Source organism: Equus asinus, chromosome 27, assembly GCF_041296235.1.
Source record: "Equus asinus isolate D_3611 breed Donkey chromosome 27, EquAss-T2T_v2, whole genome shotgun sequence".
Lineage (NCBI taxonomy): Eukaryota > Metazoa > Chordata > Mammalia > Perissodactyla > Equidae > Equus > Equus asinus.
In genome coordinates, this window is record NC_091816.1 from 4,035,541 (window position 1) to 4,279,333 (window position 243,793).

The window sequence follows — 243,793 nt, forward strand, 5'->3', positions numbered from 1 at the left end:
AAATTTTCCTGTGCTAATTATGTACTATTTCCTGTCATTTCCAAGCCAATCCTCTGTCTTCTGGTATGTGATGCTGGGGCTGGAGTCTCCCTTGTCAACTTGCTTCTGATCTAGCATCCGACAACGGGAGGCACTGGGACTCAATGGGAGGCAATGGAGGATAGTAGTGAGAAGGCGCCCCTCCGTGACTTCCAGTGCCCGACAGCTTTTCTCAAGCAGCAATAGATGGTGGGTTCCAGCCCCTCGATGCTCTTAGCACTCCCAGCACCTGCATCAGCTGAGTTCTTCCTCAATAACCGATCCACAGAATAGTGAACACAATTAAATGGCTGTTGTTTTGTATCACTAAGTTTTGGGATAACTTCTTGTGCTTGAAGGGTAACCAGAGCACCAAACTTTTTGTGTTTGTCCTCATTGTAGTGATGCTGGCTCGGTGAGCCAAGGAGTCAAAAGAAAGATTTCTTGGACTCCCAAGGTCTGGTAGTAGTGCTCCTTTATTCAGAAAATAGCATGGGGACAGGACCATAGGCAGTGAAGAGCTGCAAGCATGGGGACAGGACCCATGGGCAGTGAAGAGCTGCAAGCATGAGGAGAGGATTCATGGGCACTGAAGGGCTGCAATGGTTTGAGGATAGGGCTAAATTTACAAGGCATGGGTATGTGAGTTATTTCTTTACAAGACAAAGGAAAGATCATGTTAAAAAGTCTTTAAAATGGTATCAGTGCAGATGGGGTCTGGTTATCGGGTGGTCGTATAACTTTGGATATGAACCAGGTTGAATCAGTTCAGGATGTCCTATACTTCCCCGAGGATGATGTAGATCAGCACACAGGCCAGGTCTTCCTGGGCTTCTCTCCCTGGGGCAGCTTTGATCTTGATCAGTAGGTGCTCAAATAATATTTATTGAATAAAAGAATGAATGTCGAGAAACTAGATGGGAGAAGGTGGTGGCGGGATACGGATGGTATACTCCACTTACTCCCAGATTTGTATCAAATTGGCCCTAGAATGAAGAAACAATCCAGAAATGGTCTAGAAAACAAACCCCATTTTTAAAAGTAGCGTTCTTCCCTCCTTCTTTTTAATAAAGAAGTTTGTTTTCTTTTCTACCCTATAATTGAGGGAGCCTGCTTGTTGAATATTGAGACAAACAGTAATTCCCACATTTCCTATACCACCACTTCAAATTCCCTTTTTTCCTCATTCATTCCTGAGACTAGACCAGATTTTCATGCTATTTCAGGAATTCTAGGAATCGGTGTTAATAAAGTGCTTATACTGTTTCATAACCCCAGAACTGGGAGACTTCTGAAGAGTGATTGTTAAACAGGTTTTCGTTTTTAATAGGTTAGCACAGACATTCCAGAGGAAACTCAGATTTTAAATGTTTACATGAACAGCACAGTAGCAACGGGCACGTCTAGCACCCAGATCTCAGTTTCTAGTATAATTCTCCAATATAAGGAACCAGAGCTCCTTGGAGAAATGGCCGATTCTTGGACTGGGACAGGAAACATACAAGATGAGCCTGGATCACCTTGTAGTTCCAGAAAGTAAGGAACTGCTCAAAAAATTTAAAAAGCCACATTGATGGTGGTATGTTGAAGGGACATGGAGACACATAAAAAAGCTCCCAATAGTTAAAGCCAGAACAATTTGAGCAAAAACATAAATAATTATTGGATTATAATCCAAAGTATAAAATAAGCATTCATAAATCCATACTTATATGAATAAATGATTGAGTAATTAATAAATGGAGAGAATAGAGAAATTTCCAGGTAGAAGAATTCTGATAATTTATGTAGATATTTCGTTCTTAAGGAAATATACTGTAAAGGAACAGAATTTGCCACCCTAAAATGTGTCTCTGTTGCCAGATTATTTTTGGGAACAAAAGACTCAGGAAGAAACTTTGACCTTCTCCCTGACTCTCTAGATGAATTTAAGATAGAAGGCCTGTTTCAGGAAGGAGCTATCACCATAGGTAACTGTAGTATAATATAAACTAGGTGTGGCAGACAGGAAGGAACCTAACAAGGCCCATTTGATCAAAGTCCTCTCACATTTGATCAATGTCCCATTGTCTCAGCAAGCATGGCAAACTTTTGTTTACCAAACACTTGCTTTTCCATCTCCATGTGAATTGCTACCTTCCCCTTTGAAGTTCCAAACCCCCAGCCCCACCCCCAATATCTTTAGTCTTTAGCTGAAGATGGTATTTAAGGTGGTGGCTTCAGCCATTTTGGTGAGTTATTCAGTTTTCCTGGGTCTCTTGCACATAGACATGTTATTAAACTTTGTTTGATTTTTTTCTTGTTATTCTGTTTCATGTCAATTTAATTCCTAGAATAGCTAAAAGAACCTAGACGGGTAGAGAAAAATTTCTTCCTGCCCTACAGTACTGTAACTCTATATTCCTTAAGAGTGGGTTGCACAGAGCAATTTCTTTCCAAGGAGTACAGTATAGAGAGGAGAAGGAAACAAGAATAACTTTACAGTGGAGAAACTGACAAACATTACCTTAAGCCAGGTGATCAAGAGTAACATCAACAATCATGTCATGTGATGGTATGTGCTCTTGATATGATGTGATGAGAAGGATGCTTTACCTCTGTGGTCTTTCTTTCAAAAGCATGTTACCCCACTTTAATCATAAGAAAACATCAGGGGGCTGGCCCCATGACCTAGTGGTCAAGTTTGTGAGCTCTGCTTTGGCAACCCCCAGTTTCTCTGGTTTGGATCCTGGGTGCGGACCTAGCACCACTCATGAAGCCCTGCTGAGGCAGTGTCCCACATGCCACAACTAGAAGCGCCTACAACTAGAATATACAACCATGTACTGGGGGTCTTTGAGGAGAAGAAGTAAAAGAAAACAAAAAAAATCAGACAAATTCCAGTGGAGGGACATTCTACAAAATACCTGACCAGTACTCCTTAAAACTGTCAAGGTCATCAAAAACAAGGAAAGCTGTGGAGACTGTCATAACCAAACGAACATGACTACTTAATATAATGTGGTATCCTGGATGGGATCCTGGAATGGTAAAAAGACATTAGGAAGAAACTGAGGAAATCTGAATTAAGCATTTATTCTAGCTAATAATAATGTGTCAATATTGGTTCGCTAATTATGATAAATGTATCATACCAGTAAAAAATCTTAATAATAATAATAGTAATAATAATATGGGAAACTCGGTTAGGGTATATGGGATCTCTCTGTACTACCTTCACAATAATTCTGTAAATCTAAAACTGCTCTCAAACAAAAAGTTTATTTAAAAAAATGTTCACGTGTTGAGTTTTGTCCACATTTCTTAATGTAACATTTAAAGGAATGTTGACAGAACTCAATAAAGCAACTTCACTGTGTGCACACCTGCCCTGCTGATGTTGACTGCTGTCTCAATGACTAGGTTTACAAGCGTAAGTTAAGCCTATGCATGTGGCTACTCATAAAGGGCAGTATTAAAATCCTGCCAAGTTTGGTGATTAATAGTCTGTATGCCTCATAGGAAAGACTGTTCCAAGTTTTTAGAAAAAGGAGCTTAGTCATCTGCCCACTCCCTCCTTCATTAACTTTAATTTATGGACTATGGATTTCAGTGTAGTGAAATCTTGAAAACAACATGAAATTGTTCCACAGAAATGGGAAGGGATGGGGGCTGAGATGCATGGTTCTCAGAAACAAAGGGGAGATACAATTATTGAAAGAGAATACAGCGTCACATTGTTGAGAAGGTCCTAGAACCGCGTAACTACACCTAACTTTGTCCCCATTCCCCGCCACTTAGCCCAGTCCCAGAGAGTCATTATGAAGAATTCACTTTCAGTATTTCACGGATACTAGATTTTAACTATTGCCTTAAACTTTGTGAAACAATTCAAAATGCAATTTCAAGAAAAAGCTAAAGCAGAAACATATCCCAATATTATTCATGTATTTGCAAGAATTTAAATTATTTTTCAATCATGATATTTAAGATGATCTCCTAAACAATGTGGAACTAACAGGAAAAGTCTATGCAACTCTTCCAGAAGTGACTTTGAAGACAATCTCTGTATCACTTCGGCAACACGTCTGTTGCAGAGGACAGAAAAAATAAATGAAGACCTGATAACCAACCACAGAGAGGTTAAAACCACCACTCAAGATGGAGAAGCTATTTTTATCATGGCGCTTTACATCTTTCCACTGGCTCCAGGTCAATTTGCCTTAAAAGCAGGGTCCTGAAAATGAATCCAACTGAACGACCAACTTATTCAATTATGGGATTTAATAAATTATTAAACTGTTGAAGTAGTTTTCAAAGTTTTTCTTTGACTTTGGACTCTTGCCCCTGCCTCCCTCGACCCCTCGCATCAGCCCTGCCTCTGCATTTGCCTCTACTCCAGCCTGTTGTGTTTAATGAAAATAGTTGGGCTTTCCTTTAAACACTAGCTCAGGGAGAGCTGTGGCATTTAGTGCCAGACCCTGTATAGGTGTAAAGTTTCTGATAACCTCCTGGGCTAAAGTAGGTACAGAATCGTGGGCAGTGGCAAGACTCAAATCCCTCAAAATAAAGATGAGACTAAAAAGCATAAAAGGAAAAGCTATCCATCTGCATATAAAATGACAAGAACAGGAACAAAAGAAGATGTACATGCAAGTGGTGGGTAGGGGCGGAAACAAAATCAAAACTTGGAAAAATCTTCAATAATTTGGCAAATATGATTCTTTTTAAAATCGATCCATTGTCAAATGGCTTTTTGCAAATTGACCTACTTCTCTTTTGACAGTATCATACTGTCTTATCATGAAACCAAAGTGGAGTGTTCTGGGCTTTACCAAGAAGACGTAAGAAATTAACTGGGAAATAAACTTTTAAATAGCCATGCACATGATCCTATTTCTGATTTCCTTACCAGCTAACTGTGTGCCTTGAGTAAGAGCCCAGAACTGTCTGAGTTTCAACATTCTGTCTATTTAAGAGAAGGGGGAGGAAGGAGAGAGGAACTTCTTTCTTTTGCTAACTTCTGAATAAGGTCACCTTTCATACAACTAGTGCCTGCTGCCTTGCTTAAAATGAACCCACTCTGACTCCAGAAACCGCTTTAAAAGAATAATGTGAATCTCCTGTTATAAAATCATTTAGGAACTGATAAAGACAGCGAAGGGTATGCTAGTGATTTGGGGCAGCACCACCCCTAAATTCTGTAGGTTAAATTCCCACAGCCTCAGAATAATAATATAAAGTCCTGAATAATATTGCTGTGTTCCACTCAGCAATCTGTTGGAAGGAAGAAGGGACTGGAAGGAGGCAAGGAGAGAGGAAAAGAAGATAGGGAAAGATATTGTGTTAAACTCTTTTGATATGATCATCATGGAGCCCAGTGTTGTGAAGATTATGAGATAAACATTTTCCCAACTTTTTTCACACCAGTTTCTCCCAGGAACAACTTCATCACTGTTCTCTGAACACGCTGTACTTAACCTGACCTCCTCACCATGATTATCTTTTGTTTCTGACTCTTAATCTCACCTATTTGTCAAGGACCAGTTTAAGGGACTCTCCTCTATGCCTTTCCCAGCCACTCTCATCTTTGTCATCTATCCCTTCAGTAAATTTACAGTGGGTTTAAGAAAGAAATTCATCTGAATTTCGACCACTTCAGAATGCATAAACTTACTTAGAAATTAATGAGCAACAAATGAACACGACATTATTATTTCCTGTGTATTGTGTAATAAGAATATGAGCAAGCTCACTAAAATACAATGTCTTGCAATTCTTTTCCCTTCGATGTTTGTAACAGTGCTGGACCTGTTACAGGCGCTCTGTAACGCCCACTTGGTGAACATATGGATTAATGAATAAATGAACAAGTGAAAGGATGCACTGACCTAACAATTGCAGACATAATTGGATAAAGCATGAGGAAGAGCCAAGCAATAGAGCAAAGAATCAGGTCAGAATGATTTCATTGGCTCAGTGCTCACTCTTTCCCACAGAGCTCTCAGCTTTCTTAAAGATTGAAAGTCAGTTGTTTTGAAATAGTCATGGCAAATAAAGCGAGAGGACTTCACAAGAAAAATGAATGATTTCATAAACGTGGATCCCCACATTAACAGCCATTTATGAACAATAAAAAGTCATAGGAGGCAAGCCCAAAGTAAGTTTCTTTTCCCAGAGGCCAAGGGAAAAATAATCATTGAAACATCTTTCTTCAATCAAGTATACATTTCTGGTAATGAGGAAGCTCCAACAACTCCATTTCCTGTCTATGTGTAACTCTTTGTCATTGGATTCAGGGAAAAATACTTGTCTCGTTGGCTTTCCCATAAGGGTATCACCCACTCACCAATACCCTATTATTTTAGAGTACAATTCATTAATGTTACTACCAGCAACCCAAAGACCATATTGAGTTTTTTTTGTGTCCTGCAGTTCCATATGGGAAGAGATTCCACTCGACTAATATTTCATTTTGTTCCATGCCAAGGGTTTTGGAAAGCATACTTTAAAGTCCTGTATGGGTCTGTCTGAGTGATGCCTAGATTTGGTTTGGTTTTCTAAAGCAATCTGGCCTACATTGGTGCCGTTTGGAGATCTCTTTTGTTGTGAACTGAACCAAGATTAACAACTATCTATATGGTATTAGTTTATTGCCTGTCTTCAGTTGGCAAATGCCAGAACTATGCACTTGTTCAAATATTCTTGTACTGCCAACACATTGTAGAAATAGTATCATTTAAAGCTGGCCAGTGTTACTGCTGACTCCATCAGAGCAAGGGGATAGCTTGTAATTCTGCCTCTGGTAGTCTGCTTGCGACGGGACTTTTACAGGTTGCATACTTTTGCTTACTGTACCCAGATGTTGCACGATACTTTACCAATAATGTATATTTTAATGAATTTGCCTTAACCACTTGTTTTGAAATAATTTTATGCTTATACCATGCTTGTTTTATCTTCTCTCTCTCTCTCAATGTGGATGTGTAGATATATACAATTTTTTTCTGAATCATTTGAGAGTAAGTTTCAAAGATAATTCCCTTTTACCTCAGTGCGTATTTCCTAAAAGGAGGGCATGCTCTTACAAATCCAGAGTGTAATTTTCCAAATCAGGAAATTTGCATTAGTATGGCTCTATTACCTAATCTACAGAATTTAGTCAAGTTTCCTCATTTGTCCTGCTAAATTCTTTATAGTAGGAGAATTTTTTTTCTGGTCCAGGATCCAATCCAGGATTAATGTCACATTTGGTTTTCTTGGGTCTTTATTCTCCTTTAATTTAAAATAGTTCTTCAGCCTTTCTTCATCTTTCATGACCATAACATTTTTTGAAGAGTAGTGGCCATTTATTTTGTAGAAAAACCCTCAGTTTGGGATTTTCTGAAGACTCTTAATGGTTAGATTCATGAAATACATTTTTGGCAGGAACACTCTAGAAGCAATGTTGTATATTCCATCAGGGGACACGTGGCACCTATTTGTCTCATTAATAGTGATGCTAGCTTTGTTCGCTTTTTCAAGATTTCTCATCAAATTTTCACCCAATGGTTTTAGTATCCACCGATGATTCTTGACTAAAACAATTATTACTATGGCAGTTGTCAAATGGTGATTTTCTGAATACATCATGCCATCTTATATTTATTATTTGCCATTCTACTGTGAAGAAGAACTTTCCTCTATTATTTATTTATTTACATGCTTATGAATATTTCATATTTATATTCAACATTCTAATTTTATGGGTTAAACACCAATTATTATTGTTTATTTTGTTGCCCAAGTTACCTCAAACTTGGCCAGTGGGGGCCTGTTGAAGCTGGCTCCTGTGTCCTTTGGATGCATCCCATCATTCTTTGAGCAATTTCTTACTTTTTGGCATAAAAATATATTCCAGTGCTATTTTGTACTTTTCTAGCCCCAGCTTAGATTTGGTGATTTCTATAAGGGACCTTGATTCCTTTTATTAGAAAACAGTACTTAAAATCCAAGATCTGCGGCTAGATGTGTTAATTGCCATTGGCAGTGTCTCTGTTCCAAGAAAGTCTCAGTGGACAGTGTTAAGAAACGCGTGTGAGTGTGTGTGTGTGTGTATACAAACATATACATACACAAGTTTGCATTTATATTTATTTGAAAATCTGTGTGTATACATCAAACATGGAGTTTTAACTGATACCCTCAATTCCAATCCAAGATACGAGTTCTCAAAATAAAAGGCCTACAGAACCGCAAGCAAGAAAACATTTTTCACTCCATTCAATCCACATTTAGAGATGTTTCAACATATCAAGTAGAAAGAGAAAATCCAAAATGGATTTTGACAGAATATCCCCCCTAAATGAGAATCTAATTGGACTAAAAACAAAATGAAGCTATTGAGAAAAGACTTTAGGTTTGTAAATCTATACCCAGAATAATATGTATTTTTTAAGGTTAATAAAATGGATAAACCTTTGGCAACAATGAGCAAGAAAGAGAGACGTAAATCATGAAAAAGGAGGAATTTTTCGTGAAACTTGATAAACTATTTCTAAAATTCAAGTGAAAGAGAAATGTATAAGAATAACCAAGACAATTTTGAAAGTGAAAAAAAAAAGAGGGAATTCTTGTCCTAACAAATACCAAGACATATTATAAACTTTTAAATATCAAAGCTGTGTGTTAATAGAAAAATAAACACAAATAGGTCAATAGAATAGATCAGAGTCTAGAAGCAGAACTTGTATATTTCAAGGGAATTTTCTTACATAGTAAGATTTGTCTTCATAATGAAGAGAAATTCTAACACATTGTATGATGTTGGAAAAACTAGCTACACAATTGGGAAATACTAAATTAATCTATAGTTTCAACATTCAAGGAAATAAATTTTATATGGATTTTAGAACTAAATGTAAAAACGTACACAAATAGAAGAAATATGAGATAATATATATATATCAACATAGTGTATGGCTGTCTTTCTTAAACTAGACACATAAAGCAATTGACATAATGGAAAATATTGAGTTCAATAAATTTTCAAAATTTTTAAGCCAAAACACAAGACAAAAAAATAAAACTGTAAGTCATAGACTGTATGAAATATTGGTTAAAATAACTGTAACAGAAAGTCTTTTCTTATAAATCAATACAGAAAAGCAAATAAACAATATGCAACCCATAGAAAAATTGGCAATAAATATTAAGAAAAAATTCAAGAGGAAAAAACATATATGGCCATTAAACATAAAAAATAAAAGATGTTCAGCCTCTCTAATGATAAGAAAAATGCAAATGAAAATAAAAGTGAATCCTTTTTACCCAACAGACTGGCAACACTTTGGAAGTGTGATAATACAAAATACAGCCAGATACGTGGGAACTGGTTATCATAGGTGGAAATGCAAATTGATATGGCCATTTTTGTTTAAAATTTAACAGTATCTATTAAAAGAAAAAAATATATGTACCATCTCTCTAAGCAATTCCACTCTCAAATCTATTCTGGAGAATTACTTGCAATATTCAAGACAATGCATACAATGATACTAATTGTACATTTGTTGGTTGTAAGGAGGTATTGGAAAAATCCTAAGCGACAATCAGTATGGGAAGTACTAGCAAATCTATGAAACAGTTAACATTTATCTCTAAGGTGTATTGTTTAGTTAAACAAACAAATTTCTGAGTGAAATATATGACACTCTTTATGTCAAGAGAAAATCAACAATTAGAAATTCTATGGTACAAAAAGATGTATGTGAATATACAGAAACTATTTAGAATATGGTTCACACATTATTAAAACTTGTGAAAGTATTAAGGTATCCCAGAGTAAAGGTTCACCTGTGGGTGTAGCGCCGGGTAAACCCTTTCAGTGGGTAGAAAAGGCTCAGGTAAAAAGGAGACTAATGTATGCAGCTCTTCCATCAAATACCAAGGTAGCTGCAAGTGAGAGACAGAGAGAGAGGAAGGGAGGAGGGGAGTGAGGGAGGGAGTGACAGAGAGAGACAGGGGAAGCGAGAAAGGAAGGAAGAACAAAAAAGAGAAGGAGAGGTGGAATGAGAGAGCAAAGGAATAGCTCAAAAGAAATATTTAGAAACTAATTGTGGCTATTATTGTTGTGGAGAAAAGTTAATAGACCTTAGAATTTTTGAAATCTGACCTTTGCCATTTATTAAACACCTGCATTCAAGAAGAAATGAAGGATGAAGCTACCAGGAAGAAGCTGAGCGACCATGAATTATACAGGCTCTCTTTTTTTTTTTCTAATTTTATTTTTTATTGAGGTTATGATAGTTTACAACCTTGTGAAATTTCAGTTGTACATTATTATTTGTCAGTCATATTATAGGTGCACCACTTCACCCTTTGTGTCCAACCCCCACCCCCCTTTCACCTGGTAAGCACTGATCTGTTCTAGCTGTAGATTGCTTTAGTTAGTATGGACATTTTAACTATGGTTAGTCTTCCAATCCGTATGCGTGGAATGTCTTTCCATCTCTTCATGTCGTCATCAATTTCTTTCAGGAAAGTCTTGTAGTTTTCATTATATAGGTCTTTCACTTCCTTGGTTAAATTTATTCCAAGATATTTTATTCTTTTTGTTGTAATTGTGAATGGGATTTTGTTCTTGAGTTCTGTTTCTGTTAGTTCTTTATTAGAGTATAGAAAAGCTGCTGATTTTGTACCCTACAACATTGCTGTAATTGCTGATTACTTCTAAAAGCTTTCTGCTGGATTTTTAAGGGTTTTCTACATATAAGATCATGTCATCTGAAAATAGCAAGAGTTTCACTTCTTCATTGCCTATTTGGATTCCCTTTATTTCCTTTTCATGCCTAATTGCTCTGGCCAAAACCTCCAGTACTATATACAGACTTTCTTTTATTTATGAGTGCAACCTAAGATGCCCCTCCACCACTGCCAACTTTCCAGGAATTGTTTTGGAATCCACAGGGTTCTTAAAAAGTAAAAACAACAGCAAATAATATACATTTCCATATGATATATTTTTCTCACCTGGTTGTTTGTTGCTTGCCTTCTCTGAGCAGATCATGAGCTCCATAATGAAGACAGGGGTTTTTTTTCTCACTAATCTACTCCCAAAGCCTAGAACAGAGACAAGTACTCTCATAAACTAAAGTTTGATTCCCAGGTATGAATTTCAAGAGAAATAAAGATTCTGCCCCAAATTATTAGTGATAGTCCATTTCTGAGGGATGGTAAAATTTCTTCTGTAGCCATTTTTCAGATGATCTGTCTTTCCAATGTCACTTGGAAATGCCACTTCTCTCAAGAAATCAATATGTCATGGAAAAGAAGGCCCTTTCACATTTGTTTCAGCCACTGTCACTGCCCCTTGGTGGTGGCAGGGTGTTTACAGGAGTATAGGTGGGGTCCATCAGGGGTTACTGGTTCAAGCAACAAGGACAGATAATATATGTCTGAAACCAACCCAAGTATATATTTTGAAAACAGAAAGTGATAATAAATGAAACCAAATATACAATGAAAGCAAGGAGACTCACAGTGAATAAGATAAAATATATACATGAAGAGAGATTTAGAAAAACATTAGAAAATGAAGATAGTTTCAATTTAACATTAATTCAGAAAGAAACACAAGAATCTGATATTTAATGTGAATAAAAGAGTCATGACTTTTGTTCAAGGGATAAAATATTGCATATTTTTTATGAGGATCTTATCTATTGATTCCAATCAGCTTCATGTACCAATAGCCACACTTAGATGAAACCAGACACTCCAGATTTAGTAGAATTTTCCGTCAAATAGTTTGAAAGTTAAAAACTCAATTAACAAAACTCTAAAATGATTTTTTCTTGAATTTTATTGTCAAAAGAATCACCTGCCTGAATTAAAGGAGACTGTGTCTGCTGAAGTTTTAGACTAACGCTTGTACCTCCAAACTCTTCCTGGGCGAGAAGTGGAACTGACAAAAGCCTCAGTCCATAAGGAGGACCGATTCCCCAATGCCCTTTTCACATGTAGTCAAGGAGGATAATGAAGAATGAAGAACTTTTAGAGAGCTATAGAAAACAAGGGACAAAGGAGCCCCCATTACTCCCCGGGAGCAGACTAAGGGCCTGATCAAGGGACATTCCACGCTCCTAAGACAGGGAGCCCTCTACATATCTCCCCTGGAATTTGGGAATTGCTACAGACCTCTGTCAGCTGTGTGTCTCCCATTCTTCTCTTCTCAGAAAGGAAGGGTTGGTAGGCACTTCCTCTCCCTCTTCTTCTGCTGTGTACTGGCTGTATATGTTGGGAGGGGTCAGTTAAGTTTGCTTTCTAGTTCTTAGCTCTTTGTATCAAGAGGTCCAATGTTTGGACCAGAGGTAGGAACTGCTGCACGTTTTCCCTGGTGATAAGATACTCACCATTATCCAGAGATCCTGGACATTGAGCTTGATGCCATGACTGGACTTTTGGCCTGTTTTCTGATTGGAAGGGATGTGGGTGTTTTGAATGTGGAAAAGAGAATGGACAGAATGTTTGGTGATCAGAAGAGAAAATGGTGATTGGTCATTAAGGCTGCTCATAAATATCCAATTTCTCCTCCTTCCAGGTGTACAGCAGGAAATAATTCTCCACTTTATTCTCACTCTTGTAGTTAAATGTGGTCAAGTGCCCTGTGTTGCCCAATGAAATGTAAAGCAGAAGTCTGTCCTTCCATGTGCAAGCTTTCAGGGCCAGTGTACTTATCACTGTATACATTTCCTCTCTGTCATGGCACTGCCCATGCTCCAGATTGTGGCTGCTCCACCAGCCTGTGTTCTGGAGTGAGGAATGAGGCAAAACAGACCCACAATGGCCCTCAGGGCCCATGTTAAGAGGAAGAAATAAATGTCATTGTGCTAAGCCACTGAGATTTTAGTATTGTTAATGCAACATATCTTAACCTAGTTCAGTGATGATATTTTTTTAAAATAAAAGTGCAATTAAATATTACCTATATAGTTACATTTTTTATAAAAGTAAGTGCAATTAAATATTACCTATATAGTTACATTTTTTATAAAAGTAAGGGCAGATCAGAGAGATGTCCAGGAGAAGTAACTGGAAACTGCAGATGAGCGCTCTCCTTGGGAGACTTGTCTACGAAGGGAACTGGCGATATGGGATTTGGCTCAACTTGCTTTGTGAAATTTTCACTGTCATCCAAAAATAACTAATCTAGCCCTCAGTGCAGCAGGTCACCTGCAAAGGGGACTTCCTATAACCTACTGAGCTGGGAATATGGGAAAGTAAAACACTAGTTAAGTCTCAAAATAACAAGAGTTAGCTTCTTGGACATTTTCTGACTTAGCTCTTTGTGGTTAAAAACTAGAACAAAGAAAAACGGGTATTCTGTCTTTTCTCACTGTCAGTCAGCAAAAACTTCTGGGAGACAGGAGTGAGTAAGTCTTGTTTATCTTTACATTCCTCTGCTGTGCATGCCAATAAATAATTAAATGGAAAAATACAGACGAAAATGGATAATTGAATGAATTCTGTATCAATGATTTGGGCTAAACACATACCATTTTGGGTATGTACAACTCATTTTTTGGTAGCCAAGTGGAGGATGTAATGTAATACCTCCTTTTACACACACATATGCATGCACATTGAGCTCTTTCTGAAGCCTATTGATTCTTTCATTTCAATGTCCCGTATCTTCTGTTCTCCAACTGGAGTGGTTTAATTTGGAGACTCATTATCTCTTCTTAGACTGTGGCCATAGCTTGCTAATTGAACTGCACGTCTTCTTCATCTTCACTCTGAAATCCATCTCCACACAGCCCTCTGAACGTACAACAGACTATCCTACTTTCCTACTAAAAAATATTTTAGGCTTCAGTTAGAACAGAATCAAATTCAACTCCCTAGCAAGTTAAAGGAACCCTTGTCTGAGTCTACTTATATTCACCAGAGAAACTTTAACTCATTCTTGGCCAAGCACTAAATATCCTGCATCGCTGAGCTTATTGCCTTTTCCTCAACATGTTGTACAACTGCATGAGTTGTTTCACTGGACATTACTATTTCTTTAGCAAAGACCTATCTATCTGCCTGAAGATCCTCTACATATAATAAAACATAACATCGGCCAGCTACTCCTATTTATTAAGTGCCTACTATGTCCCAGCGCTATGCTATATATTACAGTCACGCACCATAAAGATATTTCAGTCAACAATGGACCACATGTATGACAATGGTCCCATAGATTAGTATCATATAGCTTTGGTGTGTGGCAGGATGCACTATCTAGGTTTATGTAAGTATACTCTCTGATGTTCCTATCATGACAAAATCACTTAATAACACATTTCTCAGGACGTATCCCTGATGTTGAGATGCATGACTGTGTATATGTATTCTATTATTTAATTCTCACAACCTTCTGAGACAAGTATCATTAGGACAATTAGACAGTGAGGACATAAGCTTATAGATAACAATAAACTCACCTTAGTTCACACAGCTAATAGATTTGAGAGCTGAGTAAACCCTGGGCTCATTCCAAGCCCATTAACCGCTATTGGATACTGCCTCAGACTGACTCAAATGGTAACACCTACCCTATACTGGCACCTTGGGGCAAAGTTAGCCATAAATTTTGTCCAAAATTCTCTGACCAAACTTAATACATTATAGTTATTTGTTACACATCTCTCTTTTAAGTAGACTCTGAGTTCTTCAAAGTTAGGTAATGTATATTATTCAACATTGAATTTTCTTTTTGGCCATCACTGCTGAGCATGGTGGTTAAGCAAGAGAACTTCATAAATGTTTGTGAAGAGAAACATGAGGACAGTGTGAGAGCAATTCTGTTCACAGTGTGGGGGCAGAGAAAGAGAGAGGAGTACATAGCATTTCAAAACAAAATGGTACAAACATTGGAACACTGTATGGATGTGAAGATATTGTTTTATAGAGAGACTGTATATTCCTAAAAGAAGGAAGAAGTAATAAAAATTAGAAATGATTCAAAGACAGGAAGTTATAGAGTTGATGAAAACTGAAATAACTGGGCATTTTTGAATTTGGTTTATTTTTATAAATACATCTTTGCAAATATTACAGCCTTCATGATTGCCACTGCGAAGGGACAGTGGTGGTAAAGGTGGCAAATAGATTCAAAATAGGTATAAGTGGAAGAGATTGCCAATGTAGTGAACCAAAAAGAAGAAAATAACATTAAAATTAAGAATTAGGAGTGCCAAGGATGTGCAGAGGGAAATGATAGTAATATATTGACTTAGAGCAAAGATTATTTGGGTAAAAGTTTTAATCAAGAGAGCAATTCAAGAGCTGAGGGATGACATTAGAAGCCTCTCAGACACTTAAGGAACATTGACTAAGGAATATTTTCATAACTGGAAAAGAATTTCAAACATCTAGGATCTAGGCTAATAGAGTATTGATTGATATTAATGGACATGTAACAGTGCAAATAAGTACCAAAGCAGACCCGACTTTGAAAGCTAGGGCAGAAGTACTCTCTATGCAATTTGCTGAAAAATAACCACAACATCAACAGTGAATCCTGAGTCATCTGGCGACCTGGTTCTAGGAAATCAGCCAAATGTGATAGAAACTGTTAAAATTGGAAAGCATCTAAAACCCAAGTGTTTTCAAACCAGATCCACTTTAAACGATCATAATTGTGAAAGAAGAGAAGCAGGAAGAGCGCTGTGTTTGTGTCCTCTGGCTTCAGGGACTGTCAAATGCCCTGGGGAAAGCAAATGGAAACACCGTCGCTGAGAACATGCTGCAAGTGACAGGAGCAATGTGAGAAGCAGTGGGTTGAACTGGAAATGGAAGTTTTGCTTCGTGGAATTCTAAGCAGGGGGAAAGGGCATGCAAGGTTAGCCAAGGCCGGCTGAGGAGAGAGACTAGCTGAGTGCGTGAGTAGACGGTGAAATGCTTAGAGTCAGCAAACGTCCCAGACTGTCCAAGGAAGCTTTTGTAAAGCATCATTTGCACAAAGTTTCTAATCTGTTTTTCTACCGCAAGGAGTGAAATCAAGGCCGCCAGCCTTCTTTTCCTAACATTACAACCAGGAAATCAATTTTGTACCGAAGGAACACCTGTTAGGCATTTTCTGAATTAATGTGGTTTAACCTGGTTATTATGGTTTTGCACCAGATTGTAAATGGCTCAATCAGTGTTTACTGAGGAGTACAGAACACAAGGTAGTAGATGCCCCAGGTGATAACCAGAGCTTGATATGCGTGTCTGAGAGAGGACTGTCACAGGTGATCTTATCACGTTAGTGACACATTAGTGTTTATTCAGAAGAAAAAAGATGAAGCAAAAGTTAAGGACTTCATCTAGTTCTCAACCTCCTGCAGCCTCATTAAAAAAATACACAAACTTATTTCTTAAGAGTATTCTGTGCTCACTGACCTCACTTCCTCATCTCAACTTCTTCTTTAAGAAAATATACTTCGCATTTATTTTTTTTAAATGCAAATACGGGGGAAATGCTAAACATATAGAAAAATAGACAGGAATACACATATCCACCAATCAAATTTAACAAATATTTTTCTATATCCTTCATAGATTGTTGTTTAAAAAGACAAAATACCACAGAAACACTTGAAAACTGCCTTCTCTAGCCCATCCTTGTTCTTCCCATCCAATATACAACCATTATTTTCAGGTTGTTATGTGACATTGTGTGTTTATGTTTATAAATTTAGTATATGACCATGTAGAATTTTTTTTCTTAATCTAATATCACATGTCCTAAAATTTCTTCTTGGAGTTTTAAGGGTAGTTTTTCACCTTTAGAACCTCAACCCATGTGGCATTTCATTTTCATCACAATGTAATAGCATGTGGTATTGAAGAACTGGGCTCCGGAGACAGACTGCCAGTGTACATATGGGTCACAGTTCTGCTTCAGCCACTTACTCCCCATTGCCTCTGAGCGAAGCTGCCTCTGTCTGAGACTCCACTTACTCATCTGTCACATAGCTCATTGGCATGTGGAAAGGATTAAATGAGTTAACACATATACAGCATTTACTAGACTAGGGCCTGACGTGTAATGACTATTCAATAAATGTTAATTATTACTGTTTTTGTTGCTGTTGCTGCTGTTATTATCACTTGAAGTAGAGATTTACTTTAGTATATTATGAATGAATAATTATTCCAACAATATTTATCATATAGTCATTTTTTTCACCACTGATTTAAAAAGCCGCCTCATTCAACAAGCTCCCAAATGTGCGTGTCTGTTCTTGTTTCCCTGCTGTTCAGTTGTTCCTCTTGCCTCTCCTTGTCTCTAGACCACACCCTCCTGGTTGGCAGCCTTATAACAATTCTTGGATCTGGGGTAGCTAGTCCATCCTCCTCTTCTTCCTCTTTTGTATAGTTTTGGCAATTCTTGGCTTTTTATTCTTCCATTTTAATTTTAGTATCCATCAATTAAATTTCTTTAAAAACAACAAGCAAGCAAACAGCAAACCTACTGTGTGGTAGTGGCTAGAATCACAGATATTTCATGTTCCCATTCATGTACATGACATATCACCAGTTATTTTGATATTTTTAGAATATCCTTCAATAAAGTTTTATTATTTTTCCATAAAGTTTATTCTCTACCTTTCTAAAATATATTCTTATGTACTCTTGCTGCTATCATGGATGAGATGTTAAATTATATTTTCTAAATTTTTTCTGTTGGAATTAAACGTTATTGTTCTATCCAGTAATGTCAATGAGCGTTAATCAATTCCGATAGTTTTCGCATTTTCTTTCTTTTCTGCGTAGGTAACCATGTCACCTTTGAATAATGTTCATTTTGTTTCTTCCAAATTGCATATCTTTTACATTTTCCTACCTTATTGGTCTGGTGACGACTGAGGGTACAGTTCTGAAGGAAATTTTTCTTTACTTTAGAGGGTATGCTGTAATGTTTTAGCATCAAATACGATATTCAATTTCAGTGTTGACTGACAGCCTTTATATAGTTAATGGCATTTCTTATGACTAGTTTAAGAGATTTCTAAAAATCATGAATATTGTGGGGCTGGCCCCGTGGCCGAGTGGTTAAGTTCGCGCGCTCCGCTGCAGGCAGCCCAGTGTTTCGTCAGTTCGAATCCTGGGCGCGGACATGACACTGCTCGTCAGACCACGCTGAGGCAGCGTCCCACATGCCACAACTAGAAGAACCCACAACGAAGAATACACAACTATGTACCGGGGGACTTTGGGGAGAAAAAGGAAAAAATAAAATCTTAAAAAAAAAATCATGAATATTGAATTTTAACACATGGTTTTTGGCATTTATTAAGATAATCACATAGTTTATCTTCTTTAATCATTAATTTGTTAAAGTGATGATTATAGATGTAGATCTTTTTTTTAAAGATTGGCACCTGACCTAACATCTGTTGCCAATCTTTCTTTTTTCTTCTTCTTCTTTGCCCCCAAGTCCCCCCAGTACATAGTTGTATATTCTGGTTGTAGGTCCTTCTAGTTGTGCTATGTGGGATGCTGCCTCAGCATGGCTTGATGAGCGGTGCCATGTCCCCACCTAGGATAGGAACCGGCAAAACCCCAGGCCGCCGAAGCAGAGCACAGGAACTTAACCACTCAACCACGGGGCCACTGGGCCCTAGACATAGATTTTCTAATGCCAAACTATCTATGAATTACTGGGATGCACTCTATTTGTTCACTGAAAAAATGGCTGGATTCAACAGAGCTTATTAATATTTTATTTAGGATTGTTGCACCTGTCTTCCTATAAAAGATTGACCTACAGTTCTTCCTTTTGATATTTTCTTGGTCCAATTTTAGAAGAGAGCATTGAACTTACTGAATTTACAATTTTTCTTAGACATTTAAGAGGAGGTGAGATGTTGAGTAGGCAGTTGGATAAATGAGTCTGTAGCTGAGATGAAGAGTTAATTTATGTAGATTTGGGAACCAGCAGTATACTGGTTGAGATTACCTAAGGAGAGAGTATAGACTTAAAAGAAAAGATGTCACAGGAAAGAGCCTTGGGACACTACAATATTTAACAGTTGGGAAGAGAAGATTTAGTAAAAGAGAATAAGAAAGAGCAGTCAGTGTGGTAGAGGAAGAACCAGAACACTATGGCAATATGGAAGTCATGTTTACAAAAGGTCTTAAGAATGAATAAAAAAAGAAGAAGAATGAATAGGTGGTCCTTTGTGGAATAAGCTTTTGAAAGTTCAAAAACGATGACTGAGAATTGACCATTAGATTTGATCTTGTGGAGATCATGTTGATCTTGATGACGATGGTTTCAAAAGAGTGAGGAAGAGGTAAATGTATCCAGTAGAGTCAAGACAGAAAGGGAAGGGGGAAAGTCGAGACTTGATAATGACAGACTTTTGAGAGGTGTCTGCCAAGATTTTCCACCATAAATTTACTCTTTTCCTATATGAACTAAGTAAGTTAGTTGTGAGTAGTTACTTTCAGATTATATAAATATTCCATTTCAAATTAAATGCACAATTTATTCACTTATTTATTTGTATCAGAGTAAGACTTATGGTTTCCCATTTTATCCAGTGGGTTATAATCTGTTACTATAATTATTTATTTTGATGCACGAATTGTTCCTTATTTGGCCAGCAGGACCCCTTCAAGCTGGCTCTTATTGTTATGTGTGCCCTCTTTATCTTGTTTGTCTTGACGTCTCTTTCCAGGCTGCCCTCTTGCATGGATATCCTCCTTACCCTTCCTGGGATATGACACTCTTTGTTTTCCTACCCCCAATGTCCCTGCCTGTGCTCGGACACACTGCTCTGAACCAGTATGGGTCTTATCACGTGGCTCACAAACACCTACCTTGCTTGACTCCTCTTGATGACTTGTGCACAAAATTGTTCCAGAAGGGATGAAAGTGGAAAGGAAATGAAAACAAAAGGAAGGAAGGGATATAAAGGAAAAGAAAGGGAATTAAAGAGAAAGAAACTGAAGAGAAAGGAAGGAAAGAGAAAGGAAGCAGCAAAAGGGGAAGAGCCAAAATAACTTCTTAGTTGGGCTTTCCATGTTCACTCATGTCCCTTCTCCATCTAGCCACAGAGCAGCTGAGTGTTCTTTGCAAAATCTATGCCAAATCACACCAGTGTTTTGTTAATTCAAACTCTGTAAGATGATCTAAAAGGCCCTGCAATATTGTCTTCTATTGACTTCTCTATCTTCATCTCTTCTACTTACCCCCAATCCACCGTGATGCTGCTATGTTCAAGTCACTCTGACCTTCTTTCAGGTTCTTATGCTGTTAAGCTTTTTCCTTCCTTGAGGTCTTCAGCATGTGGCTTCCTATGTCTGGAATGCTTTTCTCCCTGTACTTTGCCTATAACTCTCACTCATCCCTCTTATATAGTATAGAACTTCCTCAGATGCCATCTCCAACCTGCCAAACTATAAAACATGTCCCCTGTTGTTCTCTCGCACATTACTCTGTATCTTCCTTTGTTTCACTTAACACAATGGGTAATTGTGTGTATATTTTATTTTTAAAATGTCAGTATTATTCATTAGGGATAAGGTCTACTTTGTTCATTATTATATATGCAGTGCCTAACATCCATTAGATACTTAACAAATACATGTGGCCAGATGAATGTTAAAATAAATTCATTAATGTAGCTGACTTCAAAGCCAGATTGAGCTGTTAAACTACTGATTGGCTACCACTTCTTTCCTATGAATCAGGCTTTCTCTCTTTCCATGGTTACTTTTGAACCTGCCACCTTGACCTTTAAAGGTGATCTGAGATGTGTACACCAGAAATAACACTTATTCTTCTGTTATCCTGCCATACTTTATCCTGGAGACAACTCCCAGAGAAGTCTGTTGGCTGATTTCCTGATTCTGAGACTCTACTGCTGACAAGGTGTGAATCACATTACGGAACTGAAAAGATCCCCTTGGGGCAAGGTCACAATGAACTGCACATTACATCAGCAAGCCCGGGTAGGCTGTGCTGCCACCACTGCTACTAGTGATAACAACAACGTTTTCGAGTATTTATCACTTTCTGTATATCAGCCATCTTACATATCACTTCATTCATTGATCTCATTTCGCTCATTCATTTATTTCAGCTAACTACGAGTTAAATTACTATGGTGGATGTTACTATTTTCAATGGCCACATCTGAAAAACAAGTAAAATAATACCATACTATTTACCTCCAGATGAGAAAACTGAGCATCAGAGCAGTTGATTCCATGGTGAGATTTGAACCTAGAGTAATCTGACTCAAAAAATCATAACTCTCGACCTTAGGGCACTCTCCAATATCCTTTCTCCACGTCCTGTCCCAGCTGTTCACACACTCACACAGTATATACGCACAATAGGCATCTAAAAAAAGGCTGAAACAGAAGGCTAAATACCACGCTCTCTATCATATGATTTGCCACATCTCTTGCTAAAAGAAGCCACATCCAAAATTACTGGGGGGAAGATAATTTCTAAATCTTAACCGCCTTTCTTCTTTCCCACCTCTCCCTTCCTCAAAGTCTGAAACTATAGTGCCTTATTGCAGCCACAGCTCTTGAAGCAACACATTACATTCTGTGCTCAACACCCCTGCTCCTTGCTGGAAGGGCGTTTGCCTATTGGAGCCTGTTGAGGAAGGGCTCTGATGTGCTTTCCCTTTCTACGTGCCTCCACTGATGCCTGGGAGAGAGAAGCACAAGGTTTCTTCGAAGTGTTGTCACAGAGTCGGTCCTTCCTGAAGCAAAAGGCATTCCCTTGTGATGAGTCCACAGGCTGAGTCACCTGCTGATTAGCACTTTCTAAAAGGAAGTGCTGGTAGACAAGTGCCTTTAGAGGCAGGATCCTTGGTGTTTGCTTTGGAGAGTCTTTCCGCCAGCTGCTTTGAAGAAAAATGCCTTGGACTAAACACTATAATGACCTGTTACCGTTCCTGGTAGACTGACTTCTGGACTTGGGGGCTGTGATTTTGATGTTTTTTATGTTGAAATCTGAGTGATGAGGTGGGCAAATGTTTCCATTGGCGAAATTATTTCTTGCAAGTCATGCACTGCCCTCAGCAGCGTGCTCCTTATCTCAGAGACGGAGGTGTGATAACTTTATAAGAAATTTTATCATCCCCAAGTTTTGGTTGAATTACAGTGATTTCTGGTTTTGTCAAACATTGACAGAAACTAGAATAATATTTTTTAGAGCCTAGAAGTATTTTTTAACTATAACAGTATCAGCTTTTCAGGATGTCCATCTCCAGTTAAAATAATATATTTTATATTCTGACATTTAAGTACCAGGGTAAGTACTAGGGTTTGTATTATACCTCATTCTATGAGATACGTGAGGCAGCTTGCAAAATTAGAGGGGAAATTTTTGATTGGAAGCTATGATTGAACTTGAGCAGAGAGTTAGAAAACAGCCTTCTGGGTTGTGGAGGTTGGGAATGCGTCTTGGCTGAGAAAAGCATGAACCAAAACAAGGCAACATACAAGGAGGAAAACTCCTCCCCAGGCTCTGCTGGATTGTGGCAGGAGAACAGGAAGGTGTCAGTTTCAGTATCTCATCCTCTCCACCCCAGTTGTGTATCAAAACCAATGACTTTTTAATTTTTTGAGGAATCTCCATACTGTTGTGCATAGTGGCTGCACCAGTTTATATTCCCATCAGCATAGTGTATGAGGGTTCCCTTTTCTCCACACCCTCTCCAACATTTGTTATTCCTTGTCTTGGTAATTATAGTCATTCTGACAGGTGTAAGGTGATATCTTATTGTAGTTTTGATTTGCATTTCCCTAATAATTAGCAATGTTGAATGTCTTTTCATGTGTCTGTTGGCCATGTGTATATCTTATTTGGAAAAATGTCTGTTCATATTCTCTGTCCATTTTTTGATCAGGTTGTTTGTTGTTAAATTGTATGAGTTCTTTATATATTTTGGAAATTTGGTATTTCTTGAAAAAACATGAAATCAACAATTCAAAGAGATTTATGCATCTCTGTGTTCATCACAGCAGTGTTTACAATAGCCAAGACATGGAAGCTACCCAAGTGCTCATCAACAGCTGAATGGATAAAGAAGATGTGAGATACCTGTCTAACTATCTATCTATCTATCTATACATAGAACGTAATACCACTCAGCCATAAAAAGACAAAATTGTGCCATTTGTGACAACATGGATAGAAGTTGAGGGTATTATGCTAACTGAAATAAGCCAGACAGAAAAAGACAAACACTGTGTGATTTCACTCTTTTATGGAAGATAAACAAAGATATGGATAAGGAGAATAGACTAGCAGTTACTAGAGGGGAACAGGGTGGAGGGCAGGTGAAAGGGGTAAAGGGGCACATATGTATGGTGACAGATGAAAACTAGACTATTGGCGGTGAGCCAATGCAGTCTACACAGAAACTGAAATATAATAAGGTACATCTGAAATTTGCATAATCTTATAAGCAATATGACCTTAATAAAATAATTTTTTTTTAAAAAGCCAATGACAGGGCAGGCCTAGTGGCACAGTGGTTAAGTTTGTGGGCTTTGCTTCAGTAGCCCAGAGTTCACAGGTTTGGATCCCAGATGCGGACCTACACACCGTTCGTCAAGCCATGCTGTGGTGGCATCCCACATATAAAATAAAGGAAATTTGGCACAGATGTTAGCTCAGGGCCAATATTCCTCACCAAAAAAAAAAAAAAAAAAGCCAATGAGTTGACTTTGGTAGCTTGTGTGCAAAGGCACCATGGATCCTGAGCTGCCCAGATCAGGAGTGGAGCTGCAGCAGGATGAGTGAGAGATCCCATCTCAGCCGTGTTTCCTTTGCCTCAGATCAGGGCTACATGGGACTCAGGATGCCCCCAACCGGTTCAGGCCTGACACCCTCAGCAACTCCATTATTCCCTTGCTGGCTCCCACACTTGTAAAGTCAAAATAGCTTAATAAGTGCCTACAAGACTAATAATCATTATTTTTTAAAGATCATTTTTTGTGTGCTGAGTTCCTAAAAACAGTTTGGTTATATGACATATAATTATTATTGTGTATAATCATCTGTAGGATTAGTTACATTCTCCTCATTTTAGAGAAGAGTGACTAAGCCTTAAAGAGGTAACATGGTTTGTTTACCCTTCCACAGTAATAAGTGGAAGTGTTAGAATTGGAGCCCAGGGTTAGCTTCAGAGACTACAGTCTTTCCATTGTTCCACACTGCCTGCTTGGAAAACAGACCTGACAGGGCCTTGATGAACACCCCCAAAAGGAAGAGAACTGTATCTACTGCAAAGTTCTCCATATTTTCTCATAAAGAAGCTGTGCTTATGTGAAACTGGTCACAAAGCCCAGATGGCAACAGATAAAAGTTTCAGAATCAAAAACAAAGACTTGAAGAGACGTTTGTACACCCAAGTTCATAGTGGCATTATTCTCAACAGCCAAAAAGGGCAGAAACAACCCAAGTGCCCATGAATGGATGACTGGGTAAACAAAATATAGTATATACAAGCAATGGAATATTATTCAACCTTAAAAAGGAAGGAAATTCTGACACATGCTACAACATGGATGAACCTTGACATCAGGCTACACAAAAGAAATCATCACAAAAGGACAAATACCATATGATTCCACTTATGTGATGTGCTTGAGTAGTCAAATTCATAGAGGCTGAAAGTAGAAGGGCATTTGCCAAGGGCTGAGGGAGAGGGGAGTGGGGGGTTGTTGTTCAATGGGTGCAGAGTTTCAGTTTTGCCAGATGGAAAGAGTTCTGGGGATGGGTGGTGCTGACGGCAGCATGACACTATGAATGTACTTAATGCCACTGAACTGGACACTTAAAAATGGTTACGATGGGAAATTTTATGTTATGTGTATTTTACCACAGCTTTTTTAAACCCAGCAAAGGCAAAGGTCTCGGTAGGTGAGGGGTCTGTGAGGGCCATCTTGGTTGGGGAGGGTCTGTGAGAGCCATCGCGATTGAGAAGGATCTGTGAGAGCCGTGGGGGAAGGAAGAGCCACTTTGGGAGTTGGGTTCTGGTCTTTGCTTCTCCCCTTCCAGTGCTAGCCTTGACCCAAAGCCGTAGGACCAGAGCAGTCAACATCATAGTCATCCTCCCACTTTGCGGCAGCGTTTTGTGAGCTGAAACTTGGAGATGTCTAAGTGCCCGCCTCTCACCTGCTTTTTCCATGCCTGGCTTCCTAAGCTCCAGCCATACCGAGCTCTTTCCAGGTAGAGAGACACTATATTCTTTTAGATCTCTGGGCCTTTATGCACTTTAAGTCCCCTCTCTCCCTCCTGCTCTCCCTCAGCCCCTGTTGAAATGCTTTTCTCTCCCTGTTCACCTGGCTAATTCTTTATCATCCTTCAAGACTCAGCATAGACATCACTCCCTTCAGAAAGCTTTACTTGAGCTCCTCCAGGCCTGGACAATGTGCTCCTTCCTCTTTGTGTTCCTAAAGTACCTTGTACTTCCCCCATCATAGTGCTTATTAAACTTCATTAAACTTCCTTTTTTTGCTCTATCCCCCAAAAGACTACAAGCTTAATGAGAACAAGGGCTTTATTTGTCTTCTTTTCTGTCCTATCTTTAATGCTTAGCATGGGGTCTGACATGTAGTAGGCAGGCATTCAATAACATTGGTTGAATAAATCAATTCAGTGTATAATGTTTACTTTTGTGCAAATATCTACATAAGCACTTTCTCATTTTCTCTTCTTGAAAATTCTGCCAGTAAGATTGAATAGATCATATAGTTTTCATTTCACAGATGTGGAAATTGAGGTCTTAAAAAATTTAGGCAAGGGGCTGGCCCTGTGGCCGAGTGGTTAAGTTCTCGCGTTCCGCTGCAGGCGGACCAGTGTTTCGTCAGTTCGAATCCTGGGCGCGGACATGGCACTGCTCATCAAACCACGCTGAGGCAGCGTCCCACATACCACAACTAGAAGGACCCACAACGAACAATGTACAACTATGTGCCGAGGGGCTTTGGGGAGAAAAAGGGAAAAAATAAAATCTTTAAAAAAAAAAAAATTTAGGCAAGAGGGGCTGACCTGGTGGTGCAGTGGTTAAGTTCGCACGTTCTTCTTCAGTGGCCCGGGATTCGCTGGTTCGGATCCCTGGTGCGGACGTATGCACCGCTTGTCAAGCCATGCTGTGGCAGGTGTCCCACATAAAATAGAGGAAGATGGGCACGGAAGTTAGTTCAGGGCTGGTCTTCCTCAGCAAAAAAAAAAAAAAAAAGAGGAGGACTGGCAGTAGACATTAACTCAGGGTTAATCTTCCTCAAAAAAAAAAAAATTAGGCAACAACGTAGGGCCCTACAGAGAGAAAGCGGTGGAGGGGCCTCTTGTCAGAGTCTGTGTTTGTATCACAATACCTCGTGTCTTGGCTCCCAACTTCATATAAATAAGACTCCTCCTCTCTAGGCATCTCTTCATTTGTTTCCCTAAAAAGTGCAAACTTTGTGTGTGTGCACTCCAGTTTTCTCTTGCTGACTGCAGCAGACACCACTGATGCCCCTTTCATGTCCCCACAGTCCGCCGCTGAGTCCACCTGTGGCAGTGGTAGACAGTTTTCAGGGTGTTAAGAACTTTCCACCTCAAGCCCCTACATTTCTCATCTCCTGTGCCTGAGGGTTTTCTTCAGTACCACTGGCACTTGCTCTCTGCATCCCAGTGCAGCCCAGAACTGTGTGTAGGGGCTTAATGCCCTTGGAAGCAATCCCCAATTATGGGGATGGGAGCCACTGGATAAATCCTACAGCCTTCTTGCTCTCTGGTGGGATGGTTCTGAGGTGTGCTCCCTCCTCATGGTTTCCTGCAGGGTCTCCATCAGGGCTGAAGCCTAGTTGCCTGCAGGGGTTAGCCCACACAATAACATACCCTCTAAGGGATGTTTTTCCCCTCCTTGAATCATTGTAATCACTCTCTCATTTGTGCTTCCAGAGATTACTTCACAAATAAGCTACTAGCAACCAAGTCTTTGTCTCAGGGACTCATTTTGGAGAAAACCAGTCCAAGATATGACGAATCCACAGCAAGTGAGGACAGGGAAAAGAGCACAGCTTTCTCCCCACTACTAAGTAACGGCTTTGGGAGACACTCTCCTGCTAGGTTCCTCACTTGCCTCCTCACCAGGTGATCTTTTGGGCCCTCTCAGCTCCGAGAGGTCACTTATTCCGCTCTAGGGTACACTTATTCATCAACTGCCAAGCTTGGAGATCATTGTTCTTCCAAGTGTGGTCTTCCTCTAGCTGCACAGGTGCCCTTGGGGCACTTAGTGGTGGCAGGCCGGTAATTGGCACAGAGCAAGCAATTTCCAACCTCTGTGCCAGTTCTCTCTGTCCTTTGTTTATCAGAACTGGCTGAATTACTGACTCGAATCCCTGAGGGGAGGACAGAAGTTGCAAACAACCATGGTTGCCTACACTCCATTAGCTGAAGCAGACAGAGCCGGCAGCACAATAGAGCATTAACTTCCAGACATAGACATTTAGTTTTAGACAGTCCATGAACAAGCGTGGAGAGTGCACGGAAGTAAACATACCCACGCAGCAAAATGCAAACGAGCAGCACACCAATTGCCTGTGGTCAACTATTGCACAACAGGTTTCTGAAACCAGTTTTCCCAGAGTTGCTGAAATGTTTGTTTGTTCAAAGGACGTTTCTGTAAATTCCAAAGGTCAATTTAGTTGATTCATGTCCGTGCCACTTCCACCACAAAATGTGCACTGCTGACTTGGGTCTTCCTTTCTCCTCTCCTTGGGGATACTGGTGGGCTACCCACCAACTTACTGTTTTCTTCACCCCCAGCTACTGAACCTGATGACTGCTCCACCACACACTCCACCCTAGCAGGAGGAAATCACAGGTGCAAGGAGGCAAATGTGCTTCATAGGCAGAGGGTTACACTTGATCAAACTCTGGGCGCCTCAGTAACTTTTGTCTTATTTATCTTCATACCCCATTCTTAAGTAGAGTGCCTGGCACCTAGCAGATGTTCATTAAATATTTGGTGAATGCTTGGATGCCCACATGAATGGATTAATGAATACATGCATAATTCTTCCAGCTTGAAAGACTGAGACTTACACTACGAATATATTTTCTGAGTAATTAGCTCTGTGTATAGTGGGTGCTCAATAAATGTGAATTAATGGATCAATAATGTGCCTAAAGTGGTTTCCAGAGAATAAATCACCATGGAGGCCTGTGGACATGCCCCCATCTTGCTGTTGGTGGATTGCGTGTTGTACCCATTGAGTATTATAGTCTTACATAAGCACATAAGTGATTCTTATGATAATTTGCACTAGCAAGATTGGTAAACCATCATTTTAGTAGGGTTTTCTATTTTGGCATATGCCCTTTACCCATATCCTGTTTTGTATTAGTCTTGTAAGATATCTAGGCAGGGTTAGATAATGGGGGAAGACCAGGGCTAAAAGTAAGTTCCAGACAAATCCCCTGTTGAATAAGAGTCTGTCTGTGGCCTTAAGCATAGACGACTAGTCCCCAAGGGGAAGTACTAGCTATGTTGCCTATAGTGCACTGTGGGCATGCAGTACATTTTACAAGGCCATAATGGAGTAATAGGTACAATCATTCATTGTTATCTTTATCCCTTTAAAGCTGCTTCAGAGTGCTAAATCAAATACAGCTTCCTTTCTTCACTATATAATGGCATTGTAGAATTGAGATAATTTGTTTTTCTATTTTCATATAGCATTGAATATTTCCAGAAAGTTGTGTAAATACTATGCCATGAGTCAACATTTCTTATATTGAATAAGAGTGGTAATAATAATAGCGATAGCAGTTTCCATTTTTTGAGCATTTGCTATGTATTAGACTCTATACTAACTGCTTTATAGGCAAAATCTTATTTATTCCTTGGATGAAGATCTGAAGTATTTATTATTATTTTCAGTTTATGTATGAGGAAACAGAAATTCAGAGAGGTAAGTAATTTGATTAGTATCGTATGGCTGGTAAACAGAAGTCTGTTTGATTCCAAGTCCTTTGCTCTTAATTACTTTACTAGCATGCATGCAGGAATACTTTACAGAAGGCTGAAGTTAGGACCATCATTTTAAAAAGTAGGACCTGGAATAGTAAAAGCTATCATCAGATTTTATGCTAAGTATATTATAAAAGTTGTCCCATTCAATATTTAGACAATACACCTAATAAATTAGGTACTATAGCTTCTTTATACAGATGAGAACATTTGAGATACTAAAGGTCGCGTGATTTGCTATAGATGACCAGGAACTAGGTAGCGGAACTGTGACCTAAACCAGCTCCATCTGATCTTGAAGCCTCGGAGAACCTCTGTAACACTCTACTGTGTCTAAGGCAGAAATTGCCAAAGTGTCTTTGACATATATTTATCATCTTTTTGTTTGTATAACGTCCATCCCCACTTCTTACCAACATTTGCTTCTGCATTTTAATTTTTGTGGAGGAAAAGGGCGATCACCTCTTCTCACGTGTGTAGAGCTGTTGGGATAGCGAATCCATGTTCCTGCATTTTACTAAAGAAGCTGAAGGGACCAGATTCTACCGTCTGTCAATTCACGTGGACAAGATGTGGATGCACGACCTAAATTTGACCAGTGGAATACTTTTTTTTCAGGAACTTGAATCTTGATGGACTCATGCAGGTGGTGCTGATGTGACTGGAATGTTTTAATCTCATTTCTTTTTTCTCAAATTTCCCTGCCATGATCACTTTTGTGATTCCTATATTACTGTAAACTCACTCAGGCATAGCCCTGAAGCATAATGAAGAAAAGAAATACTTTCATGAGTCGAATTGCAAAGAGCACATTTTATCAACTTTGCTTAGGAGAGATGGTCTGAAATAAGATCCTCACTTAATCAGGGGCAGTGGCTAATAGTCTGGCCAGATTATAAAGAACTTTTAAGGAGCCTGATTAGGGAATCGATGAGAAGGAAGTTTTGAGGAGAAGTATGTGGACACATGGATCCTATGTTATTTAGGATTAGTTTCAGCTTACCATAACAGAAGGCCCTACAAAACAGTAACCAAACAATGGAAGATCGCTCTTTGTTCTGTCTTGTTTTCTGTTTTCACATAAAAGAAGTTGTGGGTGGGCATCCAGGAATGGTACAACTGCTCTGTGGTCATCTTGGTTACTTCATGGTCCAAGATATCTGCTGGAACTCCAGTCAATCATGTTCTAGGCTTTGGAAAAGAGAAAAAGGAGAAGAGCAAAAAGAGGAACACCACCCAACTGTATCAGCTTTTTTTAAGCAATCTTCTTGGAAATTCCATGCAACATTTCCCTTTACATCTCATCAGTCAGAATTTAGTTACATGGCTACACTTTGATGCAATGGAGGCTTGGAGGTAAAGATTTTTCTGTCTAGATGGTTTGATACTCTAAATAAAATCAATATTCTATTTCATATAAATTATCACCAACAGTCCACCACTGCAAAAAAGAATCTTAATAATCAGGTGGACAGACCTGCTTTGTACTAATTCCTTTACTGGTCACCCCAGAATTTGCTCAATAACCTCAAGAGCAAAGTAGCCATGATGGCAGGCATGGAAACTGTACATTGGTTCAGACACAAAGACATCCTTTCACCAAGGTTGATATGCAACTGACCATGCTGAATATCCAGTAAGCCCCCATTGCTGAGCACCCAGTTTAGTGCTATTTGCTGATAAGAGAATTCAGCATGCTGACAGTATATTATTCACATTAGGCCCTTTCCATTATGAAGGGGGCAGAGACTGGATTTTCTGGCACAAACATTTTTTCTATATTTGCATTTGCTTTCCATGTCTGTCATGCCTTTGCCAGTCCTATAATCTATGAGCTTGTAGAAGTCCTTATATGCCATCATGGTATCTCACACTTTCATGACATGAAAGATATTGCCTCCTTGTCAAAGTAGTAAGGCAATGATCCTGTGCTAATGGTATTTGTTGATCCTATTCTGTCTCTCATTACCCTGAAGAAACAGTTGTACCATAGCTAGGATACAAAGCCTGGCCAGGTTGTGCTGCTGTCCTGAACAATGCAATGAATGCTGTGAAGCAGTGACCCAAAATATGATGGTGTTTCACCCACAGCTAGAATATATGGCTCTTAGAGCTGAAAGAAGGAGACAGATTTGGCACTTCACAAGGTTACATATCTGCTTGCTCTCTACAACATCACTGATTTCTGTTCTCAGGACTCGGAGATTGGAGGTTTTTAATACTAATTCAATTGGGAACCTGGGGTTCCCCGTGTAACTAGGTGAATAGGTTAAAAAGAATGTTATGGCTTTAGCTATCTAGGGAAATTGAGTTATTCATATATATTTGGGCAGGAAAGAATATGGATGAAACCCAAGTTGTTCCCTTTGGGGTTTCCTTGTACTTCTATGTCTAGTAGTAAAAGCTAATGGAAGACCTTAATAAAAGGACTGCCAAGGTCTCAATTCCCTCAGCAAGGCAAAGGTTTTGGTCACCGTGTTAAACAATCCTCTCACAGACCAGTTGTTGGCAGATGGCAAGGGAATGCAGCATAAGCACGAGAGAAAGGGAAAGAGAAATATTAGTTATGGTCTTGTGACCAGTTGTGGAAATGAGCTCTATAGTCTCTAGCTTTATGCATTTATTGTGTTGTGTCTACACACGTCTACAAACATTTTTATATTTCTGTTAAATTATCTTTTTATTTCTCAATTTCTATCTTTGAATAATTGTATTTGTTTTTTGTTCTGTTGTAGGGAAAACACAGCAGAACTAGTGCAGGAGGGATGGTCACCAAAAAGAGTTCTTTGATTTGGAGATGATATATAACCTGCAAGACTTAAGTTACATAGTTTTTATTGTACGTGAAGTAGTTTTATTATATTGGTTGGTGGAGGTATGTCAGAAAGTTCATCCAAGGGGAAAAATGTATGAACACTGAGCAGCAAAATAGATAATCTGCAGTTCACGTTTGATGAATATTGTGTGAGTGACATCGCCCACAATTCATTCCCGCTTCCCAAAAGCATTCTATTTTCCTTTTGGGAGAGTTTGCGATCTTGATAGAGCAGGAAATCCAAAAGCCTAATTCAACAATGAAAGCTGTAAGGGCCGGAGTGACACTGCTGTTATCATGGGGCAAGCATGTGTCCTAACCCTGGACAATGGATATGCTTCTTCTCTCTGCATTTTTCATTTTCATGGTTCAAGATTATTCATCCTGATACTGGTGACTTCACCAGCTTGATGGAGATGAATACTGGGATTCTTATTCCTTAGCTCCCTGCTGAGGTGTTTTGCCTTTTGCCTTTTGCCTTTTTCAAAGTCTGGTTATAGGACTTCCGATTACAGAAAAATGGGCAAGGCATAATTTCCCTATCCATTCCTGTTAAGTATACCTAAAATGCCTTGAAATTATTTGTGAAAGAATATGAAACGACCCTGAAAGGTGGAGCTAAGAAAGCAGTCAGACTAGGGACCCCAGGACCCAAGTAATGACATGGTGGTCAGTTCACTAGGTTTTCTTTTTGCCTCATATATCCCTGACTGGATATTGGAGAAGCCAGAAACCCAGAAATGCCCATGGGTGCGGACAAGAAAAGCTCCAACAGAAGTCTGCTGTCTCTAGCCAACAGATCAGGAAAGGGACAGACCTGCAACACAGAAAACTTTTAGAAACTAGCCACTCTACTCCAGCCAAATACCACACAAAAACTGCTGCCCCACCCCCATACCTGCCAACAAAGGCCAGTGGAGACCATCTGCTGTAATGAGGCTCCCTAACCCCTTTACCAGTGTGTTGTCAGAAAAGGCACGGTGAAGACCCTGGACAATCATCCCCACTAAGCAGTAAGGAAGCTTCCCACCTTACATGGGTCAGTGGAGATCATGTGGGAGCCTGGATTTCTGCCACCACCTGACAGTAGTAAGGTGCCCGCCATTTCTCTGCCTCAGTGGTAGCAGAGGAGGCTGGTGGAGAATCAGCACCCTGTGGTGCTAAAGCCCCTCCCCCTCACCAGAATCTCAGTGGGGAGTGATAACAAGGCACCATTGCACCTCTCAACCAGGATAGTATCAGCAGAGGTTAGTGCAGATCCTGAACTCCTGCCCAATAATAATGCACCTCTCCATGCCCTGAGTGTCAATGGATTTGCACAGTGGGGAACTTGGACTTCCACCCCCATCTGGCAGTAGGTGATGAGATGCCTCTCTTTCCCTGAAGAAATGGTGTCAGACAAGGCTTGCTACACCAGAAAATTCAAATAAGGCCCAGAGTCTCTTAATATAACACAGAAAGTATGCAACTTTAATCACAAATCACTCTTCATATAAGGACCAGGAAAATCTCAATTCAAATGAAAACAGACAATCAATAGACACAAACAACGAGATGACAGATATATTAGAATTATCTGACAAAGATTTTAAAGCAGCCATCATAAAAAGAATATTTTCAACAAGCAATTACAAACACACTCGAAACAAACGAAAAATATAAAATGTCAATAAAGAAGACATACCAGAAGGAACAGTATGGAAATTTTAGAACTGAAAAATAGAAAAACACATAAAAAAACTCAGTGGATGAGTTCAATGGCAGAACGGAGAGGAACAAAGAGAGAATAAGGGAAGGTGAATTTAGAACATTAGAAATTACTGAATCTAAAGAAAAACAAGAGAGAGAGAAAAACAGACTGAAAAAAACAATAAACAGAACCTTGGGAATCTGTGGGACAAAAGTTTTCAAAATCTAGTATTTATACATTAGAGTCTAGAGAGAAAAAAGAAAGAGGTTGAGACTGAAAAGTACTTGAAGAAATAATGGCTAAAAACTTTACAAATTTGTCAAAAGGTACAAACTTACAGATTCAAGAACTTGAGCTGACACCAATGAGGACAAACCCAAAAAATCAAACTTCTGAAAATTAAAGACAGAAAATTCATGAAAGCATCAAGAACTGACACTTATCTACAGGAGAAAAACAATTTGAAAGAGAGCAGATTGATCTTTAGAATCTCAGAAGGCCAGGAAGAAGCGGCACACCATTTCTCAAGTGTTGAGAAAAGGAAACGTCAAGCCAGAATTCTATACCCAGTGCAAACATTCTTCAGCAGTGAAAGGGAAATTAATATATTCTGAGATGAAAGAAACCTCAGAGAATTTATCAACAGTAAACCTACACTAAAAATATTGCTAAAGGAATTTTCTTAAAAAGAAGAAAAATGATAAAAAAAAAACGGACCTTAGAACATCGGGAAAAAAGAAAGAGAATGAATAGGGCAAAAATATCCATAAATACAATAGTGTTTCCTTTTAATGTTAAGTTTTCTAAATTATGTTTTACATTTGTAACAAAAATTATGACAAATTTATATATAAAATTTATATTAAATATAAAAAGTATGTAGAGGAAATATTTACAATATTACATTGCACGTGGAGGAGGCTTATGGATGTAAAGTGAGGTAAGCTTTCTACACTTCGCTTGAACTGGCATAATGTTCATACCAGTACACTCTGCAAAGCTGTGCCTGTATAACGTGATACTGCACATATATAACATAGTAAAGCAACGGCTAAAGCTGCTTTACAAAGAGATACAGTCAAAAACCCTGAGATGAATCAAAATAAAATTTTAAAAAATATTCATGGAGAATGGGAATTGGTCCCACTAGTAATACATGAAATGGAAAAAAGCCATTCTCACCTTGATCCTAGAGAACTAATGAGAGCGGGAAGGTGCGCTTGCAGGTAAGATAGAACCAGGCGTGTGGGGAGTTAGGAGCTGGATATAAAAGCATTAGAATGTTTGAGACAGATGGAGACAGGCACTGCAGATAAAAAAATATTTACTTCAGCATTTTGTCAGAAAAGATGTGTGTGGGAAGAGGCCACACATGGAACGATTTTGACATAGAGATCCCACATTAGGAAGGTCAAAGGAGGAAAAACAGAAGATCTGAATTCCCCTATGACCACACTGGGCTGTCTCTGGACATAACGTTTACCCCTAGGGTTTGCTTATGTAGAGTCAGAAGTCTTTTATCTCAGGAAGAAATGAAAAACAGATTGTATGGGCCAGCCTGTGTATCCTCCTCAGCACTGTGAGTAAAGAAACTGAAAGTCTTAGTCACTCTTAAAACCAGAGGAAGAGGCCAGCAATATAGCTCACAGAGAAGCACCGTGAAAATACTTAACACTCACAGAGAGACAGATGTGTTGAAGCTTTTTACCTGGTAGCAGCACCAAATGTTAATGCATCGTTTCATGGCCGAGGCTTGTGTTCTCCTGGTATCAGACAAGGCAGAGAGTTAGTCCTGGTGTTTTGAAAGGTGCCTTATAACACTAGCAGTGTGAACCTCACTGTCTGACTCTCCGGATAGACTAAGAATTCTTTGAGGACATGTCTTGAGACTATTCTATATGTACAGAATATAGAGTATAGATATATACACACATATAGCTTATCCAGTACCTAGCATGTAAAAGGTGCTCCAAAAATGATCATTTGATGGTCCTGAAGTAAGTGCTCTGAAGATTGGGCATCTGAGCTATGTCTTTAGTTTGGAAGCATAAAATCTAGTTTCTACTGTTTGCATCCCTTTCTGAAACCACTTAATTATTTTACTATGCTATATATAAGAGTTTACATGCTGACAATGATCCAGCCTCTTAGCTGTGAGTAGCATCCACATCAGGCAGCTCTTTGACAGTGTTGCTGAGAATTTCAGTCTAGGATCTATTCCTCTGTGCTTGGAACAGTAAATCAAGCCTTCCTTTCCTCTTTGGACAGAACAATCCAGATATATAGCTTTGTGACATCATTAGGGTTTCAGAGTCTGCACTAAAGAAGCACCAAACCCAGTCCTATTCTGCTTTCTCCACCAGGGAGGCCCTGTTGAAAGTTGGGGAGGATGTTTCAGAGCCACACCCGTGGAATTCCTCCACCGCTGAGGCAATAAAGGGTGGTTTACGGTGATCCCTGTCTCCGGGTTAATCTCAGAGCTTGGAGGGCAGATGGAAAGTGCACTTTGTATGACTCCCTCCCTCACCACCAAGGAGCCCGGGAGGTCACCACAAGGGTGGGGATGCAGAAGATGCTATATTAATGGTGATTTCTATTGAGAACAAAAAGGGACGTCGGCTTTCATTTTCTGCTCTTTTCTCTGTGTGAAGGGACTTCTTGCAATTGCTGTGGCCGTTGCCCCTGACTCCTAAATTAAAGACTTCTGAAGTAAATGAACAGTTTATGAAGTATGAATTAAAGATTAGAGCTAAATGGCCTGACTCACCGGTGAGCGGAGGGTGATTCACGGCAGGGGAATCTCTGCCCAAATCCGGTAATGTAGATTCGCCAGGCAGCACCAGCACTTTGGGATCCTGTGTCTCTGTTTCTGCTCCCAGCGTGGCACAGAAGCTCAACAATGAGACAGTGGGACAGGAGTAAAACTACTAAAAGCTGAGGCCAAAGGACCATGTCCACTGTTAAGCCACTTAGGAGGGACTGAGGCAGGCTGGCTTACAGCATACTCCTCTCTCTTCCCATCAGACAACATGCACCAAGCTTTGGAAATTGCTTCTCCTACATTCAACTACATCAGGTAAGAACAATACAGAGGCCATTGCATTTGGAGCCAAAACATCTGGAGTGAGTTCGAGTTCCTTCCCTTACTGTGTCCTTGAGCCTGGGTAGGTCACCTATCTCCTTTGAGCTGCATTTTCTTTATTAGCCAAACTGGAATAATAATACCACCCACCTAACCAGCCTGTGGAAAAACTAAGTGGAATAATATTTGTGGAAGCATTTCATAAATTATACACATGCTATTATCATTATTTTTCACCCTGAATGCTTCTGTCTAAGCCAGTCCTGTATGCAAAGCTTTGCATGATGTAAATTTGAGTGAGATTTTACTGGCATAAAAGTGTGAGGGAAGGACTCACAAAATAATTTGCCCCAGGCTACAGATCCTATAGAGATAAGTAAACACCTGTTCCCTGGTAAGGCAGTTTGTTCCCCCTATACCAGAATCTCAAGTCGTGTTTATATTGCTGGCTCTACCTCAAAAAGGCTCTATCCACACACCCTCTGAGCTTATCATTTCTTCCTTCATTCAAAGAATATTTACCACGGAACAGGGAGACATGGAAGCAGAGGGGACATGGAGGTGACTTCCTGGAACTCAGAATTGAGTGGAGGAAGCAGTTATAGAACACATAATTATAGTTACTCCATGAGACAAATCCAGCAATAGAGGCAAGCCTAAGGTGTCAGGCAGGGTATAGGCTGGTGGGGCAGGGTAGGGGGCGGGGAGTAGTGGAGAAAGGGCCTCCTGGAAGCAATGCCTGAATTGAGTCTTTAGGGATTTGCAAGAACTTGCCAGGAAAAGACAGAAGGGGAAGGTGCTGAGGGAATTCCAGGCCCTCCCTACATGGAACAGATTGACTTAGCTAGCAATCATAAATTATGAGGAGTTAAGATAACATGATTTAAAATACCAATAGTCACTCAAATGTTCCGTGATATGTCTGCAAGGAGCAGATGGCTTGGTATAGTGAGGGCTTGTTCAGTGGGGCTGGTAGCTGTGGGGTGGGCGTTCCAAGGAAGGGGGAAGATGGGTTTCTCTGGTAAATTTCATTGTTAAAATATGATTAATTTGTCTATGATTTATCATTCTATTTATCATAAACGTTGCCTGTGTTTAACGCAAACAAGCGGAGTCTTGCCTAAATGACAGTGAACCAACCACAGCTTAGAATAATCCCCAACTGATATTACAAATAGAACTAATTCCCTGTGCATCCAGCACAGGATTGCCTCGTGCACACTTATTAGAGAATCATTGGATGTTAGAAAAGAGAGAGGCCTTAGAGAACATCTAGTCCAGCACATTCACTCCACAATCAAAGGCATTGAGTCTCAGTGAGGAGAGGCATCCTGCCTAAGATGGGCAGGCAGAGGGGAGTAAGACAATCCTTTAGCTACCCAATGTATAATTATTTTCAGAAGAATCTGGATTTGTATTAAACATCTTCCAGCTCTTTCTATTTTATCCATTAATTTTAGCATCATTAAGACCGTTAAGAAACACACTAAACCAATTTCAATTCAAGCCCCAGAAACAGTTTTCCCTCTGATAAAATCGTAGTTGGTCAGCAGTTGATTTGGGATTTTGCCACTTGGAGGAAACCATCCATCTCCCTTCCTGTGTCTTTTGGCCTAAGCTGTCTTGAAGTTTTTACTATGTCCTTCATTTAACAATAGTATTGTTTTCTTTCCTGACATTTGAATTTGTTTTCTATTTCTGTTGAAACTTAATGGTGCAAGAGAGTGATCAAAAAGAAATATTTCCCTTTATTATACATGGAAACACCTTTCTGCATGTCATTGGAGAGGGATGGGTACGTGGGCCACCAACACAAGTTAGGCATGTTACAGTTTATATTCAGATCATTATAAAGAAGGTAAGGTTTCCCCCTTCAAAAGCAAAACTCTCTTTCATTAAATGTGAGGTGAGCTATAGGTAATGGTTCACAGTGCCCTTGATAACAAAGAGAAGAGGAAAACACCATAAGCCAGTGGTTCTCAAACATTAGCTTGTAATGCCATCACCTGGGAACGTGGTAGAAAAGCAAATTCTCAGTTTGAACCCAAAATCTGCTGAATCAGAAACTCTAGAAAGGAAACCATCAACGAAACTAAAAGGCAACCTACTGAATGGGAGTAGATATTTGCCAATCATACATCTACTAAGGGGTTAATATCCAGAATATGCAAAGAATTACAGAACGTAATATCAAAAAAAAAAAAACAATCCTATTAAAAATGGGCAGAGAACTTGAGTAGACATTTTTTTCAAAGAGGACACACAGATGGCCAAGAGACACAAGAAAAGATGCTCAGCATCACTAATTATTAGAGAAATGCGAATCAAAACCACAATGAGATATCACCTCACACCTGTCAGAATGGCTATTACCAAAAAGACACCAGATAACAAATGTTGGAGAGGATGCGGAGATAAAGGAACCCTCATACACTGTTGGAAGGAATGTAAATTGGTGCAGTCACTATGGAAAACAGTATGGAGTTTCCTCAAAAAAATAAAAAATAGAATTACCATATGATCCAGCAATTCCACTTCTGGGTATTTATCTGAAGAAAGCTAAAACAATAATTCAGAGACATATGCACCCCTATGTCCACTGCAGCATTATTTACAATAGCCAAGATATGGAAACAACCTAAGGGTCCACTGATAGATGAATGGATAAAGAAAGTGTGATGTATGTATACACAAAGGAATTTTAGCCACAAAAAAGAATGGAATCTTGCCAGTTGTGACAATGTGGATGGACCTAGAGGGTACTGTGCTAAGTGAAATAAGTCAGACAGAGAAAGACAAATGCCATATGATTCCACTTATATGTGGAATCTAAAAAACAAAACAAATGGACAAACAAAACAAAACAGAAAGAAACTCACAGATATAGGAAACAAACTGGTGTTTACCAAAGAGGGGAGCAGGCAAAATAGGTAAAGGTGATTAAGAGGTACAAACTTCCTGGGGATGGCCCAGTGGTGTAGTGGTTAAGTCATGCGCTCTGCTTCAGTGGCCTGGGGTTTGCAGGTTCAGATCCCAGGTGCAGACCTAGCACTGCTCATCAAGCCGTGCTGTGGCAGTGTCCCACATAAAATAGACAAGGACCAGCACAGACGTTAGCTCAGAGACAATCTTCCTCACCAAATAAAAAAAGAGGTACAAATTTCTACTTATAAAATAAATAAGTCATGGGAATGTAATGTATAGCATGGTGACTAGAGTCAATAATATTGTATATTTGAAAGTCGCTAAGAAACTAGATCTTAAAAATTCTCATCACAAGAAAAATATGTAACTTTGTATGGTGACGGATGGTAACTTGACTTATGGTGGTGATCATTTTGCAATCTATATAAATACCAAATGACTATGATGTACACCTGAAACTAACAGGATATTGTATGTCAATTATACTTCAATAAAAAAAGAAAGAAAGACACTATGGGAGTGGTCATTCAAATCTGTGTTTTACTAGGTTCCAGGCAATTCTGATGTAGGTTTCAAGTTTCAGATACAGTCTCCTGTAAACTTATGGAATGCAACCAATTTAAAGAATTTACTCCTGACTATGAGAAGAGGTAGAATTTCTTCCAGTCTGATTGCAGCTATTTTACACAGGAAGGACTTTTCTCATATCAGCGTGGCTGCAAGTTGAAGATAATATTACAAATTTTAGTGCAAGCTGACTGGCCTAAGACCAGGAGCGAGCTGTCTACACACTGCAATTTCATACTCTGCCCCACCAAACAGCCTCAGCTCCCTCTCCTCTCTCAGAATTTTACTGGCAATAGTTAATAACTATACTTAAGGCTTTAATCCTACTATTATTCAAATCCCTTAGGTAGGGTTAATACTTTCATCCTTTATCAATCTCTTCTACAGTGGAGCGAGTTTTAGATTCCTTTTTAAGGGAATGTTTTGAGAAACATGCAGGGAATGGAGAAAATTGGACTATTTAAGCAAGGTATAACATAAACGGGTTTTGTTGCCTACTCTATATGCGTTCATCCTATTCTTATTTTTTTTTAAAGAACCTATTTTTTGTTGGGTGTGTGACTGTTCTGTTAAAGGACTACATTTGCCCATATCCGTTGTAACTGGGAAGGCTGTGAGACTAAAATACAGTCAATAGAAAGCCAAAGATATATAGGGCACTTCTTGGAAGTCTCTTCAAAAAAGAGAAAATTACCCTTCTTTGCCTTTTTCTTCCTATGACCTGGAAGGCAGATACAAAGGCTGGAGCTCCAGCGACCATCTTAAACCATGAGGTGGAAGAAATCCTTTGAGGATGTTAAGCGCAGAGAGAAAGAGCAACTTGAGTCATTAATGACTGTGGAGCCACCATTCCATGCCTGTATATTTTAAAATATGAGAAAGAAACTTCTATCCTTGGGATTTTTTTGTTTTTGATTATATAAAATACAACATTGTCCTGATAGAAGAGGTGTCACCAAGTTGGGGAGTTGGCAGCACAGAAGGGAGGTTAAAAGTGTGGAAGCTAAATTTTCCAGCCAGGCAGTAGGATAGTACATTCCTTCTTCCAGAAAATTAGCTTTCCCTTGCCAATATTCTTCACAGTCTTTAGCTCTGTAAATCCTTAGTTCCAGTTTTCTCAAATTCTATAGTATTTTCACTTCTCTCAAAGAGTATTGTTGTAAAGTCTAACAACACTGACATGTTTTTGTTTTGATTTAAAAACTAGATATTTTATATCATTTAGAATTTAGGAGTGGAATTGGAGAAGATCTTGTATAGTAAACATGACAGCAATCAGATAGTGTCAGAAAATATTTCCCTAAAAAGATGAGAAAGCAATACCACAGAAATTTCTCAGTTTTTCCAAAGGTCTTCCTCTGTGGTTCTTAGATCATAAATTTCCTCTTCCAGGTGAAGCCTGAGAGAGCAGAAATGAGTGGAACTCTTCCATGACTCTATGCCTTGGATTTAAGAAAGCAATCTTCCCTTCCACACTGTTCAACAGGGTGTCTAACAGTCCCTGGAAATTAATAATAGTGATAAAAATAGCAGCAAATAGATACATAGTGTTTGTTCTACCCAGACACTGGTCTAAATGCCTTAAAATATTAACTCATATAATCATCATATCCTATAATGCAAGTATTGTTATTACCTGAAAATGGACACACAGAGATGTTACAAATGTATCGAATGGAGGAACTGGATGCTTACCCAGGCAAGAGGCCTAGAAAGGAGGGATGATGTGAGTAGAAGCTGTGTGGGCTTCGTACTCTGTACTGAGATCACTAATCCCAAATTTATGTTTACTATGTGGCTAAGGGGGATTAGTAGTATATAGTTTGGATTTGTTGTTTTCATTAGTTTCATACTAAAATTTTTAATTCTCTGTTCAGTATCTTTATTAAACCTTGGAAATGAACAGACAAGGGAGATGATAAATAAGGACTCTTAAGGTTGTTTTCTTTTATGCTTTTTAAAAGAAGGTTGGACTTGGTTAGATTAGCTAGATATCACATTGCCTAGTCCATCTAGCATCTCAGCCCATCCATGCGCTCCCCTCCAGAGTTTGAATAGAATTTCAGTGATTACCGTAATAGGATATTTGTAGGTAAACTATTTTCCCTTGCAGACTACATCACTGAGCTCTTACGATGGTAGGTATTGCACACATGTCACTCACGGCCACGTGCCATAGAGTAAGGATGTGTGTGTGGGGGATGAGGCAGGCAATGAGGACAGAAATACTTAGTCAGTGATGATATTTGTCTTTTCTTGTAGATAAAATCCCAAGTAATCTCTTTCTAAGCCCAAGGCAGTGATTTGGCTTCTCCTCTTTGTGCTATTTATGTGATCCTTCTTTTCAATGCTTACACATGTTACTCATCCCCTTTTCACAGTTTGGCAGCACTTAAGCCTCCCTGACAGTAAAGATTCTCAGATAACACAGGTCACGGAAGGAGGATGAAGAATTCCTCTCCAGCTTAAGAAAAAAAAACTTCGTTTTTAATTTTAATAAAGAATAATATAAAAAGAGGAATACAAATTATCTACAATTCGACCAGCCGGAATATCCTTAGTAAAATTTACAAATAAAATAGGATTTGCTTTTGGCAAGGCCCTGGGTGCCAACATCTCGAGATTCCCCCTGTCCTACTTCGGAGAAAGAGAGACTTCAGAACCAACAGGCTTGCCACATCAGGCGGGAATCCATTCCTTGCTCGGAGCTTGGTGCTGAGTGTTGCAGGTCGCTATTGCCCTCTGGTGGTAACGGACCACACTTACAAGCAAAGTTTAAACTTCTCAAGCTGCAGACAGACAGACAATCCCCCTCTCTGATGTTTGCCGGGCCCGGGGTAAAAAGTGCAAATGGACATCCACATACCATTCCTACACATAGCTAAAAGTTATAAATCAAGCTAGTAAATTATTAAATAAAAGATGTTCCATCATCCTACCTAGAAAAAGATAATTTCAGAATGACCTGGAAGCCCATACTCAAGTTAAGATGCTCTGACTCAGAATTCCACATCAGACACGAGACAATCGGTCTCAGGTCTCGCCTCCCTCCTCGCAGCGCCGCTCTGCGCGTCCTTTCAGGGACTGCTCCGCCAGGCCCGTGGAACCCCGGCCCCCAGCTACGCTCCGGCCCCGTGTGCGCAGAGAGCCCGCCACACTCAGTGTGGGCATGTGGACACCAATGGCACAGTCAGGAGCAAGCCCAGGAGAGAGGGCTGTGTAGGTTCCAGAAGCAATCTTGAGACCGTTTGTGCAAGGAATTCTGGGGATCTAGGTACCCAGAACATGATCTAGAAAACAGTGGTGGTGGAGGTGGTAGGGGCGCCTGGAGGGCAATTAGGGTGACCAGACGGGTTTGCCTAGATCTGTCCTGCTTTTGGCATTGAAAATTCCATGTCCTGGGAAACCTTTGATCACGATGTGAAAAGTTCCACTTTCTGATCTTGCATCAGAAGATTAAAGGAAAAGTACAAAATTCACATGACAGTTCCCAAATAGCAGCTGCAAGTGACAGTTTTTTGCGTCACATAGATATGGTGTAGATTATCCATCTTCCATAGTCATTGTCGCCGGTTTTTCCCCTGACGGCTGACGTTGGAAACTGGTCTGTGGTTCACAGTGGTGGACCGGCCCGAGCTGCTCTGAGGAATCTGAGCAAAGCCTGCAGTTTCAGTACATTCCAGTCCTAAGCGTGAACAGTCTGTCTGTGACTTGCTTGTGGACTAACGCTGTGCTTTGTACTGAGATAGTACGTTTGATTGAGTTTGATTTCTCACATTGTGGTCATCATGACCATGTTTCCTGAACTCCCTTGAAAAGTTTAGACAATTAAAATGAGAACAATTACGTATTAGTAGTTGTTTAATTGGTCCTACTGCTAATTACTAATTGCCATTGTTAACTAGCCAATTGTTTTGTTTAAATACTAGCATTTATGTAACAAAAAAGTAAGTGATGCTGAATATAATAATATAATTTCAATTCTAGATGCTTATTTTTCATATTTTAATGATAAATTAATAACACATGCATTATTACTATTATTATTGCTGTTGTTGTTATTTTGTCTAGGATAGCTGTGTCCCTGATTGTTTCTCTAAACAGCTGGTCACTCTAAAGGCAAGCCCCACGCCCCTAGTACTCCTCACCTTGTGAGGAAGGATATGGCCTGTGAAGGGCCAGAGTGGGGTCTAAGGCCTAACTCCAAATGGCTCCCAACATACAGTGCAGGTCAAATCTCTGAATGATCCCTTTAGGGAGGAAAAAAACTGTTTATGGATAATTAAAGGCAAATTCATAATAGATTTTGGTTTGAAATCTATACAGCCACAGAACCGTGTGGGCCGATAGATTTATGAGTTTACAAAGGAAATTACTTTGCCAAAAAAAATCATTTATTTTTGGTGATGCTTACATTCAGGAACTCAGTTTTTTAACGTTACTGTGAAGCAGATGCTAAACTGCAGAAATTAACTAGCGATTGCATTTCAGAAAGCAATGATATCCGACTTCTTTATCAAGTTTACTGTTAAGTGAACACAGAAAGAGAAGAGCGTTTCTTCCATTAGCAAAGCAGATAGGACATCTGTGCACAAGAAAACGCAGGACAAAATTCGGTGGGTGAGATTCATTGTTGTGGAAGGAATAATTGGCTTGTCGTACTGAAAGTTTCATATCCCAGATCTTAAATTGGATAAGATCTCACAGGTTTTAAGCATTTCTTTGTTGTAGTTGTTGCTTAGTTTTATTTTGATTTTAACTCTGGTTTGGAGACAACAAAAGATGAATTTCGGACTAACAGCAAGGGAAAGTGAGTTCAGTCTCTGAGCGTCCCTGTCCTGACCGGACCCTGTAAGTCCAGAGAGCTTTGCATCCCAGGTGGAGGGATCCCAGCCCCCTGCAGGCAGCCCCAGGGCCTGCGAGCCCCACAGAGCGGGCATCACTCTGTGATATATGTGATGTGTGTGATGTATGGCGTGTTAGCTATGCATCTCACTGGCATTTCCTTTCTTTTTGTTGTTTGCTTTTAGAATCATTCCTGAGTCTTTACTGAAGTCTCCTAAAAATGCCAACTAATCCCAGCTGGACGTGGGCTTTTCCAGATGAAAAGGAATCAGCACTCCTTTGCCACCAGCAGTGGTAGGTGGTGGGGGCAGCCAAGGAGAAGGTCAGTCCTTGAAGGTCAAATCTGGAAGGCACAGGTTTAGGACTTCAAGGTCTTGTTCCCCCTTCCCAGGTGAAGATTTCTCCTACACTCTCAACCTCCGGCAGTGGGTTTGAACTTTTATTGAGAGAGACAGTGTGTCATTCCACGTGGATTACCCAGCATCAGGAGCTTTAGTTGTCAACTAAGAATGTCTTTTCTGAGTGGTGTTCCTTGTTTCTCCCTAGTGGCTTCTGTCCAGTCCACTGCTCATCCCTTCCTGGCATCTCTTAGGTGATAGTGGTACTCCGCACTAAGTTTGATCTCCTCTCCGTCATTTCAAAGGAAGGTTCTTCATCTGTAATAGGGAGTGTGGGGAGAGTGTATGTCAGACACCATAACTGTCCTGATTCAAATTCTTCTCAAGGAGACTTGTGATGGCTAATTTTACATGTCACCTTGGCTGGGCCATGATGCCCTAATATTTGGTCAAACATTATTCTGGATGTTTCGGTGAAGCTGTTTTTTGGATGAGATTAACGTTTAAATTGGTGGACTTTGAGTAAAGCCAATTGCTCTCTATAATGTGAGCGGGTCTTATCCAGTCAGTTGAAGGCCTGAGTAGAAGAAAGACTGACTTCCCCTGAGAAAGGATCAGTTCTGCCAGAGTCGGCTGTTAGACTTGAAGCATAGCATTGGCTCTACTCTAGGTCTCCAGCTGAATATATAGAGACATATATAGAGTTTCTAAGCCTACACTTTTGCCATTTCTTCAAGCTTGCGGTAGTATCTGCACATAATAATAAAAATAAAATTATTTCTACCATTAGACAGTCATTTTTTTCACTGATGTAGATACTTTTTATCCCTAGAAATCTTGAGAAAAATGTGTTGTTTTCTGTACTGGAAGCTTTACTTTCACCACTATACCAGAAAGCATGCGCCGCACAATGACATTTCAGTCAACGACAGACCACACATACGACAGTGGCCCCATACGATTAGTACCCTATAGCCTAGGTGCAGTAGGAGATATGCCATCTAGGTTTGTTTACATACACTCTATGCTGTTTGCACACGACGAAATCACCTAACGACTTATTTCTCAGAACGTATCCCCATTGTTACGTGACATTTGACTATGTGTGTGTGTATAGAGAGTGTTCTGTTTCTCTGGAGAACCCTAGCTAATTCAAGGCTCTCATTAAGGAACTTCAAATAATTATAAGGCATTGAGGGAGGAATCTACAGGTGAGCACAAATTTGGTGAAACTTCAAATTGAACATGTAAGCGCTATGTACTCAATCTCTTTGTAGGACTCACCCTCTACAATAATTGAAGATGCAAGCTCCCTCAGATGAGAAGAAAACATCCATTTTCCTCCCCCTCCACTTAGTCCCTGGCAATAAAGCTGAGTAACCTGAAGGAAAACATTATTTGAAGGCAGGAATTTGTAGCTCTCCCCTCTATTCCACTCAATCTGGATGTTGATTTATTCTACAATTACTGAGAAACTGCTATGTGTTAGACGCTACAAATGGTTTTGATTATATCTGGATGAATTTAAAATATGATCCGGTGACAACATCCTTCTTGGTCCTCATCAATACGAAACAAAACTTACAATGGCACAGCGTGGTGTGCCTGTCCTGGGGTCTGACTCTGGGCTGATTCGGAGGCCTGTCTGTTCTCAGTCACAGTTCTGCTTCTGACACCCATATACATACACACGGGACCCACACGTGTGCACATAGCTCCCAGAGGATGGTTTCTACAGCCCGTCTTGATTACACGTCCCTTGGGCCTCCTCTCCGTTCTCCTCGGAACTTACAGAATCAGGGAGTGCAAGCTGCCCATTCTTCTCACTGTTTCTTTTCCCCATGCTTGTTTTCTTACCCAGATCAAGAGGGTAGTCAGGGAACAGACAACACCGTTGTGTAATACCATTCACTCAGGGCCTGCTATCTAACAAATATAAATTGGCTTTACTTTTCACAAAAGCCCCGCAAGGTAGCTATTTACATGCATGATCACTATGACTCAGAAATATTAAGGGAGGTGAACAGCTTATATTGTCAGTAAACAGCACAGTGAGGATTCAAATCTGTGATTGTCCAGTTTCCAAGCCTACACTTTTGTCATTTCTTCAAGCTTGCAGTAACATCATCATCATCATCATCATCATCATCATCATCAGCAAATTATTTCTACCAGTAGTCAATTTTTTCACTGATAGTCATTTTTTTCACCTACGAATCTTGAAAGAAATGTGTTCTCTTCTGTACCAGAAGTTTCCTTTCACCACTATATCATAAAGCTGAAAATTGAAACTCTCTGGCCCAAGAAATCAAACCTTGGCACATGAATTAGCAGTTGGTTCATTGGCAAAGGAAATGCTTTTGTTTGCATTTAATTTATCCTTGTGTAATGACAGCAAAACATTCTGACAGCTTTGGAAGACAAAACTTTGTAAACTTCCTTTCCCACCCTGTTTAGCCTCTCTGGTTTTCCATTTATTCAACATTTATTGAAAACCGGCTCTGAGTCAGGCTCTGTGGTCTCTTTAAGTGAACTTGGATCTGTTGAAAGTATACCAATTAAGATGATTTTTCGTTAATCCTGTCACTCTGAGGGACAGATCAGGGCTCCGTTTGGTGCAGGTCTAGAGGTAAAACCTAAACTGCCTGGCATCCTTTCTTAAGTTCTCTAATGTCCTTGTCATTACTCCTGCAAAGTGCCCACATTGTTTCAAGAAAAATCCAGATTCTGTCTCACCCTGCTTGCTTGTTTTAAGGTCATGTCGTCTCTTTTCTTTGCCAAGTTCAGGGCTGTAGCCAGCCAGTTTTAGCCTCCCTTCTGGTTCTTAGGGACTAGACAAGGGGAGTTCAAGGCCATATGCATGATAATAAAAGCATAGGAACTACCATTTAGTTACTCACTCTGTATATTAGCTCCACACAGAAATGACAAAGTTCCTGCTTTTACAAAGTAAACTGTGACTCTGAAAGATTAAGTTTGTTATTATAAAATGTGACAAGGGTGGAATACAAACTCAAGTTTTTCAGCTCTTTAAGTTCACACTTTTGTCAGTTTCTTCTTTATAGCATCCCCAAATGATAACTAATAAATGGTAATTTTATTGCTATGCAGATTCTGTGAATCCAAGAAGCTTGAGGAAAACAGTGTTCTCTCTTGAACCTGTATCTACTCCGTGTTCTGAGCCCCACTTCACAACCAAATACACTTTTATGGTTTTCTTCCTCCAGTCCAAGCACTATCCCTTTGGTAACTTATACCCACCCTCAGACCAATCTGATTATCTTGATTTTATGAGAAATAGGAAGCTGAGGATTAGCGATTTACCAATCTGATTATCTTGATTTTATAAGAAATAGGAAGCTGAGGATTAGTGATTTTTCTGAAATTGATCAAAACTGCACTGTTAAAAAAATGGAGAAGTCAGAATTCAAACACAGAATTCAAACATATTTTGAAGGTCACATTCTTTCTACCTGAGAATGATCTTGAGAAGGGTTTTGAATCATTGACCAATGTGCTTGTGTCCTGTTCTGTCACCTAGTCCACTTCCGTGCACTGTGGCATACACCCAGCCCAGTAGGTAAGACAGTCTGGGTTTACTGATACCAAGACAGGACAGTTAGAAAAGCAAATCAAAGAGAAAAAAAAAAATCCATGCTCATTTTCTGAGTTTCATAATAGACTTTTCAAGCACAAGACAAGGACAGCATGGGGAGAGAAAAGGCTTTTTGAATTATGAGAGCTTCAGTCTTTCGAGCTTTGAGACTGTGACCTAAACAGTAGGCAGAGGGGACACCGTGACACCAGGGATTTCCCTTGGCCCACCCAGACTAGAAGCTCTCAGCCCTGTCATGCCCCACCTTCCTTCTTTTCTTTGCCAGCCCAAGCCCTTGGAGGATATGGGGCAATAGGAGCCCTCCTGGTACCCCAAATGGAATATACTGGTTCATGACTACTTATCAAAGGCCCTGAGAGTGGACAAGACTCCAGTAATCCCCTCCCCCCATGGCATTGGAGAGTGGAGATAGTTGCTGTGGGGCCGGGCAGCTGCTCTGAGCCTGTCTCGTAGGCTCCCAGAGCTCCTGGAGGATGTGGGAAGTAGTCAATGTTTTTCCAAGAGGCATGATAGGACCTTGGGGATGGAGCAATCTGAAAGGCCTCTTAGACAGGATGAGACATGCCACAGGCTCCATTTGCTCAGTACCCACCTGGGGACAGGACTGCTCAGCAGAAGCTAACTTGCCCCATGATCAGGTGCCTCTCCTTGAGGCCGTGATACTAGATCAGCCTTCTGGAATTTAGATACTACCCAGGCAAATGTGTGTGTGTGCATAGTGGGGGGCAACCCTAAATCAATGGAGCTTATCCTAAATTGGCAAGATTAAAGTTTTCTAGCTTCCTAGTGTCATGACGAATGAGACCTTGAGAAAGAAACTAAGTCAATAAAAATTTACACTTATTTGTACACTAAACATGTGGATTTACGATTTATGCCCATTTTTTTCATTTACTTCCAAAGGGTTAATTAATTCATTTTACAAACACAGACTTTCAATGTAAGGAGAAAGAATCATTCTTCTAAAAATAAAGAAGGAAACTAAAATAGAATTTACAAATGTATAAACCATGTGGAAAAGTCTCATCTGTTCCCATATCGTTAACTATTCATTTTCATACTGGTGATTTCCAAGTCTTATTGTCAGCTTCTCCTTTCCTCCACATCTCCACTGGAGCATTTCCAACCTCCTGCCACCAAATTCAACACATGCAGGGAGAAGAGGGCTGGGCCAGAGCCACAAAAACCCCTGTTCTAATCCTTACACCAGTACTCAGTAGGAACTCAATAAGTTGTTAAGTGAATGAATGAATGCATGAATATTTAATTTGTTTTTTCAAGAAATCAACAAGGTGATCTGTTCACAGGCAATTTTATTTGGTTTCTGAAATTTAGAGTGTTTTCCTATCACTTTGCAAAGACAACAGGGGTACACTAGCTCCTCTGTGGGGTTCTGAATGAGAGAGTGCCCAAAGCTGTTTGCTATTAACCAACAATCAGATAAGGAACGGAAATTTCTGGCCATGAACATTCTCCTCTGTGAAGACTAACAGCTCTCAACAAAGGAGAAGACAGAGTTCTATAGAGCAGGAATGTGAATAGGGCTGAGGTCTCTTTCGGATTATTCTAGACAAAACTCGACTTTGATTTTATAGGCCCACCTGGCCACCAAGAGGGGGAGGGGGCGAGGGAAACGAGTTTGCTGGTTTTGCATTGCGTGGGAAGGGCAGTCTCTTAACCATGCTGGTACAGGATTGCCTCTAAAGTTTTATCCCTGACACTCTTCAGGAACCTCAGCACTGAAGTTCCACCTGTGCCCCTCTGTTCTAAGGCCTGGGGTGGTCCTGGGGGATGGCTGGGTCTCTTGTCCTTTGCTTTGGCTGCAGCCGTGATGAGGTATTTGGCCACTATGGTGAGGTGATAGCTGCGCAGCTCTGCCAGGGCCTCCGTACACTGGTTATAGGCTGTCAGAAGTTGGTCATTTCCAGAGGACAGGACGTGGTCCCTCAATGAAGGAGCCGAGTGGATTTCTTCTATGAAGGCCTTATGGGAAGGAGGCATGTAGTCTCTCATTCTGTGCAGGAAATCAGCTGAAAGAAACAATCCAGAACAACGTCATAGCTCCACATGGAAAGATAAGAGAGCCTGTCTGCTTTTCCAGCTATCGATGCAACGAAAACTGCTGTTGTCATCCTAACTGTCCAGTTGACTTTGCGGGCTCTTTTGCTTGTAGACTTCAAATACTCAAATGCCCGTTCTTGACAGTTGATAGGAGATGGGGAGGGGAAAAGAAGCAAGCACATCTCCGCTGAGCTGGAACTAGCTCTATCAGCCAATGCATAAATATATATCACATATCAAATGTGGACAAAGTGTCTTGCTAGCCACCAGCTAGCCACCATGAGGGATATCCACAAAGGTAAGACATAAACCTTTAAACCGATTAGCTAAATACTCTGCTGAATTTTGTTTCCTAAGTGCTTCGTTTTGGAGGGAGTGCTAAGGAAGAGGAAAGTTACAAAGTTTATAGGGGCAAGAAGATAGAGAATGAGCAGCTAGTTTAGTAATAGCCTCCTGAAGTCAAGTTGTTTAAGAATCAAATCAGGAGATATTCATAAGAAATATAGATGGATAATTTGTAGAAAATCCTTTATGTGTTCAGTATTATGCATGGTAAGTCAACCACTAACATCAAAAATCCATGAAAAATTATCATAATTCTAGAGAACTGACTTTTGCGGATGAGACTGGACCCTATGACATCTCTAGTCATTTTTTTTCCTACTCAACTCAAAAACTCTGCACTGTCAAGTGCCTTTTGCAGCTGTTGAACATTTGGCTGAGGTAACGAAAGGAGCAATTTCAAGCTTCTAGAATGGTAGACCCCTCTTCTGGTCTACATAGACTTGGCTTGACGATGCACCACTTTTACGGGGAAGGGCTTTAGCAGAGGAGCTCCGACCCATCAGACCCATGAGCTGTTATCCAGACTTATCAACACAATGCCATGGCCTTCAACTCTAGATCTCTAGAGAGAGATCTCCTCTCTAGAGAGAGGAAGCTACTGCCTAAGGATCCAAACAAAATTACAGTGAATAGCTGGAAATATAGCAATGTTTACAAATTTGGAAACGAAACCCAATATCCTGCTGAGATACAATATTAATTGACTTACAATAACATACGGCAGGCACACAGTTTCTTGGTTAATTTAGGGAAGTATAGACTTTATGACATTTTAACCTACACTTCGTTTTATCAGTTGGTAAAAATACCTCTGTTTTTCCTCCCTGTTAAGGAGAAAAGTAAAAAGAAAAATGTCTGACTTACCATTTTCCTGGCTATGACGAATGCCTAAGAACTCATCGAAGGCATGAAGCACTGTGCTCTGCGCTGCACTCCCTCCAGAGTATTTCAGGGGCTCTTTAGAGACTCCTTCATATGTCAACCCCGCAGGCATTGCTGGGTTATCTCTCCATCTAAACAAGAGTAAAAGTCAGAGAGAAGAAGGGGGTGCTAGGAGTTATGAACATGTTTTCTGATATGGAAACAGGGCGAGCAAGAAAGCAGACATGATTCCACTGGTAAATTTAGGGCAAGCGGCTGGGTACCTTCACAGGATGTGTACTTAAGCATCACCTTTTTTTTTTTTTTTTAAAGATTTTATTTTCCCTTTTTCTCCACAAAGCCCCACAGTACACAGTTGTGTACTTTTAGTTGTGGGTCCTTCTAGTTATGGCATGTGGGACGCCACCTCAGCATGGCCTGATGAGTGGTGCCATGTCCACACCGAGGGTTCAAACTGGCGAAACTCTGGGCCGCCGAAGCAGAGCGCGCGAACTTAACCACTCAGCCATGGAGCTGGCCGCTTAAGCATCATCTTGATCCCAACTTCATAAGAGGCCAAAGAAAGCAGCCCTTCTCTTTCCTGATTTAAAGGATTTTTCCAGAGAAGTAAAGAATATTTAGAGAGGAACATTTGACATTGGTCCCATGACATATTCCTTGGAAAAATTCAGTTATAAAGATGACATCAATTCAGATCAACAGGAACAAATTAGGGGCTCCAGAACAATCTTCAATCCGTCTCTCATCTCACCGCGATGGCCTGTAACTCCACAAGAAGAGATTCGAAAGTACACACACACAAGCACACACATGCACACACACCCACACATGAGTACAAACACATATACAAATACCCACACACACGTATCTTTGCCCTTCCTTGAAACAGTTATAACAGTTGTCACATGAATCTATCAGTTCTAAATACTACCCGACTTTATGGGAATGCATTTATGAAATACTTTGTGGATAGCAAACGAAGAGAACAGAGGGTAGCAACAAAGAGAACATAATACAACCCTGCAGGGTACTGGAAGCTAAAGTCAAGGACAGGGAGAACTGGAACTGAGGCTCTTAGCATGCTCAGATGAAGTGAATTCCCCTCTCCTCTCCTCTCTTATTCTGTCTCCCCGATTCCATTTCTTCATCTTTTTGTCTCTGGGTGGCCCTCCTTCTACCTTCAACTACCTTACTCACCTCCCCATCTGCTCGTTGGCAGAGTCTCGAAGAAGCACAGAGTGCATGTGGGTGACTCCACGAAGAGACAAAAACAGCAGCACTAAGAACACACACACGTGCACTGATGATGCCTTACGGTTTATAAAGCACTTTCACACTCATTTTCTTATTTGACTTCTTTTGAGTAGATCAAGGCAGGTATTTTTACACCTCTCTTACAGAAGAGGAAGCAAAGAGCTCAAAGCAGCTAAGGCTCCAGGGCCACATTGTTAGAGAATGGGGGAATCTCAACTTGAATCCCAAACTTGTAATTTCTATTTTCATTTTCTCAAGACCCCCATATGTGGATTTCTACCTTTACTAAGTAATAGAATCTTTTTCTCTTATTGCCAGGAATAAGCTACTTCCCTGTTGTTCACGGTTTAAGTAACAGGCTGACGTTGACGTCTCACCTTCTTCCTGTAATTCTATAAGTTACTTTGCCCAAGAGAAGGGGAACACACACGTCACACACGCACAAAAGCCGCAGCTAGACTGCTCAGCTTGCTGTTCCTGACCTTTTCAAATACTTCCCTGAGGTAGGAAATGCTGTAAGAGCTGGGTTGTTTTCTTTAGGGGCTGTTTTGGGTTGGTTGTTCCGTGGTTTTTCACTGCGTGAATATCAGAGTGGGCTTTGTGGGTGGAGCAATATGACTCTAGAAAGAGATGAGGCACAGAAAGCATGGAGGGGCACAAGTGGGAAGAGCAAAAGAAGGATTCTGATCATAAGATCATAACATGCTGTAGCTGTTAGGAGGGACAGGTCTATTTTAGGGAGATATGGAATTTAATCTCAGCTTTGATGTTTAGCAGCTGTGAGCCTTAGCTTAGTTAATTAACCTCTATGAGCCTTGGTTTCCTCATCAGAGTAATATTAGTATTTACCTTATTGGGTGGTTGTGAGAATGCACTAAAATAGTACCTCCTTAGTGCTTGGAACGTATTAAGCATTCAATAAATATTAGCCATTTTGTCATATTGTTCACAGTGAGTTGGAATCCCTGCTCCCCCTTTCACTATTTTGTAGCTTTGTACAAATCCTTCTGAGTCTTAGTTCTCCTAATTTGTAGGTACTTCCTAAAGCTTCTGGAAGAATTAAATGGGTTCCAGAGAAATTTTGGGACTTGTCAGAGTTCAGGACACTGGTCCTGATAAAATTTCTAAACAATATTTTATGGGGAAGAAATATTGAAGACGGGACTGCTACTGTGGTAAGTGGTCCAAATACAACGGCCACACTTGTTCAGATTTTCCTCTGTAATTTGGCTGATGGTCCTATATAGTCATTTCAGTCTCCTCCGCTAGTTCCTTCCCATCATGACCACTTCCAAGTGTTGGACTCTCTTGGGCTCAGTCCTTGAGCTTCTCACTACTCCCACTTCCCAAGTAATCTTGTCCAGCCTCATGGATTTAAAAACCAACTATATTAGGACTATTTACAAATTTGCTCCTGTACCTGGACCTCTCCCCTATATTCCAGACGCATATATTCAACTGCCTCCTAGAGATCTCCATAGGAATGAACATGTCCCAAACTGACTTCTCGATTTGCCGAAGCTGTTCTTCCTATAGTCTTCTGCATCACAGAAAATGGCTGCTCCATTCTTTCAGTGGATAGGGCCAAAAACCTTAGGGGCGTCTTTGATTTTTTCTCTTCCATCTGTATGCAGTCCAGTAGGAGGTCCTGTCAACTTCACCTTCAATCTATACCCAGAACTGACCATTTCTCAATGCCTCTCTGCTACCACCCTCGTCCAAGCCACCACCCTGGATTGTGGTCACAGCTTCTCAAGTACCTTCCTTGCTTCTATTCTTGCTCTCACATAGTCTATTTTCCACCTAGAAGATGGAGTGATGACATGAAACTTAAGACAGTCCATGTCATTCTTCTTCTCAAATGTTGCCAGTGATGCCCCTCTAACTCAGAAAAGAAGCCAACAAGCCTCTGCAGGATCTGGCCTCCTGCTCTCACTTGTACCTTTCTCCTTCTCCCCATGCCTACCTAATCCATTCAAGCACAACTGGCCTCCTTACGGCTCTTCCTCCAAGACAAGCATGCTCCCTCCTCAGGGTCATTGTAATTTCGTTCTTTTTGCTTGGAACAGGTATCTGGGTGGCTGACTGCTCACTTGCTTCAGGTATCTGCTTAAACATCACTTAGAAGTGAGGCATTCCCAGATCACAATAAATAAATAAGAAACTTCATCCACCACCCCTAACACTTCATAACGCCCTGTAGCCTGCTTTACATTTCCCCATATCGCTTATTGTTGTAATATGTATTGTGTGATTTGTTGTTAGTACCCTGGAGTCAATTCCGATTCCCAGTGACCCTGTGGACAGTAGAGCAGAACACTGCCCAGTCTTTCTGTGCCACCCTCTCACCTTCTGGTGCTGTATCAGACAATGCTCCACTGCTATTCATAGGGTTTCTGTGGCCAGTTTTTTCAGAAGTGGGTGGCCAGGTCCTTCTTCCTAGTCTGTCTTAGTCTGGAAGCCCCACTGAAACCTGTCCACCAGGTGTGACCCTGCTGGAATTTGAAATACTGGTGACAAAGCTTTCAGCATCACAGCAACATGCAGCCACCACAGTATGACAACCAACAGACTAGTGGTGCAGTTCCCTGACCAGGGATTAAATCTGGGGCTACGGCAGTGAGAGCACCAAATCCTAACCACTAGATAAGCAGGGCTTGCATTGTATAATACTTGCCTTTATTATATTAATTTATTCATTATCTGTCTTCCATTATTAAAATGTCAGCTTCACAGGAACAAAGTTGCTGTTTTGTTTTACCACTCCATTCCCAGCACCTAGAACTGTGCCTGGCATATGGTAAGCACTCACTAAATATTTGCTGAATGAATGAATGAAAAAAATACCACTCTATAATTGGATATTATATATCTAGAATAGGCAGATCCAAGTGTATTTCTTGAAAGGACCTTGCCAGCTTAAAAGAGCCATCAGATGCTCAAACAGCCAAGAGACATCAATCAGTCTCCTTTTCATGCCCCAACCTGAAGAGGCTATGCTGAAGCCTCATTGAAGGTGATGGAGAAACACCAGCATGAAAGTCAAAAAAGGAAAGAGAAGGGCATCTACTTTCAGAGCCCATATTCTCCACTTAGGATGAGATAAGTCTGAGGAAGGAAATCGGGTTTCTCTGAACAGCCCAAGGATTGCTCCCATGCATCCTCAGGCCCAAACTGCTGTTTGTGAAGGAAAGGAATTATTTCCTTTCAAATCTCTGTAGGCAAGGTTATTTTTAGCCTTTCTCGTAGCATATTTCTAGCAAACCCAAGAAAAGGAGAAGTTAAACAGAAAAAAAAAAATGAGATGACATTTTTTTCCACAGGGACTGTTAACTCCCCTGAGGAATTCAATGTGAGTAGAAAATAAAGAGAACATGTTTCATCTACAGATGAAATCTCTCAACTCTCCTTAATAAAAATGTTTTTTAGAAGTAAATAAGCAAAACTAATAAGCCAAAAATAGGACAGATCAACAACACAGGAGTGGATTTAGAATTTTCAAGACAATCCTTTTGGGAATTCTCAACAAGCCAGATGCTTTTGGCCATTAACACTTATCAAGATATTTAGGATTTGACACTGGTCACTTCGTTTAGCTACATGGGAAATATTTCTGAAAGCCAAAAACAGAGGGGTGCATTTATGTAGCTCACAGGTAAAATGTGTCACTGACCCAGAACTTATTTTAATGAACAGAAACTCACTCTCTGGTGTTCATCTAATCATGATAGATAGAATTTTTAAGATATTTCCCCAGATTCCCATCCTAATTCCTAGAACTGTTAATATTATGAGGCAGCATGCCTGCCAATGTAATATAGTATATGGCAAGGCAAAGAGGACTTTGCAGATTAATTAAGGCTACTAATCAGTTGACCTTCATATGGGGAGTTATCCTGGATTATCTAACTAAACTGAATCTAACCAGTAAGGCCTTAAAAGCAAAGAGTTTTCCCTGGCAAGTGGCAGAAGATGTCGGAGAGATGTGAAGTACTGGAAGGATTAAGTGCCACTGCTGAGCTGGAGGAGACCATGTGACAAGGAATGCCGGAGGCCGCTAGAAGCTGAGAGCAGATCCTTTCTGACAGCCAGTAAGGAAACAGAGACCTCAGTTCCAAAACCCCTAGGAACTGGGTTCTACCGAAAACCTGAATGAGTTTGGAAGTGAATTCTTCCCCAGATTCTCTGGATAAGTCCCTAGCCCAGCAGATCCTTGACTTCGGCCTTTTGAGACCCTAAGCAGAGAACCAAGCTGAGCTTGCCTGGTCTTCTGACCTACAGAAATGTGAGGTAATGAAGGTGTGTTGTTTTAAGCTGCTAATTTGTGGTAATTTGTTTTACGACAATGGAAAATGAATACAAACTTAGAAAAGTGAAGCACAAATAGATTTTCCAGAATTAGGTGCTTCCTAAATCAGAGGCTCCTTAAAACATTGAACAAATTACTTTTTTTCCTTTTGTCTGATCCCACCAAAGCAGGTCTGCATATTTTACTTAATATTTGTGCTAGAATCTCTCTTCTGCAATTAGATCTTTGTCTTGACCCTGACTACGTGCAAAAAGTACAGAGAACAAGAAGAGGCCTACAGGACGGATCTTCTCTCTGGGAAGGGCTTCAGGTCTGGAGGGGGATAGGGGAAAGTGGAAACGCTGAGACACACTCCCAGTTCCATTTCTGCGCCCTTCCTTTTTCCTTTTCCTTTCCCCATAAACCAGGTACTCATTACTCTCAGGGTAGTCTCTAGAAACCTTCTTGCTTCCACTCTTGGCCCCTATAAGGAGGAATCCCCACCCAGGCTGCCTCTGCTTGGACTGTCACACTCCAGACCTACCCAATCTAGACAAAATACTTAGGACATGTTGCACTCCTTCTTGTACCAATGAAATATGCCAGCAAATCTACTGATAAATCAATAAACTTATTGATTTTAGTATTTGGCAGGTCTCTTGCTACATCCAGGCACAGCTTCAGATGCTTTCTATCAACAACATCTCCTGGTTATCAAGATGGCACACTGGATGATATCTATTTCACATTTTTCACCTCTTCCATCTACTACCTCCACTTTTCGCTTTTCATCATTAAAAATTGTTTTTCCTCTTAGTTAACATGAATAGGAAAGCGATCTCATTAAAATATGTCAAGGTATGACTAATGTATTTAAAATAAGAAATGCATCTAAGAGTAGAGTTCTCTATCTGGAGAAATTACAGGCCATGTGACGAAAGAAGAGTACCCAGGAACATGAAAAAGTGGCTTGAGCAGCTCTTCCAGGAATATTTGAAGAAAGCTTTTAAGGTACTGTCTATACCTCTACCCGCCTTGGTGACAAGGGGAGAGAGTGGATATAAATGATAGAGCTTTGTGGGTGGCATACTGGGCTTTTATTCCTTTCTGTCACCATACGTTTTGTCATTAAGGTGAATACAAATGAATCTAAAATGATGGCCTAAGGACAATTACTCTAAAATTAAACATTCCACCTTCGGTGTCATTTGTCACTCAGATTGTACGCCACTTCTTTTATCTAAGAGTGGATCCAAGTCATTACTTTGCCACCAAGGGTTATTTGTTGTACTTTTTATTCTAGAATATTCTGTTTCTTGTCTCATAAATTTGGAAAATGCTACAGAGGCCTCATGCAGGAGAATAGTTGAACTATACTTACCCAGAGAGAAATATCCGGATGACTGTATAAAATACATCTGGATCTACATAATCTGGAAGAGCAATCAAGACGTGAACTTTACTACAGGCAAAAAAAAGCAATTGGTTACATGTGCTCGGGCCCTGCTGCTCTCCTGGGCCGCCTCCTCTGTCTGATCTACGCAGAAACCTGGGATGAAGGCAGCAAGAGGGGGATGGAATGTTCTCTCCTGTAGTCCCCCCTCAGTGGCACTGACAGAACTTTTAAACCATTCCAAATGCTGCCCTTTTCTATTTGTGGTACTTCCTTTTTCTGTACTTAATAAGAACAACAAAAAGAGAGATCAAGGCCAATTTAAAGAATTAATGTTTTAAACAGACATGATGTTTGAGAGAATGTGGGAAGTGGAAAGGAAAAAAGCCAAGGGAAAGAATGCCCTCTCTCAAGGATTTCACAAGAGAGGAGAACTAAAGCCACGCACGCCCGAGGGAAGTTCTGCGTAGTCAACGAAGGACAGAGGGGTGCAGAGTCTCCTGCCCAGGGACGGCCACACCAGGTCAGACACAGGTTCATTCAGCTCTATTCATTAATCTGTGCAGCTATTGCTCAATCTCAGCCAATGCTTGGGGATAATTGATTCCACTCGTTTGTTAACTTGTATATAAGGAAGCAGGGCCTCACATGTGTACTAAATTTCTTTTTATCAACATTTGAAGGTTATTCTTTCTTCTTGGCATAATGGGGCCCCTCTGTGACCTGGTATGTTTCTCTTAACCAGATTCCTGTCTATGTCTCTTTGTTTCTGAGAGAAAAAGAAACATCTTTTTTATGAGACCTAAATAATAACATCGCTTTCCCTTTTCCACCATCACACCTCCTCACTGGTCCTGCATCTCCACTCTCTCTGAAGCCCCATGGGCTCACGTAACTCATGTCTTCCTCCAGCCTCGGGGTTTCCCAATGCTCCTGAGTAGTGTCACATTCTCTCTGCTCTGCTGTGACAATGCCCATGCGTTGAACTTTTCTCTGGGCCCAATTTCTGGGTCTTTCTCATTTAGTGCTCTGTTCCCACAATAATGCTAAGTATTATATACAAATTTTTGCTGAAGCAGTAACAACTGGCCATAATTTAATATTTCACCCAACTTACCATATTTAAGGAGGAAAACTCACATGATTATTTCAGTAGATGTAAAATAATTTTGATGTAAAAACTTTTCAATAAATGTAAAAAATATCCATTCATGATCAAAACATTTCAGCTAATTACAAGCAGGAGGGAACAACCTTGAATTGATAAAAGGAATCCACAGAAAGCCTATAGTACATGCTATACTTAGTGTTGAAATATTAAAAATGCATCTTTTAAAATATGGAACAAAACAACGATCAGCACTTCCATTCAACACTGTAATAGGAGTCCTAGCCAGAAGTAAGAGAAAAAATTCGTAAAGAAATAAAAGTTATAAATATTGGAAGTGAAAAAGCAAAACAACAATATTCTCAAATGATATAATTTCTAGATAGAAAACCCAGATAACCTGCAGATAATTATTAGAAATAAAGAGTGTTTATCAAGGTGCTAGATTCAAGGTTGATATTCAAATATAAATTTCATTCCGTAAACCAGCAACAAACAGTTAGGAGTTAGTTAAATCAAAATATACCATATTCACTAGAAACAAAAATATAAAGTAACTATGAATAAAGCAGAAGCTATCTAAGTCTCTTATGTTGAAAGAAGTTTTTTAAAATTAAAGACATTAAAGAAAAACTTGTCCATGTTCACGGACAAGAAAACTCAGTATCAATATCTAAAAGAAGAACTCTGTCTGAAAAAGAGTTTTCTATCTGGATAAATTTCAGGCCATGTGACAGAATAAGACTATCCAGCAATATGAAGACATGATTTTGGGTAGCTTGTCCAGGAATCTTAGTTAATGCTTTTATGCTATTCTCTACCTCTCTACCTGCCATGATCACAAGACAGAAACACTGAATATAATATCAAAATCATGTAATTTTTATCCAAATTAATATTTGGAGAAATTTAATGCAATTTGAGCAAAACTCCTAATAGGGATTTTTGTTAAATGAAATTTGACAAGCTGATTCTAACAATTTATATAAAAGTCAAGGCTCAAAGACAGGACCAGCACCCCTAGAGGAGAAGAGCAAGATGGGGAGGTTTTCTCTCCCTGAACATGAGAAGTACTATGAAACTATTGCTCTTCAAGACAGACGCCTTGGTGTAAGGAAAGACAGACTGACAACGAAACAGCACAGAGAGCCTGGAAATAATTCCAGTCACTTAAGAAAATCTAATGTAAGACTGTGCTAATATTATAGATTAGTAATTACTAACAGAAGGAAAATTGAATTTATTTCCTATATCATATTACATATAGTTAATAATCATATGTGAATTAAGACCAAAATGTGGAAGACAAAACAACAATTTCAGAACAAAATGCGGGAAAATGTATTTCTGAACTATGATTATGAAATAATTTGTCATGCAAGACCTTTTAAAATCTAGGCTTTTATAAAAGAAATGACAGATACTCCGCCTATATTTCAATGAATTACTTCTGCTTTCAAAAGGCATAAGACAAACCACAACGTTTGCAACACATATAACTAAAACCAGCCTCCAGAGTGTACAAAAAACTTACGAAACTTAGTAAATAAAAGATAAAAGACCATTAGGAAAAAAAGGAAAGATATTCATTTCACAAAAGAGGGACATGAGTGGTGAGCACTCACGAGTACACACACACACAGAAGACAGTTTAATTAGAAATCAAGGAAATGCAGGAGCGATGTCATCATCATGTGGAATAAGTTTTCTATTGTCTTCCCTGCAAGGAACACAGATTTAGATAATCGCCCATGGACAAGAGAGCCTTTGTGGGAGTCCAGGAGTCCAGTGAAGAAGTTCCAGCTCACCACTGGAGCAAAACTATCCAAGACTGGATGCGCTGAAGAGGATAAGAACATTGGTCTTTACCCAGGTCAGGCCTCCCCCGAGGCAGCACAGCTTAGTGCCAAGAGACCTTCTCTGCCTGTGATTTCTCCCACAAGGGAAAGTGAGAGCATGTGAGTGAGTGCCTGGCTCCCCCAAAGGCCTGAAACCCACTTCTTTCTTACCCCCTCCAGAATCTTGAGCTGTGCTGCACGACTGGAGGACTAGGGGGTGGGGAGCAGCTGGAAGGGTCAGATAGGGTTCTTGGAGGGCATTAAAGGGATGAGGATCCTACTAACCACCTCACAGACTCCAGCAAGAAACCCACCCGCCAGCCACTGGGGATGTCTCACTTGCAGATCCCCCCAACTGGACCATGGGCACCCCTAGCACTCAGGGTGCCTCACTCCCACACCCACACACCTCACACCCCATGGCCAGCTGCTTCTGCACACTCCTGGTGGTGGCAAGAGTGAGCCTTTGCAGATGGCTAGTGAGAGCGTGCAGCAAGCTGGCTGACTCTGTGGGAGGGGGAGAAGCACACCAACTGGGACATGCAGTACCGCCCTAGGAACAGCAAACGGAAGAATGTCAGCCCCTGGCCTGGTTTTGCAGGATCCAGAGAAGGCAGACACAATTATGAATTCTGCCACAAGAGGGAGCAAGAAGCATGGAGCAGGCAGAGCCACAGGTGTGAGAAGGCCTCAGAATCCCCAGCGGGGCAGAGGGAAGGTCTTTCTCCCCTGAAACCAGTCAGTAAAGACTGGAGGAGCTGACTGCTTCTTCAGATACGAAGACAGCAATGCCAGACTTCAAGGAACACGACATATCAAGGAAATGAGACCACCAAAGGAACAAAGTAGTTTTCCAGTAACTGACCCTAAAGAAATGCAGGTCTGTGATTTGCCTAATAAAGAATTCAAAATACCTATTTTAAGTAAACTCAGTGAACCACAAAAAACACTAAGACAATTCACTGAAATCCAGAGAAGAACACACATCAACAGGAGAAACTATTTGTGAACCTTACATGAGATAAGGGGTTATTATCCAAAATGTATAAGGAGCTCATACAACTCAATAACAATAAAACAAATATTCTGATTAAAAACTGGGTAAAGGACTGAATCGATATTTTTACAAAGAAGACATACAAATGGCCTACAAGTACATGAAAAGATGCTCAACATCACTAGTCAGCAGGAAAATGCAAATCAAAACCACAGTGAGATATCACCTCACACCTGTTAGAATGGCTATTACAAAAAAGGCAAGAAATAACAAGTGTTGGCAAGAATGTGGAGAAAAGGGAAGATTTATGTACTGTTGGTGGGAATGTAAACTAGTACAGTCACCATGAAAACAGTCAGAGCTTCCTCAAAAAATTAAAAATAGAACTACTATACAATCCAGCAATTCCGCTTTAGGGTATATATCTGAAGGAAATTAAATCACTATTTTGAAGAGATGCCTGCACCCAAACTTCATTGCAACACCATTCACAATAGCTAAGACATGGAAACAATCTAAGTGTCCACCGATAGATGAATGATGAAATAAAGTGTAATATGTATCTGCATATACACCCACATGCACACACACAATGGAATAATGGAATACCATTCAGCCATAAAAAGAAGGAAATCCTGCCATTTGCAACAACATGGACGAACTTTGAGGGCATTATGCTAAGTGAAATAAGTCAGACAAAGAAAGACAAATACTGTGTTCTCTCACTTCTATGTGTAATCTAAAAGAATTTTTAAAAAGCCCAACGCATAAAAACAGAGTCTATTGGTGGTTGCCAGAGGCTGGGTGGTGGGGAAAATGAGGAGAAAATGTCGTTCAAAGGGTACAAACTCCCAGTTGTAAGAGGAGTAAGGTCTGAGGACCCATTGCGCAGCATGGGACTGTAGGCCACAATACCGCAGGGGATGCTTGACAGCTCCTAACGGAGTAGATCTTAAACGTTCTCACCATCGAAAAAACCACACACACAAAAAAAGTAATTATGTGAGGTGAAAGATGTGCTAACTAACCTTATTGTGGTAATCGTTTCCCAATATATACATGCATCAAATCGTCATGTTGTCCACCTTAAACGTACACAATGTTATATGCCAATTATATCTCAATAAAGCTGAGTTAAAAAAGCATCATAGTATAAAAAAAACAGAGCATACAAAATTGGCAATCAATCAATCAATGAATAACTGAATGAACAAATAAGAATAAAGCTGACAATACTAAATGTTGGTGAGGTGGGATTTTAAGTCAGGACAAACACTTGGTGAACAGTCTGGTGCCAGTTAGCAAAACTGATGTTCGTAGGTTCCCACTGAGCATGCCAGGAGCCACAGCACACACGCATCTGTAGCAGCAGGATTGCTGAAACCAGCAAAACCACACCAAACCAAACCAAAACAGTGACAACAACAAGAAATAAGCAGGAGAACAAACAAATCACAGTCTATTTATACAAGAAGATACTATATAGCAGTGAAAATGTACTCCGTCTATATGACCAACATGGAAAACCCTTAATGAAATAGGCAAGTTGCAGGAAGAAAACATACAATTCTTTATATGTAAAATTCAAAAACATATAAAACAAAATAATATGATGTTTAGGAATAATTCTTAACAGTGAAATTACTAAAAAGTGAAAGTGAATGATTAATATCACAATCAGAGTGATGGTAACTGGAAGAAATGTTTAGGGCAATGAAGTTGAAAAGAAGCACACAGAAGGTTTCAGAGTTTTAGGTAATAGTCTATTTATCAAGTTGGAAGCTGGGTATGAGGGTATTTTTTTTTACAATTTTCCTATATATTCAATTTACTTATTCTATATTGTATATACGTTAAATATTTTATTAAAAAAAGAATCTAGGACCCAGATTAGTGTGGTCATGTGGCTATTAATAGAGTCAGAGCTGGAATCCAGTCTTCAGATTCCGAGTCCAGTGTTCTTTTCATTTCCCCAAAAGTTGATTTGCCAGGGAGAAATTTCAAGCAAACTAGTAGGGAATATATTTTGGGGACTGACTCGGAACACTGTTCAGAGGATACCAAGTGGAGAACTTCATCCTCATTATCATGGGGCACTCTTGCTTCTGGATCTAATGTGTACATTTTGGCTAAGAAGGGGGGTTCCTAAAAGCCAGTGACAATATGGGAACAGAGAAGCTCTAAGGACACATCTGAGTTACACCGCCTCCTCGTCATGTGGCTTCCTAGTGGAGTGGGAAAATGAAACGGGGGGACTGCAGCTTCTGCCCAAGGCCAAGCCCGGGGCCACTTAGCACCTGGCCAGATGTTTCTGTTGCTGTTGTTCAGCAAAACACAAAACATATTGCTCAAGCATCTTTCTCTTTTAAATCCAAGTGAATCTCAAGAAAAATATAACATCTGGTTTTGACTAGTTTACACTCATCTCATGAAAATTTTGTGTCCTAAGCATTATTTTTGTTTTGTTTGGAAAACCTAAGGAAACTTGTTTTTTAAACTTTTCAGGGGTGGGGACTTAGGTTTCACACTGAGAAGTGACCTTTAAAAAGAGCAAAACTCAGCAAATCCCTGCTTTGGGTCTGTGCTGTAAAACCACAGACCCAGAATTCCTGCAGCGTTTTCACGTTACATTATTAACGTTCATTATGGTCCCACTCGGGGGAGTAGCACAGCCAATGACACCTAAGACAAAGTGTCATAGAAGCATACTCCAGCTATGCATCTGACAGTCATGACTACGAAACTCTATCGTTTTCGTGTAATCCCCACTTTTAAATCATGTATTTCCAGTGGATATCTCCCTGTCACCTTAAATGTGACGTGTCTCAAAGCAAGTTTGTCATCCTTCTATATTCCCTATTTACTTTGAAAATCAATGACCAATCCAATTTGGAAGCTTGAATCAAGTTTCCAAATGACAGATCTCTGCCAGAAGCATCATGATTTCTTTCAACCAGCTTTGAAATGGCATGCACGCATCCTTGGCATTCCCTTCTGCCTCTGATCATATAAACTCTGCCATCCTCAGTCCTTTTCCTTGATGACTCTTGTTCATGTCTTCTGCTGCTGCCACTACTCCAGTCCCTTCCCCCATTCCTGGCTTTGGTAGCATTGTCAGTAGAGTTTAAGCAGCTATATATGTCTGGATGAGACCAGGGCTTGAATGTGACTATAAGTAGGAGTTAACCAGGCAGAGGGTGCGGGGAAGAATGCCTGAAGCTGAAGGAGCAGTGCGTAGGCAGGCCTTGAAGTGGAAGGAGGCTCTTTTCAGGAACTAAAAGCTGGTCTCAGAAAGAAGGAGTGAAGGGAAACATGGTGTCAAACAAAGCTAAATTAAAATTAAAAGAGCCTGGGATCAGCTCATGCTGGGTCTTACAGAATAAGTTAAGGATTTTGGCCTCATCCTTAGAATAAGAGATAAAGGAGTCCTGCTCAATAAACATATAATGTGATTGACATATGTAATTTTAAATTTTCTAGTAATCATATTTCAAAAAACAAAAAAGGCAAAATTAATATCAATATCATATTTTATTTAACACTAAATATCCAAAATATTATCATTTCAATATGTAATCAATATAAAAATTATTGATGAGATTTTTTTTGGTAATGTCTTTGAAATTCTGTGTATAAATTTACAAACTTAAAATTTATTCTACACTTCAATTTCGATGCTAAATTTCAACAATTAAGTGAAATGTAGTCTTCCTAATAATAAAGCTGTTTTTAACAAAAAACTATTTTACACTGATTCCACTTTTAAATCTCTATTTTAATAATTAGAATTAAAAGCAATTAAGAATTTAGTTTTACACTGGCCACATTTCAAGTGTTCAATAGCCACATATCTCTAGAGGTTACCATATATGACTGTGCCTGGATAGAAACTGAAGGGTTTTAAGAGTAAAGATGCTGCAACTTGCTTTGCTTGTTTTTTTTTGTTTCTTTCTTTCTTTTGGTGAGGAAGATTGTCCCTGAGCTAATACCTGTGCCAATCTTCCTCTATTTTGTATGTGGGACACTGCCACAGCCTGGCTTGACAAACAACGTGCAGGTCCATGCCAGATCTGAAGCCGCATATCCCAGGCTGCTGAAGTGCAGCATGGGAACTTAACCACTACGCAACAGGGCAGGCCTCTGATTTTCATTTTTAAAAGTCAACTGTGGGACTGGCCCAGTGGTGCAGCGGTTAAGTTTGCACGTTTCGCTTCTCGGCAGCCCGGGGTTTGCCAGTTTGGATCCTGGCTGCCGACATGGCACCGCTTGGCACACCATGCTGTGGGAGGCGTCCCACATATAAAGTAGAGGAAGATGGGCATGGATGTTAGCTCAGGGCCAAGGTTCCTCAGCAAAAAAGAGGAGGACTGGCAGTAGTTACCTCACGGCTAATCTTCCTCAAAAAAAAAAAGAAAAAAAAGTCTACTGAGGCTTCTGTGTAGAGAATGAAGTAGACTAGGTAAAGGGCAGATGAAGGAGAGGATTTAGAAGACAACTGCAGGAGTCCTGGCAAGCGATGATGAGAGCCAGGTCAAGAGTAAGGGATGGTGAAAACGGGAAGGAGGAGATGCAAACGATATTCCAGAAAGAGAATTCCATTTGTGGTAATGAGTGTTATTTTATTTGGACCTATCCTTCCACTAAAAACAACGAAAAAACCTGAATAAAATATGAAAACATATTAAAGGCATCCAAGAGCTGAAAAGACGGCAAGGAAGCGCTTAGCAAAACTTTAAGGGAAAGCAGGAACCCAGAGAGTGAGGCATAAACCTAGAGTGGCAAAGCCACTTTCCCCTGAAGGCATCTGCCAGTCCAGGGAAGCCTCAGGCTTTGGTTTTATCGGCTTCTCTGTGTGTGGGGCCAGAAGTAACGCTCTGGTCCCAACCACGGTGAGGAGTTTTACAGGATACCCTCCTCATGTTAACCTGGGAGCCCCCAACATCCATACCCTCAACTTCAGTGTGAATCAGAGCTCCCACCCCACCCCTGCCTGCCACAGGAGACAAAACAAAGGTTACCTTGTTACTGAGCAAAGCAGGATAAAAACAAAATCTGTCCCTAAAAAGTTGTGACCACTTTGGGCACATTTTCAGCCCAAATTCAATTGCTCGATTAGTACATGCACTCTCACTTGTTGAACTTGATTTAAGATGGTCCAGGATTTTAGTGTCCCCAAGAACTAGGAATAACCAAACACAAATATTCCTTTACCCTAGTGTGGTGACAAAAGACTGCCTGAAAACAATGTTTCAAGGACAATGAACTTGAAATAGTGGAGGAAAAAAAATCAAGCACACATGAGAACCAATGGAAAAAAAGAAATAAGGAACAAGAAGGAAGCAGAAACGTGTTTCAACTATCAGAATTACCATACAGAGATTATAAAGTAACCACGCTTACTATGTTTAAGAAAACCAAAATCAAATTTTAACAGCAAATTACAAAAAGTGAACTAAGAGTTCAGAAGATAATAAAATATAACTTTTGGAAATGAAAAACAAAATAACCTACTCAATGTATGTATTTAGCAGCAGATTGTAAGCAACTGAAGAGAAAAATCAATTAATTAGATCATAAGAATTAATCCAGAATGCTGCAGAGAGGAAAAAGAAAAGATGGAAAATAACAGCAAGACTTCCAGAGAATGGAGGGTAGAGTGGAAAGGTTTAAGATTCCCAGTTAAGGTTCCAGCAGGAGAAAAGAAGGGAAGGAGGCATGGACAATTTGTGAAGATTTAATGTCTAAGAACTGTCCAGAGTGATGAATCATACCAATCAAAGAAGCATAATGAAATCTAAATGCAGTAAACTGAACAACATGAAAGACAGACAGATAAAGAGCAACTCTTACAAGCAGACAGAGGAAAAAAAGAATGCCTCCAAACAAGCGACAGGCTGACAGCTACCTTCTCAATGGTGAGAATGGAAACCAGGAGATATTGTACTGATCTATTCAACATCTGAAAGAAAAGAGTTGCTAGCAAAAATATCCTTCAGGAATTGGAGTGAAGAAGGTAATTTTCAGATGAGCAAGTTCAGCAGCAGCAGACCCTCACTGGAGGAAACGCTGCAGATACACTTCAGGCAAAAGAAATGCCTATAAAGGCGTCAAGAGCAAAGAAGGTTATCGATATGTAAGCAAATCAGAGTGAATCTTAACCATATAAAACAATAATAATCTTTGCTGGGGCTGGAGTGGTAGCATAGTGGTCAAGTTTGTCTACTCCACTTTGGCAGTGTGGGGTTCATGGGTTCAGGTCCCGGGTGTGGACTTATATATCCCTAATCGAGCCATGCTGTGTCAGTGACCCACATAGAAAATAGAGGAAGACTGGCACGGATGTTAGCTCAGGGACAATCTTCCTCACCAAAAATCATCATCATCATCATCATAATCTTTGTAGAGTTTCAGATATTTTTGATGTATGATATGCAATTTAAGTTCTTCCTTATACTCCCAAGAATTCTTCTGTGAAGATATATAAAACTCTACAATATTTTGAGAATTGGCTTTGTGTATGTATGATTGTTTGTGCTTACAGATTTGGGGCCGACACGATAAAACTGGATCTAGGGAAGAGATGGTGGCTCAGATGACGTGGGTGCAGGCAGATCACCGAGTGTAGCTAACCTATGCATGAAGACAACTTCAGAAATGTGAACACAGTCATATCATCATATGGCATTTAGTAGAGAAGAATTCCGGTGCTAATTGTTTTCCAGTTAGGTTTAGACAAATAAGTTCACAAGTTAAGACGGACAATTCCTTAGAGAAAATTAAGTGAGCTAATCAGAAGAGGACGACCACAGAAGTTCACTTTACAGGTTAGCACCAACCTACTGATTTAGAAACCTGATTTAAACTCATACCAAACTGTCAGAAGGAAACATTTTGGCTCCTCGTTACTATTAAAAGAAGAATTCTTACACCTACCAATAGGTCAAGCAGAAGTTGGAAATTGTGTTGATTCAGAAGGAAATACAATGCAAAAACTTCCATGGCTTTTCACAGAGAAAATTATCCCTCAGCTTTTCTGGGGAGAAAATTAATTCTTAGAGAACAGGAGCTATTAACAGGCATGTCAAAAAACATGGCTGTATAACCTGGATGATTGAAAATCTGAATATATGTTAGCCTTCCAGCGGAGCACAGAGCTCAGACCCGGTCGAGTTCTCTGTAACCCAGCATGGAAAGAAGAGGAAGACACAGACCCTGCAGGAGGCGGTGCACGGTGAGGGGAGGTCCGTCAGGCAGTGCTATTACGGATTCTGCCCTAAGGGAGTCAGGCTGTGAAAACAGAGCTCTGGTGTTCTCCAGTCGGTGGAGAAAACTGTGTAAAACCAGGAAGTGGAAATTGAGCGTGAGCTGGGCAAAGGCCTAGCGACTTAGGTCCTTAGAAGTGTGAACTGCAGCCTTAAAATGAAGGCTGCCTCTCCTCTGCCCTGGGCATGGCTTCAGGCCTACAGGCCTGGAAAGCAGGACTTTCTGAAGGAGGAGAGTAAAGCACCTAACTCTTGCTGAGGTTGAGCTCGGAATCTGCGGTAAGCTCCATCTTGGGGAACAAAAGCAGAGGGAAGGAGTGCAGTCAAGCCCTATGTATCTTGCAGAAGAAAGTTGTGTGATTCCTTAAACCTTGCAGTTTCTAATATTTATTATTTTTATAATTTCATTTTTCTGGTTACTATGGCTGTACAACAAACCGCTGCAAACTCACTGGCTTAAAACAACCATTGTATTACACTCACGGAGTCTGCAGGGCAGGAATTTGACAGGACACAGCGGGGATGGCTTGTCCCTGCTTCACAGTGTTTGGATCCTCAGCTGGGAAGACTTGAAGAGTGTGGATGATCTGAAGATAGGGGCCTAGAATCAACTGCGGGCTCATTGCTCCCATGCCAGGTGTCAACCGGAGCACCTATATACATGCCCTGTCTGTGCGGTCGGCATCCTCATTCACAGCCCAGTGGCCTCAGGGGAGGTGGACTTTTTACATGGTAGCTCAGTAGACAAGGTGGCAGCTGCCTCACCTTTTCTAGCCCTGCCTCAGAAGTCATGCGGTGTCACTTCTGCTGCCTTCTACTGATCACAAGATGTAACAAGCCCGCCTATGTCACAAGCAGGGACACAGACTCCACCCCTTGGTGAGAGGAGTGTCAAGGTCACATTGGAAAGGCGCATATGGAATGGAAGATGCTGTTGTGGCCATCTTTGGAAAATGCAGTCTGATACACTCCTCTATTTCACTGTAGTGACTAGTAGCAAAACCTTCAAAATAAATTATGTCTCTGTGGGAAAATCTACTTTTGGGGGAAACAAGGAAAGTAGCCCTGGCACCTCCCCGGATCGTCAGACGTCCTGCAGAGGATGATCAAGAGAGCATCAGGTTTAGTTCGGGCTGAAGAAGTGACTCTGAAAATAAGCACTAGGAAAGCCTGTGACAGTCAGACACGGGTGTGCCATCTTACTGCACATGTGCTGTGACAGGAGGGCCACTCACCTTCTAAATGTCTCACTCCTGCTCATTCATGTGATCTGAAGACACCCTGAAATGTACCTCTAAGGATCTTGATATCCTAGTAACAAACTCAGGGCATCCTGGCACAGCTAAAACCCATCTCACTGAGTTTGGAGAGCTTGCTGGGCAGAGGACCTACTGATGTGATCAGGATGGCTTTAAAATTAAAACTCGGGAAATGGAGGAAATGTGAATCTGAAATGTAAAACATGGAAGTTGAACGGAAATAATACATAACCCTGTGACTTCAGATGGACTTCTCCTAGTGCAAAGAGTCTGGGATGACAAATCAGTTTGCTCTTTTAATAAAAAGTAATAAAGCTGGGCACCATCTGTCTCCTTCTCCCTCCCTCCTCTCCTGTTTCCTATAAACACTCTCTTTTCCCGGAATCCCTCTTTTTTTCAGTGAAGCAGGATTCAGAGAAATTTGGATGCTCCTCCCTTGACGAAGAGATCACACCCCTCTCCTACACTCTCCTTAAACACATGCCAGGCATGTTTTTCAGGTTCTTGTGATAGAGGAAGTTGAAGAGCTGCCCAGACACTGGAAAAGGAATATAGTCACCGGAACAAGATGTAGCCAATGGCAGGAAGGGTGGGCCACTTAACTGGCCACACCCATGACAACTCATCTCTGCAGTAGCCACAGAGAAGGAGCACCTAAAACGAAGGTCAGTCGTCTCTGCCCACCCAAGAAAAAGAATGATAGGGGCATTAGAAAGTGTTAGGACAAACTCTCTCATCACATTCTGTTCTGCAGTAGACTAACACTGCTGGGTGGAGCACACAATCAGTCTTTGTGCACCCCATTCCCTCCTCCCAAGCTTCACACGAGACCTCAACACGCAAAGAAATATACGGCCACCGAAGAGAGGAAACTACCCTAATCACAAGAGAATTAAAGAAGGACAAAACCAGAATACCCCGAAGACTGAGATCACTGCCCAATTGTATGAACAGCAACAGGTTACCTTAAAACAAAGCTGACACACCAGCGCCATCTCGTGGCTGTTGCCCAACCTCCAGGCCCTTTTCCCACAGCAGAGTGCTCAGCCTTCAGGACCCCATACCGTGCATTTGTCCCAAGGTTCTGGTGATGTCCTGAATGCAGAGTCTCAGTCGCTGCAAGGCTTGGAGCAGGGAGTCCTGGCTGCACTGCAAGATGGCATTCACTGCCTGAACAAGTGCCTGGGGAGGAGATTCATTCACTTACAGTGAATTGAGGTGGAGTGAGCTGCAGAGCTCTGGGAATCCTGGAGAAGAGTCCCCTCTGACTGCTGGACTGTTTGGCAGGGCTGCCCTGGGAGTGCTCCTAAACTAGACTTGCTGTGAGTTCTGCTTGAAAGGAAAATCTCTCTGGGCTCCTCCCAGGTAGACCCCTGGTTAGGTTTTTCTGGATCTTTCCACTGACTGCTACTTCTTATACCTCTCAGGGGCCTAATTCTATCATTTTGCTCCTTTCTTCTTCTGAATTCATCACACATTACGATCATTCCTACTTCTGCCTCATGAAGTAGGATACCTTCACTCCTGAGCTCTGTCTTACATAAAATCAGACAGACTCTGTAGAGGCCCCAGCTCCAGAGCCCCCTCCATGACGATTTCTTCCTTGTCTAGCAGTTATCAGAGTGTATTTGGAAGACCAATATTTTATTCTGTATCTTTCGATGGACTAAACACACAGATGAGAGGTAAACGACTCCAGAGTTTCACTTCTGAGAGTGAAAGAGGAAGCTATAACAGTTATGGTGCAGCTGCTCATTCTACCGAGGTCACAGTAAGCACTCGAAATACGCTTACCAGGGAAGGTGGTGAGAGAGGACACAAACCTAACTTAAATATCTTTAGGCATGGCACGAATTCAACAATTCCAAGTTTCCTAGGAGTTGAGAAAATGGAGCTATCTCTGTGGGCTAGAACTTAGATCTCTGTCGGTCAGACATAAACCAAGTAGAAAAAGGCCTGTGTTCATCTCTATTGATTAATTCACCGCAGGGAAAGGGCCTGGGGGGTGCCCAGTCAGACTGATTTCTCTCCTAGAAACAAGATAGAGTTGTGAGTGAGAAGATACCTTAATCCCAGGGACTGCTGCTTTCTCCACCAACACAGTCACCAGTATAAAGCCACGCAGGCTTTCTCCCCCAGGAAGGGAGACGACAGTGTCCAAGTTCCTTGGAAAGGAGATGACCACATGGTTAGAGAGGTCTGGCCCCACAGATGCCCTCAGAGTTAGACAACTGTAAGTGCAAGGTGGAATCAGTGAACAACTTTCTCCTATCCAGAGGACAGCCCACGGATGAGCATTACCTTCAGCAACGCTCAAGAAGTTAAGGGAACAGATCTAGTCAAGCCCAAGTTCACCTATCTGAGCACTCTCAAAGTCTAGCATGGCCCTCAGGGTCCTAGACAATCCACCCAATGGAACAGCTGAAACGTGAGTGCGCAGGTACTGCCAATTCTGCATGGGGCCAATCTATGGCTCATCATACCACTCCGATCAGGAGCACGGGGTCTTAGAGCTACAGTGACCACCGGCAACAGCTAATTTCATGCTCCTTTTTTACAGACAGGAAACTATGACCCAAAGAGCAAAATAGCTTCCCCAAGATCATACAGCTGGTTAGTCACAGGACCAGGTCAGGCATAGTTTCTTAACTCAGGCTGGTGCTCTTTCTAATCAGTATTTTTTCCCCCAAAAGCTGTATAATAGAGTGAGAGCTGGAAGGTTGTTACAAAGAAATCATTTTTAAATTACCTGTTATCATATGGATTCAAATATCCAGATATAGATCTATTTTACAAAACCTAAAAACTGCACTCCATAAATCACTTCTGCCTTAACATATTAAACATGAGAAAAGATGAAAAACAAACACAAAAGAAAAATGAGTCAGGAACTCCACCGTTGCAGAGTTACATTAGAGCAGGAAATGGTGTCTTCACGCTTGCTTGCCTCCATCTCCTGAGCTGCAGCCTTCACACTGAACCCCTCATTGAGCTGAGGTTTGGTGATGGGAGAGGCAACGTCAATTTAGAGCCTAACTTTGCTCTCCAGGGAAAGAGGAGCCTAAGGATGTCTGGACCAGATCTGCCCCACGAGCTCCCGCTCATGTAACAATAAGACATTTCAAAGGAATTCTTGTGTGACTGTGGCAAGCACTGCCTGCAATTGGGCTTTCCATAGAGGTTATGACACGAGAGATCTTTCTCAGATCTTCAAAGAATCATAGAGAATTAGAGAATTGAAGTTTTTTTCTTGCATTGCACTTTACTTGTTTTATTATGTCCAGTTTGGAAAACATAGTAAAGAAAATAATCCTATAATCCCTACAAGGCAGAGGCAACCATTGGTAACTTTTGGACTATTAATTTTTGGGACATTTCTTTCTAGTCTTATTTTTTCAGTCATTTTTACATGGTTTATATTACTATGCATACAATTGGGTATGCTTTCTTTTTCATTTTATTGTAAGCTTTTAAAGTTAGCATGGATTCTAAAGTGAATGAAAGATTTCAGAGAACTCACCTGATATCCATGGGTCTAGTCAAATTTCAGTTATTGACAACCACAAAAGGAAAAAGAAAAGAACAAATCAGTTTGTCAACCAGATAGGCCTTCTAGGGTCGCATGTACACAGGTACACACCCCCATGTGCACATGCAGATGCAGATGCAGACACACCCATGCACACTTTGGAGGTCATAGCTTGTGACTAGACTATGGGCCACAGAGTGACAATGAGTGAGCCAAAACTCAACTCACATAGCAGCCTCTGAACATTTAGTTACAACCATCATGATCAATGATCTTACTCTTTCTGTATTTTTGTAATTACCCCAAACTCACACTTCTGTAATGACAATTCTACTCCTACTCATCTTTTAGCACCTACCGTGGAGAAAGTTTCACCCTCTCATCAAGCTTTTTCCTGATTTTTAAAGCCTGTATTAACGCAATTTCTTCAAAATTCTAAAGGCCTTACTGTTTGCGTCCCTCTTTGACAACTCTCACATACCGCTTTGTCTTGTTCTTTAACTACTTTGAGGGAACTTTGCTTCCATTTCTTTCATTCCTTCATAGCACATAGCTCTGTACTTGGCATAGCAAAAGAATCCAAAAAAATAATTGTCAAGAAGAATACCTACCACACCCCAGGACTGTGTCTGCATCTCTGGGATTGAACCAGCCCTCCACCCTCACCCACTAAGAAACCAGCCTTTTGTTGTTGTATTTTTGACTTTACCATCCCAGGCCAGCCTTCAGCCTCCCTGCCTCTCTCTTTGTCTTTGAATCAGAAATTCAGTTTATTCCATATTTAATGTCATGACTGGAATCATTTCTGCACATATATTTATTATTTCTATCTGTACACATTCTGAACCAGATTCAGCAGCCTTCCATGGGAATGTTGGCCACCAATTTTGTTATTAAAGCAGAACTGGTCAAAGATCATAATTAATAATTAAAGAAAACGTAAGCTCCCTGGGCTCAGAAGTCCTTAGAGAGAAGAGATGGCCCTGTCTCACTTCCTCCAAGGGGCACATAAATTAGTCCTAAAAGCTTTGTTTTTTATTAAGCGTTTAATCCTTAAAGCAGATTCTCATCATCTCCTCTGGCAACCCTGTGGTCACTCACAACCCTTATGCTGAGGAAGTTCTTCCTCACGTTTAACTTAAATGTCCCTTTAAGCCATTTTAGTAAGTCACCAAAGTACTATCTCTTGCATTGACAGCCTGAAACAAATCTGGCTGTGATAATGAAGTTCAAAGGGAAATTTAACATTTCACCTCTTCCACCTCATTCCACTTACTGGAATGTCTTGATTCTTAAAAACTCATGCTATTTCTTCTTGAGACAAACGCCGATATTCCCAGCCCAACTGTCAAAGGAATGGAGCCAGCCAGGTGGAACACACAGCATCATTAATAAGATTCTCAAGCCAACACACCTAGAGCACCTATTCTCAACTCATCCATAGCCATTCATTTATGATCACTATTTAATGATCGCTTACTGAAGTCCCCGGTCCTAACTTGACTTAAATAGAGGGCACGTTAGGGAACAGCAAACAATTTGGTGAGAAAGAATGAGTGAAGTGTGATTATGCAGGAGCTTGAAGGTCAGGGTGCGAAATCCAGATTTGATGTGGAAGCCAACAGGAAAACCAGCCTGCACCAATGTATTCAGAGTGGGCTGAGAGGAAACACCTGGGAGCTATGATCCATGAACTTGTGTTCAAGGTCAGCCCTTGGGAACCATAAAGCAGACAATAAACACGAACATCCCTAATCACAAAATAGCTGGAAACACTTGGGCCTTTCCTGTAGGAGAGTAAAAGCGACAAGCCTGCCCCTTACTGAGTTTCAATCTGATCAAATGCGAAGCATTCTCTCCCTTTCTTACCCTTCAGGATTCCTCATAGTCCAGTTTGTCAGCACCAGGTCTGAGTGGGCCAGGATAGGAGGGAGCCCCAAGTTCTTGGAGACTTCGACAAAGGGAAGGGCAAGATTTCTTGGCAGAACCTTTCAGACATAAATCCAGACAATCAGCATGTTCTAGAAAGAATGCAGCAGAGAAGGTAATCATGGCTATCCTTTATTCCAGTAGTCCTGTGGTAGAGAAAGGACCTGGGGAGAAAACTGGAATTATACAAGTGATCTGTATACACAGACCTCACTCTCATTAACAACCTAGTGGATATATTGTTTATGAGTACAATCTGAAATACATGTGAAAATTAAAAAAATGGAACACACACATACACATATAGTATAAAATAATCCCTGAAAATTGTGCAAAGAAGGGCATTACCAAATGTTGAAGCATGAATTGGGGGCTGAATTGATGAGCAGAGAGAAAAATCCCTCTCTCTCTTTATCTATCTATTTATCTATAGATATATATATATATACATAGATATGTAGATGTGTGTGTGTGTTTGTGTGTATAAAACTGAGAGCACATACATATGTATAAGTATGTGTGTGTCTAAGTGTCAGGCAGAGAGAGGAATGGGGAGGACAGTGTGTGGCAGCCGACTGTCCGTCACTTCATAAGTCAAACCCAATAACAACGCCAAGTAAGTCAACTCAAGACCATCCGCACTCAACCTCTACGTTACCTGAGGAACACTCTAAAGAACCTCATCTGCCCTCAAATCCAGAAAAGCCACTCAGATTCTTGGTGGTTGGGGAAGGGGGGGAGTCTCTATCTGGGGACCAGGCTAAATGAGTCTAGACCCAGAAGAACATTCTTCTGTTCCCTGTCTCACTTCCATTTTTATTTCGCCTTAAGACATACTAAAGAAGCCCTGCTTCTGCCTTTGTTTCCCCTCAGCTTTTTAGAGAGGCTGGGGACAGAACTGTTTCTTAGGTAGAAAACACTACCAAGCTTTAAAGAGTCTTGAAGTTCAAACATAAGGTTAGCTTCCCCTGGGAGGTGGGGTGTGAGGAGGACAGTGGAGACGGGAGGAGTCTTCCTAGCTGAAAAGGCAGAGAGGATACAAAGACAGTAAGAGATGATCCAAGCCTGGGGTCTGGAAGTACACGGACACAACTCCAAGCTGGAGACTTCCTCTGTCACCCTTCTCCACCCCTTCCCCCAGTCAGGATTACGGTTTGGAGAGCAGAAGGGGGAGAGAAACCCAGTGGATGCTCTGTCGTGTGCCTAAATTTCAAACCTGTCTACATCAGACTCACGATTTTTTGAAGTTAGATGTACTGACATTTACAAGGTCTGAAGCAGCTCTATCCTCTCCTTTTCTTTCCTTTTTCACTTTCCTTTCCTCACAGGGAGTCTCCTGCGTTGACTTCAGAGATTAGAGGTAGGATCAACCAGGCAAATAAAATGGGCGTGGGCTGCTCACCTAACCACGGAGTCCCAGAACAGGGTGACCCCTGACTTCTGGGAAAGGTGCATTTATAAAAAATGAAAGGGAGTAATAAATTATACTGTGGGCGGTAGCACTCGGAGATTTCATGTCTCGAGGTTCAGGTCGAAACTATGAAAAGTTATGCAAAGATTCAGAAGAACTTTAAATGAATTGTTAAGGTCATTAATGGGTAGAAAGGAAGCAGAATTAAACAGCGAAGATTCGGGTTGTAAATTTCAGCGCGTCTCTCCGGGGAAGGAAGGTTACGTTAGTGAAATCAGGTCTGCATCTGGCCATGGATTTTCCACTAGCTTGCTATCTGTCCTCGGACAAGGAACTTAACTTCTGGAGTCCTCAGCTGTCTGTAAAATGGGCACAGTGTACATAGCTCTACTTAGCTTATGAGACTGTGAAAATCCACCGGGATAACATGTGTACAAGAGCATAAACTGCTGTTAAAGGAAAGCTATTGTTTTCTATGAGCTCTCACAACTTGCCTTCAAATGCAACTCTTCAAGCATTCTTGGAAGAGGGTGCCGGAAAAAACAGCTAATGAAAAGGAGAAATTCATTGAAAGCTAATGAAAGGGAGAGATGGCTACAAGTTCTGAAGAAAATTAAATTCCTAGCCAGGGGAAAAAAACGTCTTTCATTTAAATGGGCCTTTCAACCTTCCTTCAACTCATGCCCAAAGAACAACACAAGAAAGGACCCATTTTCCAGGCAAACAGGACAGTGCCCAGCAGGTGCATTCCAGGCGCAGCAGGCCTGCCAGACGACTTGACGGGCAGTCGTCTTGTCATTACCTCTTCAGGCTCTCTCTCGCCTTCCTGCCAGACATAGCCGGTGGAGATGAAGCTCAGGACCAAGTGGGCCAGGCGCCGTTGCCGGTAACTCTTGAGGAACTGGCAGTTCAGGAGGGGCATCTGTTCAAGAGAGTTTCCAGAGATTCTCAGTTGCAGGGGTGGGAACGGACATAAGGGTCTGTGACTTGAAGGGTTTTTTGGGCAAAAGGAACAAGTTACATTTCAGTGCACACCTATTTTTGCCCTGATCCTAGGACACTGCGGTATAGGAGGGACTTCCGATGACATTGTTCATGAAGTACCTAACCACCCCACCCAGGCCCCCAAATGTCCCCATGGTTGTGCTGGACATTAGTCACCATCACTACAGTGACAGCTTGATTAGAGTGCTCTAGAATAATTAACTTCCAAGACTGAGATCATTTATTTCGTATGAGGCTCCCAGGACAAACTGTCTTATCAAGGTGCCTCTTCCTTGGTATCACCTGGCTCTGCTCACAGCCTGGTGCTGTGGGCGTTACTCTAACTTCTAAGTAAATCCAGGCCCAGTGGAGTCAGGAAGTCCACCTAATCCCTAGCAGGAGGTAGGCGAGCAGGGCCGAGTGGTTGTTCAGCCCGTGTTTGAACACTGCCAGTGACCTAGGTCCTCTCACCTCTCCACGCCCGTTTCCTCCTTATCAAAATGTGTCATCACGAGGCTTAAAGGTGGTTTCTCATTGAAAGTAACACCCTGTACAGAAGTCAGTTATTATTGACAGTCTGGCCCAAACAAATATTACCAGTTTCTCAGATTTCCCTGGGCCAGCCCTGCCTGGCTTGGTTGACACCAACAGCCTCTCAGCTCCAGCTTCCAGGCACACCCCCTCCTCGGCATTCCTCCTGCCCCTATCTCTTCCTCCGCTCTAGACACAGTTTGATCTAGATCTTTCTAGGTACTCTTCTCCGGGGTCTGAAGCACCAGAAGGGGCGACGTTGGATGTCTCGTGCACCCCTTTAAGCTCCAGGCCCCGCCGAGTGCGCAGGGGCTGACCGCCCCTCCTACCCAGGCTCAGGGGACAACTCGCGCTAGAGCCTCCGCGACGGAATCCTTCCTCCGCTGTCCGCTAGGGGGCAGCATTTCCGTATCTGTGTGCACGGCGCCCGACTGCCTGTTTTTTCTTCCAAAAAATTGCCTTGGAGACAGAAACGCCCATGTGCCCTGGACTCAGGTGTGTATGTGTGTGTGGAGGGGGTGGGGTAGAGGGGAGCGGTTCTGAGAGGTTCTTTGTCTTTGTTAACGGGAACCAGCCTGAGAATAATAACAGCAGTTGTTTATTAAGTACTTACTATAAGGCTCTTACTAAAGAGTGTGCAAGGTGTGATGCTAAAAACATCCCGCGCAGGATGGTACTCCGCCTTCCCGGAAACCCACAAGACAAAACTGAAAGTCAGAAAAGGTAAAATGTTTGCCCCGGGTCGTAGTCCTGGGAGAGCCAGGATGCAATTTCCGTTCTGCCGACCACAGCCCTGCTCTAAGTCAGCGCTGCCCGATGGAAATGAGAGCCACATGTGTAATTTTAAATTTTGTAGCAGCCAGCCACATTTTAAAAATAGTAAAAAGAAAGGCGAAATTAGTTTTAGTAATATATTTTATCTAGATCAATATATCCAAAATATTATCAACACATAGTCAATGTTAAAAATGAGATATTTTACAATCTCTTTCTATGGTAAGTCTTCAGAATCCAGTAAAGGAATAAGGTCCAAGTTGAGAATGTTTCTCTGGGTAAGAGGTTTTTCTGGAAACTTCTTGCACATTCCAGAGTCCCTGGGCTCTCTCCTCCGAGTAAACATACAAATAATTTTTTTAAAAAAATGGATTCAAAATACAAAAAGCCTTTATAATGGATTTGTTTTTTCTACAAACAAGATGAAATGGTTGGGGAGAGATTTCATATTTGTACAGCAGTTTAGCTTGGTTTCACCTTAACATCAAACACTTTTCTTTTGCACTTCTCAGTGAGCTGGCATATTTCCTGATTTTCTTAATATTGGTTATAATCGCCCTTTGTGCAGCTATGAAGGAGGGCTGGATTAAGAATTCATTAGTAGTAAGATAAGAGCGAGAGTGCGTATTTCCACAGTTTGGTCTCAGTAACTCCACCTTAGCCAGCATTTGCTTAGCTGAATGGCTGCTTATGAGTCACATATTACTTTGCTGGTGCCAAGATTACAGTGTTTAAAAAGTATTTTTATTCTGATCCTCCCCCTCTTCTCTTCTAGAGAAGAATGATGTGTTTTAAAAAAAGGTATACAAAAATAATAGAGTGTCACTGTAAAAAATGCCAAGTACACATATATACGTAAAGTAGAAAATGGTTTTTACTAGCTTCAATATCACTCCTTAGATATAATTGCCATTAAAAGTTCAGTGTCTCTACTTCTGTCTATCTAAATATCTATAAATTTTAAACAATTGTGTTCATTTAAACTATATTGAATATTAAATTTATATATTAAATATATATCTACATGCATTACATGTATATTATACATATATTTGTATATGTAATTATATACATTTTATATCATATCATTATATAAATTATGTGTTTCTATACATCAAATATATAATTTTATACTGTTTATACCTTTCTTATTTCAGTAAACAATATAGCAAAGGTGTATGTATATACAGAGAGAAAAAACGAGAGATGTACATATACATTGTCATTTAGTGGCTGCATAGTTTTCCATTTATTTAACAGATTATTTATTAATGGCTGTTTAGGGGATTATATTTTTTGTTATATTTTTTCTTTTTTGTTTATTTTGCTGTTATGATTGCTGCAATAAACACCTTCGCTTATTCATCTTTGAGCTTTTGATTATTTCTGCAAGATAAATTCGTAAAAATTAAATCGCTGGATCAAAGTATATGTATTTTAAAAATTTTAATGGATGTTGCCAAATTGCTTGTCAGAAAGATTGTACCAATTTGCTGTCCTGCTTTCAGCATTGTTCCTCCACATCTTGACTAACACTATTTTGATGGGTTTTTAATTTGTTACCACACTGATAGCCAAAACCAGACATTTCATCATTTTAATTTGCATTTTTTGTTTATTCTAGAGATTGAGCATTTTTGCATGTTTATTATCAGTTCAAATCTCTCTCTCTAACTTAACTATTCATTTCTTTTACCTATCTTTTCCCATTGATCATCTCATTGATTTGGGGAAACACATTTTGTATTCCAGTCGTGATCTTTGTCTGATATAAATGTCCTAAATTATTTTCCTAGTTTATCACTTATCTTTTAATAATTTTTGAACATTATCTAAATAGTATTTATATTATGATTAGACACATTGCAGAGATGTACTATCGGAAAATTGTTAGGAATACTTGTTCACAAATGAATAAAAATATTGAATGCATTTTATTCCTAAGCTAATTTGTTCTGCATTTTGTAAATGACTTTGGGGACGTGAACACATTACTTGTCCATTATGACAGAAGTATTAACAACTTATAAATTTGTGTAAACAGAATTGGACCAAAAGCAGAAAAACTAATCTCTGAGTTTCTAACCCTAACAGGCGGTTGCGCTACAGATTTGCACATTTCCCTTCCTTGATGATACTGAACTAACATTTCGACAGTTTCTGGCCTCTGATACGTTCGCAGAGATGAGTGTGTGATTTTCTCCCCTAGGGCTAAAACATTGGTTGGGGAGCTTCTCAGAAGCAGTGTGACGTTTCTTTAGAATCTGCAGCATGATGCAGGGCAAGGTTTGCACTCTGTTTTTCCACTGAACATTTTGAAGTGAATTTCATCATTTTTTGGTTATTAAAAGTACTTTATTAATTATATAATGTGCATCTAAATTAAATACATGAAATATCTATTTACAGCTTGAATAATACACATAAATAAATGCTTGTTTACCCATCATTCAACTGAAGAAGCAGAGCTCTACCAAAACCTGTGCAGCCCTCCTGTGCCCCTCGTTGGTTGTGTAGCCTGCCTGCTCCTCAGGAGCGTCTATTTGCTGAGTTTTGTGTTGGTTATTTTCTTGCTCTTTATATATCATTCAAAATTCACATACATGTGACCATTAATATATTTGTTTGAATGATTTCGAGATTCACCCACATGACTGCCTACAGCTCAGCTCATTCATTTCTACAGTTACTTCACCTGTTTTTCCTATGATAAATAATATTTTTACACCTCTTGGCACACACGTGCCCAAGAAGGTACTTATATACACAAGGTTGGAATCCTTAGAGAAGAAGGATGTATATCTTCAATGCTTCCAGATAATGACAAAGTTTGTGAAAGAGATTGTACCCACCCACAGTGCATGACATCCAGACGCCTTATCTTCCTGCCCAATACCTGGTAACATCAGACTTTTAAATATTTTTCAGTTTGTCATTGTAAAATGCTATCCCATTATAGCTTTAATTTTCATTTTCCTGTTTATTAACAAGGTTGGCATCTTTTATATGTCACTTGGTCATTTATGTTTCCTATTCTGTAAAATATCTGTTCATGTCTGTCACATACTTTTTTACTTGGTTGTTTATCTTTCTTATTGATTTCCAGGACTTCACATATTCAGGACACAAATCTTTTTCTCAGTTATATATGTAACAATATCTTCTCTCAGTCTGTAACTTGGCTTTTCATTTTCTTTATGGTCTACTTTGGTAAACGGAGGTCCTATTTTAATAAAACCAAGTTTATCATAAAAATATCCCAATTTCATGTCATTAGGAAATTCTTCCTTAGTTCAAGTACATATTCTCTTAAATTCTCTTCAAAAAGATTTAAATTTTTATCTTTTACTTTCAACTTCTTAATCTATCTGGAATGAATTTGTTTTTGTTCATGATAAAAGGAGCAAATCTAGTGTATTACTTGTTGTGTGCCTGCTATATGTGTGGCTCACCAGTCATCCCCGCACCATTGTGTTCCCCTCTGATCTCTCATTTCATCTCTGCTATATATTAAGATCCCATATATACGTGGGTCTGTATGTAGGTTCTCTAGTAAGGTTTTTGGTTCTATTTGTTTATTGCTGCCTCAGTATCACCTGGTCTCAATTTCTGTAGTTGTCATGATAACTGATGAGGCAAATCTTGCTAGTTTGCTGTTTTGCTGTTAAGTATATATATACACACATATTTTTGTTGATGTTCATTTACTTTGTAACACAGCTAAACAAACTAAATGTGAATTTATTTTTACAACTTCCATACAACTGTGTCTTGTTAAAAAGAAATATGGAATTTTAGATCCATAATGTTAACGCACTTTAGCCCCAAGAATGTGTTCACACACACATACACACACACATTATTTTATATGAGATAAGATAAAATATTCCGCAGCCACATTAGAAATGATTATTTGGAATTGACCATACATTTCATTAATTTCATTGGTTAGCAATGTTTCTTAAATACTCATATTCCTCTTTCCTGAGTCCTTTATTCTGATTTATATTCCCAATGCCAGAATAATTCCTGAGCAATTGAGACAAAGTATGTGGATGATATACTTTCTTATTTCTTGATTTGACTGATAATTTATTTTCTTTTGTCTTCATAGATGAATAATAAAATCTGAGTTCTAATTACTTTTTTCTTAAAATGTTAGACATATTCATACATTATCTTTAAAAAACATATCAGTATGTACAGTATGCACTCTGGATTGTAATCCAATGCTGCTTTATTTATTTGTACAAATTGTTCCGATGTGTCTGCTGGGAGCTCTTTCAGGTTGGCTTCTGTGTCCCATTGGAGATGTCCTCATTCTTTCTTCTTTTTTTTTTTAGTACTCTTTTACTTTCTGGCAGTACAAGATGTTTAGGGTCATCTTGTATTTTCCCTATCCTAGGTTTGGAATGAACTATTTCTCCAAGGATCCCTAGTTCTTTTTATTGAAGAAGGTATTTATCTGGGCACTGGATTTGCTCATTGCTACTGGGGTCCCATTGCTTCTAGATCCTTGAGGTGGACAGAGCTAGGAAATGTTTGTATGTGTACAAATATTGTAGAAATATACATACAGATAATATTTATTTATCTACATGTATTTGTCTATTTATCCATGTATATATCCATATATATATAATGCTAAATATGAAGTTTTAGTTTATATTGACATCTCCAACTCTAATCCAGTGCCACAGGTTGATGCTAGCCTTCCCTCCTTACTAATTTGTAACTTTTATCTCTGACAGTGAAATATCATCCACCATCTATTTAATTATCTCTTCAACCTATTATACGTATAAAGCGGTTTAAGAATTGTTAACCTGCACCCCATGAAAAACAAATTTACCAATGCAGTACAGTGATTATGTACAGTTCCTTTTTAATTCAGGCTTATAGATTCCAGTCAGAACATAATTTTCCATAGTAACTTAGATCAGCTCCTTTTTTCCCCCACCCTCTTCCATGAAGTTCTGTCGTACATCTGTAATACAATTAGATTCGTTTGTCGTAGTCTACATTCCATCCCAGCATCCAGGAATAACCAACATTCTGGTTAATTTTTAAAAGTTTGTATATAGTTCACTCTGTGTGATTTACAATTCTATGGGTTTTACAAGTGCATAGAATCGTGTATCCACCCCCTGAATACCATGCAAAACAGTTACGTCATCCTAAAAATCCACCTTTAGTCGTTGACTACTCATTCCTCCTCAATCCTTGGTAACCATTGATCTGTTTTCTGTCCTTATAGTTTTGCCTTTTCCAGAAAGTCATGTGAATGAAATCATACAATAAGTAAACCTTTGGATCTGACATGTTTGATTTAGCAAGATGTATTTAAGGTTCATCATGTTGAATAAATCAATAGCTCATTCATTTTTGTCACTGAATAGCATCCCGTTGTATGGCTATAACTCAATGTCTTAGTCAGTTCACATTGCTATAACAAAGTACCATAGACTAGGCAGCTTATAAACAATGGAAATTTAATTCTTACAGTTTTGGATGCTAGAAGTCCAAGATCAGGGTGCCAGCATTATTGGCCTCTGGTGAGAGCCTCTTCCGGGTTGTAGACTGCTGCTTCTTGTTGTAGCCTCACGTGATAGCAAAAGAGGGCCAGAGAGCACTGCGGGGTCACTCTCATAAAGGCACTAATGGCATTTATGAAGGTTCCATCCTCATCACCTAATTACTTCTGTGTTGGTCAACTTTATGTGTCAACCTGACTAGGCTAAGGGATGCCCAGAGAGCTGGTAAAACACTGTTTCTGGTTGTGTCTGTGAGGGTGTTTCTGGAAAAGATCAGCATTTGGATCGATAGACTGAGTAAAGAATGGTGATTGCCCTCACCAATTAGGATCAGCATTATCCAGCTCATTTAGGGAATGAATAGAACAAAAAAGTGAGGAAGGGTGAATTTGCTCTCTGCTTGAGCTGGGACAGCCATCTTCTCCTGGCCTCAGACATTAGCACCCGTGGTTCCTGGACCTTTGGACTCTGACCGGGACTTACGCTGTTGGCTCCCCTAGTTCTCAGCTTCCCTGGGTCTCTAACTTGCAGATCCTGGGACTTCTCAGCCTCCATAATCATGTGAACCAATCTGACATAATAATCTCTTTCCAAATATCTCTATATATCCTATTGTTTCTGTTTCTCAGGGAAACCCTGACTAACATTCCTTTCAAAGGCCACACCTCCTAATACATCATCTTGGGGGTTAGGATTTCAATATATGAATTTGAGGGTGACACAAAAATTCAGTCCGTTGTACTGAGTTTAACGATTCCCCTGTTGAGAAACATCTTGGTCATTTCTAGTTTGGGTGACTATGAATAAAACCTACTGTAAACATTTGCACATTGGCTTTTCCATGAACATAAATTTCAGTTTACTTGGGTAAATTCTTAGAAATGCAATTGCTGATTCATATTGTATGTATTTAACTTTATAAGAATCTGCCAGACTATCTTCCTAAGTAGCTGTGCCATTTTGCATTCCCACCAGCAATGTGAATGAGACTTTCTTTTGGTACTTATCCTCACCAGTATTTGATATTGTCAGGTTTTTTTCAAAATGTTGGCTATTGAAGTGGGTGTTAAATTATCTTTTAATACTTATTATTATAAATAAATAGTCCTTATTCTGTAAGTAACCTAATTTCATTTTTATTGTTTCCTGTTAAAACTTGCAAAATTTTCTTCTTCTTCTAGAAAATTTGAAATTTCGCCAGCATACCTACGTGTGTCCCTCTACCCCCCATTGTCTTTCTGATAGAAATACTCAAATCTTTTATTAGATCTGAAAAATTTTATTCTTATATGCTTGAAACTTAGATTTTCCTCCACCCACACTACTCTGCTTGTGGAATCTCTATTTTGTGGAATTTGGATCATCTATTTCTCTTTTTACTATAACTGTATTTTTCTGACGGCTGGCATTTCTTTAATTTTTGCTTTATGCTTTATGAAAACTTTTTAAGGGAATCTTTAAATCACCGTTTTTTTTTATAATCAATGTTTCCCTGATTTATTGGGATTTATATTGAGTTTTTTTGTTCGCTTATTTGTTTTCTGATAGTTCCTTTTACATAGCAACTTCGCTTATGTTTATGAAGTAAACATACTGGAGACATTAATTAGAATTTTAAAAGTATTGATCTCATTTTTTGTTTTTTGTTGAAGGCCAGTGGCTCTGAATATCCTGTCCCTTCCTCCTGCTTTTTGACTTGCTCATTTTTCTCGTATTGTTTGGTAATTTTGGGTTATCTATTGATGTTCAGGAATGGAGGTCATTTTTATCAGAATTAATCGCTAATATAGCTTCCGTCATCATATTTCCAGAATGCTGATTGTTTCCTCTTGTATAGCTTCCTGTGAGAAAGTCAGTTGTCTGCAGTGTTTTCTGGCAGAGGGATGGAGAAGGAGGAATCTTCCTGGAAGAAGATGGGTGAATCTAAACCAATGAATAAGTTTTTTACTAAGAAAAAGATACATGAGTTGGGACTTTCTAAGAACAAGGTGGCTGGCCTGGAAGTACCGTAAGATCAAAACTTAATTAACTTATTGTGTTGTCTGTGCCAAGTAAAGGACTCAAGAGGACAAATGTTTTAGTCTGTAGCTCCGTGTGTGGTCCTAGAAGCTGACAGATTTGCTTCTCATGACTGATTTTCAGTCACTTCAGTCTCAGCCTGTGGCGGTGAAGTCTTAAACGTGGTTTTATCTAGTTTGATGTTTTATGAGTGATTAGAAGTAGAGAGACTGGCCAAGAGTGTTGTGTTAGTTTTCTAGGGCTGCCTCAACAAATGAACACAAACTGGGGGGCTTCAAACAACAGAAGCGTATCCTCTCACTCTTCTGGAGGATGGAAGTCTGAAATTAAGGTGTTTGTAAGGTTGGTTCCTTCTGGACGCCCTGAGGGGGAATCTGTCCACATGTCTCTCCTAGTTTCTGGCGATTGCCAGCAGCTATTGGCGTTCTTTGGCTTGTAGATGCATCACTCCAGTCTCTGCCTTTATCTTCACGTGACATTCTTCTCTGTGTCTCTGTGTCCGAATTTCCTTCTTCTTATGAGGACACCAGTCTTATTGGATTTAGAGTGCCCCCTAAAACAGCATGACCTTATTAACCTTGATTACATCTGTACAGACAGTATGTCCAAATAAAATATTCATGGGTTCCGAGGAGACAAGATTTCTGGAGAGATACTCTTCAACCCAGTAAAAGTGTCAGGGGATTCATTTCACTGCAGTGCTAAGCTCTTTCTCCAACTCGCAGGTTTTCAGTGGCCAGAGGTTAGCTGGCTGCTCCTGGCCTTTTCTCATTGACATTTAACATATAAGGAGCACCAATTCAACGAGTCCTTCGCTCCACTTATGGCAGTTTAATCAAATAAAGCCTGAGGAAAGTCTGATACAGAGGACTGCATAGTTTAAAAATTGAACTTTAACCTGCCCTCCTGCAGACTGTCCCAGACGTCCCCTTGCCTCTATGCCTTGCTACTCCGAGATGGGAGATGGAGGCTCTGGGGGGTCTTCTTTTTGTTTTGGTTGAACGCTTGGCATGGATACTATAGACTCATTCGTGGATCTGATATAATTTGCTTAATGTGGTATGAAAATAGTTAAAGTTATTATTCCATCATTGTTTCTTTCTTTGTTTTCCTGCACTTACAGATATTTTCTTATTTTTTTCTTCTTTTTGTATTTCTTTGGTCATGTTAATGAGACTTTCTGCAGCATGAAAATAAATTCTTAAGTTTAGTTTGCCATTTTCATAGACCCTGAAGACAATTTCTTGCATTTCTTACAGGGTTTCTAATCTTGTGCCTGCACTTAGCAGGCATTCAATAAATATTTTGAAATGAATTTGTAATTATAGACATTAAGTATGTGCAAGTCAGTGAAGGAGAATGTTGGAGCGTGGAAAACCTTTCCTGTATCTCTGAAGTCACATGGCACTTCAAATTGGTGAGATTGAGACAGATAGAGAAGAGACTAGAGGGAATTATAAATATAAGTTGAACACTATTTAGTGGCAGGAAATATGGAAGGATTATTTCAAAAGTCATTTAGTTTTCACAACAATTCTATGAGAGCAGAATTTCTCCCATTTTATAAATAAGGAAGCAGAATAACTAACTTGTTAAGTAACTTGTTCAAGGTTACATAGCTGCTAAGTGATAAAACCAAGATTCAGACTCAGGTCTTACTGAATCAAAATCTTTCTTCCTGTTACACCTTCCTGTTACTCCCATGGGATAATGTCAGTTCTCCCAGGATCAATAAGTTTCACTGTTTCTTACATACTCTTAGGAAACATTGCTCATCTTATCCCATATGTGGTATTTAAAACTTATCAATTATTTCTGAAGAACCTGCCAACCCTGACTTTATAACTCAGAAACTCTTGACTCAACTGTTCTTTGAGACCCCCATCGTAAATCAAGGTAGACTCACTCAGAGACAGAGGAGCCCTGACCATGTGACGTGAAGTGAGGACACTGAGAATTTCCATCTTTGTCCTTCCCCAGCTAAATCTTACCCATGAGCTTACCTACAATTCCCAAACAGATTGTCTTCCTATTTTAAGCAAATACTTGTTGAGTGGTTCACACATTCCAGGAATTGTTTTGCACAAGCTCTGGGAAATTTTAGGCAAACATATCTGTCATATCAGGAATGAGTCCAAGTCGTTTTGCTTTTTAGGAGGGCTGAGATGGCTTTGTTGGTAAGTTCAGTGGCAAAGATTGGTGTCCCAGGTCAATCAACACACTTCAACAATGCTGAGAAAGAAAAGTAGTGGGAGGGTGAAAATAGAATGGTGAGAAAGACTTAAAGAGAAAAGTAAAAAAGGTATACCTTGTTCACTTGAGCTCGAAGCTGGTGACTTTCAATCAAGTGAGAAAGTTTGTTGGCTATTTCCATCCAAGGCCTATAATGATCTGGAAGTTCTTTCTGCATTTAAAATAGAAACGTCTCAGTATTTTAGACCTCTCTGAGAAGCAGCTTTGGAGAGTAGCTGCTTTCAGATTTCAGTCCTAAAGCAGAATTCAGGTCAATCTAGTTCAACAAACATTGAGAATTCACTATATGCTAAGCACTTTGGATACACAGATGTCTAAAGTACAGTCCTTATGCTTAAGAAGCACGTGGTCTAGTAAGGGAGAAAATAAAATATAGTCAGATATATCCCAATGCAGTGTAATATGTTCAATTACTGATGCGTAGTTAAGCTTAAGAGCTTGCAAAAGAGGAAGAAGTGCTGAATTCTGTCCATTGTTGTGGGGAATTAAAGGGAAGTATTTCTATAAATATAACAGTTGAGTCAAGTTTTAGAGTCTGAAAGTGGCTTTTTCTATGTGGGAATTTGAAGCAGGGAAGGCAATAAAGCAGAGGGACTAGTGGGTAAAGAGAGAGAACTGTGTGCCTCGGGACCATAAATGATTCAGTGGTACTAGAACATAAAGCTCGAGAGAAAGGATGATGGAAAATGAGGCTGAAAATCATATTGAATGTGCTTTTTACAAACTACATAGGAGTTTTCTTTTTATGTAAGTTGGCAACGTAGTTCAATTTGAATTTTAGGAAGATAATTTTGCTTATAGGATTTTAAGGTATAAAGTCAGATTGGGAAGCCTTTGGAATACTGTTGAAAGAGTAAACTTAGGCAATGACAGTGAATTTGGAAGGAAGAAAGCATGCATTCAAGAAATATTTGGAAAGTAAAATTGAAATGATGTATGATTAAATTGGGCGGGAGGGGCTAAAAGCAAGGTGGTTTCTAGCCCAACAGCACCATTTGTGCGCACGCTCTGGGCCCATGGTTTAGCAAGTAGAACATAGGCTGGATTTCAGCAACCCCAACTCTATTCCAGAAAATGGTAAAATACGTCTATTGTTGTAAATAAACTTTCGTTGGAACACAGCCAGGCTCGGTTGTTTATGTTTAGCTTGTGGCTGCTTTCACATTACAGCAGCAGAGTAGGGCAGTTGCAACAGAAACCATACATTATGCAAAGCTTAAAGTATTTGCTATCTGGCCCTTTACAGAAAAAAATTTGCCAACTCCTGATCTATGCCCGTGGTCTGGTCCTCCTTTTGTAGAGTACAGACTGCACACTGAACGTTATGTCTCTGGGCTCAGAAGAAGAGGAGGTGAGGATGATTTCTGTGTTTATGAATTAGGTAACTGAATAAATTGGTGGGATTGCAAATTGAAAGAGAAATGCAGGTCAAGTTAAAGAGAAGGCATAAAGATACTGAATTTCTTTTTAGATAGACAACCCAAAATATCTGTAGAATATCAAAATATGGCTGTATACTGGGCAATTGGATATACAGTTTGAAGTTCAGGAAAGAACTAATATAAATACGGAATTGAGGGACGTAACTGCAGTAAAAACTCCCCTTTGTGGTTAAAACCACAAGAGTATATAAGATCATTGTGGAGAAGTTGAAAAGTGAAAGGAGAAGAAGACCTAGATTAGCCCACTGGGGGATATTTACAAGGCAGGCATAGGAATCGAATCTAGCTACACAGATCACAAAGAACTTTTTATAGGTTCAATGAGCCAGAAGGGAAGCACCCAACGACTCTAGGAAATTTCAGAGAAGTAGGATTCATCAGGTTGAATGCATCATTAGGAACTTAAAGTAAGATTGTCCCCTTTGAAAAAAGAAAAAAAAAAAACCAGAAACTGTGAAATCACTAATACATAATTAATATTTCTCTATATATGGCCTAGAAATGTAGGTCAGAGTGGTGGAAGCAGAGGTCAAATTTTAGTGTGTTGAGGAAGTAAGAAACTAGAGATCAAAAATGTAAATTACTTTTGTGGGTGAGCCATAAGGCGTTAGCAAAGAGGCACCTCCATTTAGGAATGAGAAACTTGAGTGGTTTAGTCTGCTATTGCAAGAGGGAGGGAGTGAAGATAAAGGAGAAAGTGGAGTGATTAAAGGCCAGATGTCATGGAGGAAAGCAAGGAGGAGAATAAGGGGCCTCTGGCTTTGAAGCAATGGAAGGAGAAAGTCTGGCGTTCAAGGGAATCCACTTTTCATAAACTCAATTTCTCAGCAAATGGAAGTGAAGACTTGAACGGAGGGTTGGGTATTAAATTAATTATATAGGGAAAAGGAACAGGAAATTAAACAGAAAAATACAAATATAAACAATAAGATATATTATAATATATATTATGTTATGTATAATATATTATAATAATATAGAAGACCCAGGGAAGTTTGAAGAGGTATCTCTCTCTAAGTTACCCATGAATCACTTGTTGGAGGCCCTCTGTCTCTCAAACTCTGAGATAAAACTGAGTTCAAGTTCTTAAGTAATTCATAACCTGGGTGAATCCGACATTTAATCCACAATCTCTAAAAATCATAGGCTTTATTTAATCCTCTCCTTTCTATTTCTGACCCTGATTCAGTTCAGAACAAATGGGCCCCCTTTAGTAGCTTTCACAACAAATCAATTACACCAAAAAAGTTTATATGCATGGAGGTATAATTTTCCCCAGCAGCGCTCAGCAGTGGGTGCAGAATTGGAGAAAGTAGATAATTAAATTGACCCAGGTTTGGGGATTTACTGAGCGGTGGCAGAGTTGAGAATGCTAGTGAGAATGATGGCAAAGAGATTTATGGTAAACTGACTCTGAACTGGCAACGTTTTTGTCCTCTCCTCTATATGATGCATATGTCTTATGAACAAAAATTGAATGCAGTTAGAGAAAATGGAATATAATCTTCATAAAAGAAAATCAAAGTTGCAGAGTCATGGTATTCAGAAATTCCTTTTAAAGTGGACTGTAAGCGAAGAAGTTGAACCAAATCATCACCTCTATTTTTCCTTCCTTGATGCCTAGAAAAGGGATCCTAGTCTGAGAATTAAATTAAAGCATCCTGGATTTCTGCTTCCTGGCTTGCATGGAAATACTTAAATACTACATTTTGTCTCAATCTAGCCTGGACTCTAATATGTACTTTCTCTTTCTCCTTAGTTTTCTAGAGGAATCTTGCCCTTCCTTCTCTTTTTCATCCTCTCCCCTCTTTAAAACGTTCTAATGTTTGGACTTCTGTATCATCTCACAAATACAAGAAAGCCATGAGCATTGAGATCCTCTGGGCTCTCAAAGTGTGGTCCCCAGTCCAGCAGCATCAGCATCATTGGGAACTTGTTAGAAATGCAAATTCTTGGTTGGCCATTGAATGAAGCTTGCGTCGTTGACGGCTCAAAAAAAAAAAAAAAAAAGGAAGAAAGAAATGCAAATTCTTTCCGGCCCAAAGCCAGACCCACTGAACCAGAAACTCTGTTGTAGGGCCCAGCAGAATGTTTTAGCAAGTCCTGTAGGTGAATTTGGTGTACCTGAAAGTTTGAAAACCACTGATGTGGGGACCTTGAAAGTGATCAAAAAGAGGAGAAAGGACTTTAGAGATATGTCACAATCCATTAAAAATGTACTCTTCCTTTGGCTTTTCCTCTAGACACTGGAGAAAGTATTGAATGATGTTAATTATTTTTTGATTCCCAGACTTTTTTTTTTTAAGTTACAGTGTGGGAGACAGAATTAGCTGATGAGTTTTTCACTAAATAGAACCCCTTTTGGTGTCGGCTTGTACATATCTATCATATCTGTTTTAAAACCTGTAAAGTATTCCAATATTCTACTAATGAATATTACTAATTGCTTATAATTTCCACTATTATCAACACATCTGAAACAGTCATCCTTATACATGCAATTTTAGATTACAGTCATTATTAAGACATATCTTTAGGGGCCAGCCCCATGGCTGAATGGTTGAATTTGCACAGGGTTTGCTGATTCGGATCCTGGGTGTGGACCTAGCACTGCTCGTCAAGCCATGCTGAGGTGGCATCCCACATAGCAGAGCCAGAAGGACCTACAACTAGAATATACAACTATGTACTGGGGGGCTTTGGGGAGAAGAGAAAAATAAAGAGGAAGATTGGCAACAGATTGGCTCATGGCCAACCAAAAAGAAAAGACATCTTTAAAAGAGGGCTTATTTGATTAAAAGTTCTGCACATGGAAGTGTTGAAAACTGCTTATTGATTTTCTTGCAGAAAAATTACATGAATTCATAATCACTTTTATAATGTGTGATATACAATGGGAATACCTGTTCATCTTTGATTCTAGCAACACTGAACGTACCAAACATTTTTGTTTTGTTACGTCTTCAAGATAGGACATGTATTATTTGCATTAAAATTTTGTAATTATTTTACTATTTCATAATAATTTATTAAAATAACCCTCCAAGAAATATACGTTTCTCAGAAATGATGATTAAAAATAATGCAATCAATGTTTATGGCAAGACAGTCAAAAAGCACTAAATTTATAAGGTGGAAAGTAAAAGTATCCTAATTCCTACCCTCCAAACTAGCAGTGATGACCCTTGAAAGTTTCTTGTGTGGTTTTCCAGAAATTTTACATGCCATCGTTCTAGTGTTTCAATTTACATTTCTCTGATTATCAATGAGTTTGAATATCTTTTCATATGCTTTGATCATTTACATTTTGTGTGCGTGTGTGAAACAGCTGTTCATAACAGGGTAGTCAAATGAACCAATATTTTCATTTATGCCATTGTGTTTTAAATTATGTATAAAAAGTTCTTCCCATCCCAACATCGTTTCTTTTAGAGATTTTCTAGTTTAATTGTTGATACTTACATCTTTAATCCATCTACATTTCTGTTGTACATGTTATGAGTTAGGACTTATCATCTCATTATTTCCATTTTGAAATAGAGGAAGTTAAACCCGGAGAGTTTGGGTGATTTTCCCCAGGTTTCACAGCTGGTCAGTGGCCAGGTCAAACCTTTGATGACTCACAGTGTAGTGTAGTTTCCAGTACCTCTTCAGAGTAAACGCATGGAGAATGGTGGGGATTCAAGGAGGGAGGATGGAGGGTTGGTGCAAGGGGTTAGGAAATTGAAAGAAACTACGTGTTTCCCTTCCCCTCATTCCAATAATCAGAGACCCAGAAGTGGGATGGGCAGAAATAATAAAATATTTAGCTTTCCTTTCTTTATATAAACCTATTTTCTATTTTGTGTTATTCTTTTTCTGGACTTCTATATCAGTCAAAGTATAATTTTCAAAAAGTTAAAAAAAATGACATACAAATATAGAATGTGTGTCCAAAATATGTTTAGTTCATTATTGAAGAAATCAGCAGGATTTCCTCAGTAAAGTTGGTTCAAAAGAACTTGATAAACTGAATGTTTACAGAGCTTTGAATAAAGAATGTTGAAATCAAACTACTAGGTTAAAGATATAATCAGTTCATAATCCTGGGGGCAGTACAGTCACAAGTTTTAGGTTTTATTTCTACTCAACAGAAATCATTTGAAGTTCTTGCGTAAAAAAATCTACAAGTTAATGTGTAACTTCAAAATTGGGCCCTAATCAATAGTAAGTAGCATGTCAAACAGAGGGACATCCCTTAGGTGATTAAATGATCCCAAGGTGAGACAGACAGTGCTCCAGGTGGCACTGAATGAACACACAGCCATCCTTCTGCTTTATTTTGGGAAATTTTTCTTAACACATTTATAATCTGAAAGAGAATAGACTGTTTAAAATAAAGAATTTTATAGAAATAATAAACTCTTTGTTAGATTAACACTTCGGTTAGGTTAACTAAAGTGTCTGGTTAAGAAAATAGCACAGAAAGGTTAAAAATAAAAGTTTGAGTAAGATTAAACCAGGCAAATATCAACAAAGGAAAATTGGTTGACGATGTTGATATGATAAAAATTAGAATTTAAACTCTCAGACAGATTAGAATTTGAAGCAGACAGTTTTAAATGAAACAAGAGACAAGTTTTAATGGAAAGAGGCTGGTATGACACTGCAGCAAAGTAGAGTGAGGCGGAAGAGAGATAGAGGACTTTGAAGAAAGAGGGCAGCAGCACGAGGGGCCTTGTGGGCTGCACTACAACACTTGACTTTGTTCTGATGAGCAGTTAGAGAGTTTTAAAGACTGAGGTGATGTGGTTTGATTTTTGTTTTCAAGGATCACTCTAACTGCTGTGCAGAGAGTGTCCTGTAGCTGGGCAAGCGGGGAAATAAGGAGACAGGAAGGGGCAATAGTCCAGAGGAGAAATGATGATGGATTGAACTAGAGTGCAAATAGAGACAAGTGGACACATAGGAGGTACATTTCATAGCCAGGACTGAATTCATTCATTATCAAGTGAATCACTTACGAAAACTGAAAACTATTGTGAGACTCAGATGAAAAATGTGTAGTTAAGGTTAACAGAAGACCTCAGGCAAAGTGAGCACTAACTAAATAGTAATTACTACTGTTATATTATTAAATACTATAAAGGGGCTGTAACAGAGAGCAGGAAAAACTCAGTTCTTATTGAAATAGAAGAGAATGGTATAAATAGATTGTGCTGATACATTTGAAAATTTGAATTGAATCCCTATTTGGAGAATTGTAAAAGATCAAATTTTTTGTCTAGAAGTGGGAAACCTGAATAGACCAATAAGCATAGAGGAAATGGAAAATGCAATTAAAAACGTACCATCTAAAATTTCTCAGGTCTCAAGAAGTATGATATATTATCTCTTCTGGAGCATAGAAAAAGATGAGAGAGCATCTAATGCATCTTACAAAGAGAACATAACCTCAGGACTAACCCCTGAAATAATAAGACTCCTGTTATTTAGGAATACAAAAGGATAATTCTTAAATGAAATAGTATTGAATTCAGTGGTATATTAAAAGACCAATCAATTTGAGCATTACTTTGAGTATATTTTAATAGTAGAACATTACTATTATACGTGAACTCAGGAAAACCCAGAAAGATTATAGAAAAGATTTGGAGAGAATATTTTTATGAACTGCTTGAAGAAATACCAAAGTAACAATAAATGATTGCTAAAATGCCTTCCAAGATGGCACTCGACAATGATAAGATTTTCTTCTTTTTTTCCTGAGGGATGGGTAACTACACTGGGGACTGAAGCTCAGTAGCTGTGAGATCAGCTCCCACAGAGAGAAGTTCACCTTCTCTGCCCTCTCTCTCCACCTAGAATGAGAGGTCAGTCGTTTCTCATAATAAACACTGGACAAATAAAAAGACTGCGACTTTTAATTGGCACCAAATTAATTAGTCCTTCTAGGGTGCTCGAGTCTTTTGTTCTGGTCTCCTTCTATCCAAATCTTCAGTATCTATCTGAATGCTACGCATCTACCTAAGTGCCCTTAAACATAGAAAGTAATGTAAAAATATTCACTAAATTGAAACAGTAAATAAAATGCCAGTAAAAAAAAAAAAAAAATAGTAAATCCAGGGAGGATCATTAATTTGACACTAGACAGAGAGAATGGTTGGAGGTTAGAATGAAGGATGGGGAAAGGTTCTAAACAATTACCTTCAAAATTAACTGTGATTACAAGTTATTTTTAGGAAAAAGATAGGGAAGTTTTTGTGCAAATGGTTTGGTTTGAATTAAACATCAAGGGTAGAATAGATACAGAAGTTTTATATATCAGTTTGATTTATAAGGAGAGGAAATTGAAATTAACCAAAATGTCTAATGCCATTTAAGTTTCGGTGTTACGCCATGTAAATGGGATTTGATGCAACCATTAAAATTATATTATTAAGACTGATTAATTTCAGGCAAAGGTTTATGTTATAGTATTGAGTTTAAAAATGCAGAATGCAGGTTTGTATATGCAATAGGATTACAATTTTGTAAACATACACACACACACACACACACACACGCACACACACAGACATATTCACTCTTAGATAAGTTATCCCCAAATACCGGAGGTATTTTGATTCTGTGGTGGGGCTAGGAATAATCAACTTCATACTTTTTTTAGTTTTTCAATTTTTATTTAATACACTTGTTAACTTACTAATAAAATGGCCACATTTGGTATATTTTTTCACAAAAATATTGTGACTAAGGTTGAGCCACTGTAATTCTGTAGTCTCCCAATTTCTAAAGATTAATACTAAAATAAATAATCAATTAAAAGAAATGTAACTATAGTCATCATGTTGTACATTACATTCCTAGTACTTATGTACCTTGTGACTGAGTACTAGGGATGTAATGACAACATGGTGACTACAGCTGCACTGCCGTGTGATACACAGGAAAGTCCAGAGGTTAGAGCCTAAGAGTTCTCATCACAGGAAGGAAATCTTTTTTTCTTTTCTTCTTTCTTTTCTTTTTATTGTATCTGTGTGAGATAATGGATGTTGGCTGAACCTACTGTGGTAATCATTTCACAATATATGTAAATAGAATCATCGTGCTGTATACCTTAAATTTATACAGTGACGTATGTCAATTATTTCTCAATAAAACTGGGGAAAAAAAGAACTGTGAAGTAGAATTCCCAGCAATGGCTTGCCAATTGATGGGACTGTCGCAAGATATTTATAGTAATCATATGCTTCAAAATCAAAGTAAGGCACATAGTTTGATAAATATTGGCATAATTATGGTATGAAATGGGATAAAAAAATTCTTTTGCAAATTAGTCATTGTTTAGAAAATCTGATCCTCACTTATTCTGTTGTCAATAAGAGGAGGCCAGAGCAAGGGGTGGCCTAGTTTTAGTTCTAGACTCACACCACAGTGTCAGAATTTTAAGGGACTTTATCTAGTAGTAATATTTACCTTCATTGGTTTCTTACTTTGGTCCTCATAGCATGCCTATGAAGTATTATCCTCACATGAGGAAAATAAGGTTCAAAGAGATTAAATAAGACTTAGTAGTTTTAAAATTGATAAGACATTTAGCTGGAATTCAAACTCAAATCAGTATGACTATTACAGAGTCTGCCTATACCGTTAATCAGAATTTGTCATATTAACTATATACTATTTCTCAACTAGAGTAATGTATAGAATGTCTTAAAGGAAAATTTCTCATGGATCCCAGAGAATAATTTCCCGAAGATCTTAAGACCTCAGTTGGAAGCTAAAATCTTATTTTATGGAAAAATTCTTTCAATTGCAAGTTATCAGTGCAACATAAAATTTTTGTTTTTATGTCTAGTCAGAGAATAAAAACACAAAGTTTAATTTCTTAGTGTTTATGCACTCTCAAGCATATGTCTTCGCTTCTCTTCCCTCTCCCCACTCCACAGGCCACAGCTTCAGAAACATGATTCTAATTTACCCTTTTAAACCTAAGCAGGAGAGGACTCCTTTCCCATGTGACTTGGTCACATAATTACTGTGGTCACATATGATAAACAAGGCTAGAGCTTGAGCTCAAGTGGGCTAACGTAATGCCTACCCTTAGCCCATATACTGTTTTCTCATATTCTAGCTTTCCTCTGACCTTAAAGCTACAATTTTACAGCATAGGACCTGATTTTTCTTCAGAAGATCAAGTCATACTTGTGAACACAAGTTAACATTATTCTGGCAAAACCAGTCAATATTTAACTGTGTCCCCGTGACTCCTTGATCATTTTATACTTTGTACCCTACTTTTCGTTGCCTTTCACCCTTCCATGCCTGTGTGGTCAGGTTTGGGAATCTCAGGACAAGACAATATTTTAGTACTTATTGTCCAGGTCCCTCCCTCCCTCTAATCCTTTATCTTTTCGCCTCACTATCTGTAGTGGGTTGAATGATCTCCCCTCTTCCAGAAGATATGCCCCTCAACTGTGATTGAGACATTATTTGGAAAAAGAGTCTTTGCAAAATAAGTTAATGATCAAAACATGAGATCACCCTGGATTCAAGTGGATCTTTAGGAGAGAAGACATAGACAGGATGGGAGAAGACACAGACACCGAGAAGAAGACCATGTGAAGATGGAGATAGACAATGGACTTATTCCGCCACAGCAAGGAACACCTGGAGCCAGGAAAAGATGGAAGAGGCAAGGGCAGATTCTCCCCTACTTCCTTTGGATGAGAGTGGACCTGCTAACACCCTGATTTCAGACTTCTGACCTCCAGAACTCTGACAGAATAAATTTATGGTATTTTTAATTTAATTTAATGTTTTTACTTCGGAAGATTTGCTCTGGGCTAACATCTGTTGCCAGTCTTCCTCTTTCCCTCTTTTTTTTTTTGTATGTGAGCCACCACAGCAGCATGGCCACTGACAAGGGAATGTAGGTCCATGCCTGGGAACCAAACCCAGGCCACCGAAGTGGAGCACACAGAACTTAACCACTAGGCAACTGGGGCTGGCCCTAAATTTCTGTTATTTTAAGCCACCAAAATTGTGGTAACTTGTTCCAGCAGCCCTAGGAAACTAATACAATCCCTTCATTTTGACTGAAAAGTGCAGGTATTTATTTTCTTATGCCCAATTTTTCATCTCTCCCCGTGTTTCCTCACGTTTCTCTACAGCTTAGATATCCAGAGTGAGAACACTCTAAGTTGCTTCATTGTTTAAAATTCCGGTTTCCAGAGGACCACCTTGGCTGTCCCTGCTCCTGCGTCCTTATCCATGATGGTCCGTTTCCCCTTTGGCTCTACTCACTTTTCTTGGTTCCTTAATTTTGGCACAGAAATTCATACCCAATCCAACCTTCCCCTCCCCGACATGTTTCTCTGTATTGATCTACATTAACTGTTATGAAATCTGATCTCTGTGTCTCTATTTCTACTAGACGTCTATCATTGCCTATCAGGTATGCCTTAGAACCAGCAGAGATGGCAGTAATTTCTCAGGGAAATATCTGAATTCTTCCTACCTACACTTTCTATGTAGAAACTACAGCCTCCTGTGGCAGTTATGTTTCTACTCTTCCTTCTAAGAAGTCCCCAGCTTCTATCAAGTGCTTTGAATTTCTACAATAGAGTACATATATATATATTGATTTTTCCTAAATAGTTGCTTGATCTCTATAAAGAATAAAGTTTCCAACTTCCCTATGACTATTGGTACCAGTCCTTTTCTTCTGCTCCATGGCACATTTAAAATTTCCCCTTTCCTTTGTTTTTTTGTTTAAACTATTTCCAAGCCCTTCTCAGTGTTTCCTAAAGCTGTGCCACCTTTCCTTCCACAGCCGGCCTCCTAAGTGTAGCCCCTCATCTCTCACCTGGACCTACGCTGTCCTCTATGTATTCTGTGGTTTTCAAGTACTGAGCCCTTTAGGCTGGAGATTCTGCATTAACTGTTCTGAGGCGGCTCTGCCATCAGTATTTTTTAGAGCTCTTCGATGTTTTGGAGCAGGAACTACTGCTCTAACACACCCTGCACTTAACATTCTGCTAGGAAAATATTCAAATGCCAGTTGTGTCACATCATTTACCAGATGTGTGAAATCCAAATTCCTGAGCCAAACTTTCCAGGTCTCTCAATTCTACTCCAATCTAATCTCCTGTGATAATCTACCTCGGCCCCTCCTTTCCTGCCAAACTAATTTCCTCGTATTCTTTATGTCTAAAGAAAAATTACTTCCCTGGCCCCCCTCCCCAAACACACACACATGCAACAAATGATCTGGCAAAGTGTTTTTGTGGGATATTTATGGACATGAGTCTGAGAAGTATGCATTTTCCTCACTGAAACATTGGACCCTGGAGATACTGAAGAGTTTATAGAAACAGTCGAGGAGAGTATTTGAAACCAATTCAGCCCCCTCCCCCAAAGCCAATATGTTTACTTGTTCATTAGCTTGACTGTGTTTTCTTCAGAGAGACTTAGAAGTAAGGATTTATAGTTAGCCACTCAGCTTGCTGAAAGAGCATCTTTGGGCAGGTTGACATGAAAGAAGAGCCCTCCCATCACTTGCCTTTAAACTGAAAGAAAGGACAGCCTATCCATGCGCTTAGCCCAGTCAAGGGCTGTTATTTCCCAATTTGTGGTCAACTGCAGCACTGCTGCTGCCTGGTGATGCTGGTGACAGAATCTCCCCTGATGGGTGGAGCAACCTGCAGCAGATTCTTCTGAAAACTTCCTTCCCCACCTCTTCCCAGAAAGGGGTATGTTTACAATTCACACAAATAAGAGAAAACTGAAACTGAAACAAAGACTGACATTTTCAGAAGTCTAACATGTGACTATGATAGAGTAGACCCAGTTTTCCAGGGAAGTTTTTATATGAGCTCAGAAATGGAAATTTCTTGTAAAGAGTCACCGTCAACCAAATCACAGGATAAATATGATCTGGCTCAGAGTGTCACAAGCTCTTGATGTCCTTATTGTTTCTCATTTGGTTTTCTTATTTATGAAAAGGAAATAACAAAGATGGGAACTCAATAATTACAGCCCTACCCAATGTTTACATACTTTATAGTATCATTTTTCCTAAGCTCAATGTGCGTGTTTAATTGCAATAAGAGCATGTTAGCCTATTGACCTTTTCTTCTTTGTAAACTAGAGATAAGGGGAATATTCCCAAATCAAGTTACACATGCAAAATGGAGTTTTTAACGAGCACTGGACTGAAGGTCAGGGGGGCTGGCTTCTAGTCCTTACAGTGGATTTATCAAAGTGCTTTAATGCTCCACAGCAATCCAGTGGGAGTGGCACTAGATCTCCATCAAATAGATATGAAAACTGAGAGTCAGGCAATGCTTGTGATTCATTCAAGATCACAAGAGAGTTAGTAAGTGCAAGTCAGGGTGACTGACTCATTCTGTTTTCCCCAGGAGTTTCCTGGTTTAGCTCTGCAAGTCCTGGATTTTGGGAACTTCTTCAATTCCTAGAAAGTGGAGACTCTTGGTCACCCTAGTGGCTGTGTCAGAGAACATAGTCCACTACTCTGGGCTACAAGCCTACTATGCATAAAATTCTGAAGTCATTACTTTTAGTGCTTAAGTTACTTGCATATCTGTAACGTGGTCTCACAGCTTACAGCTCTGCAGAGAGATTTTGGACCAGTGAATAGATCCTGTCTTCTTCTAGTAACACTCAGAAGTAAATAAGCATCAGAATAGGTATTCAATAAAAGCTCATTGAATTCCAGACCATTCTTTAATCACAGTTAAATAACAATTTAGGCCTATAGGGGGACAAATTGGATCTAACAAGTTATTGCAATGACTGCAACATTGGATCCTTAGATTCTTAGCTGAGTAGTCTTGGCAATTATTTCTGATATAGTAGAAAAAAGACGTCAAGAGTCCCATGTACTAGTTCTGTTTTTGCTACAATATGACTTTGGGCAAGCCACTTCCTCTAAACTTTGGCTTGCCCAAATATGAAAGGAAGGGGTGGAGACCATATGGTTTTAAAAAAATTTTACAGTTTTAACATTCTAGGTGTCAGACCACATTCAAAGAGTAAACAATGTTGATAAAGGTTAACTGAAGAAATAGAATTGTATTACAGGTTGCACCTTAAGTAGAATTTAGAAATACGTCCCGTTTGTTCTCAAGAGTTCCTTCTTCTCAGCAATTTCCATGAGTATTAAATACCTCCTACCATCGGAAAGCACCCAATGTCCTTTCTGTTCTCTCTGCTTTCTCACTTGCAGGTCAAGATAAACTGATTTGCTCACGTAACTGATCTCTCTCTAAGTTCTGTCTTATTTTTCGTAACCACAGATTTGCTCATAAGTTTACCAGACTGATTGACAATCTATTAAAAACAAACTGGCATTAAAATATTCCATTTGAACTGACCTCTGCTGTGGCTGTACTTCTCTTTTGTTGGCTATTCCACTGTGCGGTATTTGTAGCATTTTTCCCAGGTCAAGGACTTGGTATTTATATTGCATCTCTCTTAACGACAACATAAATTAAACAAACAAACAAACAAATCAGTATCTCAAGAAATGTATTCTGAGCTGGTCCCAGCTCCATCCTTACCAGAGGATTTGGAAGAAGAAAACCATAGTCTTCAGAAATGTGAAATCGTTCTAAAGACAATGATGGTGTTGTCTTCAAATCCTGACTTTGAGGCTCCATAATTTTGTTTGAAGTATCTGCACTGAAGCTGCTACTGAAGAGCCAACTGCCTCAAATATATCAAAGACCCAGGTTAAGGGAGCTTTGGATAGTATTTTTTCATTGTAGTTAATTATTCAGTGTCTGAGCAACAGGGGAGAACCTTGGCCTGAGGTTGAATTCCAGTCTGCATGGACTTTCTCTGACACAAGCTGAGTAAATAAAGGCTGCTGATAAAAACAAACAAGCAAACAAAACCATCCCAGAAAAAAATTCCTCCTTTCTTTTATCGATGCAAATAATCCATAACCAATCTATAAATCGAAATTGGGATGAGTTATTATGAGCCAGATCTGAGGACTAGCCCAGGGCATTCCTTCCCCAAGGAAGGAAGGGCACCAAAGAAGTGGGATGTACACAGTGGTTATATACTGTCTTGGAACAAAGAGCATACATCACATATGATAGGAATGTCCCTTTTACAGCAGTCATGAGATGGCCTAGCCAGCACAGCACAGCTATTCAAACAGCAGGTAGCAGGTCTACTCTCTCGAGCTGAGTGGTTACAGGTGAGTGCAGCAATCAATCTCTAGCCTAGGGAAAGATGCTTATCCTTAAGGAAATGCGATGTAGGGGAAGTTGCATCTTTATCTTAAGGGCATTTGTTCTTGTCTTTGGGACAGAGCAAATGCTTAAAGCAGATATACAACGCATACCCAACGGCCACGTCAGACCCTTTTGGAAAAACAAGGTCAGGTAAAATTAGTTTTATGCCAAATGGCATCCCCATGTACTCTAACATATTCTATTACTTATCATTTGTTTGTCAGTTCCCAGGAAGAGATGCTTATCCTTAAAGAAATGAAAGAAATGCTGATACGGGGGAGGTTACATCCCTATCTTTAGGGGCATCATTCTTGTCTTTGGGACATTGTAAATACTTAAAGCAGATGTACAATGCAGGCTCAATGGGCCAGGCCAGGTAAGGACCTTTTGGAAAAACAATGTCGTGCTGAATTAGTTTTAACCCACACGGCTTCATATACTCCACTATATCCTATTGCTAGTTGTTTGTCACTTTTCATACATGTGTAATATAAGAAGATTCATTTTAAACCCAGAGGCAAATTTGTTCTAGTTTGGAAAAGGGGAAGTGAGTCAGATCTTTGGCCACGGCTGATCCCAAATACCCTGACAGGAATCTGGTCCAGAGTGGACTTTGACCACTGAGTATTTATCCCAAAGGAGTAAACTATTAAAACTAGAAGTTGCTTAGGTTAGACAGATATTTCAGTGACGGGCAGAGAGTACAGTGGAGAGGAGGGCTCTAAATGCATATCAGAACCTCAAAAGGGTTCTGCATGTAGTTTGAACAGCATATTCTAAGATTATGATTGCTTTGATTTCCTTTAAGAAATAATATTTAATCACTTTTTGAAGTCTTTGATCACATTCAAGGAAGATGCGTATTTTTTTAAGTTTGACAAATGAGGTAGTGGATACCAACAAACTTAAGAGCCTGAGCAGATGATTTGATTTAGCTCTCCTCTTTTATCAAACATCTTCTGTGAACCTACCACTCAGATGGATGATTTTACCTATGAAGTAGGTACTACCAGATCCACTTTATGGATTAGTAAACTGAGGCACACACATGTGCATAACCCTGTCCACTGTCACTCCACTAATTATTAGCAGAGTGAAGACTAGAGCTGAAGTATCTTGATTTCCAAGCCATTGCTCTGTTCACTAGATCAGGCTGTCAGCTGTCTGTTAAAAGTGCCCTCACAGTTGGAATTCACTGTCATGTGGAGCCCATATGTTCCAGGCCATGGATGGTAGAAATTCTGAACAGTCGGCCTTTTGCCCAGTGGACCCTGAACTTAGGTCATGAGGTTATAAACAAGTTCATTTGGAAGCTAATTTACCTATGCACATCTTCTCCTTTCACCTTTTCTCTAAGATAAATGCAAGATCTAAGAGTAGGAAGTGCTCTGATAATGCATTTAACAGTTTCCACAGAGGGTTCAGCTTTGAAGGTTTTTTGTCAAAAGTAGGCTGATTGATTTATGGTCCATCAGACACCTCAGAGCAATCCTCACTTATCTACTTCCCCTCAGCCCGGTATCCAACCAGTCTTGAAATTCAGGTTCTTACACCTCCATTCCATTCTTATGTATTTCCAATTTCTCAAACTTTATGTGCTTAATCATATTCTTCTTCTTTCCTTCAATCTCAGATGAAAGAATGGCTCATTTATTTTTGTTTATGCTAGTCATGCTATTTTTCACCTATTTCTTCTGCACCCTCTCAAGAATTTTCTTTAACAATGTAATAGAATCATAAAATATCAGAACTGAAAGGGACATTTATAGAATAAACGATTTAGTTCAACACCCTCATTAAACATATGAAAAACTTGAGATTTATGGGAGTGGAATGACTTATCGCATGTCATCCTGACTGTTCGCATCAGAATTGGACTAGAATTCTGACTTGCTGCCTCTCAGCCCAGAACTTTCGCACTGTTAACTCAGCCAGGCCTACTGGAGCATGAATCTCTACTCTATTGCCTCTTCGCTCTGTGGCTTTTTAACAAGTGCCTTTGTTTATGCATCTGCAGAAAATAGAATGAGAAACCAAAAATGAAGCGCTTATCAGATAACGTAAGTGCTATTTTTCTCATAACTCCTTTCCCCTTATTCTGGAAATCCTTTTATAATATTATGTTTTTCTGGGTTTCTTTCCTATCTTTGACTATATCTTTTCTTCGATCACTGACACCTTTTTCTATTTCAGCCCTGAACATATAGATATTTTCAACTTTATTATAACTACTTCCCTATCTCACTGTGGACCCTAATAGCTTTAGAACAGGGGTCTTGATGCCAGGTGGAAGTTTGTGCTGGTCTCTGTTGCACCACTTTAGGCACAGCCCCAGAGACTTATTCTGCAGTGAAGAACACAATGGCCACACCCTCCATGAAGCTCTGCTTATCATCTTTCTTATTTACCTAGAGGAAGTTGATTAGACATAATCATACCAAGAAACTTCCTTTCCTAACAGTAGGGCTTGGAGTTTCAGAGTTGTAGGTCCTATAATCAACTTTCCCATGAACTACAGTGGTATTGGTGCACAACAATGGTTCCATTTCTCTTAGACTTGGTGTTAGGGCCTTTTGGAAATAGATCAAGGAGTATTCAGAAAAGGAAAAGAGATGTTCATAATGGAAATTTTTAGGGTATCATTTATATGTTTACTTGTGGCAGCATCTGATATACTTAGTTTCAGTTTTGAAGTGATGAAGTCCAAATCTGAATTGTCAAAACAATCAGTCCGAATCATTCTGGTACACCGAGACTGTTCTTGTACAACTCATTAATTACCTCTTTGTTCATAAATCTATTGGGATTTTCTAATCCTTTCCTTAATTGTTCAGGCATCTGGATTTTGCCTACTTCTCCTTTTTTTAAAAAACTCTTTTCCTGACATCTCCCGTGACATCTATTCCTTTTGATTGTGCTTCAAAACTAACAGTTCACAGTCATTATCTTTTTTCAATGCCAAATCCTATGGTAAGCATCTCCCAAGGAGTATCTCATTTAACCCTTATAACAGCCCTGGGAGTTAGGTGCTATTGTTATTCCCATAATTCAGCTGAGGAAACTGTAGCCTGGAAAAGTTAAGTAAAAGCCTAAGGTCATACTTTTTGTAAGTGGCAGAGTCAGGCCTGGAGCACAGTCTGACTTAAAGTCATCACTGATAAGCACTAGAGGCGTGGCTTCCCTTTCTTGGTTATTCTGCCTCATTGCATGGGTTCTAGCTTACCTTTGGGGATCTCCATAGTTCAGGTCAAGGCTTCCCTCTCTTCTCGCTTTGCTCCCTCTCTCTAGGTGATCACATCCACTCAAAGACTTCAGTCATCATCTCTAAGCTAATAACTCCCAATGTTTTGTTTCTAGTTGGATCTCTCTTGCCATGTACTAGATATCTTCACTTGACTGCTCTAAAGAGGCTTTATATGACATATTTTAATACATCAAACATACACTGAATACCTTCCATTAAGGCAGGAGCAAAGGCTTATAGAACCTTCACCAACTCGCTCAAGGTCTTGAGCAGAGAGCTGACTGCTTAGTGACAGGTCCAAGCTGTACTTACCACTCATTATAAGAACAAAGTTCATCTTCCTCATCTATTCCACGTGGTGGTGAATAGTATCTCATAACTGGCAATGTAATTTGAGGGGCCCCAAGAAGAATGAAAATGTAAGGATTGTTCTTCAAAATTGTTAAGAATTTCAAGACACTGACAGTAGAACATTAATCCAAATATGAGGCCCTTCTGCATGCAAGACCCTATGTGACTGCACAGGTTGAATGTCCATGAAGCTGGCCCTAGGGACCTCTGTTGCCATAGTTGACCAGTTAGAGACCTGGAAGTTGTCGCTCCTTAACATGCAACAGAACACCGGTCTTGCCAGTCCTACTGCCTTAATATTATTTTTCAAGTTTCCCTTTATCTCCCATTCTACTGCCATAGTTTTCAATCCCTTGCCCTTTACTATTGAAATATTATATCATAATAAGTCCCTAACTCATCTCTTTGCCTCAAGTCTAATCTCATAATACTTTCCCGTCATTTCAGATTTGAAACTTGTTGCCCTGTCTTTATTATTACTCCCCAATTTACTGCACTCCTACAATTTTTCTTTCCAATTACTGCCAGAGCCATTTAAGTATTTCTTTATTTACAATGGGCAAGCTTTAATTTAAGTATTATTCAAATATACAAATATAATAAAGTCATTTCACTGCTTAAAAATCTTTCCCTTTGTTTTCAGGATAAATTGAAACTACTTCACTGCATGGCTCTTGACATCAGTCATGGTTTAGCTTCACTGACCCATCACCCTTTGAATTCTTTTTTGCTTCAGTCATATTGAACTATGTGTACTTCTTCAAAGAGAACATGTTTTCACCACTGTTCTTTGTGCACTGTTCTCTCTCTCCCTGGAATTTTCTAAACTTTCTTTCACTTGCGTATGTACTACGCCCTTGAAAATGCAATTCATATATTACTTAATATAAGAAGGTCTATTCTTACCACACACCATTGCTAGTCCCATCCTCTCATTTCCTGATTTGTCCATGTAAAGCTCCATTCTTCCTCTGCTGCCCTCTGTTCTGGGTTAGGGACTATGGTTCTATGCTCCTATACACTCTATTTGTATTTATATAGCCCTTATTCCATTGTGTTGAAATACTCCATTTGTCCATTTCTCCACTAGTGAGCTCCTTGAAGGTAGAATTGGTGCCCTTAATCTTTCTCTCTCTACTCTCTAGCTCAGGGATTAGCGTACTAAGTTTGCCTGTTAAATGGCTATTGAACAAATGAGTAATTAGGGTAGAAATTCTTTTTTTTTCTTAATTTAGATCAATTCTAAACACATTTCTTTTTTGCTGAGGAAGATTGGCCCTGAGCTAACATCAGTTCTTTTTCTTTTCTCTCCCTAAAGCCCCAGTACATAGTTATATATCTTAGTTGTAGGTCATTCTAGTTCCTCTACGTGGGATGCCACCTCAGCATGGCCTGATGAGGGGTGTCTCAGTCAGCACCGAGGGTCCAAACTGACAAACCCTGGGCCATCGAAGCAGAGTGTGTGAACTTAACCACACTGCCACAGGCTGGCCCCTAGGATAGAGATTCTGATGCTTGTAGGGTTATGTCTAACCCCATTAATGAAACAATACTCTGACTAATCTCTATATAAGAGTAAAAGCAAAAATCTATGGGAACAGAGCTGAGAGAAAATTCCCTACAAGTTAATCCTCCAGTTGGGTGTGGGCAACCGCCTAAAATAATGGTTCTTGAAGAGAAGTGGAAAGATGGCAGATGGTTGTATCAGCCTGATCACTGGAGCTCTTCCCAGGGTCCGGGAGGCTTTGACTATCCTTGGAGAATTAGAGGATCTGTTATGTATATTCTACACAAAACACTCTCTGCAAAAGACAGGTTATTCTTGTATTACCTTTTCTCATTCACCCTGCCTCCAATATTTTTGAAAATTAGTAAAAAATAAGAGAAATAATTCCTGTTCTGACTTACTGACAGGATTATAGATAGGAAACAATGCCATTGAGTAAAAACATTTGGTAAACTTTTAAGATATATCAATATATAAAAATAGCTATTACATCAAAATCATTGTTTGTATGATCTGGAAGAAATATAAGTGCTATTCTACTTTTGAACATGTTGACTTTTGTTGTTTAAAATTTCCGTTAGATTAACCTAATCTATCAATTGACTTTTTCGTAGGTAAATTTGTAGATCACAAACATGATTGAATCATAGAGTTGGAAAGCACCTTAAGAATGACCTATGAATCTCTGATCATTTTACATGTGCAAAAACAAACCAGAGAGGTTAAGTGAATTGTCTGAAGTCACATAACAGGTTCTTTTTTTAATAGACTTTGGTTTTTGGAGCAGTTTTACGTTCATAGAAAAACTGAGCAGAAAGTACAGAGAGTTCTCGTATATCTCCTGCCCCACACAAGCACAACTTCCCACACCAGAGTGGAACACTTGTTACAAACTATGAACCCACAAGGACACATCATTATCATCCAAAGTCTGTAATGTACTCCTGGTGTTGTACATTCTATGGGTTTTGGCAGCATATAACCATATGTATCCACCATTAAAGTGTCATACGGAATAGTTTCACTAAAGTAAAAATCCTCTGTGTTTCCCTTATTCATCCCTCCCTCCCCCAACCCCTGGCAGCCCCTCATCCTTTTACTGTCTCTATGGTTTTGCCTTTGCCAGAATGTCATACTGTTGGAATCATACAGTATATAGCCTTTTCAGATTGACTTCTTTCACTCAGTAATATGCTTTTATGGTTCCTCCATGTATTATCACGGCTTGAACACTCATTTCTTTTTAGCACTGAATAATATACCATTGTCAGGATGAACCTGAGTTTATTTATCCATTCACGTATTGAAGGGCGCCTTGGTTGCTTCCAAGTTTTGGCAATTATGAATAATCATCCCTGTGCTGGTTTTTGTGTGGACAAAAGTTTTATTTTCCTCTCCTTAAATTATGGATTCCAGTGATGAACAAATGCAATGACTCTCGTTATCATGGACCATATATATTTTTATGTTTTCTTTCAAGCTATTAACTTTACTTTCTCTTACCAAGATGTAAGATTCTTTAGTTTTTTCAACTATCTGACATAAATCTTCTCTTTTGATTATTTTTACCCCCTCATAAAACCGAACCTCAAAATTGACATCAGGGGGCCGGCCCAGTGGCACAGTGGTTAGGTGCGTGCATTCCGCTTCAGTGGCCCGGGATTCACCGATTTGGATCCTGGGTGTGGACATGGCACCGCTTGGCAAGCCATGCTGTGGAAGGCATCCCACATGTAAAGTAGAGGAAGATGGGCATGGATGTTAGCTCAGGGCCAGTCTTCCTCAGCAAGAAAGAGGAGGATTGGCAGCAGATGTTAGCTCAGGGCTAATCGTCCTCAAAAAAATTAAATAAAATAAACACCAGGGTAATTTTTCATCAAAATGCATTTACAGTACTTTGTAAAATAAAAGATTTTTAGAGACTTAGCGTTTAAAAGCTGAACAAATCTGGAAACATATTCCTATTTCCTCCAATACTTATTTTGTACATTGTCAAGTCTGTACCTACTGATGTTGCCAGTGGGTGAGCACATTCTATCAACAAGAGAAAAGCTTTTCCATCATTTGGATGATAAATAATAATCACATTCCCATCACTAGATTATATGAACAACTCATTTAGAAACTTTGCACGTGCCTCTTCTGAATGAAATACGTTCACCACCACCCTTTTGTTTTTCAGTTGATTGATTTTGACCTGTGAACAGTTAAAGGAGGTGTAATGGTTCACAATGTACATTTCTGATAATCCAATAGTGGCTCCACACCTCAGGTTTTACTTTTTTCCGAAAATTTAGCATTTTGTAATCTGCCAATGTTGCTTTATTTACTGTGGTTTTGGCTGTGCCAGTGTCAAAAGGTGGTCTCCCAATAAGTAATGTATAAAGCATACAGCCCAAGCATTATCTAAGTCTTTGTGCACTTTGAGTTGTAATTTCTGGGGAAAATGTGATTACGAGTTCCACATAACGTAGACTGCTTTTTATATGGCATTTTCAATTGAGTTGCTAGTCTCAAATTGGCATTCTTGATGTTCACGTTATACATAAGCAAGAAGTGAGTTCCTGGTGTAATATATCATGAATATGAAGAGACAACATTTTTGTGATGATCTGGTGCATAAAGTCTTAAGCTTTGTTTTTTGAGAAGGCTTTCATTCTGTTCTTTAATATCGTGTCCTTTTTCTTTTATGGTACATTTCTAATACTAGGTACACATAATTGAAATCTTCAAAATAGTAAAAAGCTCTAAAGTAGAAGTATATTCCTATTGGTAGTGTATTTTCACCTCATGTAGGATTCTCTGTACCATTCCAATTTTCTTATACATTATTTTGACTGCAACTTCCAAATAAGTGTGAATGGACTCAGTTCTGTAGACACCAGCAGATGATCCTTTACAAAACAGATTTCCAGCTTTCAAATTTCCCATCTTCTCTCCCACACAGGTCACCGCATTTCCAGGTACTGACTCTGCTCCCATTAAGCTCAATTCCCATGACTGCACCTGCTATGGGAAGACCACAGCCACCAAAAGGTCTCCAAGGCATCTTCCAGGTCAGGGCCATGCCCCCAAGTTCCCATTTTGAAAAGCTTCAGCTGGTTGCCACACATAGCAGTAATGGGAACAACAGTAGGTCTTCTTACCACCCTGCCTCCACTACTCTCGTTATGACAACACAGTGAAAAGTCCTGCATGAATTGGGAATTTTTGGGGGAGCCCATGCAATCTCGTGTGCAGTACTTTGATTGCAAAAGGCAAAAGGATCAGAGTTTTCTTGTGAGAAAAGTTGTTCCTTACTGGGAAGTTGTACTGTGTAGTGGTTTGACATATTCTGGAGTCAGATTGCCTGAGTTCAACTTTTTATTTTGCCATATTCTTCTAACTGTGTGGCTTTTGAAAGCAACCGAACTCCATTGGGTCTCCATTTCCTTCAAAGTAGCTAGTACTCATCTCATAGGTTCGTTGAAATGATTAAGTGAATTGATACATGTGACACTTTTAGAATAGTAAGAGGTACTTGGAAGAATTAAGGAAATAGTAACTATCAGTACTAATTTACAGATTTAAAAGTTGCTCTTTCGGGGGCAAACTCTAAATAAGTGTGCACTATATTCTAGAGTTCTGGAGAGGAAGGCTTGCATTGTGTGGACCATTGTGTCTCAGAGTTGGCAAGAAACTTAGAGATCATCAAGTGCATGTTTATATGCCAAGTTTTTAGCTTGTCTGAACTTTTAACTCTTCAATTGTTTATTGTCACATAAAACAATTCTGTGGAAATGAGAAAATATCTATCTTTGGCTGATGACTAACTGATAATAAATGTATAACTCTTGACACTAGCTCTTATACAGGGTATGAGGGGTTCGGAGTGGTGTGAACTGAGCAAAATTTTCTCTGTACCATTAATATTATATTTAATATATTAGAGTGAGAAAAATAAGATATAAATTATACATAAGGAACCTCAGTCATTTATTGGGCAAAAGTTCATTAAAGAAGCAAGGGGATAAAGAGTAAGAATATTTAACTTTCTGAATCCTTAATATGAAAAAGATACATATTTTAAGCTAAATTCTCCTTACTTACGGAAAACAGCATGTGGAGGAATATACCACTACAAACTCCTGATTTTACTAGGACATAGACTGGGATGGAATTATCGTTAATTCTATTCAAATAGGATCTATGTTACTAAGAATTCATTACATCTAAGTAAAACCTTCTCTTATGGTAGGAAAACACCTTCACTCTCTGGTGACCGCTCCCCCCAGAGGAACACTCACTGTGATGAGGGAATGCCAGAGTAGCAGGACTTCTTTAGAAACATATCCAGGATTCTGTTGTACCTCTCCCAGTCTGGAGAGGAGTGACTTAGAGGAAAATCAGGAATCTTGGTCTCTATTATTTGGATAGAAATGAGAGAATAGACTCTGAAGAGCAAGTGTCCACACTCTCTGTGGAGAACTTGAAGCTGGGTTTCTGTCTATCACCTACACAGCAACAGTCCAGTGTCAGTGACAAGGCCCCTTGCTTCTCCCTCCCTCTACCTACTTCTCCTCCTGCAGGTCAGATGGATGAGCTGTTCTAAAGGGGAAAGTGTGGGTGAAGGATCTTGCTGAGGGGACCAAAGATGCTCTGCATCTCAAGGTGATTCAATACTAATTAGGTAAAACCAACCCTGGGGGAGAAACTCCTGAAGTGCAGAAGTGCAGCCCTGTCACGTGCAGCTGTGGAGCCAGAATGATCAGGGTGGCAGATAGCGCAGAAAAAACCTTAACTTGGAGCTAATAAATGATCCTCAGCAATTTACCTCCATCCTAGTAGTACTTTATAGTTTCCTAACACTTTAGCACTATAGTATCTTATTCAGTCCTCACAGGAACCTGGTCAATGAGGTAGGGCAAGTATTATTATGCTCATTTTACAGAAATTCAGAGTGACTTGCCTAAGGTCACAAAGCTGATAGATGTCCAAAATGGAATCCGTGACTTGGTCTCCTGACTCTCCGTTTAATGGTTTCTCACCCGAGTCAAACTCAAAGACATGATGATCTTTCCAGTTATCTCTAAAAATTACAAGCTTGTGCACACACACATATATATAATATATGCATACTTTTTTCACTGTAAATTTATATATGCTCACTGCAGAAACAGTGACAGGAGAATAAAGAAGAAAATGTGTCCATGGGACTTTTGGTGTACTTTCTGGGGAATCAAGTGAGATTTTGTTGTGAGAAGGAAGTTTTTACTTGATTTTATTGGGTTATATTAGAGAAACAATGTTAAAATAGTTTTCAGACGTTTAATTTTAGAAATATGTGACTCCATTTCCCTCCTCAAATCTACTTGGGTGTACTCAACCCATCTCCTCAGATCTGGGCTTTTCATAAATTGGAACTGCTTGCTAATCTTGAACCCACGCAACCACTGTTCCCTTTTTCTCTTCTCATCTTTAAGAGCTTACCCAATTTCTGGCTGACCATCTATTACCTCATGAGATCCTGCTAAATCATCTCATTTCCTCCCCTTCCCCCTTCTCTAACCTAGTCTACCCCAAGTCTAGAGAAGAAGATGAGAATTATCAAAAAACTTAAGTTCTCCTCTCATTTATAACTAACTGTGTGACCTTAAGTAAGTTACTTCACTCTTCTGAGCCTCAACTTTGTCATCTTTAAAATGAGTTTGGCTCATATGACTTTTAAGTTCTTCTCCAGCCCTAACTTTCTTAGATTCCATTATCAAATAAATTCATGCCAGAGTGTGAGTGCCTGATAACCCTGACTTCCCAGGAGAACCTGTATTTCAAAGGTGACCTCTTCTTGCTGGCCCAGATTAATTTATTCATAAGTTCACTAATCTTTTATATAATTCAACAGATACTTGCTAAGTATCTATTAAGAACTGGGGATGCATGGGTGGGGTAAACAATACAGAGTGTCCCTGGCATCACGAAGCTTATTATGTAACAAAAATACAGACAAGTAAACAAATAATTGTGAAAAAGTGTGATTTTACTATAGGGAAAGTACAGGAATCTATTAGCCAGGCTTGAAGGGTAGCAGTGTGAAGTGGGTCTCATCTGGAGCAATATGTAATAATTATGAATAAAGAAATTTTTAAACATCTTATTATATCAATTTTTATTGACTTTCATCATTACATTCTATAGAATATAGACTATAACACTTCTAATATAATTGCTTTTTATTGTTTTCATACAAGCAATGCACATATATCAGAAAAAATTATTTTGAAATCTTTTATAATGTACTGTTAAGAAGTTGCATATTAATAATTCATGGGCCTGATATAATGAGCAGTCACATTAATATACACAGACATCTTTGTCTTGACAAAATGTACCCATGCCTAGGTTTCATTATTCTTCCTTCAATAAGGCGATCTCAGTTGTTCTTCTTACAGACTTTAGGAATTGCATGACATCAGTGCCTCCAGTTCCTTTATTTTCCTTTTCTGATAGCTCTTCAGGTGTTTGGTTTTTCATGGACTGCTGGTGTGCAGGAATCACAATGTACTTAGTAACTATTTGCAAATGGTAGCTTCTCAGGGAGACCATAGCTTTCACACAGTCATTATAAGCTGCCTGCAGGCTATCATTACCTTCTGAAAGGACAAACTCACGGACTGAGGGGCCTGACTCTAATGAGCGAAGAAAGTTTTGGTGAGCTGGTGGCATATATGTTCTCATTTCCTGGAGGAATTCAGCAGCAGATTCTGAAGGTACAAGAGAAGGATGAGTTAGCAGGGAGGCCAAAGCATTCCCCAATCCAGGGGAGAAGGGCAGAGTGAGGTCAGAGCTGGTGGGGGATCACAGGCCAACATTGTAGCATGAAGCAGGAAGGAGTTTACCACCATCCTATTAGAAGGCTATTAGTCTTGCTACTAGTAATGGGTAATTGCTGTAAAATATGCTTAATTCTGATAACCACACAAGCTAAACTCTTTCTTTTATAATAAATATTTTTGTTCGTACTTCCTTTCTCACTTTCCTACTGTATTTGATCCTTCTAAAAAGCCAGTGATATAGACAGGATATATATATAATCTATACTTGACAGGTTACAACACTGAGTCCAAGAGAGTTTAAGGGATCATTTGTAAATAATTCAATGAACTAAGAAAAAAGCCTATTTCCACCCAGCCCAATGCTTTTCCCTTTGACTATTAACTACATGTTTAGGAAAACAGAGAAAGACAGAAAGAAGTTCCTCCTGGAGCTTCTTCCTCTGTGCCATCTAAGCCCCTAGAAGGAATATAGTGAATGTGGCTCATCTTTAAATGTTGGTGCAGACATTGCCCCTGGGCTGCTGGGGAAGCAGGATGGAGGCAAGGGCAGTGCCAAGCCTCTCTTTGTCGCTGAGGTCTCCACCTCCTCAGCTTCAACTCATAGTCAGTCTCATTTGCAGGTGACTTTCTCTTTCTGAATCTGATCATACATTTTCAGAACATGTGAGATTAGCTTCACCACAGCCAATCAGACCTCATATACATGTTCAAATGTTAAGATCAAAAGGGTGATGAACTTGGGTTTGAGTTCTGGCTTCACTGCTTTCTAGAAGGTTAACAGGGAGCCAGTCACTAATCCTCTGCAAGTTTCTTCTTCTTCATCTGTAAAATGAGACGATGGCGATAAAGTCTCTATTGTATTGATTCTCCTAAAAGCATTGGTAAGCTCAGATGAGATGCTGATGGGAAGGTAATTTTTAGATACTAAAATACTATTTTGTTAACATAAGATATGATTATTAGTTGCCATTTTCTACTCACTTTCACCAGCACTCTGCTTGACCCCCAGCAGAACATCGAAGCACTGAAAGATGCTGCTTTGGGCTGCACTGCCCCCAGCGAACTTCTTTGGGGTGTCCCAGACGCCTTCATACAGCAGACCTTCTGACAGCTGGGGGTTGCCTTTCCAGCTAGGCCAGGAAGGAAAGAATAACTTTTATTTGAATTAATTGGCAAATTTTCACATTTAAATCTTGTAATGGAGGATGAATTGAAGGTGATGTGAGATAGATTTCATTTTTCTTCTTCCAGACTTCCCCTTCCACTCATGCTCATGCATGAGAATAATAAATAAAATGATTTTGAGCAAATTTGGCATATGTATTCTGTGAAAGGAATTTACCTTTGCTCTGGCAAAGCTCAGTCCACTCTCTTTAAATGACTAGCTTTTCTCTCCATAATCCAGAGCATGCCTGGCCAAGTAATAACAGAGTCTATTCTTTCTCTACAATATGTATTTTAGGATGTAAATTATTTCCTAAACCCAATGGAGAGTGGGGACCATGAGTGGGAATTTGATGTGTCCTTTGGGTTAATTGTTTAAGAGAAAACAAATTCAAGCTTCAGTCTACATACCCAGACAAGTATATGCGAAGAATACCAAAAAATTCTTTTGGGTCCACGTAGTCTGTAAAAAGATGGGATGTGTTTAATTAAGCAGCATCAGAGATATTGGTGAAAATCAAGATATTGTAAACCACTGATAGTGGATTTCAGCATAGGCTGCAGCAAAGGCATGAGGTCAGTCTGTGCCCTCTCCCAGGCGAGCCCTGCTCATCTCCTGTGTCCAGTGAATGGCTGAATGGGATCTACCACAGGGCTAACACACAGCTTGTGTCAAACAGCATGGGCCCACCAACCAAGCATCCTCACGAGACCAATTAAACTGTCAACATTTCTTTAAGGCTACTTCATGTGCTTAGTGATATAACAGATAAACTACTCACATAAAGAAACAAACCTAAACAAAGGAAAAACAGGAATAAAAACACCAGGAGCCCCATGGACCACATCCCTGGGTCTCCTTCTCCAAAGTTTGCTCATGTCTTTGATTTGAAGGTCAATCTTCTTGCCAAGCAACTCAAAGCCCAGTGATGTACAGCCCACTAGGGCATATTTCCTTTTGCAAATCCTTTTTATGTACTTTTTTGGTTATTCTTGTATTTTAGCTATTAGTTTTGCAACAACCTTTGAGCTCAATGGCTTTTCTCTGTTGTATCTTAGTTAACTTCTAAAAAGCATAATTCATAGAGAGCTCCTATCAAACAGAAGCTAAGTGTTTCAGAACTTAAAACAGCCTGTACCTTTGGCAAGTTTCTCTATCGTGTTTAATGGGAGGCACGGATGTTCCTTAGAGTTAAATAGACCTACCTTGGAATTCTGGCTTCATTAGTTACTGCCTATGTACTTAGGCCATTTATCTTATCTCTCTGAATTTAGATTCCCTCATCTATAAAATGGACATAATAAAACCTACCACATGGAACGTATAATGATTTAGTGACATAAAGTAGACAAAGTGAAAACACACTACTAAGTGAGGGTTGTTTTTGCTTCCATTTTTTTTCAACAACTCTTACATCTCAGATAATCAGAAACTTTTGACTGCTGGCCCAGAATGTTGTATGGCATACAATACTTGCCATGAATTTGGTGAAACACTTCAAGGGCGTTGCGTAGACAAGAAGTTATATCAATCAGTGCCTTTTGCAAAGTGTCCCGGTCCTGATGTTGTACTGCTTTGAATATAATCGGAATTTCCTTAAAAAAAAAAGAAGGCAAACACTTAAGATTTCCTAGCACTAAACATTAACATAAAATAAAATTCTCCTAAATCTTAATCCCTAAATTAAATTTGAGATTTCCGTTTCTTTCTTGGGCTGAGTACCCTCCAATTGTTTGACTAATTTCCTTATTTTCAATTAGGCCTGGATTTGTCTTTATTCATTTATCATTTAGAAATGTTTATATAGTTTTATATATTTCTATTTCTAATAGTCAAAACCACTGAATTTATGTCACTATGTGATATAGTTACAATGCCAAATTGCATTCAAAATATTTCTCTCTTATTGGGGTTTCTAGTTTGATTGATTTATTTATTTAATATTCTGGCTCCTACATTTTATATTTTAGGTGATACACAAAAATAAATAAAATATTTATGTCTATCGGATGATCCTTTACCTCCAATTAAATAGTCAAATGCTGTATTTAGTTAGGATAAAGTTACTTCTCGAGTCATAGAGCTCAGTTACTAAGTGATTGCTCTGCTTGTGTGAATCAAGATACAAAGTTTCCAGTGGAGATGGACATACTTTGATTGCAGAAGCAGCTGCTAGTTCCACCAGTAAAGAAATCAGGAAGAATCCTTTACCACAGTCCCCACCAGGAAATGAGAACAGAATGTCCATGTTCCTAAAGAAATCAAAGAAGTCAAGAATTTAGCAAAAATCTTGGTATATTTATTGACGACTTTATAGTTTTCAAGTATTTTTCATTTATTCTATTTTATTTTCAAAATAATCTTGTGAGATCATTATGGCAGGTTTTACTATCTCCATTTCACAGCTGGGGATATCAATGTCAGGTCCTTTGTCTAAGATCATATGATTCATAGTAGATTTAATAGTAGATTAAGCTGGGACTTGAAATTCCATTCTAGAACCTATATACATATATATGCTCAATGCTGATAGAGATATTTGCTTTAAGGTATAATTTTCAGAAGTAGTCTTTTTGCTTAAATAAATATATTCATATCCGCATTTTTATCTGGGAACCTGATTCAGTTTCTCTGCCATGCAAAGGGATTGACTGGGGAATTCAAATAACTGATTAGATCCTATTTTCTTTCTTATTGAAGTTTTGCATTGGTGCAAACATGGCTTCAGTATCTGTGTAGCTATGAGTTTTGTGCTGGTTAAATTTATGGTTTCTGAAGGCAGACCATTTCTGCAGCTTGCTTGCTGTGTGACCTTGAGCAAGATATGTCATCTGTTTTTGCTTCAGTGTTCTCATCTGTAAAATGGGACTGATGATATCATCCTCCCATTTAAAAACCTTCCGTAGCTTTCCATTTTTTTAAAGACACTGTTTAAATCCCATGTCATAGCCAGAAGTCCTACATAATCTTTTTTCAAAATTTATTTCTTTATCCCTTTCCCATGTACTTTCATCATTCTTCATGTAGTAGCAACACTAGCCTTCCTTCACTTCTGATAATACTCCAAGATTTTTGTCACTTCAAGGCACTCACTCTTGCTGTTTCCTCCATTATGAACACTCCCATCTTCCCCTCCTTCTAGTTAACTCCTACTCACTCTTCAGGGCTCAGCTTAAACAACGTGCTGCAGGGGTTCCTCCTTCATCTCTTTGTTTGATTAGAGCGCCCAGTACTTTATCTTCTTACCAGTTTCTCTTAATCATATAGCAATTTACATAATTTCCGTATGTCTCCTTTCCTCCACATTAGTCCAGCTTCACCAGGGCAGGCTTATTATACCTATGATATTTACCTTTGTGTCCTTAACTCTTAGCTTCTGCTTGGCACATAGATCAAAAATAGGAAGGATTGGGTCAAAAAGAACAGGTTTATGTTTCTGGCCGCTGAGGCCATTAAGTCATAAATACACAAGTGTGTGTGCTTTTGTATTTATATGTATTAATTACATTTGTATATGTGCAAGTCCTATTTTTGCATGTATCTATAGCTATAATATCAAGCAGACACAGTCATATCACAGTCGTAGATACAATTAAGTGCTGGTATTATTTGCTCTTTAAACAGTTATTTTAATTACTTTTTCCCTGAGTTTAATTGGTATTTTAAAAAATGCATTTGGAGAATATGATAAACCTACATTTACTTTGGATAACAAGCAATTCTTAGACTAAAATGAGAATCAAATACTTACTCATAAGTCATGGGCCTTATGAAAGCAGACATGAAGCAATGGACCAGTTGGAAGAGAGAAAGAAAATCAATTTAAAAATCAAATGGTTTTGAGTTATTGTTATTAGATTTACTACTACTGACCTAACAAAGGTAAGACATAATCAGATAAAAAAAGAAAAGCGTATGTTTTTTATATTTCTTAAGTAAGCATTACAAACCCTTAACTTAGGACTTTATAAGTGAAATAAAAAATTAAATATGCAAGGAACAAACACATGAATAGTTGAAACTAGTTGTAACTAAAAAGAAACTTTTATAGATCAAATCCTTTCCTTTTGTGGTATCCTCGTGTCTAGGATACTCCTCTGCAGATAAATGCCCAGAGCCCTGGGGCACACAGTTCTCTTGTCCCCTTATTGTAGCAGATCTTATCACTAAGTGGTTAGTGCTGCTGAAGATGTGTTGACTCTTAAATGCAACTGGATAGTTACAAATTAAATTTGTAGAATCTCAAAAACATGTTAATCAAGGGCAGACAGACACAAAAGAGTGCATACTCTATGGTTTCATTGAGATGAAATCCAATAACAGAAAAAACTAATTTTTGATATGGCAAATCAGAATTATTTATCTGGGGGTAGGAAATGGAATGAAAAGAGCCACAAAGGAATTTTCTGAGGCGACAGAAATATTCCGTATCTTGTTTAGGATTACACATGTGTATATAACAGTCAAATTCATCAAACTGAACACTTAAGATTGGTGCATTTCATCGTATGTTAATTATACACTTCTCTTTCATATATGTAGAATACATTCGTAGTTACAGATACACCAGTCAAGGAAAACACACCCCCAAAACAGCGAAGGAAGATGTGCTGCCAAAAATTAACCCAGTGGCTAACACCCTGATGAGTCTCACAGCATGCACTCCTTCATTCCTATGATAATCAGTGTACCTACCCGCTGGGATCCTTTTTCTTCCAGTTGGCCAAGACACAGTCTGCATAAACCAGAATAGGAGGCAGTCCCAGCTTCTCAGAGAGTCTGCAGTAAGGAATAGCAATATTGCTTGGCAGGACCTAATTAAAACACAGTATTTAGTATTAGCCCTTAAAGTGTTTTACCTTTTCTACTGCATCCTGAGTGCCAACCATTAGCTGTTCTATATAGAATGGCATCCTGAAACCAAACAAACATAATTTTCTCTTCCTCCATTTCATAACTTAATTCCGGTAATTGTTAAATGTTTACATTTTGGATTTGTGTTGATGTGGACATAATCTGATTATAGAGAGCAAAAAGAGGTAGAGGACAGGAGGAAGAAAGGCTGTATCCTTGACTGTCTAATGGCCTGTGAGTTATTCCCAGTCATTCATTCATCCATCCGTCCCATGAATATTTGTTAGGCAACTCCTCTATGCAAGGTACTCATTATCCGCCAGCAATGCAAAGATAAAAGCAATTGTCTCATAGAAGCTCAAAGTAATTTGTAATTATAACTTTTGGATGTGATACATACTAGCAGTGTAAACAGATTGCTGCTCTTGGAGCACAGAGCTGACAGAAACTCTCTCCTGGATGATTTTTTATAAAACCTCACGGAAGAGTGACATTGGTGCTTGGCTTTGAAGGCTTACCTGTGTCGGAACGAGGAATCTCCTTTACCCTTGCTTTATAGTTCCATGCAGAATATATAAATTGGACTGAAACTTTTGGTTTATCTCAGCTGTTTCACTCACACTTCCTGAAGGAGGATTAAAGTCTCACCTAATTGTTGCGTTTAGGAGTGAAACTACAGCTCAGCCCTCTTTTCTCCTCAACTCTTCTTTTCCTGAGCCTGTTATTCATAGAATTTTGCTCTGTGTTTGGCCATATAGCAAAAGGCTCCTACTTCCAAGGGTCAATCCTGATGGGTAGGCACACTCAGCAGGCCCATTTTTGCCACATACTCAAGCCATGTTCTCCAAATGCTCTACTAGTCATAAAGCTGACATTTTATTCTATATCTGCCTGACTTCATCTAACTATAATTTGGTTTTTATATTTGGATGGTCTCGTGTAATAATTAAGGATATCCTTGTCATCAGCGGCCTATGGTTCGAATTTGTCTGTCTAACCAGGCAAAGGACAGGGATGCGTGGCCCACCTGGCATGGTGGGTGGTGGGACTTCTGTGTGACTATGTGGCCCATTCCACAGTTCTTTGAAAGTCAGGGGGTCCACAACCCAAGTGGCTTCAGATTAGCTTAATACTTGTAGATATGGTTTAGGCAAGAGAACACAGTGTTACAATAGAATCATTGACTCTAAGTATTAAACACCTGGATGTGTGCTTCCCGTTGCAGAGCTTGTGCTTCTGGGAATTCAGACATTTTGACTGGCAAATGATTTGCACATGTTTCAAAAGGAAACAAATCTTGCCCCTCTCTGATTTAGAGAAGAGATCAAAGGGAAGCAAAAAGGGAAGAAGTTGAATTGAATAATTAACTTGAAATGACTCAGGAAAAAGAAAGGAAATGTTCAAACACATCTTAATGTATTAATGACCTTCATGAAGATGCTAAGAAACTCAGATGCTAATTTCTTGTCCATTCTCAAACAAAATGTGCCTTATATTGATGTATCTTATTTTTTACCCATTTATTTTCTCTTTTCAACAATTTCCTCACTTAAATATTTTTATCTTTTTATATATCTATTTTTTTTTGCTCAGGAAGATTTGCCCTGAGCTAACATCTGTTGCCAATCTTCCTCTATTTTGTATGTGAGCCACCACCAGAGCATGGCCACTGACAAGTGGTGTAGGTCCATGCCTGGGTACCGAACCTGGGCTGCCGAAGCAGAGCACAGCGAACTTAACCACTAGGCCACTGGGGCTGGCCCTACATAGTTTTTTTTTATTACTATCTTCTTTTTTTTTTATTGTGGTAACATTGGTTGATAAAAGTATATAAATTTTGGGTGCACATCATTATATTTCAATTTCTGTGTATATTACATCATGTTCACCACCCTATTGCCATCTTCTAAGGTCCTTTTCAGAAAGACGTGGTATACAAAAACTGGATACAATTTAAAAAACACATTTTCATGTTTTCTTTTTTACTTTTTATTTCCAGTCTGGTAAATTCAGTATCTTTTGATTATGTCATGTACATTCTGGTCTCCACATTTTTTGTTAGTCCTCTCTTTCTTTCTTTTCTTCTCCTCTTCTGCTTGGATAAGCTCTCCCAGTCTCTCAAGAAGTAATGAAAGTTGTACTTCTTCCTTGAAGCATTTCATGATCATGTCAACTACTAATTAGTTCCTCTGGACTCTCATTCTTCTGCACCTATCATATGCTGCCCTTCATTATGGGTGCTCTTTTTGTATGCAATGCCCATGCATTTAGCTAAACTCAGATTCTAGCAAGTGTAGACAGACTGTGTGCTTAGCTAAATTTTAAGGTAGGTTGTAAGACTAGAACTAATCTTAAACTTTTTGGTATCATCAAAGAATCTAGACATGACAGTTTGACAAATATAAGGAAGTATAAGTTGCTCTCATGATTATGCAAAGCAACTTCTTCCTCTTCTTTATATTAGGGGATGACTCATCACATAGGTGGACCTTATGTGTTGTCTTATCTTTAAACAGGGCATGCAAACAAAAACAAGATAAAATAATTACTTTTGTCAAAAAAGAAAAAAAAAACTTTCACTAAGTGGCAGAAAGTGCTTCTGGAATCTCTTTGTTTGTAGTTTAAAGGTTGAGTATTACAGTCTGTATTGGTTTCATGTGATTAGGGGTGCCTGATAAATTCAAGATGATATTATTTTAAATCTAAAGTTACCTACTGTTGATAAGAGTAGAGTGAAACTAATATATCTTTCTATGTTGGCAGATGTAAGATAGCACTTTAGCATTAACTAAGAAGAGCCATAAAATGTTCATATCTCCCAAAATTCATAGAAAAAAGTGGTTCACATTCAAATATATTGATTGTAGTGTCATTTATAATGTTAAAATATTAAAAATAAGTAAGGTATTTATCAATAGAGGATTGAATAAATAAAGTTAGGGAACTCAATGAAAAATTAGAAAGTGATTTCCAATGATGACTAGAATGATTGTGTAGTAACTAACAAATGTTTACAATATAATTTAAGTGAAAGAAGCAGGATGTCTATGTATATGCATAGGATGGAGCAACTCTGTTATATAAGTAAAAGACTAAAAATCCAATAATGGTACCAGTTGACATGCTAAGTCAGTGAATGATTGTTTTCTTTTCCTTTTTTTCCCCTGTTAGCCAAGCTTCACAAAATGCAGTTATAATACTTTTCAATTTTTTTACATTTAATGTAAGTTGAATGTAACTTATCGTGGAGCACAAGAAATATTAGAAAATCTCCATACCTTACAGATATCTCCATCACCTTTATTCCATACATATGCCATGGTGATATACCCCAGGGCCAGATGTGCCAGGCGCTGCGACTTGTGCCCTTGGAGGTCATCAATGCTGAGCATCTTTAACTGAGAATAAATGGAAAGACTGATTCAGTCTCTATGGGTGACATTAGAGCTTCAAAATCCAGTTAAAAATGTTAAGAAGCTATAATAGAAAACAAATGTCTTCTTTTTCCAACCTTCTCAACTTCTGCACGTAACTGGTCCTTCTCAATCAGTTCTGGCAGATTTTTAGCAATGGAAATCCAGTCATCATAAGGGTGAGGTAGTTCCTCCTTGAAAAAAGTAAGTAGGACTTTTATTTACAGTGCAAGTTATTGTAAAATAGTTTTGCCTCCCACTGGTAGTTGATTTTGCTTCTAAATCAGTTCTGTGCAACGCTGCCCTGACACACACTTACCTGCCAAGTAACACCAGCCCATGCCCTGTCACCTGCGCATTCAGGCCTCAAGAACTTCTCTGTGCACCTCCTCTTCCTCTCTCCTCAAGCGCTCTCATCTGCCTCTTGCTCAAACGTCACCTCAAAGGTTCCACTAAAATCTTCCTGACTACTACCCATATGCCCAATTATGACTTCCATGGATTATACCTTTTCACGTTGTTAAGTGACTTATTATCGGCTATTTCTTTTCCTTCTTGGCTAAATTTTACGTTTTTTTTGAATAGAATAAAAATGAGACATTAAATGTCAGTAGCAGACTAGGCACTTGAGTCAATAATTTCTCATTTAATTATTATAATGACCAAAAATATTGATTGTTATCTCCATGTCATAAATGAGGAAAGCAAGACTCAGACAATTCATGTGACTTTTTATATATAGTTTATTATGATTCAAACACAAATGTTTCTGACTCTCAAAAGTCCATGCTGCTTTTTACCTCTCACTACCCAATGGTAAGGATTTTATCCTGCCTTTAATTCTTTATTTCTTACAGAACCTGGCACAGTACTGGTCATGTAGGAGATGCTGTATATATGCACAGTGATTACCTGCTTTGTACCATAGGCTTATTTTTTGCCCAGTAAATGCACATGAAATCCAAATAAAACTGTCTCCCTGAATCTCATCATATTTACAATCTCATCTTGAAGGAAAACATATGAACAAAAGACCTAGGCAATATCCGGAAGTAAGATTCCGATCACTGAACAACTCCCCATATTCCCTGTCCCCATGCCTCCTTCATTAGGCTGCTGCCAGACATGCCCTTAGGCTCATCAATACTGAACTATGGGGATGGAGTCAAATCGAGAGATTAACTCAAACCAACATGTGTATTTTAAGCATCAAAACAAAGTTAACATTATAAGTAAGCTATAAAACAAGAGGACAAATGTAACATAAAATTCAAAGATTTTGATGGGCTGCAGATGATTGGCCAGTCTTAATCTGTTAGGGCAGCTTGATAGCTATGAAAGATATAGGCTGTATGTTCACGAGATAGTCACCTTTCTTGTTTGCTCTGAATTTTTCTCCCTAACCACACAAATGCTGTGCTCTAATGTTTTCAGTAATACATATATATTTTTTGGTGTGTGTTTCACTGTGCAGCACACTCAAATATTTGGTTGTTGCCATTTTCACCAAACAACAAAGTTTTTTTGTTATATGTGATGACTTGTGTCCTATTTGACAGAACTTTCAACAAATGTAAAATTCAATCAATAATATACTTCTGGTTCAGAGGATGGCTAAATGGTATAAATTAATGAACAACACGGTGGGCCATTCAACTTCTGCTAGATTAGACAATGCATTTTGTATCTATATGGAATTAGAAGACATAATATTTTCCTTTGGAATAGGAAGCTGATAGATTAAAAGAGATGAAATGGACATTTTTGAGCTCATAATCTCCAGAATCTTCAGTGGAGAAATAAAAGTAACTCCTATTTGTGTGTGTATGTGTGTGTGTGTGTGTGTGTGTGTATCAGGAGGCTGAATCTAACTTCCTAAGCATCTTAAATAGCAGTGATATTTTTTAAGTAGCTGAAGAAGAGTTTGTTTTGCTTTAACCCATGGAATCTATTCTAGAAGTCTCCATAATTACCACGATTGTTTTATTTTTTAAGAGAACAGACTATTTGGAGGAAAAAAAAGAATAAATTTGATATGAAGTTTTGTAGTTTCTGAAAAAGATTATTTTTTTATTGTATCATTGATAATCTGAAAAAGATTATTTTTTTTATTGTATCATTGATAAGTCCGTGCTTGAAACCCTTTAATCTTGGCAATTTTGTGTGTTTGTATGGAGGGGGAACGAGTCTGAATATTATTGATTTTCAAATATAAAGTAAACTAGATGCTTTTAGCAATAAAATTAAGACACATTCTTCATTTTTTTAAATTAGCTTAATAATTTGAAGAGGAAAATTAGATTGGGAGGAATTTGCTTTAGACTTACCTGTATTACACAAGGTATTTACAGGATGTTATTTCTAAGTACAGTGTGATTGAAATCTCTGACTAAAAGTATATTTATTGCATTTAAAGGTGCTCTCTAGAGTGTGGACGCTAATTGTTTGAGCCACAAATAGAGATACGCTGGTGTACAGAACTGTCACAACATGAGTTGGCTCCTAGAAATCCTCTCCTTTAATCTCATGTAACTTGTTAAATCCAAGGGTGGAAAAAAAAAAAAATCAATGCCTTGTGGTCTCTTCTTCTCTTAAGAAGGGGAGCATAGCATAATGGTTTTAAGATCATGGACTCTGGAGCCAGACTGGTAAGGCTCACATCCTATCTCTACCACTGATAGCTGTGTGAGTTTGGATAATTACTTAAATTCTGCAAAGCTTACTTTTCTCATCAGGAAAATGAGGTTAATAATATACATAACTTTTAGAGAAGTTGTGAAGATGGAATAAGTTAGTATGTGTAAATTGCTTTAAAAATGCTATATAGGGGCTGGCCCCATGGCAGAGTGGTTAAGCTTGTGCACTCTGCTTTGGCAGTCCTGGGTTTTGCTGGTTCGGATCCTGGGCGCGGACACAGCACCGCTCATCCAGCCACGCTGAGGTGGTGTCCCACATAGCATAACTAGAAGGGCCTACAACTATAATATACAACTGTGTACTGGGGGGCTTTGGGGAGAAAAAAGAAAAAAAAAGATTGGCAACAGATGTTAGCTCAGGGCTAATCTTAAAAAAATGCTATATGAATGTTTGATAATTAAAATATTAATGATAAGATGGTTTTCATGGCATTCTTTGGAAGACAACTTAGGAGAATATAGGTTTTAAGGTAAACATTTACTCTACATGCCTTACACTTTGTAGGCAAAACTTGTAAAAAAGAAAAGGTACTTCAGACTCTCTCTTGAATCTTATACTTAGTAAACAACAAACAATGTTAAGACAACACTAAGTTGCTTGATGTGCCATCTCAAAAAAACCAAATCAAAGTAGGAACACATCCTCTGTACAATTTAAGGTAAATCAGATGAGAAATGGAGTTCCTTTAACTCATGGATCATTTATTACTTTGTTTTTTTCCAAATGCCCTCTGAAAATGCAATTGTATTAAACCAAAATACTTCTAAAGTTTCCTTATCTCATCACTCTCTGTATCTGTGTAAGATAAGTAAGAATTGCATCTAAGACTAAATTTCTAGGCAGAAAATTTTAAGAAAGTTAAGCGAGACCCATTTATTAAAACTCTGCCTCTAATTTAGGCACTGCTTTACCCTTTGTTCAGTAGAAATTACCTCACAACATTTGTTCAATAGAAGTTAACTTGCGCAGGTAAGTAATGATAAGAAAATATTTTTGCCCATATTTCAGTGCTCTTTCTTACCAGTGGATTTGGCAGAGCAAAGCCCACATCTTCATCTATGTGGTATTCTTCATCAATTTTCCAAGAACTTTCCACTGGAGATGCCTTATCATGTGCCATTCTTGCAGCCCACTCCTCTGGTCCTCTTCAGTGTCTGAGCAGTTTCAGAACACCTATTTATTTCAGAGGCTGCCATAGCCAGTAACCACAAAATATCACGTAGTCAGTTAAGAAATGACTTCCACTTTTGGAATACTTTCAGTTTCTTTCTTTCTCTGTTTGTAATTTGGTAAATAGTAAAATTATAAAAGCATCACTTCACTGTTCATCATATGATGAAACTGAAAACTTATATTCCATATCAAATCTTTATCACTGGGAGCATTATTTGTTCAGTGCCCTAGAGAAAGTGAGAAAGGATTTGATTGAAATAAAAACCACAAAAATAGGTGATTGGAAAGGAACATTTTTATGTCATGGGAACTTTCAAATATGTGAATTAAAATAATAAATTTGATCAAGGCTAAGGTCCTACACTATTATTTAATTATTACTGTCATCAGCTTTCTTTTAAGCTTCCAGGATTCTATGAACATATTAGTGTCCTGTTTCAGAAGTCTTGGAATATAACCTGTGGTACACTGACTCTGAAGTAGAAAAAAATGAGAGCACATAAACAAATTAGAAAGATAGCACCTCTCCACCTCCCCATTTTTCTTACCCAGTCTTTTATCTGTGTTCACAATGATATAGTTCTTTCTACTTCATATTCCTTGTAAGTCATTTTTAGTAAGATGATCCTGCATCTCTACTATATCCGCCTGCTAAGACTGGTGAGGTAACAGTCCTTCACCTTTGGAGACTTTGTAATATGTTAATAGTTGAAAGAAAAGATACAGTATCTTGAATATGTTCCTTTTAGAATTCAAACTAAGACTGCATTTGGTAAAGGTTTTCAGGGTGTATGCAGGTCTTTGATCACTCCCAGGCATTGTTCAATCTTAGTAATAAAGCTGAAGCAACAGCCATATCGTTCCAGTTGATGATCAAAAGGAGAAAATAGAAGCAGTTAGTGCTCAGTACATTAGAAGACAATGCAGATTTGTCATCCAGTTTATCAGTACTTGAAATAAATGTCAATAGTACATGGCTTTAACTACATTCTAGAATGGTCCTCACATTATTCTTTCCTATTACATTATGAAATTTCTAATGATGTAGTGTTACAAGAACATGCTCTGTTTATAGTAAAGATAAGGGAAACTGAAACCAAAATTATATAGCAAAGAGACCATGGTTGCTAAACTCTTGTAAAATGAAATGTTCATGAGGCTGATACGTTTGAAACCAGGCCAATGGAAAAAATCAAGAAAAAATGTCACATTGTCCTGTCATATCGATATGGAAGCCAAAAATACCAAGAAAATATTGAGAAGTAGAAAATGTGTGGTTACTCCTATGAATTTTCGTTCTTGTACTTGAATTTTTTTATGGATGAGTCAAAACAGAGGCATGAAATTTTAGATGCTCTGTCTTGGAAAAATCTCTGAGGATTGATTTTTTAAGAAGCATGGCTTGATAAAACTTTTTATTGACTCTGCTTATCCAGCTACTTCACTAAATCTATCCTGCCTTTAACTGCAGAAACAATAATACTTTACTGTTTTACTTTTAACTGCTTCAGACTTCAACACCTTTCATATTTCTGAAACTACATTCGCACTTGATCCTCAGTCTTCATTGATCTTTATTTCTATTCAACAATGATCACATCTCCTTGAAAATCCCTTTTCACATGGGGTCAGAAGAACATCTTAATCTTACTATCTTGTATAGGTTCTTTTATCTTTTTCTTTAGCTTTTTACCTGTGGCCACACCATTATGATAGAAAACTCCTGAAAGTCAGAGCTCAGCCTTTTGCTCTGTAGACTCTTAGCTTTGAGATTTTCTATGGATCTGTCTGCCTTGTGTATATCACTTGTTTGATGACTTGGATAATCTCTTCTCTATGATGATTTTACTGCCTGACTTATCTCCATAGCTATCAACTACATTTCCAACCACCTGGTGAACATCTCCATCTGAAAATCCTGTTACCCTGTTTCATTGAGTAGTTCATTGAGACCAGGAAAATTATCAGTAGACCCACAAAGAGACTTTTATCCAGGACCATTATAAATACAACTTTATTCCCTTATAACATGTCATCCTCTATAACAAATCCAACTTCCTCTCTGCCAATATGCTATGTTAATTCATAAAGAGTAGTTTTGTTTTAAGAATAAAAGAATTCTCAGTTAAAAAGTCAAGTGATTGAGAGCAAACAAGAAGAATGAAAAAAGTCATTAAAATTCTAACATCCACTGACATTCACCATTAATATTTTGGTGATAATGTTTTCCATTATTTTTTGTGCAAATTAATAATGTCAAATTTTCCTGAGCACTTACTAGTGTCAGGAATTTTCTTAAGACTTTGTTTATAATAAATAATTTAACTTTTATTATTGTCTTATGAGGAAATCTTCATGACATCCCTAAAAGGGAATGAGGGTAGTTTGGGATTTTCTGTGCCTCTAGTTTCCTGAGCAAAACAAAATTAAACATTCCCTTAAGAAATTAAACATCACTTGGACCCCAAAATATTTTATACAACTTTGTCTACCACTTTTATAGACATCTGACAATTACTAAATAAATATCAGGCACACTATCCAATACAATGGAAAACAGACTATAGAAATGACCCAAAGGGGATTTGATAAAAGTAAAAGCAAACAAAGACTTAAAAAAAGTCATTTGTTTAACATATTCATTAAAAAAAGACAAGATTGGGAAATTTTGTACAAAACATGAAAACCAAGTGAGTATTCTAGAATTAGCATAATTGAGGACAGAATTAATGAACTTGCAGATATATCAGAAGAAAATGCAGATTAAAGCCTAGAGAGAAAAAAAAAGATGGAAAAGAGAAGAGAGTGAGAGAGAGAAGAAGAAAGAGAAAGGTTAGAAGGAGAATAAAACACACAGAGAGGCGGTGTGGTGAGGAAATCTAACACAGACACAATCTGTATCTCAGAGGAAGAGAAGGGAGAACATGCAGAGAAGCAATATTTGAAACAATAAGATTGAGAAACTTTTAAACATCAAAAAAGACACTAAGTCACAAATAGACAAAACATTCAAAAGGGTTACATGAAATGAAAACCATACTTACTTATATAATAGTAACAGCTCAAAACCAAAAATTTTTAAATTTTAAAATGATCTAGAAAAAATAAGTTACCTTCAAAGTAGGTAAAAATGCTAACAGCTGAATTTCAAAGAAATGATTAAGACCTGAAGGCAATGGAGTGATGAAATGCTGAGAAAAAAATATTGAAACAGAATTATATATTCACAGAAAATAATACAGGAATGTAAATAATTTTTTTTTCAGTTAGGCAAACAAAAGATAGGAATTTATTACCAGCAAGCCCACAGTCAAGGAAATATTAAAGTTTTATGTTTGTGCATGTGTTTTTGCAGAGGGAAAATAATTTTAGAAGTAGCAACATATGAAGAGCAATGGGATAACTATCTGACTGAATCTAAATGAATGTCTATAAAATAATATAATTCAATAATAAGTCATTGTGGAGTTAGATAAATTGAATTAAAATATATCACAACAATAGCATTAATATGACAAGTGATATAAATGGTATTAAAATTCTTTCATTTTCTGCAAAGATAAATAATAACTAACTTATAAGGGTTTTGAAAAGTTGCATATATTTGTTTTAATCTCTAGGGTTACCAATAGATATATGGTGTAACCATGATAAGCAACAAACCAATAGATAGAAAAACTGATTAATAAATAAATCTTAATCAATACAAGAGAAGACATAAAAAGATAGCTAAACAGGGCTATCAGAAAGAAAGAAAACAGTTTAATGGTAGATTTAAAATCATATATATCTTGGGGCTGGCCCCATGGCTGAGTGGTTAAGTTCATGGGTTCCACTTTGGTGGCCCAGGGTTTCGCTGATTTGGATCTTGGGCACAGACATGGCACTGCTTGTCAGGCAATGCTGAGGCGGCTTCTCACATAGCACAACTAGAAAGACCTACAGCTAGAATATGCAACTATGTACTGGAGGGGTTGGGGGAGAAGGAGAAGGAAAAAAAAGGATTGGCAACAGATGTTAGCTCAGGTACCAATCTAAAAAAAAAATAAATAAATAAATAAAATCATATATATCTTAATTACATTATATATAAATGGACTAAGCATTCCAATTTAAAACTACAAAGATTATCAGACTAGACTTTTAAGGGCATCATATTGATATGCTGTTTAAAATATAAAAATCTAAAACATAAGGATGCAGAAAAGTTAAAAAAATAAAATGATAAAAAATATATATCATACAAACATTAATAAAAATAATTAGCATAGCTATATAAATATTAAGTAGTGTAGATTTTGAGGCAAATAGTTTTATCAGAGATTGTATCACTCAGGTTTCTCCAGAGAAACAGAACAAGTAAGAATGATATATTACATAAAGATAGATATATAGATACACAGACAGACAGACAGACAGATAGATATCAAGAAATTGACATACATGATTGTGAGAGCTGGGAAATCTGAAATCCTGGAAGGCAAGCCAGCAAAATGGAAGCTCTGACAGAACGTAATGTTGCAGTTCACAGGAAGAATTTCTTATTTTTCAGGGAAACCTAAGTTTTTGCTCTTAAGGCCTTTCAACTGATTGGATGAGGCCCACAGAAATTGTCACATTTAATCTCCCTTGCTTAAAGTCAACTAATTCTAGATGGGAGCTACATCTCCAAAGTACCTTCACAGCAACCAAGATTAGTATTTAATTAAATAAATGGGTATGATAGCCTAGCTTAATTGACATACGGCTAATCACCACAAACATAAAAAGGGAGCACTTTATAATGTAAGGCATTTAATTTACCAGGAAGATATGACAATTCTAAATTTCTATACATTCAGTAAGATGACCTCAAGATATGTAAAGCAAAAATTGATGGAGGGGCAACACAAAAGACAGAGAGACAAACCTACAGTTAGACTGCAAATTTTTTGTTTTTATTTAAAATCTCAGTAACAGAACAAGCTAAATATATAGGCAATTTTAAAAACAGGATTAATGAAGTTGATTTAATTAAGATAAATAGAATATCAAACTCAACAATTTAAAGACATGTATTATTTTCAAGTATACTAGAACATTTATAAAAATTAACCATATATATATATTCAGGTCCATAAACAAGTCTCAAAAATGTCATAAGATTAAATCATACAGAATATATATTTTAACCAAGAGAAATTGATAGAAATAAATAACAAAAAGTTAACTGGAAAACCTCTGTATATTTGAAAATGAAGAAATATATTTTTATATAATTCACAGGTTAAAATACCACATCAAAATGGAAACTAGAAACTATTTTGACTTGAATAATGGTAAAAAAATTAAAAAGACAAGTTTTCTGGGATGCAGTTAAAGCATACTTAGAGGGAAATACATAGGCTACAATGTATAAATTATTTAAAAGGAAAGGCTTTGCACCCATCTGATGATTTTGGAAAAATAAACAACACATTAATCTCAAAGAATGTAAAAGGAAAAAAATAATGCAGAAAGAAGTAAGTGAAGACATTAATGAGAAATAGAAAAAATATACATATATTTGAAAAAAATTTTAACCCTCTGAGAAGACTAATAAAGAAAAAATAAAGGAGCAAATACCTAATGTTAAGAGTGAAAAAGGGAACATAACTGCAAGCCTACAGCCACTACAAGTATGTTAATATTCAAGTGAGAGTCTAAGCCACTTTTTTGTTGTTGCACTTTTTAATAAAAAGAAGTGCAAACTTATGTGAAGTAAATATGTTTTCCTTAAGAACTACATTTCCTTAATTTGTCTTTGAAAAAATGCCATGTAAACCAAATACTCACCACTATTTTAGTTATCACTGAAATAGCATTTCTTTAAATAATTTACAAATGTTAACCCATTCCATCCTTGCAACCATCCTAAAAGGTATGTATAGTATTATCCTCATTTTCCTGATGAGAAATATAACACATGAAGAATTTAAGTAGTTGTCCAAGCTCACACAGTTAGTGAGTGGAAAGATAAGATTTGAGCCTAAGCATTCTGGCTCCAGAGACCATGATCTTAAAACCATTATGCTATGTAGCTTCTCCCAAGAGAAGAGATTACAAAGCATTACCTTTTCTGTTTTTTTCTTTCACTTTTGGGTTTAACAAGGTATATGAGGTGCCAGGAGAGGATTTCTACAAACTAGTTACATGTGACAATTCTATAAATTTTATGCTAGTACATCTTTATTTGTTTATAGCTCAGAGTCCATACTCTAGAGAGCACTTTTAAATGCAGCGAATACATTTCAGTCACAGATCCCAACTTAACTGTACTTAGAAATGTCAGCATATTACATAAAAAAGAAAAGGTGAAAAGCAATATGCAATAAGAACAAAAGAGGAAGAGCAAAAAACGAATCAAGCACAGATGATGAGTATAGAAAATGTAGTAAAGTCCACACTAAATAGCAGAACGGATACAATTGAATAAAAAGTTGGCAAATTAGAATGATTATGAATTCAGTTCATCATTGTCCTCTGCTTTGAACTTCACCCAAAATTCTGAGATAAGAGGAAATTATCATTTAATGTCCTTTTAAATCAATTCATAAAAAATATATGACAGTATCTCTCTGAGTTTGTTACTTGACTCTAAGGGGAATTGCCAGGTCGCCAATTGAATCTCCTAAATATTTTGCCAAATAGACCCTGTAATACTTTGTATAGGGGCCAAGAATATACAGGGAACCAAGCACTGTGAGAGGCAACAATAACAGTACATATACAAAGACTGGGTTCAAGAATGTGTACTTGAGGAAATCTCTTCTTATTTGTCACTGTATTTTTCACTTAATATTTGGGTGCATTCTTTTCTACATTTTAAATGTTTTTATTTTATCATGAAATGTTGGTAAAGACAAGTGAAGATATGAAGACTATATTTAAGTTATGAAGCGTAATAATAAACCTACAGAAAAAGAACGTTACCCAGTATCAAAACTCTGGGTGCTGTTTCTCAATCACATTTCCCTAGATCCCAATCCTTAGTTCAGAGAAACGTTATCCTGAATACCTGTTTCTTTATCATTACCTTCACTTTGTAGCTTTACAATGTACACATGTAACCTTGGACCATATGTTGTTTACTATTGCTAGTTTCTGAAAATTTTGAAAATGATACTCTATTGCATGTTTCACAATTTCCTTTTTTAAATGAACATTATCTTTGTAACATTCGTCCATGTTGATATGTTTAGTTGTCATCAAATTTTACTGCTTTATTGTATTCAGTTGTATAAATATACCACACTTGACTCATTTTCATGTTCCTGGATGGAAGAGCTATATGTAGGGGTTTTATTTTCTTTTAGTTATTTGTTTGGCTGGTTTGCCATTAGAAATAGTGTTAATAAAAATCTTCTGTTGGACTTACAAAAGAGTTTATCCAAGGCACAGTTTCTCAAACTTTGTCTTGTTGACATTTTGAGTTGAGTCTTTTGGTTTGGGGAGGGGCTCTTCTATGCATTGTAGGATGTTTAGCAGCATCCGTGGCCTTGATTAGCAAACATTAGGTCCTGTCCAAAAGGTTCATAAGACATTTGGTCCATGCCAAAAGATCCTTGATATCTGGTAATATTTGGTCCTGTCCAAATCATCCATGAAGACATTGGGTACATGCCAAAAGGTCCTTGATATTTGGTCCCACTCAAAACCATTTGGCACGGACCGAATATGTTTGTGGATGTTTTGGACAGGACCAAATATCGAAGACCTTTTGGCCTGGACCAAGTGTCTGATGAACCAAATGTCTTACAGATGTTTTGGACTGGACCAAATATCAAGGACCTTTTGGTGTGGACCAAATGTCCGATGGACATTTTGGACAGAACCAAATATCCTGTAAGGTTGGCCTCTACCCACTTGATACCAGTAGTGTCTCTCCACTCAGTTCTAACAGCCAAAAATGTCTCTCAACATTGCCAAATGTCCCCTTGGGGGAAAAAGTCACCCATTATTGAGAACTCTGATTGAAGATACATATGTAGTAGAAGAGAACTATTCAGCTTTAAGATGAGAATGTGTCACTTTTTACAAGATACTGCTGCCAGAACATTTTCCAACCAACATTATATAAGCATATAAGAATATCTCCTCATGCTTTTGTTGAGACATTCTTTAACCTCAATATTTGTTAGTGTTTGCAATTTTAATTTTTGCCTATTTTGTTAATGTAAAATAGTATTTCATTGTGTGTGTGTGGTTTTTTTTAAATTATGCTTTATTTTTCAGTGCAGATTTAGGTTTATAGCACAATTGATCAGAAAATGCAGAGAGTTTTCACATACCTCTCGTCCCCAATCTGACTCCTATTTCACACAGTTCCTGTTATTTACATCTTGTATTGGTGTGGTGCCTGTATTACAACTGATTAGGGCTCACTCTTCATGTTCTTCAGGTCTGTGGGAACAAAAAAAGAGCTGGGTAGCAGGCTTCTTCTCCAGAAGACCTGCAGTACAGCAAACAGACCAGAGGGAGCAAGATATTATGAACTCCTGAAAAAAGAAACCAGAAAATCCCACTAATTAGGAATTTACATGGATAAGTCCAGAGAAGAAGATACATCCACAAAAAAAGGCTTCAGAGGTCCACCAGAATCTCCAGCCAGGCTTATTGGTGACGGTTTTCCCATGTATGAAGCCAGTCCACAAAAACAGAAAAGGGGCTATTTTTTCAAATGTGCAGATACCAATACCAAGTGTGAAAAACTTGAAACAGGAAAACATGGCTCAAGTGAAGAAACAAAATAAATCTCTAGAAACCAACACCAAAGAAAAGGAGGTATTCATTACCTAAAAAAGAATTCAAAATTCCAATTATAAGGATGCTCAATGAGTTCAGGAAAACAATGCATGAAGAAAATTATATTTTCCAAATAGAGAGAGGAAAAAACCCCATAAATTTTGCAGGTGAAAAATGCAATAACTGAACTGAATGATTAACTAGATGGGTGTAACGTCAGACTTTATCGCTGGAAGTCAGTGAACTCAAAGACAAGACATTTGGAATTATCCAATCACAAAAGCAAAAGCAAAGAAGAATGAAAAAGAGTGAATAAAACTTAAGGGACTTATCAGATTCCATCAAGTAGATCAATATCTGCATTACAGAAGTCCCAGAAGAAAAAGAGACAGAGAAAGCTTATTGAGAAAAATAATGGCCAATGCTTTTTCTGTGTCTATTTAGATGATGGTGGTTTTTTCTTTCTTTCATTTTGTTAAAGTGTTGTATCACATTGATTGATTTACATATGTTGAACCATTCTTGCATGCAAGGGATAAATACCACTTGGACATGGTGTATAATCCTTTTAATATGCTGATGAATTCAACTTGATACTATTTTATTGGGGATTTTTGCATCTATACTCATCAGGGATATTTTCTTCTTCTTCTTTTATGTTTCTTCTTGTGTTATCTTTCTTTGGCTTTGTTATCAGAGTGATACTAGCCTCATAAAATGAGTTTGGCATTGTTCTCTTTTCTATTTTTTGTAATAGTTTAAGAAGGATTTGTATTAATTCTTTTTTAAATGTTTGGTAGAATTCACCCATGAAGCCATCTGTTCCTGGGCTTTTCATCATTGTTGGGCTTTGGATTATTGATTCAATCTCCTTTCTTGTTATTGGTCTATTCAGATTTTCTATTTCTTCTTGTTTCAGTTCAGCATTTGACAAAATTCAACATCCATTTATGATTAAAACTTTCACCAAAATAGGTAGAAAGGAGTTTACCTCAACACAATTAAGGCCATATTTGAAAGTTACACAGCTAATATCATAATCAGGGGTGGGGGGCCTAGAAGCTTTCCCTCTAAGATCTAGTAAAAGGCAAGGATACTCACAATCGTTACTTCTATTTGACATAGTACAAGAAGACCTAGTGACAGCAATTTGACAAGAAAAAGAAGTAAAAGACAACCAAACTGGATAGGAAGAGTAAAATTAACTGTTTGCTTATGAGATGATCATATATGTAGAAAACTCTAAAGACTCAAGAAAAAACTGTTAGAACTAATAAACAAATTCCGTGAATTTGCAGCATGCAAAAATCAGTTGCATTTCTACAGATAATGAACTATCTGAAAAGAAAAATAAGAAAACAATATCATCTATGATACTGACCGAAAAACAATTTTAAAGCTGGGAATAAATTATCAAAGAGGTAAAAGACTTATACACTGAAAATTATAAAACATCAATGAAGGAAATTAAAGAAGACATGGAAAAATAGAAACACATCCCATGTCCATGGATTGGAAGAATTAATGTTGTTAAAATGTCCATACTATATAAAGCAATCTACAGAGTCAATGCAATCCCTATCAAAACCCAATGACATTCTCAACAAAAATAGAAAAGATAGTCCTATGATTTACATGGAACCACAAAAGACCCAAATCATTCAAGCTATGTTGAGAAAGAAGAACAAAGCTGGAGGCATCATATTTCCTGATTTCAAACTATATTACAAAGCTGTGGTAATCAAAACAGTACAGTACTGGAATAGCCCAATGGAATAGAATAGAGAGCCCAGAAATAAATGCATGAATCTGTGGTCAGCTGACTTTCAACAAGGGTGCCAAGAACACACAATAGGGATAATCTATTCAATAAATGGTGTTAGGGAAACTGAATATCCACACACAGAAGAACAAAATTGGACTGTTATTTCTCATTATATACAAAAATAAACTCAAAATCGATTAAATACTTAACCATAAGACTTGAAACTGTAAAACAGGTAGAAGAAAACTTAAGTGAAAACTTCTTGACATTGGTCTTGGCAACTATTTTTTCAATATGACACTAAAAGCATATGCAACAGAAGCAAAAATAGATCAGTGGGATTACATCAAACTAAAAAGCTGCTGCATAGCAAAGAAAACAACCAACAGAGTGAAGAGGCAACCTGTGGAAAAGGAGAATATGTTTTCAAGCCATGTATCAGATAAGGGGTTAACATCAAATCTATATATGGAACTCAAACAATTTAATAGCTAACAAAACAAATAACACAATAAATGGGATAAGAACATAAATAGACATTTCTCCAAAGAAGACACACAAATGGACAATGGGTATATGAAAAGATGGACAACATCACTAATCATTGGGGAATCAAATAAAAACCACAGTGAAATATCACCTCACACCTGTTAAAATGGTAATTATCTTAAAGGCAGAAGATGACAAATGTTGATGAGGATGGAGAAAAGGAAACCATTATTTACTGTTGGTGGGAATAGAAATTGGTACAGCCATTATGAAAAACAGTATGGAAGTTCCTCAAAAAATTAAAAATAGAACTAACTAATGATATAGCATTCCCCATTCTGGGTATATATCTAAATGATTTGAAATCAATATCGTGAAGAGATATGACACTCCTATGTTCACTGCAGCATTATTCACAATAGCCAAGATACGGAAACAACCTATGGGTTCACTGATGAATGGATAGATAAAGAAGATGTGATATATATACATAAAATTCAGCCATAAATAAAGAAAGTCTTGCCATTTTCAGTGACATGGATGAACCTTGAGGCCATTATGCTAAGTAACATAATAAGCCAGGCACAGAAAGACAAATACTGCATGATCTCGTTTACATGTGGAATCTAAAAAAGTCAGACTCATAAAAGCAGAGCACAGAGTGGTGGTTCCAGGGTCTTGGAGGAGTGGGAAATGGGTAGATGTTAATTAAAGGGTACAAAGGTTCAGTTACGCAGGATGAATAAGTTCTGGAAAATTAACCTACAAGATGGTGACTATAGCTGATAATACTTTATTGTATACTTGAATTTTGAAAGAGAGTCGATCTTAAGTGTTCTTACCACACACACAAAAACTCAAATTATGTGAAGTGATGGATATGTTAATTAGCTAGATTGTGGTAATCATTTCACAATGTACATGTATATGACAACATCATGCTGTACAATTTAAATACATACATTTTTTATTTGTCAAATATACCTCAGTGAAGCTGGAAAAAATTTTAGAAAACAAAGAATGACCAAAAGCTCCCAAATCTGGAGAATGGACATCTGTCTCAAGGAGACCAAATATCGTAAAATAGAATATATTCTAAGTATTCACCACCAATACACATTATAATCAAATTATCAAAAGTTAAAAACAAAGAGATAATCTTGAAAACAACAATAGAAAAGTGATTTATCACGTAAAGGAAGCCTGCATAAGACAATTAGCAGATTTATCAGTAAAATCCTCAGTTGAGAAGGGAGTGGTATAATATATTCAAACCTCTGACAGAAAAAAACTCCTGCCAACCAAGAATATTATACTGGAGAAAAAACGTCCTTCAAAAGTGAAAGAGAGATATGAACTTTCCCAGATAACAAAAGCTGAGAGGGTTCATCACCACTTGGCTTGCCTTATAAGAAATGTTAAAAAGAGTCCTTAAGAAAGTTGAAATAAAGAACATTAAAAACAAAACTAAAGCATACGAAAGTATACAGCTCTCTGGTAAAGATAAATACATGGACAAATACAAAATATTGTACCATGGTAACAGTGATGCACACATCACTTTCAATTCTGGTATAGAAGTTAAAAACAGAAGTTTAAAAAAAAACTATGACTTGGAATATGTTAATGAATATACAATATAAAAAGATGTAATAAGTGACATCAATATCATAAAGTGCATGTGGAGAGAAGTAAAATTGTAGAGTCTTTATATGTGTTTGAAGTTAAGATGTTAGCTTAAAATAGATCATTATACCTATACGATATTTTATTTAAACCTCATGGTAACCACAAAGGTAATACCTATAAAGATACATAGAAGAAAATAAGACAGTAATCAAAGCACATCACTACCAAAAAAATCAACAAAACACAAAGGGAGACATCAGTTGAAGAAAGGAGGGACAAGCAGTCTATAAAACAAGCAGAAAACAATGAAGAAAATGGCAATAGGAAGTATCTATCAATAATTACTTTAAATATAAATGGATTAAAATTCCCAATCTAAACATCTAGAGTGGATGAATGGATTAAACAAGTGGAAAAGATACAACTCAATGCTGTCTACAAAAGATTCACCTTAGATAAAGGACATATCTAGGCTGAAAGTGAAAGGATGGAAAAAGATAGTAAATGCAGGGTGATCATACTTATATCAGACTAATTTACACTTTAAGTCAAAAACTACACAAGAGACAAAGAAAGATATTACATAATGATAAAATGGTCAATTCACCAAGATACAACAATTATAAATATCTATGCAGTCAACATCAAAACAGCTAAATATATGAAGCAAATATTGACAAAACTGAAGAGAGAAATAACAACAAAATAATAGTAGGAAATTTCAGTACTCCACTTTTAATATTGACTAGGACATCCAGACAGTAGGTTGATAAGGATGCCTGACTAACACTGTAGACCAAATGGACCTAACAGACAGAAATGGAACATTCCATCCAGTGGCAACAGAATACACATTCATCTCATGCACACATAGACCATTCTCCAGAATAGATCACATATCAGGTTGCAAAACAGTCTTAACAAAATTAAAAGATTGAAATCATTCTAAGTACATTTTCCTACCACAATGGAATGAAACTTAAAAAATCAATAACTGAAGGAAAACTGGAAAACTAACAAATATATGGAAATTAATCAACACACTTTTGACAACCAATGCATCAAAGAAATAATTAAAAGAGAAATCAGACAATATCTTGACATGAAGTAAAATAAAAACAAAGCATACCAAAACTTATGGTATGCAGCAAAAAGCAATACTAAAAGGCAATTTTATAGTGCTAAACACCTACATTAAAAAAGAATAAATATCTCAACTAAACAACAAAACTTTATAACTCAAGAAATTAGAAAAAGAGCAGATTAAGCCCAAATTAGCAGAAGAAAGGAAACAATAATGATTAAGGCAGAAATAAACAATATGGAGAATAGAAAATCATCGAGAAACTAAGAGTTTTATGAAAAGTTTTTCAAAAGTTTTTTGGTTTTTTGAAAAGATTGACAAATCTTTAGCTAGACTAAAAAATAAAAACATAACGAGACGTGGCATTACAACTGATATTGCAGAAATGCAAAGGATAATAAAAGACTAACATGGGCAATTATCTGCCAACAAATTAGATAACCTAGAAGAAATGGATAAAGTCCTAGCAACAGAAACCTACGTCTAGAAGACGTAGTTCTCCTGGCTTTAGGTCTGAAGTGGGGATCATGTAGGAGTCGAAGGTCAGGTCTTCGTAATCGGTATACTCGTAGCTTCAGTATCATTGGTGGCCCATTATTTTGACAGTGAGGGATGGGTTGTTGATTTCGTCTATTATGTATAGAATTCGTAAGGATGGGAGGGCAATTAGAATCAGAATAATGGCTGGTAGAATTGTTCAAATTGTTTCTACTTCTTGAGCGTCTATAGTGCTAGTGTGAGTTAATTTGGTTGTTAGTATTGATGAGATGATATATAATACTAAGGAGCTAATTAGGAATACGATTATTAGTGTGTGATCGTGGAAGTGGAGGAGCTCTTCTATAATGGGAGATGTTGCGTCTTGGAATCCTAGTTGGAAGGGATAGGCCATGGAGGTATATAGGGATTTAACCTATAAGTTAACTTCGACAAAGTTATGTAATTTTTACTAATACCTCTTTTAATGGAGAAAGACATAGTAGTTATGATATTGGCTTGAAACCAGTTAGAGGGGGTTCGATTCCTTCCTTTCTTATTTTAGGTTCACATAGGCAGGTTCTTCAAATGTATGATATGGCGGAGGGCATCCGTGTAGTCATTCGAGATTGGTTGAAGTTAGTTCTACTGTAGATACTTCTTGTTTGGATGCGAATGCTTCTCAGATCATGAAAATTATTAGTATTACTGCTGTAAGTGAGATGAAAGATCCTATGGATGAGATGGTATTTCATGTTGTATATGTGTCTGGGTAATCGGAATAGCGTCCTGGCATTCCTGAGAGGCCAAGAAAATGTTGTGGGAAGAAGGTTATGTTGACTCCTACGAATATGATTGTAAAGTGGATTTTTGCTCAGGTTTGGTTGAGTGTATATCCTGAGAATAGGGGGAATCAGTGAACAAACCCTCCTATAATAGCAAAGACTGCTCCTATAGATAAGACGTAGTGGAAATGTGCTACTACATAATAAGTATCGTGGATGACAATATCTAGAGACGAGTTGGCTAAGACGATCCCTGTTAAACCCCCTACTGTAAATAAGAAGATGAAGCCTAGGGCTCAGAGTATGGCTGGAGATCATTTAATATTTCCTCCATGAAGGGTGGCCAGCCAGCTAAATACTTTTACACCAGTGGGGATGGCGATTATCATGGTAGCTGATGTGAAGTATGCTCGTGTGTCAATGTCCATTCCTACTGTGAACATGTGGTGAGCTCATACGATGAAGCCTAAGAAGCCGATGGACATTATAGCTCATACCATGCCCATGTAGCCGAATGGTTCTTTTTTACCTGACTAGTATGTGACGATGTGTGAGATCATGCCGAAGCCCGGTAGGATGAGAATGTAGACTTCGGGGTGTCCGAAGAATCAGAATAGGTGTTGGTAAAGGATTGGATCTCCTCCCCCCGCGGGGTCGAAGAAAGTAGTATTTAGATTACGGTCTGTGAGAAGTATAGTAATGCCTGCTGCTAAGACTGGGAGAGCTAGTAGAAGGTGTACTGCTGTGATAAGGACGGATCAGACGAATAGGGGAGTCTGATACTGGGACAGGGCTGGTGGTTTTATATTGATGATTGTAGTGATAAAGTTGATGGCACCTAAAATTGAAGATACACCAGTCAGGTGGAGAGAGAAAATAGTTAAGTCAACGGAGGCTCCTGCATGCGCCAGATTTCCAGCCAGGGGAGGATATACGGTTCAACCCGTCCCAGCGCCTGCTTCAATTATTGAGGAAGCAAGAAGGAGCAGGAATGATGGGGGGAGTAGTCAGAAGCTTATATTGTTTATTCAAGGGAAAGCTATATCGGGTGCTCCAATTATTAGGGGGACTAATCAGTTTCCAAATCCTCCAATCATGACAGGTATAACTATGAAGAAAATTATTACGAATGCATGGGCGGTTACAATAACATTGTAGATTTGATCATCTCCTAGCAGGGTTCCAGGTTGACCTAATTCAGCACGAATTAAGAGGCTTAGGGCGGTTCCTACTATTCCAGCTCAAGCGCCGAATAGGAGATATAAAGTGCCGATGTCTTTGTGGTTGGTTGAGAATAAGCAGCGAGTAATGAACATAGGTAAGATGGCTGAGTAAGCATTAGATTGTAAATCTAAAGACAGAGGTTGGAATCCTCTTCTTATCAAGTCCCGTGGTGAATTTCACATTGAATTGCAAATTCAAAGGAGCAGCTTCAACTCTGCCTGGGCTACTCCCGCCTTTTTTTCTAGGTGGCGGGAGAAGTAGATTGAAGCCAGTTGACTAGGGTATTTAGCTGTTAACTAAAATTTTGTGGGATGGTAGCCCACCAATCTAGTAAGGGCTTAGCTTAATGAAAGTGTTTGATTTGCGTTCAATTGATGTGAGATAGAGTATTGCAGTCCTTAGTATGCAGGAATTAAGTGAATACACTTGCTTAGAGCTTGGAAGGCTCTTGGTCTGATGTTAACCTAAATTCCTAGTCCAAAATTGATAATATGGGAGTTAGAGGATATTACGATTAATGGGGGTAGGAGGGTTATTTGTTTGGTTTCAAATTGTCATTTCATTTTTATGTTGTTTGTGGATGGGAATACGGTTGGTGATGTGGAGTAGGTTAGTTGTATGTAGAAGTAGAGGTTGAGTAGTGCTATGACGGCCATTAGTGTGGGGAGGATGATCCTGTTGTTTTTAGTAAGTTCTTGGATGATTATTCATTTGGGTATGAATCCTGATAGTGGAGGAAGGCCTCCTATGGATAGTAAGGTAATTAGGATCAGTGCGGTAGTTAGGGGTGTTTTATTTCATGTATGTGAAAGTGATAGTGTTGTGGTGGAGGAGCTGTGGATAAACAGTATGAATATTGTGAGTGTCATTATAATGTAAATTAGTATACTTAGTACTGTTATTGTTGGATTGTATGCTAGGACAGCTGTTATTCATCCTATACGTGCGATTGACGAGTATGCTATGATTTTTCGTAGTTGAGTTTGGTTAAGGCCGCCTCAGCCCCCTACTAGGATTGATAGTACGGCTATGGTCAGTAGGATGTTTAGGTTGATTGAGGGTGAGATTTGGTACAGGACTGATATTGGGGCTAGTTTTTGTCATGTGAGTAAGATGAGGCCTGATGTCAGTGAAATGCCCTGTGTGACTTCGGGTACTCAGAAATGGAAGGGTGTAAGTCCAAGTTTTATAGCAAGGGCCGAGGTTATAATGATGGATGCTGTGGGGTTGAAGATTTTTGTGATTGTTCATTGGCCTGAGTGTATGAGGTTGATGATAATTGATATTATGAAGAGTATGGATGCAGTGGCTTGGGTCAGGAAGTACTTAGTGGATGCTTCTATGGCTCGGGGGTTGTATTTTTTTATTAGAATGGGGATAATGGCTAGCAGGTTTATTTCGAATCCAATTCAGATTATTAATCAGTGCGAGCTTGTTATAACAATTATAGTTCCTAGAAGAACTGTTGTTAGGATAATTGTAAAGATAAGAGGGTTTATTAGTACGGGAAGGGGCTCGATAGCTTATTTAGCTGACCTTACTTGTAGGGTATGGAGTAATTCGGTAGCACGGAGAATTTTGAATTCTCAGGAGCGGGTTCAACTCCTGTGGTCCTAGAAATAAGAGGGTTTGAACCTCTATGATTTACTCTATCAAAGTAACTCTTTTGTCAGACATATTTCTTATGTTTGTGGTGGGATCTGGATAGTATGATTGGTAGTGAGACGTGTCATATGCAGAGGGCTAGCGTAAGCAGTAGGAAGTTTTTTCATGTATGAGTTGGTCGTATCGGAATCGTGGGTAGGATGCTCGGATTCATAGGAAGGAGCATGTTAGGAGGAGGGCTTTGATGGTGAAATTAATTGAGTAGAGTTCTGGAAAGCAGGGGTTATGAAATGCTCCTAGAAATAGTGTTGTTGTGAACATGTTTATCATGATGATGTTTGCATATTCTGCCAGGAAGAATAGGGCGAATGGACCGGCTGCGTATTCAATGTTAAAACGAGAGACAAGTTCTGACTCTCCTTCTGTCAGGTCAAATAGGGCTTGGTTGGTTTTGGCTAATGTTGAGATAAATCATATTATGGCTAGGGGTCATGATGGGAAGATTAGTCATAGGTACTCTTGGGTGGTGATAAGTGTAGATAATGTGAATGATCCACTTATTAGGAGGACTGAGAGTAGAATAATTGCTAGTGTTACTTCATATGAAATGGTTTGTGCTACTGCCCGTAGGGCCCCAATTAGGGCGTATTTTGAGTTTGAAGCTCATCCCGATCAGAGGATTGAGTAGACGGCTAGGCTTGATATAGCTAGTATGAATAGTACTCCTAAATTTATGTTGATTAGTGGATATGGTATGGGTAGTGGGATTCATATGGTTAGGGCTAGGGTGAGGGCTAGGATTGGTGCAATGATAAATATGGATGTTGATGATGTTAGTGGTTGTAGTGGTTCTTTAAGGAATAGTTTGAGGGCATCGGTGATGGGTTGCAGTAGACCGTAGGGGCCTACAATGTTGGGTTCCTTGCGGAGTTGTATGTAGCCTAAGACTTTTCGTTCGACTAGTGTGAGGAATGCTACGGCGAGTAGGATTGGGACAATTAGGAGGAGGATGTTAATTATGAACATGCTGTTAGGGAGAAGAGTTGAACCTCTGGTTATAAAGGTTTAAGTTTTATGCAATTGCCGGGCTCTGCCACCCTAACGAGCCCTGTTCCAGGGCAATGGGGGGTACAAATTAGTTAGATTTAGATTATATCATCTATTAGTTTGAGGGCGCTTCTTGCAAAGTGGGCCCTAGTTTTCTTGTCCTTTCGTACTGGGAAAAGTGTAGATAGATAGAAACCAACCTGGATTACTCCGGTCTGAACTCAGATCACGTAAGACTTTAATCGTTGAACAAACGAACCCTTAATTGCGGTTGCACCATTAGGATGTCTTGATCCAACATCGAGGTCGTAAACCCTAATTGTCGATATGGACTCTGGAATAGGATTGCACTGTTATCCCTAGGGTAACTTGTTCCGTTGATCAATAGTTTGGATCAATAAGTGATTGTATATTTCGACTAGTTAGTCTGGATTTTAATCACTCGGAGGTTATTTTGTTCTCCGAGGTCACCTCAACCGAAATTGCTGATTCAGTCAAAGGTTCTCTTGTCCCTGAAGGTTAGGTTTGTATGTTATTTTTTGTGAATCAGTTAATTAAAGTTCCATAGGGTCTTCTTGTCTTATTTAGTTATTCCCGCCTCTTCACGGGAAGGTCAATTTCACTGATTGGAAGTAAGAGACAGTGAAACCTTGTGTGGCCGTTCATACAAGTCCCTGTTTAGGGAACAAGTGATTATGCTACCTTTGCACAGTTAGGATACCACGGCCGTTTAAACAGACGTCACTGGGCAGGCAGTGCCTCTAATACTAGGAATGCTAGAGGTGATGTTTTTGGTAAACAGGCGGGGTTTGTGTTTGCCGAGTTCCTTTTACTTCTTTTAATCTTTCCTTATGGGTGCATACCTGTGTTGGGTTAACAATAGTTTTGATAGGTCGTTGGTTTTTGGGTTGTGTCTATCTTGTTGTTAACTATCAGTGAGTATTCGTTCTGATATAAGCTTATGCAAGGAGAAATAATTCTTGTTACTCATATTAACATTATTGCTTCTATATATCGATAGAATAGTCCAGTATAAGATTAGGAGTTAGTTTGGGTTTATTGCTGGAATTAAGATAAATATGTCGTCGAGCTTGAACGCTTTCTTAATTGATGGCTGCTTTTAAGCCAACTATGGGTATATCTTATTCTTACTCTCTAATGAAGGTTGTATCCTGTATCTAAAGAGCTGTACCTTTTTAGATTATAATTTAAATTTACATTAGAATTCAGTGGTTTTTAGGTAAATTTAAATTTGAACTGAAATTCTGTTTCTGGACAACCATCTATCACCAGGCTCGTTAGGCTTTTCACCTCTACCTATAAATCTTCTCACTATTTTGCGACATAGATGAGTTGGTTCTTTGCAACTGTTCATAGGTAGCTCGTCTGGTTTCGGGGTATTTAGCTTAAGTTCTCTTTGCTAAATTTGTTCTAGTTAAATCATTATGCAAAAGGTAAAAGGGGTAAGCTTTGCTGTTTGGTACTTTTAATGTGTCTTTCATCGTTCCCTTATGGTACTCTCTCTATAGCGCCAAGTTAAAATTTCTATCTCCTATTCTTTAATGGTTTGGTGAATGTTTTAGTTGAGTGACTAAAAGTGGTTAAGTTGAATATTGTTTGGGCTAGCTTTAGTTCAAAGTGTTCATTCTGTATGAAATCTTCTAGGTGTAAGCTGGATGCTTTGTTTAAGCTACACTTTGGTTATCCAAGTACACCTTCCTGTATACTTACCTTGTTACGACTTGTCTCCTTTCATATGTTTGAATCACGGTTTTATGTTATGTTGTGATTTGTGATATTTAAGGAGGGTGACGGGCGGTGTGTGCGTGCTTCATGGCCTGATTCAATTAAGCTCTCTATTCTTAATTTACTGCTAAATCCTCCTTTGGTCTCTAGTTTCATAGAGACTTTCGTTTGGGTTGAGTTCTTAAGGTAGAAAATGTAGCCCATTTCTCTCCATCCCATGGGCTACACCTTGACCTAACGTTTTTATGTTGGATACTTGTGCTTACTTCGGTGCCTTTTTAGGGTTTGCTGAAGATGGCGGTATATAGGCTGTATTAGCAAGGGTTGGTAGGGGTTATCGGGGTTTATCGATTACGGAACAGGCTCCTCTAGAGGGATGTAAAGCACCGCCAAGTCCTTTGAGTTTTAGGCTGTTGCTAGTAGTACTCTGGTGAATAGGTTTGTTGTGATGGGCTATTTTGGTTTAGGGCTAAGCATAGTGGGGTATCTAATCCCAGTTTGGGTCTTAGCTATCATGTGGTCAGAGGTAGTAAAGTCACTTTCGTAGTCTATTTTACTTTGGTTGTAGCTTTTTACAGTTTAACTGGGTTTTAACCTTATTTCTGGTGTTAGTCTTTGACACGCTTTACGTCGGGGCTTTATTAATTTGGGTTAATCGTATGACCGCGGTGGCTGGCACGAAATTTACCAACCCTATTTAATATAACTTAGTCAAACTTTCGTTCATAGCTTAATTTTTATCACTGCTGTGTCCCGTGGGGGTGTGGCTGAGCAAGGTGTTATGAGCTACTTCTTAGTGCGCTTGATACCTGCTCCTTTTGATCGTCAGGGCGCGATTTAGAGGGCATTCTCACTGGGGTGCGGATACTTGCATGTGTAATTTTATTAACAACTAATAAAAAGGCTAGGACCAAACCTATGTGTTAATGGAGTAGTAATACTCATCTAGGCATTTTCAGTGCCTTGCTTTGTGTTATTAAGCTATATTAACAGATTTAAATTCGGGCGGGTAAAGGGGTTGTTTTGGTAAATTTAGAAAATCAGATCTAGGGGGATGTCTGTCTATGGAAATTTTATTGATTAAAGTAGCATGTTGGTATTAATGGCAGGGCTTGTTGGGCTTATTAGGTGTGTTAAATTGGTGCGGTTGATGTGCGAGAGTTAAGCTTCATGAAGTGTTGTACATTTTAGTCTTGTTTTCGGGGTTTGGCAAGATTGTGTTGAATGTGCATGTGTGAAGTTTAATGGGGGGTGGGGGGGTTTGATTAAGAAAATTATTTACCTGCTTGGTGCGTGTGTGCATACGTGTACGTGTGTGTACGTGTGTGTACGTACGTGGATTTTTCCCTATGTCCTGCTACCATGGACTGAATAACACCTTATGGTTGGTGATGCGGGTAAATAACGTTCAATTTAAGTCCGGCTTCAATTTAATTGATTGCGTCGGGGCCTCTGACGGCCATAGCTGAGTCATAGCATCCCCAAATATAAAAAGATACCAAATGCATGAAACCACAGCTATGTGTGAGCATGGGCTGATTAGTCATTAATCCATTGGGATGTCTTATTTAAGGGGAAAGAGTGGGCGAATTTAGGTGAGATGGCCCTGAAGAAAGAACCAAATGCCAGGTATAGTTTCACTGTAGAAACCCCCCCAGTTGATGGGCCTGGAGAGAGAATGAGGGTACGTTATTGGAAGGGTTGCTGATTTCCCGCAGCTTGGTGATTAAGCTCGTGGAACATGGGTTGTGATATGCGTGTTGACTGGAAATGATTTGACTTGGATGGGGTATGCACGACCAATAATATAAATGTACTCATGTAAAATAAATAATAGTATGTACATGCTTATTATTCATGGGGCAAACAATTTAATGCACGATGTACATAGGGCATTCATAGGACATTGTGTGTCTGGATAATGCGGTGCTAGGTGGGACACCATTTAATACTGACATGGCACATGAGGGTGGGTTGTTGTCGTTTAGGGGAGGAAATCAAGGAATAGTTTAAGTAGAATTTCAGCTTTGGGTGTTGACGGTGGAGCTAGAGCTTCTTCCTTGAAAGTCCTTGGGGGGAATGTCTCCCCCTTTTCTGGTTTACAAGGCCAGGGTAATGTGTGATATACTACAGGGACTCTTCATTTTAGGAGGTTGTTTTCGATGATACTTGCGAGTGGTATGAGGATGAGGATTAGGGAGAAGTAGAGGATTGAGGCTAGTTGGCCGATAATTACGTATGGGTGTTCCACTGGTTGTCTGCCAATTCATGTTAGTGTTAGTAAGTCTGCTACTAAAAGTCAGAATATGCATTGACTGAGGGGTCGGAATATTATGCTTCGTTGTTTTGATGTGTGGAGAATAGGGATGATTGCTAGGATTAGGATGGAGAGGATTAGAGCTAATATGCCACCTAGTTTATTGGGAATGGAGCGTAGGATAGCGTAGGCAAATAGGAAATATCATTCTGGTTTAATATGTGGGGGAGTGCTGAGGGGGTTGGCTGGGGTGTAGTTGTCTGGGTCTCCTAGGAGGTCGGGAGAAAATAATACTAGGGTTAGTAAGAGTAAAATCAGGAGCAGGAATCCTAGAATGTCTTTGATTGTGTAGTATGGGTGGAATGGGATTTTGTCCATGTCAGATGAAATTCCTGACGGGTTGTTGGATCCTGTTTCGTGAAGGAATAGTAAATGTACGACTACCAGGGCTGTAATGATGAAGGGTAGGATGAAATGGAAGGCAAAGAATCGGGTCAGGGTGGCTTTGTCTACTGAGAACCCGCCTCAGATTCATTCGATGAGGGTAGTGCCAATGTAAGGGATTGCTGATATGAGGTTAGTAATGACCGTTGCTCCTCAGAAGGACATTTGGCCTCATGGCAGGACGTAGCCCATGAATGCTGTGGCTATCACTGTAAAGAGTAGAATAATTCCAATGTTTCATGTTTCTAGGAATTTGTGGGAGCCGTAGTAAAGGCCGCATCCTACGTGGATGAAGAGGCAGATAAAGAATATGGATGCTCCGTTGGCATGGAGATAGCGGATAATTCATCCGTAGTTGACATCTCGGCAGATATGGGTGATGGATGAGAAAGCGGTTGTTGTGTCTGATGTGTAGTGTATGGCTAGGAATAGGCCTGTTAAGATTTGTAGGATTAGGCAGATTCCTAGGAGGGAGCCAAAGTTTCATCATGATGAGATGTTTGATGGGGCTGGTAGACCAATAAAAGAGTGGTTGATAATTTAATTAGTGGGTGGGATTTTCGGATGTTGGTCATTAGTGTTCCTATAGTTGAGATACAACGATGATTTTTCATGTCATTGGTCATGGTTAGATTCCACGTAGGAATAATGATGACATATATTGTGTTTATTTTGAGCGTTATCTTTGTTATTAGTTTTGTAGGTTTTTCTTCAAAACCTTCGCCTAATCTTCCTCAAAAGAAAAAAAAAAAAGACTGATTTCAATTCTTTTGTAAAAGCAGGTGGAATTGAGATTGCTGGTAACTCTTATTTTTTTGAGTAACCTCCATACTGTTTTCCATAGCAACTGCACCATTTTACATTCCTACCAACAGTTTACAAGCTTTCCAATTTCTTGTCATCCTTGCCAATGCTTGTTATGTCTTGTTATCTATCATTATCTATCTATCTGTCTATCTATGTATCATCTATTTATCTATCATTATCTATCTATCTATCTGTCTATCTATGTATCATCTATTTATCTATCTAGCCATCTATTCATGTTGATAATAGCTATCCTAACAGCTGTGAGGTGATATCTCATTGTGGCTTTGATTTGCATTACCCTGATGAATAGTGATGATTAACATGTTTTCATATACATGTTGTCCATTTGTTTGACTTCTTTGGAGAAATGTCTATTCAAGTCATTTGCTCATTTTTAAACCAGGTTATTTGTTTCTTTTCTATTGAGTTGTAGGAGTTCTTTATATGTTTTGGATATTAACTCCTTATCAGATATACAATAGGCAAATATATTCTCCCATTTCATAGGTTGCCTTTCAATCTGTTGACTTTTTCCTTTGCTGTGCAGAAACATTTTAGTTTGATGTATTCCCACTTATCTATTTTTGTTTTGTTGCTTGTGTTTTTGGTGTCATTTCCAAGAAATCATTGCCAAATCCAATGTTATGAAGCTCTTTTCTATATGTTTTCTTCTAAAAATATTATAGTTTCAGGTCTTACATTTAGGTCTTTTTTCCATTTTGAGTTAACTTTTGTCTGTGGTGTAAGAGCCCAATACATTCTTTTGCATGTGAATATCCAATTTTCCCAGCACCATTTGTTGAAAAGACTGTCCTTTCCCCATTGAATGTTCTTGACACCCTTGTCAAAAATCATTTGAGCATATATGCAAGGGTTTATTTCTGTGCTGTCTATTCTATTGCATTGGTCAATATGTCTATCTTTATGCCAGGACCATACTATTTTGATTACTATAGCTTTGTAGAAAATTTTGAAATCAGGATTTGTGAATCCTCCAAATTTGTTCTTTCTCTAGATTGTTTTCTCTGTCCAGGATCCCTTGAGATTCCATATGTATTTTAGGATGTGTTTTCTATTTCTGCAAAAAATACCATTTGGATTTTGATAGGGATTGCATTGAATTGACATCTTAATAAATATTTAAACTTCAAATCCATGAACACTGATGTCTTTCCATTTGTTTATGTCTTTTAAAATTTCTTCAGCAATGTTTTGTGGTTTTCAGTGTACAAGTCTCACTTCCTTGGTTAATTTTATTGATAATTATTTTATTATTGTTGACGGAATTGTTTTGTTTATTTCCTTTTCAAATTATTCACTGTTAGTGTGTACACATGCAACTGAATTATTTTATTCAACTAACATCGGTTTATAACATTATTTAAATTTTAGGTGTATATTATTATATTTCAATTTCTGTGAAGACTACATCATGTTCACCACTCAAAGTCTAACTGCCATTCCTCACCATACATATATGCCTTTTTACTCCTTTTGCCCTCTCTCCCTTCTCATCTGGTAACAACCAATCTATTGTCTCATCTATGTGTTTGTTTGTTGTTGTGTTTTATCTTCCACATATGAGTGAAATCATATGGTATTTGAATTTCTCCATCTAACTTACTTTGCTTAGCATAATGCCCTCAAGGTCCACCTATATTGTTGCAAATGGTACGATTTCATCTTTTAATGGCTGAATAGTATTCCACTGCACATATATATATATATATACTTCATCTTCTTTACCCATTCATCCATTGATGGGCATTTAGGTTGTTTCCAAGTCTTGGTTCTTGTGAATAATGCTGCAATGAACATAGGAGTGCATGTAACTTTTTGAATTAGTGTTTTCATGTTCTTTGGATAAATACCCCAAAATGGTATAGCTGGATCATATTGTGTTCTATTCTTAATTTTTTGAGAAATCTCCATAATGTTTTCCATAGTGGCTGCACCAATTTGCATTCCCACCATCCAGTGTATGAGGCTTGCCTTTGCTCCACATCCTCTCCAACACTTGTTATTTGTTGTATTTTTAATAATAGCTATTCTGACAGGCATGAGGTGATATCTCACTGTGGTTTTGATTTGCATATCCCTAATAATTAGTGATGTTGAACATCTTTGCCTGTGCCTGTTGGCCATCTGCATATGTTTTTTGGAAAAATGTTCAGATCCTCTGCCCATTTTTTAATTGAGTTATTCATTTTTTGTTGTTGAGATATATGAGTTCTTTATATATTTTGGATATTAATCCCTTATTGGATATATAATTTTCAAATATCTTCTCCAATTGTTAGGTTGTCTTTTCATTTGGTTGATGGTTTCCTTTGCTATGCAGAAGCTTTTTAGTTTGATGTAGTCCCATTTCAAAATTTTTTCTTTTATTTCCCTTGTCTGAGGAGACATGATATTCAAAAATTTACTGTTAAGGCTGATGTCAAAGAGTGCACTGCCTATGTTTTCTTCTAGGAGTTTCATGCTTTCAGATCTTACATTCAAGTATTTAATCCATTATGACAATTTTTTTATATGATGTAAGATAATGGTCTACTTTCCTTCTTTTGTATGTAGCCGTCCAGTTTTCCCAGCACCATTTTTTGAACAGATTTTCCTTTCTCCATTGTATGTTCTTCACTTCTTTGTTGAAAATTAACTGTCCATAGATATGTGGGTTTATTTCTGGGCTCTCAATTCTGTTCCACTGATCTGTGTCTGTTTTTGTGCTAGTACAGTGCTGTTTTGATTACTATAGCGTCATAGTGTATTTTGAAATCAGGTAGTATGATACAGCCAGCTTTGCTCTTTCTTCTCAGTATTCTTTTAGCTATTCAGGGTCTTTTATTATTCCATATAAATTTTAGGATTTTTTTTTTCTGTTAACACGAAGAATGTTGTTGGGACTTTGATAAGGATTGCATTGAATCTGTACATTGTTTAGGAAGTGTGGACATTTTATGTTAATTCTTTTTAATCAATGAGCACAGATTATCTTTCCATTTCTTTGTCTTCTTCAGTTTCTTTCAACAATGTTTTATAGTTTTCAGCATACAAGTCTTTCACTTCTTTGGTTAAATTTATGCGTAGGTATTTTATTCCTTATGTTGTGATTGTAAATGGGATTGTATTCTTAATTTCTCTTTCTTCTATTTCATTGTTAGTGTATAAAAACTCAACTGATTTTTGTTTGTCAGTTTTGTACCCTGCAACTTTATTGCACTTGTTTATTATTTCTGATAGTTTTTTGTGTTTTCTTTAGGGTTTTCTATATATAAAATCGTGTCATCTGCAAATAGTGACAGTTTTATTTCTTCCTTTCCAATTTGGATCCCTCTTATTTCTTTTTCTTGCCTGATTGCTCTGGCTAGGACTTTCAATACTGTGTTAAATAAAAGTCACGAAACTGGGCATCCTTCATTTGTGCCTGATCTTAGAGGGATAGCTTTCAGTTTTTCAGGGTAACGTTGTCCTCATAGAATGATTTTGGAAGCATCCCCACCTCTTCAGTTTTTTGGAAGAGTTTGAGAAAGATAGGCATTAAAACTTATTTGAATGTTTGGTAGAATTCACTGGGGAAGCTGTCTGGTTCTGGACTTTTGTTTTTTGGGAGGTTTTTGATTACTGTTTCAATATCCTTACTAGTGATCAGACTATTCAAATTATTTATTTCTTGTTGATTCAGTTTTGGAAGGTGGTATGATTCTAAGAATGTATCCGTTTCTTCTTGATTATACAATTTGTTGGTGTATAATTTTTCATAGTATTCTTTTATAATTTGTATTTCCATGGTGTCTATTGTAATTTCTCCTCTTTCATTTCTGATTTTATTTCTTTGAGACTTCTCTCTTTTTTTCTTGGTGAGCTTAGTTAAATGTTCATCAATTTTGTTTATCTTTTCAAAGAACAAGCTGTTAGTTTCATCGATCCTTTCAATTATCTTTTTAGTCTCTATTTCATTTATTTCTGCTCTGATTTTTATTATTTCTTTCTTTCTACTAATTTTGGTCTTTGTTCTTCTTTTTCTGGTTCCTATAGGTGTATTGTTAGATTCTCATTTGAGATTTTTCTTTTTTCTTCAGCAGGCCTGTATTACTACAAACTTCCCTCTTGGTACCACTTTTGGTGTTTCCTATAAATTTTGGTATGCTATATTTTCATTTTCACTTGTCTCCTGGTATTATTTGACTTCTCCTTTGATTTCTTCATTTACCCAATAGTTGTTTGGTAGCATTTTGTTTAATCTCCACATATTTGTGACTTTTCCGGTTTTATTCTTGTAGTTGATTTCCAGTTTCATATTGTTATGCTCAGAAAAGATGCTTGGTATTATTTTAATCTTCTTGAAGTTACTGAGACTTGTTTTGTGGTCTAATATGTGATCTATCCTAGAGAATGTTCCATGTGCATTTGAAAAGAATGTGTATTCTGCACTTTTTCAATGGAATGTTCTGTATATGTCTATTAAGTATATCTGGTCTAATTTGTCATTTATGGCCAATATTTCCTTGTTGATATTCTGCCTAGATGATCTATCCATTGATGTAAACGGAGTGTTAAAGTCCCCTACTATCATTTCGTTACCATCAATTTCTCCTTTTATGTCTGTTAATATTTGCTGTATACATTTAGGTGTTCCTATGTTGGGTGCATAGATATTTACAAATGTTATATCACCTTGTTAGAGTGTTCCCATTATCACTATATAATGCCCTTTGTCTCTGGTTACAGTGTTTATTTTAAAGTCTATTTTGTCTGATAGAAGTATTCCTATTCTAGCTTTTTTTTTAATTTCCATTTGCATGGAGTATCTTTTTCCATTCCTTCATGTTCAGTTCAGGAGTGTCTCTAGGTCTGAATTGTGCCTGTTGTATGCAGCATATACATAGGTGGTTTTTTTTTTTATCCATTCAGCTACCTTATGTCTTTCTATTAGAGTATTTAGTGTATTTACATTTAAAGTGACTATTGATAACTATGTACTTATTGTCATTTTGTTACTTTTTTCTGGATGTTTTTGTAGTTCTCTATTCCTTTCTTCTTCTTTTGCTCTCTTCCCTTGCAGTTTGATAGCTATCTTTACTGTTATGTTTGGGTTCCTTCCTCTTTATTTTTTGTGTATTTAGTATAGGTTTTGGTTTGTGGTTACCACTGGGGTTCATATAAAACAATCTGTGTAAATAACAGTCTATATTAAGTCGATGAGCTCTTAAGTTTGACCTCTTACTAAAAGCCCTACAAATTTATTCTGCCTCCCTAACTTTTATGTTTTAGATATTATATTTTACCCATTTTATTTTTGTATATCCCTTAACCTCTTATCATAGACATAGATGATTTTAGTACTTTTGTCTTTTGGCCATCATACTAGCTTTATAGGTGGTTGATCCTCTACCTTACTTGTATATTTGCCTTTACCAGTGATATTTTTTCTTTGATAATTTTCTCATTCCTATTTGTGGTCTTTTCTTTTCCACTTAAATAAGTCCCTTTAAAATTTCTTGTACGTCTGGTTTAGTAGTGATGAAGTCCTTTAGTTTTTGCTTGTTTGGAAAGCTCTTTATCCTTCCTCCCATTCTTAATGAAAATATTTCCAGGTAGAGTATTCTTGTTGTAGGTTTTTTCCTTTAATCTTTTTGAGTGTATTGTGCCACTCCCTTCTAGCCTGTGAAGTTTCTCCTAAAAAGTCAGCTCATAGCCTTATGAAGTTTCTTTTGTATGTAACTTGTTGCTTTTCCCCTGCAGTTTTTAGGATTCTCTATCTTTAATTCTTGACATTTTAATTATAATCTCTCTTGGTCTGGACCTCTTTGGGTCATCTTGTTCTCTCTGTGCTTCCTGTACCTGGATGTCTGTTGCCTTCCCTAGGTTAGGGAAGTTTCCAGCTATTATTTCTTCAAACAAGTTCTCTGTCCCTTTATATCTCTCTTTACCTTCTGGGACACCTATAATGTGGATGTTAGTATGCATGATGTTGTCCTAAAGGTCCCTTTGACTGTATTCATTCTTTTTAATTGTTTTTTCTTTCTTCTGTTCAGCCTGTTGATTTCCTCCACTCTTTTATCCAGCTCACTGATCTGTTTTTCTGTGTCATCTACTCTGCTGTTGATTCCTTCTACTGAATTTTTCATTTCCATTATTGCATTCTTCACCTCTGATTGGTTCTTTTGATTTTTCTAATTCTTTGTTGAAGTTTTCACTCTATTTAATTGTTCTTCTCCCCAGATCAGTGAGCATCCTATGACTATTAATTTGTCCTCTTTATCCAGCAGATTGTTTATCTCTGCTTTGTTTAGCTCTTTTTCTGAGGATTTGCCCTATTCTATTATTTGGAACATCTTCTTTTATCTCACTGTGCCTACTTGTCTGTGTTTATTTCTATGTATAAGCTACATCTCCCAAACTTGGAAATGTGGCCTTATATAAGAATTGCCTTATGGGGCCCAGCAGTTTCTTACCCTGTCACCACCTGTTCCAAATGCTCCAGGGGTGTCCCTTGTGTGAGCTATGTGTGCCCTTCTCTTGTGGCAGAATTGCTATTGATGCAGGCATATGTGTAGGCTAGGCTGGCCCCTGGGGCTGGCTGGTTGTGTGGCTCAACCAGATGTGGCTGCTACAGGGACTTTATTGGGTGTGGCAAGCCTTTGGCATGGCTTTCTGTGAGTTCAGTAGCACACAACTGCTGTAATTTTGCTGGTAAGTGAGTGAGGACACCAGTGTGGCTAGTTGCTCGGCCCTAGGGCATGCAAATGATGCAGCCCCTAGTGTGGCTCCCTGCAGTCCTCTGCTATGTCTATTTTGGTGGGTAGAGGGTGGGTCAGGCTTCAGGTGAGGCTTGCTGTGCAGCACCTGTGCCTGTTTTTAGCTAGCTGTTGGGTGGAGCAGGCCGCCGGCAAGACCAGGCATTGCAGTGCACAACCATTTTATACATTGAAAAGTGGGACAGATCCCCCTGTGTGGCTGTTTGCAATGGCCAGCAACACAAGTTGGCCGTGAGCCCACAAGGCTACTGTGGGTCCACATGGCTGCCACAGGTCCACATGGCTGCTGAGGGCCTGCTGGTAGGTGATGCTGTTCTCTGCAGCAAGTTCTCTGCTGCCTGGATTTGTTAATTGCCTTAGATTTTCTAGTGGGCAGGGTAGACCCCTGAACAATCAGGCTAGAGGGACTAGAGGGATTGTGCAGCTTCCGTGTCAGCACAACCGAACTATATCACAATCATGACTAACTCTAGTATCTCAGTCTCTCAGGGGTAAGCCCAGTCACCTCTTGCCTGCCCAGGATGCATTCTAATCTTAGTAAATGAGTCTCTTTTGCCAATGGACTTTGCACTTTCTGTTTGGTGTTTCTGTGTTGGTTTCTGGTCAAGTGAGTCTGTGGGTGGGCCCTTTAAGAGCAAGTTTTTCTTTCTCTGAAATTCTGTAGTTTTACTGGGTATATTCCCCTGCTGGCTTTCAAAGCCAACAAAGCCAGGTATTGTGGGGTCTCATCTCTCTTGTGCTGGATGTAAGGGATGAGGTGCCTAATATGGAGCTCAAAACCCCCAGTCTCCCAAGAGAAGCTCTGTACCTTTTTGATCACTCCCAGCTGTGAGGCACTGTGGCTAGGGTGTGTTATTTTTCTCAGCAGGGCTGCTTGTCTGCTTCTTCCACCTGTGCCTGTGCTGTTCCTTATTGTGAGGTTCTTTTTAACCAGTTTCAAGATCTCTCTCAGAGGAAATTGTTCCACAAGTAGTTGTAATTTTGTTGTGTCCATGGGAATAAGAAAGTTCAGGATCCTCCTATGCTGCCATCTTCCAAACTCCCTGAAAATTTTTAATCTAAGCCTTAAACCTGAGTCTTATCCTTAAAGTTTCAGAAGGCTGAGCTCAAGGTGCGACAGACTCGTGTTCCTTTCTGGAGGTACAGGGATGAATTGCTTCTAAGCTCATTCGAGTTGTTGGCCAAATCCAGTTGGTTCTAGGATAGTGGTTACCATTTTCTTACTGGGTGTCAATTGTGGGGCCACTCAATTCCTAGAAGCCTTTTTCCAGTCCTTGAAAACTCCACACCTCAGAACCAAGAAAGACAGGTCTTATCTTTCTCACACTTAAAATCTCTCTGACTTCTTTCTCTGCTCCATTTCTTCTGCTTGACATGAAACTTATGTTTGCCTGTTGATTTTGTATCCTGCAACTTTAATGAATTTGTTCATTAGTTCTAATAGTTTTTTTTGGTGTGTGTGTAACCTTTAAGGTTTTTTACATATAAGATCATGTCATCCATGAACAGAAATAGTCTTACTTCTTCTTTCCTGATTTAGACACTTTCTATTTCTTTTCCTTGCCTATTTTCTCTGGCTCGGACTTCTGGTACTATGTTGAATAGAACTCGTGAAAGCAGGCATCCTTGTCTTGTTCCTAATGTTAAGAGGAAAGGCTTTCAATCTTTCATTATTGGGTATGTGAGTTTTTCCACTAGGCCCTATGTAGCATGGACACAGTGTTCCTCTACTCCTAGCTTGTTCAGTGTTTTTATATTGAACATCTCTTGAATTTTGTCATATACTTTTTGTGCATCAATTGAGAGGACCATGTTTTTTTCCCCTTCATTCTTTTAATATGACGTACTACATTGGTTGACTTTTGTATTTTGAAACACGTTTGCATATCAGGAATAAATTCCAGTTGGTCATGGTGTATAATCCTTTTAGTATGCTGTTGGATTTAGTTTGCTAGTATTTTGTTGAGGATTTTTGTATCAATATTCATTATGGATTTTGGTTTATACTCTTCTGTCTTTGTAGTATCTTTGGTTTTGGTATTAGGGTAATGCTGGCCTCGCAGAACACATTTGGAAGTGTTCCCTTGTCTTCAACTTTTTGGAAGAGTTCAATAAAATTTGGTGTTAATTCTTCTTTAAATGTTTGGTATTATTCACCAGTGAAGGCTTCTGGTCCAGGGCTCTTCTCTTTGGGGAAGTTTTTGATTACTGATTCAATCTCTTTACTTCTTATAGGTCTATCCAGATTTTCTAGTTCTTCATAAATTAGTAGATTGTGTGTTTTTTGTAGGAATTTGTTCATGTCATTTAGGTTATTCAATTTGTTAGCATAGAATAACTCATAGTACTCTGTTATAATCGTTTTTTACTCCTATAATATTAGTAGTAATGTTCCCACTTTCATTTTTGATTTTAATAATTTGACTTGTTTTTCTTTAGTCAGTCTCACTAAAGGTTTGTTAATTTTTTTGATGTTTTCAAAGAACCAACTTTTGGTTTTATTAATCTATCCATTTTTCTATTCTGAATTTTACCTATTTCCACTCTAATCTTTATTACTTTCTTCCTCCTGCTATCTTTGGACTTTCATCTTCTTTTTCTAGCTCCTTATTATATAAAGTTAAATTGCTGATTTGAGATCTTTTTTTTTGTTGATTTAAGCATTTACAGGTATAAATTTCCCTCTCAGCTGTGCTTTCCCTGTATCTCATAACTTTGGGTATATTGTGTTTTTGTTCTTATTTGTTTCAATGTGATTTCTAATTTCCCTTGTGATTTATTTTTGACTCAAGGATTGCTTAATTATTCCTTCTTTTAGCTTTTTAATGTTTTAAGGATTTTCAGTAATTTTTTATTTTTATTTCTGGTAATGCTAACCAAGGTCAAAAAGATATGGCCTCATATTGCATTCTAAATGATCAATTGGGTTTATATACAAGAAACAGACACCCGACATTTTAATAATTACATCTTTGGTGAAACTGTCCTTGACAACCTTGGTAAAGTGTGCTGTTATAAAACATAGTAGTTCATATGACTTTTAAAAGAGAGTCTCCATGAGATGGAGGGATATACTGGAATTAATTTTTTTGCTATTTATTTACTTTTCATTTAATATTTGCATGATGACGCTGAGATGGAGTAAACTGCCTATATTCTATTTTTCTATTGATCACAATTAAACACTCTGAACAGAATACAAAAGTGAACAACTGAAAATTCTTAAAATAAACAATATCAGGTGGATTGAAGATAAAAGTCAAAATCTAAATAGTAATGTGTAGGAGGGAGAAGTTTTCAATTTTACTTTTTCTTCCCTTTCTCCTGGTGTTGACCCCAAACTGGTCTGAATTCCAGAACAATGCATCAAGAGCTAAGTAAAAAGGCCATCTTTCTAGTAAAAGGAGTGCCAAAGGTATTCTTGCTTGTTGGAAATTTTGTATGTCAAGGGGAATCTCTATTTTTCTTTTTTCTTTATTTTCTTTCTCTGCCTATTTTGAAGCTAGGCTTAGTTGTGGAATAGCACTGGCACAAAGGTAGTAGCACAGGTGTCTAAACCTTGAAAGAAGGACTTATGGTCAGAGGCACTAGGAACATAGGCCTCAAGTGTCTGAAGAGTTTGGGAAGAATATCCATTATTTTTATCTCTCTTTTCTCTCACCACTTCACTCTAAACACAACTACAGTTATGCAGAATTGCACAACTACAGTACAGAGGGCTAAAACTCTGATTTAACACCATCTCTCTGAATAACAAATTGGAAAAAATGACCCAGCATCTCAGAGTGTGGAAGAAATCACAAAGAGAAGACAGATAAAAAATGGCATCCCCTAATTCTGGTATGAAATGATGTAAGTTCTGGACTCTACCCTGTGCTATGCACACACAGTATAGATCCAAAGTATAGCAAACATTTCAAGAACTGAGCTATGCTATAAATGACTGTCAAAATTCTAGAGTAAAACTTGAATGGTATATCTATTAAGCAGACCCACATAGCATAGAAAACACTTTCATCTGACTTTGAAACTACTCTACAGAGAATATAAGAGAGAACTTGTGGTTCTGATTGCCTGCTAAAACAAACAAATGATCAAAAAATCAGCAGTCTCCAGAGGATTTTAACAGGATGTAGAGCCTCACATCATAATATTAAAAATGTTAAAGATATAATCTAAAATTTTACAACATTCAAAGGGCCAGGAAAATCTGACCAAAGTTTAACAGAAAAGACAATCAGCTGATGCCAATCCTGATAGGATGCACATTATAATCATCATCCATTAAGTATATGTGAACATTCTTAAAATAAATGAAAAGATAAACATTCCCAGCAGAGAAACTAAAAATATGAACCAAATGCAAAATTACAATGTACGGTATAAAACAAATACATGATACTGAGCAAAAAATGGATCAAAGAGAATATCAAAAGAGAAATCAAGAAAGCCTTGAGATAAATGAAAATGGAAATGCAACATACCAAAATTTATGAGATGCAGCAAAAGCAGTTCTAAAAAGAAAGGTCATTGAGATAAATGCCTACATCATGAAACAAGAAAAATCTCAAATAAACAACCTAACTTTACATTTCAAGGAACTAGACAAAGAAGAACAAATAAAGCCCAAAGTTAGTAGAATGAAGAAAGTAACAAAGATCAGAGCAGAAATAAATGAAATAGAGACTAAAAAGACAATAGAAAAGAATAATGAAAGAAGAGCTAGTTCTTTGAAAAGATAAACAAAAAGGACAAACTTTTAGCTAGACTCACCAAGAAAAAAAGAGAGAGACTCAAATACATAAAATCAGAAAATAAAGAGGAGATACTATAAATGATACCACAGAAATGTAAAGGATCCTAAGAGACTACTATGAACAATAATATGCCAACGAATTTGACAACCTAGAAACATGCAACCTACCAAGGCTGAAGCAGGAAGAAATACAAAATCTGAAGAGACCAATCACTAGTAAGGAGATTGAATTAGTAATGAAAAACCACCCCCAAAAAAAGCTCAGGACCAGATGGCTTCACTGGTGAATTCTACCAAACATTTAAAGAAGAATTAATACTAATCCTTCTTAAATTCTTCCAAAAAAATTAAACAAAGTGGAATACTTCCAAACTCATTCTACAAGGCCAGCATTACCCTGATACCAAAGCCAGGCAAGGACACCACAAGAAAATAAAATTACAGGCCAATATCCTTGATGAACATAGGTGTAAAAATCCTCAACAATATACAAGCAAACTAAGTCAAAGAGAACATAAAGTGTTATCACAGAACATGATCAAGCAGGATTTATCTGTGGGATACAGGATGATTCAACATCTGTAAATCAATGTGACACATCACATTAACCTCTGTTCTCTTTTGGTTTCCATATGCATTGAATATCTTTTTCCATCTCTTCACTTTTAGTATGTGTGTCCTTAAAGCTAAAGTGACTCTCTTTTAGGCTGCATATACTTGTGTCTTGTTTTCTTTTTTTATCCCTTCAGCCACTGTTTTAAATGGAGAATTTAATCCATTTACATTTAAAGTAATTGTTGATAGGCGAGGACTTTCTAATGTGATCTTATTAATTGTTTTCTGGCTCTTTTGTAGTTCCTTGTTCTTTTCTTCTTCCCTTACGGTCTTACTTTGTCATATGATGATTTTTTGCAGTGTATGCTTCGATTCCTTTTTCTTTATCTTTTGTGCATAATATAGTTTTTTGCTTTGTGGTTACCATGAAGCTTGCATAAAATATCTTACAGTAATAACAGACTATTTTAACCTGATTACAACTTAACTTCAATTGCATACAACACATCTACCCTCAGTTTATATTTTTGATGTCACACTTTACATCTCTGTATATTGTATATCCATTAAATTATTAAGTATTAAAAAGCTACTTTTGGGGCCAGCCCTGTGGCTGAGTGGTTAGGTTCATGCGCTCTGCTTTGGTGGTCCACAGTTTTGCCAGTTCAGATCCTGGGTGCAGACATCACACTGCTCATCAAGCCATGCCGAGGTGGTGTCCCACGTGCCACAACTGGAAGATCCTACAACTAAAAATATACAACTATGTACCGGGGGGCTTTGGGGAGAAAAAGGAAAAATAAAAATCTTTTAAAAAAACAAGTTACTTTTAATACTTTGTCTTTTACCCTTTATTCTAGTGTTAAGTGATATACACACCACCATTACAGTATCTGAGTATTCTGAATTTGACTCCACACTTACCTTTACAAGTGAGTTTTATACTTTCATATGTTTTCATTTTACTAATTTTCCTTTCATATCAGTTTGTAAGTTAGGTCTAGTGGTAATAAACTCCCTCAGCTTTTGTTTTTCTGTGAAAATTTCTATGACTTTTATTTATAAAGGACAGCTTTGTCAAGTAAAGTATTCTCGGTTGGCAGTTTTTTTCTTTCAGCACTTTGAATACATCATCCCACTCTCACCTGTCTTGCAAGGTTTCTGCTAAAAGATCTGCTGATAGCCTTATGGGGGGGTTCCTTTTATGTGATGAGTTTCTTTTCTCTTGCTTTCAAATTCTTTGTCTGATTTTTTGACAGTTTTATTACAATGTGTCTCAGTAAAGTCCTCTTTGAGTTGAATCTGTTTGGAGTTCTACAAGATTCCTGTACCTGGATGTCCTTAGCTCTCCCTAGATTTGGAACATTTTCAGCCATTATATTCTAAAGCAGCTTACTGCCTCTTTCTCTCTTCTCATTCTGCAACTCCTATAATGCATATATTTTTTGATTGCTGATATCCTATAATTCATGTAGGCGTCATTTTACATTCTTTTTTTTTTTTCTCCTCTGACTGGATAATGTCACAGATTAGTTTCTCTGTTTGATAAAGTCTGCTATTAATACTCTCTATGTTCTTTTTTCATTTCATTCATTGTATCCTTCAGCTCCAGATTTTAAGTTTGGTGTTTTTTTATGATTTCTATCTCTCTGTTGAACTGCTCACTTATTCACATACTGTTTTCTAGATTTCATTGAGTTCACTGAGCTTCCTTAAAACAATTTTGAATCCTTTGTCAGGCAATTTGTAGATTCCATTTCTTTTGGAACAGTTTCTGGAAAATTATTGAGTTCCTACAAATTTCCTTGATTTTTCACATTTCTCGAAGTCTTGCATTGCTGTTTTTGCATTTGAAGAAGAAGTCACCTCCTTCAGTCTTTACTGACTGGCTTCAGGGGAGAAATACCTTCACTGGTCAGTCTGATGTGCCTTTCTTTTCTATAGATGTGCCTGTTCCACACTTTTTTTTGCCTCTGGAGGAGGAATTCTTAAGATTGTATGCTTTCTGTCAATACTGTAAAGTAAAGCAGCGTGCTGAGAGCCTCTTGTTTGTTTTCCCCAGGCTAGTGCCCTGAAATGCTAAAGTTTGTGTGACTTCTCTCAGCTTCTCCCAACCCCTCAGCCATGCAGATCACCTCAGTACTCTGGGAGGGGCAAGAAAGTAGTGGGCTCTTAGGCAGTATTCTGTGTGGCTGAGGAATCCAGATTCTCACACACTCTCACTGTCTTTCATGGGAGAAATCATAGGCCCAGGGGTTCTCTCTCGTCACTGAGTGTGCCACCTTGGGGAAGGGGTCATATGCATGAAATGAAACTGTTTTTCTTAGTCTCTTCTATGCATCTAGTCTCAGATTTTATTGTACCAACAGTGCATCTAAGATTTTCTGCTGAACTCCTGGACTCCCACAAAGGTCCACTTAACTGGATGATTGTCAAAATTGATGTTCTGTGAGTATGATGGTAGAAAACTTCTATTCTGCCATCTCACTGATATCACTCTATGAAATACATATTGTTTTAGATAAAATTATTATCCCAAAATCTACCCTGCCCTTTTCTATGGTCTCAGAGTGGTTCGAGTCTATTTTCTTGCTCTTTGACTTTGGGTTCTGACATGAAACTTGCTTTGACTATTGGGATGTTACTGTTGTGGCATTGTCAAAGTTTTAAACTATGCTTTCATAGTTGAGCCTCTTACACTTTTTCTATCTCCATGAGATGAATCTAACTTGGGCACTAAGTCTCCAGTTTTAAAACCCTAATGACACAAGACATCAGGCACAAAGCTGCCCTGGCTGAGCCACAGGTCTACAGCCTGAATTAGACCCATACCAACCAACCCACAGTCACAGAAACTAGAAATAAAACATTGTTGAGTGTTTCTGAGTTTGTGTCTGTTTTGCATTATTGTTGTTGTACTAGCTGATACATACCCTTTCACTCATCAACTTAATACCTTTGTATATTCTCAACAGAAATGCATGTGTAAATATTCACCAGAAGACATGAATTAGAATGTTCATAGTGTCACTATTTGTGTTAGCTCTCCATTGGAAGCTCTCCATAGGAAACTACCCAAATGTCCATAAATAGGTAAATTGATAAATAAATGTTGAGCAAAAGATGTCAGATACAAAAGGATAGATACATTATCATCACATTATGAATGTAACAACATTAGGCAAACGAAAATACAGCGATAGAAGTCAACTAATGGCTACTTCTTTGGGTAATGAAGAGAAATGAGCATCACAGTGGGATTCTAGGGAGGATGGTGATTTTCCATTTCTTCCTCTGTGTTCTATTTTTTCAATGAAATTATGCTTTTAAAAACTAACTGATGGGGCCAGCCTGGTGGTGTACTGATTAAGTTCATGTTCTCTGCTGAGGTGGCCTGGGGTTTGCCAGTTCAGATCTGGGGCACGGACCTACCCGCTGCTTATCAAGCCATGCTGTGGCAGGTGTCCCCCATATAAATTAGAAGATGAGCATAGATGTTAGCTCAGGGCTAATCTCCCTCAAACGAAAGACAAAACCATCTAACTGATGGTGAGGTCAGCATCATGGCAGAGTGAGCCATTCCTTTTTTCTCTCCCCTTTGATTTAATTGGACACCCATAACCAAACCTAAGGGCCTCTGCACATCACACCAAGACATCCAGGAGGTTTCTACCTACCTGTGTTTACAAAAGTGGGCAGAGAGGACCACAGTTGGTGCTGTGGATCCAAGGGACTTGGTGAGCCTGCCCCAATCCCACTCACCAAAATCAGAAGAAAAGGAACCCATAGAGTACAAAACTGGGCAAATATTCACAGCCAATAGAGAATTTGTGGAGGTCGAGCCTGCCTAATGGGAATGTGGCATGCCATTAAAGCGGATAAAGACAAATTTTAAGGCAGAAGAGATGGATGAATTCACCAAGTTGGACTCCTCCTCAGGGTGATAGTGCAAGGCACTGGGCTTTTGATGGCATCAGAGGCAACTTCTTCTGGCAGAGGAGATGGAAGGCAAAAGTAGTGAGATAGCCCCACAGCTACCCGGTGGTGGGAATTGCAGCTGGAGGGATTATTTCTCTCCAGCAGCACCCAGATTTTTGAGGAGGAACCTTCATGACTGGGGAGAGGAAGAGGAAAGGGAAAGAGGCAGACAACAATATCAATGTGCATTGAAGGAACAGATGCTCTGCTGTATTCTTTGAGATTTCAGCAGGAGTCCACCCATGGACCTCTGAGAATGCCCCAATCAGGGATCCTCCAACCAGGCCCATGGGCATCTTCAAAGCCTCAGGTTCGAAGCCCAAACTTCCTCCCATTCTGATGCCACCTCTGTGTGCAGGCTCCTGAGTGCATCCCCAAGAGCTAGCTTCAGCAGGAGCAAACACAAACTTGAATTATAGCACCACCTCCTGGAATACAAAAGAAAGATTTCTAATTGCCAGTGTATTGAATTGAAAGAACCAAAGTAAACAAAAATTCTTAACTAAGGAAGGTGTCTTCTACTGCAAATGCAAAAGCAGAAGCACATGTCACCAAACATTATGAAAAATCAAGGAAATATGGTATCACAATAACAAAATAATAATTCTCCAGCAAACAAACTCAAAAGCATAGAATATTGCAATCTAAATGATAAAGATTCAAAATAGCTCTTATGAAGAAATTTAATGAATATAAAAAAATTCAGGAAAGGAATTCAATAAGCTCAGAACAAAAGTAATGATCAAAAGGAGCTATTTACCAAAGAGACTGAAATTATAAAAAGGACCAAACAGATATTCTGGAGCTGAAGAATTCAATGAACAGGAAGAAGAATGCAATAGACAGAATAGGTAACACAGCAGACCAGATGGAGGACAGGATAAGGGACTTGGAGAATAAGAATATGGAAATAATTCAGTTAGAAGAGGATAGTGAACTGAGATTTTTAAAAAGTGAAGAAGCTCTATGAGAACTACTGGATTCAATGAGAAAGGCAAATACAGGAATAACTGGTGCACCAGAAGGAGCAGAGAGGAAGCAGGGGGCAGAGTCTATTTAAAGAAACGATAGCTAGGAACTTCCCAAATGTGGGATAGGAATTGGACATACAAGTCCACAAAGCCAATAGAACACACTATTATCTCAATGCAAAAGACTTTCTCCAAGACACACTATAGTGAAACTGTTAAAAATCAATAATAAAGAATCTTAAAGGCATCCAGGGAATGAAAAAAGGAAGCCCCATTAGGCTATCTGTGGATTTCTCAGCAGAAACTCTACAGACAAGGAGAGAGTAGAATGACATACTAAAAGTGCTGAAAAATAAAAATTGCCAGCCAAGAATACTTTATCTGGAAAAGTTATTTCAGATATGAAAAAGAAATAAAAGCTTTCCCAGACAAACTAAAGCTGAAGGAGTTCACCACCTCCAGACCTGCCATGCAAGAAATGCTGAAAGGAGCTCTTCAAGCTGAAATAAAAACATGCTAATCAATGACATAAAAAGATTTGAAAGTACACAACACTCTGGTAAAGGTAAACAACAAGCAGCATAATTAGAAAACTGTAACTCTATATTCGAATGGTGTGTTAACCACTTAACTGCAGTGTAAGGGTTAAAGAAAAAGAGAATTAAAGATAAAGATAGCTAGTACAATTTGTTAAAGAATTCACATCATCAAAAGAGGTAAATTGTGACATCAAAAATCTAAAAGGGGAGGAGTAAAAGGGTGGAGCCTTCATAGGTGAATAAAGATAAATTGCTATCAGCATAAAATGGACTATCTTATCTATGAGATGTTTTATGTAAGTGTCATGGTAAACACAAAGCAAAAAAGTAGGAAACAGCACATCACCATGGGAAACCACCAACCTACAGAGGTAGGCAGAAACAGAAGGAAAAATAACAATGGAGATACAAAACAAGTAGAAGGTAAAAATAAGCTGGCAGTAGTAAGTCCTTACGTGTAAGTAATCATTCTAAATGTAAATCGGTTGACTTCACTAATCAAAAGCCATAGAGTGGCTGGATGGATAAAAAACAGTAAGACCCAGGTATATGCTGCTTACAGGAGTCTCATTTCAGCTCTAAAGATGCACATAGACTTAAAGTGAAGGGAGTGAAGATATTCCATGCAAGTGGAACCCAAAAGAAAGTGGGAGTAGCCACACTTATATCAGACACAATTGACTTCGAAATTTTAATGAGACAAAGAACATCATTATATAATAATAAAGGGGTTAATACATCAAGAAGATGTAACAATCATAACTATGTACACACTCAATGTGGAAGAACCTAAATATATTAGGTAAATGCTAACAGATCTGAAGGGAGAAATAGACAACAATACAATAACAGTAGGGGATTTCAGTGTCCCACTGCCAGGAATGGATAGATCATCCAGACAGAAAATCAACAAGGAAATGTTGGAATTGAACCATATTTAGACCAAGTAGACTTAACACACATATATAGAACATTCCATCCAACAGCAGCAGAATACACATTCTTCTCATGTGCACATGGAAAATTCTCCAGGATACATCATACGATAGGACACAAAACAAATATTAAATTTAAGAAGACTAAAATCATACCAACTATCTTTCCTAACCACAATGGTATGAAACTAGAAATCAACAAGAGGAGAGCTAAAATATTTACAAATATGTGGAAATGAAACAACACATTTATGAACAACCAATGGGTCAAAAAATTCAAAAAGGAAATCAAAAATCATCTTGAAATGAATATGGATATATAACATATCAAAACTTATGAAATGCAGCAAAAGCAGTTTTGAGAGGAAAGTGTATGGCATAAACACTATATTAAGAAAGTAGAAAGATCACAAAAAAATCTAAATTTACACTGCAAGAAATAGAAAAATAAGAACAAATTAAGCCCCAAGCTAGCAGAAAGAAGGAAATAATAGAGATCAGAGTGTAAATAAATGAAATAAAGACCAGAAATATAATAGAAAGGATCAACAAAACTAGGAGCTGATTTTTCAAAAGGATAAGAAAAATTGAGAAACCTTTAGCTAGACTAAGGAAAAAGAGAGAAGACACAAATAAATAAAATTAGAAATGCGAGTAGACATTACAACTGATACTACAGAAATACATTGGCTAATAGGAGACTGCTATGAACAATTATATAACAACAAATTAGATAACCTAGAGGAAATGGGTACATTTCAAAAAACACTCAGCCTCCAAGACTGAATCAGGAAGAAATAGAAAATCTGAACAGACTGATATTAAGTAAAGAGATTAAATCAGTAAACAAAAGCCTCACAACACAGAAAACTCCAGGATCAGACAGCTTCCTTGATGAATTCTACCAAACATTGGATTAATGCAAATCCTTTTCAAAATCTTCCAAAGATTTGCAGAGGCAGGAACACTTACAAACTCACTCTACCAGGCCAGCATTACCCTGATACCAAAGCCAAATAAGGACACTACAAGAAAAGAAAACTATAAACTAATATCCTTGATAAATATAACTGCCAAAACTGTCAACAAAATATTTGCTAACTGAATTCAAGAATACTTTAAAAGGATTATACACCATAACCAAGTAAGATTTATTCCTGGAATGCAAGAATGATTCAACATCCTCGATGCACAAATCAATAAATGCAATACACCACATTAACAGAATGAAAGATAAAAATCGTGTGATCATCTCAATAGATATAGAAAAAGCATTTGAAAAAATACAACATCCTTTCATTATAAAAAACCTTGACAGATTTGGTATAGACAGAGAATATCTGAACATCATAAAGTCCATATATGACAAACCCACAGCTAACTTTGCACTCAATGGAGAGAAATTGAAAGTTTTTCTTCTAAGATCAGGAAGAAGACAAAGACGCCTACTCTCCTCACTCTTATTCAACATAGTACTGGAAGTCTTAGCTTGAGCAATTAGGCAAGACAAAGAAATAAAAGGCATTCAAATCAGAAAAGAAGCAGCAAAATCCTTACTATTTGCTGATGATATGAATTTGCATATAGAAAATCCCAAAGATTCAACCAAAAAACTGTTGGAATTAATCAGTTATTTCAGTAAAGTTACAGGATATAAAATCAACATAAAGAAATCTGTTGCATTTCAAATAATGAAACATCTGAAAAAGAAATAGAGAAAACTACCCCATTCACAATTAGCATTAAAAACAATAAAATAGGGGCTGGCCCCGTGGTCAAGTTTTTGTGCTCCACTTCTGTGGCCCAGGGTTTCACTGGTTAGGATCCTGGGAGCAGACATGGCACTGCTCATCAAGCCATGCTGAGGCGGCATCCCACATAGCACAACCAGAAGGACCTACGATTAGAATATATAACTATGCACTAGGGGGTTTTGGGGAGAAAAAGAAGAAAAGGTTAGCAACATATGTTAGCTCAGGTGCCAATCTTTAAAAAAAACCCCAAAAAACAATAAAATACCTTAGAACAAATTTAACCAAGGAAGTGAAAGATCTGTAAAACAAAAAGCACAAGACTTTCCTGAAAGAATTTGAAGACACAAAAAAATAGAAAGACATTCCATGTTCATAGGTCAGAAGAATTAATATTGTTTTAATGTCTATAGTACCAAAGCCATCTCTAAATTACATTCAATCATCATCAAAATACAATAGTATTCTTCACAGAAATAGAAAACACAATCCTGAAATTTGTATGGAACCACAAAAGACTGCAAATAGCCAAACCAATCCTGAGGAAAAAGAACAAAGCCAGAAGTATCACACATCGTGTTTTCAAACTATACTACAAAGCTATAGTAATAAAAAACAGTATGGTACTGGCATAAAAATAGAAACATTGGCCAATGAAGCACAGTAGAGAGCCCCAATATACAATCAACTAATATTTGACAAAGGAGTCAAGAACAGCCAACAGGGAAAGGATAGTCTCTTCAACAAATGGTTGTGGGAAACTGGATAAACACATGAAGAACAATGAAATTGGATTCCTGTCTCACACCATTCACAAAAATCAACTCAAAATGGATCAAAGACTTAAACACAAAACCAAATATCATAAAACTCCTAGAAGAAAACATAGGGAAGAAGCTCCTCAACATTCGTCTTGGCAATTATTTTCTGGATGTGACAACAAAAGCACAAACAACAAAAGCAAAACTCAACAAATGGAACTGCATCAAACTTGAAAGCTTATACACAGCAAAAGAAACAACAAAATGAAGTCAACCTACAGAATGAGAGAAAATTTTCCCAAACCATATATCAGATAAGGGGTTAAAGTCCAAAATATATAAAGAACTCATACAACTCAATAGCAAAAAAACTCCAACAATTCAATTAAAAAATGGGCAGAGGAACTAAATAGACATTTTTCCCAAAAATGTATGAAGATGGCCAACAGGTAGATGTAAAGGTGTTCAGCATCACTAATCATCAGGAAGATGCAAATCAAAACTATAATGAGACAGCACCTCACACCTGTAAGAACAGCTATTATCAAAAGGAGAAGAAATAACAAGTGTTGGCAAGAAAATAGAGAAAGGGAACCCTTGTGCACAGTTGGTGGGAATGTAAATTGGTGCAGCCACTATGGAAGACAGTATGGAGGTTCCTCAAAAAATTAAAAATAGAACTACCATATGACCCAGTAATTCCACTCTGGGTATATACCTAAAGGACATGAAAACAGGATCTTGAAGAGATGTCTGCACTCCCGTGTTTATTGCAGCCTTGTTCACAATAGCCAAGACATGGAAACAACTTAAGTGCCCATCAAATAATCAATGGATAAAGATGTGGTATATAAATACAATGGAATATTATTTATCTATGAGAAAGAAGGACATCTTGCCATTGGTGACAACATGGATGGAACTTGAGCATCTTTATGCTAAGTGAGATGTCAGAGAAAGACAAGTACTGTGTGACAGCACTTATAGGTGAAATCTAAAAACGTCGAACGTAAAAAACAGAGCAAACTGGTGGTCACCGTGGTTGGGGCTGGGAGAAAAGGACAGACGTTGTTTAAGTGTTAAACTTGCAAAGAGTAGTAAAGAAACCTTAGAGATCAAATGCATAGTACAGTGAATACAGACAAAAACACTGTATTATAATCATCAAACTTGTCAAGAGACTAGAACCTAATGACTGCAGTCACTACAAAGAAAGGATAATTATCTAACGTGATAAAGGTGCTAATTATTGCCACTGTGGCAATCATATCACTATAGATGTGTGAAACTAACACATTATACACCTTAAATTTTGCACAATGTTGTATATTAAATATATTTCAATAAAAACACTGAGTTGTACATTACAATAGGTGTACTTTTCTGTATGTATATTCTACTCTAAGAAAAATGATTTTGAAATGTTTGAAAATATAAAAATGTTAAGGTGGAGAAATGGAAATGTTCTCAAAATGCTGGCAGGAGAGTGAATATACATAATGAATATAGAAAGTGATTCAGAATTGTCTGGTAAAGCTGAGTATATTCATATCTAAAGCCAGGATTTCCCCTTTTATGTAAGTAAGCTACTGAGGTTTTTTTTCATGCTTTTTGACCACAGCCATAGTAAATAAAAATATTTTAAATGAGACCCAGCCCACATACACACACACACAAAGCAAAAGTTTTATTAAACTATATTTAATCTTATATGTATGTATATCTTGAAATTTTGTGTTCTATTTTATTCTATTCATTCTTTAAAAAAAGTTGGTCCCAACACACTGTATGGATTTTATGATTTATTAATGTATTTCAACTCTCACAATTCACAGTTTGGAAAACACTTCCACAGGGATGCTGTCATAGATGGGCATAGGGAGATAAATGCATTTTGGAATACAACGCTCAATGAAAAACACATCTAAAAATGATGAAATCTGAAAGACAATATTACATGTTTTTTATGGATCCATACTTGTGTAATACGCATGGGCAGAGACACACTGAAGTCACAATAAGGCTTTCTTCTATGGAGCGAGGGGGAAGGGATCAGGTGGTGTATACATGGGGTTTCAGCTGTATCTCTAATGATTATTTCTTAAAATATAGGTCTGCAATGTCCTGTAAAACATTTGTAATGTTTCATTTCTTAAAAATACATCTAAAGAAAATATAACATTCTATTTATGATATTCTATCTATACTATTCTTATTTCTAACTTGAAATTATTTATAATTTGGAAAAGAGTAAAAAAGAGTTATTAAAATGTTCATCTTGATAACTTTTCATGAATGAATCTAATCTTTATAATATTATTTGGATTTCTCAAGAAACAAGTCATGAGAGGTATAACTATTTTCTGATTATGGAATATTAAAATTAAAATTACGTCAAAAAATTCCTCGACTTGCTACCCACATACAAGACTGATTATATAATTTACAGGGCCCAGTGCAAAATAAAAATGCAAGAACTCTTAGAAATGATCATGAATTTCAAGACAGTGATGTCACAGAAGTAAACCAGTGTGGGCTTTTCTGAATGCAGCATCCTGTGCGACAGGTTGCGTGTCCATAAAGCCAGTCCTGTTTACACATGCCAATCCACATAATTGTGGAGGTTTCTCCCTCACATATATTTGATTGTAAGTTAGAAAGTTATAGAGCTTAGAAATTTAGCGACTTGATCTTTATTGCAAATATCCAAATTTTGGAAAAGATTAAAAAAGGCCCTAAGTGCCCTGTACGCCACTCATCTCCACACTGACATTTTGCATCCTATAGTAACTACTCAGTAAGCATGGATGAAACATTATCACCTCCAAAAAATGAAGCCCACAAACTATTAATTTTTCCAATACTTTTCTTCTTTTCCACTTCAAATAGCATGTAAGGTAAAAAAATCCAAAATCTTAGAAATTTGTACCATTTTAAGATAGTAAACATTTTACGTTTTGATTTAAATTGAATATTGTTACTTTAGAAGTTTCCAAATTTACAAAGCTATATTGAAAATCCCCAAATTTATGGCCTTTCTCTTCCTAAAGGAATAGATCAAAGTAGCTATCACATGAAGACAGAATTTTTAAAGTAGCTCATTATTACTTCTCCTCTTTATCTTCACTCCCTTTCTTCAGACTAATAACATATGGAGATTATGCTATTTGAGTCTGTCCTATTTTACATTTTGTTTACTGTTACCTTCAGCCTAAGAAGACATGACTTTCCTTGTAAAAAAAAAAACAATCATTGCTGGAGTGAAAAATACAATATTTAAACCACAATTTAATTGTAAGTGCATATTAGTTTAATATTTTGGAATGTACTGTCACTTCAGCCATCTTGATGATCAAAATCTTTCTGAAATAGACTTTGTAATAGTTTACTTTTAACATAGAAGTCTTTTTTTTGGTGAGGAGGATTGGCCCTGAGCTAACATTTGTTGCCAATCCTCCTCTTTTTGCTTGAGGAAGACCAACCCTGAGCTAACAATCCGTGCCAATCCTCCGTTTTGTATGTGGGACGCTGCCACAGCATGGCCTTATGAGCAGTGTGTAGGTCCGCGCCCAGGATCCAGGCCCACGAATCCTGGGCCACAAAGGGAGAACGTGCAAACATAACCACTATGCTACTAGTCCAGGCCCAATTAACATAGATGTCTTTACACCTTCCCCTCGTCCAGGAAATGCGTGCTCTTCAGAAAGATGTTTCAAAGAAGTTTCTTCCACTTAGTGGAAAATTTTATGCCTTTGATTAAGTATTCTAATCATTTTTATTGGAGGGAACCAAGACCTGAGGTTTAGGTGAGAGTGAGAAGTTTGTGGCCTGTTGCATAAACTCCACTGGCTTTCTGAGTCTGCTCACCAAATATTCTAATATGTTCCAGAATCAGGCTCCCTTCTCTTCTAGAGCTAGACTGTACAATTTTTTTAATTGCCATGGCATGGAAATTGTAGGATAATTTAACAAAAGGGTTTTGCTCTCTATTACCTAATATAATATGCATTTCTCCTGCTCCTATTGATTTAGGAGAGTGGGTTTGAAAATAAATCGTTCTTTATTTTTGACAATATTTCGTGTCCTGATGACTTTCCTACCTAGTCCTGGAATACTCAGCAACCTCACCAGAATCTCAGAATCCTCCTACCAGTCATCAGTTCAGAGGATGGTGGAGCCACTCCACCCAGGACTGGGCAGGAAAATTGTTTGCTCCTGAAACGATTGAATTTCAGCAACCGAAGGCATTGTGCGTGAGCTTCAACAATTTAGGCCCTGGTGGAAGCCACAGACAAAACAAAATTTACCCCTCAAATCTTTAGTCTTCAAAAAGCAATTTTCCAAGGGCTCAATAACACTCCTAAATCCTCTGTGTGAATCTGAGAGTGCATGTTGCATGCAGTGGGTCACAGACACAGATCTGGATGTGCTGAAATCTGAGTCTGCAACCAAATTTTATAACACCTTACAGAATTGCAACACTCACAGGAACACTGCTGCGGACAATAAAGTTATCTTGCCCCACTTGTCTGAACAAGTCCTGGTCAGAGAGAAATTACATGCTTTTAAATTTGAGGTTGATCATATGAATTTAACCAGTCTTTTAACTGGGTAAAGGTAAGGTGACTATTCCTGGGGGATCCTGACTTAGCATTGTATTCATCGGGGTTTCATTTTATTTTCTTCCTTTGCTAACAATAAAAGCTCACCAAGATCAAGGAAGAGTAAATCAAATTTGCTAGAAAGTCAATATACTAAAATTGAAATTGAGTTCATAAACATATCGATATCCTACTAGGAGAGTGCCTACCTGAGCTGGGGCTGGTGGTGGTGGTGGTGAGAGTACTCTGATTTACCGTTTAAGCATAATGTCTATTATGCATTTCATCTGATAGGTTCTATACTTAAATGCCAGAATCAGACTGTGAAAGGTCTCTAACAATTGTGAGACTTTTAAATATTTTAATAAATTTGTTTAGTCTGTATATGTGTGTATATTATGGGGTATATTTTTAGTTTATAGGGACACTGAAAAGTTTTTAAACTATATACCAGACAATAAAGAGGAGATACTTCCTAATTTTTCCAAAACGTGTGATAAAACGTTGAGGTCTTATTGTAACTATATGGTTTAACAGAGAAAAAGAGAGAGGTGTGTATTATTTACATTTTTATTTTTGGTGTTCTAATATTCTAAGCACCTGATTTCAATACTATGCATATGGTCAGATTTAGTATTTCTATTAAGATCCCCCAAATAATGTTTGAATCCCATCTTCTAGTGATACTAAAGTGGCAATTTTCGGTGGGAAGATGGACAGATTTTATTTTTAACCATTTTGCATCTTATATGATGGGAAAGTATATGAGGTTTGCTTGGTGTGTCCTGCAGAGCCCCTCTGCATAAAATTACCCCACCGTGTTTAATATTTTAAAATTTTGTTTTATTTTCATTTTAACTTCTTTCCTCAATGGACAGGTATATATTATGTTGAAAATAATTAAATTTTTATGCAAAATGAGTACTTTTGACTTGTTTTAGAGAAAAAGTTTGTCCATTACAAGACACATGCACACACATACATACGTGTGTGAACATGTACATATCTATCTATCATCTATCTCCCCCTCTACTTATCTATCATCTATCTTCCTATCTTCCTGTCTACTTTCTATCTATCTATCTATCTATCTATCTGTCTATCTATCTATCATCTATACACATTCTATAAAATGGAAATTACTATCTGGCATGAAAATATGAGGAAAGCAGTGATGAAAACGCTGCTCTAGACAGACCTAGCCACCATTTGTTGTATCTTTTTGGCCTGTGTAAGTTTTTCTGGGTTTTGTAACAATGTTATTAATTTTGAAATTAATAACATACTTATATCTACGTCTATATCTTTAGCCATATCTATAAATAGATGTAACAATATATCTTTTAGATTGCAGTTGTGATATCCATACACTAATAAAAGACCACAGTTTGAAATGGCCAAGCTATTTAAGGCTGAAGGAAAAATATTTAGCTGTTTATAGGCTCAAAATGAGAAGTTACTCTGGTACCATTCATGATGAAGAAGATAACATTCAACATTATGTTGCCAAGTGAACCTCTGATTATGTTGAGCCTCCTGAAGTGGCTGACATATCCATCATCTCCAACCGTTCAGAGGATCTAGTGCTGCCCTACCACCACCTATGACCCTTGAGACCCTGTAAAGAATCTCATGCCTGCTTTTCCATCCTTCATATGGATATATCACGAACCATCCGCGTCACCCCAGTCTTCCTAAGATACAGTGAGGTAGTCTTTCACACTCAGAAGCATGTATCTTCAATGATAGAGCTACTTGAAATCTATTCTTTGGGTGAGAACTCTGGGAATGGTGAAGGGAATGTTCATCGGGGTTTGGAACTAGCTGATAACAGGGATGGGGATAAATATGATGACAGGAAGATTTATTATGTAAGAGTGAGAGTAAGCATTTCCAAAACCTTCATCATAAGGAGTATTATCATGAATTTTGATTTAATAAATCTAAACATCTCTCATGAGTTTGTTGGGGATTTATCTGTATGATTTTATGCAGCTTCCTTTTATTTGCAGTGGATTTAAATAACACTTGTATATGCTGGTAGTTAGGTCTCAAGATAGAGGGTGCAGAATTTCTAGATTTTTTTTTTTAATTTCATGCAGAGAGGAAAGCTTGTCAATTATGAATTGTTAAAAATTCATGATGCCAATAGGAAAAAACTTATTAGAGGTCTGGTTTAAAGAACATTAAGATTTGTTCTTTCGACCCACGCATCACATGGTGGATACTGAGATTAACATGTCCCTTTGTAACCACATTTTCTTCCTTAGAGCATAAAAAAATCCCACTGTATCTGCTATCTGGTTGGATCTGATGCTCACAAGGCCCTGGGTTTTCACCATTTAGAAGAAGATTCAGCAAAGCAGTTTTGTTTGGGGAATACATGTATGCTCCTTCTATTTTATCATATCCACACATAGTAAGTGGGGGACCAGTTTGCTACAGAGTCAGGGATGACCTAAAATGGTTTTTCTGTTTTTACATGATGATTACTATTGTTGTGCTATAAATGTGAACACTGTTTTGTTCTGTGTGTTGATTTTATTTTTTAACAGTGTGACATGTCTTTGGACTTAAATACAAAATCAGTCTATGTTCTTTGCTGTATCTGTTAGCACACAAGAAGAGTGTCCAGCTCCTGATTCAGTGCAAAAGCAAGTTCAAGAGCAAGGGTGACAGTGGGAAGTTTAGCTGTAAAGAAAGGATATATTGTGGAGAGTGTTTAAGTTTGCTTTCCCTAGCACATATTAATATGAAGGTTTTCATCATGCAGTCTGTAAGGGTCTATTTCAAAAGATGATGAACAGTTTTATATTCTAAGACATAACAGAGATTCTGAAACCACAAATTATTACATTGTATATGATTTGAGTACATCCAAGCAGTCCAGTATATTTCCCAGACTATACTGCCCACAGATTAAAGAGGAAGTTATAGTGGGAGTTTTCAAACTAGATTATGCTAGATAGAAATTTATAAGTATTGAAATCAGGGACAAACATTAATTGTATTTCAAAACCTTATGGTGGGTAGTTTACAGGTACACAATTGAAAATGATCCCCAAACTTGTGACCCAGAGTAGAAAGCCAATATACATAGATATCAAAATGTTTATCACTGTTGTGATAGTAACCTCAGTTTACATCCATAGAGTTTTCTCCTGTGTTCTAATTGTACTAATTTTAATTTTGTTCTACAAGTACTAATATTTCAAACACTTCTTGTGATTACTGAGACCTATTGTTGATGTTGACACACCATTTGATGAATACTGGCTAGATTTTATAATTCTGGAAGAAGCTGTTTTGATACAGAGAAAAAATCTGAAAAATGAAACAAGATAGTGTCATATGTTTCAGAGAAATGCTTGGCCGGTACAGAGCCGGAACTTTGTACAAAGTTTCATTTAGAATTTATGGAAATCCTCATTGCAACACTTAGCAGAAATAAGCTTGTTCCTACCAATGGTGTGAACCTTGAATATGCAGAAAATCTGTTGAACAGATCATGAATTTAAAAATATTTTCTCCAAGGCTGTTTATGCTGAAAACATAAATGGTTGTGCTCTACTACATAAGTATGCTGACCACAGCGGATGCCTTTTTGATTTCCCACTAAGTTGTCACATGGGCCACAACCTCAACATCATTTACATAATTCCAAATTTACTCTCCTAGAGGAAGAAAAATCATACTATCACTTTGAGTTTCACTTTCCGGCAGAATTTTGTGGAGCTGGTATTGTCTCTCCGTTAAATGTTTGTTAGTTTAATATGTAAAGCCATCTGGGCCTGGAGTTTTCTTTATGGGAAAATATTAACTGTGATCTTAATTTCTTGATTAAGTAAAAGGTTATTCAAGTAGTCTATTGCTTCTGAATTAGCTTTGGTAATTTGTGACATTTGAGAAGTTTTCCGTTGTATGATAAGTTGTCACATTTATTAGCAAAAAGTTTTATAATATTATCATTCTTTTACCATCTGTAAGATATGGAAAAATTTCCCTTTTACTTTTTATGATATTGGTGATCTGAATCTTCTTTCTTTTCCCCTCACCAGTCTGGCTAAAGGTTTATCAAGCTCATGACAAAGAATCATCTTAGAGTTTCACTAATTTTTTAAGAAAAATTTCTATTGTGCACATTCTTTTACTGATTTTCAGTCTTGATTATTTTCTCTCTCCTACTCACTTTATTTTGTTCTACTTTTTAAGTATTTTTAAGGTTGCATCTTAGATCATGGATTTGAAGCATTTCTTTTTTCTGATATAAGCATTTTTAACTAAAACTAAATTTCTCCTAAGAACTATTTTAATTGTACCTCTCAAATTTTGTTATGTGGTATCTTCATTTTCATTCAGTTAAAACATTTGCTACTTTTGCTTGTAATTTCTTCTTTAAGTCATAGTTTATTCAAAATTATGTGATTTTGTTCAAATAATTTGAGATTTTTCAGATATTGTAGTCAGAAAACAGGATGATTTCCATCCTTTTAAATTTATTGAATCTTTGCTTTATAGCTCAAAATATAGTCGTTCTTAGTGTATATTTTAGTGCATTTTTCTATTATGCACTGAAAAATAAAATGTATTCTTTAATTCAGACAGTGTCTTACCAGTGCCAAGTAGCTTAAGTTGGTTGACAGTGTTTTTCAGAAGGTTCTATATCTTTAGTAATTTTTTATCTACTTTTTCTATCAATTACTCAGAGGAAATATTGAAATCACTAAATGTAACCCCTGACCCCACCTTTCCCCTGGTATCCACTAAACTGTTCTTAGTCCATAATTTTAAATTCCTCATATGAGTGGAGTCATACACAGATTATCCTTCTCTTGATGGCTTATTTCACTTAACATAATTCCCTCAAGGTCCATCCATGTTATTGCAAATGGAATGATTTTGTTCTCTTTTACAGCTGAGTAGTATTCCATTGTAGACATATATACCACATCTTCTTTATCCAATCATCTGTTGATGGGCACTTAGGTTACTTCCATGTCTTGGCTATTGTAAATAATGCTGCAATGAACATTGGGGTACATAGGACTTTTGGGATTGCTGACTTCAAGCTCTTTGGATAAATACCCAGTAGTGGGATGGCTGGATCGTATGGTAGTTCTATTTTTAATTTTTTGAGGAATCTCCATACTGTTTTCCATAGTGGCTGCACCAGTTTGCATTCCCACCAGCAGTGTATGAGGGTTCCTTTTCCTCCACAACCTCTCCAAATTTGTTACTATTAGTTTTAGATATTTTTGTCATTCTAATGGGTGTAAGGCGATATCTTAGTGTAGTTTTGATTTGCATTTCTCTGATGATCAGCGATGATGAGCACCTTTTCATGTGCCTATTGGCCATCTGTATATCTTCTTTGGAGAAATGTTTCTTCATGTCTCCAGCCGATTTTTTGATTGGGTTGTTTGATTTTTTGTTGTTGAGTTGTGAGAGTTCTTTATATATTATGAATATTAAGCCTTTGTCAGATATATGACTTGAAAATATTTTTTCCCAGTTAGTGGGTTGTTTTTTTGTTTCAATCCTGTTTTCATTTGCCTTGAAGAAGCTCTTTAGTCTGATGAAGTCCCATTTGTTTATTCTTTCTATTGTTTCCCTTCTCTGAGAAGGCATGGTGTCCGAAAAGATCCTTTTAATACTGATGTCAAAGAGTGTACTGCCTACGTTTTCTTCCAGAAGCCTTATGGTTTCAGGTCTCACCTTTAGGTCTTTGATCCATTTTGAGTTTATTTTGGTGAAGAGAATCAACAATTTTTTATATATATAATGGAATATTATTCAGTCATGAGAAAGGAGGATATCTTGCCATTTGTCACAACATGGATGGAACTTGAGTACATTATTCTAAATGAGATAAGTCAAACAGAGAAAGATAGGTATTATATGATATCACTTAGATGTGAAACCTAAAAATGTCAAACTCATAAAAAGCAAAAGTAAAATGGTGGGTACCAGGTGATGGAGTGAGGGGATTGGACAGATGTTGCTTAAGCATACAGACTTGCAACGAGTAATAAAGAAGGCATAGAGATCTAATGCACAATAATGAATACAGACAACGGTTTTTTACTAGGATCAACAAACTTGCTAAGTGACTAAAACTTAATTATCCCAAAAGTTAAAAAGAAAGGATAATTATGTAATGTGATGGAGGTGCTAAATACCACTACAAGCTATCATATTACAATATATAATTGTATCAGATTTCCATGTTTTACATCTTAAACTTACAAAATGTTGTCAAAACCATTCAATAAAAAAGAAAGAAAGCATAAGAGGTGGTTTAACAATCAACATTAAAAAATTTCTGTTAAATATTTATTAATAATTTTATAAGAAATCTCTTCAATAGAAAGCAGTTTTATAGAAAATATGTAAAAAGTGGGAGTTTGATGAATATATTCTCATTTTTGACTAGTTTCTCAGCAAGGAATTAATATTTATATGTGGTTTAATTAACAGTCATATTGTAAAAATGATGGTATGTATCGTAAGACTTAAAAATTTTTTCTATTACACTTTGTGTTAGAGAAATTTTAGGTTCACAGCAATATTGAATGGAACATAGAAATTTCCCATATATCACCCACACCTGCATAGCCTCTTCTATTACCAACTGCCCTCACAGTGTGGTACATTTGTTACAAGTGATGAACCTACATTAACACATTATCATTATCCAAAGTCCATAATTTACATTAGGGATCACTCTTGGTGTTTTATATTCTATGGGTTTGGACAAATGTATAATGACATATATTTACCATTATAGTATCAAGCAGAGTAGTTTCACTGCCCTAAATATCCTCTGTGTTCCACCTAGTAATCATTGGTTCCTCCCCCACCCAACCCATGAAAACTACTAATCTGTTAACTGTCTCCACAGTTCCGCATTTTTCAAACTGTCATACAGTTGGAATCAAACAGTATGTAGCTATTTTATATTAGCTTCTTTCACTTAGTAATATGCATTTACATTTTCTTTCATGTCTCGATAGCTCATTTCTTTCTAGCATTGAATAGTATTCCATTGTCTGGGTGTACCACAGTTTATTTGTCCATTCACATACTGAAGGACATCTTGGTAGCTTCCAAGTTTTGGCAATTAAATAAAACTGCTATAAACATGTACATGCAGGTTTTCACATGGACACAAGTTTTCAGCTTCTCTGGGTATATACCAAGGAGCACAACTGCTGCATCATATGGTAACAATATATTACTTTTGTAATAAACTGCTAAACTGTCTTCCAAAATGGGTGTACCATTTTGTATTCCCAACAGCAGTGAGCGAGAATTCCTGTTCTTCCTCATTAACATTCTAGATTTTGGCCATTCTAATAGGTGTGTAGTGGTATATTGTTGTTTTAATTTGCATTTCCCTTATGACGTATGATATGGAGCATCTTTTCATATGCTTAGTTACCATCTGTATATCTTCTTTGGTGTGATTTTTGTTAAGATCTTTGGCCCATTTTTAAACCAGGTTGTTTTATAATTATTTAAGGTTTCTTTGTATATTTTTGATAATAGTCCCTTATCAGATATGTTTTTGCAAGTATTTTCTCCCCATCTGTGGCTTGTCTTTTCATTTTCTTGACAGCATTTTTCACAGAGCAGAAAATTTTACTTTTCATGAAATCCAGCTTATCAATTCTTTCTTTCATGTATCATGTCTTTCTGTCTATCTAAAAAGTTGTTGACAAACCCAAGGTCATCTCGATTTTCTCCTGTGTTATCTTCTATAAGTTTTGTAGGTTTGTGTTTTCATTTAGATCTGTGATCCAATTTGAGTTAATTTTTGTGAAGGGTGTAAAGTCTGTGTCCGGATTAATTTCTTTTGCATATAATTGTCCAGTTGTTCCAGCTCCATTTGTCGAAAAAATTATCTTTTCTCCATTATATTGCCTTTGTTCCTTTGTCAAAGATCAGTTGACTAAATTTATGTGGGTCTGTTTATGGGCTCTATTCTGTTTCGTTGATCAATTTGTTTATTCTTTCACCAATATCATACTGTCTTGTTTAATGTAGCCTTATAGTAATTCTTGAAGTTAGATAGTATCAGTTCTCCAACTTTGTTCTTCAATATTGTGTTGACTTTTCTGGGTCTTTTGACTCTCACATAAACTTTGTAATCAATTTGTCAATATTCATAAAATATTCATGCCAGGATTTTTATTGAGATTACATTAAATCTATAGATCAAAGTGGGAAGAACAAACATTTGGACAATATTGTCTTCCTATCCACGTACATGAAATATCTATTCATTTATTTAGTTCCTTGATTTTGTTCATCAGAGTCTTTTAGTTTTCCTTATATAGATATTGTACATGTTTTGTTAAATTTATACCTAAGTATTTCATGTATGTGGATCTTAAGGTAAATGTTATTGTGTTTTTAATTTCAAATTCCACTTGTTCATTGCTGGTATAGGAAAGCATTGACTTTGTGTATTAACCTCGTATATTAACCTGCATTCTTAGTATAATCACTTCTTAGTTCTAGGATTTTTTTGGTTAATTATTTTAGATTTTCTACATTAAACGATCATGTCGTCTGTGAACAAGGATAGTTTTATGTTTTCCTTCCTAATCAGTACACATTTGATTTCCTTTTCTGGTCTTATTAGCTAGTGTAGTAGCTAAACATTCCAGTACAATGTTTAAAAGCATTGATGAGATCAGATACCCTTGCCTTTGTCCTGATTGTAGTGAGAAAACTTCAAGTTTCTCACTAAGTATGTTAGCTGTAGATTTTTTGTAGATATTCTTTATCAAGAAGAGGAAGTTTTCCTTTAACTTCTAGTTTACTGAAAGTTTTTATCATAAATGGGTGTCAGATTAAAACAAATTTCTGGACGTATTATGATTATGTGATTTTTCTTCTTTAGCCTGCTGATGTGACAGATTACATTAATTATTGAATGTTGAACCATTCTTGCTTACCTGGGATAAATCCCATTTGTCTGGGGTGTGTAATTCTTTTTATACATTGGTAGATTCAGGCGGCTAATACTTTGTTGAGAATTTTTGCATCTATGTCAATGAGAGCTATAGGTTTGTAGTTTTCTTTTCTTGTAACATCTTTGTCTGGTTTTAATTTTTATCAAACTAGTGATGGGTAATGCTGGCCTCCTAGAATGTGTTATAAAGTACTTCCTCTGCTTTTATCTGCTGGAAGAGACTGTAGAGGATTGGTATAATTTCTTCCTTAAGTGTTTGGTTGAATTCACCAGTGAAATCATCTGGGCCTGCTGCTGTTTCTTTTGGAAGGTTATTAACTATTGATTCAATACCTTTTATAGATAAAAGCCTATTCAGATGGTATGTTTCTTATTGTGGGAGTGTTGGCAGATTGTGTCTTTCAAGGAATTGGTCCATTTCTTTTGGGTTATCAACTTTGTGGTCATCTGGTTTTTCATAGTATTTCTTTATTATCCTTTTAATGTCCTCGGAATTTGTACTGATATCCCCTCCTCATTTCTGGTATTACTAATTTATGTCCTAATTTTTTTTTATAGTTACCCTGGCTAGACGCTTATTGATTTAACTGATCTTTTGAAAGGAACAGATTTTGTTTTCATTGATTTTCTGTATTGATTTATTGTTTTCAATTTCATTAATTTCTGCTTTTTTATTATTTCTATTCTTCTGCTTATTTTGGATTTAATTTCCTCTTCTTTTTCTAGTTTCCTAAGGTGGAAGCTTAGTTTATATATATTTTTTATAAATATATATATATTTGGATGTAGTATATGCATATATATAGAAAATATTTCTGTATATGCATGTAATGCTATAAATTTTCCTCTAAGCACTGCTTGGACTACATTACACAAATAGAGATAATTGGTGACTTCATTTTGATTTAGTTCAAAATATTTTTAAACTTATGTTGAGGTTTTTTTTTAACCCATGTGTATTTATATGTGTTGATTAATCTTCACTATTTGGAGATTTTACAGCTATTCTCCTATTCTCCTATTCCATTGTGGTCTGTAAACAGACAGTGTATGATTTCTACTCTTTTAAATTTGTTGAGGTATGTTTTGGCCCAGAATGTGGTCTGTCTTGGTAAATGTTCCATGTGAGGTTGAGAAGAATGTGTATTCTCTTGTTGTTGGAGGAACTGCTCTTTAAATGTCCCTTATGTCCAGTTGGTTGATGATGTTGTTGATTCTAGCTATGTCCTTACTGATTTTCTGCCTGGTACATCTGTCCATAGATGGATGTTGTGGTCTCTAACTACAATATTAAATTTGTCTACTTCCACTTCTATCAGTTTTTGCCTCATGTAGTTTGATGCTTTGATGTTGGGTGCATGCACATTAAGGATTGTTGTGTCTTCTTCAAGAATTGCACTCTTTATCATTATGTAATTCCCTCTTTACCCTAGATAACTTTTCTTGCTCTGAAGTCTGCATTGTCTGTAATTAATATAGCCACTCCCACTTTTCTTTGATTAGTGTTAGTATGGTATATCTTTCTCCAGTCATTTACTTTTTTTTTTTTTAAAAGATTTTATTTTTTTTCCTTTTTCTCCCCAAAGCCCCCCGGTACATGGTTGTATATTCTTAGTTGTGGGTCCTTCTAGTTGTGGCATGTGGGACACCGCCTCAGTGTGGCTCAATGAGCAGTGCCATGTCCGCGCCCCAGATTCGAACCAACGAAACACTGGAGCGCCTGCAACGGAGCACGTGAACTTAACCACTCGGCCACGGGGCCGGCCCCCCATCCATTTACTTTTAATCTACATGTGTCTTTATATTTAAAGTGTGTTTCTCGTAGACAACATATAGAAGGGTCATGTTTTTGATCCATTCTAACAATCTGTGTCTTTTAAGTGGTGCATTTACACATTGATGTTAAAAGTGATTATTACTATAATTGGATTAATATCTACCATATTTGTTACCATGTTTTATTGGCTGCCCTTGTTCTTTGTTGCTACTTCTGCCTTCTACTTTTTTCTGCCTTTCGTGGTTTTAATTCAGTATTTTATATGATTCCATTATCTCTCATTCTTAGGATATCAGTTGTACTTCTTTTTTTCACTTTTTTTAGTGGTTTCTCTAGAGTTTGTAATATACGTTTACAACTAATCCAAGTATACTTTCAAATAATATTGTCTGCTCCTTAACTCACATATGTGGTCTGAGTACCTTACAAAAACAAAGAAATCCTAATTCTTCCCTCATATCCCTTGTATCATTGCTGTCATTTATTTCACTTATGCATAAATATATATACATATAATCAAATACATTGTTGCTATTATTTTGAACACTGTTATCTGTTAGATCAATTAATATGAAAAACAAAAGTTTTTATTTTACTTTCTCTCATTCCTTCTCCAATGCTCTTCCTTTCTTTATGCAGATCTGAGTTTCTAACCCATAGCATTTTCCTTCGGTCTAAGGAATTTCTTTTAACATTTCTTTTTTCTTTTCTTTTGTTTTTGAGGAAGATTAGCCCTGAGCTAATATCTGCCACCCATCCTCCTCTTTTTGCTGAGGACTATTGGCCCTCAGCTAACATCTGTGCCCATCTTCCTCTGCTTTATATGTGGGATGCCTTCCATAGCATGGCTTGACAGCAGTGCATAGGTCCACGCTGGGGATCTGAAGTGGTGAACCCCAAGCCGCCGATGCGGAGCGCACAAACTTAACCACTATGCCATGGAGTAGGCCTCTCTTTTAACATTTCTTAATGCAAGGTAGGTCTATTGGCAACAAATTCCTTCAATTTTTGTGTGAGAATGGCTTTATTTCTCCTTCATTTTTGAAGGATAATTTCTCAGAGTACAAAATTTTAGATTGGATTTTATTTTTTCTCTCAACACTTTAAATATTTCACTCCACTCTCTTGCTTGCATGGTTTCTGAGAAAAGGTGGGATGTAATTCTCATCTTTCTTTCTCTTTAGATAAAGTATTTCTTTTCCTCTGGCTTCTATCAGGACTTTTTATTTCTATTTGATTTTTTGTTTTTGATTATGACATGCCTAGGTGTAGTTTTTTGATATTTATTCTATTTGGCATTCTTGGAGCTTCCTGGATGTATGGTTTGGTGTCTGATATTAATTTGCAGAAATTCTCAGTCATTATTGTCTCAAATATTTCTTATGTTCCTTTATTTCTTTTCCTTCTGGTATTCCTTTTGCGTGCACATTATACCTTTTGTGTTTGTCACACAGTTCTCGGATATTAAAATTTCTCTCTCTCTGCTTACATTGCCTATCTGTTTTTGCATACTGTCTATTTTATCAATTAGAGCCCTTAGCATAGTAATCATAGTTGTTTTAAATTCCTGGTCTGATAAATCCAACATCCCTACTATATCTGAAACTGGTTCTGATGCTTGCTATCTCTCTGCAAACTCCGTGGGGTTCTTTTGCCTTTTAATATGCCTTGTAATTTTTTCTTGATAGCCAGACACAATGTACTGGGTAAAAGGAACTGCTTTAAAGAGGACTTTGGTAATGTGGTGGTGAGGTGCAGGGGAGGGGAAGCATTCTATGGTCTTAAGATTAGGTGTCAGTCTTATAGTGAGCCTATGTCTCTGGACCGGGAACTTCACAAGGGCTTCTCAGTACCTTCTTCCCCCTTGTTAGGAGGGATGGAATGCCTAGAGGCGCTGGAGTTGGTTATTTCCTTTTCCACAGGTCAGTTTGGCTCTGGTAGAACCCCTTAGGTTAGATTCTATTTAAATAGCTTCTCTTGAAGGCAGATCTTGTTAAGAAGAATAGAATGTTTGGGTGTATTTCAAGCTGGTCCCTTTCCTTGCTTCTCTGCTGGAAGGACAGGGAATTTTTCTTCTGCTATTCACTGTGAGAACCTGGTAGACCTTCAGGAGATAAAACTCAAAAAATTGTGGGGGTCCCCTGATGACGGAGTCCCCCTGGAGTTTTTATCTCTCAGTCTTGTCCAGACTGAGCCACCAGTAATTTGTCAATTACAGCACAGGTTTTCCTACCCTGGCACTGATTCCTGTGGAGATTCCTACTCTGGCAGGTTTTCATTTTCTGTATTCACCCGCCTGTCTCTTCAAATTGAGAGGTAGCAGTTTGCCCTGTGACCTCATGTATCTTACAGATCTAAGAAGAGTTGATTTCTCAGATATTCAGCTCTCTACTTGTTGTTGGGATGGAGTGGTTGATTTCTATTTCTAAGTTCCTTATATGGTGAACTGGAAACCAGAAGCGCCTAACACTTGTTTATTGCAAACTTCAAAAAATGTATGCTCATTATATGTGTCTTGAAAGAAAAGTTTATCAACAGATATTATCTAAAGAGAAAAATAAAAACCTCTCTTATTTGATTTATATTGTAAAGAGTCGAACAGATTTTAAGGTTTTCTTAGCTAGCTTTACAGAAAAATTATATGTACATGGTAAGTATACACAAAGTTATGAGGTAATTTTTTTCAATCCTCTCAATTTAAATAATTCTGAACATGTAATAGGTCTTTTCAGTTAGGAAACTCATGTCCTTAAATTCTGGGAAATTTTCTTGGACTATTTTTTATGATAACCTTTGTTACCTCTTCTCCTTTGTGGAACTCTCTTTATTTGACTATTAGACATCCCCACCAGTTTATTTTTATTTATTTATTTATTTTTGAGGAAGTTAGCCCTAAGCTAACATCTGCTGCCAATCCTCCTCTTTTTTTTGCTGAGGAAGACTGGCCCTGAGCTAACATCCATGTCCATCTTCCTCTATTTTATATGTGGGATGCCTACCACAGCATGGTTTGACAAGCGATGTGCAGGTCTGCACCTGGGATCTGAACTGGCAAACCCCAGGCCACCGAAGCAGAACATACAAACTTAACTGCTGCACCACCAGGCTGGCCCCACCCCCCCCGCCCCCCCCCCCCCACCACCAGTTTTATGCTCTTTTCTCTTTTCCATTTGTAGATACTTTGCTTTACTTTCTGGGAAATTTACTCAGCTGTATTTTCCAAAAAGAATATGGGATTTTTCAGTTTGCTATAGTATTTTTAAATTCCATGACTACTTTCTGTACCTCTATTTAGAGTATTTTATTCTTTTTTTGATGCATGCTATTTCTTCATTTTCTCATGTTGATATTATTAAAATTATTTTCTAAATATTCTTTATGCATACTCTTTGCTTTATCCAATATTCTTGGTTTGTTTTGATATCTGCATTTAAGGCCAGATTCTTAACTCAGATATTTAGGCATCTCGTGTTAAAACATGGGGCACTGCAAACCTTTGACTGGGGTCTTCAGTTAGAGTAATTAGGCTAGTTACTTTCAGTGAAAGTGTTGGTTCTCTTGTGCTTGTAAGAGAGCCTAGAGTAGAATCTTCCAGTCTCCTGTCTAGAAGATTGTTCTAGATGCTGAATATAGGAAGTACACACACATAGACACACTTTCAATTACTCCCCTTGTTCTAAGTACTGTAATTTGAGTACAGGGTTTGAAGAAAGTAGGGGTAAATGTGTTAAATGTTATTCAATTCACCATCATTAATTAAAACAGTTTGTATTGTGTATATAAGTTCGTATAATTCATATATAACATCTCAAGTTTATTGCTCAAATCTGAATTTCTGATTTTGCTTCAATCTTATTTCCTCTATGGATTCACTTAATAGCTATGCTAGTTATCTGCTGTCTCTGGTCAAATGTCTTGGATTCATCCTTGATTTATCCTTTTCTCTCACATTGTTTATTCAAACCATTAGCAATGGCTACTCGATTTTCCTTCAAAATAGACAAAATTGGATGACATCACTATAACATTCCTACCACTTTAACCACAGTCACTTGTTTAGATTATTGCTCTAGATATTTTCCTCTTATTTTTTTCTACTTATAACCTACAATCTATTCTTCACAGAAGAGCCAATGTGATACTTTTAAATTTCAAGGGCTCTTTCTTGTTCCCAACTATTTTCTTTCACATCATGTTCTTGTTTATAAATGCAATACTTTCTGTGTTTCTTTGAAGATTTTACTGATAATTTCTTTCCCTCCTTTCTTCGTGCCTTCAGCTCTCTAGATTATCTTTTTTTTTTTTTAACCTGTTTCTTTTTTATTTGTTTGTCTTGGTCTGTCTTTGTCATATTAGATGCTTTCCTCAGATGTCTTGTCATTCCTAATTGTCTCCTTATGATCCCAAATTAGTCACTGCAAATCTGACTGGAGGCTCTATTCACACGGTTGAAGCTTGCTAGCTTGAGGCCTCACTGTGGAGTGATTTTCCTGTATTCTTTCATTGGGTAGCTTCAGATGTCTGTATCTTAACATCTTTTCTCTTGGGCTGTAGGATCAATGAAAGAAGATTCTTCTAATACCTCACTCAGAAGGTGGAATTGGATGTAGTGTAGGGGAATAAATTTTCTTTTTACTTAAACTCTCTGTTTTAGTATGATACTCTAGTCCTCAGCTGTCCCTGAATCCTGAGAATCCGTATTTTCCCTTTCCAGAGAATAGCTCTCCAAGTCTACATTCAGACCAAAGAGGGGGACATTTTCAGTTTAAGAAGCACCAGGGGAAGTGTGTGTGGGGGGGGGGAGGGGAGGGTATAACTGCTTCTAAAAGAAGCTTTCAAACAATCCTCTATTCTTCGTTCCACATTTACTTCTACTTCCAAAGGAATAAATACAGCAAATCCCTGAGCATTTAGTGGTTCTGCAAGTTGAATTTAATTGCTTCTGTAGGCTCATGATTCAAATGTTTTTCCATCTACTAAATCATTCATCTATTTTTCAGTTTTCAAATTTGTTGCTTTTTGTCTTCATCTTATTTTCTTTGTCCCTGTGAGGTGTTTGTCTTTATATGAATACCTGTATTATCATTTTTGGTAAAACTAGGTAGTCTTAATTTTAAATCTTACATTTCAGAGTTGACTTTTTTAGTGCATTAATGTGTAGTCGATAGCTAATCTCTTGGTGATCAATCTATACATCTTTTTATATTTTTGTAAATATATTTTAAAATTTTCACCTTTACAATCATAATTAAATATTAAAAACTAAAATTTTATAAATTGCATATAGATTCACTTAAAATTTCCTATTCCACAAAGTTAAATTTTAAACAGACAAATGACAATTCATTATCTATTAAACAATGTGGACTTCAGTATGATTGTGTACAGCTATTGTCAACCATAAAGCTTTCCAGGTGATTGCATTTGCAAGTGAAGTGTTTTTCCAATTTTACTTCTTTTCATTTGTTTGTACTTCTTACATAGCTGGTGTTGGTGCCTTGGTTTCCCTAGTTGTAAAACAGGAATATAATAATACCAACTTTATAACTTGTGGTAAGCATTAAATGAAATTAAATATTTAGTATGGAACACGCAAAAGTGTGAGCATTTTAGTAAATCTTAACTATTACTACTGCTATTGATGATAAGACTAGTTATTAAAATACTTTCAAGGTTTAAACGCTTATAGTTTAAATGCTTAATTCTTGCAACACTTCATGAAAATTATATTCCCATAGAGTGCATTTTCATGTTTATTTCCATTTCCAAATCTGGTTAAATTTGAACATATTTCTACATGCATTCTATTTTAGATGTTCATTTCATTTAATCACACTAATTCTGTCTTCATTGGAAATTTGAACAATGAAAATAAAATTCCTATAACTAGAGATGCTAATGAATTATTGCACAATTTTCTTAAATGCAAAAAGACATCATTTTGCATCCCCATGATATCACATTCTTACTTGTGTAAGCACAATATCTGACATTGCTATAGCTAATTTAAACAATCTATTATCTAATTTCTGAGAGCTGTTATTCTGTTAGAGAAAAATATTTTTGACATAGGGCACTTGGTGGGAATAGCATTTTGTCAGTGCAGAATTCTTACAGCAGATCAGAATTCTTTAAATAAATCAATTAACTTTCCGGTGTGTAGTTGAAGCCTGCTACTGTCCAGAGCCTCTATATCTAGTCTTTTGTAAAAATCTCCAACCAAGAGAAAGGAGGCAAGCCAAGAGAGGCATCTCTTAGCTTTTGACTCATTTGCTTTCTTAGCCATTGAAGAAGTGAGAAACAGAAGGAGAAGCATCAACTACCTAAGAAAAGTGAATATAGAAAACAGGGACATTAGGATGATGGGACCCAAAAGTGAATGTTCTTTCATTACAAAGTTTGGAAGATTATTTTCTTATGTGCCTGATAAACAGGCCTTACATACAATTACAGAGAAACTGTTCCCAAAGTCCTGAGTGAAATGGAATGACTTGAAGATATTATTTTAGAACAAGACAAAAATTCTGATTTCTTTCAATTTAATTGTGTTTCTTTAGCAAGGCTTCATACCCCATCACTGAGTATGGAATATGAAGAAGTAAAACTCCAAATAAAGATGGGGCCTTTATTACGTCAATGCACAATTAACAATGATAAGATGGTGCTTTAAAAGCACAAATGTTCTCTGAGTTCAAGTGATAAAAAAACAATATCTTACTACATAGAGCATAAAGTATCATTTTCTAAAAGATGTAGCAAAAACACACTTGGAAGAATACCTCTGAATTCTATGAACAGAGAAAGTATTCTTGCATGTGGTGGTTTCATGCCATTAAATACAACAGAAATTGCAAAGAAATAGCCACACTATTGTAAATTTTAAATTCCTCTACCTTAACATTTGCCACACTGTATTACAATTATATTTTATATATAAGTCTACTAGGTAATAAGCGTTTTTCTTTTTCTTTTTTCAATAGTCAGGACCAATTTGACTTCTATAAATTTTTTTTCTGTCTTCTTTCCAACCCATTTTATTCTCTGTCCCACAAACAATTGCTACCTTTGCATAGTTCTGGCAGACTCACTCCTCAGTTTAACTCAAGGGTTGATTCTGTCCTTTCCTCAGTTGTGTTTCTAAGCTTGCTAATTCTGAAGTTTTTGAGGTATAATGATCTTTTTGTTTTTTGCTGCTGTTAAAAATTTTATAGAAAATCTTATATAAAAATTGAAATGTTAGAAAGTCATATGGGGATATTCTATTATTTTTATGTTAAACTTGAAATATTTTAATCATTTTAAATATGACCCTCACATTTAGTCACTTTCTATTATTTGTCATACTAATGTTATAGGTAAATATTTATGAGTTTAATACAAACATGGAAAACATTTAAATTATCCTAGAAAATTTTATATTAATTGATGCCACCTTTACAAAATATGTGCTTATAAATTTTTAAAAAAATAAGTTATGGAGAAAAATCAAACTAGGTTGGTACAACATTACAAGGAAAGGTGTGTGATAGAAAAAATGCAGGCAGTATTCCTCTGGTATGGTAAGGTCTAATTTGCTTTGCTAAAATGTGTACCTGGCTAGCTATCCAGAGAAATATACAGTAAAAATCTTTTTATTTCATGTAGTTGTATTAATATTTGCATAAAATTCTAGGGATCTTAGTCACTGCTACTAACCAAAATAATTAGAATAAAAGAGGCCCTTAGCTCAATAGTTATTAAAATTTTAACCTTTTTCTTCGCATGGGTTCAACATATCCTCTTTAAAAAGTTATTACTTTTAGGGGTTATAATCTATGTCAGTCTTATTACAATGTACTTTTCAATTTTTCATAGGTTCAAAATTTAACCTTTTGAAATTTCAATTCAAAAATATATATGTTGTACATTTTCTGACTTATGTTTCTACTGTTATCTGAAAACCTGATATTTACCAAAATTTAAAATTGAATACCAATTGTCATTTTGTGCTTCATAGTACATAGGTCAAGAATTAGAGAATCAAGTGTTAAATTTCAAACTTTGTGGCCCCAATTGGCACTGTTTAGCTTATGTAGATAGTTTTGGAGAATTCAAACTTGGTGTTTGTTTTTGATCCTAATCATAATACTATGATGGTTCTAACAGTTAGAACTTGCTTTGTGTTTTGTTTGTTCATGTGCAATGCCTTTTGGGTTTTGAGGGAGGCAACACATAGCAAAGTAAAACTGTGCTCCAGTTGTGAAACAGTCAAATATATAAAAAGAGGATGTAAAAAGAGGAATCAGTCAGATAGTGAATATTTTATCTTCATCACTTATGAAGCATATTTTGAAAGCGTGTGGTTGTATCTAAGGGCAAGTGACTTTCACTAATCTGAAAGGATGGCATCAGCTGATTTACCCACATGCAGCACTGCAAAACCACAGCACTTTCCCATGGGGGAGGACCTTCACTGATTAATGGGAAGAAAGGTGGAACTCTGCCTTCTGCAGGAAGCCTGGCTACTAAGAGGAAGGAACACAATGCAATAAAATGCAATAATCTGTGCCCAGCTCCCTGTCTCAAAAAATCCAATCAGAATTCACTTTTCCATCTTTTGGGTGGAGTAATGGCTGGAGTAGAGAGAGGCTTAAGCAACCGAAGCTACTTCGCAACAATTTTTTTAATACTTTTACTCAATTAAGTGATTATTTACTGCATGCTTACTTTAAGTATTACATCAGTAACCTGAGTTTTAAGGGCCCTGTGAGACAAGGCATAAATCAAGTAAAATAGTATCACAAGGCTGTGTGTGACAAATCACCTAAGTGGTGTAAACTTTTGCTACAGTAAAAAGAATAATCAGAGAAGAGGAATAAAAAGTCAGGGAAGGCAAAATGAAAAGATCAACATTTGCTGCACCCTGAGAGGAAAATTAGCAGAGAAGATAATATTTCAGAGTTGAGGAAACATTAAGAAACAAGGTTGGCTGGAATAAAGGATTTATGTTGGAAAGAAATTGCTTGTTTTTGCTGAGTAGCTTTTGTTTGAACAGACAGGTTTCAACAATGAAATATATTTGAAGAAAGTGTTATTTTGGTATAAGTACCAAGTTCCTAGCTCATGTTCTTGCCTGAAAATCAACCCTTGAGAGAGGAAACAGAGATTCTAGTAAATAACTGGAGACAGTCTGAGAGAGAGAGAGAGAGAGAATGAGAATGTGTTCATGGCACAAGGAGAAAAGAAAAAACTGTTTTTGAACTAAATTTATGAGGAGGTGGATGGCTCCAGGTCAGAGGACAGCTGGAGTCTGCAGTGAGAGTCTTCAAGTCACTGCGTCATACCTAAACATTCCATTATGATCCTTTTTGCTTTGCCATTGTACTTTATTCCCATTTGATAACTCATTATTTTGTTATTATTCAAACTTAAAAACAGTTGGAAGAATCATACAAGAAACTCCATATATCCTTTCTCAGATTAGCCAGTGGTTTACATTTTGTCCTGTTTGCTTTATAATTTTCTCTCTTTCTCCACACATGCACACACACATTCGTTTCTGAAGCATTGAAACTGGAGAAATTATGTCTTTTTACTGTTAAATATTTGAGTGTATACTTTCTAAGAACAAAGACACTTTCTTATATTGCCACATTACGTTGATGAAAGTCAGAAATGAAAGCTAGATATATGACTATTATCTAATAAGCAGTTCATGTTCAACTTATCAAATTATCAAAATAATGTATTTCATATATGTTTGTGTATAGGTAGATAGATAGATAGGTAGATGGATAGAGATAGAGATCTATCTATTCATTCTAGGGTCCATATAGTATCACACATTTTATTTAGTTTTTATGTCTTTTTAGAGTGTTTTAATCTGCAATAGTTCTTCAGATTTTGTTTGTGTTTATTTATCTTGATATTTTTGAAGATTACAGGCAAGTGATGAATGTCCTTTAATCTTTAATTTGAGTTTTCCTAATATTTCTTCATGATTAGACTCAGGTTATGCATTTTTGTTCTGCACAACACAGCAATGGTATTCTATTGAGTCGTTATTTGTGCATAATATCAGAAAGTACATGGTATCAATGTTTTTATTGAAAATATTTAATTTGGATTACTTAAGTAAGGTGATGTCTATTAGGTCTTACCATGGTAAAGTTACTATTTTTTCTGTTGACAATTTTCTAAATTTATAGTTTCTTCTATGTTTACTACTTGTCTTATTATTGTAAGTGAGAGCTATGCATTTTATCTGTTTATATCATTGTGAACTCATGGATTATTGCTTTATTAATGTTATAATATACAATTATTATTTTGATGGTCACTTTATATCATATCTGATCACAGAAAGCTCTTTTACCTGAGTTTAGTACTAGAAGTGAGGATCCGGGTGCTAAGTGTGCTCATTGCTACTAGTGTCTCATTGCTACTGGACCCTTTCAGTGGATAGAAATCTTACGTATATATATTTTTTCTACATATCTGTGTAGGCACACATGTATGTCTTAACATGTACCACATTAATTTGTATCTGTTTAGATCTAGCCTTCTAAATATATTAGAACACAAATTCTCGCTGATACCTCCACTTCAAATCCATTGAGCATTTTCATGTGTTGTACATCCTAAGGGAGATAGGGAGATAGAACTAGCAGAGTTCACTGCCTTGTAAAGCAAAATTCAGTACCTTTCAAAACATGTAACACACTTAATAGTCTCTGAAAATTATTATCCACAATGTCCAGTATGCCATCCAAAACTACCAGACGTGAAGAAATAGGAGAAGACAATCCATAAATGAGACAGAAGGAAGCCAGTTGAAACAAAAGATGTGTTGACCTAGCTGATGGAATTAGGGAGCAAGAATCTAAAGCAACTATTAGAACTATTTTCAAAGAGCTTTTAAACATAGCATAATGAATGAGCAGATGGGGAATAACAGAACAAAATAAAAATTATAAAAAAGAAATGAAGAGTAATTCTAACAGCAGATTGAAGAAGACAGAGGAAAAAAAATCCATGAACTAAAAAATAAAGGAATAGAAAGTATCGAGTTTGAAGAAGAGAAATAAAACTTTTGAAGCAAAATGAACTGCACCTCAGTGACCTTTGGGTTAATAAAAAGAAGTCTACCACATGTGTGATTGACTTATAGAAGCAGAGAGAGATGATGAGGCAGAACACATATAAGAGGAACTGGTGGCTAAAAACTCCTCAAATTTTCAAAATACATAAACTCAGATATTCAAGTTTAGCAAATTCTAAGCAGGATAAACGCAAATAAAGCTTATTACACGTAGGTGTATCGTAATCAAACTGATGAAAACCTAAGGTGAGGAGCAATCAGTCAGACACATGACAATTCTAAAGGGGAGAAATGATACAAACAATGGCTAACCTCTCAATGGAAACAATAAAGTCCAATACAAAAATCTTTAAAGGGCCTATAATTTTATATTGTGTAAATATATTCTTCAAAATTAAAGACTAAGTAAATAATATTTAGATAAACAAAACTCAAATTTTGTTGTCTGTGAATCTGCATAACAATAAATTTTAAAAGAATTTCTTGAGTCTGAAGATAATTGATAGTGGAAATTTAAATGGACAGGAACAATTGAAAAACACCAGAATTGATAAATAAGTGAGTAAATATACAGCATTTTAATACTTTTCCTAATCTCTTCGAAATGCTTGTACCATTTTAAGCCCAAACAAAAATTGTATTGTGGAATTTATAATACATTATTGTAAAACATAAAATGCTGAAAAGAAAAACACAAATGGGAAGGGTTATAAATGTAATTATAGCAGAACCTTTTATGTTATATGTGAAGTGATATTACATTAGCATTCCTTAAATGTTATCATGTATCATTTACTCCTTAAATGTATCAACTTCCTTGAAATGATATAACATTCAAGGAAGACTGTTATAAGTCAAAGATGCATATATCAATTTCTATAGCAACCATTACAAAATAAAACAAATAAATATAGATAAAAATCAAAAGGAATAAAATGAAACACTAAATATAATGCTATTATTCTAAAAGAAGACAAGAAAGGAAGATCAAAAAACCAAATAACAGATGGGATGAATAGAAATTATAATATCATAGACAAACCTTATATCAATAATTACATTAAAGGTAAACCTTATATCAATAATTACATTAAAGGTAAATAATCTAAACACTCCAATAAAATATACACATTGTCTGAACACACAAAAAACACGATCTTACTATCTGATTTTTAACAGAAATTCACAATAAATATAATTCCACATATGAGTTGAGAATAAAAGAATGGTGAAAGACATACCATACAAGCACTAGTCATAAAAGTGACAACGTGGCTAGAAAAACTAGACTTCTAACAATTAGTATTACTAGATAGAGAGGTGTATTCTATAATGACAAAATAATAAAATCATTATGAAGACATAAAAATCTCCAGTATTCATTCATGTAACAGTGTTTCAAGCTTATGGGAAAAAGCTGACAGAACTAAAAGAAAAATCATATTTAAATACTTTAACATTGCTCTCTCAGTAACTGATACAGTAGATACATAAAAGAAAATTATTAAGGATATAGAAGATTTGAAAATTACTATTAAAAAGTTCAACCCAAAAGACCCTATAGAATACTACACTCTACAGATGCAGAAAACATTTTCTTACAATAAGCCATGGAACATTCATCAAGATACCCCAAACAATTGAAATCATATAGAATACATTCTCTGTCTGCAAAGGAACTAAACTAGAAATTATTAACAAAATGATACCTAGACAATCTCCAATTATTTAGGTATTAACAATGTACTTTTAACTAGCATTTGAGTCAAACAGCAAAACACAAAGTTAATTAGAAAATATATATTTTTTTAGGATGATTAACCCTGAGCTAACAACTGCCACCAATCCTCCTCCTTTTTGATGAGGAAGATGGGCCCCAAGCCAACATCCATGCCCATCTTCCTCTACTTTATATGTGGGAAGCCTGCCACAGCATGGCTTGATAAGCAGTGCATAGGTCCGCACCGGGGATCTGACCTGGTGAACCGGGGCCTCCTAAGCAGAACATATGAACTTAACTGCTGAGCCACTGGGTCAGCTCTTAATTAGAAAATATTTTTAACTGAATGAAAATGAAAATAAAACTATCAAAATTTGTGTTATATAGCTATTGCAATACTCTGAATACTTATGTTAGAAAACAATAAAGGTACAATATCAATGCTCTAATTTTCTACATTAAGAAACTAGAAAAAGACTAGTAAATTAAACCCAATGTTGATAAAAGGAAATAATAAAGATAAAAGTGGAAATTAATTAAATTTAGAAAAATACAAAAATAGAGAAAATAAAGTCAAAATTGGTTTTTGATAAGAAAATTTGTCAATAACCATCCAGTAAGAATGATTAAAAAAAAGAGAAAATACATAAGAATGACTGATATCAAGAAATTTAGTGGGGATGGTATCATAGATAAGAATATATGAAAGAAAATAGGGATGCCTTATGTACAATTTTGTTTCAATACATTTAACAAAGTTAAAAAATAGTAGTTATCTAACTGGATCCAATAATATAAAGATATCCCAAATAGTCTTATTTCAGTTAACAAAATTCATTTAAAGAAAAAAACCTTCTCCCACAGGGAAAAGAATGCATTGCTGTCAGAAATTAATAAAGACCTAAATAAGTGAAGAGATATCTTATGTTCATAGGTTAAAGGACTCAGTATCATTAAGATGTCAAGTGACTCTCAAATTGATCTACAGATTCAAGACAAATTCAATGAAAATGAAAGCATTTTTTTGTGGAAATTGATAAGCTGATTCAAAATTTTTTATGGAAATGCAAAGGACTTAGAATAGCTGGATTGTCTGTAAGAAGAACAACAAAGTTGGAGATGTTTGAAGAAATACAGCTACGGTTATTAATGCAATGTGATGTTAGTGCAAGGTTGAGCAAATAGAGCAATGAAACAGAAGGTTAGTGCAGAAATAGACCCAGATATACATGGTCACATGATTAATGACAAAGGTACCACAATTATGTGAGGAAAAAAATTAAACACTTCTCAAGCAAACTGATAATCAATATACAAAAAAATTAATCTTGATCCCATCTCATATCATACAAGATAATTAAGATAATAAATCATAGACTCATGCAAACTAAAACCATTAAGCAACTATAAGAAATTATAGAGGAATACCTTTTATGACTTTAGGCTAGCCACATCTTTCTTCAACAGAACACAAGAAGCACTAGTGTAAAGTACAAATTAATAACTTGGAAATCACGTAAAATAAATAAAAAGGCAAGATATCAACTGGGAAGTTACATCTGACAAAGTGAGCATTTCCAGAATATATAAAGAACTCCTAACAATTAGTAAGAAAAAGGCAAACAACTCAAAGAAAAATGGGTAAATGACTTGAAAAGGCACTCCACAATAGGGTATCCAAATACCAATAACCATATTAAAAAGAAAAATTAAAACCACAATGACATACAGTACACACCCAGGCAAAAGTAAAGACTGACAATAGCAAGTGCTGTTGAGGATACAGTCTTAATACCCACACAGTGCAATGAGAAGTATAAAAATGCTTCAACTATTTTGAAACACTGTTTGGCTATGTCTTCTCTAGGTAAGCCTAAGTCAAAATTACGAGTGCTTATTTCCCCCAAAAGTTGCATACGAGAATGTTCATAGTAACTTTATTCACAACAGTGCCAAAATGGAAACAATCAAATATTTCTCTAAAGGATGATGGATAAATACATAGCAAAGGAAAGAGAAAACCCACAGAGACATATTACAAGTGAATTTTTTCAGAAACTTGGTTTTGGGTTAAAGAAGCCAGATGAAAAAGAGCATATGATACCATTTACATAAAGCTGAAGTGTAGGCAAATCTAATCAATCATGATTGAATTCAGGATGGTGGTTACTTCTGGAGAGAGGCATTATCTGGAAAAGGCCTTTAGGAAATTTTATGGATGATGAAAATATTCTATATTTTGATTAAAGTGCAAAGTTCTAGAATTCTGGATCACCCCTTGATGTACTTCCAGGCCTTGTAAAAACTGAGCATGGAGTCAAATGACTATGCTATCAAAGTTGCATTTTATGTATTAGGTCTTATCAGATCTCCTCAGTCATAAATTTGATGGGCACAGAAGCAATTAATGCTACAATGGAAAAGGTCCATGTAGCATGGAGCTATACAAGTTCCAGAGGTGCAAGTAAGTTATATCAATAGTTGGTCCATACTTCTATGATATCTCCATTTATAGCATCATTTCTCAGTCAGCTCAGATTAATGAATTTATGATTGTTCCATGCAACAAGCATATGGAGGAAGAATAAACTTAGGCCTGGTCCATGGATAGGTCTGTTCGTTATGTTGTGGGGAGCAAAAAATTGTTTATGTTTGTAGTGCTGCTATATAACAGTTATAAACAGAGACAGACCTAAAAGAGTGTGAAGACAGTATATCCTTCTATTGCACAAAGCCACAAGCAGTATATTTGGTTGTTCATTTTATATGGAAGAAGTGGCCAGGGACTTCTGATTCTAAGAGTCCCACTCAGAGCTCGTGGCCTGCATGGTGCAACCCCTGAAAATTTTTCCAGGATGTCCCTGGAACCACATTTTCCCACCAGGGATGGCTGTTGGGAAGGGGACATACATCCTACAAGACTTGGCTCCAGGCTCTAGAGGGGACATGGAAAATGTCCCAGAGATGCACACAAGCCAAGGAGCCCTGTCCAGGCTTCCCAGGTTGGCACCTCCTAGAGTGGTTCCCAGGCTCCTGGGGGTCGAGGTGGGGACTTAAAAGGTCTGCAAGGACTCTGGCAGGGGTGGAGGGTACACTTGAAACCATGAAAATAACTGCAGAAACATGGATGAATCATTTTTATTCTATAATTTCAGAGTAGAAAAGGCCTTTCTAAACCATAAAACAAAGCCCAGAGGCCATAAATGGCATGATTGATAAACCCGACCACACAAAGTTTACGCAAAGTTATCTTTACATATTCCATAAGGAAAGTCAAAGACAACAAATGTTTGTGGGGGACATCTGTGCAACTACACGTGTGATAAGAATATTGATTTCAGCATTACTTACTATAGTAACAAAAAATTGGGGAAAAATAACAGCTATTAAGAGGGGCTGAGTTAAATAAATTCTAGGACATCCAAACAATGCAATGCTATGAATTTGTGTGTTTTTTTAAAAAAAAGTCTATTCTTTAAATGAGGTAGATCATAGGGACTGACATGGAAAGATATTAATGATGAACTGTTAAGTAAAAAAAGCAAGTTGTATAACTTTCATTGGCATAATAAAAAAGAATATATTCATGTCTGTCTTTCAAAAAAACTTTACAGACAGGCAGAGGAACTAGAAGAGCAAAAGCAATTTCAAAAAACAAGAATAAAGTTGCCCCTAATTTCAACTCTTATTATGAAACTAATAAAGACTGTGTGTTATAGGCAGAGATATAGAACCATTGAACAATGGCACAGAATAGATACTCAAACAAATAGAACAGAGATCCAAACAAACTGCTTTTGATACATAATAAAGAACGGATAAACTGAGAATCATCAAAATTAAAAACCTAAGCTCTGTGAAAGACTCTTTTAAGAGAATGAAATGACAAATTACAGAAACAGGGAGAAAATATTTACACACCACATATTCGACCAAGAGCTGGAACCCACAATGTGTAAAAAAACCTCTTGAAACACAGCAGTAAAAAAAAAAAAAAATGATCCAAATTACAAAATAGCTAAAGACAAACAGCCACTTCACTGAAGTGGATATACCATTGGAAAAGAAGCAAATGAAAAGATGTTAGCCATTTTGTGGCAATGCAAATAAAAAATCATAGTGCCAGAACATGACCCATTTATCAGAATGTCTTAAATAAAATGTAGGAACAGTCCCAAATGCTGGAGAGGATGTGGAGAAACTGGGTCACTCACATTGCTGATGGTGACATAAAATGATAGAACCACTCTGGAAAAGTGTGTCAGTTTCAAAACCAAAAACAAACAAACAAAAAATCCAAGTACCCTATGACCCAACAGGTCAACCTCTGGGCATTTATCCCCTGTGAAATGTGAAACAAAATGGAGTCACTTATGTCTAAGAACTTTAACCTGGAGCTGGGGAAGCCCTTAAGGAAACGGGTCTTATGCCTGTCCTCATCAAGCAGAACATGAACTTTCTGAGTCACACTGCAAGAAACCTGCAGCTCAACACAGTGGGTGACTTTTGCCTCTCTCTAGGTAGCCTTGGCAGTCAATTATTTTAAGTCAAGATTAGCTTTCTGTTTCCAACCCTAATGAACATTCTTTGTAATGCAAACCTCCCTTTGCTTTTGAAGCCCCTAACCTTTACTCCCTAGGTAGACACTATTTGGGTTTATACCTGAATCTGTGATCCCTGAATTGCAATTCTTTGATCCCAAAAATAAATGCCTCTCTGTCTCTCATTTTAGCTTTTTATTTTTAGGTTAACATTCCATACAAATGAAAACTTGTGCAGTAAAGGTTTGACTCAGCAGGTCTGGGAAGTTCAGAACCTGCACATTCCAAAGAAAGTTCTGGTTTTTCCTCCTCCAGGAGGAAACCACTAAGCCCCTGGAATGTCCTGCCTGATTAGAGTGCCTTTATATAGCTGGGGCATTGGGTAGTTTAGGCTAATGATGTGATTAATGGTGGGGGCCTCAGGCCATGTGGTATCAGTATGACCCTCAAGAAGTCAGCTTGGTGGAGTTCTGGAGTTCTTCTAGGGAGTCATCAAACCCAGGGGTGGTCTTAAGCACCCCTCACCTGACTAATTCTTTATAACACTTATGTTCAAACTAAATCCTGGTCATGAATGTTCTTAGCAGCTCCATTCATCACAACCTAAAACTGGAAAAACTCTGATGAAGGTCAAGGAAAAAATAGTTAAATAAATGGTTGGAGTAGTCCTGTATAGGGAAGGAAAACAAATCCTCTACCCTCTGGGTTCTTATGGCTGGGCTACGAATTGGACTGACATGAGACAGAACAACAGGAGAAAATCAAACAAAGCTTTATAACATGTATACATGGGAGATATTCAGGAAAACTGAGTAATTCACCAAAATGGCAGAGGCTCTCATCTTAAATACCATATTTAGCTAAAGACAAAGGAGGATGTTGGGTTTGGGGGAGTCAGTTATGGGGGATTACCAGAAAAGCACAGTAAACGAGAGTAAGGTTTATTATTCAGATTTAAGGCCTTGCTTTCTGCATTGGTAAGAGTTTCCAGAGATAAGGTCATCCCTTCTTATTCTTGGTACAAAGAGGGAGACACTTTTACAGATGGAGATTTCCCTTACAAATATAAATGTGTCTTACAAAGGGTAATTTCTGCTTTTCAGAGCTCCTCCCATGTCTGCAGTTTTTAAAAGTAACCAGCCCAAAATAATCCTCATGCCAAAGAGACACATTTTGGGGTGACCAATTCTGATCTCTTACAGCTCCGCTTTTGAAACTGTAAGAAGTTTCATAGTCCAGAAGCTGAGTTGGAGATTGTTCCATCTCATTGAACACATTTCTTAGTCCTTATAATATATCAGTCCAGTTAAATTGATTTTAGAAGGTGGTGATGCAGGTGGGCTCCCAAAGTTAGGCCTGCACTGTGGAAGCAAGCAATCAGGTATTTAATAAGAAGTATTTCTTTGGAAATAAAAAGAAAAATAAGGCTAATGATTGGAGCAAATTATAAACCAGTTTCTGAGCTCGGAGGACAGCCAGTTAAAAAGATTTCTAGACGTCAGTGTCAAACCTTAAAATGTCTATGATGATGTCATTGAGTGTTCAGCTATCCTTTTGAGTGGCTTATACAGCAACAGGCATGCTATCATAGTAATCTCTCAAGTTTATAGCAAGTTGTTCAGCTTTAATTCAGGAGCTTTAGGAACAAGGGTGGTTTCAGTTCTCAATGGTTTCAAATAAAAATGATAGAAAAGATATTGAAAACATTAGTTTGGAGATTTGCCATTAGATATTTCAGGAGACTAGAAGGATTCAGGATCCAGTCCAGTACACAGGTAGAAAAGAAAAACCTCAAAGACAATTAGCAGAACTAGGATCTAATATCCAAAAATATGTATTATAGTTTTTACTGAAGCATAATTTTTCTCTCTAAAATCACCCTCATTTTTACCAAAGATAGCCAAATGAAGACTGATTGGTTTGTAAAGTAAATGCAGTTTCAATAAATTTGGCCCAATTATTTACATAAGTACAGCAAGAATAGCAATTGATCATATAGGCTCTTTTCATCCTGCTTTTCTGGAACTTTTTATAAGGAATCTCAGATTGAACTTTAAAGACCTCTCAAGGTCAGGAAAGCCAAGGAGTTATCAGACAAAGCCTACAATTTGGGTGAATTCTTCTCTTCTTGAGGTTCCCAAAATATTTCAAGGTTTCAGGCACCTGCAAGATAAGTGACCTTCCTTACTTACCCAGTAAGGTTGCTGGGAACCCTGTAAACAAAGTACTAGTCTAATATTTCCAAGTGGCTTTATTGCATAAAGTCCAATCTTTGTTTCTCAAAAGCTGTCTCTCATATCTGAGTCTATGCCTGTTTCTCTCAAATGCGACATTCTAGTCAAAGCTTTGGAAATATAACCAATGTTTCCATTGTGTCCTGTTATAAACAGAACAGATTCTTACTGAACTTATGCAAATAACTAGATTGCTATGAAAATAACAATACTCTCTCACTAAAAGTTTCCAAATTCCTGAAGACTCAGGTAGGGAGAAAAAGATAAATGTTTCAATTTTGTTTACAAAAGTATAATTTACCCTTTGTAAGAGACATTTACATTTGCAAGAGAAATCTCTATCTGTAAAGGTATCTCCCTCTCTGTACCAGGAAGAAGGGGGGATGACTTTATTTCTAGAAACTCTTACCAATGCAGAAGGCAAGGCCTTAAATCTGCATAATAACCTTACTCTTATTTACTGTGCTTTTCTGGTAACCTCCCATAACTGACTCTCCTACTCCCAACATCCTCCTTTGTCTTTAGTTAAAGATAGTTTTCAAGATGAGAGCCTCTGCCATTTTGGTGAATTGTTCAGTTTTCCTGAGTATCTCGCACGTATATATGTTATAAAACTTTGTTTGATTTTCTCCTGTTATTCTGTCTCATGTCAATTTAACTCATAGACCAGCCAGAAGGACCCAGAGGGTAGAGGATTTGTTTTCCTCCCCTCCACCTGGAAATGGAGAGAAGTGTTTTGAGATACACATTGGGGGAAGCATGGGCAGGGCTGGGCAATGGGTTGTCTGTGATGTGGGGAGATACAGGATGAGAAAATTCTTCTAGAGTGTGGAATAGGGTCACTAGGTGAATAGTGGTACAATTTATTCAGATAGGAAATCAGGGACACAGTCAAGGAGAGGGAAAAGAAGACCATGATTTTAGGGTTGGATCATTTTTTTTAATTTAATATATTTAACATATAACATTGTATAAGTTTAAAGCATACAACATGTTAGTCTGATACAGTTATATACTGTAATATGATTACCACTGTAGTGATATTTAGCACCTCTATCACATTACATAATTATTCTTTCTTTTTGGAGTAATTATGTTCTAGTCTCCTAGCAAGTTTGATGACTGTAGTACTATATTGTTGTCTGTGTTCACTATACTATGCATTAGATCCCTAGGGCTTATTTACTACTTGTTGCAAGTTTGCACCCTTAAACAACTGTCCTATCAGCCCACTCCCCATGGCCTAGTAATCACACTTTTACTCTCTGTTTTTATAAGGTTGGATTTTTTAGATTCCACACATAAGTGATATTATATAGTCCATGTCTTTCTCTGTCTGACGTCTCACTAGGTATAATATGCTCAAGGTCCATCCATGTTGTCACAAATGGCAAGATGTCCTCCTTTCTCATGGCTGAGTAACATTCCATTGTGTGTGTGTGTGTGTGTGTGTGTGTGTGTGTGTGTATCTGTATCTCACATCTTTACCCATTCATCCATTGATGTGCATTTAGGTTATTTTTGTATCTTGGCTATTGCTGGGGAGGATGTGGTAAAAAGGGAACACTTATACACTGTTGGTAGGAATGTAATTTGGTCCAATCACTATGGAATACAATATGGAGGTTCTTTAAAAAATTAAAAATGGATCTACCATATGATCCAGCAATTCTACTTCTGAGTATATACCCCAAAGAAATGAAAACAGAATTTCAAAGAAATAAATACACTCCTATGTTTATTGCAGCATTATTTACAATAGCAAAGATATAGAAACAACGTAAATGCCCATCAATGAATGGATCATTTTTAATACATAATGCCTATGAGACATCCAAGTCATAAAACCAACTAGGCAATTATATACATAAATTCAGGATGCAGATAAAAGCTGGGGCTTAAAGGCTTAAGGTTAATAATGATAGACTTAGAAATGGATTAGGTAACCCACAGGTTATTTTTAAAAAGGCATAGAAAGAAAATAATAGGGCCTAGAGTTGAGCTATGATGCACTTCAAATTGCAAAACTCAGACAGAAGAATCTATGCTGGCAAACAGTGCTGTGGAGGAGCATCCACATAAGTAAGAATAAAAGAAGAAGCTTCTGGTGTCAGTAGCTAGAATTGAGAGTGTGCTTAGAAACAATGATAAGCCACACCTCCTGTCTCTCCACCCCCTGCACACCACAAATTTTATCACCCTCAGCTGCCAGGCACTTCATACGGCACAGGTAAGCAGGGCATCCCAGCCCTGCACACTCTTGGCTCCACCTATACTCAGGGCCCATGGAGGGGTGGCAGGACCCCTCCCACTGATACATCCCCCCAGGCATAGGCTCCCTATAACCTCAGACTCATTGAGCACACTAGGAGCCCCAGTGATACACAAGCATGGCCCAATGGTTCAAAACACAGGCTGCCGCCCCAAACTATGGCAGAGCAGACGTTTTCTCCATGGACCTGGTAGACTATCCCAGTGAATGAAATGGCCTTCTAAGCTCACATCTGGGCCAAGGGAAGAAATGGCCCTTATACCCAGCACCCAATGTACAGTCCCAAGTCAACAGCACAGAGAGGGGTCTTGAGTTCCTTGGGCCAGCTCATCACAGCTGCTTTCAAGAAAGCACAAGTTACCTTAAGTCTATGGGCTTCACTGAATAAAGACAAGAAACAATGACTAAAAACCACACAAAGAGACATTTTTCAGACACACCCCTCCCAATAGGGCCCAGCAGTGAGGGGAGCAGAAAACATTTTAAGAGATCATCTCTGCCGCTTCTTTGTTCCTCTGGGCTGTTGGTCCCAGCTGATCCAGATTCTGGTTGTTTTTTTGATGTGACTGTGGGGAAGTGAGAGCTTAGAGCTTCCCAGTCTGCCATTTTGTGGATCAGTACCGTATATTTTATTCTGTCTATTATACTCCTTCTCAATACACAGTCAAAATTAAGAAAAAATAAAATAAAGAAAACAATAGACATTGCAGTCAGTTTTCAAATTTGAATAAGGGTTAATAACACAGATGGAAACTGGGTGATTGTGAACAAATTGGGAAGGGATTGGTAAAAGAATTTTGTGTTTTTTGGGAATCTATCAAAATGTTCAAGTATGTTCTGTAAAAACTTTAATATGTTTAAAAGTGAAGAAAATAAATGATTCCTCATTACTCCCTCTGGTCCAACCCTCTGTCTTCTCCTACCTCAATGCTGCACAGCCTCCACTCCGGCACCTGTAACCCCGGGTTGGTTGAACTCACATGATGAAACATCTGCCTCCTGCTGGACTATGCACTTCTGCTCTCACTCATCTCTATCCCTGTGTTCACTGCATGCCTAGACCCACTGCAGTACCTCACATGGTTAAAGAGAGAAGCCTTTACCCGCAAGGCCAAGGGATGGATGAAAAAACCACAATCTTTCACATTTCTCCTCTGCAAGAACGTCCTTAATGGAGAATGGAATAAATTAGTTTACATGTTGGCAAGGAGAATTTCTTGATTATTCCCTGATCTTTCATATGCCTAAGAGGGTCCTAGTGAAATGTAACTGGAACTAATATTGCCCAGGTGCACTTAGAAGATCCAGGGCAAGAGGAGAAACCTGCCCAATTGGCAAAAGATGGATAAATTCAGGAGTGAGAACAAGTCCCTACTCACCTGTTGTTTCATTGTCAGGAACTCAGCCACAACCTGTCTTCCTCTGTGTTCTCATCCAGGCACTGTTGCAAAACTAAGCAGATAAAGCTGAGGAAACAGAAAAACACTGTGAGATTCCAGTCTTTTAAAATATTGCTAGAGACACCAGTCATGAATCCCAAAACATACACCTGCCAGTGACCCCTCCCTACCCATGTGCCTACAGATGACCTGAGACAAACAGGGGAGCTCTCTCTTCTCCCAGGGCCAAAGGTAAGAAGGCTTGGATACTGCTGCTCATAAGGAAGATAGCAGTATCCCCATTTTGTAGATAACAAATAAAAAATCATGGGGTTTTATACTTTAATTAGGCCTCCTGTTTAGAAGTATTATTTAATTAATATTTAATTCCTGGGGCTAACACCAAGTCCTAGGAAACCCTTATAATTATCACATGAGGAGTCTTGTCTCCACAGCAAGGACACCACTCTAGAATTTCTGAGTTATTAATTGTTAGTGACATGTAAACACATTGCTTCTCCAACACCCACTCCAGCCCTTTAGAGCCCCCATCCTCCCTGCTGTACTCTGCTCCCCACCCTCTGGATACACTTATCCTCGGCTATCTTGGCTCCTCCACAGGTGGGATTCAAGCAACATCAGGACATTGACACTGCCTCTGCTCCACATGGCCTTGGACATGTGGCCAGGCTACTTTGGAATCTCTTTAATGGTGGGTGGAACAATCCAAGGACTCAGGTCCTGCTAGCGTTCTTCAATGACTCCCATCATGCATATCAGACACTAAAAACCCCTTGCACAGGAAAGAAGCAGGAGTGCACATGCATAAGTCTACTGTTGTGTCCCACAATCTGCATGGGGCAGACGGGGTCAGCAAATGTAGAGGACAAATAATGCAACATGTCAGGAACAGAGGTGGGTTACAACCCTTTGATCCTGAACTCCTGAAAAGAGAAGACATTTCTGGTAGTATGAATTGAGACCCTGTGAGTTGAAAATACATATATTGGCTTATATAATCCTATTTCCCTCATGTTTATGGATTTGTTACTCACTTAACAAGTGAAATGAACTGTGTTCAGAAAGCTTTAATAATACAACAAAATTCCATGCTAGAAAATGACAGAGCTGCAACATAAACTTGCCTCTGTTGTCTCCGAATCTCAAACTCCTAAACATGCTTGTCTTGGGAGGTAGACCCCAGACCCAAGTTTTACCTGGACGTCACCTCAGATGGATGATCTAAGACTCCTCCCTCTTATCATGACTATTCTCCTTTCAGCAAGTTAGCACAATTACTCCCCATGTTAAGTTTCTCCCAATTCAGAGGAACTTGCAGCGCATTGACCCAAATTCCTTAACATCAGCCCCTCCTCTCCTCTGTTTTGCACAGGTTTCACCTACACTTACTTATTTCAACACATACACACCAGGAACAAACATTAGCATGTCCCTCCAACCTTTTACCATATCTGATGATCAAGACCACATTCCAGATGACTCCAAATACTATATCATCCTTTCCATGGCTGCATCTGTCACATCACATGATTAAGTCACTGACCAGGTCTAATTCCAGTGTCACAAATCTCCCAGAGGCCTTCAAAATTATCAGGCATCCTACTTGGTAATTAAGTCAGCCTTTCATGCTGCATAAGTATTTTGGACCTTCACCAAGCCTTTTGAATCTAAAAATTTCTTACCTTTCCTCTCACTTTCCCCAAATGGGATCATCTCCTACTACACTGATGAATTAGATAATTTGAAGAAATACTTCAGCTCACTGCCATGAAGTCTACAAACATTCCTGAATTCTTACCGAGTAGTGACTCGTCTCCTGACTAAATTGAAAAGTCATGTCAATCCTTGTTTATTCCAATTGTATCCCTTTCTTTCCTGCTCTAGAGGAATCTCTTCATAATTGAAACAAAAACCTCTCCTGAGCCAACTTCTATCTAGTTTTTGCCCCATGTCTTCCCTTCACAATGAACTTGAATGATCAGTACTCATTGAATTACAGTCTCCTCACTCCCCCTACACCTTAGACTTACTAAGATCCCCAATAATCTATGTATTAACAAATCTTGATAAGATCACAGTTATCTCCCCATAATTAAATCCAATGAGTGTTTCTGTGTCTTTATCTTACTTGAAAAAAAAGCAGAACTGGACCCTGATCTCTTTTTGGGATGATTACTTGTCCTAGGCTACTTGACATCTCAGGCTCTTGATTGCCTGTAAACCCGGTCACACCTCCTTGGTGTCCTTCACAAGGTCCTTCTCATATAGCAACAGCTCAGCACTCAGTTCTACCCCTTGTTCTCTCTATTTACTCTACGCTGTCTTGGAAGTCTTATGCGTTTCTTCCATTGTTTCAATTTCTCCCATTGTTATCTCTACGATGACACTGTCTAAAAACCACGTCCAGATTTCATTTCTGAGGTATAATCCCTACACGTGCATGTTATGGTTGTGGGTGCCACTCAAATAAATAGTAATCTTTACTATAGATATTAAAGATTTTGTTCTTATTATCTTTAAATTAAATCAGCATATAGGACATTGCTCTGGTCTCTGTTGCATATCCAGTAAAACAAAAGACTATCAGGAACTAAGACTAGATGTCTGCCCCAGCCAGGGACCAGCCCCTATATGATAACTAGCCTGTAGTCTTTGTTCTGTAGGATGGTTCTTTCGAACATTAGTCCCCCCATCTTCCACCTTTCTAGCAAGCTGTAATGAAACCCTTTCTCACCTACCACCTAGCCTCTTGACTGTTTGCTTGTCTTGCAGTGAGTAAAAGATCCCCTTTTTGGCGGTAACATAGGCACCTAAATAAAACATATCTCCAACTGAAGCCATTAACTCCCCACTCACCAACTAAATATTCCTACTCTTCCTGTTCATCAATATCGTATGACGGCTCCAGTAAATATCCAGGAAGTAATGTTTAACACAAACTCTCAGAACCACATAAACAAAACCAAGCAGTGCTGTTATCAGTAAACTGAGCACTGTTACCATCCTTTATTCCCACCCCAGGATCCACATAACTATTTCCAACCTATACACAGTTTCAGTTTAAAAAGTCAATTCCTCAGAGATTCGCTTTTAAAACTACTACCTAAGTAAGCATTCCTCCTCTTCTTGTCTTGAATACAAGTTGACTTTTCCTTCAGCCATTGTGAAATAAACTCAGACATGTTCTTTTAATAACCTTTGAAATAGTTTGAAATAATTGTAAAATGATTATAATCACACTGTATATTTGAAAAGTGAGATATAAAGGTATAGAGTATAATCCTTATTTTATAAAAACAAATGCGTGTTTACCATGCATGGGAAAGTTGATTCCATATCACACTGAACAGCGGTTATCCTCAGTGATGAGAGTGTGAAGTACATGGTATGTTCTCATTAAAAAGCAATCTTTCTGCCAGGATGCTAGTAGATTTTTTTTTTCCCTGTTTGAACTTACAATTAGATGCTTTGCATGCTTTAAATAAGGAACTCAAGCTTTAACATGTCTTCTCTGTCTCTCTCTGGTTTGTTTTCAGTTTTGATAGTGCAGGGAGTAAGGTGAACATCCCTGAGGACTCCTCTTGTTGAATGGACAAGTGTGGTCCTGGTGAAAGCCTTCACACAGTGTGGCTCCTAGAGATGTGGCCAATGGGCACTAATTCCCTTTCAGTGTTTGACAAAGCAAGATTCACCTTCCTCTGCTGTTTGTTCTGTTTTGTTTTGCATTATGTCTGCTATTTTTGAAGATGAATGATTGTGTCCAAAAGTTCCAGAAATAATGATGAAATAACTTCCAGAGATAATGATGGGAGTTTTATTTCCAAGGGAGTATTCTTGGCACCTGATTAAGCTCCTTTGTCGTTAATCAAAATATAGATTGCTCTGGATTAGTTCCATCATTTCAACAGTGATAGCAGCATCTTCTACAATGGTTACCAAAAATGACTGCTTTTTTTGAAAGCTTTCCCTTGGAGCCACTGGTATGTTATTACTTTATCATCTTAAAAAATTAATTCTGTTTCTGTTTTTTGTTTTTTGTTTTTATTTAAGCAGCTGGATGTTTTTGAACTGAAAATGAAAAGTATTTATTATAAAAGTACCCATGATATGCCCGTAAGGCTAGATCAGGGCATATCATTTATTTGTTACAAGATGTGAAAATTCTAGAATTTTTTTCCTTTGATCTGTAAAATTTTCCCTCTCAACAAAGTTTTCCTGTCTTGGGGCTGGCACTGTGGCTGAGTGGTTAAATTTCCACATACTCGGCAGCCCAGGTTCACAGGTTTGGATCCTGGGCATGGACCTACTCCATTCATCAGCCATGCTGTGGAGGCATCCCACATACAAAATAGAGAAAGATTGGCACAGACGTTAGCCCAGCACTAATCTTCCTCAAGCAAAAAAACCAGGAATATTGGCAATAGTTGTTAGCTGAGGGTTAATCTTCCTCACCAAAACAAAAGAAACTAAGTTTTCCTTTCTTTATGTTCTGTAACTTATTTTAAAGATCCACTGGGTCATGTCTGGTGAGAGAGTTCTGTTGGAATGAGGATAGTGCAGCATACAACCTGTCCTTCATATCATCTGAGCCTTACCCTACTTTGCACAAAAGACCAAGGGCTGGCCTGTTGAAGACAGGCCTATTTTTCCACAATGATTTGAGAGATGCTGAGACCTCTTACTGCTTTCCTTATACCCCAAATTACACTAATTACACAAATTAGAAACTTAATATTTTAAGTCTTGAAGACTTTTCATCATGAGTTTCTATTAAAATATGACTATCTAGGATGGAAAGCAGCCATCATCCAGAAGGTGGTTTCTCCTTCCATCTTACTTCATCCTCCCTGCTTCCAGTAATCCTCATATGGGAATGGGGTAGTTTCACTGAACTTGTCTACAATATTCAAATGGTCTTATATGGTGGTTTTTTTTCACTAGAGTATAACTGACATATAACATTATGTTAGTTTAAGTCATACAATATAATGACTCAATATTTGTATATATTGTGAAATGACTGAAAGACAGTAAGTCTAGTTAACATCTGTCCCCATACACAGTTACATTTTTTTTTCTTTGTGATGAAGTTATGGTGTGTTTTAGGATGCAGAAGAATCAACGGCAATGTCATATTTTTCTGCATACAGTTTGATGAATTTGGTCATAACTATATGTATTTGGACCCATGAGATCATCACTACTGTCAAGGCCATAAACATATCCACCACCTCCCAAAGTTTTCTCCCACTGTTGTTATTACTATTATTCTTCTGTGGGAGGAACACAACATAATATCTACTTTACTAACACATTTAAGTATACAATATAGTATAGTCAGCTATAGGCACTATGCTGTATCATAGAAATCTAGAACTTATTTATCTTGTCTAACTATCCTCAGACTATCAGTTTCCCATTTCTCCATCTCCCAACCCCTGGCAACCACCATTCAAATTATTGCTTCTAGGAGTTTTACTATTTTTGATTCCATATATAAGTGAGATGGAACAGTATTTGTCTTTGTCTGCCTTATTTCACTTAGCAAAAAGTCCTCAGGTCCATCCATGTTGTCACAAATGGCAGGAATTCCTTCTTTTTTAAGACTGAATGATATTCCATTGTATATACATACACCACAAATTCTTTATCCATTCATCCATCGATGACATTTAGGTTGCTTCCGTATCTCAGCTATTGTGAATTATGCTGCAGTGAACACGGGAATGCAGGTATCTCTTTAAGGCCCTGATTTCAATTCCTTTGGACATATACTCAGAAGTAGGATCGCTGGATCATATGCTAGTTTTAAGTTTTGGAGGAACCGCCATACTGTTTTCCATAATGGCCTTATTAGTTTACATTCCCACCAACAGTTCACAAGGATTCCCTTTTCTCCACATTCTCACCAACATTTGTTACCTTTAGTTTTTTGATAATAGTCATCCTAAGAGATCTGAGGTGATACCTCATTGTGGTTTTGATTTGCATTTCCCTCATGATTAGTGACGTTGAACACCTTTTCATATACCTATTAGCCATCTGTATGTCTTTGGAAAAATGTCTATTCTGGTCCTTTGCCAAATTTTTAATCAAGTGACTTGTTTTGCTATTAAGCCAACACATAAGAAAAGAGAAAATTTCCAGGCATTACGGATGCTTCCCAGTTGATGCAGGTGACTTTGGATTTACAATGTTATCAAAATATCATGTTTTGTGCTTTTACTTCAGCAGTTATTATAAGACTAGCTATGGTATGGCAGATAATTAGGATCTTCCAGGTTTGAAGTCTTACAACATAAACACAATGAGTGTGAAAGAATTTTTGATTATTTCAAGGGAATTACTGAGATCATAATCAATCCATGGAATCTTGGATTCATAGGTACAAAAGGAAATTAAGGTGAGGATATGGTGATTTGGCATCACTTTCAATCTTGAGGAATAGGTATCTACTGTCTGAGTCTTTGAATAAAGATAATGGAAATCAGGGATTTGTGGTGGGTGAATACATTTTCTGAATTACTTATTTTTGAAAATGACTATTTGGGTTATGTAAACATTAGGAATATGGGAGTGAGCCACTAAGAGTGGGCTGGTTGATAACGTCTCTATTGATTTAAGCCATAAAGGAGCTATGAACACCAAGTGGTCAATGTTAACCAAATGAGTAGTCAAAAAACACAGAAATGGTGAGATGTAGGATTTAGGAAAAGACTGGGGACCATGTGTCCTAACAGGGAGTACCAGGACTTGTGCACTTGAGATTGTCAAGGACAAAAATAGAGGAAAATCACACTCAAACAAGGAGGAAGTGTTACAAGGTGACGGAGGAGAAATGATCTAGAGTGGTCCTGAGTTTTGACCTTGAGCTTTCTATTCGTGACCCAAATTGGCTTGATGAAGTCCCAGGACACAGGTCAGATCTATCCCCAGAGAGAAAGAGGGAAGGTGGAAGTACAAAACAGGCAAGATAACTGTCCTAAGAAAGCAAGCTTCATTTATCATTTATATCCAACTCCATGATTTATTTTTAGAGGCAAGAGAAAAAGAAGTATGATAGTCAAGACTTCACAGAGGAAGCAGCATTACTGTGGGAACCAACCCAACTCAAAATCTGGTTTAAGCATCTCCATCCCTCTGAGGATGTGCAGTTACATACTTAAGAGGCTGGTTACTAGAATTCCATCCCTTCTTGGCACTGAGGGATCACTAAGAGGACACCTTGGACCAGCCCAAGTGGCTCTGCTGGAAGGAGAGACTGCAAGGACTCCAGGCCTGCACCAGTGCAGGAACTGGTAAGTCCTTTGGATCTTGCCAAAGCCTTGCAAAAACTTGTGCCTAGTTTCACACGTGAATTGCTGCCAGCTGTGCTTGCAGGTGGTCTGCACTCCAGCCCCATGCCCACCCCTGCCCAGTCTTCAGATTTGACAGGGATGATTCCAGGAGTAGGTCTGAGCATCCAACAGCTCCAGTGCAAACAATTTCTGGCGACTGAGGAAGATCTCAGGAAAAAGGAAAGGATGGTGAAGATGGCAAGAGAAAGACCCGTGGTATTGGTGATTGTGGACAGACTCAATAGTGAGGCAGAGAAAGTGAGGGGCCAAGAAGGATGTCCTAACACTATGAAAGAGACAGAGGATAGTGCAGATGAAATGGAGCATCACACTTTATTGATGTCTCTTTGCAGTGTCCCTAATGTTTTCTTGCTGAGCTCTTGAAACTTTAAAATATACTGATACACTTCTCTGGAAGTTGATCACATTATTCTGGAAGGTAGACAGCCAAGTCCATCAGAAACAGCCCCCTCAGCCCATAACTAGCCCCCATCACCAAACCCCCTCACATTGCACTACTGTCAGAGCCCAACAGGGGGCAGGTACTTCCAGAAATAGGACTTGGACCTGGGCCAGGCTCTGGGCTCCAGAGCAGGGGGGTCAGGGAAGATGAGGCCAAATACTTTGTAGCCCAATCCTCTCTACTGACACACGGGGAGACTGAGGCCTCAGGCAGGAAGGTACTGCTCTGCTACTGATGTGCTTTTGACTTGGAGAGGCCCACTTCACTCCAACCATGGGCAGGGCCTGGGGGAGAGGCTGGGTCCAGCTCAGATACAACTTCCTGCAGCTCTGCAGTCAGGCAGCTCTGAGCTTCACCAGCCCAGGGAACACGGATGGCGGCTTATGTGGATTTTCCATTCATTCAGTGCTAAGATGGGCCTGTTGCCCCAGCTTCAAGGGGAGGCTGGGAGGATCTATTTAGAGGATATTTGCCAAGTGCTGAGAGCACAGGGCCCATGCAGGGCTCTTTCCTCCCAAACCGCAGGATTCTGATCCCCTCAGCCCCACCTCTAGGCTCACTCGCCTCCAGATAATCCTCCATCAGTGTCCAGCAGCTACAGGTAACTGAAGTATGTGCCAAGGAAGAGAACAACACAACATCCTGTGCCATTCGGATGGGGTTAGTGATGCATTGCGGCTCTCAGATGCCTCCAAGGACTCTCCCCTGAAACTCCACACCCCAGACTCCTGGCCACCCAGGCTCCCACATAAAGCACCCTAGGACCCTTAGCTGCCTCCCCTCAATTCCCTCCTCTCCCCTCAGGAACACCAAACACAACCTAGTCACCTCCCAAGGCCACCTTTTGACAAATCCTAGGGTATGTGGTCCCTTCACTTCCCCACCCCAAATCCATCCTGGGCCCAGCCTTTCTAGGTCTCCTCCCGGTCACTTCCGATGCAGGCATTTTAGGCTCTGTGGCACCAGGAACGGGGCTGGAGGAGAAAAGCCCCTCTCTCCTGGTGGAGACCTCCAGCCAGGAGGGAAGAGCACCCCCTTCCTCTGACTCCTGGGCCCCTCCCCAACAGGCACCCTCACCTGCTGCTGCTGCCTCTCTTGGGCTCACCAGGGGTCCATCTCCAGGGTGGCCAACATAGAGGTTGCCTCCTGCCAGCGTCAATGAGAGAGTCAGTGAGATCATACTCTGATCCACGTCCCCCGAGGCTCCTGACCTTGGGCTCTGAACATCTGGCCCCAGTCACCCTGTACCTATCCTGCTCCCACCTCCAGCTGTTCTGATTCTAGATCAGTCCCAGCACCAGCTGTCACGTGTCTGAATGACCTTGGGCCTGTCCTGGCCTCCCTGAGCCTATTTCCTCATCTGCAAAGTGTGACGAGAACCCCACCTGCCTCCCAGGATCTCCTGAGGACTCAGTGTCATCTGACTGTCATCATTGCTCTACCCTCACCCCTCCAGGTGGAGCCAGCACACTCCCCTCCTCCCTTGAACCTCGCCATGCCCCTGTGAGGCGTGTACCACAGACTGTCTCCCTCTATTTCCCAGAGAAGGAGACCCAGACCCATGGAGGGGCAGTGACTTGCTCAGGGGCTTGCAGAGGAGAGGCCACTCCCCTTCTGAGCCAGAGACCTTGATCCCCCTGCCTTCCCATGACTCCCAGCCCCACCACTGACCAGAGTCCTGTCCTCTAGTCTCTTGGGGTGTGTCCAGGTTGCCAGACAGGCTGAGACTTGCATGGAGAGAGACGGGTGTCTCAGGGGCCCCTTGTCAAGTGGCTTCTGCCTGCCTCACCCCCAGGAGTCTCTGAACCAGGCTGGGCCTGAGCCCATGCCAAAGGCCTCACCTCCATAGGAACCCCTCAGGACATTCTCCTGCACAGAACTCTTCCTTCATACACTCAGGAAAAGGACCCCCAAGTGCCATGCTGGGCTGACAGGGTAGAGGGTGACTGGGCACTGGGTAGTGACATTGGCTTTCTCTTTTCTATGGAAAGTTTTGACATCTTGTCAGAAAGGATCCACTAAGATCCATTAAATCTTCCAGATACTTCTCAGTGCCATCTGGGGTATACATCACGGCAAACAGGGAACTGGGACGGAATCCCACTGGGATTGATAAGCAGTGACCACTATCGGGGCAGAGTGGAGAGTCACAGAGAGCACACATATCTGTCCTAGGTCCACCATTCGTCCCAGGGCTGGGCAGCCTCCGTGTCTCCTGGCCCATGGGATCCTGCAGTGCCCATCCCTGGGGAGGGCAGGGTGTCCTCCCCCGTGAGGTTCAGTGAAGACAGAAGTAGCAGTGGCCCTGACTTTTGAGGACAGACTAGGACAGAGGGCCACCTCTCTTCCCCTCACCTCCTCAAGATCTCCAGCCTCCATGTTACCTCAATGATAGCTTCCTGCTCACTCACTGGTCTTTGGTGCACAATTTCTTAAATTTGGGGAGGCTCTTCCTGAGCAGAGGGGTGGAAGGAAGGAAAAATTGGGGAATATTGTGAGAGATTTAAGGGCAAATTCCTTTTGTTTAAGAACCCAGAAGACCAAAATAGCTTGGATGTGGGTTTTCACTGGGTTCCTCTGAGCCCTAAGGTCTCTGTGGGGACTCTCCGGTAGTCACCTGGGGCCTCCGTTCCCGTATCTACTGAGCAGATTGTTTTGAAGAGTGTTGATTTCGGCTGGACAGAGAGTTCTGTCGCTGCAAAGCAAACACTTGAAAAGCTCCAATATGGTTCACCCAGAATCCAACATTTAAGGAAACTGATTCCTGAAGCAGAACTGCTGGCTGACGTTCTCAGAGAGACTCAGCCAACTGCCAACCAGGCCAGTCCCTATCCCCAGGGTCTGCTGTCTTCCAGGAGGTCCCACCTCACTGATGGGGCAATGCCAGCCCTATGGGGGATGTCTGGTACACCTGGTTGTGCTTGGACAGAGAGTAGCCTATCCACCTGAAAACCTATCCCCATGTCTTCTTCAGATGGTGAATTGAGGGGCGTGGCAGAGCAGAGAGGATGGGATGGAGTGGGGAGAAGTTCCTGAGGACTCGCACTTCTGGGAAAGGGAAGGGAGTGAACTGTGAGGGGGAGCTGGAACCCTGCTCCCTCTGGCTTCTGTCCCCTCATGGACTTCTCCTGTCCTGGATGAGACTGATGCCCAGGGAGCCCAGGGAGGGCACACCTGGGACCTGAGGAGTAACACTCACAGGGAGGATGATTTTATCTCAACCCAAGGAAGGAGCCCAGAAAGAAAGTGAGCTTCCCAACACTGGGCACAGAAGTCCGGGTCAGCATGCCCCTGGCAGGAGGGGCCTAGGGATTGTGCAGCGGTTCAGGCCACAGAATTCAATCCTGAGAGCTGAGAAAGGGGAAGACGCCAATTCCAGAGAGGGACTCTACTGGTCCCTCCCAAGACATACCTTGCCCACCTGGATCCAGAGTTCCACTACCCTAGCCCTGTCCTGGACCATCAGGCTCAGGTCCCTGAGACAGATGATGATGATACAGTTGGCCACACTGTGGAAGTGTGTGACAGTGGTATGGACGGTGGGCACCATGTGCTCATTGCCCCTGTTGTCCTGCTGGGACCAGATGGAGTCCAGGCACTTTCAGGGCACCACCTTCTTGACCAGCTCCTGAGGAGGATGGAGAGTGTCACCAGGCCCTGCCACAGCCAAGCTCAGCATCCACAGTCCCCCACAGTCCCAGGCAGTAGTCACTGGTCAGTTGGAGCTCAGGAAGCTGAGCATGTGGCCTGAAGCTTGTGGGAGTCCCTGGGTGTTGTCTATGCCCAACAAGTGTGCCCTGCACAGGATAACCCAGGACCCAATACCGTGGGGAAGGAAAGTGGCATTTGCTCCCAGCCCAGTCTCACTTCCTTCAAACACCAGGACACGGCTCACACCTGCCCATCTCAAAGGACATCTTCCACCCATTCAGATTACACCTTGGATCCATTCAGATGCACACTCCCCAGAAGCTGCTACAACTAGAGGCTTTGCTTGTTTGTCTCCTGTGTAGTAAAGTACAGATTAGGTGCCTAATACGTGCTGAGGCTGTTGAGGCCTCCTGGGCAGATGGGTGAGTGACTGAAGGACCTCGCACGTCAGTGAGCTCTCCTCCCTCATCATAGGCCAGACTTGCCCAACTGCCTCTCTGTTCTACCTCACTCATCTGCAGAGCCACTCTGTGCAGCAGGTGCTCCTAGTGCCCACCTCTACTGTCCACGTGGGGATGGTGAAGGCTTGGGGTTAAGAAAGTTGCCCAGTCACAGGGTTGGTTAGTGGGAGAACTGGGTCTTGGACCCAAATCATTGGATTCCGAATCAGGGAATGGCAGGTCTGAGGCAGCTGATGGCACAGGGATGGCTGGCCCCACTTGGCCTGAGTGCTCTGCTGCTCAGTGAGCCAACAGAGTCAACTGCTTTGCCACCGTTGGGGAGGGAACTCCAAGGGGTTAGGCTTCTCCTCCCTCAGCAGGTTCTTGGTGGTCACAGCTCAGGGGCAGGAGGGGTCTGGGGCTGGATATGGCTCTGCTGTTATTTCTGCAATTGGAGGTGGAAGTCGTACGAGAGCCAATGGTCCATCTGGCTCCAGCTCAGGAGCTGGCACTGAGGTTGAAGTTGAGGTTGGCACTTGCTCTGGCCCTGGAGGAGGTAGTGGAGGTGACGGTGGCTAAAGATCTAGCACAGGTGGTGGAACTAGAGCTGTAGCTGGCTCAGCCCAGGAGCTGGCCCTTGCTCTGGCTCTGAAGCTGGCTGGAGCCGTAGAGCTGGGGCTGCAGTAGGATAAAGAGGAAACCTCACCAACATACCTAACTTTCCCTGTGACTTTCCAAAGACAAGAAAGACTCCACTGCCTTGAAGGGAACTCCAGACCATGAACCCCACCACAGATAGATTTTCCCAGTCTGCAGTCCCCTCACCTTCCAGCTCTGCCTCAGTGGGCTCTAGATGCTCCAGCTGGACCTGGAGAAGGTGGGAGTGGCCCTCCAGGTTTGAGCCAAGCAAGCTGACATGCATTAGGCCAACTTCGACTTGAAACAGGCAAAGTGCAGGGGCTCCCAGAAATCCTGAACCAGGTTCAGCCAGGTTCCCACCATAGAAGAGATGGCACTGGGTGAGGTGGAGCAAGGGGCAGTTGGGCAGCAGAGTCAGAGGCCAGCCTTTCCTCCCACAATATCCTTGTTTGGGTCTGGGCCCCTTTGCCTGCCCTTTTCTGTCCAGCAAGAGTCCCAGCATCAGCCCCAACCCCTGTATGGCCATCCTGGCAGTGGCAGGGCTGGTCATCCAGCAGGTTGAACACAGAGTCTGTGTGTCTCTCCTTTCTACTGACACTATTCTCTTGAAGGCCTGGACACAGTCCACCCCAGCCCTCCACGTACTTGGGCAACTGCTGAGAATTGAGACAGGTTTGTGAGTAGGTTGTTCTGATGGTGAGAAGGAGGAGATTTCAAGAAGGAGAGGCAGATCAGATCAAAATGGGACTATGGTGGAGATGGGTCTCTAGGGGACAACCCAGCCTAGCCTCCCCTCTGGTCCCCAGGGGGCCTCGGACCCCATCCACTGTTCTCCTGACCTCCTGGAGTGGAAGCCACTACCTCAGTGCTCCCATGGGAATGAAAAGATGAGTGAGAATCAGGGTTTTGCCAGGCCCACTCCAGTCATAGCCCCTATACCCTACTCCTACCTTATTCTATAGATACAGTAGGCCCTCCATCGGAACCCACAGACCACTCACTTTTTAAGTTTGTTCCTCTGGTCCATCATCCTGGTCAGAATATGGGTAGATGCCTCCAGATGTAAAGGAGGCTATGAGGGCATTACATGTGACGTATGGTAGACAGTACCTGAGAACGATGTCTAGTGTGACTGTCTGACTCTCAGACTAGAATTGAGGCCCAGGGACTGTGTCTGCTTCATTCATTGAGTTATGCTAAGTATCTCAAAATGTCCTGTATATAGTTGATGCTAAATATACATTGTTGAATGAATGAACACCAACTAGAACCATCTCAGATATTCAAGTAGGACTGGTGCCCCTCTGCTGCCCCACAGATCCCTAATTGGCTACACCAAGCACAAGGACCAGGAATAGCTAGACGGAATCTCAAACTCCTTGACATGGTAAATTTCATGTGCTTTTTCCAAACTCAGAAATGCCACATCCCTGTGGTAGTTGAGGCAGACTTTTTTCATGGGGGAGAGAGAAATAATCACCATGAACAACCACAGAATGTCCAGTAGCCCTTTCTGCAGAGTCAGGCACCAGGTAAGCACCTGCCATGGCTGATCCCATTAGTCTCCACAAGAACCCTGTGATGTTTACCCTCTCCCACTCCAATTTTCAGAGGAGCAAACTGAGGCTCAGAGAGGTGCGGTGACATTCCCAAGACACACAGATGGCAGTAGACAGAGTCATCCCTGCGCTGAGGATGGCGAGAAGACTATCTAGTGAACAGCTTGGTCCAGGAGCTGATGGGCCGTGTTGAAGGCCAAATAGTTGAACACGAAGGTGGTGACAGTGGAGATGTTTCTCCGGGAAGGCTGGAACCATGGACTCTGCTAGATTCTCCACCACGTCTGCCTGGAGTGCTCGCATCCTGCAGGCCTCATTGAGGTTCAGGGTTGACTCATATTTACACAGGGCATGATGAAGAGGGACATACAGTCAGTGGCAGCACCATGAACCACCAGGAGGATTGAGGTCTGGAGCTCACTAAGGAACTCCCAGCCCCTTAGGCACGTGTGCAAGAGGAAGTATGGGAGTTCCCACACTGAACAAGGTTCTGGGCTTTAAAAGTACAACCTGAGTTTGGGCAGAGGAAGGATTCTACAGTGAGTTCCTTCAACGCACTTTGTTAGCTAAGGAACAGCAGATCTCCCTGTATTAATAAACTATTAAGAGCACTATCTCAGTGAATCCTCAACACAAACATCACTAGATTAGAAAACAGAAGCTTAGGGTAGTCAAGTAGCTGCTCAAGGTCATACAGGTCAGAACTGAGAACCACTCTAGGCTAAGACTTCATGACATTCCCTCTAAACTGCCCGAGGCTTCATCTGCTCCAGACATGGAAGAGAATGTAGGGACCGCACCCCTCCCCAGTTTGAAAACAGCATACTGGGCAGACGCACCTTACAAGAATCCTGTTGTTTTCAGAAAAGACACTGATTTTTCTTTCTTTTAGATTAAAGGGCTTTTTGAGACCCTCATTATAGAGATCCCAGATTCAGCAAAGGGGAAAATGCCTGAAGATTCCAGGGAGAGAAAAAGCCAATCCAGAGCAGGATCTGAGCAGATGACTCAGGGAGGAGAAAATCCATGTGGCTGGTAAACTGCTGATAGGTGGCTCCTAGTCATCAGTGGGGCAACTGCAAATCAAGGAACGCTGCGATTGCACTGCACAACCTGACACCAGATAAGCAAAAATTTAAAAGAATGAGAAATCCCTGGACCAGGCTGAAGGCAAGGAAGCAGCTGCCATCAGAGACTGCTGCTGGCAAAGGCACTACTATGGCCTCTTTGGTTTGGAATGGCTGTAGCTATTAACATTTTATATATGCATATCTTTTCACCAGCAGTCCCATCCTTTGTGTACATCTTCAGCATGGGATTAGTATGTGTAACAGACTGAATTATGTCCCCCAAATTCACATGTTGATATCTTAACCTCCAGAACTTCACCACATGCCTATAGCTGGAATTATGGTCTTTAAGGAAGTAACTAAGGCTTAGTCAGTTCATTGGGGTGGGTCCTAATCCAATACGACTAACGTCCTTACAAGGGGTGAGGACACAGAGAAGCTCAGAGAGAAGAAAGACCATGTGGACCCAGAGATAAAATACAGCCATCTACAAGTGAGGAGAAACCAACCCTGCCGACACCCTGATCTCAAACTTCCAGCCTCCAAAACTGTGAGAAATAAATGTCTGTTGTTCATGCCACCTAATCTGTGGTGTCATGTTATGGCAGCCCAAGCAAACTAACAGTCTATGAGGACACACTTGACATTCCCAGCAGCACTGCTCAAATGGCAACAGAAGAGGAGCGGATCAAGGTCCAGCAGCACTGAAAGGCTGCATTGCTATGGCAAATGGCCTTCCTTGGAATGTTATGAAGACAAGTGAGGCCACAGCTCCAGACCTGGCAGATCTCGGTGGTGTGTTCTGTGAGATGACAAGTTGCAGAGAAACATATAGAATAGCTTAATCCCCTCCTCCCACTGCCACTGTGTATAAACAATCCTATGAAGTGTGCTGATGTGTAAGCCTTAGAGAAAGTCTGGAAGGACAGAGGAGCTGACTGCTAAACAGGATATCTGGGGCAGGTATTAAAAGAATCAAAACAGCAGCAAAATGGAAAGATACTCATGATCTAGTGTGAAGTAAAAACAACAAAAATATTTTTTCTCTAATATTTTTACAAATATGTGAAAAGGGCCTTTCTATGTCACCACATAGTTGGTGGGGGAGGAGTGGAGGTCCAGATGCCTTTGAGAATGGCACTGTGGGCTATCCAAGTGGGAAAGCCCTGGGAGGACCCTGGGAGGATCCTCAGATCTGAGTCTGGGTTCTTGGCCCGCCCTAGTCATCTTGGGGTCCTGTGCGTGGAGACCCTTCTCACCCCAAACAAACTTGGCCATTGTTGGTGGCCTGTTGCACCTGCCCCTGTCCAGGGAGATGGAATAACTGAACCCATCCACCAGGTCCTTGATGATCTCGTGGGTGGAGCTCTGCAAAGACAGTGCTCAGCAGCTGGGCCAGGAGGTGTCAGGGGCCTGCCTGGATAATACCACAGGGGGGAACCCCTATTACAAATTCTACTTCCCAGAGCAGACACAGAGGGGCCTCTGTGTAGATCTCCAGTCAGGGAGGGAATGAGATGACACCTCAAGAGCTCAGGATTAACACATGGGTAGAGGAGCTTGGTCCGCAGCATTCACTTTCTATCCTGTCAGCCGTGACCTGGCATATGAATGATACTGGCCTGAAGCAAGGTTGACATGAGGGAAGCCATGTTGTAACTTAGAATAAACTTTGACTAATTCACCCAAGCTATAAATGTTTTACCTTGCATGTAGCCTAGGAGATAAATAGCTACCCTATGGGAAATAATCGTGGATGACACACGTACTTCCCAATAGTGACAGATGATAACCTTTGTTCTTTTGAGTTTCTTAGGAACATGGCAACCTCCTCAGAAAAGAATATCCATGCTGGCACCCATCATCGATGACAACTGAAAGACCTCACGTGGCATCTCCAGTCACCGATGTCGGATGGTCGACGTTCGTGTGCCCCTCCCTTCATGGCCCACTAGTCCCTGTATAACTGCCTAAAGATTATGTGCTTGTTTAAGATGGTCTTTGGGACATGAGTCCACCATCTTCCAATTCTGCTGGCTAATCAAATAAATCCCTTTCTTGACTATGACTCATTTGCAACTGATTGGCTTCAGGGTTGCAGAAAGCAGAACGAGCCCTTGCTCAGTTACATGAACATGATACACCATCAGGCTTCCAACACCTAACAACCTGCTCTAGCCCAGGAAGAGCCCCCTCATCCCCTGCCTTCCCCCTTCATCCTTCAACATATACACAGGATGAGGGGGAAAGGGTGTGGGGCTGCCCAGGTGGGATGACAGTCGTGGCCTGACCTGGAGTGGCCTGCCCTGGGCTGCCCTGTGTTACCTTGGGATCCTCCTGCCAAATGGCCAGAGGCGTTGGAGGTGAGGGCTGAGCCAATGTCTACAGTGACTTGAAGAGGCTTTCAGTCTTGGCTCTCCAGGAGCCAGAACCTTGGAAAGTTGGGATACAACATGAGAAAATCCTGCGCTGTTGAGTGTTTTCAGTCAAGTGAGCTGGATAAGAGGCTGTGTCTAGGATGTGGGTGCCTGATGACCAGATTTCTAAGTTCTGTTGGAGTCTGTCATCAAAGAAGTGAGTCACTTCTCCAAGGTTCCATTACCTGGGCCCCTACCTTCAATCAGACTCACCAAAGCCCCCTCTGGGCTATTGACTGCTTACCCTCCTGGTCCCATGTGATCTCCATAACTGTACACAAATATCCATCACAGCCCTCCCCACGGCTTCCTGGGAATGGAACCAGGGTCCCAGCTTTGACAAGACAGAGCTGAGTCCAGACCTCCTTTTTCTTACTGTTCTGTGGCCTGGAAGAGCTATTGTGCCTCTCAGGACTTCTCCAGGCTCTCAACCTGCACAACGAGGCTGATGCTAGAAACAGCTTCCTAGGGACATCGTCAGGTGTATATGAGATAATACCTGTGGGCTGATGTAGCTGATGCACAAACTCATAGACAGAAGAATTACAAGGGGTGGGACATATCATGGAATACTGCTCAAAACAAGCCTGGCTTCCAGTCGTGTGATCTTGGGAAAATCCCTGCCCTTCTGCCCTCCTTTGCAGGTCTGCACTTTTCTTTTCTAGGAAGATTAGCCCTGAGTTAACATCTGCCACCAATCCTCCTCCTTTTTGCTGAGGAAGACTGGCCCTGAGCTAACATCCATGCCCATCTTCCTCTACTTTATGTGGGACGCCTGCCACAGCATGGCTTGACAAGTGGTGCATAGGTCTGCACCCAGTATTCAAACTGGTGAACCCTGGGCCACCAAAGCGAAACGTGTGAACTTAACTGCTGTGCCACTGGGCCAGCCCCAGGTCTGCACTTTTAAGAGGCTGAAATTAGTAGAAACTCAGATATTGTCATCCACTGGTATTAAACCTTCCATGGTCTCCTGTTTTACTTAGAATGAGACCCAAGTGCTTCATATTGGCCTATGTGGTGGGCAGCCTCCACAATGGCTCCCAATGTTCCCTGCTCCCTGGTGTACACATCCTTGTGTAATCACTACGTGGTTAGTAACTGACTTCTGAACAACAGAAAACATCCAAAGTGATGGGATGTCAAGTCCAAGTTTTAATTATAAAAAGTCTGTTACTTCCTTCTTAGTCACTTTCTTGAGTTCCCTCCCTTCCTCTCTCTCTGTTTCTCTCTCTCTCTCCCTGTCATCTCTCTGGAACTGGGGAATCAAGTGCCGACGTTCCAGTTGCCCTAAGTCGATGCCCCATAGTAGAACACCAAGGAGTGCCCAGCCAACACACAGAAAGGAACGCAGACTCTCAGTCCAAATGAACCCTGACACTGTGTGAGTGAACACGAGAGCAAATCCTTCCCCAGTCAAGCCGCAGTTGAGACACAGCCCCAGCCTGTGATACACTTTGAGAAAGAGGCACCCAGCTAAGCTGTGCCCAGTGCCTGGCCCACTGAAATTGTGAGATGTCAAATATTTGTACTAAGGTTTTAGAGCACTGTTGTCAGAGAGGAACAGAGAACACAGTCTACAACACCACAGAATCTCACCCTATTACCCTCCCCTCCTCTCTCTTCTCAGGCTTCCTCCAGCCACACTGGCTGCCTTTCTAACCATCTCTGGTCAAATTCACCTCTACCTGTGAATCTCTGCACCAGCGGTGCCTTCTCCCTAACACACTGTTCTCAGACAAAGGCAGGGGTGGCTTACACTTGTCATTTGTGTCCCCACAGATGTCACCTTGGTGACGACTTTCAGAACCTCCCAGACACAGTCTCTACCGTCACAGATCTCACACCCAGAAGAGCATTAAATTATTTCCTCCTTCTTGGTCCTATTTAAGTAAAGTGAGTCCATGAGGAAGGGCTGTCTGCTTTGGCTGAAGCAGATGCAACTCCTTCTGGTTACACCAGGCACACAACTGTCTCTTCCAGGCTGAATTTTTCCCACCACACGTCTATTTGAAAGGAAACCATCATTTCTTCCCTCAGGGGTCTAGTTTCCCCAAGAACACAGTGAGCTGTCCTCCCTCCCTCTAATGTGGTACCAGCCCCTAAGCCCACAGCCAGGAAATGAGCACTCAGGTTGAAATTCCACCAGATCCTGAATTCAGTTGCTGCTGGGACCCTCCCATCCATTTAGTAATTCAGTGGTTCTCCTGAGGTCACCTTTCCCCTGAGCCCCAACTCCCAGCCTGCCCTTGGCTTCTTAGAGAAACAACAGGATTTCCTCAGAGCCCTCCCAGCCTGGGGAAGAAATGTTCTCTGTATTAATTTTCGGGGACAGGGGATATTAGAAGAAGTAATTTGGGTGTGTATGTGTAACAATCACTATGAATAGTATTCAACCATTAAAAGGAATGAACTTCTGGGGCCAGCCCTATGGCACAGTAATCAGCAGCCCAGGTTTATGGGTTCGGAGCCTGGCCACGGACCTATACCACTTGTCAGCCAAGTTGTGGCAGCAACCCCATACGAAACAGATGAAGACTGGCACAGATGTTAGCTCAGGGCTAACATTCCTCAAGCAAACAAAACAAAGAGGAAGACCGGCGAATCTTCCTCAGCAAAAAATTTTTAAAAAAAGGAATGGACTTCTGATACATGATACAACATGGATGAACCCTGCAAAACATTTTGCTAAGTGAAATAAACCTAACACAAAAGGGAAAATATTGTATGATTCTCCTTATATGAGGAATCTAGAAGAGGCAAATTTGTAGAGACAGAAAGTAGTATACAAGTTACCAGAGACTGGGCGTGAGAGTGATGGGGAGCTAGCATTTAATGGGGACAGATGTTTGGGATGACGAAAAAGTTCTGGAAACTGTGGTGATGGTTGCACAACATCGTGAATGTATTTAATGCCAGTGAATTGTACACAAGATGGTTAAAATCATCAGCTCTACGTTATGCATACTTTACCATGATACAAAAACAATTTAAAAATGCAGCAGCAGGGTCAAGAAACAGATTACAGGGCCCCTGAGTCTGCATATGGGTCAGGTCGGTGGCCAGGGGTTGAGGTCTGGACCCTGGTGAGGGTCCAGACTGGCCCTGACAGACTCTAGTTTTGAGGTTTTTAAAAGTTAACAGAATTGGAGCAATTTCATGGATTGGGAGATAAGAAAGGAAAATAATCAATTCAATCCCATCTGACACTGAAGATACTTTTTTCTTAATATGAACCAAAAAATCAGTCCTCAAAGGAGGTCTCCTCTCAACTTCTTCTCCCACCCCCTCCCCCAACTCCCAGAAAGACACCACAGTGCAGAGCTGTGGCGATCAGGACTAAGGCCACACTAGTGAGTCAGGCTGGCTGTCAGATCCGCTCTCTGCCCTCCCCTGCCCTGTGACCATGGTCATGTTACTCACCCATCTGAACCTCAGTTCCTTCAACCACAAAATGGGGAGAATCATACTTTGTAGGGAAATTACGAAGGTTACATGACTGTTAAAGGAGTTAGCACACTTCATGGGAATTACGCCAAAAGTCAGTCCCCAAAGGTGGCGTGTTATATGATTCCATTGATACGACATTCTCAAAACAACAACATTAGACAGATAGAAAGTGGAGGAGCGGATGCCAGGGGTTGGCTGGGTGGGTGTGACTATAAAAGGGCAGCATGAGGGAGGGCCTTGTGGTGACGGAACAGTTCTGTACCTTTGTTGCAGTGGTGGTTACAAAAATCTGTCCTATATGATAAAATGGCATAGAACTACACACACACACACACACACACAAATGAGTATACATAAACTAGTGACACACACACACACACACAAATGAGTGTACATAAGCTAGTGACATCTGAAATCTAGGGTCTGTGAATTTAACAATGTCAATTAATGTCCTGGTTGTAATATTGCACTATAGTTATACAAGATGTTAACCACTGGGGAGTAACTGGGGGAAGGGCACAGGGAATTCTGTACTATTTTTTTCAAACTTCCTGTGAATTTGTATTCATTTTCAAATGAAAAGTTAAAAATTAGAAAAACAGTAGTGCATGGCCTAGCACCCTGGGTAAGTGCTGAATAACACGGTTGTCTTTTATAATTATTATCAATTGTAATTGTACGTTCAATTTCTGTCTCAGTACACTGTAAACTTGGTGAGCGAGGGAGCACACCTGACTTGGGTTAACCTCATCCCTTTTGCCCAGCACACAACACGTGCCCAGTCCGCATCGGCTGAACCAAATTTCCTCTGGCTCCTGGGCTGGTGTTCTCACATACATTTTCATTGCACCTTCACAATGACTGTACGAAGTATTGCTATTCCCACTTGGCAGGGGAGGAAATGAAACACCGAGAGGGTAAGTAAACTGTCTAAGCTCTTTTAGACATGGCAGTTTTTCTCTCAACTCCCAGGTCCTCACTTTGCCTTCCTACAAGGAGCTGGAGAGAGAAGTCGCCTACCTGTGGAGCTGGAGAAGTGGGCTGGCACCATGAAGGCCTGCGGGAAGAGCATGGAGGTCACAGCAGCTAAATAGAAAAGGTCTGAAGTGAGAATGGAGACTTCAAGTGGGGCATGGAGGCCACTGTGTGCATCATTCTTGTCCAGCTCGGGCCAGTGAATGCAGATGGGTGGAGTGAGACAGTCAGGTCCTCTGGCTTCTTCTCCCACTGAGGCCCTGGGGTAGAGGGATCAGTTTCTGTCCACAAGGGGCTGGGAGCACACAGTCATCAGGGCCCTGAGTACTCATGGCTGGAAGCAGAGGCTGAGGTCTGATGGGTGTAACCTGCAATGAGAAAAGGAGACAGAAGTGGGATGCAAGCAGGGGAAGGATGTCTAAGATGCAGCCTGAGGCTCACCAGCCCCCACCCCTAACTCAGACTTCCAGTCTACACAGTTCAACAGTTAGAATTTAGGAGCAACTATATCTTGTTCCTAAAAGGCTGAGACATCAAAGACCCAGTCTCTGTCTTCAGGGGCTTGCAGTTTATTTGGGAGGATAAATACACCAACATTTCTAGAACTTAGGTTTGCAAACTGTGCTTTTTAAGGTCTAGATGGAATTTTGAGATGTTGGTGAAGAGAAAAATGAATGGCCAGACTCTTGAATCCCCACTGGCTTCAGACAAAGGGATATTCTCTTTTATCTGTCTGGGGAAAGCCTTTTCTGCCTCAGACAAGTGGTCAAATCACTGCCCCAGATGCAGAGATGAAAAGGGAGAGAAAGATTTGCAAACTGGAAGGCCTACGGGGTCCTTGAATCATCAAGGGAGATTGATCAGGTGAAAGATGATACATAGGATGGGTCCTGTGGCAAACTGGAGAGTCCACATCCCTTCTTGAGGGGAGATTCTCAGCTTCAACTTGTGCTTACTAAAAGGATGCTCACCATTGATATAGAGGATATTCTTGTCCAGGGTGAAGGAGCCCAGCTGGGTGACACCATGGGTCTCACGGCTCAGCTCCCAGTATAGCCTCTCTCTATCCAGCTTAGGGCCCACGGGGTCAGGACGGAAAGTGCAGACAGCACATACTCCAGTGGCTGTTCCATCTTTCTCAGGCCTGGGCGGGGAGGGACACACATAAGTGCTCCCCTTCACCCCCTGTTCCCACCCTCCAGCCCCCTTCCCCTGGTAACCACTGAACTGTCTTCTTTGTCCGTGTGTTTGTTTATATTCCACATATAAGTGAAATCATGTGGTGTTTGTCTTTCTCAGTTTGGCTTATTTCGCTTAGCATAATACCCTTCAGGTCCATCCATGTTGTTGCAAATGGGATGACTTTGTCTTTTTTTATGACTGAGTAGTACTCCATTGTATATATATACCACATGTTCTTTGTCCAATCATCAGTCAATGGGCATTTGGATTGCTTCCATGTCTTGGCTATTGTGAATAGTGCTGCAATGAATATAGGGATGCATGTGTTACTTTGGATTGTTGATTTCAAGTTCTTTGAGTAAATACCCAGTAGTGGGATAGCTAGGTCATGTTATCTCTATTTTTAGTTTTTTGAGGAATCTCCATACTATTTTCCACAGTGGCTGCACCAGTTTACATTCCCATCAACAGTGTATAAGCATTCCCTTTTCTCCACACCCTTTCCAACATTTGTTGTTTTTGGTCTTGGTAATTACAGCCATTCTGAGTGGTGTAAGGTGATATCTCATTGTAGTTTTGATTTGCATTTCTCTAATGATTAGTGATGTTGAGCATCTTTTCATGTGCCTGTTGGCCATCTGTATATCTTCCTTTGGAAAATGTCTGTTCATATCCTCTTCCCATTTTTTGATCGAGTTTTGCTTGTTGTTGTTAAGTTGTGTGAGTTCTTTATATACTTTGGATATCCACCCATTGTCTGATAAATGATTTGCAAATATTTTCTCCCAGTTGGTGAGTTGTCTTTTCGTTTTGTTGCTTTGTAGAAGCTTTTTAGTCTGATGTAGTCTCATTTGTTAACTTTTTCTTTTATTTCCCTTACCCGAATAGACATAGTATTTGAAAAGATGTGGCTGAGACCAATGTCAAAGAGGGCACTACCTATATTTTCTTCTAGGATTTCTACGGTTTAAATTATTAAATTCAAATCTTTAATCTACTTTGAGTTAATTTTTGTGTATGGTGCAAGATAATAGTCTTTCATTCTTTTGCATGTAGTTGTCCAGTTTTCCCAACACCATTTATTGAAGAGACTTTCCTTTCTCCATTGTATGTTCTTGGCACCTCTGTCAAAGATTAGCTGTCTGTAGATGTGCAGTTTTATTCCTGGGCCTTCAATTCTGATCCACTGAACTGTTTGTCTGTTTTTGTGCCAGTACCATGCTGTTTTGATACTATAGTTTTGTAGTGTGTTTTCAAGTGAGGGATTGTGATGCCTCCAGCTTTGTTCTTTTTTCTCAGGATTGCTTTGGCTATTCGGGGTCTTTTGTTGTTCCATCTTTGAAGAATGGATTTTAGTGACCACATCCCCTGGTTTTCTCTGGACAGTCATGTTGCTCTCATATAAATATTAATTTCAACCCCCCTTTCTTTTTCAAAAGTTCCCAAGAATAAAAAAACAACCTGAATGGTCATCTTGGGGTTAGGGTATAAGAATCAACAGGCCAGAGGTCTGAGCTGGGTGGCTGCACCTCCACCATCTCCTCTGTGGGCCCCGACTATGTGTGAGCCTGTGTGCTGGGACTTCACCTGCAGCACCCAGCTCACCCTCACTGCAGTCCTGAGAGGTAAGTATCACCAGTTCCATTTTACAGATGGGAAAACTGAAGCTCAGATAAAGTAAATCCTGCCCAAGTCCCACAGACAAAGAAATGGCACAGCCACAATGTCTCTTTGGCTCAAAAATAGGTATCTTTCTATTTGTGTGGCCATGTTTGTAGCAGCATTATTCACAATAAGGAAAATGTAGAAGCAAACCAAGTGTCTATTGACAGACAAATGGATAAACAAAATGTGGTATGTACATACAATGGAATATTATTTAGCCCTAAAAAGGAAGGAAATTCCGACATGCTAAAACATGTGTGAACCTAGAGGACATTATGCTAAGTGAAATAAGCCAGTCACAAAAAGACAAATACTGTATGATTCCACATACAGTATTATATGAGGTACCTAGAGTAGTCAAATTCATAGAGACAGAAAGTAGAATGGCAGCTGCAGGGGCTGCAGGCAAGGGAAAATAGAGGTTATTTTTTAACGGGTATAGAGTCTCAGTTTTGAAAGATTAAAAGGTTATGGAGATTGGTTGAACAACAATGTAAATACTTAACACTATTGAACTGTACACTTAAAATGGTAAATTTTATGTGTATTTTACTAAAATTAAATTTTTTTAAAAAAATCAATAATGTACATAAAAAATAAAAAAAAGTTTTGTTCATTTTTTAACTCTTTTCTTTCATAGATTTATTGAGGGCAAGTCCCAGTCATGGAGCTGTGTGTGAGGGAGTGAGGACACAGGTAGATAAAGTCATGACAGAAATCCCATTTCTGATGAAATAGTAGTACTAAGAAATGGGGCTTCTGTGGGCCAGAGGGGAGAGAGTTGATTACCTGCTAAAACAAATGAAAACAAGAAAAACATTCCCGAGAGGATAATTGGACCCAGAGTCAACACAAACATAACATTCACAATGTAAAGGACACTGTCCAAAATTACCTGATATACAAAGAACTAGGGAAAAAAAATGTATCTAATCCTCCAAGGAAAGATAATTTACAGATGCAAATGCCAAGGTGACCCAGATGCTGGAATTATTAGGCTAGACTTTAAAGCAGCTATCATAACTATGCTTCATGAGGTAAAGGTAAACACACTTGAAATAAACGTAAACATAGCATTTCTCAGCAGAGAAAGAGAAACTATTAAAAAAAAGAATCAATGGAAGTCATAGAATGGAAACATACATTATCTGAGATAAAAAATTCACTTGATGGGCAGAACGGAGATGAAAGAGAAAAGTGGCTCAGTGATTTTAGAGATATATCAATGGAAATTATTAAATCTGAGAAAAGAAGAGAAAAAAGAGTGACAAAAAAATGAATAGAGCCTCAGGGACTCGTGAGACACGAATCATTTCATTGGAAGACCAGAATGAAAGGAGATTAGTGCAGAAAAAAAGTTGAAGAAAAGTGGCAGAGACTTCCCCAAATTTCTTGAAAACATACATTTTCAGATTTAGGAAGCTTAGAAAATCTGAAACAGTATAAATCCAAAGAAAACCATGCTCAGACACATTGCAATCAAACCTTTGAAAACCAAAGATGAAGAACAAATCTTGAAAGCATCTAGTGAAAAATGACATCACCAACCATGGAATGACTTGGTTTATAGCACGTTACATATTTATAAGCCTGCAGTAGCTAGGCATGTTACATAAATACTTGGGTTGATCAGGGTGGAGCAATGAGAGAGCGGAGAGTGTGCACCTTGTCTGAAGCATATAAAAAGTTTGCAGTTTCTTGACTCTCAAAATACAGAAATGCCTGAAGGCAGAATTCAAATTACAGGACACCAGTTTATATCCTGTAACTACAGACTCACAAGATAAGATTAAGGGCCAGGGATGCCTAGCCTGGGTCATGACATAAGCATTAAAAAGACCCATAGAATCAATTTTTAAAATAAATCTTAAGGGTGGGGATAAGACATGTTTCATGGCATAAATCAAGCCACTGTAGCAGGTTCCTGGAGACTCAGGAGCCCTCAGAATCCCATCTTGGCAAGATGAGGAGACAGGGAAAGATCAAACTCATGATTAAGGTCCAGAATGATTTTCTGGATGTTCAAATAGAATCCACAAATGTGGACATACACAGAGACTGTTACAATCATCCACTCATTCAAGCAATAAATATAGAGTAAGTGCTGACCAGGTACTCAGCTCCAAGGTGACAAATACATAAAGACTGAATAAAACAAAGAGTGATAAATTCCATGAAAGAAATACTCATGGTGATATGATAGAGAAAACCTGTGGGCCAAGTATGTATTCAGAAGTGCTACTTCATAGAAGGTGATCTAGGAAGGTCTTTCAGAGAAGGTGATGGTTGAGCTGAGATTTGAAAGGAAGTAAGGTGCCAGGCATAGCTGATCTCCAAGAAGAGCTAGGATAAAGGCCAGATAGAGGTTAGGACCTTAGAACAGACAAGTGTCTGATGTGGCCAAAGTTTAGAGAGTGAGGGAGAGAGTGAGGGGACAGGCGGAGGCTGGGTGGTTAGTAGAGACCAGACCATGCAGGGTTGAAATTTCACAGGTCCCAGAGAGCAGGTTCTTACCTGTAGAGCTAAGGATGGGGGACAGAAGATTCTGGAGAGAATGTAGAAGTCACTGGAGCTGAGAAAAAAGAACAAGGGAAAAATGATGGAGTCCTACCCTGAAGGATGTGGGGCAGAAGCTATTCTTCAAAATTTGGGCTTCTATCTCGACTCAGATCAAAACCTTGGGTGGGTTAGGGGCTGCTCTGAGGCTGTGGCTGGGCACTTAGAAAGGAGGCATTGGTAGCTTCTCTCCTGAAGAAGGCACTGTAGGGAGTAAGGGTCCGGGGGCATTGAAGTTTCCCATTTTTGAATACTCACTGCTGGTGGTAGGGGTCCAGTGCTGATGGTCATAACCTGCAGATAGGGAGAAAAGAGTAAAGAAGGACTGTTATGACAGGTAACAGTTAAAGAAGAGGTAGATGGTAGACCTAGACATAAAAGTCATTAACAAACTTTCTGAGATTCCTAATAATATCAATAATGAATAATATCAATCAATAATATCAATGAACAATAATGGCTACATTTATGGGGTACCTTATGTGCCTCGTCCTCTGAACATAATAAAGAACATCTCACCATTATTGCTGCCAAAATAAAAATACAATAATAACTGCCCTATTTATTGGGAATTAATATGCACCAGAAATAATGCTGAACACATTACAAGATAATGGGGCACATTTATGAATGAGTGTGTATTCCAAGTCTTATCTATGTTCTCTCAATTCATAAATATAAATGTATCCTTACTCTCTCAACTTCTCTTCCTTCCAATTTTATAACAGCATGATTTTATTTTTCTAGCTTAGGCTCTGGGTTTTTTGTGACATAGAATTGACAAAACTGTGGCAGCTGAGAGAGTGGTATGTGAAGGTGAAAGCACAGCAAAATGGAGGCATGGGAATGTACTTGTGGTTCAGAATATTAGAGAAAATTCAGAGATGGGGTAGCATAATGAAAAACAGAAGGAACTCGGAGGTCAGATGGAAGGTATAAAAATTGGAGCCTGAGAGGATTCAGGAAAGGAGAACTTTTCATGAGTGTTTCCCTGGGTCATGGGTCGCATCTTTGATGCTCTCTGAGAGATGTGAGTGAAGACTGGACCCAGAGGAGCCTTGTAATTTACTTGGGTTATTGCTGAATTATCTCCTTTGATTATCAGGACAATCTTGCCTGCTATGTGTGTTTATTCTGTTCTACAAATGGGACATTAAAGCCAAGAGAGATTACATGGCTTGTCCAGCATCAGACAAAACAGAGATCTGTCACTCACCAATCCCCATACTATTAACCACGGATTTAAGTTAGTCTCAACCCTGGAGTTAGACCTTCTATGGACACAGAACAGGATGTGCTATTTTAAATACAAAGAAATATATATTTCAAGTCATATATAAAGGATATTTCCAAGTTGACATACAGGGGAACTAACTAATCAAGCATCAGGTTAGATCTTTAGGCTACAGGTCATTAAGGCCCGTTCCTGTCCTGAGATTGGAGGCTTTCTCTTTCTGGATGGTCTGCAGTGTTGCCTTGTTTAAATCTGGAGTTTAGACTGGGTTTGAATCTTGACTCTGCCTGCATAACGGCGGGATTATCTTGGACAAATGACTTCCTGTCTGAATGTATGATGGCTTTCTGTAAAAATGAGTATAATAACTCACAAGGTTTAGGGTAAGATTAATATGAGCTAATACAAATAAAGGCCTACCACAATTTGTGGCACATAAGAACCTTTTGATAAGAATTAGCCATTATTATAGTTATTGGTCTCGATGTTAGCATTGCTATTAGGGGCAATGTTGGCAACAGTGTTGCATATACAGTTATTATTCATGGGGTATTTGATAAGTGTGTTGTTGTTTCATGAAGTCAGTGTCATTCCAGCTAGCCTGTGAAAACTTCTAAAATTGCCCTAAGTTGTCGTGATGGAGAGAATGAAGTGGAGTGAGGGCTGAACTGGGCACCCGCTGCCCATCGGGAAGACTTAACCACAGGGTCCTGCATCTCTCTTCTGTTTCCCTAGAGTCTGCATGCTCCAGTCGGGCTCCTACAGGAAGTGGTAGGAATAAAGAGGAGGAAACACTTCATCCCAGGAGGTGAAAAGGGAAAAGAAATTGGCCTGCCACAGTGTGTTAAATATCAAAAACTGAGCCCCCAAGGAAATGCTAGGTTTGTACCAGAACTGTGAATCTATGTAAAGCAATTTCGCCGACTCAGCATTATAGACATTTTGGTCTAGATAATTCTTCATGGTGAGGGGCTG

The 243,793-nt window shown here is 38.6% G+C and overlaps 2 protein-coding genes and 2 pseudogenes across 3 annotated transcripts; 1 reads left to right on the plus strand and 3 right to left on the minus strand.

Moving 5' to 3' along the window:
• Positions 1 to 50,183: 50,183 nt before the first annotated feature.
• On the minus strand, positions 50,184 to 104,771 carry IDO2 (indoleamine 2,3-dioxygenase 2). The gene is made up of 10 exons (XM_014837751.3): positions 104,547 to 104,771; positions 90,594 to 90,689; positions 79,246 to 79,365; positions 76,973 to 77,091; positions 75,095 to 75,109; positions 73,640 to 73,739; positions 72,639 to 72,756; positions 59,099 to 59,150; positions 52,158 to 52,306; positions 50,184 to 50,917 (listed from the first exon to the last, which is right to left on the minus strand). The coding sequence occupies exons 1-10, from the start codon at positions 104,643 to 104,645 to the stop codon at positions 50,562 to 50,564; spliced, it is 1,224 nt and encodes a 407-aa protein (XP_014693237.1). The 5' UTR covers positions 104,646 to 104,771; the 3' UTR covers positions 50,184 to 50,561.
• A 6,857-nt stretch (positions 104,772 to 111,628) lies between these two features.
• On the minus strand, positions 111,629 to 113,452 carry LOC139042254 (serine/threonine-protein kinase PLK4-like; annotated as a pseudogene).
• Positions 113,453 to 116,460: 3,008 nt separating this feature from the next.
• IDO1 (indoleamine 2,3-dioxygenase 1) lies at positions 116,461 to 241,878 on the minus strand. Of its 2 annotated transcripts, XM_044750990.2 has the most exons (16): positions 241,843 to 241,878; positions 241,543 to 241,600; positions 237,153 to 237,325; positions 236,227 to 236,549; positions 214,160 to 214,246; positions 138,756 to 138,867; positions 130,295 to 130,673; positions 126,675 to 126,770; positions 126,442 to 126,561; positions 123,005 to 123,123; positions 122,061 to 122,075; positions 120,462 to 120,561; positions 119,787 to 119,904; positions 118,720 to 118,771; positions 118,126 to 118,274; positions 116,461 to 117,072 (listed from the first exon to the last, which is right to left on the minus strand). In XM_044750990.2, the coding sequence occupies exons 7-16, from the start codon at positions 130,391 to 130,393 to the stop codon at positions 116,717 to 116,719; spliced, it is 1,224 nt and encodes a 407-aa protein (XP_044606925.1). In that variant the 5' UTR covers positions 130,394 to 130,673; positions 138,756 to 138,867; positions 214,160 to 214,246; positions 236,227 to 236,549; positions 237,153 to 237,325; positions 241,543 to 241,600; positions 241,843 to 241,878; the 3' UTR covers positions 116,461 to 116,716. The 2 variants fall into 2 exon arrangements, with proteins under 2 accessions (XP_044606925.1, XP_044606927.1); XM_044750992.2 differs by lacking the exon at positions 237,153 to 237,325 and having other exon boundaries at positions 241,843 to 241,870.
• Positions 214,254 to 236,212, plus strand: LOC139042308 (methyl-CpG-binding domain protein 3-like 1; annotated as a pseudogene).
• Positions 241,879 to 243,793: the final 1,915 nt, after the last annotated feature.

Excerpts from the sequence above, each read along its gene's own strand:
- IDO2 (XM_014837751.3), bottom strand. The coding sequence starts at position 104,645 with ATGGAGCCTCAAAGTCAGGATTTGAAGACAACACCATCATTGTCTTTA. Across the intron at positions 79,366-90,593 it reads TTCGAGCTCAAGTGAACAAG|ATGCCCCTCCTGAACTGCCA; the intron begins GTATACCTTTTT and ends TCTCTTGAACAG. Across the intron at positions 72,757-73,639 it reads CAGCAGTCCCTGGGATTAAG|GCACTTGTTCAGGCAGTGAA; the intron begins GTATCTTCTCAC and ends TCTCCTCCCCAG.
- IDO1 (XM_044750990.2), bottom strand. The coding sequence starts at position 130,393 with ATGGCACATGATAAGGCATCTCCAGTGGAAAGTTCTTGGAAAATTGAT. Across the intron at positions 123,124-126,441 it reads GTGATGGAGATATCTGTAAG|GTCCTGCCAAGCAATATTGC; the intron begins GTATGGAGATTT and ends TGTTTTAATTAG. Across the intron at positions 118,772-119,786 it reads AGTGTTTCACCAAATTCATG|ACTACGTGGACCCAAAAGAA; the intron begins GCAAGTATTGTA and ends ATCTTTTTACAG.